We start from the raw sequence: 288,358 nt of genomic DNA, 5'->3' as shown, positions 1-288,358 counted from the left end.
TGTGGGTTTATCATATATGGCTTTTATTATGTTGACTCATAATAAAAGCCATAAGAAACATATGAGGTATGTTTCTTCTCTGCCTGCTTTCTAGAGAGTTTTTATTATAAATGGGTGTTGAATTTTGTCAAAAGCGCTCTCTGCATCTATTGAGATAATCATATCAGATAAAATAGACTTTGAAAAAAAGACTGTAAAAAGAGACAAATAAGGACACTACATAATACTGAAAGGATCAATCCAAGAAGAAGATATAACAATTATATATGCACCCAACATAGGAGCACCTCAATACATACAGGAAAAGCTAACGAGTATGAAAGGGGAAATTAACAGTAACACAATAATAGTGGGAGACTTTAATACCCCACTCACACCTGTGGTTAGGTCAACCAAATAGAAAATTAACAAGGAAGCACAAGCTTTAAATGATACAATGGACCAGTTAGACCTAACTGTTGTCTACATCTTTTCTAATCACAATGCAGTAAGATTAGATATCAACTACGGGGGGGGGGGGGGGGGACTATTAAAAATACAAACATTTGGAGGCTAAACAAAACGTTTCTGAATAGCCAACAAATCATGGAAGAAATCAAAATATGCATAGAAGCAAATGAAAAGGAAAACACAACAACACAAAACCTATGGGATTCAGTAAAAGCAGTGAGAAGGTTCATAGCAATACACGCTTACCTCAAGAAACAAGAGAAAAATCAAATAAATAACCTACCTCTACACCTAAAGCAATTAGAAAAAGAGGAAATGAAGAACCCCAGGGTTAGTAGAAGGAAAGAAATAATAAAAATTAGAGCAGAAATAAATGAAAAAGAAACAAAGACTAGCAAAAATCAACAAAACTAAAAGCTGGTTCTTTGAGAAGATAAATGAAATAGACAAACAATTAGCCAGACTTATGAAGAAAAAAAAGGGAGAAGAATCAAATCAACAAAATTAGAAATGAAAATAGAGAAATCACAATAGACAACACAGAAATACAAAGGATCATAAGAGACTACTATCAGCAACTATATGCCAATAAAATGGACAACTTGGAAGAAATGGACAAATTCTTAGAAAAGTATAACTTTCCAAAACTGAACCAGGAAGACAGAAATTCTTAACAGACCCATCACAAGCACGGAAATCGAAACCGTAATCAGAAATCTTCCAGCAAACAAAAGCCTCGGACCAGATGGCTTCACAGCTGAATTCTACCAAAAATTTAGAGAAGAGCAAACACCTATCGTACCCAGAGTCTTCCAGAAAATCGCAGAGGAAGGTAAACTCCCAAACCTATTCTATGAGGTCACCATCACTGTAATACCAAAACCAGACAACGATGCCACAAAAAAGAAAGCTACAGGCCAATATCACTTATGAACATAGATGCAAAAATCCTTAGCAAAATTCTAGCAAACAGAATCCAACAATATATTAAAAAGATCATACATCATGACCAAGTGGGCTTTATCCCAGGGATGCAAGGATTCTTCAGTATTCACAAATCAATCAGTGTGATACACTACATTAACAAATTGAAAGATAAAAAGGTCGGACTTTTAAACCCCAGTAAGTCTTTTCCAAACTTGCGCATGAGAAGTGAGCTCAACTAGGGCAGGGTGTGGCATCCTAAATGAAGTCAGGACTTTAGAGGAGAAGGCACTGTTCCTCTCACTTCCCTGGGGAGAATAACTGGGGTGGTGGCTTAAAAAACACTAACATAATTACTAATAGGACTTGTTCTGTGTGCCAGGCTCTTGGGATGATTTTTTTTCCCCTTTTCTCTTTCTATCTCTGTCTTTTCTTTCCCTTCCTTCCTCCCTCCCTTCCTTTCTTGCTTTTCTTCCTTTCTATCACTTTGTCTTTCTCCCTCTTTTCTCCTTCTCCTTCCCTCTCTCCTTGCTTCCTTTCTCCCTCCTTCCTTCCATATCTCTTTTGTACGTTCCAAATTTTAATATTTATGATACTCATATAATACAAAAAATTTAAGAAAAAACTTAAAACACTGAAAGTTTCAGTCTTTAAATTTTCTGCTTTTAATCTTTCTTTTGGACAAAAAGGAAAATAAAAAATGAATCTCAAGCCCCACAAAGGGATCCTTTATTTCCTTGCTGGGAGCAGTAAGGCCCATTACAACAACTTCATAATATGCAGTCTGTGATATTAATGTCTATCATTTGCCCTATGCTATAGGCAAAGAAGATAGAAAGATGGCTTATAAAACATGTCAGGGGCTTCCCAATGCCCTCAGGACAAATTCTAAGCTGCAGTGTGGCTGGAGTCTGGTGCACTAGGGCAGAATATGGAGAACATAAATGGGGGAAGGGGGGAAATTAGAGAAGGATTGTACGCAGGGGCCAGGGTTGGGTAGCTGAGACCTTGTTGAACTTTGTGGGTCTTTTGATGATTTTGCCTTTTATTCCCAGTGAGATAAAAAGCTGTTAGAGGGTTTCATGCAGAAGAGTGATGTAATTCCAGAGGTCATTCTGGCTGCTATTATTGAGAGTGGCCTGTATAGGCGCAAGGGCGGTAGCAAGGAGATCTATTGGGGGCTATGGCTCTATATAATTCAAGTAAGAGATGATACTGGATTAGACAAGGATGGAAACAAGTGATAGTGAAAACTAGTAGGATTCTGGATACATTTTGATGATGGAGCCCATGGGATTTACTGTAGATTGAATCTGGGACTAGAGAAAGTGAAAAGTATGCCAGTTCTGAGATATCTATGAGGGATTCATGATATCTTTAAGAAGGTATAAGGGGATGGGACCCAGCTCATGGGTAGAGGGATTGGATCATGATAGTTTATTTACGCACTTGGAAATAAGATAAAAATATGGGTACAGATATGCTAGATGGGAGCTTGTGGAGCTCTTTTCTGATTGTTTCTGTTTTCTCAATGAAGAGAGAAGCAAGATTATGTGCTGAGAATGAGCAAGGAGGAGAAGGTTATACAGACTTTTTTTGCTTTGAGAAAAAAAAAAAAAAGACGTGAAATAGTTCAGTCAGTGTCTGACTCTTTGCAACCCAATGGACTGCAGCAGACCAGGCTTCCCTGTCAGTCACCAACTCCCAGAGCTTGCTCAAGCTCATGTCCATCGAGTCAGTGATGCCATCCAACCATCTCATCCTCTGTCACCTCCTTCTCCTCCTGCCTTCAGTCTTTCCCATCATCAGGGTCTCTTCCAATGAGTCAGTTCTTTGCATTAGGTGGCCAAAGAATTGGAGCTTCAGCTTCAACATCAGTCCTTCCCATGAATATTCAGGACTGATTTCCTGTAGGATTGACTGATTTGGTCTCTTTGAAGACCAAGAGACTCTCAAGAGCCTTCTTCAACACCACAGTTTAAAAACATCAATTCTTCAGCAGTCAGGTTTCTTTATAGTCCAACTCTCACATCCGTACATGACTACTGGGAAAACTATAGCTTTGACTAAATGGACCTTTGTTGGCAAAGTAATGCCTCTGCTTTTTAATACACTGTATAGATTGGTCATAGCTTTTCTTCTAAGGACCAAGTGTCTTTTAATTTCATGGCTACAGTCACCATCTGAAGTGGTTTTGGAGCCAAAGAAAATAAACTCTGTCACTGTTTCCATTGTTTCCCCATCTATTTGCCATGAAGTGATGGGACCAGATGCCATGATCTTTGTTTCTTGAATGTTGAGTTTTAAGCCACCTTTGTCACTGTCCTCTTTCATTTTCATCAAGAGGCTCTTTAGTTCCTCTTCACTTCCTGCCATAAGGATGGTGTCATCTGAATATCTGAAGTTATTGATATTTCTCCCAGCAATCTTGATTCCAGGTTGTGCTTCATCCAGCCCAGCATTTTGCATGATGTACTCGGCATATGAGTTAAAGAAGAGGCTAACAATATACAGCCTTACCGTACTCCTTTCTCAATTTTGAACCAGTCTGTTTTCCATGTTCGGTTCTAACTGTTGCTTTTTGACCTGAATACAGATTTCTCAGGCAGGTAAGGTGGTCTGGTATTCCCATCTCTTTAAGAATTTTCCACATTTTGTCATGATCCACATAGTCAAAGGCTTTGACATAGTCAATAAAGCAGAAGTAGATGTTTTTCATTGCTGTTTCTATGATGCAGTGGATGTTGGCAATTTGATCTCTGGTTCCTCTGCCTTTTCTGAATCCAGCTTTTACATCTGAAAGTTCTTGGTTCATGTACTATTGAAGCCTCACTTGGAGAATTTTGAGCATTACTTTGCTAGTGTGTAAGGTGAGTGCAGTTGTGTGGTAGTTTGAACATTCTTTGACATTGCCTATCTTTGGGATTGGAATGCAAACTGACCTTTTTTCTAGTGCTGTGGCCACTGCTGAGTTTTCCAAATTTGCTTGCATATTGAGTGCAGCACTTTCACAGCATTATCTTTTAGGATTTGAAATAGCTCAACTGGAATTCCATCATCTTCACTAGCTTTGTTTGTAGTGATTCTTCTTAAGGCCTATTTTACTTTGCACTCCAGGATGTCTGGCTCTAGGTGAATGATCACACCATCGTAATTATCTGGGTCATGAAGATCTTTTTTGTATAGTTCTTCTGTGTGTTCTTGCCACCTCTTAATATGGGCTCCCCTGGTGGCTCAGACAGTAAAAATTCTGCCTGCAATGCAGGAGACCTGGGTTCAATACCTGGGTCAGGATGCTCCCCTGAAGAATGGAATAGCAAACCATTCCAGTATTCTTACCTGGAAAATTTCATGGACAGAGGAGCCTGGTGGGCTACAATCCATGGTGTTGTGAAGAGTCAGACATGACTTTCACTCACTTCTTTATTTCATCTGCTTCTGTTAGGTCCATACCATTTCTGTCCTTTATTGTGCCCATCTTTGCATGAAATGTTCCCTAGGTGTCTCTAATTTTCTTGAAGAGATTGCTAGTCTTTCCCATTCTATTATTTTTCTCTATATTTTTGCATTGATCACTGAGGAAGGCTTTCTTATGTCTCCTTGCTATTCTTTGGAACTTTGCATTCAGATGGGTATATCTTTCCTTTTTTCCTTTGCCTTTAGCTTCCCTTCTTTTCTCAGCTATTTGTAAGGGCTCCTCAGACAACCATTTTTCCTTTTTCATTTCTTTTTCTTGGCGATGGTCTTGGTCACTGCCTCCTGTACAATGTCATGAACCTCTGTCCATAGTTCTTTAGGCACTCTGTTTCTCAGGTCTAATACCTTGAATCTATTTGTCACTTCCACTGTATAATCGTAAGGGATTTGATTTAGGTCATACCTGAATGGTCTAGTGATTTTCCCTACATTCTTCAATTTACATCTGAATTTTGCAATAAGGAGTTCACAATCTAAGCCGTAGTCTGCTCCTGGTCTTGTTTTTGCTGACTGTAGAGAGCATCTCCATTTTTGGCTGCAAAGAATATAATCAATCTGATTTTGGTATTGACCATCTGGTGATGTCCATGTGTAGAGCTGTCTCTTGTGTTGGAAGAGGGTGTTTGCTATGACCAGTGTGTTGCTTCATTTTCTACTCCAAGACCAAATTTGCCTGTTACTCCAGGTATCTCTTGACTTTCTACTTTTGCATTCCAGTCCCTATGGTGAAAAGGACATTCTTTTTTTGGTCTTAGTTCTAGAAGTTATTGTAGGTCTTCATAGAACCATTCAACTTCAGCTTCTTCAGAATTAATGGTTATCAAGAAGAAGTGCAAAGTGAAACAGTTATCTGGAAGAATTGCAAAGACTAAAGAAGTATAGTGTATGGTGTTTGCATAGTTGGGCTTCCCCAGTGGCTTAGCGGTAAAGAATCTGCTGCAGTATAGGACACGTAGGCTTGTTCCCTGGGTCACGAAGATCCCCTGGATTAGGAAATGGCCACCAACTCCCGTATTCTTGCCTGGAGAATTCCATGGACAGAGAAGCCTGGCAGTCTATAGTCTATGGAGTCGCAGAGAGTCGGACATTACTGAATGACTTTCACTATGAATTTAAAGTGACTCCAGTCAGAATGGTTGTGTGTTTTTCTCCAACTTGTTCAGCTCCTTGGGGCATTTGGTTCAGGGTCTCTCAAAAGGCTGTGATCAAGATGTTGGCCAAGGGTTATCTTTATGCTTCAAGACCTCACTGGACTGCGATTAAGGTGTCAGATGGGCTGCATTCTGGATGCTCAATTGGAGTAGAGTCCACTTCCAAGCTGTCAATTTTTAGCAGAATTTATTTCCTTATGGCCGTAGGACTGCACATTTCTGGATTTTTGTTTGTTTGTATCTTTGCTGGCTGGAGGCCACTCCCACCTCCAAGAACATGTGTGAAGCTCCCTGCCGTGTGGCTCTCTCTGTAGGTAGCTGTCAACATAGTTTGCTTCTTCAAGGCCAGTAGGAAAGTGAAAGTATGTCTGCTAGCAAAACGCCTTAAGTAATACAGCCTCATAATTGGTGTGACATCCCTACACTGTGGCCTACAGCATAGTGCATGGGAATGACCATCTCATCACCTTTTCCATATTCTGTTAGAAGTGAGTCACAGGTTCCGCCCACCCTGAAGGGGAGGGGATTCCACATCCGGGAGGTGGGGGTCATAGAGTTACTTTAGAGTCTGCCCGCTGCAGCATTCTCGTCCCAATACTCCACACTGAGTAAATATTATTTTTTAAACAAAACTTACTGAGCTCTTATTCTGAGTCAGAAACTGCTCTAAGCACTTTAAAAATATTAATCCCCACAGCAACCCTGGTAGGTAGGTGTTAACATTATCCCCATTTTACAGATTGGGGGGTAAGGGACAGAGCCATCAACTAACTCAGTTTAAGGTCATTTAATTAAGTAACTAAGTAGAACTCAAACTCATGCTCATTGGCTTCAGAGTCCGTATTCTTACCTCTTATGCTAAGTGACCAAAAACAAAGTGAATGAATAAATGAATGCTATTGAGAGATACAAGAAATAGTCACCCAGCAGCTTTGAGAATGAAATAAGTTTTGACACTGCATTTTGTAGTTCAATTTTGATGCCATGCCAGTTGATACTATCAGAGTTTCATGATTTTAGGTCTTTTTTTCTATTAATATTAAGTAACACAGGTGGAGATGTGAAGCCTGGAACAAAAAAATGTGAGGAACTTCTACTGTGCCTGAGGTTTCCTGGAGGTGACATGCCATTTTTATCTTTTCCTTAAAGATATTACCTGGAAGATATAAGGTAAATTTCAGCTATAGTAGGTTCATAAGGAAAGAACAGGTGACTAGGAGATACCTCCAAAAAGAATAATACTGTCCTTTGTGTTTGTCATTTACACTGAGTTGAGAGGCATAAAAAAACAATGACCTCGCAGCTGCAGGGCCCGAGGCCACAACCCTGTCAGGCTGAGGAAGCACAGGAGCAGCCATCCTCCGGGACCAGAGGCCACAGCAGGAGCCCTCAGCATCCCCGCCAGACTCCACACCTGCCCCTACTGCCCGGAAAGATGCTTCTCGCGACGTTTAAGCTGTGTGCCGGAAGCTCCTACAGACACGTGCGCAGCATGAAGGGGCTGCAGCAGCAGGCTGTGCTGGCCATCGGCCAGGAGCTCAACCGGAGGGCCCTAGGGGGCCCGGCCCCAGCTGCGTGGATTAACCAGGTTCGGCGTCGCGGCTCTCTCCTAGGTTCTCAGCTGGAAGACCCTCTCTACAGCAACCAAGAGCTGGCCTATATCCAGCAGGGAGAGGAGGCCATGCAAAGGGCCCTGGGCATCCTCAAAGACCAGGAGGGCTGGAAGAAGGAGAGCCGGCAGGCCAATGGGGACGAGGTGCTGAGTAAAGTGATCCCTGACGTGGGCAAGGTGTTCCGGTTGGAGGTGGTGGTGCACCAGCCCATGGAGAGGCTTTATGAAGAGCTTGTGGAGCGCATGGAGGCCATGGGCGAGTGGAATCCCAATGTCAAGGAGATCAAGGTCCTGCAGAAGATTGGAAAAGACACGGTCATCACTCATGAGTTGGCTGCAGAGGCGGCAGGAAACCTCGTGGGGCCCCGAGACTTTGTGAGCGTAGGCTGTACCAAGCGCCGGGGCTCCATGTGTGTGCTGGCTGGCATGGCCACACTCTATGAGGAGATGCCCCAGCAGAAGGGTGTCATCAGAGCTGAGCACGGCCCCACCTGCATGGTGCTCCGCCCCTTGGCTGGAAGTCCCTCAAGGACCAAACTCACCTGGCTGCTCAGCATTGACCTCAAGGGATGGCTGCCGAAGACCATCATCAACCAGGTCCTCTCGCAGACCCAGGTGGATTTTGCCAATCACCTGCGCAAGCGCCTGGAGTCCTGCCCTGCTCTTGAAGCCAGGTGTTGAAGGCCAACTTGCGGCTCCACCAGCTCCCGGCTGAATGGGTTTGAGGGCTCACGAGGAGGCCCCTGCTAGAAGCCTCCAAGTCTGTTAAAGATCTCATCTGAGGACAGTGGGACAAGGTGGTGGCACGTTTTCAATAAGATACTACAGCTCAGCTACTACAGCAGCATTTTAGTACCAAGAGAATTCGGACAAGGCTCTTCTAACTTCATTCACTGATGAGCTGTAAAATGAAGCATAAGGGTCTCAAAACATTTGTGAAACTTTTTTTTCCTGGGTCCTGACAGCGTCTACCTAAAAATATCTTGATAATGCTACAAGTTAAGGAATGCAGGGTGCAGAGGGTGCAGAACCCAAGGATCAGGTTGTCAAGCTTGAGGAGGTCAAGAGGTCTGCGGGCAATGTGTGCAGACTGAGGTCTTGCACAGGGCCTCCCACAACCCTCTGCTCCTCTACCAAGTGGGTGGACAGCTGCACCAAAGAGTAAGCAACTCCCACAGCAGACGGCTTCTAGAACTCTAGTTCAAGTGACCTTACGGAAAAAATACAGAACTGTTATACTGATTCCCATACTTCTTCCATGACAGGAGTCAGAATAAAGAATTGTAACTAACATAAAAACTTTCAGTTAGTCTGTACCCGATTTAAAATTCTACTCTTTAAAAATCCATGCTAATAAATGGCAAGCTCATACTAAAGGAGCCGTGGATAAAGATTTTAATTAAACTAAATTTCTTACTTCATTCAAAGGAAAAACTCCAGGGGACTTAAGAATTTCAATTATGTAGGATCTGTTACTGGAATCTTTCATAAAATTTTAATTTGGAAAATACGCACAAGACTAAATCAGTTCTTACAAGAACTCTATAGCTGGTAGCTGATTAATGGGCGTTGGAAGATGAAGATTTTGACTGAAGATTTTTATTTACCTAAAAGGATAGAATCAAAAGCAAGGGACTGAATGGTATTACTGAGAAAATCAAAAAGCAAATTTTACTACTTTCCCATTAGTTGCTTTAGATCTGAAATAGGAACTGAATCTTTAGTCTGGAGTCTATTCTGTCCTCTTAGCTTGACTCGGGGCTGCAATTTCTCTGCTTTAACAGGTCAACGTCTTACTATCTTGGAGGAGATGGCTGGAAGAAGGTGTGATAGCATGAGAGCAAAATCCCTTTCCAAGGTCTGAGAATTGGTGCTCTAAACATCTAAGTTGAGATGGGGTTATCTGGCTAAAATACATATGCAGGATGAAAACCCAACCATTATCACTTGAAGTGTTTCCATTCCAGTGCTAACAGCATTGATGATTTACACCATGTGGAATGTCAGGCTAGCTAATTAAACAAATTAGCAGTAGCAGAAATGCTGGTATTTATTGAGGCATTGAGACTGTACAACTGACACAGGTATATATTAATATTTATTGTTTCTTATTAGTCTATTTTTGGCATAGTTGAAATTATGTTTTTCCAGCCTGGAAGCTTCAGAGTGAGAAGGAGTAACTGTGGAAGTATTTCAAGAACAGAATTCTCCACTCCCAGCTAAGAGAAAGGGTTGCTTGTTGAAAGGTGTGTACAGCAACACATGCTCTGGTTTTGAGAACAGGCTGACAGTGAGAAATGGGCTTTCAACACACACCATGTTTGCCTTTTCCAAACTATGCTACTGTGTCTTTGAGGGGCCTGGGGAGATCTTTTCTCACTTGTTTTTCATTGGAATAAAATGAGTTGTCAGTGAAAAAAAAAAAAACAATGACCAGATAGGTGGTGAGACAGGTTTAGAACAAAATATGTTACAGTTCTGGTTTTGGTGCTGGCCAGATGCCATTCTAGGCTAAGTTTCTGTGGAATTTCCCCTGGGACAGCCCCACTGTGCATTAGAAATATCCCAGTCAAGTGGCCTTCCAAGAGTGGGCATTAAATTGACCACTCAGAATGGCAGAGAGCCATTTGGCTTGAAGAGATACTCCAAACATTTTTTATGGTGATTGATGTTTTTAGTAATTGGATAATTTTTCCATTCATTAAATCCAGCAAACCCCTATTATACAGTGATAGGCTTCTAATACTGGTTCTGGTTCTTAACTCTAGGGGGGATTTATTAATTAATTAATTAATTCATTTTTTTAGCTGTGCCACATGGCACGCAGGGTCTTAGTTCCCTGACCAGGGATTGAACCTGTGCCCCTTGTGGTGGAAGCATGGAGTCTTCCAGTGGACTGCCAGGGAGGTCTCATTGTTTCCTTTTCTATGAATTAAGGGAGATGGACCAGACAATCTCTGGCTAACAGCACTGGAAGGGAATTTAAACTCCATTCTCCCACACCACAACAGCCTACTCAATTTGGAGTCCTGAGGCTGTGTATCTCTGTAAGTATTACATACCAACACTCTCATCTACTCTATCCAGGTTCATTTCTTTCTGTTATTTATTCCTAGATTATAGTCAGTTTAGAGGGGCTGTACTTTGAGTTAAAAAAAAAAAGTTTAACAGGGTGTATTCATTATTTCATAATATTTCAAAACACACCCTGAACTACAGAAAATTTAGAGAGTGGGAGGAGTGATGAGCTAAGTCAGGATGATTCCAAGTGAGAATGAAGTGTTCAAGTCCTAGGAAACTGTCAACAGGAAAGTTAGAGCCCTAACTCCTCCACTGCTCATTTGTTTACCTCTTGGAAATAGTGATCTAACGATATGCTCAGGCTTGTCTTCAAACTGAGCCTTGAGCTAAGCCAGAGGCTCCTAGTGCTGATCAACTGTTGGGAAGTAACCTTGGTCCTTTTAGTTGTTCAACAGCCTTGCTGAGGCCATCACGTTCAGGACAGTGAAGGGAGGACTCTGGTGTATGCTTGCTAATACCAGCCTACTGTCTGAAAAGTCTGCTTGGGTCCTCACTCACTGTACAACAAAAGGAAGTATGGACAGGCTGGCACATATCTGACACGATTGCAGGGAAAAACAAGCAGGCAAATAGCCTCTTTAGTTATTAAGTAACATATCTGCTTTTCTAAAATTAAAAATATATATTCTCTTAAATGTCAATTTTCACTTTAGTAAATTTAGAAAAAAAGCACTCCATAGTCACCAAAATCCCATTGTCCCTGAAAGACAAAACATAAGACCTTCTTTTGACTTCTGAATTTTTGAATGTGTGTGATAATAGCCCATTTAAAACACCCCTCTTCTGATTTCACAGTTTGCTTAGTACCATTTTCTATGTAGATCTCTTGCCTGCTAACTTCTCTGAGTACAAATCCCTTGGTTTCTTCTGCTGAGGAGGCATCAGGTGTTGCCAGTATGAACACAAATAACCATTTCATCTTCAGCCTAGGCTGAAAACCTAGGGGTAGCCTTCGTAGAGAGTGAGGCTTCTCACCTCCTGCTGCTGCTGCTGCTGCTAAGTCGCTTCAGTTGTGTCCAACTCTGTCTGACCCCATAGATGGCAGCCCACCAGCCTCCGCCATCCCTGGGATTCTCCAGGAAAGAACACTGGAATGGGTTGCCATTTCCTTCTCCAATGCAGGAAAGTGAAATATGGAAGGGAAGTCTCTCAGTCATGTCCGACTCTTCGCGACCCCATGGACTGCAGCCTACCAGGCTCCTCCGTCCATGGAATTTTCCAGGCAAGAGTACTGGAGTGGGTTGCCATTGCCTTCTCTGTCTCACCTCCTAGCTCTCTCTAAAACTCTATTGAATGCATGTCCTTTTAAGAAATGTCTTCATTTTTTTATTCTCTCCCTCCTCTGAGCTCTGAAATCCTTCATGTGTGCATTCCCCGTGGCACTTACGGCCCCTGTCCTGGAAAAGGAATCTCTCCCCCACGCTTACTTTTGCACTATATATTCCCTGGAGACCCAGCCACCCTAGCTTTTGATTCCCCATGGTTTCCATTACAAGGACCCGCACAGAACTACCTAATAAACATATTCTGAATAAGCACCTGTTTGTTCTTGATTGAATGCTGAAAAAAATGTGTCAGTCTGTTCTTAAGAGAATAGTTCAACCTCAGGGCCAGGCAAATAAAAGGGGTTCTAGGCCATTTCCCACTCTGCACAACATGTTCTCACACTCCTCATCTAAGCCTCACTGTTTTCAACTGGAAGGTTGAGAATAAGAGAAAAACACTTTCCTAGCATTATTCTTGTCCCAGGGGAGCACGACTGCCACGCAAAACAGCACTGGGTGGCATTTATAGCTTCCCAAGTGATGTGGCTTTCCAACCCGGTGGAGGAGGGCTTGTGATGGAGTCTCTCACCCTCGATCCTTTCTTCCAGGGTTGAGTGTGCCATGGGATAAAGATTTTCTTTTGGACTGACAATGACGACCCAGCATTAGTTGTATTCTAATTTTTTGAACTTTAAAATTTGTATGTAATTTCAGCCTTATGAAGAAATTGTTGAGCAGTATAAAGTTTCATATACCTGTTACCCAAATCCACTAACTGATAGTTCACCCCCCTCCCCAAATATACAGTTCTACCACATATGCACATGTATTTATGCCAATTTCTGTATTTGGATGAATAATCATGAGTTCATGCTAACTTCAATTCCAATCTTAAGAGGTTATTCTAGCCTCACTCCCTTTCCATATTTGTAATTAGCTCACATGAGTATGGTAAAAATTAAAAGATAAACACTTTATAGGGCTTCTTTGGTGATCCAGTGGTTAAGGATCCACCTTCCAATGCAGGGGATGTGGGTTCAATACCTGGTTGGGGAACTCAGATCCTACGTGCTGCAGGACAACTAGAGAGAAACCTGCATGCCTCAAGTAGTGAGCCCTCAAGCTCTAGAGCCTCTGTTCTGCAACAAGAGAAGCCCTCATGAACCAATGAAGAGCCCTTGCACCACAACGAAGACCCAGCAAAGCCAAAATTTTTCAAAAAGATGCTGCATGCTGCAATGAAAGATTCTGCATGCCCAACCAGAACCAAGGGCAGCCAAACAAATAAATAAAAATAAATATTTTTTAAAAGAAAAATATCTTTAAACAAGACTATAATAGTGTCTGGAGTATTATAGGCATTCTATTAATTTTAGATGAATGAATAAATAAAGAGAAAAGTCATTAGTAAAGAGTTCATTTATTTAAAAAAAGAAAAGGTAGAACTAGTCCCAACTCAAGTGTTTAAAATGAACTATTATAAACATTAATGGGAGCAATTTTGTTCTTAGTTATGAAAGGTTTAAGAGAAATGTTCTTTATAGTATCAGGGATCCAAACAATGGAAGGTTTTCCAAATGATGAGAAGTATATCAAGGTTTCCAGGGCCTGACAGCATGCTCACTCATATAGAAACAATTACAATTTATTTAGTGTTTACTCTGTTCTACATTCTGTTACTGTATTGACTGATTTAGTTCTCACAACAACCTTAAGGGGCATTTTTATTATTGTCCATATTTTATAGATAAGAAAACTGATGAGTAAGAGTTAATCAACTTGCCAAAGATTCCAAGCAACAAAGAAGTTGGAATTCTGTCTGTAGATGTCATGTTCATAACTACTATACTATAAATCTTTCAAACAAATGGATGACATTCTGGGATGATGAACTATAGAATATTCAACCTCCTGAATGTATTACTACCAGCAGTACTTATCTGGTATAGATTTTTCTGTTACTTAATGCAGTGGATAATTTTGAAATTGATAAAATTAAAAGGCATTTTCACTCAGGAAGGCAGAAGAAAGGCACCTAAGTAGCTGAATGTCTGTCAGGTGTTTCGTTAAATCTAGATGTTTTGATATTTCAACATATTGGACTTCTTGCAAAAGCTGTGCTACACTAAACACAGCTTTTATATGCCAAGCATATTATCTGCAGGGCATATCCACACAAAGATATATGGTACGCACCCAATTATAAACAGTTGCCTTGCCTTGGAGGGCCTTGGAGGTCAGCCAGCCCAAAGACCATTTTCCTGTCATATACGGAGGCCCAGGGAGGTTAAGACCACTCACACAAAGCTGATGTGTGGGCTCGGTTTCAATGGCGCGCTTTTCATTTCCTCGGGCTACCTAATACATTGGCTTGCATTTTCTATTTGTGTCTGTGTGCTTATTTATGCAAAAGTAAATGGGCCTGCTTCACGTGCTTGGGACGTAAACCACGATAAAACAGAAAAGACGGTCAGGGCCCTGCGTATCTGGCCAACTCTCAGGCCTATCTGGCCAACTCAAGACGAAACAGCAGCCCCAGATCAGAGGACACGCCAGGCCCGCCCCTGGTGTTCCGCGCTTTCGATTGCGTTGGCCAACGCGCTTTCGCAATCCTCCGTGTGGGCGGTCGGAAATCAGCCACCCGATGACACAGCTCCCGGACTAACTCTGCGGTCCATTTCGGGAAAGAGGGGAAACGCCCCGAGCCGCGGGGCCACTGGGCTGACTAGGAGCCACGGGAGGTGCCCTCGAGGGACAACGCGGTGAAGTCATGGCGCTTAGAACCTGAGCAGTATACCTTCGCGGGCCTCCGGCCTCGCCCCCTCCATCGGACGCAAAGGACGCCCCTCCTGGCCTCAGGGCCCTGGGGGGCGGGGCCGCTTGCTGACAGGACCCCCGCCCCGTCCCCATTGGGCCGGAGGATGAGTGACGCGGAGGCCCCGCCCCTCTTCTCCCGGCGCTCCTCCCCGCGTCCTCTGTGTCGCCAGCGCTCAGGGAGCTGACGTGTCGCGGAGAAGGGTTGCGGCTCCTCCCCGCGCGGCAGCCACTCGTCGCGTAGACTGAGGGGCGGGGTGGCCGGGGCCGGCGCTCCCCCTGGCCCCAGCTCCCGGCCCGCCCCGCCGCCCCGGCCCCCCGGATGAAGGTATATATTAGGAGCTGGCGCTGGACGCAGATGAGTGGCCGCGCCGAAGGAGCCGGAGCCGGGCGGAGCTGCGGTCGCGACGAGAACGGTGAGGGGCGCCCAGCCCAATCGCTGTCTCCTTCTCCCGCCATCCTGGAGTAGACGGCGGGATTCGGGAGCTGGGGCGGTGGGGGGCCGGTGCCGCCACGCACACGCTTCCGAGGCCTCGCGCGCGACGTGGACACGCGGTGCACGTACGTGCACAGAGCCGGCGTCTGGGCACACGCGGAAGATCCCGCCTCACACCCACACCGCCTTCTGTGCCCCGTGGCGCTTCTCAGCCCCGGCTACCTGGCCGGGAGCGCTGGCGTGAGGGAGCCCCAGAAGGGCAGGGTCTGGAATCGGGGGCTTGTCGTGCGGTTGGGAGTGGAGCCTCACCTGGACCTGGACGGGGGCCTTGAGGTTCTCAGGCAGGGGACTTAGGCCAAGCTTGGGGTGGGATCCTACAGTGGGGAGAAGTCGTTGTAACTGTCCCATGGGAGCGAGTTGGGGTGTCTTGAATATATGAGGAAAAGACTCTGAAAGCGTTGACAGTACAGTAAGGATTCGAGTTACCTGTGGAGGACCTGAGAGTGGAACAAAACCTACTTGAGTGGAACAAAACCTACTTGCCGCTTTTGTTTTAATACTGGTAATGGGAGAGGGTTGAAATTTCTGGCTTTCCCCTGGCTTGGCCAAGCAGAAAGATGGGATTGGAGGGTTTAGAGCACACATGTGCTGAACATATGGTTTCCTGAAGATTTTATTAAGTTTGGCCTGACCCTATGCTATATTTATTTGTACGTGGCTTACGATATCTGAAACCAGGTAATAGTGATTATGATACTATATATATGTTATTACGTAGTGCCTTTAGTTTAAGGTCTTTGTGGTGAAATTAGAAAAATGAAGGCAGTTTCTATTCCTTCACTGTTGCTGGGCTGGCTCCCTTAGCTAAGGCTAACAAAGATTTAATATGCCATGCTGTGGAGTATTTATAGGATTCGATGGTTATGGCCCCTATGTTTTTCTAAAGGTTTGAGAGGTTTACTTACCAATTTGGGAGGCATAATATAGCAGCAGAGAAAGGAGTAGGAAGGAAAGCAGAAAAGGAGCGTGAAGTGCTAGATATCTTTTATTCCTGCCTGCATGTGTTCAGTCGGTCAGACTCTTTGGGACCCCATGGACTGTAGCCCACCAGACTCTTCTGTCCATGGAATTTTCCAGGCAAGAATACTGGAGTGGGTTGCCATTTCCACCTCCAGGGATTCTTCCCAACCCAGGGATTGAACCTGTGCCTCCTACATTGGCAGCAGATTTTTCACCCCTGAGCCACCTGGGAAGACCAGATATCTTTTATGCTAGGGTTTAAATTCCAATAAAGGTATATTTACTTCCCTCATAGCTCAGTTGGTAAATCATCTGCCTGCACTGCAGGAGACCCAGGTTCAATTCCTAGGTTGAGAAGATCCCCTGGAGAAGGAAATGGCAAAACACTCCAGTATGCTTGCCTGGAGAATCCCATGGACAGAGGAGCCTGGTGGGCTACAGTCCATGGGGTGCAAGAGTCGGACACAACTTGGTGACTAAACCACCACCAAACCACCACCACCAAAGGTATATTTGATAATGGTGGACTACTACAAATAATGTCATTGTTATTGATACCGGTGCATTGGTATGGGCATATCGGAAATTTTGTCATAGTTTATAGATCTTCACCTTTTTCAGACTTTGGTTGTCAAAATAAAAATCCTAATCTAGTCTCTTATTCGCTGCTGCTTACCATTACACACATGCACACACCTCTTACCAGAATCAATGGAGGAATTGCTATGCTTTTTGTGGCATGGAGGTGCTTATATCTGGTTCCTCCTGTGAAGTTCCTCTCCTGCTGTCCTGCACATTTCCTTCCTCTTCCATGATGGCATATGAACTGTTTTGCACAGTGAGTCAGGTATAAGAACATCAAATGTGTCTATATTTCTGAATAAAGAAAGTCCAAATTACTTCTTTTTCTTGCCATCTCTGTTTTACACACACACACATACACGCGTAGACATCTACACAAAGATAACAGAGTCTTTTTTTCTCCTGTGAGGCAATACAGCATGATGGTTAAGAGCATGCAGTTAGGAATCAGGCTGTCAGGATTTGAGTCCTAACTATCACTCTCCTGGTTTTGGACTGTCGGCAAGTTATCTCTGTGGCTCGGTTTCTTCCTCTGTAAAGTAATCGCAATAACAGGACCTAAGGGTTGTTTTGAGGGTTAAGTGAACAGCTGTCTATAAAGCCGTTAGAACTGTGTTTCTGTATATCTTAGTGTTTGTTGTTATTGCCCCTTCAGGGGACACCCAGATGTAGGTTTTCTTGACCTGAGTTCGTAAATGGTGTTTGATGCTTCATAGTCTTCATCAGGTAGTGAGGATTATTAATCCCACTTCACCGGCAGAAGGGAACAGTGTAAATAAGCAATTTAACTGAGCGGCAGAATTTTGCTCTGAACTACCTTTTACTATTCTTAGAGGAGAAGATAGTTGGCTTTTTCTTTGGTAACTACTTTCCCTCCGTCCTTTATATCTAAGTTAAGTAATTATAATGCAGTGATGATTCTTTACAGTATGTCTCAAATTATCCTTCTTACTTTTATTTCCTCTGCAACAAATCTGGTTCCTCTTTGGTTTTTCGTACCTGCAGATGTGTTTTAATTTGTTTTCCTGCTTCTAGTTGTCTCTCCATACAGTCTCTTTTGTGTGATGCTCTTTTCTCTCATGTCTCTGAAGCATGGTGGCCCGGCCCTGTTAATAATCTCTGTTGGCTTCCTGTTACTTCGGTTAGATCTAAATTCCTTTGCTTAGTTTGCAGGGCCCTTCACACGTCAGCCCTACCTTAAATCATTTCCCATCATTCTACACAAAACTTGAACTTTCTTGCCGCTCTCTGTCCTGTTCATGTGTACTTCTCGTGGACACCAGGCTCTGCTTATTTCCTTGTTGTTGTTTTTAGTCACTAAGTCATGTCCAACTTTTTTGGACCCTGGGTACTGTAGCCCGCCAGGCTCTTCTACCTATGGGATTTCCTATGCAGAATACTGGAGTGGGTTGCCATTTCCTTCTCTAGGGAATCTTCTCAGCCTAGGATTTGAACCCATGTCTCCTGCTTGGCAGGTGGATTTTTACCACTGAGCCACTTGGGAAGCCCACTTATTTCCTAATCTTATCTATATAATCTATGCTCAACCCTTGAGGCACAGCTAGATCATGCTTCCTTTGTGAACGCTTTCTGGATAATGTCTGTCTTCTCTTGCATTTATCTGTATTAGGTAAGTAAACGAAATATTTCCTCATTCTCTTTTTATTGTATGAAATTTAACATTTTGCTGGATTATCATGGAATAGTCTTAAAAAGCATTGTCTTATCCCTTGATTGTTTTGTGTATATTGCTTGTCCTTTAGGGTTCAATTCTTAGAAAAGATGGTGGACTTATTTTATTCCTTCTTTGCAGAAGTTCTTTTGAGATAAAATTGTATTTTTTTTTATGACTGTAGGTGTTTCTGTCTCCTTGATATTGTTGTATTCTGAATTCTCTATTTCTGTTCTTAGAGATAAAAGGAGAAAGGTTGGAAATATTAAGCAGTTAGGTATTCTTTCAGTAGTAGTTTAGTGGTCAGAGGAGTGTAAAGAGGCAGCTAGAGCCCTGGAATCAGACTACCTATATTCACACCCCAGCTGCACGAGTCAGCTGGGTGCTTTGCTTCTCTGTGCCTTGGTCTTCTCACCTGTAAAGTAATGATAATAGTAGTATTTCTGTCATGTGTGTGTGTGCTCAGTTGCTCAGTCACGTCCGACTCTTTTGAGACCCCATGGACTTTAGCCTGCCACGCTTCTCTGTCCGTGCTGTTTTCCAGACAAGAATACTGGAATGGGCTGACAGTTCCAATTCCAGTACAGGGTAAAACACTTCATTAGGTTAGCATAAAATTTAAGTTATGCCTTTCTTTGTTTTATTTCTTGTTTTCTATCCCAGTAAATATTTATGTTCAGTTTTCAAGTTGGCCAGGGCGCCGGGATAGCCAAGAATAAATTGCTGTATAACAGGCAAAGATAAAGGGCCGTGTGTGTTGTGCTGAGGTGTGCTTAGTTGCTTCAGTGGTGTCTGACTTTTTGCGGCCCCATGGATTGTAGCCTGCCAGGCTCCTCTGTCCGTGGGATTTTCCAGGCAAGAATCCTGCAGTGGGTTGCCATTTTCTTCTGCAGGGGATCTTCCTGACACAGAGATTGAACCTGTGTCTCTTGCGTCTTCTGCATCACCACCAGGTGGATCCTTTACTGCTGCACCACCCTTGGAATAGAGTTGTTGAAAATAAAATGGGACCACGTAAGCAAAGTACTTGGTGCAGTGCCTGATATATAAGAATAATTAACATTGTTTTACAAGTTTGGTCTCTTATGAGTGTGATCATGACGGAAAAGCAAAATTTCCTTAACATCAAGTGTTTAATTATTATTTATTTTAATTTTACTAAAAAAATTTTTTTTGGCTGTGTTGTGCTGCTTGCGGGATCTTACTTCCCCAAGTAGGGATTGAACCTGAGCCCCAGCAGTGAAAGCACTGAGTCTTAACCACAAGGGAATTCTCAAGGTTTTTTTTAATGTACTCATTTTTAGCAGGAAAAATTTCCTTAGGTTTCAGTGTTGGACTTTGACCTGCTGTTGATTCCTTTTCTCTTTCAGGTTTACAGGTGCAGAAATTACACCTCTGTTATCACAAAACTTGGCTATTAGAGCATTATGAATGTTAATGACCTCAAACTCAGGTTGTCCAAAGCTGGGCAGGAACACCTGCTGGATTTCTGGAATGAGTTGGAGGAGGCCCAACAGGTAGAACTTTATGCGGAGCTCCAGGCCATGAACTTCCAGGAGCTGAACTTATTTTTCCAAAAGGCCATTGAAGGATTTAACCATTCCTCCCAGCCAGAGAAAGTGGATGCACGGATGGAACCTGTTCCTCGAGAGGTGCTGGGCAGTGCCACCAGGGATCAAGATCAGCTGCAGGCCTGGGAAAGTGAAGGTACTGAGCCGGGAAAGATGAGCTGTAAGGTTTTTTATGAGATATACCATTTAATGGATTTAAACCCACTAAAGTAACTTGAGTCACATCACTAATATTTTGACTTCCCTAAGACCTTAAACCAGGTGACGAATCCAGAAGTGACAGATTGTGTGGCCAGGACACTGTGGCTCCTGTTGCCAGTCCCTCCATTCTCTTTTCATTTCTGGCGCCTCAATTCAGTCGCTCAGTCGTGTCCAACTCTTTGTGACCCCATGAACCGCAGCATGCCTGGCCTGCCTGTCCCTTACCAACTCCTGGAGTTTACCCAGACTCATGTGCCTAGTTCATGGCTTTTCTCCTTCAAGTCCAAAATTAACTCCAGTCTCTTTCCTTTCTCATTATCTGTACTACTATTAGATTTCCCTTCCTGGAGCACAAGCTAAATGTTTCAGTTCATGCTGGTTTACTCCAAAAACCTTCCCTAACCCAGCCCTGGCTTGTGTATCTAGTCTTGTCTTTTATGTTTCTCTCTGATTCTACTGCCCCACACATTTCAGGTGGAGCCCGTAATTCATCTTTCTCTGAACATTCTGTTATGCCTTTCCTGCCTTTGCTGGTGCTTGTCCTTAGCTGCGTCTGGCCTTTGCACCTTCTCTATGTGGCTGGATCTCCTTGTGAGGCTGCCCGTCTCCTGGAGCTGTGTAGTGCGGTGGCTCATTCTCCATGGATCATCACAAATAGTGTTTGGTCCATCCCCTTTTTCAGTGTCCCAGGCTGGAGTTATTTGTGCACGCTTTTCTTTCATTCTTTCTTATAAGGGTTGTTTATGTCTGCCTCATTATCATAATGTAAACTTTTAAAGAGCAGCCCATATCCTCGTTTCTATGTATATCCATAGTATTTAGAACAGTATTTTGCAGTTATAACTTGATTGATAAATGTTTCCTGAATTACTCCAGTGCTTTTTCCTCTAAAGAGTATCATAAAATCTGTCCCCATAACGAGTACTAATGAATGCTTTTGAAAATGGTAAAATAACTAAAATTCAGTTTTCCTTTTGGTGGGGTTAAGAACTGTGGTTTTTATAATCTACTACTCTGTAAGTACAAGTGACTAAATGTTGCAGCCCAGCCCTTGAGTATTTGTCCATGCTTCGGCATATCTGGACCTTATTTCCTCAACTGTAGAAAGAACAGGCTGGAGTAATACTTTTCTTTCCTTTTTAAAAATACATTACTGTATGGCAAAAATATTAATAATATCAAAGTAACAGAAATAACTGTAGAGAAGTTGCTGATAATCTCATCATATCTGTGCTTTTATTTTCCCCCATTGCCACCTAGTAGTTAGTAATATACATATTTACTTTTATGGATATGATTTATAGCCTGTATTCACAGTATACTGTGGCTATTTTTATTTTGTCTTTTGCTCTTTGGCACTCTCTGCATCTTCCCAGAAAAGAAACATAACTACCATTATCAAGCTTCTTCTGTACCATTATCTTCATGTCTTTCTCTGGGCTTACAGATTTATTCTTTCTCAAACTGTATTCTAAAGCACTCTAGGGTTTTAACTGCTGGTGAGACTGTTTCATGTGGGAAGGGCAGGAACAGATGCTAAACAGTAGGTCTCTAACCCCTTCATGTCCCCACTCCAGGAGCAGTTCTACTTTGACTTATTTTGATACATAAATAAAGCTTGATACCTGAGATTTTATTTAAAAGGGCTTGGAAATTAAAAACATTGAAATAATTGGATGATCTTCAGGGAGGGTCCTTTCAGATTTTAAAATGTTTGTTAGTGTCTAATGTAACTTCTCACTTAGAACAGGGCTCTGCCACTAAGATGTGAGAGGGACTTGCAGGCAGATCCTTCTGAATGGAGGACTGTGGTGATACTCTGACGCTCACTAACTTTGGATTCATTAATCCTTCTCTCCCTCCCTGGGTTTCAGAAAGGCTTCTACTTCAGACCAAAAGCCACACAAGGCCTTTCTTACCCTCTGGTATGCCAGCTGCCTATATTTCTCCTTGTGGTTTTATGGGGTTAAAGTCTTAGAATTAACTCTTTGAAAAGATAAAACTTTGACCTTGTATAATGGGGACCATGAGCAGCAATGAAGACTTCTTATACTTGGAATCTATGTATAATTTAATTCTTCTTATGTTGGAATCTATGGAACAAGCCCAGTGACCTTTCATTTAAATTAAAATCCGGAACGGTTACAAGCAAGTCTAGTATAAGAAAGTACAAAGCAAACTTCCTTTTGGCTTACCGTCAAGGGAGCAATAGTTAATCGTGGCTTCAGCAGTAGGGGTGGAGAAGGAGACTTTGGAACAGACGTTACATCCTTTTCGCTTAGAAACTACCGTATGTGTGCAAAGTGTGTAACAAAATGAAGTTTCTTCAGTAAGTTATCTAAGGAAAGAGAGTTCCATTGCAAAGATTAGGATGCTTTATTTCAGACAATAGGAGATTATTGATAATTGTATCAAAGAAACTGGGCCCCAAACCCCGCACCCTTGCTGCCCCTGCCCCATCCCAGTGCCCCAGGAGAGGGAGAGTAAAAGCATTCTACAGTAATTTCAGAGTGTCTGGTGACTACTGACATCAGACATTTTAACACCTAGGGTGGAAAATTTTGCCGAAGGATGAGTACGTAAGTGACCACTACGGTCCTTACTGAAGAGAGTTCTTGTTTTAATTTAATTCTTGAAGCACAGAAAATGAAAGGTTGAGGAGTCTGAAAAATCTCTATCTTATAAACTCAGATCTTGAAAGAAGTAATTTAGAAGCTTCCATGAGAATATTATTTTAGAAAGGATACTTACTCTGGAAAAATATATTTGCTTAAAAAATTCCATTCTTTATAAAAGCAACCCATGCTTAAACTGAACACAAAGCAATCTTCTAATTTTATGTTATAATAAATTAGTTGTCAGTGTTAGCCTTTTTTTTTGCCTATGAGACATTTAAAAAATTAATTTATATAGCATTGTGGTAGAAAAGTAAATGGGTTGTTTAGAAAAATGTATTAGTAACATCATTTCCTCTACATTTTTGAAATCTAGTGCTCTGATATTTCTAATAGATTTGTTTTATTTTAAAAGTCACACATATTTTGGAGAGGTTGGAAAATACTAAGAATTACAAGAGAAAAAAGATAAATCTCTGCTGTCTCACAATCCAGAGATACTTACTAGTAATATTTTTTAGTATTTTCTTATATACACACACATACATTAGGTTCATAGTTTATGTATAGTCATGTAGCCTGCTTAAGAATTTGTTATTATGAAGAAATTTCAAGCTTATTTGGAAACAGATATTTGGGGACAAAAAATAGTATAATGAAATTCCACATATATATCACCTTAATTAAATAATTTTCAAAATTCTGCTTCATATATCCTTCTTATTTTTCTCTGCTATAGTATTTTAAGGCAAATTGCAAACATTATGTTATTTTTATCCTCATAAAATTTAGTATGCATCTCTTAAGTACAAGGACATTTTCTTCCCCTAATTACAATGCCATCATTATACCTAATGAAATGTATAATAATCCCCCAGTATCTAAAACCAGTTCAAATAGAGATTTCCCTTGGTCTACTTTTCATTCTTAATATTTTGGGGAAATAGTTAATCTATAAAATAATTGTTTAACCCGTGAAATGTGATTAAAGATGCAACTCTTAGAACACCTCCTCTCTCTTGTGTCGTCTTCCTTTGTTTGCACCAGTTGATTAGCCTATTTACCCCACCGCTTGTCCAGTAGTGCCGGCAGTTTAGACAGAAAATTCTGATGATGCTGTTTCAGAAGCACCTGTGCTAGCCTCTTTGTTTCAGGCACATGCCCAAATCAAAGAGGATGTTTGAGAGGAACTAGTCCAAGCAGGAAGTTATCCAGGAAGCAGTTGACCTGGGAGAGGCTGCTGTAAACTCCTCTCTGTTTGCTCTAAGTGTTACTAGGAAAACTGTTCAGACTCTGTTGGGCCCACTCGCCTGAGGAGAGAGCTCTACCCGTGTCCTGGAAATTGCTCACTCTGGCTTGATTTCTTTCCTCTTTTCTTTTTAAACCTGTGATTTGATATGTGTTAGGTCCTGACCTCTGTGGGAAGGTAATTAACTCTCGTGTTGTATAATGAAAAGACGGGAAGGATGATATAGTACTGTACTTTCAAGTTTTTTCCCATATTTTTGTGGAAGTTTTGAAATAAACATTCATAATTTCCTAATTGTCACATGGGTTAAGTACGTTTTAAGGCTGTTTATAAAAACAGTCAACATTTTTCAGATAGGTGCAGTGCTGCCTGTATAGAATTAACGTCGTGACACATACAGTTTGAAATCATTTGTATTGCCATGTAACTACGCGGCTTACAGAATTTTATTGGCCTACTTAATTTCAAGAAATATTTGGTCTGTCATAAAGCAGATACTAATTTATGCACTATACACTTTTGATAAACAATGCAGTTTTATTGCAGTAACATGGATCAAGTAGATGAATACTTCAGCTCCGCAGGATTTGATATTGTTAACAACAGCTATAGCTGCATTTAGTTCTGGAATTGCAGCTGGCTTTAATACTCTTGGGACTGCTTTCTTTCCTCTTGTTTTTCTCTGTCTGCTCATGAGTCAGATGTATAAACAGGAAGAAGTTAATGCAGACACCTTTTTATCACAAATATTTATGAATTGTGTTATGATTCATTAGAATAGTTGTGGCTAGCTGGAGATGAGTTGTAAATGTAGATCTGCCTGTAAATATACACCTGGCAAGCATGGTGTCAATGCTGTTTTTAAGACATAGTGATTATATGGGTTATCAGGTCCTCAGGTAGAAAGAAGAATTAGAGAAAGTATGGAGAAAGAATTGGAGATGTAAAGCAACTATCCTTCAATAAAAAATTACTTAATTAAAAAAATAAATAGATGAAAAAATCAGAGAAAAGAATTGGAGAAAGTGTGGCATTGGAGGGCTTAGGAAACAAACATGCCATTTATTTGAATGAAGGAAGAGGCCACTACCAGCTGTTGGTTTGCAAAGCTTTAAAACAGAACCATTTGGAAATCTGGAATGAAGCAGTGGTTTAGGGAACTGATTCAAGGAAGAGAAAAGGTTATGCAGGGATAATTTTGATAACTTGTTAGAACCTGGGGAAAGTGCTGATTGATGTTGGGTGGCCATCAGGCGAGCTAGAGCTGAGACGGGGAAGTGACTCTGGAAGTGTGGCTCTTACCTTTTATGGGTAAGGCAGCTGAGAGGAATAATGTAACTTTGGACTGAAGGTAAAAGTGAAAAGTCAGGAAGGATGACTAGAAGCACATTAACAGTTTGTTGTTTAGTTGCTAAGTCAGGTCCGTTTCTTTTGTGACACCATGGACTGTAGCTCTGCAGGCTGCTCTGTCTATATGGATTCTCCAGGCAAGAATACTGGAGTGGGTTACCATTTCCTTCTCCAGGGCATCTTCCTGACCCAGGGATCAAACCTGTATCTCCTACCTTGGCAGGCAGATTCTTTACCACTGAGCCACCAGGGAAGCCATGTTAATAGTACAACAACTTAAAACACATGTGCTCTATAAAGAAAATAGTACAAAAAGAACAAAGATCTTTGTGTCCAGAATATTTATCTGGGACTTTTGGGGAACACATTTAGAAATATTTTTGATTCCAACACCTTTGGTGGTATATGAGGGTTGAGACAGTAGTAGTAGTAATAGTGTTAGTCATTCAGTTGTGTCTGATTCTTTGCGACCCCATGGACTGTAGCCCACCAGGCTCCTCTGTCCACAGGATTCTCCAGGCAAGAATACTGGAGTAGGTAGCCATTTCCGTCTCCAGGGGATCTTCCTGACCCTGGGATGGAACCTGGGTCTCCTGCATTGCAGGCGGATTCTTTACTTAATGAGCCACCAGGGAAGCCTGAGATACTATTGAAAAACTTTTTTTTTTTTGGTTTCACTTAATGTGATTAGAAGGAAATGTCTCAGATCTGCTGGGTTAAAATATGAACATATTGTATATGTATTATATCTGTTTTCTAAATTTTGAAGAATTCTACATTCTGAAGTAAGCTTCTGAAATAAATCTAGTTTAGGTAAGGATTTGTGGACCTGTAATTTTAGATAATGCTTTATGGGTCAGCGACGGCACAGAGTTAAATTTATTTCCTAGAAACCATGGTTTCTTTGGTAACTGAAGAAATAACCAAATGGAAAATGGTTTTCAGAACTGCTTTATATGGTTCCCTTCTCCCTTCAGATTGCTTCATCTCAGCCAGTCTTTGTTACATGGTGGTAGTAGGGCCTGTTTAAAGGCAACACAGAGCTGGAATGCTGTTAGAAATTCAGTCTTTGACAAATTTTGCAGAATGTGGGCTCTTGGCCACCTCAGCAGCTTTTCCATGTAGGGTGATGGGTAAGATATTTAAGAAAAGGCAGCGCAACTTCTCATGAATTCAATGGAAGAGAGAAGGAGGGGCAGGAAGGCAATAGGAATGACCGTTATACAGCACCTAGAAGTTATGGTGCTGTATAGTATATCCGTTAACTTTTGGGTGTGATAAGAGACTGCTGGAGGCAGTGCAGTGCTGGTGCATAGGCCTTGGAGTCAGGTTCTCATCCTGATTCACACTGTTTAGCTGTGTGACCTTGGGCAAGGTCCTTAACTCATCTGAGCCTATTATGTCTAAAAAGGGGAAAATTATACTTACCTCTTAGATTATAGTTACTGTAATAATTACTGGAGTCTAGCATTACTCTTGATATGTTATTTTCAGACTCTAATAAGGTACAGTGAAATGCTGTGGAGAAAACAAGGACAGTCTCATAATAAGCAAGGAGGAAAGAGAGAAGATTAGTTCTCAGGTAGCTAAGCTCTCTGCTTCATATCAAAGGTGAAAACTATGGAAATATCTAATGTGCTTTTAAATTTTTTGATTGAAAAAATTGCCAGAAAGTTCCTGCATAATATCCGTGGCTATGCTTAGTTACTAGTGAAGGCAGGTTGTAGAATCAGGATAGTTTTGATTTTATATTAGGTTTATTAAGAATATTTCTCTGAGTTCACAGTGTACTAGTATATTAGCTGTAGGAAAGCCTAGGGCTTCCCTGGTGGCTCAGGATGGTAAAGAATCTGTCTGCAGTGCAGGAGACCTGGATTTGATCCCTCTGTTGGGAAGATCCCCTGGAAGAAGGGAACGGCTACCCACTCCAGCATTCTTGCCTGGAAGATTGCATGGACTGAGAAGCCTGGTGGGCTACAGTCTATGGGGTAGCAAAGTGTCAGACATGACTGAGCAACTGACACACACACACAATATATCAAAAACATGTAAGACCAAAAAAACCACACACACACATAAAGCATGAAGTTGGTAATTTAGACAAACAAAAAAAACTGATAAGGGCCACCACTGCCCCCTCTGGCTTGACCTACAGTTATGGATAGTGACCTGCCTCATTCACAGAATTTCTGACAAGTTTAATAAAAGTATGAAATTCAGAAAATAGAAGAAAACCTATCAAGCATTGCTTTATCACATTTGACCTTTTACAGGTTTTCGAGCTTCTCAGAGATCCACTCTATATGTTACCTCTTCCCGCAGGTTATTCTACGTTCTGGTGCTGAAACTGTCCACCTTAGAAAGATGAGGGTAGTTCCTAGAAACGGTATATGGCAAGATTTTATTTTTGTTTTGTTTTTTTCAAGTCCAAACTGAGAGCCTCTGTCTTTTAATACCATTTTTAGTTTTATTGTTTCACTTGCAGTTTCACAAGAACTCTGTGTTTCGCATCCTTCTGAGCTGCAGTAGATGGCCCATTCACAAAAAAGGCATTGTAAACAATTTTATTGAAGTATAATTACATGCAATAAAATGCACTAGTTTTGTGAGTTTTTTAAAAAGTTATACATCCGTAACACTACCACTGCAATCAAAATATAGAACATTTCCATCATCCCACAGAGTGTCCTAATGCCCTTTTGCAGGCATGTTCCCTAAGCTCATTCAGTTGAGTTTGGTTTCATACCCGGTGTCCTGACATCAGAGCCTGGCTTCTTAACCATTGTTCTACACTGCTTCCCCAACTCAGGATTTCTTGTCTTTCCATTTACTGGATGGTAGTCTCTCTAGTATATTTACATGCTAATTGATTAATCAGTTATTATTGATTGATTTGTAGGCTGGAGGTGATTTAATAGCATCATCATTCATCCTGAAGTCTGGGGATCTTCTATCCTTTTTCTTGACCTGCCACAACTAATAAGTTGTCAGGTGCCTGTAAAATGTTTCCAACGTCTCTTGGTCTTTGCCTTCAACCTTATCAGAATAACAATTATTGGATCATTACAGTATATTATTAATTATCTGGTGTTTGGTTGGATTATATAAACTTCATTTTTTAATAATAAAAGTGTTTTTATTAACAATGTAGTCATCCACGATTACTTGTGAATTCCTTGTTCTTATGCCTTATGCAGTTAGGGTGACTCTTTGCAGCTACCTTTGTATGTGTTAACCCTAAAGTGTTGAATTATAGAATGATACAAGTGTTTTCTTTTTTAGGACTTTTCCAGATTTCTCAGAACAAAGTGGCAGTTCTTCTTCTAGCTGGTGGGCAGGGGACAAGACTCGGTGTTGCATATCCCAAGGGGATGTATGATGTTGGTTTGCCATCCCATAAGACACTTTTTCAGATTCAAGCAGAGCGTATCCTGAAGCTTCAGCAGTTAGCTGAAAAATATCATGGCAGCAAATGCATCATTCCATGGTAAGATATATCTCATTATGGGAGAGTGTCTGAACATATATTGGCATATAATATTCAAAATGCATATATACTTTATTCATAAGCAGAGGTGTTTCCTGTTACTACAGATTTTCTTGGGAGCTGTACTTTATATGTTAAAATCAATATATATTATAGCTAGGTGGATAATCACTATAGCCTTAATGAGCAATATATACTTATTTCCAACTTTAACTCCCACCTGAGTACCTTTGGATCCTCAGAGGGTTCTCTCAGTCTGTAAACTTCATACTGATTGGTAGTTTGTCTGTGTACAGAGTTTGATTGAAAATCAGTTTCCCTCTGAAATTTGGAGGTATCGGTCTATTGTTCCAGCGTTGCTTTTGAGAGATCTGTTGCCATTCTGATTCTCAGTCTTTTTTTCTCCCTTTTTCCTCTGAACGCATTTGGAGTCTCTTCTTATCTTTAGTAACTGAAATTTCCTGATGATGTATAGATCTGTTTCCAGTCACTGCTGTGGGCACTCAGTGGATTCTCTCACTCTAGAAACTCATGTCCTTAAGTATTGGGTTATCTTGTCCTCCTGAAACCCCACCCTTTTGCCCCCCCCCCCCCCAAAACAAAACAAAACAAAACAAACCTGAAAGCCTCACTGATTTCTCTGCTGTGGGCCAAACTTGGATTCTGTCTCTGCTTTTATGCCAGCTCTCCAGGGCCTATCTCAGCCATTGTTCATCTTCTGAACACCAAGAGATTATGGGAATTCTGCTCTGTTTTTTAAAAGGTTTTGATTTAGCTCTTGAATCTGTTTCTCAGAGCAGCTTTGGAAGTTGTCCTGTTTTGAGGGGGAAACCAGCTGTGTGTTTGAAATCCCTGATGTAACTAATCTTGTTATTTTAGCCCCAGGGGACTAACAAAGCTCTGCTGGTTTCTCTGGCCTGCCTGGTCCAAGCTCAGATTCCTTACCACTGGCCTTTGCCCCAGATCAGCAAATACCCCCAGGAAAAGGCAGCTGCATATCTGAAGGTCTCCTCTGAAAGATTCTCACTATCTTAAATTTTAAGTTCTAATCCATGTTGCTTTTATAGCTCTCTGATGCCTTTAAAAATAGGCTTTTTATAATTACCTCAGCTTTTCTAGTTCTTAAGAAGGATATTGGCCAGTTGTAAACTGTTTTTTGTGGGTTTTTTTCATCTTGGTTCCCTTGGGGACTTTTGAGGGACATCTGTGTTTTGAGTGGCCAAAATTCTACTTACAAGCCTTAGTGTCCCAACTTTCATGTTGGATTTTCTTCTCTTTCTTTCTCCTCACAACTCAGAGTTTATTTTTCTTACTTGAAACAGTTTAGTCCCTTTTCATTTGAATCATGATGCCCAAAGATTTTGTGCCCAGAGTTCAAATATCCAGGATAATTTGTTAATCAGGCAGATACTGACTGTCCTGGGAAATTTTATAGTTTTCTTCATTTTTTTCATTTAACAGGTATTAAGTGAGTACCTGCCTTTAGGTACTGGGAATATATCAGTAACCAAAACAGATAAAAATCCCTACTCACACATAGTTTACATTTCAGTAAGTAAGGGCAAAAGCTATTGTAGTCGATAATTACAATTTTAGATAGAATTTTTTTCTCTTTTACTACATTGGCATGGGTTGGATTTTTGTGACAACAGAGTGTATACTTATACTTTTATGATTGTAAATAAAGGGTGAGCAGAGCCCAAATGTCATTTCAAAATTTTAGTAAAAAGAACCGTAAGAGGTAATTAGAATGTATTGCATTTATGCCTTTATCCCTTTTATTAGAATAGGAGAGATGTTGACTTAGACTATACTTTTCACAGTTCTGAAATGTTTTCTTGAGCCTCTGTTGCAGGTTCTCTGTTACAGGAAGTGTGTTTTAATATTGTGTTACAGAGTTATTTTACAGCTCAAGCAGCAGAACTTTATTAAAACAGGCAGCAGATAGTATACTCCGGAGACATGGGAGCGGGCCAGCCCCCAAGGAGAGGCCACAGATTTATTTTATACATAAGGATTAATGAGAGGAAATTCCTGTTGGGTAGCAACCAATGCTGCCTTATTCAGGAAAGGGATGAAGGAAGTGAAAGCAATAAACAGTGCTCTCAAAAATTTTCTTTATCTTAGGAAATAAACTTTATTTTGCCCTAATTCACATAGCATTATTGCTTAGAAGATCTGCTTTTCTCTTGCAAGGTATATAATGACCAGTGGCAGAACAATGGAATCTACAAAGGAATTCTTCACAAAGCACAAGTACTTTGGTTTAAAGAAAGAGAATGTAATCTTTTTCCAGCAGGGAATGCTGCCTGCTATGAGTTTTGATGGGAAAATTATTTTGGAAGAGAAGAATAAGGTTTCTATGGCTCCAGGTTTGTAACTGTGCTTACTTAATGGTGAATAGAAATAGACTTAACACAGTTCATTAACTTTTTTTGTTTTTGGAGTATGGTTGATTTACATAGTGTAGCTCATTAAGTTTTGATTTTTTTCACTATGGTGATTTTGATGTCAAAAATTAATATTTTGCTTAATGTAATTAAATTTGTCAGTGATTTTAAAAAATGGAAATGCCCATGGGTGAAATGAATATGCTTTTATACTTCCTGTGCTCTTGACAGCAATTTGAGCGTCATTCAGAGTATTTATTCTCTTTACTCAGTATTTTGTGTACAGTATTGTTCATAGCCTCATTACTTATCATAGTGAAAAATTGGAAGCCATCTGCTGTTTAAAAAATGAGGCTAGATTATTGTTTATCTGTAGCATTCATTCTTAAACAGTATTAAAACAATCATTTGTAGATATCAAATGATGAAGTGAAATAGTTGTAGTAGGTTAAGTAAGAGAATGGAAAATACAGAACTCACAGATTCTCATCTGTGTGACTCACTTCTTGGAGAAAAGGGTGAAAGGAAATAAAAAATAGTATTTACAGTGATAATGTGCAGATGTAGGCTTTTATTTCATCTCTCTCTTTTTTTTTTTAACCTCTACTTAATTCTTTTTAATTAATGGAAGAGTTTACTATTTTTAGCTTAGTTTTGTGAAGTTGTCCAATTTTTTTGTCAACATTTAGGCTGTAACTGAGGTTGTTATGGAAGAAGTATATTAAAATAGCACTAAAAATAGATGGAGAAAGAAGAGGCTTTGACCTGTATTTAATTTAATTCACCATAGACCTTCATATTAATTTGCTTTCTTAACAAATCATTTGGTATAGATGGTCATATATTTTTATTATTGAGGTGGATGAAATTGGCAGTGTTGGGGATGTAAATACAGAGCTAATTTGAATCAGGCAAATAAAACTTGAAATATTATAAAATAACCATTGCCTGATAAAGAATTTTATGTTTCACTGTGTATTATGGGCCAGATTGTTAAAAGGACTGAGTTAAAAGTATGTTCTTAAGGATTGCCTAGTCTTATATTAATAATGTTATTCTCTGTATACTTACGGCAAATTATCTTTGAAATCACATAGTATAACTGTTTGACCTCTGAATCCTTACTTATGGATACTCAGTTTTTGTTGGCCTTGTTATGTAAAACTGGTTTTTAGACATCTTCTGCCCTGTTTAGAAACACTGAACTATATTTGACTTACCTTCATAATGAGTTTTGATTTGCTACTAACAGGCAATTTTTTTTTTTTTCCCCCGAGATGGGAATGGTGGTCTTTATCGGGCTCTTGCAGCCCAGAATATTGTGGAGGATATGGAACAAAGAGGCATTTGGAGCATTCATGTCTATTGTGTTGACAACATATTAGTAAAAGTGGCAGACCCACGGTTTATTGGATTTTGCATTCAGAAAGGAGCAGACTGTGGAGCAAAGGTAATGCCTTTCTCAACTATAATGAGGCTTTATGTGGTCTTTCTCTTGTCAGTATATATGTTCCAGGAGTCAAGCTAGACTTTTTAGGGTGATGTGGATATTTTAGAACCATTCATCTTCTACAGTAGCTGAATTGTCCCATACCTACTTTTTCTTTAATTTGCAGCATTTGATTCTATAAATAATGGTGTATACTTAGTTTATCACAAGTAAGAGTTTACAATGTGTGAGGATGATTTGTAAGTACCTGGAAAAGTGAGTGGTCATCACTGGGTCTGGGATGGACTTAATAATATCAAGTTGTTGGATTCATTAATATCAAGTTTCTTCCTATGGCAAAGTTAATGGAGTAGTAAGTAAAAGAAATATGGTAGAAATAGCACATGAAGACTTCAGCAAGGCACTTGACAAGGTAACTCATGATAGTCTTGTGCATAAAGATGGAAATATGCAGGCTGGGGGAAGGGAAGTTGCAGACATTAAATAACTGCTTGAGTGACCACAAACATACTGATACTGAAATAGAGGGAGGTTTGTAATGCCATATAACAAGACTGTCCTTGCCATAGTAATTTTTAGCATTTTTTTCTTAGTTGCATAGATGATAATATAAGAGACTTGACTTTGTGACATGAAGGGCCTTAATAATACTTTTGGAAGATTTTAAAATGCTAATGTAAATATTACTTTCCTGGAAATCTGTAAAGGTATCAGGTCTCACTGAATTAAAGTATAACACAATCCTGATCAAAGTCCCAATGAGACTATACCATGGATATTTGAAAAAATTATTGTAAAGTTTAGAAGAAACATGTAAAGACGACCAGGAAAATGTTGAAAAAATGATAATTAGGAAGGAAGAGCATTAACAATCTATCAGCTATTAAAATGGGTTGTAAATAAAAAGTAACTAGGAGTGTAGTGCTGAAACAAGAATAGAATGACAGAATAATGGAACAGATAATCAGAAACGAACTCACATATATTTAAGAATGTACTGTATACAAAGGTGGCATTTCAAATCGTTGGAGGGAGATTAATGGGAAACTGGCTTAAAACTAAGATGTCAAAAAAAAAAAAAAAAAACTAAGATGTCTCCCTCAGAGCTCATAGCAAAATCGATTTCAAGTGGATTACAAAGTGAAAAAACATAGAAGAAAGTTAAAAATAATTTTATTTATTTATTTACTGCAGTTAGTTGATTTACAGTATTGTTGGAATAATTTTATAATCGACATGAAGGGGGAACCTTTCTGCCAAAAGCAAAAGTCATGTATAGGTTTCTGACAAAAGCAAATTAAGTTACATATAAACTTTAAATATATGAATTTAAAAAGAAGTGCTGCCCTGTTGGTGGGAATGTAAATTGATACAGCTACTATGGAAGACGGTATGGAGATTTCTTTAAAAACTATGAATAAAAACCACCATATGACCCAGCGATCCCATTCCTAGGCATATACCCTGAGGAAACCAAATTGAAAATGACACATGCATCCCATTGTTCATTGAAGCACCATTTACAATAGCTAGAGCATGGAAGCAACCTAGATGTCCATCAACAGATGAATGGATAAAGAAATTGTGGTACATATACACAGTGGAGTATTACTCAGCCATAAAAAGGAACACCTTTGAGTCAATTCTAGTGAGGTGGATGAACCTAGAACTTATTATGCAGAGTGAAGTAGGTCAGAAAAAGAAAGATAAATATTGTATTCTAACGCATATATACGGAATTTAGAAAAATGGTTCTGAAGAATTTACTTACAGGGCAGCGGTGGAGAAACAGACATAGAGAATAGACTTATGGACATGGGGAGAGGGGAGGAGAGGGTGAGACGTATGGAAAGTGTAACACAGAAACTTACATTACCATATGTAAAATAGATGGCCAACGGGAATTTGCTGTATGGCTCAGGAAAGTCAGACAGGGCTCTGTATCAATCTAGAGGGGTGGGATGGGGCAAGAGATGGGAGGGAGGTTCATAAGGGAGGGGTATATGTATACCTATGGCTGATTCATGTTGAGGTTTGACAGAAAATAGCAAAATTCTGTAAAGCAATTATCCTTCAATAAAAAAAATAAAACAGAAAAAAAGAAGTGCTGCCATAAGAGATGTATCTTTGTTTGGAGATTTTCTGTTATAAAGATGCCATTTCAAAATTAATCTACAAATCTAATGCAAAGTCATAGAAGCTAAAGTCTTAAATTTACCAGTATTAGTTTTGAGAGATTAAACTGAGAGACCTAATAAGACTTCTCCTAACTCTCAAAATAAAGGGTTTAGTTCACTGATTGAAGATGTCTGTCCCTTTCAGTACTCTATGAGTATCTGTGCCCTACTGTAAACAGCTATTGAACTGTAATAGTGTGTTGACTTGTACTCGCTGAGGTTTGCTCCACCTCGGAAGATTCTAGGTTTGGCTTTCAGTCCTCCTGCCTGGTCTGGGGTGGGGCTCAGCTCTGAGTGGTTTCAGGGTGCTCTCCACTTTGGAGAGCAGAAGGGGGAAGATCAGAAACTGACTCAGCTGTGCCCTGCCAGGGGCGCCCGCTGGTGACTGACAGCAGCCCACAGTTCCTTCAGAACCGCTCTCCCCTCCCCTAACAGGAATAGTAGGTTAACTTTTTAAAGCTACTCAGCTTTGAAAAGCAAAACAAAACTGTATTTCTGACTTTGTTCCACTTGGTGTCACTCTTCTTTCTAAGATAGAAGCTTAAAATTTTACTGCTCTGAGCTTCAGCATGTGCGTGCTCAGTCGCTCAGTCATGTCTGACTCTTTGTGACCCCATGGTCTGTAGCCTGCCAGTCTCCTCTGTTCATGGAATTTTCCAGGCAAGAGTACTGGAGTGGGTTGCCATTTCCTTCTCCGACTCAGCTTCAGAATCAATTTAAATTCTAAATGATTAGAGAATGCTGAACCTGGGAGGGACCTCAGAGATCATCTGGTCAACCCCTTTGATCTAGAAATGAGTTCCAGTACTTAATAAGTTCCAGGCTCTAGGTCCATCATCACATTAGCAGAGGCAGAATTAGAAATGTTTCCCAACTCTTAGTTTTAGTATTATATCACTTTAATAAAGCAGTTCTTTAATTATGTTTTTGCTGGCAGCTCAAAAACCTTTGAATTGGTCTGCTAACTTTTTTGAGTATTCTAATCATACAGGGATGTAAATATAACCATTCTCTCGTTACTGCCAGTGGGTCCTCTAGGACAAATCCGTTCTCAGTCTTCCTGCCTGTTCTGTGTCTAGCATATAATCTAGTGGTCTCTCAATGAATGAATAAATAAATATTCAGATGCAGCTGAGATATTAAGAGATTGGTAATGTTAAAAAATTTGAGATGTTAGAAACCATTTATTTAATCTGTCCTCCCACCCTTTTAATTTAAAAAATCATAGATGTTAAAATATACTTTAAAAAACACCTAAATTAGGGAGTGATTCATAAAGGGTAGTAGAATTCTTTGCAGAGAATTCTTTTTAGTTCTTATTTAATAGTCTCCTGCCTTGGGGAATGAAGTATTTTTAATGAAGTGAGAGCCTTGAGAAAAGACTTAGTGGAGTGGTTTACAAAGGTCCATAGCGGAGAGAGTAGGAATGATTGTTAAAGATAATTTTGTAAAACACTTATAGTAACTTTGAGGTTAAAGTTATTATTTTGAGCTCAGCTTTTCAGGATTTAACTTGTCGGAAGTCAAGAGACCTCTTAATTCTATGCTGCATATCTTTTCTGTAGAATATAACTGACTTCCAACTTCATGTACTTTACAAATGCCTTCTTTTGTAATCTAGACTTTTACAGTATTTGGAGGTTCATGTTGTTATAAAAGCAAACCTTTCACTGGCGGATTAACACTTGGAAAGTAAAGTATGAATATGCTTATCTTTATTTTCCATGGCTGGTCAGGAGTAGGGTTATATAGAAGTGATTGGAAAACTAACCTCATATGTGTGTGTGTGTGTGTGTTTTAATGTGGATAGGCGGAATCTGTCCTAGATGCCCTGTCTACTGAGATACCCACTGTATAGAATGTGAAGTGGGAGGTGGTGATGGCTTGATAGACTGGAATTGGAAATAGGCCCATGATTGGTTTAAATCCTTTTGCTGTATGTTTCTCTCAGTTTTATCCACCTCTGTGGTAGAAGGATCCTTTTCATTGAATGCCGTGCTCCTTTCAGGGTGGCAGACAGTGGAACTGCACCGCAGGCCTGCGTGTGCAGTAGCCCAGCCTCACTGGGCCGCACTCAGTGCCTGTGTCTCTAATTGCAGTGTAAACGAAGCGCTCAACAGTGACTCCAGTTGTCTGCAAGGGACTGACTGGCTGTATTTATTTTATGAAATCAGTTGCTGAAGAAAAGCTTTAATTTCGTTGGTATAATTTCATGTATACTTTGGATAGACTTCAAGTTGGGGACAGTTTTTTCAAAATACTCTGGAGTATGCTGAATTGTTAATAGAACAAGGCAAAACAAATATTTTCAAATCTTTTAATTGTTTGATTCTTTTGCTGGATATTCATCTCGTCTGAGGCTTGAGTTTTCTATTAGTGCATTACATAGGGTTCCTTTATAATTGTATTCTAAACACTTAATTTAAGTCAGTGATACGTAAATAGAGTGGTCGGGTATCAGAATCACCTGTGAGGTTTTTTTAAAAAATTAAATACTCTTATGTTTTCCCTCTGATTTTGACTAAACACTTTTCTCTCAGCTCCCTCACCATCCTAGAGCCTTTGCTAGATTATCAAATCACTGGTTTTCAGACTTTAAAAAGCATAGAATCTCTTACTTCAAATAAAACCAAGCCTGCAAGACATAAATGTGAGTGGACTTTCTGATTCAAGTTGGAGTGGGAACCCTGTGACCTGCCTGCTCTAACCCTGCTGCCATCTAGCCAAGTGCCCGAAAAATAAGGAATTTGCTATATTCATGAATGAAAATGAAAGCAACACCGTTTTCAAATGAAATAATGACTTGTGCAATATAAAATGAGAGGCAAAATGCCCTACTTCTTTTGTCTTGTGAATCTCAGAGAGATTTTGTTTCATTTATTCTCAAAGTAGTTGAGTATGACTGAGGATCAATTCAATAGTGAAAATATATTAGATGCGGGGATGTAGTTATTCACAGTCCAGTGTGATTTCTTCTGGGCCCTATGTGTGTGATGGAATTTCTGCTCTGCAGTTTAGTTAGTTGATAAGTAGGAGGGAGATAATTTACCTCTTTCTATTTGAAAAGTAGTCTATCAAATACATAGATGATTATCTAAAGATTCCTCTTGATTTTATACCTAAAAGATAAAGTAAGCAGAACCGTAAACACGATCTTGGAAAATGACAAATCTCCAGCGTAGCACCTGATCAGATTTCTTTCTCTACGGTTTTCTTCCTTTGGTGGATAGGTGGTGGAGAAAACAAACCCTACAGAACCAGTTGGAGTGGTTTGCAGAGTGGATGGTGTATACCAGGTGGTGGAATATAGTGAGATTTCTCTGGCAACAGCTCAGAAACGAAGCTCAGATGGACGACTGCTGTTCAACGCTGGGAACATTGCCAACCATTTCTTCACTGTACCATTTCTGAGAGATGTTGTCAAGTATGGGCAAGATGGGGGCTTTTAAAAACTTTATTTATTGTTAATCAGAAGCTAAGTCACCTGAGAAGTAGGAAGAAACTTCAAATCCATAATTCATCTTCCTTCCTGAGGATTTCCTTTATCAGATAGAAGTTTACTTGACACTGCGGTTGTTTTTAGTAAGCTATCTCATCAGGTGCAAACTTGTAGCAGCCCGTTCTCCCTGTGCATTAACTGGAGTCCAAAGCACTTCTGCCTGTTCTTCTCCTTCCCTCTAGCTGTACTCAGTTCTGGTCAAGTAATGAGTAAGAAAGGCAGCACCCCCTCTCTCTATCACAACTGGAAACCTCAAAAAACACACATATCTGCCCTATCTCTACGGAATCAGAATTTCTGAAGGTCTATGTAGACATCTGTATTTTTTAAAAAGCTGCCCACCCAATTTAATTTAACTGGTTCTCTGACTAGCATTTAGGAACTAGTAGATTGGAAAGTAAAGGAAAAAGAGCTTGAGACCAAGCATGGAAATCAGCATAGTGGTGTCAGCTAATGATAAAGAGTTGTTTTAGCCCACCAGATTTTTAAATGAAGGACATCCTCAATATCTCATTCTTTACTTGATTGCTTTTTGGACATTCAAGATGACTGCCTACTGTTTAAAAAGTTACTAAGCTTTACCTTACAATTTCAGCTCCAGTTCCACAATATTTCCTGCTGTGCTTTTTGTAGCTGTGTTACTAATTCACCCGTAGTAACTATAAATACTCATCTTTTCATCTAACACTTGACAGGATCCCAATTGGGAAAATTGGGGCTGAGAGCGGAACATTTTTATATAAGACATGGAAATTATGGGAGAGATGTTGTTATGAGCTCTGTGCATGTGTATTTTTTTATTGTAGAGATCATCATTTGATTTTGTAAAGAAATGAATAGGGAAATCTGTTTATTTAATATTTAAATATGAACTGAAATTTAATGAATGCCCTTCCCTTTGAAAGCCTTAGTACTTGTTGATGCATTAGCTCCTGAGTGTGATTATCAGATTCTCTGGCATTTTAAATTTGGAAAGTGATTGTCTTTTTTTTTTCCTCCACAGTATTTATGAACCTCAGTTGCAGCACCATGTGGCTCAAAAGAAGATTCCATTTGTGGATTCCCAGGGACAGTTAGTTAAGCCAGACAAACCAAATGGAATAAAGATGGAAAAATTTGTCTTTGATATCTTCCAGTTTGCAAAGTATGTTTCGAATAGCATCAGTAAGATTAAGTATGTCTTGAGATGTTGCTTTTTGCTCTTCTAGGCAGGACACTGTTTTCAGAAAACAGTTGACAGCAGGTGTGTCAGCATGGTGTTTTGACTGTGAGTATGTAGTTTAGCTTCATTATTATTCTCTAGTATGAAACCACCAATGCAAGAATATGGTTTGAGTTGCCCATGAGTGCTTTTTAAAATTTTTCAATTATTGTATTATCTGGCTGTCCTGAAAAATTGTTAAAGTCTCTTACTTTGGCTGAGAGACAAACAAGGTTGAGATAGAGAATTGGCCCATTTTGTGGTTAGGAGGCCTTTACTGGCCTATGAGTAAATGTTTCAGTGAGAATGTATTTAACTTATAATTGCTCTCTGTTCTCTTGATTAAAGATCACATTAACTTGAGTTGAGATTTGTGTTATATATATATTGTTGGGGAAGGAAATAATTTCTCATTTTGTGTGGAGAAGATAATTCCAAATTTATTTCATCCAAGGATGAACATTATTTCTTTCAGCATTCATTTGAAATTGCATTAAGAGAGACTGTAATTGAAGACCAAAGGCTTAGCTATGTGGAGAAAAGTCAGAAGCTGTGTATGCAGTTTTACTTCATAATAAAGCAGTGTTTGTATGGTTTCACTCTAGGAAGTTTGTGGTATATGAAGTATTACGGGAAGATGAGTTTTCCCCGCTGAAGAATGCAGACAGTCAGAATGGGAAGGACAACCCTACTACTGCAAGGCATGCTTTGATGTCCCTCCATCATTGCTGGGTCCTCAATGCAGGGGGCCACTTCATAGATGAAAATGGCTCTCGCCTCCCAGCAATTCCCCGGTAGGTTGATGTCTTTGCTTCTTTGTGTGGCTGCCTCCTGTACTTGTCCTCTTGGGCTTCTTTCTCCTCTATCTCAGATGTATTCCTAGAACTTTTAAAAGAGCTAAGTATTGTTGTGGCAGTTCATGATGTGAAGTAATGAAGGCTTGGCCCCTTACAGAGAGAGCAGTAGCTTTGCTTCCCCTGAAAGAGGAACCTTCTAAAGCTTTTGTTTTTTGGATGCCCCTCTACCGTGTCAGTGAAATGACTCCTACTAAAGAATGGTCAGAGGTAGTTCTTTTGCTCTGCCACAGGATTAAAGACCATCAGCAGCCACTATGCCACAGGGAAAGAGGATTGATTATTGCTGCCCATATATCTGTGGCCTCAAGTGTTATCTACGAACCCCCCACTCCAAAAGACCTGGCACCCACAGGCTGCCTCTGAGACATACGCACACTTCAGTTCTCCTTGTGGCACTTTCAGATTGCAGAGGGAGGTGCCAGGAAGGGATGTGCATGCTACTTACAGTCACTGATACTCAAACTGTTGAAATGTTTAGGATTTTAGAAGTTAAAAAAAAAAGATCCTTGGAGCTATTCAAATATGAGATAAAGTGCTTTTCAGCTGCCTTATATTTTATGATAAAACCTCCCTTGATACTTAGAATTCCCCCTTTCTAAATCATTTGATGTTTCTATATTTTTGTCAAAAACGTTTTGCCATAAAATTTATAATTCTTAAGGGATAAAAAGACTATGCACAAAGTGCTAGAATGCCTTGTTAAATGTTTGAACATTGGGTATTGGAACTTACTGGGTTTAACTGTTTTTATTAAGAAGGAGCAGTGGTAGACTGTCTCAGTCCAAGGCCACTTTCAGGCTCTGTCTTGTCAACAAGCTAGCTCTGTGGCATGTCAGATGGTCCTCATGCTTCATCTTTGACCATTGACGTTTTTTGTTGTTGTTGTGGGTTTTTTTGTTTGTTTGTTTTTCCCCCTCAGATCTCCTTTGCCAAGTTCATCATTTACCGTGAATACATGCCTTTCAGTCAAGTATATTTTGCAGTTCCACTTCATTTTTGTTGTTTGGTTTGTTTCCATTCCCATTAATGCTTATTTATTCCTACATAGCAGTGCTACACATGGAAAGTCAGAGGCCATCACAGCTGATGTCAATCACAAGTAAATATACCAGCCTGCCTGCAGTGCATGGTGGTGGGGCTGTGCTTCCCTCCATACTAACTGGCGTTGTAGTTTAGTGCTCTCTGCCTTTTGGTGGTCTGGGGGTGAAGGGTTGAAGCTGTGGTGGGGTTATTGCTTACTTGGTGGCAGGTCTCTGTCTGGATGGCACTAACTCAGAATCTCAGTGCATGCTGGAAAGGGGAGCATGCTTTTCTAAAGACTCTCACCATAGGTATTTGAGCCTGTACTGACAAGTTTACAAGTGAAAGATAAAATCTAGAGCAGGTCACCGGACAGGAATAACAAATGTGAGGCCAAGTACCCTGTTTAGCATAAGCATCAGCTGGATAAAAATGATGTTCTATGGATGTGTCTTACTGAATTAGATATCTGCTCTCAGTACAAAGGCTAACTGTTCCTGACATACTGGATGGCTCTTAATGTGGAAAAACTGTTCTTTTGATTTAGTTTCATAGTAACCGCTCCATTTTGGGTATCTGTGTTTATTTTAGTCAGTTATTATCCTGCTCCTAAAGAAAGTACCTTTCTGTCTTAACGGTTGGTAATTTTTAGCTAGCAGTAGCATGTACCCTTTCTTATTTGGGTACTGACAAAGTTTGAAAAAGCCATTATCTTTATAGCCAAAGAGACAGCTTGATATTCTTATTACACTTAGAAAGTTATTTGGTTTAGTTTGAATTAAAAATTTTTAGGATAGTTTAGGACATGTGTACAGAGCCAAGGATCTGGAGATGGCATTTATCTCAGAAATAGAGTAGCAGGGATGTCTGTTTTGTTGGTATGTTTTTTCCTGCCTGTGTCACTCATCCTGACCCTGCAGAGACAAGTCCCTGTGAGTGGCAGGTGTTTCCGGGATGCGGCCCTGGACATAAGGAAGTAGACTCAAAGCTGGCTAGTTCTTAGAACAGCTGTAGGTGACTGTTGCCCCTTGTGCCATGGCAGCTGGGACAGAGAGCCTTTTGTCATTTTCTGTCCCATCCATCATGTTTAATATGTAGAAGCAAGCTGCTTTTACAATTTGACAAAATAAAGTTTTGATCCTGAATTTCCTTTTCATTGAAACACAGCTTTCAGTCTGTTAAGTGAGATAGCTTCTTAAGGATACAACTGAAAACAACAGGGAGCGATCCCAGCTAAGATTCAAAGTGTTTTAAACGTTATTTAATTCTTGTTTGAGTTCTTTATTTCACACTCCCTCACCCTCATTTACTTCATTTGTAGTCATTTCTTGAATAGTTAAACTGAAATCAAAGTTTGGCCCCAGATGAGATCATGGACTTAAGAATAGGTCTTCCTAAATTCTTAGCACTAAAGGATACTCTCAGAGAATAGAAAAAGATTATTTAAAAATGAGAGATGAAAGGGAAGTATTTTTTTATAAAAGTGGGAAGAAGCAGCTTGGAAGTATTCTGAAAGAAGGGAAGGCAGGATGCTAAATTTTGACAAAATGACATTATTTTTATTTATCACCTTACACCTGCTCAGCAGTGTTAGCTACCAAAAGGATGCTTGACTAAAGAATAGGGGACAACTAATTTGCCTGAGATTTTACATTTGGTAATGGTAGCTCCTGTCTTTTCTGCTCTCTGGCACCCAGCTTGCTTAGTTTTGTGGGGGATATCTGTGATATGGAAGGGAAGTTATATTCAAGTTGTTTACGTGTTCCTTGGGCTCAGAAACACCTTCAGTTAATTACTGGCACACCAAATCCTTTAGGGGTTCAGGTGGGACTGGGCTATGTACATCTTATCAATGGAATGGGCCCTCATTTTCCCATCTGGTTTTATGTGACTCCAAGCTGTCCCCAGAGGGTCTGGACCAGACCTCTTGAGCTCTTTTGATAAAATCTGACACATATCTACATCTCAGCCTGCGGAGACAAATACTCCATTTCTTAATTCATCTTTTACTTGAATTAGTCTCCCATCTGTCTGCCCTCATAGTTCATTTGTTCATTCAGTCAACAAGCATTTGCAGGCCTGCACACAGACCTTCAGGTACTGAAATCCCAGGGGCTGAAGGAGCGTACATAAGAGAAATTAGTCATTTCTTACAGCCTCCTGGGAGAGTCAAGATGCACATACATTAAAGTAAGTAAATCATCAGACCGTGATGTTGTTTATGTGTTAAATGTGTGGTATAAATAGTAATTACCCTAGGAGCATGTGACTTATCACATATCTAATAAATTTATTTATTTGTTTTTATAAATAAATGAATGAGAACAATCACTGTACAATGCAGTGGTCAAAGGAAAGTTGGGGCTCGAGTTAAGTCTTGGAGGGTGGGTATGATTTGGATAGTTAAAGGGACCATAGTTGAGAATGACTTGCAATAATCTAAAGTGCCTGTGTCTAGCCTGGCTTGACTGGGAAGTAGCAGGCAAGTGAGTTGGAGTAGGGTATAGAGTGCCTGGAAGGCTCACTAAATGGTTGTTTGGAGAAAGATTGGGTGTGGCTGACCTCAGAAGGTCTCTGATTTTATTGACCCCACCAAACCCTCAGACTTACATATTTGGTGAAACAAAGGGGAGCTAATGGTTTGAGGCTGCAAAAGGCTAGATTTTTTGTGTGCTCTGTATCTTACTGGTAAAATTCTCAAAATGGTGAAAAATCTCGAGATTAGTGACTTTAAACATACTAAAAGCACTCTTAATTGACTTTTGTGTTATGTAATTTAGAAACTCAGTATTGCGAGTGGATGTAAATGTTAGAGTGTGATCTAGAGGAAGCAAGTGGTGACTTCAGCTTTGTCTTCACTGGGGTGCAGTGAAGGGACTTTGGTAAAAAGTAACAGTGAAGCTCCCTGAAACATTGAATAAGTCAGCTCAGCTAATCTAGGAGATGTGGGCTGTACTGGGAGATAATCTAACTGACCTTTTAGTCTAATTAGAATTTTCCGCAGTGAAGGAAATGTTCTATGTCTGTGCTCTCCAGTTTGGTAGTCACTAGCTGTTCATGGCTACTGAGCACTTGAAATGCGGTTATTATGAATGAGAGACTGAATTTTGAATTAATTTTTAAAATTTTAATTAATCCAAGTTTAAATAACAGTATGTGGCTAGTGGTCATTGTATTGGACAGGGTAGCTTTAGAATGCTGGTCAACATTTGCACCTAACGTGCGAGGTTGTGACAAGGATTAAAATGAAATTCAAAGGATTCAAATTGTCTAGCTTTGAGCTTGGAATGCAGTGTGTGCTCAAGAAATAGTCCTTTCTTTATGGAATTAAAATGTGGAAATTATAAAAAATAGTGTGTACATTAAGGGATAAGTGTATCAAGGTTGGTGAAGTACTGTGACGAGCCACTGGTGATTAAGGGATAAGTGTATCAAGGTTGGTGAAGCACTGTGACGAGCCACTGGTGATGACTGGCATGTATCCCAGGTAGTGCCCTTTGAACTACAATGAGTCTGTATTAACTTACTCCCCAAGAAATTTAGCGATCATGAGGGTAGGAGCTACTCTAATTGTTTAGGACAATTTTGTTACCTGCAGGCTTCTCAGAGGGAAGTTATAATCTGTATTTTCACTCTGGCAAGCAACATGGGAAGCAAAATCTTCAACATGTCTGATTTTTTTCTTAGCTTGAAGGATGCCAATGATGTGCCAATCCAGTGTGAAATCTCTCCTCTTATCTCCTATGCTGGAGAAGTAAGTCTGCTTTGTTCTTTTCCCTATTCTTTTAAAAGTAGGATTGTGATACTGTTTTATGTTGAAGTAGAGTTGTCCTTGGGCTTCCATGGTAGCTCAGCTGATAATCCACCTACAATGCAGGAGACCTGGGTTTGATCCCTGGGTTGGGAAGATCCCCTGGAGGAGGGCATGGCAACCCACTGCAGTATTCTTGCGTGGAGAAAGCCATGGACAGAGGAGCCTGGTGGGCTACAGTCCTTGGGGTCCCAAAGAGTTGGACATGACTGAGCAACTAAGCACAGCACAGCACAGAGTTGTCCTTGGAGAAGATACAGCATTTTCTAGTGGGCGTCCCCTGAGGAACTCCTCCTAAGAATGAGAAACCTCTTGGAAAATTCCTGGTATGGCTTTGTATCAGTGGCTTAGTTGCCATGAACAGAATGTTCAATGTTTAGTTCATTTTACCTGTACATCAAAATGCAGTGGTCTTTTAAAAATAAGCCTTGCTTTTTAGGTAAATCTTCTGGCTTTTTTCAGTGCAATATAATTTTTTAAAAAAATATTTTTCAGTGGGTCTACTTTGTTCATACGCTTAGTACTTTCACTTTTAAGACTAGGGGATGTAGCAGTCCTTTTTAATATGTACAGGGTTTTGTTTTTGTTTTTGTTTCTGGAGATCCTTGTCAGCTTGCTTAGTTCTAGCATCAGAAATAGCCACCTTGCTTAGAATGTTAACTGTTGGGTGATGATTATAGGAAGAATGACTGTCATCTTATTAACTTTAAATATTATGTTATAATCAGAACATTTTTCCCTCTTTTTGTTGTTTGTTTTATGCTTCCATAATAGGCCATTAAACCCAGGTTTAAAAGTAAACTAAATAGAATTTTTTATTGACTTTTAAATTTTTGTATCTCAGTCCAGCTTTTAGCATTCATGCTTTACGTCATTATTACAGCCTCTAAGTCCAGCACTGCGTGACCTGTGTTGATCAGTTTTCTAACTATGTTTTTATTTTGACCCTTCTTTTAGGGACTAGAAAGTTATGTGGCAGATAAAGAATTTCATGCACCTTTAATCATTGATGAGAATGGAGTCCATGAGCTGGTGAAGAATGGTATATGAGCCAGATGCTAAATAAGTTCCACCACAATAAGAATAGCTTTTATTTTTGATAGACTGACTGTGAACCCACAGGACCTCTCCTGGAATACTCATGTTTGAATATACACAGGCTTTCATGTTGCTTGTTGAACTCTTGTAACTACTACATACTTCATAAGATCCAGATGACTGAACTTCAGAAAGCGTTTTTATGATTCACAGCTGATTGAAGGTCTTATTTATATTTTTCAATTGTATTTTTTTTCCAAGCTAAGGAAAACATTGGCCATCTTGGAAATTTCTTACAACATAAGTATAGTCAGGATGTTCAACATCACTTTACTTGGAGCTGGAAGCATTTGTTTTGAACTTGTACATAGTAATAATATGTCATTGTACATGTCAAAAGGTTTCTATGGTACTAAAAGTTTGTTTTATTTTATCAAAAATTAAATTTTTTTAAGAAAACAATTGGACAGTAAAATAAACTTTTCTTCTTGTCTCAAGTGTCATTTGTACTGTGAAGAAATTATTCCATTGGGAAAATATGAAACTTTGGAGAAACTTTGAGATAATACAAGAAAAACCAAATTAATATTTCTGTGACTACAGTCTTCCAGCTTTTTATTGATTATCTAACTTTTGACTTTATCCTCCTATCACTTTATAATAGTAGGAGATGGCTTCGCCCTTCTCCAGGACATATTTGGCAGTGTCCTAGACATTTTTTGTTACCATAACTGAGAGGGTGGAGTGGTAGTACTGGCCTCTAATGAATAGAGATCAGGAATATTCCTACTCATCTTACAATGCACAGGACAACCCCCTATAAACAAGAATTAATCTTGCTCAAACTGTAAAGGTTGAAAAACCTTGTTTCATATCACTGCTTTATTCTCTTTTGCTCAAATATTTGGTGACACTTGGAATTTTAAAAGATTGTAATTTTTGCATTTCCTCAGCAAGTTAATCACGAACATCCAGGTTTTTGGTATGTTTGTTTACTTTCAGCTAGAGGATTAAAGGGCTTCCATGGTGGCTTAGCATCTGCCTGCAATGAGGGAGACCTGGGTTCAATCCCTGGGTTGGGAAGATCCCCTGGAGGAGGGCATGGCAATCCCCTGGAGGAGGGCATGGCAACCCACTCCAGTGTTCTTGCCAGGAGAATCCCCATGTGCAGAGGAGCCTGGTGGGCTACAGTCCATGGGGTTGCAAAGAGTTGGACATGACTGAGCTGTCGACTAAGCACAGAGGATTAAAAAGAGAAAGATGGTTCTTTAAATATAGGCCATAGGTCACTGGATATTAGTAAGGGTCCTCTATGTCTAAAATGTAGTTTGCATAAAAATATTGAGCTTTATAAATGCAGTTTATATAGCCTTTAAGTATTGACCAAAAGCATAAAAATTGATAACTGGATAAATGAAAAAATTTTTAAATTATGTCTAGAGAAGAGATTAATAAATTTCATTTTCTGTTGATAAGATCTCACAAGATAGAATGTCATGGATGACCCTCTGTTCTCTAGAGGCACAAAGTTTAAGGATCCCTTTTTTCCTTTGGTTCAGCTCAATTCAGTCACTCAGTCGTGTCCGACTGTTTGCGACCCCATGGACTGAGCACCCCAGGCCTCCCTGTCCGTCAACTCCCAGAGCTTGTTCAAACTCATGTCCGTTAAGTCAGTGATGCCATCTAACTATCTCATCTTCTGTTGTCCCCTTCTCTTCCCGCCTTCAATCTTTCCCAGCATCAGGGTCTTTTCAAATGAGTCAGTTCTTCCCATCAGGTGGCCAAAGTATTGGAGTTCTAGCTTCAGGCATCAGTCCTTCCAATGAATATTCAGGACTTATCTCCTTTAGGATGGACTGGTTGGATCTCCTTGCAGTCCAAGGGACTCTCAAGAGTCTTCTGCAACACCACAGTTGAAAAGCATCAGTTCTTCGGCCCTCAGCTTTCTTCACAGTCCAACTCTCACATCCATACATGACTACTGGAAAACCATAACTTTGACTAGACGGACCTTTGTTGGCAAAGTAATGTCTCTACTTTTTAATGAGCTGTCTAGGTTGGTCATAACTTTTCTTCCAAGGAGTAAGCGTCTTTTAATTTCATGGCTGCAGTCACCATCTGCAGTGATTTCGGAGCCCCCCAAAATAAAGTCTGACACTGTTTCTACTGTTTCCCCATCTATTTCCCATGAAGTGATGGGACCAGATGCCATGATCTTAGTTTTCTGAATGTTGAGTTTTAAGCCAAGTTTTTCATTCTCCTCTTTCACTTTCATCAAAAGGCTCTTTAGTTCTTGGCTTTCTGCAATAAGGGTGGTATCATCTGCATATCTGAGGTTATTGTTATTTTTCCCGGCAATCTTAATTCCAGCTTGTGCTTCATCCAGTCCAGCATTTCTTATGATGTATTCTGCATATAAGTTGAATAAGTAGGGTGACTATATACAACCTTGATGTACTCCTTTCCCGATTTGGAACCAGTCTGTTGTTCCATGTCCAGTTCTAGCTGTTGCTTCTTGACCTGCATACAGATTTCTCAGGAGGCAGGTCAAGTGGTCTGGTATTCCTATCTCTTTCAGAATTTTCCACAGTTTGTTGTGATCCACACAGTCAAAGGCTTTGGCATAGTCAATAAAGCAGAAGTTTTTCTGGAACTCTTGCTTTTTCAGTGATCCAACAGATGTTGGCAATTTGATCTCTGGTTCCTCTGCCTTTTCTAAATCCGGCTTGAACATCTGGAAGTTCACTGTTCACGTACGGTTGAAGCCTGGCTTGGAGAATTTTGAGCATTACTTTGCTAGCATGTGAGACGAGTGCAATTGTGTGGTAGTTTGAGCATTCTTTGGCATTGCCTTTCTTTGTGATTGGAATGAAAACTGACCTTTTCCAGTCCTGTGGCCACTGCTGAGTTTTCCAAATTTGCTGGCATATTGAGTGTGGCACTTTCACAGCATCATGTTTCAGGATTTGAAATAGCTCAACTGGAATTCCATCACCTCTACTAGCTTTATTCATAGGGCTGCTTCCTAAGGCCCACTTGACTTCACATTCCAGGATGTCTGGCTCTAGGTGAGTGATCGTACCATTGTGATTATCTGAGTCATGAAGATCTTTTTTGTACAGTTCTGTGTATTCTTGTCACCTTTTCTTAAATCTTATGCTTCTGTTAGGTCCATACCATTTCTGTCCTTTATTGAGCTCATCTTTGCATGAAAAGTTCCCTTGGTATCTCTGATTTTCTTGAAGAGATCTCTAGTCTTTCCCATTCTACTGTTCTATTTCTTTGCATTAATCACTGAGGAAGGCTTTCTTATCTCTCCTTGCCATTCTTTGGAACTCTGCAATCAAATGGGTGTATCTTTCCTTTTCTCCTTTGCCGTTCACTTCTCTTCTTTTCATAGCTGTTTGTAAGGCCTCCTCAGACAACCATTTTGACTTTTTGCATTTCTTTTTCTTGGAAATGATCTTGACCACTTCCTCCTATACAGTGTCACACACCTCCGTCCATAGTTTTTCAGGCAGTCTATCAGAGCTAATCCCTTGAATCTATTTGTCACTTCCACTGTATAGTCGTAAGGGATTTGATTTAGGTCATACCTGAATGGTCTAGTGGTTTTTCCTTTAAACTGTATGATATTTATATCTATTAATAGTGTTTGTGCTAAAGCTTAAATAGTGTGTCTCGCATATTTTCTGTTTCATTTCAAAATAATAGCTCAATTTTGCTGTTGTTATCCATTCCATTTCTCAAAAGGATATAGGATTTGAGTTCTTCATCAGAGCAAGCTCTAAACTGGATTGTTGAGGACAGATCTATAGAGTCTTTAGCCTCTGAATGGTATATGCTTGCTTTTCCTTTTTCTGAACTGTCATCTCCTATTTCCTGTCTCCCTATCTTAAGATCGTATACTAATAGTGCTGGGCAGGGGAGCTCTGACAGTGTGGGGTCGTGGCAGTGGTTTCACTATAGAGGAGCAATGGTTGGGCAACACTGGATGTAAGGCTAAAGAGTTTGAGAGCCTCTGAGCCATGAAATCATAAGGTAATAGCATGGTATATCTTCATGAGTCCTTGTCAAGTTATTGTTCTAATTCAGCAAATATAGAACCAGGTAAAATGTTTATTAAAATATGAATTGGAATCACTTGGCAACAGCATTGTAGAATTTATGTGAGAGTTAATAACCACTGAATTTGGTCAAAATCACCCTTACTATGTGTTAATAACTTTGCTGATAGTCACAAATGAACATCTAAGGCCAACTGAGTGTGTTATTTGAATACTTGATTTTTTTCTTCATTTCCTTCTTGCTTCTCAAAATCGATTCAGTTTTGATGTCTAAAAAGGAATTACTAGTGAAGAATATAGGAAGGGGAGCAAAAGGAATTCCATTTTCAATTTCTAGCCCTTCTACTCCTGGAAGTTTTGGCTGTTGCTGGTAACATGTGATTTCATTTCTAACCCTAACTTACTATCTCCAGCATTTTCTGTTGGTGATTCATCATGGTACGGTAAGATCTCGATTATTCAGGTAAAAAGAGGCAAGGAAGAATCATGCATAACCCAGGAGAGTGACTAAAACACAGGTCATTCAGTTGGCTTGGATATCTGTTTCTGCTCAGACTGAGACTGATGCTTTTACAATTCATGGCCCTCTTTAGAGCTCCAATTTAGGAAAAGCATGTTGGGAAGTGAATGAATGAGTCAGCCAATAAAGGTTGAGTGCCTGTCACGTGTCCGGCACCACTAGGGGATAGAAAGTGTAACATAGGGTCTTCTTACAAAGCTTGAATGCGGCTTAAAGAGATAAAAATTAACCCACTTAACACAATAGGAAGATACTCTAGTACTAAAATACTCAGAATGAAAAAGTCCAGTAACAGTTAAAGGTCATTATGACCTGGAGTTTGGTGTGGCAGAACTCCCCAACAAACCTCATCATTTTGAGAATAGAGCTATTTCCTTCTCAAATTGGGATCAGAGATTTGTGTTCTACAAAGAGGTACTTCAATCATTTCAACATGTGTAATGAAAAATCAGTGAGGTTTTTAGTGTTGGAATCCTGTTTTGCTCCTAGTAAGCACTCAAGTAAGTTAACTCTGATTTATTAATTTTAATTACCTTAAAATGCAAATGATTCAGAAATGGATTATTAAAGGGATATTGTTATTATGGGAAGAAGGAGTCACTGGCCTTGTTAGGTTGTCAGGTTATACCCAAGTTAAGGTTTAATAAGAAAATCTGACAGTGATTTTCTCAGTGTAGTCCCCTGATCAGGTCCATCCGTTTCCAGTACCCCTGGAAACTTGTTTGCAATGCAAATTCTGAGACCTGCCGTAGTACACGTTTGTGTATGGGGCCCAGAAATTTGTGTTCTAGCAAGCCCTCCAGGTGATTCTGCTGCACACCTAGAGAATAACTACTGTAAGAGAATTCAGAGCAGCTAATCAAAAGTTCACAGATGGTACCATAAAGAACATAAATTAGGGAGAGAAACAGAGAGGTTAGTGTTCCTAGAGCAAGAATAGTTGATCTAGAATAATTAAGCCAGAAGCCAAATAGATATGTCCTTTGTGAGCTTTATTCTTTAAAATGCCAAGGGAATGTACTGATACTAGTAGAAGAATGGAGGATGGAATTTGTAAGACCTGATCAGGACAATTACAATTGTTAGAATAGTGGTTTCCAAGTCCCATGGAGTCTCTGAATTACTTGGAGAGCCTTAAGAAAAACATACTCCAGTCCTAGAGATTATGATTCTGTCTGGTGGAAGGCTTGGGTGACTGGTTACAAAAAGCATTTGACGATTGTAAAGGGCAGCTAGAAGTGAGAATCACTGACTTGGAGATGTGTACTTAGTGCAGAAATCAACAACCAGGGGTGAGATGGGAAAAGTTTGAATGTGTTCTGGCTTTGGAAATAGACAAGGGGTGGGGCGAAGAGTGAGAAAGTTTTCACTGGAACAGCACAGACAGATGGGCAGGTGGGGCTCAGATGCAAGTGCTCTGGAGGGGATTTGATTTTGCAGATACCTCACACTGCTAGAATGGAACCACCCGAAATAGTGCTCTTCCTAAATTTTATCCCTCATTGACAGCATTTCCCAAAACAAGGAATGGTAGGGGACCAGGGAAAGTTATTTCATAATTTGGTTAAAAAATATGTTTCAGGCTGAATGAAAAGTAAAATAATGTGTTAAGGTGATGGCATAATGGGTGGGCATTTTTTTCTATATTGCATAAATTTTTGGATAATGAATTATTAGTAGTTATGAAGGCTCAAGGGTTAAATAAACCACGGGTATCCACATTAACTAGTTAGGTACAGCTGTGAGAAAACTAGGAGGTAAAATTGGCTGTGGAAAACTTGGGGGGATGTAACCGTACTTTCAGATAATAGAATGTTGACAGTGTAGAATTGTCATGTAAAACAACATGGTCTTCATATGCTACCAGCAAGATAATGCTCAAAATCCTTCAAGCTGGGCTTCAACAATACGTAAAAAAGAATTTCCAGATGTACAAGTTGGATTTAGAAAAGACAGAAACCACAAATCAAATTGCCAGCATCCATTGGATCATAGAAAAAGCAAGGAACTCCAGAAAACATCTGCTGCATTGACTGCGCTAAAGCCTTTGTATGGATCACAAATTGGGAAATTCTTAGAGATGGGAATACCAGACCGCCTTACCTGTCTCCTGAGAAACCTGTATGCAGGACAAGAAACAACAGTTAGAACCAGACATGGAACAATAGACTGGTTCAAAATTGGGAAAGGAGTACATCAAAGTTGTATATTGTCACCCTGTGTATTTAACTTATATGCAAAGTACATCATGTAAAATGCCAGGCTGGATGAAGCACAAGCTGGAATCAAGTTTGCTGGGAGAAATATCAGTAAGATATACAGATGACACCACCCTTACGGCAGAAGTGAAGAGAAGCTAAAGAGCCTCTTGCTGAAAGTGAAAGAGGAGAGTGAAAAAGTTGACTTAAAACTCAGCATTCAGAAAACTAAGATCATGGCATCCAGTCCTATCACTTCATGGCAAATAGATGGGGAAACAGTGACAGATTTTCTTGGGCTCAAAACTCACTGCAGATGGTGACTTCAGCCAGGAGATTAAAAGACACTTGCTCCTTGGAAGAAAAGCTATGACAAACCTAGACAGTGTTTTAAGAAGTAGAGACATCACTTTGAGGACAAAGGTCCATGTAGTCAAAGCTATGGTTTCTCCAGTAGTCATGTATGGATGTGAGAGTTGAACTATAAAGAAGATTGAGGGCTGAAGAATTGATACTTTCGAATTGCGGTGCTGGAGAATACTCTTGAGAGTCCCTTGTACAGCAAGGAGATCAAATCGGTCATTCCTAAAGGAAATCAACCCTGAATATTCATTGAAAAGACTGATGCTGAAGCTAAAGCTCCAATACTTTGGCCACTTGATGTGAAGAATTGACTCATTGTAAAAGACCCTGATGCTGGGAATGATTGAGGGCAGGAGGAGAAGGGGGCAACAGAGGATGAGATGGTTGGATGGCATCACTGACTCAAATGGACCTGAGTTTGAGCAAATTCTGGGAAATAGTGCAGGGCAAGGAAGCCTGAAGTGCTGCAGTCCATGGGGTTACAGAGTAAGATAGGACTTAGCAACTGAACAACTGAGCTTTGGCATTACTTGGAACTTCTTTGGAAAATGATAATGTTTTAATTCAGAAGGGTATATGAAGCAAATTTGCTGTAAGAATTCTGGGTAACACACTTGGAGTTAAAACCTTTCTGCGAGAGGCTTAATCTGAGTCCTCTGATGTAATACATGAATTGAGTGTTTTGTTATGGCCTCTTAAAGAGGATAGGCTTAGTAGGCTAGCCAAAAGCTCAGTGAGTCAGTGGTGACACCAAAGATGTTTATATAGACATAGTGTTTTCAAAGTTCTGCACAAAATGAGGACAGTGTAAGAACGGGAAGTCTATCATTATAACTTCATGACTCATTGTTTCCACATTGCTTTCTTATTTCTATCTCAGTGATTCTACTGCTCAGGAAATGTTCCTTTGCAGATTTTGTTCTGGTGGACAAAGTTTTTTTGTTTTTTTTTTTAATTGACAAAATGATGTGTAGAACTCTTCATGTATATATATTATATGGTAAAATATATAATATAGTTGGTATGAATAAGATTATAAGGAGACTTGATAGACTTCCTTTTATAGTTTAAAATTTCTCCTAATTTGAGGAAATTAAATCTCATGAACATAAAAAGTAATTAAGTAATGATGACTATGCCCAGCACCTTATAATGGTGCTTACCTGTGAGCCAGGCATTGTGTTAAGCATGTTATGTACACTGTCTCATGTAATCCTTATTACTTTCCTATGAGATGAGAACTCTTATGTTCAGTCCTTAAGGAAACTGAGGCTTAGAAGTTAAGTAAACTGTTTAAGATTATATGATTAGTAAGAAGCAAAGCTGGAAAGTGAACCCAGAGTCTGAATCCAGAGACCTCCTCTTTTTGTTAATATTTTTCTTTAAAATTTTCAAACATACCCAGTAGTAGAGAACAGAATAATGACAGTCTGTTCCTTAGTTTCTAACAACTAACATTGGCTATACTGTTTCATTTAATGCCCACCTCCCAAGCCTCCAGGGAATTACTTTAAAAGTAATTCTACATGTTGGATGTTATACTTCAGATTATATCTAATAGAGAGATTTCTATTATATATATGTATATATATGTGTGTGTGTGTCTGTGTGTATAATCAATCTATTATATATGGGCTTCCCTGGTGGCTCCAACAGCAGAGAGTCTGCCTGCAATGCAGGAGACTCAGGTTCAATTCCTGGATTGGGAAGATCCCCTGGAGAAGGGAATGGTTACCCATTCCAGTATTCTTGCCTGGAGAATTCCATGGACAGAGGATCCTGGCGGGCTGTATTCTGTGGAGTCGCAAAGAGTCTGACACCACTGAGTGACTAACACTTTGATATATATGTGTGTGTGTATATATATATATATATCTCTCTATAACCCCATACCTTAAAAATAATTATTTAATATCATCTGCTATCAGTGGGATGTTTATATCCTCTCAGGATTCATATTTTGAAAGCTAACCCTCAATATAATAATATCAGGAAATGAGGCCTTTAGGAGGTGATTAGGTCATGAAGATGTAGTCCTCATGAATAGGATTAGTGCCTTTATAAAAGAGACCCCAGAGATTTTCCTTGCCCCTTCCATACTGTGAGGATACAGTGAAAAAAGGATAGCCATTCATCTATGAACCAGTAAATGGGAACTCAACAGATACCAAATCTGCCAGCACTTTGATCTTGGACTTGCCAACCTTCAGAAATGTGAAAAAGAAATTTCTATTGTTTATAAGTCACACAGTCTATGGTATTTTTGTCATAGTAGCCTGAACAGACTAAGATGTTATCTAATATCCAGCCAATGTTCAGATTTTCCCAACTATCACATATACATCTTTCTAATATCAAAAAGCACAGATGTTACTTTGTCAACAAAAGTCTGTCTAGTCGAGGCTATGGTTTTTCCAGTGGTCATGTATGGATGTGAGAGATGGACTGTGAAGAAAACTGAACGCCGAAGAATTGATGCTTTTGAACTGTGGTGCTGGAGAAGACTTTTGAGAGTCCCTTGGACTGCGAGGAGATCCAACCAGTCCATCCTAAAGGAGATCAGTCCTGGGTGTTCATTGGTAGGACTGATGTTGAAGCTGAAACTCCAATACTTTGGCCACCTGATGCAAAGAGCTTACTCATTTGAAAAGACCCTGATGTTAGGAAAGATTGAGGGCAGGAGGAGAATGGGACAACAGAAGATGAGATGGTTGGATGGCATCACCAACTCAGTGGACATGAGTTTGGATAAACTCTGGGAGTTAGTGATGGACAGGGAGGCCTGGCGTGCTGCAGTTCATGGGGTCGACACAACTGAGCGACTGAACTGAACTGAATATTGATGTATCTGAATCAAGTTTTTTTTTTTTTTTTTTTAATTTTAATTGGAGACTATTTACTTTACAATATTGTGGTGGTTTTTGCCATACCTTGACATGAATCAGCCATGGGTGTACATGTGTCCCCTTTCCTGAACCCCCTCCCACCTTCTTCCCCATCCCATCCCTTTGGATCATCCCAGTGCACCAGCCCTGAGTACCCTGTCTCATGCATCCAACCTGGACTGGCGATCTGTTTTACATATGAATATATATGTTTCAATGCTATTCTCTCAAATCATCCTACCCTAGCCTTCTCCCATAGAGTCTAAAAGTCTGTTCTTTACATCTGTGTCTCTTTTGCTGTCTTGCATATAGGCTCATTGTTACTATCTTTCTAAATTCCATATATATGTGTTAATATTACTGTATTTGTGTTTTTCTTTCTGACTTACTTTGCTCTGTATAATAGGCTCCAGTTTCATCCACCTCATTAGAACTGCTGAATCAGGTTCTTTGTTAAGACATTTAAATGGTTTTTAACCTATCCATGTCCTCCTTTTTAAAAAATATTTGTTGGAAAAAAGCCAGTAATTTTTTCATTGTCACTTTGTAGATTTTGGAATTCATGTTCATGGTACTCTTTAACATTTTCCTCTGTCTTCCTTATTTCCCAAAAACTGTTGTTGAATCTGAGGTTTGATCAGATTCAGGCTCTCCTCTTTTCTTTTGATGAAAAATACTTTGTAAGTGGTTCTGCATTTATTTAATGTGTTAGCAGATATTGACGACAGTTTCCTAGAGCCATTATTTCATTAAGGGATGAAAAACGGCAATTTTATTAGTATTTCTTTTGTATTTATTAGCAAGATTATTTGTAAAGAAACATTGTCATCAATTATTTGATTAGTTACAACAAAAGCAGTTGTAACTGCTTTTTCCTTTACTAGTTTCCAGAATGAGTTATATCTTAGCAAAATTCCCAAGGTAATAAATGAAGTCCTCTCCAACTCTGAATATCATTATGAATTCATGGGTTAAAAAAAAATACTTGATGTGTTTCCATCCATTACATTCATTATTAGTTTTGGGCAGTGAGACCCTTTGAATTGTCTCCTATGTTCTTCTGACATAACTCATAACATTCTTTTGTATTGATAGCTTCTTTGCTTTCTGGTATCACAAGATGTCTCAGGACAAAATTAATTATTTCTAGCCCTACTCTAGACAAATTTTTTAAAAAATACCACTTTAGATGTTTTATAAAATATGTTTACTAACTCATTTATTGTGACACATTTGTTTTCCTGACTTTAATTCGGAAAAATCCTTGTAACGAAAATTTAGGTTTGTAAGTCTGAGTTTACCTGTGGAATCAAGCCTATACTCTTGATCCGAGGGATGAGATTACATCCTAGAAAGATTGGATCCTCTCTGGGATGAGAGTGTAACTGTTGAGTAGAGTCAAGAGATGGGCCAGGAGTCAGATTCCTGGGAGCTGTGGCAGCTGCACTCTCTCTGCATGTCCCTAGGAGCTGTGACGCACCTAATACAAGTTAAATCTGTATGATTCCTACAGACGCCACTGAGGTCACCTTCAAATGAGATTGCAGGCTCTTTAAATAAGGCACCCAGTGGTGCCTAGCAGTGGGAAAAGGGTCCAACCTATCAAAGGAAGCCTTTTCTTCAAGAAGTCTTTTTCCTTTTAATAAGAAATGATCTCTAGATACTATAGGCCCTAGTAGTATTTATTGCTAGAGGCACTGAGCTAGAAAATATATTTTGTTTGTTATGAAAAAAATATAATTATACTGATAATTCCAAATTTTAAAAAACCAGGTACTTTTTAGACTCTGTGTCTCTTAAGCTGAATATCTTTCTTCCTAACAATCAATGTAATTATTTATTTTCATTATATTACTATTATGGTTAATTTTATGTGTCAACTTGTCTGGGCCATGCATGGTGCCCAGTTATTTGGTCAAGCATTATTTTGGAAGCTATCAATACAAAAGAATGTTATGAGTTATGTCAGAAGAACATAGGAGACAATTCAAAGGGTCTCACTGCCCAAAACTAATAATGAATGTAATGGATGGAAACACATCAAGTATTTTTTTTAAACCCATGAATTCATAATGATATTCAGAGTTGGAGAGGACTTGGACTAAATACAATTCTTATGCAGCCTAACAACGTTTAAAAGCAAGACTGGAGTGGGTCAAACTGTCTCCATATAAAGATGTCTGTATTATTTTTTATTGCTGCCTAACAAAAACATACATATTTTCTTAAACTTTCTGAGGATTTGGAACTTAGAATTTAGCTGGATGGTTCTGGGTAAGGTTCTCGCAACAGGTTGCAATCAGTCCATCATCTAAGATCAAAATTATCTGAAGTCTTGACTAAGGCTGGGGAATCTGATGCTAAACTCATTCATGTGACCATTGGTAAGAGTCCTCAGTTCCTTTGCTCTGGGGCCTCTCCCGGAGGGCTGGTTATAACATGGAAACTGGCTTTCCTCAGCACGAGTGATCCAAGCAAGAGAGAGCAAGCAAGATGGAAGCCACAGCTTCTGAAAGGTAATCTCAGGAATGAAATAGCAACATTTAAAGAATACTATGCTGGTCATTTATTGTGCAGTATGGGAAGGGGCTGTTTAAAGGTAGGAGACATCATTGGGGGCCATCTTAGAGGCTGACTGCCATGAACATAGATATAAAATTCTTAACAATATTTTAGCAAATTGAATCCAATGATATATAAAATGGATAATGTATTATAACTGAGGTTTATCTTGGGAATTCGTGATTGGTTTAACATTTGAAAATTAATCGATGTGATTCACCATATTGGCCTAAAAAAGACAAATTATAGACGGTAGTTCAGCTGGTAAATGCTGTCCTTGTTAGTATAGTGGTGAGTCTCCCTGCCTGTCACGCAGGAGACTGGGTTCAATTCCCCAACAGGGAGGCAACATGCTCTTTGGTCTTCCCTCGTGGTTCAGCTGGTAAAGCATCCGCCTGTGAAGCAGGAGGCCTCGGTTTGATCCCTGGGTTGGGCAGACTCCCCTGGAGAAGGGAAAGGCTACCCACTCCAGTATTCTGGCCTGGAGAATTCCATGGAGTCTCAAAGAGTCAGACACGACTGAGGGACTTTCACTTTACAGCTGGTAAAGAATTTGCCTGAGATGCAGGAGACCTCAGTTTGATCCCTGGGTTAGAAAGATCCTCTGGAGAAGAGATAGGCTACCCACTCCAGTTTTCTTGGGCTTCTCTGGTGTCTCAGATGGTAAAAAATAAGCCTGCAATGCGGGAGACCTTGGTTCCATCCCTGGGTTGGGAACATCCCCTGGAGGAGGGAACAGCAACCTACTCCAGTATTCTTCGTGTAGCCCGGTGGGCTACAGTCCATGGGATCCCAAAGAGCCTGACAGGACTGAACCACTTTTCACTTTCATAGATTAAGAAAATGCATTTCACAAAATATAACATCTTTTCCTGATAAAAAGTGTGACGGCACTAGGTAGGAATAGAAAGGGTAAGTGCGTTAAACGTCATGTATGTAGAATCTAGAGTTTAATATGGCAATGGTGAAAGATTATATATTCCAAATCAGGAAAAAGGCAGTGTGTTAGTCATGGCCACCTCAATGTTGTATGGAAGTTTTAGCCAGTATGATAAGGCAAGAAAAAGATATAGAAGGCACCCAGATTGGAAAGGGCAAAACAAACCTGTGTTTGTAGATGACATGACCATCTACCAAGAAAATCCTATGGGATCTATGTAAAAGTCATTAGAACTAATACATTAGTTTATTCTTCAATGTTATACCTCAGGAAGAAAAAGTAAATATCTTTCTCCCTATGCGTTTTGAAGTTTTAAAATATATTTAAAAATAATTAATTGATCAAAGAGAAAGTTTAAACAACCTACCTAAAACTCCATAACTTAGTAGAATGGTAGGGAGTCTATCTGACTCTAAAATCCCTGTTTTTCATTACTAATCTATCTGCTGCCTGCCATGCCTTCTCCTAAACCCAACAACGTTCTAAAAAATGCTATATGCACTAACTATATTTTGAAAGAGAAAAGGAATGTAATCGTTGTGTGTTGCAATTCTTAAGCTGCCTGAGTTGAGGAGGAATGGAAAAAAAATAATACTGAAGGGAGAGCAGTTTCTCTCAGTGAAGTTCACAATTAGCAGTTCACGAGAAAGGCTACTTGGTTAAGAGACTGATTTGGCCTGCAATTTCAAAGGAGGAAGGATCTCAAGCACAAGATACAATATGATCAGGACCGGATGGCTACTGCCAGGGCCATGCTCAAGTCAACGTGAAACAAGGGGAATCACGACAAGATTCTGCAACACGAGGCCCGAGCCAGTTAATGTTCTTGAGTCTACACTGTGATTCCTCTTCATAGGAAAATGTGTATGTGTGTGTGTGTATGTGTGTAGTTTCAGGGAATAGCAAAGAGCGGTTATGGGAATAACTAATCAACATTCGAGAGTAGAATTGGGCTATATTTAGATAAGTGTAGTTGTTTCAGTGGAAAAGTTTTTCTCATACTTTCCCCCTCCCTCTCTGATATTCTCAGCACACATCTATCCACTGCTTATAAAAGGCATACTGAGGGGCAGTGCGTTCGGCAGGCTGAACCTGGCACTGTGTGGATTGTCTGAGTAGAGAAAAAGGCCACAGGACACTAATTTATATTCAACCCCATTTAGTGAGCCACTGGAACATGGAATAGGAATCTTGATAGCTTGCTTCTGGGGAGTAAGGAGAAAAAAGCACAAACTGCAATTGGGCCTTGGATCCTTGCAGAAAACAAAGTTGTAAGACAAACTGCTTTGCTTATTGGCCTGTTCTTGGTCAGAGATGAAAATATCCAAATGGTGATCAAATTAGAGGCTCAATACTCTTTCAACTAACAGCTATTAGGAAAAAGCTTTTTTTTTTTTTTGCCTCCTTCTATCCTTGTATCCATATTTAATTGGCCTCCAACAATAACCCTCTCAGGGACTTGTTTCTAGAGATCTTTGGAGTCCTCCGGATATAGCAGCAGCCCTTGGTCCCCTTTGCTTGTCCTACCTCAACCTGCCTTGGTGTCAAGGGGGCTGCGTAAGCAGAACTTGAGGGTAATGATGAGGTCATATCTGAAGTCCTAGAGCAGAATGTATTTGCTTAAGCGAATTTTTATGGCTTGATTTTTCACTTATTTTCTAACTGAATTATAGGCTAGTTCCTGTGACTAAGCTACTTCCCTGGGGGCATTGTCCTGGCTAGCTTTGGTTACTGGAAACCTCCCAGCCTTCCTGGGGGACTTACCTGGTAGCTCAAATGGTAAGAGTCTGCCTGCGTGCGGGAGACCTGGGTTTGATCCCTGGATCAGGATGATCCCCTGGAGAAGGAAATGGCAACCCACTCCAGTATTCTTGTCTGGAAAAAATTCTCTTTCTTTCTTTAGCCTTCCTGGTAGGGTTATTTCTGTGCAGTAGAGGGCAGCATTTTCAAATGCTTAGCCATTAGGAGAAAGGTGGGAACTTGACGTTTGAGAGTACTGGGATATGTATATGTATCTCAGAACGCCAGCATAAATATTTCATAAGCCCTCTTCCCACTCCGGATTAAGATTTCAGGAGGAGTCCTACCATGCCCAGACCCACACAGACATGTCATTTTCGGTACAACTTTCATCACAAAAGACCTGAGATTACTGACATGAGTACTTCACTTACAGAGAACGGAGGGCCAAAAAGGAATGCCTCCCTCAAAGTCACACAGCTTGTTAGTGACAACGTTCAGACTAGATTCTAGGTCTGTGCTGGAGTTAGGATTTGGGGGCATGAATTTACTGAGAGCAATTAAAGGTCTGAAGTGAAGTGAAGTGAAAGTTGCTCAGTTCTGTCCAACTCTTTGCGACCCCATGGACTATACAGTCCATGGCATTCTCCAGGCCAGAATACTGGAGTGGGTAGCCTTTTCCTTCTCCAGGGTATCTTCCCAACCCAGGGATCAAACCCAGGGATCAAACCCAGGTCTCCCGCGTTGCAGACAGATTCTTTACCAACTGAGCTATCAGGGAAACCTAGATGTGGATAAAATGCTAGAGAGTAAGACAGGGAAGGGCAGGGTAGAATGGGACCCTGGACCCAAATAGTACCAACAGTATGGATTAAAGAAATTAGTAAAAAATTTTTATTTTTGCATGCTTTCTCTAGATTTCACTCCAACAAAAGCCCTTTCGCAAAAAGTATCTGATAAATTTATTAATACTAAAATGATGCTTCACAGACTAAATTTGTTACTTGTCTTGGGTTTAGAAAATTAAATAATAGTTAAAGGATAAAACAATACTAATCCTCTACCCCACATCTATTCAACTTCCCCTCAGTCCTGTTCTGTAGAAGTAACCACTTTAAACTCTTGTAGCTTTTTCTTCTGAAATTTACTTCCATATTTCCATATATGGATCTTCCTCAGCTTGCAATGCAGCTATGTCCCATCTCAGTTGAAAATATAAGTCTAAGTCCATGTAATACAACTAATCTACTGAATATCATAGCTTAATGTTACCTACTTTAAACGTGCTCAAAGCACTTACATTAGCCTGCAGTTGGGTAAAGTCATCTAACTCAAAGCCTGTTTTATATAGTCAAATGTTGAGTATCTCATGTAATTTATTGAATACTATACTGAAAATGGAAACAGAATGGTTGTTGGGGTACAGATTGGTTGTAAGCGTATCAGTTGTTTACCTTCGTGATTGTGTGACTGACTGGGAGCTATGGCTGCTGTTGCCTCCCAATATCACAGTTCAGTTCAGTTCAGTTCAGTTGCTCAGTAGTGTCTGACTCGTTGCGACCCCATGAATAGCAGCACGCCAGGCCTCCCTGTCCATCACCAACTCCCGGGGTTCACCCAGACTCACGTCCATCGAGTCAGTTGATGCCATCCAGCCATCTCATCCTCTGTCGTCCCCTTCTCCTCCGGCCCCCAATCCCTCCCAGCATCAGAGTCTTTTCCAATGAGTCAACTCTTCACATGAGGTGGCCAAAGTACTGGAGTTTCAGCTTTAGCATCATTCCTTCCAAAGAAATCCCAGGGCTGATCTTCAGAATGGACTGGTTGGATCTCCTTGCAGTCCAAGGGACTCTCAAGAGTCTTCTCCAACACCACAGTTCAAAAGCATCAATTCTTCGGCCCTCAGCCTTCTTCACAGTCCAACTCTCACATCCATACATGACCACAGGAAAAATAGCCTTGAGTAGACGAACCTTTGTTGGCAAAGTAACGCCTCTGCTTTTTATCATAAGAGTATTATATCCCACGTTGCTAGCTGGGAAAAAAAATCAAAATTCCAGATTCAAAGTATGATTTCTACTGAATGCATATTGCTTTTGTACCTTCTAAATTTTGAAAAATTTTAAGTTGAATTAAAGTCAAGGACCGTCTGCATATGTGTATGTACGTGTGTATATATATACACTCTGATTTATTAGTTTATCAATTTTAGATGTTGTCTATTAACCTCCTATTTTAGTAGATGAGCTTTCTAACACCTTCTTTTAGCTATCTCTCCTTCATCCTCTTAGTGTCCTTCTAGTGTTACATCACAGCATTTGGTCAAATCAATATTAGCGTTTATAGTATCATGATGGTATAAACATGTCCTGCAGTTGTTCCAAGTAGTGTGCTGTGATTATGCTTTCTTTTATACATAACTTTTTGTAAACCTAGGGTCAATAATTTCCTTTTTTCCATTTGCTTTTCTTTTGTTTACCTACTGCTATTTTATCCAAATGCTCCGAAAGATCTGTCAAATGCAAAGCAATAGTATTGTTAAAATTCTCAAACACATCAGAACTCCCTTCCACTTCCTCACCTGAATTGGTTGTTTTCTAAGCCTGTTTCATGGCTTTTGTCCAGGTTCTTTCTTTTGTACCTTTTCTATGTTGGAGTGTCTATTTTCATGTTTTCTTCACTGGTTTACTCCCTTGCAATGGTACAGAACATACTCCAGTAACTTCCTAAAAAACGGTGTATGACAGGTAAATTTTATGAGTTCTTCCATACTTTAAAATATTTTTGTTTACTGCCGTACTTGATAGATTAATTTGGTTGGGTACTATTTTCTACATTAAAAAATATTTTCTTTCAGATTTGGGAGGCATTGACTTATTGTTTTCTGTTTTCCAGTACTGCTAATTTATTATTTGTTCATTTATTGGCCATGCTTCATGACATGTGGGATCTTAGTTCCCCTACCAAGAATCAAACCTGTGCTCCCTGCAATGAAAGTTTTCATTCTTAATCACTGGCCCACCAGGGAAGACCCTGGCTTTAAGTACTGCTGCTGAGAAATCTGATGGAACACTGATTCTCAGACTAGATCCCTGTATGTATTGTTTATAAGCTTTGAGAATCTTTTATCTCTATTGTTCTGATTTCATGCCAAATTCCTGTCATTGATTTTTTGACCTCTTGAGAGTGCTTTCAGACTTGAGATTCCTGTCTTTCACTTTTAGAAGATCTTTTGCCCTGTTTCTTTGATAATCTCCTCTCCTTCAATCTCCTTCTTTTTCATTTTCTGAAACTCCAATGAGATAGGAGACCTGAAGAATTTATCCTCTAATTTCTCATATTGTCCAATCTATTTTCTTTTCTTTTTATTCTGTTTTATGGGAATTTCCTTATATTTAGCCTCTAGCTCCCCTTTTCCTTAATTTTTTATGTTGTCTATCATATTTATTTAATTTCTAAAAGCTCTTCCTTAATCAGTTATGCTTCTTAAATATATATATATATATATATCCTCCTGCTCTTGTTTTCTGTGTAGTGTCATTCCTCTACTCTGTTCCCTAAAAACATCTTGAAGTTTTTAAATTTTGTCTCTATTACCTCTCTTTTCTGCATTATGTATATTTTTTTTCCAAATCACCTTCATTTTGGTTTATTTTAGTATATTTATGTCAGAAGTTTTCCTCTAACATTCATATATAGTAATAAATATATTTTTAAATTTATAAATATATTCATATTTAAGAGTAGTTCTAAAAAGAAATAGGAAACTCTGTGTACACAGTGAGGCTCAGGTTCGTGTAAACTTGACTCTAGGGTCCTGATGGGTTTTACCTGGCAATTTGGATGGTTCAGGATGTACAAACAACTTCTCCAAGCTCACTCTGTTTTCAAACCTGTGCCTTCTGCTGCACTATGCTCTGCCATGGAACTCATTCAAGATTGGGAAAGGACTATGTCAAGGCTTATGTAATTTGTCAAGGACTATGTCATCCTGCTTATGTAATTTATATGCAGAGTAAATCACGCAAAATGCATGACTGAATGAAATGAATGACTCAGAAGCTGGAATCAAGGTTGCTGGGAGAAATATCAACAACCTCAGATATGCAGATGATACCACTTTAATGGCAGAAAGTGAAGAGAAGCTAAAGAGCCTCTTGATGAAGGTGAAAGACGAGAGTGAAAAAACTGGCTTAAAACTCAACATTCAAAAAAAGAAAATTATGGCATCTAGTCCCATCACTTCATGGGAAATAGATGGGGAAAAAGTGGAAACAATGACAGATTTTCTTTTCTTGAGCTCCAAAATCACTGCAGACAGTGACTGCAGCCACAAAGTTAAAAGATGCTAGGTCCTTGGAAGAAAAGCTATGGCAAACCTAGACAGTGTATTAAAAAGCAGAGACATCACTTTGTTGACAAAGGTCCGTCTAGTCAAAGCTATGGTTTTTCCAGTAATCATGTATGGATGTGAGAGTTAGATCATAAAGAAGGCTGAGTGCCAAAGAATTGATACTTTCAAATTGTGGTGCTAGAGAAGACTCTCGAGAGTCCCTTGGACTGCAAGAGGATCAAACCAGTCAATCCCAATGGAAATCAACACTGAATATTCTTTGGAAGAACTGATGCTAAAGCTGAAGCTCCAATACTTTGGCCACCTGATGTGAAGAGCCTACTCATTTGAAAAGACCCTGATGATAGGAAAGATTGAGGGCAAGAGAAGAAGGGGGCAGCAGAGGATGAGATGGTTAGATAGCATAACTGACTCAATGGATATGAGTTTGAGCAAACTCCAGGAAGGACAGGGAAGGATGAGGAAGCCTGACATGCTGCAGTCCATGGGGTTGCAAAGAGTCAAACACAACTTAGCAACTGAACACCACCAACAACATTGCTGGCCTTATCAAATGAATATAAAGTGGCCCCATCTCTTCTATATTTTTCAGGAAGTTGAGAAAAATTGATGTAAATTCTTCTTCACATGTTTGGTAGAATTCAGCAGTGAAATCATCTGGGTCTGGGCTTTTCCCTTTGTGTAGTTTTTTGATTATCAATTTAGTTTCCTTTATTATTTTGGATCTCGTCAGACTTTCTACTTGTTCGGTCAGTTCTTGTATTTTGTGTTTTACTAAGAAATTGACAATTTCATCTACATTTCCAATTTGTTGGCATACAAGTGTTTATAGTATTCTTTTATAATCTTTTAAAATTATTTTTGTAAGATCAATAATAAAGTCCTTCTTTCATCTCTGATTTTGGTAATTTGAGTCCTCTCTCTTTTCTCTTGGTCAGGCTAGCAAAAAGTTTGTCAATTTTGTTGATCTTTTCAAAGAACCAATGCTTGTTTTTCTTTGATTTTCTCTCTTATTTTTCTAATCTCTATTTTATTTCTATCTGCTCTAATCTTTATTTTTTGTTTGCTTTGGGCTTAGCTTTCTTTCATTTTTCTAATTTGTTAATTAGAAAGAAGTTAGAAATCAGGTTATTTATTTTCAATATTTTTTAGTATATACATTTATAGTTAAAAATTCTTTTTAATGTTTTTCTGTCCTTTCACTATAGTCTATGTGTTTGAATCTAAAGTGGGTCTTTTGTAGGTATTATGTTCATATACACACAAATATACATATATACATTTTAATTTTGGTTTTTTGGTTGGATGCTTAATTAATTTATGTTTAATATTATTACTAATGATGTAAGTTTTGCATCTGCCATTTTGTTATTGTTTTCTATTTGCCTTGTATCTTTCTTTCTGCTCTGTTCCTTTATTAATACCTTCTTTTGTGGGTTAAATAGATATTTTTTTTCCTCTTAAAAATTTTAAATTTTATCTCAAGAATTAATATAAATACATTATTACAATGATAGATAATTCTACTTAGAAGTATTACCTTCTCTTAAGTACAGTACTAGCATTCCATAACATAATGACCAAGAGAGCTAATATCTCTGAGATTTTTCAAGCTTCATTTCTTTGGAAAAGAAAAAAAACATTGTCAGGTAATTATTACCCATTGTGATACATGCCTTAGCTGCATCATCTAAGTTTTTGACATACTGTGTTTTCACTTTATTAATCTCCCAGTATTTTTTATTTTCTTGGGATTTCTTGTTTGACCCATGGATTACTTAGCCATTTGTTTAATTTTCACAATTTTCACACTATATGAATGTTCCCAAATTTCCTTCTGTTACTGATTTCGAATTGAATTCCACTGTGGTCAGAGAACATACTTTGAATGATTTCAATATTTTTTAATTTGGTAAAGCTCATTTTATGCCAACATATAGTCCATGGGAGAATATTCTGTGGGCACTTGAGAAGAATGTGTATTTTGCTTTTGTTGGGTAAAGTGCTCTGTAGATGTCTGTTAGATCTGGGTGCTTTATATTGTTGTTCAGTCTTCCATTTCCTTGTCAGTCTTCTGCCTGGTTGTTCTGCCCATTATTGAAGGTGGAAAATTGAAGTCTCCAACTATTATTGGTCAATTACCTATTCTACCCTTCAACTCTGCCAGTTTGCATTTTATGTTTTTTTTGGCTCTGTTGTTAAGTGCATATTTGTTGTTTATAATTATGATGTATTCCTAGAGGATTGATCTTTTTATCATTATAAAATGGATTTCACCTCTAGTAACACTTTTTTTAATTTCAAAATCTACTTTTTCTGATATTAGTAAAATTACTCCAGCTCTCTTTTTGTAATTGTTTGCATGGTATATCTTTTTCTGTCCTTTAACTTTATGTGTGTGTTCAACTCTAAAGTGAATCTCTGGTAGGTAATGTATTATACACAAACACCAATATACATATGGTTAATCTTGGCCTTTTGATCGGATATTTTATCCATTTACATTTAATGTAATTACTAATAATGCAGGATTTAGTCTGCCATTTTGTTATTGCTTTCTATTTGGCTTATGTCTTTTTTACCCTCTATTTCCAGCATCAGGGTCTTTTCAAATAAGTCAGCTCTTTGCATCAGGTGGCCAAAGTATTGGAGTTTCAGCTTCAACATCAGTCCTTCCAATGAACACCCAGGACTGATCTCCTTTAGGAGGGACTGGTTTGATCTCCTTGCAGTCCAAGGGACTCTCAAGAGTCTTCTCTAACACCATGGTTCAAAAGCATCAATTCACACACAACCAACAAAATACTACTCAGCCTTAGAAAAGGTGAAATCTTGCCATTTGTGATAATATAGATAGGGTTGGAGGATATTTGCTAGGTGAAATAAGTCAGATGGAGAAAGACTATAAGCAAGGTGAAAAGATAGCCTTCAGAATGGGAGAAAATAATAGCAAATGAAGCAACTGACAAACAACTAATCTCAAAAATATACAAGCAACTCCTACAGCTCAATTCCAGAAAAATAAATGACCCAATCAAAAAATGGGCCAAAGAACTAAATAGACATTTCTCCAAAGAAGACATACAGATGGCTAACAAACACATGAAAAGATGCTCAATATCACTCATTATCAGAGAAATATAAATCAAAACCACTATGAGGTACCATTTCATGCCAGTCAGAATGGCTGCGATTCAAAAAATCTACAAGCAATAAATGCTGGAGAGGGTGTGGAGAAAAGGGAACCCTCTTACACTGTTGGTGGGAATGCAAACTAGTACAGCCACTATGGAGAACAGTGTGGAGATTCCTTAAAAAACTGGAAATAGAACTGCCTTATGACTCAGCAATCCCACTGCTGGGCATACACACTGAGGAAACCAGAAGGGAAAGAGACACGTGTACCCCAATGTTCATCGCAGCACTGTTTATAATAGCCAGGACATGGAAGCAACCTAGATGTCCATCAGCAGATGAATGGATAAGAAAGCAGTGGTACATATACACAATGGAGTATTACTCAGCCATTAAAAAGAATACATTTGAATCAGTTCTAATGAGGTGGATGAAACTGGAGCCTATTATACAGAGTGAAGTAAGCCAGAAAGAAAAACACCAATACAGTACACTAACGCATATATATGGAATTTAGAAAGATGTTAACAATAACCCTGTATACGAGACAGCAAAAGAGACACTGATGTATAGAACAGTCTTATGGACTCTGTGGGAGAGGGAGAGGGTGGGAAGATTTGGGAGAATGACATTGAAACATGTATAATATCATGTATGAAACGAGTCACCAGTCCAGGTTCGGTGCACGATACTGGATGCTTGGGGCTGGTGCACTGGGACGACCCAGAGGGATGGTATGGGGAAGGAGGATGGAGGAGGGTTCAGGATGGGGAACACATGTATACCTGTGGCGGATTCATTTCAATATTTGGCAAAACCAATAGAATATTGTAAAGTTTAAAAAAAAAAAAGAAAGCAAGCAAGCACACAGATTCAGAGAAGAGAGCAGTGGTTACCAGAGGGGAAGGAGGATGGAGAAGGGAAATGTATAAAGGGGATCAACTCTATGGTGACCAGCAGAAGCTAAACTTTTCCTGTGAGCATGCTGTCATGTATACAGAAGTCAAATTGCAATGTTGCACACATAAAACTTATATGATGTTATAAATTAATGTCACCTCAATAAAAAGCTACCAATTTAATTTTAGTAATATACAAAAATTAGTAGCCAGTATTGCTCTGCTCCTAGCCAACACCTTTCTGCTGTGATTATCTATGCAAAATTATATTGTTATACATTATAAGTCCATCAACACATTTTTATAATTCTTGCTTATGTATTTATCTTAGGTCAACTAGAAGAAAAAATGTTTAAAACAAAATACATTTATACTGTTTTTCCATATAATTTTGTGGTTACTTTTATCGGTCCTTTTAATTTCTTCATGTAGATTTGAGATTCTGTCTCTAATTCTTTCATTTGAGCCTAAAGTACTCCCTTTAGTATTTCTTTCAGAGAATATACGCTAGCAATGAGTTCTTTCAGTTTTAAAAATAACTGGTAATATCTTAATTTCTTTTTCATTTTTGAAGGATAGTTTTATAGTACATAAAATTCTCAATTGGCATTCTTTTTGTTTCAGTACTTTGAATATGTTATCCTACTGCCTTCTGATCCCTGTGGTGTCTCATAATATCTGATGAGGAATCAGCATTTAATCTTAATTTGGATCTCGTGTCATGATGAATCAATTTGCTCTCAATGCTTTCAAGACTCTGTTTTCAATAGTCTGACTATAATGTATCTAGGTATAGTTCTTTTACAGGGTTTTCCAGATGGTGCAGTAGTAAAAGAATCCACTTGCCAATGCAGGAGATGCAGGAGACAAAGGTTTGATCCCTGAGTTGGGAAGATCTCCTGGAGGAGGAGATGGCAACCCACTCCAGTACTCTTGCCTGGAGAATACCATGGACAGAGGAGTCTGGCAGGCTACAGTCCATAGGATTGCAGAGTTGGCCACAACTGAGTGATGGTGAACGCAAGCATAGAACTTTTACATTTATTCTCCTTGGAGTTTATTGATCTTGGATATATAGATTAATTTTTGTCATAAAATTTGGTATGTTCTTGGGTATTATTTGCTCATATAGTCTTTTTAAAATTTTTATTGGAATATAGTTGGTTGTTCATTTATTCTTCTTGTCCTTTTCTTCCAGGATTCCCATTATGCATATATTGGTACATTTAGTAGTGTCCCACAGGTCTCTGCGGTTTTGTTCCTTTTTCTTTATTATTTTTCTTTATAATTATCAGGCTAAGTAACCACAATTGATCTCTTTTCAAGTTTGCTGATCCTTACTTCAGCCAGGTTGATCTTCTGTTGAACCCCTCTAATGAATTTTTGACTCCAAAATTTCTATTTAGTTATTTTTGTAACTTCTATCTCTTTATTTATACTATTAGGTGAAATGTTGTTCTCATACTTTTAATTTGTTTGATACGGCTTTCTTAAATTTTTAGAAAAATATTTACAATAGGTGATTTAAGGTCTTTGAGTTCAACATTTGGTTTTCCTCAAGGACAGTTTTTATTGATTGCCTTTTTCTCCTGTGGGCCATAGTTTCCTCACTGTGAGCATATGTCTCTTTTTTTAACCGAACAATTCAAATGTAATAATGTGGCAACCTAGAAATCAGGTCCTTCTCTCTCAGCAGGGCTTGTTGCATTTTTGCTGTTACTCTTTGTTTGGTTAGTGGCTTTTCTTGACTAATTCTGTACTCTTTGCATGTGTGGCCACTGGAATCTTTGCTACATTTTTAGAGGTCAGTTATTGATTAGACAGAGATTTCCTTAAATATTTCGAACAAAAAGTCTCCCACTCTTTGATGAGGAACTGTGTCTTGGACACATCTTAAGTCCATTGACTAGCAGTTTACACTTCTTTAGTCTTCAGTTCCTACTTGTGCAGAGCCTGGATGTTGGTCAGAGGTGAGAATTTGGGTCTTTTTCAGATCTTTCCTTTGCATGCTTCCAGATTTACACATGTATGTGGCCTTCCAGGAACAGGTTGAGGCTTTTCAAAGTCCACTACAGGCACAGGATATCCAGATTTTTCTTTTAAGTTTTTTGGCCAGCTTCTTGTTTCTCTTAGCTAGTATTTCTGCGTCATATCACTGCAATGTTAAACCATTGCCACTGATTGTTTTTGACTAAGGTCTTAGGGATGGAGTTTTCTTACTGATCGAGATCTGAGTCAGATCAGGCCCTATGAATGGAATTTTTCCAGGGAGTTATCAGGCAGATAAAATAGTGAGTTTTCTCAGGATTTTGCCTTTTGAAGAGCTTTAAACCCTTCTGTCCCTTCTAGTGGCTACTAGTGTACTGTTTTTTCACACATATCATGATTTTGAAGCTGCTGTGTTTTTTAAAGTTCACCACAAAACTGAGCAGAAGGGGATGAGAACATAGCAAGTTAAAACTCTACAAAGCTCACTCTTCTTACCCAGTTTCAGCCATTTTTCTCCAATAAGTCCTCCTCATATTGTTGCAAACCTTTGATTAATTTCCAGTTTTGAAAAAGTTGGTTTTGACAATTTTTTTCAGTGTTTTGTTTCTCTATTGGAGTAGATTTTTAAAGACGCTTACTCCAGCACTCAGAAAGTGCTTCCCCTTTTCCTAATACTTGCATGCAAACCCAGATGTAAGGAGATGCAAATACATGTAAATAGATTATCTTGAAATGGCTAAATTGATTTTTAAATAATTGAACCTCTGTATTATTATTCATCCTGTAAGATACTGGCCTCAACACATCTCACACAGGCAAATTATCTTATAATCATGTCTCAAGGTTTGTGAGTATAACCTTAAAACCTGGAGCTTTAACTTAAAAGAGAAAACATCTCATAACTGATCTAGTGACTTTGATTTTTGGAGAGAATACAAACTGGTGGATGGCAATGCATCTATATGCTTTATTTTTAAAGGATACCCTTTAGAAGATAAAAATGTTTTCTTCCTTGACAGTTCCCTTAAATATGTACAAACATTGTCCTTAACACTCATTTTTATAAGTGAACAAACTGAAGTATTAAATTTTATGGTTCAGACCAGAATAATTTATAACCTATTGTTGGCTAAGGACCATAAATCTTTGAGCCTTTGTTCATCTTACTTGGTTTAAGTGAATGAACCAAAAAAGATTTAATGAGTAGTAAAGTTGGACCCAGAACTTTTCTACACTATTATAAGAATGCAAGAGATGAGACCCCTGTCTCTGCTGTCATGAAAAAAAATCTCCCAACACATTGCTTTTCTTACTTCCCATACTCTTGAGAAGAGTCTCTGTAGTAAAAAGCTGTTTAACACATGGAGGAAAACTCTACCTAGTATTTACAAATAAACCCTTGACTGAAAGCATAATGAAAATATCAGTTTTCAGTTGGCAGATGAAATGAAAGTTCTATTTTAGACATTTTTTTCAAGTGTGCAACTGAAATTACAATGGTAGTTTCACATTTCTATAATCTATTTTTTCTTTTTTTATATTGGGTCTGTTTAGGTCCCCAAACCCAGAACAGCAATTTTATTTTTGTTTGATTCTTCTTTTCTCTGAAAACTGCAAATTAAGTCCCTTTATATTATTCCAAAAACAGGCTTCCTTTCTTTTCTCCATCCCTGGTTTCTCAAATAATTGCTCCTTTGTGAAGAACCGAACAATAGCAAACCACTGGTAATCTGTTGCTGGTTTAAGTCCTATATTTAGCTAGCAAGTTGTTTAATCAGAAACACAATTTGACCTATTGGGTAACCAAATTTTGTTTAATATGTTTGAGAATAATATATCTCTATTTCTGACTAAGACATTCTCATCTAGTTTTCCATAGACAATAGAGACTTTTTAGTACAAAACAGGACATACCAAAATTATATCATTCGATAAAATTTGAAAGTAGAAAATTAAAAGTTTAACCAATATTTTATTTATCATTCCACAAGATTTTTGTGTGGTTGCTTTTTATCTCTTTTTTTTTTTTTCATTTTCTTTGAGACATCATTATCAAATGTACATTTTCGGATATAATTATGATTATATAATATTGTGTTTCAGATCTGGATATTTGTGGGTTGTTTTTAGAGCCACTGTCTTTTAAACTAATTTCAAAATAGAAATAAAATTCTGGGGGATTGAAACTGAGAGATAAGAGGCCAGTTCAATGCAGCTGGTCCTCAGTAACCTTCACACCTTAAGTTCTCTGAGTCTCCCTCTTATTCTACTGGTAAATCACTTCAGAACTTTACAGCATTTTCTGTGAAATGGCTGCTCTACACTGGACTGGGAGTCAAGATCCTTAGATCCTCAGTTTGCCTTGTTATTAACCAGGGTGACCTCGAGGCCCAGTTGTTTGTTTTTTTCTGAGCCTCAGATTTCTTCATCTATAGAATGGAACGGAGTGTGCGGCAGGGAAAAGCACTGGGTTCAATGTGCTTTTTTCTGTGACAAGTACATTTTTCTGTGACTCAAAAGACATATTTCTAGTTATGTAATAAAAGCCTTAATTATCCAGTATCTTTGACTTTTCCCAATTTCATTGATAGCCATCTTCTTTCTATATATTTATATATGTGCATGTTTGTGTGTATATGTATGTGTGTATTTCTGTCTTCTCTGTTCTAGCTAGTTAACGTTTATGGAATGGTTACTATGAGACAGATACTGTTGTGACTGCTTTACATGGATTAGCTCATCCAAGCTATGTATCCTGGAAATGGGGCTTTGAGAGGTTAAATAACTTGTTTAAAATCACCCTGATAGCAAGCAGCTGAATTCAAGCTACTTGGGAGGAGAGGGGCTGTGCCAGTAAGGGGTATCAATACTGAAGATCCACTGCAAATATGACTCTGTGGCAGGGGTTCCTGAGGAGACTCATGGACCCCAGTTAATCGTTATGCTTTGTAACCATGTAGAGGACCTTTCTTTTCTTTCCTTGGAAAATTTCTGGCAGAGACACTGAAAGCTTATTGTAATATTTAGGAAAATAACCATTATAGTTTCCAGGTGGGAGCACTAAACTCTTGAGAAGAAATTAAGGCACTGTGATGAACTTAGATCTGGGTAGGGTTGAAGGAAATGATAGATGGGAACCTTGAATGATCAGAGACAACTAAAGGAATTGGTCAAGCTTGCATTTAAGAGTAATAATTATAAAGGTAACATAAATGGTATAATAATTGTAAAAATGCCCAATATTAACTGAGGAATTGTGGCACCATTACAGACTCTCAAAGTCTTGAAGTACCAACTCAGTTATACCTATTAACATTTCCACAGAATAGATACTATTAACATGCCCATTTTATAGATGAGAATACTGAAGCACAGAAAATCTAGTTCATGAGTAGAATGGCTTCCTCTTAAGTTGCACAGAATCCTAGAATGGAAGCTTTCCTTTCTCGTTGTGAGAATTTTGGTAATTCTTGACCCGATTCTCATGGTTAATAAGTGACAGAGCAGAGAAAGGGAGATGAGTCAAGGGGAAGAGAGTTTTAGCTATGCAGAAGGTATAAGTTCTAGAGATCTAGTAATACGAATATAATTGGCAGTACTGTATAGTATACTTGAAATTTGCTCAAAGTTATATCTTAAGTATTCTTACCAGACACAAAAAGAGTAACTTTGTGAAGTGATGAATATATTAATTAGTTGATTGTGGTGATTCTTTCACAATGTATGTGTATATCAAAACATCATATCATATACCCTAAGTATGCATATTTTAAAATCAGTTATACCTGATAACAAACCTAGATAGTGTATTAAAAAGAAAAGACATCACTTTGCCAACAAAGTCAAAGCTATGTTTTTTCCAGTAGTCATGTATGGATGTGAGAGTTGGACCTTAAAGAAGGCTTGAGTCCTGAGGAATTGATGCCTTGATGAGTTGTGGTGTTGGAGAATACTCTTGAGAGTCCCTTGGACTGCAAGGAGATAAAACCAGTCAATCCTAAAGGAAATCAACCCTGAATATTCATTGGAAGGAGTGATGCTGAAGCTGAAGCTCCAATACTTGGGCAACCTGATGTGAAGAGCCAACTCAATGTAAAAGACCCTGATGCTGGGAAAGATTGAAGGCAAAAGGAGAAGAGGATGGCAGAGAATGAGATGGTTAGATAGCATCACTGACTCAGTGGGCATGAATCTGAACAAACTCCAGGAGATAGTGAAGGACAGCAAAGCCTGATGTGCTGCAGTCCCATGGGGTCGCAAAGACTTGGACATAGTGACTGAACAGCAACGTCACAAAGACTTGGACATAGTGACTGAACAGCAACAACCTTAATAAAGATGAGGGAGGTGGCAGAACTTGGGTTAAAACACTGTAATTCTCAGGGATCAGCCCAGTCACCCGATGGGAGCATACTCAGGACTTCTCAGAAGCCATACCCAGTTACATCCCTGATAAAAAGGCCTGCCACTATGGACCTGACTGCAAATCCAGCAACAGCTGTGAGACCTGGCTCCAACCCTGCTTGACCACAATTCTGGAGGTAGTCCCATTTGTCCAGGAACCCAGCAGGAAAAGATCTCCAAAAACCAATCTGTAAAGATAGGAAAAGTTGTCTGCTTTTTCAGATAAACAGACACCAATGCAAGACTACATGGTTCATAAAGAATTAGGCAAACACCACCACCAAAGGATACCAATAAACTCCAGTAACCAACCCTAGAGAATGGAGAGCCATAAACTGCTAACAAAGTATTGAAAATAATCATGAGCTATAAGAGCTCACGAGCTACAATGAGCTACAAGAGAACACAAACAACTAAACAAAGCCAGGAAAACAATACATGAACAAAATGAAAAGTTTAGAAAAATAGAGACTGTAAAAAAGACTGAAAAGAAATCCTGGAGCTGAATAATAACTAAACCAAAAATTCAATAGAGAGCTTCATCAATAGATTGATTATGCAGAAGAAAGAATCAGCAAGCTCAAAGATAAGTAAATTGAAACAACCAATTAGAGGAAGAAAAAGAATAAAAAGGAGGGAAGAAAGCCTACATGATCTATGAGACAAAAGTAAAAAAACTAATATATGCATTATAGGAATCCCAGAAGGAACAGAGAATAAAGAAGTGGCAGAAAGCTTCTTTAAAGAAATAATGTCAAAAAACTTTCTGTATTTGCACAGGGCAATGAACATCCAGATTCATGATGACCAAAGAATCCCAAAGACTGGACATCAAGGTCTTCACTGAGACATATTATAATCAAATTCTCAAAAGTCAAAGACAAAGAAAAATTTGAAAGCAGCAAAAGAAAAACAACTCATCACATAAAAGGGGACTCCATAAGACTTAACAGTAGATTTTTCAGCAGAATTTTGGTTGGTTTCTTGAAAAGATAAACAAAGTTGACAATCCTTCAGTTTAGATGAAGACTCTAATAAGATAGTAAAGGAAAGAGGCTATCTTACAACTGATGATGCAGAAATAAAGACAGAAATAAGGGACGATCTATGGGCTATTGAATTGGATAATCTAAAAGAAATAGAAAATTTTAACAGGCCATTAATCAGTTTAGTTCAGTCACTCAGTCATGTCTAACTCTTGTTGACCCCATGGACTGCAGCATGCCAGGCTTCCTGTCCATCACCAACTCCTGGAGCTTGCTGAAACTCATGTCCATTGAGGCAGTGATGCCATCCAACCATCTCATCCTCTGCCATCCCCTTCTCCTCCTGCCTTCAATCTTTTCCAGCATCAGGGTCTTTTCCAATGAGTCAGTTCTTCAATTAGGTGGCCAAAATATTGGAGTTTCAGCTTCAATATCAGTCCTTCCAATGAATATTCAGTACTGATTTCCTTTATGATTGACTGGTTTGATCTCCTTGCAGTCAAGGGAGTCTCAAGAGTCTTCTCCAACACAACATTCAACAGTATCAATTCTTCAGCATTCAACCTTCTTTATGGTCCAACTCTCACATCCATACATGACTACTGGAAAAACCAAAGCTATGACTAAATGGACCTTGGTCAACAAAGTAATGTCTCTGTTTTTTAATATGCTGTCTAGGTTTGTTATGGCTTTTCTTCCAAGGAGGAAGTGTCTTTTAATTTCATGGCTTCAGTCATCATCTGAAGTGATTTTGGAGCCCAAGAAAACAAAAGTCTGTCACTGCTTCCATTGTTTCCCCATCTATTTGCCATGAAGTGATGGGACCAGATGCCATGATCTTCACTTTTTGAATGTTGAGTTTCATGCAAGCTTTTTCACTCTCCTCTTTCACCTTCATCAAGAGGCTCTTTAGTTCCTGTTCATTCTCTGACATAAGGGTGGTATCATCTGCATATCTGAGGTTACTGATATTTCTCCAGGAAAACTTGATTCCAGCTTGTGCTTCATCCAGACTGGCACTTCACATGATGTACTCTGAATATAGGTTAAATAAGCAGCATGACAATATACAGCTCTGTGCAGTAGCTTGAACATTCTTTGGCATTGCCTTTCTTGGGATTGGAATGAAAACTGACCTTTTCCCATCCTGTGGCCACTGCTAAGTTTTCCAAATTTGCTGGCATATTGAGTGTAGCACTTTCACAGCATCATCTTTAAGGATTTGAAATAGCTCAGCTGAAATTCCATCACCTCCACTAGCTTTGTTCATAGTGATGCTTCCTAAGACCCACTTGACTTTGCATTCCAGGATGTCTGGCTCTATGTGAGTGATCACAACATTCTGACTACCTGGTTTATTAAGATCTTTTTTTGTACAATTGTTCTGTGTATTCTTGCCACCTCTTCTTAATATCTTCTGCTTCTGTTAGGTCCATTTCTGTCCTTTATTGAGCCCATCTTTGCATGAAATGTTCCCTTGGTATCTCTAAGTCTCTTGAAGAGATCTGTAGTCTTTACTATTCTATCGTTTTCCTCTATTTCTTTGCATTGTTCATTTAGAAAGTCTTTTTTTTTTTTTTTTTTAATCTCTCCTTGCTATTCTTTGGGACTCTCCATTCAGATGGATGTATCTCTCCTTTTCTCCTTTGCCTTTTGCTTCTCTTCTTTTCTCAGCTATAGGTAAGGCCTCCTCAGACAACCATTTTGTCTTTTTGTATTTCTTTTTCTTGAGGATTGTTTTGATCACCACCTCCTATACAATGTTACTAACCTCTGTCCATAGTTCTTTAAGCACTTTATCAGATCTAATCCCTTGAATCTATTTGTCCTTTCCACTGTATAATCATAAAGGATTTGATTTAAGTCATAGCTGAATGGTCTAGTGGTTTTCTCTACTTTCTTCAGTTTAAGCCTGAATTTCACAATAAGGAGTTCAAAATGAAGTACGTTTTGAAGAACAAAATGAAGTAGGGCAAAGGCTAACAGAGTTTTATCAAGAGAATGCACTGATCATAGCAAAAACCCTCTTCCAATAACTTAAGAGAATACTCTATGCTTGGACATCACCACATGGTCAATACTGAAATCAGACTGATTATATTCTTTGCAGCCAAAGATGAGAGGCTCTATATAGTCCCCAAAAACAAGACCAGGATCTAACTATGGCTCAGATCATGAACTCCTTATTGCAAAATTTAGACCATTAATGAGTAACGAGATTGAATCAGCAGTCAAAAACCTCCCAACATAGAAAAGTCTAAGACTGGTGAATTCTACCAAAGATTTAAAGAAGAGTCAACATCAACTTTTCGCAAACTCTTCCAAAAAAAAAAAAAAAAAATAGAAAAAGAGAGAACATTTCCAAACTCATTTTATAAAGCTGGGATTACCCTCATACCAAAGCCAAACAGGGACACTACAGGAAAAGAAAATTACAAGACAATATCCCTGAAGAACATAGATAGAAAAATACCCAATAAAATACTAGCAAACCAAATTCAGTAGCACATTAACATAATCATGTGGGATTTATTCCTGGGATGCAGGGCTGGTTCACCATCTTCAAATCAGTAAATGTGATACACCGAATTAATAGCTTAAAGTTTAAAAGTCATATGATCATCTCAGTAGGTGCAGAAAAAACTTTTTCAAAATTCAACATTCTTTCATAAAAAAAAAAAAAAAAAAAACTCTCCAAACCTTAGGTATAGAAGGAATGTATCTCAGCATAATAAAAGTCATGACTTCCCTGGTGTTGCAGTGGATAAAAATCCACCTGCCAATTCAGGGGACAAGGGTTTGCTCCCTGGTCCAGGAAGATCACACATGCGGAGAAGCAGCTAAGCCTATGTGCCACAATTACTGAGCCTGTGCACTGCATCTGCTGAGCTTGTTGCTGCAATTACTAAAGCCTGTGTGCCCAGAGCCTGTGCTCTATAGCAAGAGATGCCCCTGCAATAAGAAGCCCATACACCCCAATGAAGAGAGCCCCCACTTGCTGCAACTAGAGAAAGCCTGTGCACAGCAACAAAGACACAGTGTAGCCATGAATAAAGAAAGAAAGGAAAAATAAAGGTCATTGAGACAAGACTACAGCTAACTCAACACTGAAAAGCTGAAAGTTTTATCTGTAAAATCAGGAGCAAGATAAGAATGCCCACACTTGCCACTTCTACTAAATATAGTACTAGAAGTCTTAGCCAGAGCAGTTAGGTAAGAAAAAGAAATGAAGCATCCAAATTGGAAAGGAAGGAAAATTGTCTGTTTGCAGATGATATAATTCTATATATATAAACCTTAAAGACTCTACCAATAAACTGTTAGAACTAATAAATGAGTTCAGTAAAGCTGCTGAATACATAATCAATGTACAAAAATCAGTTATGTTTCTATATACTAAAAATAAATTATCCCCCAAATAAATTAAAAATCCCATTTAAAACAGCATCAGAAATAGTAGAACACTTAGACATATATTTCCTCCTCCATCCATAGGATTTTCCAGGCAAGAGTACTGGAGTGGGTTGCTATTTCCTTCTCCAGGGGGTCTTCCCAACCCAGGGATCGAACCCAGGTCTCCCACATTGTAGGCAGACTCTTTTACCATCTGAGCCACCAGGGAAGTCTAGAAATATATTAATAATATATTAATATTTAACTGAGGAAGTGAAAGATCTGTATACTGAAAACTACCAAAGATTGACGAAAGAGGTTGAAAAAGACACAAATATATGGAAAGATATTCTGTGCTCATGGAATGGAAAAATTAATATTGTTAAAATGTTCATACTACCTAAATCAATCTACAGTTTCAATGCAATCCATGTCAAAATTCCAATGGCGTTTTTCATAGAGATAGAAAAAACAATTCTAAAATTTATATGGAACCACAAAAGACTCTGAATAGCCAAAGAAATCTTGAGCAAGAAGAACAAAGCTGGAGTCATCACACTTCCTGATTTCAAGCTATATTACAAAGCTATAGTAAGCAAAACAGTATCATATCGACTTAAGAATAGATACATAGATGTTTGGAAGAAAATAGAGAGCCCAGAAATGTTGGTGTTGTTTAGTTGCTGAGTCATCTTAGTATCTCCTGTGCCCAGTGGATTCTTTACCACTGGGCACATGGGAAACCCAACCCAGAAATAAACCCATGGATATATAGTCCACTGATTTTTGACACAACCCTATGGCAGAAAGTGAAAAGGAACTAAAAAGCCTCTTGATGAAAGTGAAAGTAGAGAGTGAAAAAGTTGGCTTAAAGCTCAACATTCAGAAAACAAAGATCATGGCATCCGGTCCCATCACTTCATGGGAAATAGATGGGGAAACAGTGTCAGACTTTATTTTTTGGGGCTCCAAAATCACTGCAGATGGTGACTGCAGCCATGAAATTAAAAGATGCTTACTCATTGGAAGGAAAGTTATGACCAACCTAGGTAGCATATTCAAAAGCAGAGACATTACTTTGCCAACAAAGGTTTGTCTAATCAAGGCTATGGTTTTTCCTGTGCTCATGTATGGATGTGAGAGTTGGACTGCGAAGAAGGCTGAGCGCCAAAGAATTGATGCTTTTGAACTGTGGTGTTGGAGAAGACTCTTGAGAGTCCCTTGGACTGCAAGGAGATTCAACCAGTCCATTCTGAAGGAGATCAGCCCTGGGATTTCTTTGGAAGGAATGATGCTGAAGCTGAAACTCCAGTACTTTGGCCACCTCATGCGAAGGGTTGACTCATTGGAAAAGACTCTGCTGCTGGGAGGGATTGGGGGCAGGAGGAGAAGGGGATGACAGAGGATGAGATGGCTGGATGGCATCACTGACTCAATGGACGTGAGTCTAGGTGAACTCCAGGAGTTGGTGATGGACAGGGAGGCCTGGTGTGCTGCGATTCATGGGGTCGCAAAAAGTCAGACACGACTGAGCGACTGAACTGAACTGAACTGAACTGATTTTTTACAAAGGTGCCAAGAATATAGAGGGAAGATAATCCCTTCAGTAAATAGTTCAGGGAAAACTGGACAGCCATATGCAAAATATTGAAATTGAACCCTCATCTTAACACCATACACAAAAATCAACTCAAAATAGACTGAAGATTTAAATATAAGACTTGATGTAAAACTACTAGAAGAAAAAATAGAGGAAAAGCTATTTGACACTGGTATGGATGAGGAGTTCTTGGCTATGATCCCAAAGCACAGGTTACAGAAGCAAAAACAGGTAAGAGAGATTGTTTTGCCAACAAAGGTCCATCTAGTAAAGGCTATGATTTTTCCAGTAGTCGTGTATGGATGTGAGCGTTGGACTATAAAGAAAGCTAAGTGCCGAAGAATTGATGCTTCTGAACCATGGTGTTGGAGAAGACTCTTGAGAGTCCCTTGGACTGCAAAGAGATCCAACCAGTCTATCCTAAAGGAAATCAGTCCTGAATATTCATTGGAAGGAGTGATACTGAAGCTCCAATTCTTTAGCCACCTGATGGGAAGAGCTGACTCATTTGAAAAGACCTGATGCTGGGAAAGATTGAAGGCAGGAGGAGAAGGGGGTGACAGAGGATGAGATGGTTGGATGGCATCACTGACTCAATGGACATGAGTTTGAATAAACTGCAGATGTTGGTGATGGACAGGGAAGCCTGCCATGCTGCAACCCATGGGGTCGCAAAGAGTCAGACATGACTGAACGACTGAACTGAACTGAACTGATAAAGCTTCTGCACAGCAAGTGAAAGTTGTTCAGTTGTGTCTGACTCTTTGTGACCCCATGGACTGTAGCCTACCAGGCTCCTCCCTCCATGGGATTCTCCAGGCAAGAGTACTGGAGTGGGTTGCCATTTCCTTCTCCAGGGGATCTTCCCGATCCAGGGATTGAACCCGGGTCTCTTACACTCCAGGCAGATGCTTTAACCTTTAAGCCACCAGGGAAGCCAAAGGAGACAATAGAGTGAAACGAAATCTATGAAGTGGGGGTAAATATTTGCAAACCATACATCTGATGTGAACTTGATATCCAATATATATATATAGGAAACTCAAAATCCTCAATATCCAAAGACCAAATAACCTGATTTTAAAATGGACAAAGGATCTGAACAGATCTGAACAGATATTTCTTAAAAGAAGATACACTAATGGCCGATAAATATATCAAACAATGCTTAACATCACTAATCACCAGGGAAATTCAGATAAAAACCACAATGAAATGTCCACTCACACCTGTTAGGATGGCTTTTATTAGAAAAGCCTGAGAGAGTAGACACAAAAAATAAGTATGAAGGGGATATGAGGTGATATAAATGTTAATTTGCATTGTGGTAATCATTTGACAATATATATGTAAATCAAGGCTATGGTTTTTCCTGTGGTCATGTATGGATGTGAGAGTTAGACTGTGAAGAAGGCTGAGCGCCAAAGAATTGATGCTTTTGAACTGTGGTGTTGGAGAAGACTCTTGAGAGTCCCTTGGACTGCAAGGAGATCCAACCAGTCCATTCTGAAGGAGATCAGCCCTGGGATTTCTTTGGAAGAAATGATGCTAAAGCTGAAACTCCAGTACTTTGGCCACCTCATTCGAAGAGCTGACTCATTGGAAAAGACTCTGATGCTGGGAAGGATTGGGGGCAGGAGGAGAAGGGGACGACAGAGGATGAGATGGCTGGATGGCATCACCGACTCGATGGACGTGAGTCTGGATGGCATCACCAACTCGATGGACGTGAGTCTGGGTGAACTCCGGGAGTTGGTGATGGACAGGGAGGCCTGGCGTGCTGCGATTCATGGGGTCGCAAAGAGTCAGACACGACAGAGTGACTGATCTGATCTGATGTAAATCAAAACAGCACATGTAAACCTCAAATAAATATAATTTTCATGTCTCAGTTATACTTCAATAAAGCTGTTAACGATTAGCTCTATAATTTGTACTCTAGAGCCCCTGCTTCTTACTACTCTGTTCCCTATATTGTTTTGGATTTTTTCTGCTGCTGGTGAAGTGAGGGGACCAGCGCTACACAGCCATAAGCTTTATTTCCTCCCTGGTTAGAATGCATTGGTGGGTAAGGAAGAAAGGAGAAACTTGGGGGAGGGAGAGAATGGAGAGCCAAGATTCAGGGAGAGCCCCTTTAGGGAAGTACTGAGATCAGGCTGGCTCCTACATTGGGTTCCCCCATCACTGTGAGTCTCAGTTGCCAGCATGAGGAGGGCCTTTTGTAAGCCACTGCTGGGATTTCAGGTCCCGCTAGCGCCACGTTTTTCTTCAAGTCATTGTGAATCATTCTCTGGTAATGGGAACACAGCAGGGTGAATGCTGTCTGGAATTCTTCATTCCTGAGTTGAGAAAACCCTATTCTCTGCACTTATGCAAGCGTAACTTGTTTTGAGGGAAGGAACACAGCTCATAGCCAGCCTGGGCCTGTTCTGGGATTCTCTGAAGGGCCGGATGCCCTGTTGCCCCACTGTTCCCGTTCCATGCACTCCTGATATCCCACTGCTCCCATACTGCCAAGAACATGCCCTTGCTTCATCTTCACTTTTTAACAAATTGTCTTTCTCCGCTATGATGTTTAGATACCTTGTGTGGCACTAGCTCACTTGGCTTATCAGAGTAAGAGCTGCTGAAAGAGCTGGGTACTTAATTTTTTAAAACAATTTTATTAAAGTATAGTTGATTTACAATGTTAATTTCTGCTATACAGCAAAGTGACTCAGCTATACATGTACATACATTTTTCATATTTTTTCAGGTATGGTTTATCGCAGAATACTGATATAGTTCCTGTGCTGTATACTAGGACCTTGCTTATTCATCCCATATGTAATAGTTTGTATCTACTAATCCCAAACTCCCAGTCCAGGCCTTCCCCCCGGCAACCACAAGTCTGTGCTCTCGGCATATAGGTCTGTTTCTGTTTTGTAGGTAAGTTCATCTGTACCACATTTTAGATTCCACATATAAGTGATATCATATTGTATTTATCTTTCTTTTTCTGGCTTACTTCCCTTAGGATGATAATCTCTAATAGCATTCATGTTGCTGCAAATGGCATTGCTGCTTTTTTTTAATTTCAGCTGAATAATATTGCCAAATATTATAAATGTGTACTACAATAATATATATGTGTACTACCTCTTTTCCATCCATTCATCTCTCAATGGACATTTAGGTATTTTCATGTCTTGGCTATTGTGAATAGTACTGCTATGAACATAAGGATGTATGTATCTTTTTTAGGCAATGGCAACCCGCTCCGGTATTCTTGCCTGGGCAATTCCACTGAGGAGTCTGCCCAGCTACAGTCCGTGGGGTTGCAAAGAGTCAGACATGACTTAGTGACTAAACAGCAGCAGCTGCAGCATGGATATATGCCCAAGAGCTGCGTGCTCTTGACCCCCTGCCTTCTTCCCTACCTTGTTCATTTTGGTTCTCATTCCAGAATGATCCTGAGAGCTCTACGAGCTTTGGTGTTCATCTCTCCCCAGCTGACTCCCAGAGTGAGTTCCAGCACTAGCAAGAGATAATCTCTCTGCTTTCTTTCAGTATTCTTTGTTTAGAGCACACACTTTTCTAGCTGTGTTCGGTCTTATTGTGGGCATTATTGAATTCATTCACTCAACATTAAATAAATATATATATGTTCCTAATATAAGTCAAGAACAGTTATAGAGATTTGGGACTATGGTAGTGAACAAAAGTAGAAAAGGCAGAAAGTATTAGTGAGAGTAAAACATTAAAAATACTGGTCACATTTCACCAAAAAGTGGCATTTGAGTAAAGTCCTTTAGGAAGATAGGGAGCAATCCAGGTGAATAGGTGGGAAAGAGTATTCCATGTAAAAGAAAAAGGTCCAGGGTCTGGTTGTCTGACCTAAGCAGGCATACTGGCATATTAGAATAGTTGAAGCGGGTTGGAACTGCCATAGAAAGACTGTGGTTTGGGTTTAGAAACATTCTGTGGGGAGGAGTGGAGCCTGGTGCCCCTCACCAGGGATAGCCCTCGGAAGAAGCTTCAGGTGGCTCAGTAAAGACTGGCATCCAGGCAAGGAGGACGCATGTGGGCGGCAATCTCGATGAGACACTGGTGATGGTTGAAGACTGTGTCCAAGGCATGACAATTTGCCTACTGTCTCTCAGCTTTAAATCCATTCTTCTATGTTCTGCTTTGTGATGTTGGAATTGAGTATCTGCAAACTATAGTCAGAGATTCTTTTATCAACAGACTTCCTTTTTGATTCTGCCAATAAGAGGCCAGAGATTAGGATTGAAAGCCTAGAGGAGGAGAGAAGAGAGTCATTTCCTGTTTCTTGGTATCAGTATTTTTACTCCAGTGGACACGACTGAGCAGCTTCACTTTCACTTTGATGCATGGGAGAAGGAAATGGTAACCCACTCCAGTGTTCTTGCCTTGAGAATCCCAGGGACGGGGGAGCCTGGTGGGCTGCTGTCTATGGGGTCGCACAGAGTCGGACACGACTGAAGCGACTTAGCAGCAGCAGTAGCGGCCCTTAGCTCCAGCAGTGGCACTTCATGCCTCCAGGGCAGTTTGTTCCAGCTTCCAGCTTCTTTCTACACTCCCAGAGCCAGCCTCAACATGTCGTATCAACAGTACCATTAGAAACTGTATTATGAACAATCTTAGAGATATGAGCTATATAGTTAAATGGCTCTGCCTCCTAAGCTCTCATAGCCCAAGCCCTTCTTTTATTCTCCCAGAGTTAGGGTGATAGCTGACTTTTGCAGTTATTATTTCTGATTGGTCTGCCCTCCAACACCTTTGTGGCAAATTCCTCATATAAGACCCTTCTGTTAAAATGCCTAGTATGGTGTCTGCTTTCCCAACAGGATCCTGACTGATACAGCAGTAGAGCTTGGCGCACAGAACTCAAGAGGGAGGTGTTACTCAGGAATCCAGGCACATAAGCAGTTGATCAACAAGTACTGAAAAAGTTACTGGGAATCCCCAGGGGAGACTTTGAGTGGGTTTTCTTGTCTGTTATAATTGGAATAAGGATACCCACCTTCTATTCTTGTTGAAATGCTAATTTCCCAGAAGAGATGCCCATGCAGAGACCTAAGTGATTTCAAGCCACATAAGCCCACCTGATGCAGTTTGAATGACACATAGGGATGTATTATAAAGATACAGAGTATAATATGGGAACAGAAAACGCCTACTAACCTTGGCAAGAGCTTGGGTCTGGAAACTAGAAAACCATCAGGACTCTCCATTGCCTTTGCATTTTTTGAACATTGAATTCATTCTTTTCTCCCTGTAGATGAGCTTTCTCTGGTTCCATGGTACATGTGATGTAGAGATTATTACCACCTAAGGTTTCAGAGTCAAGATTTCCTCTTTCTAAGAAACTAGTTCAGTCTGAAGTTGCAATCCCTTGATCCATTTTCAAATTTTATGAAATGATCTCTTGTATTTTATGAAACATAATTAAAAAATAGCTTGAATTAGCTGTCCATTCCTGATCCCTTCAATTACGGCCAAGGGAGAGGAGGTTATTTAATACAAGCATGGATTTTGGTAGTCCACCCTTGTAGGAGAGAGGGCAGTCCTGAGGTCACTGTGGATTGAGCAGACCTATAAATATTTACTATTCTGGCCTCAGGAATGTTGATAAAACTTGAAATCAGGGCCATAAGCAGATGTAGGTGCTTAATCAGAGACAGACCAGCCATGACTCCACAGATCCTCCTATTTCAGGCTCCAAGTGATTCTAACAAGGTGCAGGGAAAGAGGGGCGAGACTGAGTCTGCAGGTGAGGGTCCTCTATAGGAAGCGGAAGGGAGGCAGACTCAGTATCCATCTCTCCATTCACCTCTGCCAGATCTCTCTCAAGTGTATTTAGATTTCTCATGAAAAACAAACAAACAAACGAACTCTACCTCTTACCTTCATCCTATTGAAGAAACTGGGGCTCCCCATGGGCAAAGCAGAGAACAAGAGATTGCAGGGCTTCATCTGTGTCCACAGAGACTGTTGACATCCCATGAGGTGATCTTCTCCAGACTCTATTCCCATCTGGCCACTCCCCCGGCCCTCACTTGGACTACAGAGGCTTTACCTATTTTTTCCTGTTTATTTTGTTGGCCTCGTATCTTCTAACCTGGAGAAGGTAATGGCAACCCACTCCAGTATGCTTGCCTAGAAAATACCATGTACAGAGCAGCCTAGTGGCCTACATCTCAGAGTTGGACATGACTGAGCAGCAGAGACACCTTTTAAGCATTAAAAGTATTTTGTGCAATTGCATGATGTTTTGGAAAGAGTCATGGATAGGGACTCACATTTGAGTTCTATGCTGTGCTTTCCTCTCCTGTTTTGGGTGACTTCGGTCATCACTTAACTGTTCTGGGACTCAGCTGTAAAACAAGGGGGCTAGGCTGGTTGACATTTGAGGCTCCTTCCAGTTTATGCTGAAGTAAGTTCGGGATAGAAGAACTTGCCCTTGCTTTGTGTCATGTGGGTCTTGCAACTGAAGCTTGTCTTGCTCATTGTGAGAGCTCTGGCAAAAGGCCACAGGAGAATTCTGATGCAGCCTGGCTTGGTATAAATGGTTCCTCTCTGGGACACCAAGGGCCCTGGAAAACATGGATTCCATCCGTAAGTCTAACATTTGAGCGTTCCCAGAAGCACGCAAGGATTACATAGAATCAGAATCTGGTCTTTATCTTGAAAGGCGATTTGAGTGCTGCTGGACATTCCAAACTGGAATTGTACTTGGAAAAATAACATTGGCACTATAAATTCCTTTCTGCTTTGAAATGTGCTGTGCGTTAGAAACAGAGAGGTGATGTTTACAGCGTAACTCAGGGCACTGGGTGCAGTTATGCATTGAGAGATGAATGACGGAGCGTTAAGCAAACAGAGTCTCTAAAGTGAGATGTTTTAGAAGATAAAATTATATTCAATAATTATGCAGGACCTCTCCCCCCAGGAACTCAGAGATATTAACCTCTCAGGCTTCTGAATGTTCTCCAGAGAGACACAAGGAAAAGAGGATGAATCCCTAAAAGTGAGACTCAAATAACTAAAAGTCCTTTGATTTTCCAAGGACTTCTTGGATCCCTAACAGGACAGTCAGTGGGGATTATGGTGTTTCTCTTCCAGACGCCGGAAAAAACCCAGTCCGGATGCGAGGCAGCTGAGGGTCTTCAAATTTCATAAGGAGGGTTATCATTATGTATAAAATGATTGCTCCAAACTGGGCCTGAACATGGAAAAATGATACGGCTGCTCAAACTCCACTCTGCTCTGAAAGATGTGTATGTGTGTCTAAGGAGCTGGGAGACAGTTTAACTAGCTGAGGGTTGTTTTTGCAGAGCGCAGACGAGGAGGTAAACTGGTAGGGGAGATTCAGGATAGATAAAAAGCAGAACTTTTGACACTGAGTGTTGATAAACACTCCGGCTGTTGAAAGATCCTGTTCTCTTGAAGACATTTAAAAGTAGGTTACTTTCTTATCTGACAAGGACAGTTTAGATTTCCAGACTTAAGCCCAGAGAAGGGTTACATTCCTAGGGTGAGACTATGAAATGCATTGTTTAAAAAACTCCTTTTGCAGCCCTCACTCTCCTTAGGGAATCTAAGCTGAGTTACACTTCTGAGTTCTCTGTACCTTTTTTTCACCCTCTCATCTCAGAATTTCTGCCAAAGTGAAGATTTGTTATAATGGGAGAAAAGAAAATCAGACAGGAAATCAGGTAACCTAGTTCACGAGAACTGGGTGTAAAGCAAGAGGCTAGAGGTTCTCAGGTGTGTTCTTGATACCAAATGGGCAGAAAAAGCACTTGAGGATGGGAAGAAATGGATTCCAACTCAGATTCTGCCACTTACGAGCAACAACTTCAAGAAAGTTACTACTTCCCTGAGCTTCATTTTCCTTGTGTGTCAGAGGAGGATATTAATATCTGCACTGAGTACATACTGGGGCTGTCTGAAGATCAGATGAAGTCATGTCTGTGAAAGCACTCCTTTACTCTGTGAAATATTATATGTAGCATTGTTAAAAACACAAGCGAATAAGAACCTTATTTTGGCCATTAACCTCAACTTCCTCTTTATGTGACTTTTCAGCTTGTCCATGGGAGAGTCACAGACAGAATGATTCTAATGTTTTAAATGTTCTCATTTCTTTTTCTGGTGGAAGTGCTGAGACGCCATGACACAAAGGTGAGCTTCACGGGGGAAAGGACGGAAAGGAGAATACGTAGTTGATTCTCCAAGTGGACAACCAGCCTTCAATCCCTGAGTGACTAAGAACTGACTCTTTCCCCACCCTCTCTACATCTTTCCTGTTCACCCATAAGCACACACACTTTACTATCAACAAAGCACATACGTACATAAATACATACGTGTAATCTAGCTCACCAGTTATGACCGTAGGCAAGTTAGATGTTTTGTGCATTAATTTTCACATATGAATGTTGGAGAAATACTAGTACCTAATCCCATAAAGTTCTGTTGAGAAATGAAATAATAAGTGTAAATTCTTAGAAGAATGCTTGGTGTACAGTCAGTACTCAGTCAATTATTCTTTCCTGATCTCATTTTATTCTCACAACTCTGAGAGCTGTATATTCATATCATCCCTCATTTTATAGATGGGAAAGTTAATGACTTGTTCAAGGTGACTCTGTTCATGGAGGTTTGGGCTTGGCTTATTTTCCACTAAAGTCTATTAGAGGAGAGCAGCTTTGGGTAACATGTAGTGTTAAGACCCAGCCCATAGAGGGAAAACGAATCTCTCAGGGTTAAGATTATCCTTGAGACATTGAAATCTCCCATAAAAATAATATTCATGCTTTTGTGATAATCTCAAAAATTATATCTGAAACCTTTAAATTGCTCATAAAGATAGTATTCACAATTCCATAGGATAACTCTTAAGCACACAAAGATTCTTGAATCATGAGCTTAACTCAGGAAGAAGCCAAATGAAAGTCTAGGCAGCCAACTGGACACTAAGACCACTCTGCTGAAGAAAACCAGAGTATTTCTACTGCCTACAAGATTTCCTCTGTGTTGATTTTTTTTAATTAAGACTTTATGACATATATGTCAATGGATTTATATATTATGGACAGATTAACTAATAAAAAGACATCTTATTTTAAGGATTAGGTTCTAAAACTGGTACTTCAGTTAAATGTGTATACAATAAGACTTCATTCTATACATTGTTCTCTTTTTTGGTGAGGTACAATTTCTTTAAAATCCAGGGGTTATCAGGCTTTGTTAATTATTGATGTAGCAGTAACTTTTGGCTTGTCCTTTTTGAATTTATTTTCTACTTGAAGTATAGTTGATTTATAATGTCTTACTCTCTGCTGTACAGGAAAACTGGCTCAGTTATACACACATATATATTCTTTTTTATATTCTTCTCCATTATAGTTTATCCCAGGATATTGTGTATAATTCCTTCTTATATAGTAGGATCTTGTTGTTTACCCATTCCATATATACCAGTTTGCATCTGTTAACCCCAAACTCCTAGTCCTCCCCTCACCCCTCCCCCTCCCTTTGGCAATCACAAGTCTGCTCTCTGTCTGTTTCTGTTTCATAGGTTCATTCGTGCTGTGTTTCAGATTCCACATATGAGTGACATCATATGGTGTTTGTCTTTCTCTTTCTGACTAATTTCACTTGCTATGATAATCTGCAGTTGCATCCATGTTGCTGCAAATGGTATTATTTCATTCTTTTTTTGTGTGTGTGGCTGAGTTGTACTCCATTGTTTATATGTACCACATCTTTATCCATTCATCCAAAATGGATATTTTGGTTGTTTCCATGTCTTGGCTATTGTGAATAGGTCTGCCATGAGCATAGGGGTGCATGTATCTTTTTGGATTAGCTTTGTCCAGATATCTTGTCTTGTCTTTCAATGTATGACACCTCTTTTCCGAGAACTGACCCACCAGTGAGTGTGATGGAGTGATATTCATATTACATGAATCATTGCCCTCCACAGTTTAGAGATAGAGGATGAATACTTGAAACACACCTGATCAGTCAAATTCTTCATCTCAGGATTCCAGAACTGGGCTTCAGAAAACTAGTCACTCTTTGTCATTTCCTTGAAGTGAGGAGATATATGTATTTGAGAATTAAGACCTCATTTTAGGGTAAGCATTTTTAATAATGTGTGAAAAGAAGTAGAAAAGTCTGGTCTGCTGAAAAAGAATAGGTTAAAGCAAGATGTGTAAGAGAGAGGTGGAAAATGAATGGATAAATGAGAGAGAGAGATGGGGAGAGAGGGAGAGGACAGAGGGAGAATAAAGAAGAAGGAGAAAGAGAAGAAAATAAAGAAAAAAGAAAAAGAGAGAAGAAAATTAATTAGGAATTAATTCAGTTCAGTTCAGTCACTCAGTCGTGTTTGACTCTTTGTGACCCCATGAATTGCAACACGCCAGGCCTCCCTGTCCATCACCAACTCCAGGAGTTCACTCAGAATCACGTCCATCGAGTCAGTGATGCCATCCAGCCATCTCATCCTCTGTCGTCCTCTTCTCTTCCTGCCCCCAATCCCTCCCAGCATCAGAGTCTTTTCCAATGAGTCAACTCTTCGCATGAGGTGGCCAAAGTACTGGGGTTTCAGCTTTAACGTCATTCCTTCCAAAGAAATCCCAGGGCTGATCTCCTTTAGAATGGACTGGTTGGATCTCCTTGCAGTCCAAGGGACTCTCAAGAGTCTTCCCCAACACCACAGTTCAAAAGCATCAATTCCTCGGTGCTCAGCCTTCTTCACAGTCCAACTCTCACATCCATACATGACCACAGGAAAAACCATAGCCTTGACTAGACGGATCTTTGTTGGCAAAGTAAAGTCTCTGCTTTTCAATACGCTATCTAGGTTGGTCATAACTTTCCTTCCAAGGAGTAAGCGTCTTTTAATTTCATGGCTGCAGTCACCATCTGCAGTGATTTTGGAGCCCAAGTGATGGGACCGGATGCCATGATCTTCGTTTTCTGAATGTTGAGCTTTAACCCAACTTTTTCACTCTCCTCTTTGACCTTCATTAAGAGGCATTTTAGTTCCTCTTCATTTTCTGCCATAAGGGTGGTGTCTTCTGCATATCTTAGGTTATTAATATTTCTCCCGGCAATCTTGATTCCAGCTTGTGCTTCTTCCAGCCCTGCATTTCTCATGATGTACTCTGCATATAAGTTAAATAAGCAGGGTGACAATATAGAGCCTTGATGTACTTCTTTCCCATTTTGGAAACCAGTCTGTTGTTCCATGTCCAGTTCTAACTGTTGCTTCCTGACCTGCATACAGATTTCTCAAGAGGCAGGTCAGGTGGTCTGGTATTCCCATCTCTTTCAGAATTTTCCACAGTTTATTGTGATCCACACAGTCAAAGGCTTTGGCATAGTCAATAAAGCAGAAATAGATGTTTTTCTGGAACTCTCTTGCCTTTTCGATGATCCAGTGGATGTTGGCAATTTGGTCTCTTGTTCCTCTGCCTTTTCTAAAACCAGCTTGAGCATCTGGAAGTTCACGGTTCACGTATTGCTGAAGCCTGGCTTGGAGAATTTTGAGCATTACTTTACTAGCGTGTGAGATGAGTGCAATTGTGTGGTAGTTTGAGCATTCTTTCATTGCCTTTCTTTGGGATTGGAATGAAAATGGACCTTTTTCAGTCCTGTGGCCACTGCTAAGTTTTCCAAATTTGCTGGCATATTGAGTGCAGCACTTTCACAGCATCATCTTTCAGGATTTGGAATAGCTCAACTGGAATTCCATCACCTCCACTAGCTTTGTTCGTAGTGGTGCTTTCTAAGGCCCACTTGACTTCACATTCCAGGATGTCTGGCTCTAGGTCAGTGATCACACCATCGTGATTATCTGGGTCATGAAGATCTTTTTTGTACAGTTCTTCTGTGTATTCTTGCCACCTCTTCTTAATATCTTCTGCTTCTGTTAGGTCCATACCATTTCCGTCCTTTATTGAGCCCATTTTTGCATGAAATGTTCCCTTGGTATCTCTGATTTTCTTGAAGAGATCTCTAGTCTTTCCCATTTTGTTGTTTTCCTCTATTTCTTTGCATTGATAGCTGAGGAAGGCTTTCTTATCTCTCCTTGCTATTCTTTGGAACTCTGCATTCAGATGCTTGTATCTTTGCTTTTCTCCTTTGCTTTCCGCTTCTCTTCTTTTCACAGCTATTTGTAAGGCCTCCCCAGACAGCCATTTTGCTTTTTTGCATTTCTTTTCCATGGGGATGGTCTTGATCCCTGTCTCCTGTACAATGTCAAGAACCTCAGTCCATAATTCATCAGGCACTCTATCCATCAAATATAGTCCCTTAAATCTATTTCTCACTTCCACTGTATAATCCTAAGGGATTTGATTTAGGTCATACCTGAATGGTCTAGTGGTTTTCCCTACTTTCTTCAATTTAAGTCTGAATTTGGCAATAAGGAGTTCATGATCTGAGTCACAGTCAGCTCCTGGTCTTATTTTTGTTGACTGTATAGAGCTTCTCCATCTTTGGCTGCAAAGAATATAATCAATCTGATTTCAGTGTTGACCATATGGTGATGTCCATGTGTAGAGTCTTCTCTTGTGTTGTTGGAAGAGGGTGTTTGCTATGACCAGTGCATTCTCTTGGCAAAACTCTATTAGTCTTTGTCCTGCTTCATTCCATATTCCAAGGCCAAATTTGCCTGTTACTCCAGGTGTAAGTGGCTAATTTCTGGTTTTAATTCCTTGTGAATCTTAGATGTACCAGGGTTTCCTTGGTGTCTCAGACGGTAAAGAAACTGCCTGCAATTTTGAAGACCAGGGTTCGATCCCTGGGCTGGGAAGATCCCCTGGAGGAGGGCATGGCAGCCCACTGCAGTATTTTGCCTGCAGAATCCCCATGGACAGAGGAGCCTGGAGGCTGCAGTTGGTGGCGTTGAAAGAGTTGGATGCACTGAGCAACTAAGCACAGCACAGAAGCTTAAATGTACCAATTGGGTCTGGTTTCTGTGAATACCTGTATAGCCTGTTAAGATATTAAGATGTATGTGCATGTATTTCTTAAACTGAGTTACATTCCTTTTATTTCCAGCTTTTATTTTACTTCCTAAGGCACCACAAATGTCTCCAGCCCTTGAGAATTTGGAGACAGAAATACTATAGTTATTTCAACTCTTTAACACTGGTATTTACTTGGAGCTGGGTTTATTGACTAGAAAAGATATTAAAAAAATCATCTTGCATATTTCCTTACTTTTAATTAATCCTGCATCTTGGCCATTCTGGATAGATCTGTCTTATTTTTCGTAAAGTTCCGGTAATGGAATTCTATATGTTTGTCAGTAATTCATTTTTAGTGTGAAACAGTCCTCATAACTAGGATGGATTACCTCCCATGGAACATAAATAATTCTGGTTGCAATGACTCATGTTTCCCAAACCATTCCAGGAGGCAAAATCTGTTCACAAAAGAGTAACAAAATGATATTTCTCCACATCTGTTCCCACAATTTTAGGAATTCCAGCCTTACTCAAAACTCTGTCAAATAGTTATGAGAATCTCCAGGAAATATTTTTCTGTGTATTCTGAGAATTACGCTTTCAGCTTTAAAATGGCCTTTGCCATTTTCTTTCTTCTCAGCTGCAGCTTTGTGTAGCAGCCTGTGTGTATTTTAGCTGCTCACTCCTGTCTGACCCTTTGCAACCCCATGCCTGCTAGGCTCCTCTGTCCATGGAATTCTCCAGGCAAGAATACTGCAGTGGGTTGCTATTTCCTTCTCTGGAGGATCTTTCTGATCCAGGGACTGAACCCGGGTTTCCTGCTTTGCAGGTGGATTCTTTATCACTGAGCCATCAGCGGCTGTTGTCAAGTCTGAAGGAGCATACCCCTCTCCTCCAACCAGAGCTGTCTTCCAAAGTGGAGAGTCAAATCTGATGATACCTCCTAATGCTTTCAGTATCCCTCAGATATTTTAGTAAAATACGGCTTTCAGCTTTTCTTTGCTCTATTTTTGGTAGCATCTCCTTAGAATTCAAGATGAGACTCTCAGATTTGTCTAAGAGTAACCTGAGTGAATTGGAGAAGGAAATGGCAACCCACTCCAGTGTTCTTGCCTGGAGAATCCCAGGGACGGGGAAGCCTGGTGGGCTGCCGTCTATGGGGTCGCACAGAGTTGGACACGACTGAAGCGACTTAGCAGCAGTAGCAGCAGCAACCTGAGTGAATGGCAAGCCACTCCAGTGTTCTTGCCTGGAGAATCCCAGGGACGGGGGTGCCTGGTGGGCTGCCATCTATGGGGTTGCACAGAGTTGGACACAACTAAAGTGACTTAGCAGCAGCAGCAGCAGCAGCAACCTGAGTGATGGGGCTCCCTTTGTAGCTCAGCAGTAAAGAATCTGCCTGTAATGCAGGAGATGCAGGATATGCGGGTTCAATCCCTGGGTCAGGAAGGTCCCCTAGAGGAGGGTGTGGCAACCCACTCCAGTATTCTTGCCTGAAAAGTCCCATGGACAGAGAAGCCTGGTGAGCTACAGCCTGTGGGGTCACAAAGAGTCAGACATGACTAAAGTGACTGAGCATACACACACAACCTGAGTGATATACTTGGTAATTTTCTAGAGCTTTTCCTTATCTTTGACACAGCTTGGTTGTACTTGGGGCTGTCTTTTGTCCCTTGTTTCTCTCTTCACTCAGAGAGTTTTTCCCTATAGTCTCCTTGGTCTGTGTACCAATAGATTCTTTTAAAAAAATGTTTATTTTTGGTTGCACTGGGTTTTCGTTGCTGTGTGTGCTTTCTCTAGTTGCAGCGAGTTGGGGCTGTTATTCTTTGTGGGGTGCAGACTTCTCATCTTGGCGGCTTCTCTTGGTGTGGAGCTCAGGTTCTAGATTCGCTGGCTCGGTAGTTGTGGCACAAGGACTTCGTTTTTCCACAGTATGTGGAGACAGGGAAGATCGAACCCATGTCTGCTGCATTGGCAGGCAGATTCTTAACTGCTGGACTACCAAGAAAGTCCCAGCAATAGACTCTTGACATCCCTACCCACCCTTCCTCAGACAGACCCCGGCGTGTCTGAGTTCTGTAGTTAGCATCACTGGCTCAAGCTGGACTCCTAGTTACACAGATACACAGACAGACAACCAGCCCTGACTATGGAGCTGAACCACCTTAAATACTGGTGTTTAAGGACGCATATGTTATCTGTCCTTTATTAGCTTCTGGCTTCATGAAGTTATTACACTGTTTTCCACATTTGAACTGTAGTCTCACTAAATCCATGAAATTATAGGTCAGGCTAATCAGTGCATTCTTCCTGGTCATGCCAAAGAGGTGAATGATTATAGGCCTAGATATCTGGGAGGATTCTAGGACTATTTCTGTAACAAGACATCTGTAGTTGTTTCAAGCAAGCACCCAGTAAAGTGCCTGATAAAAGCTCAATACATATTTATTGAGTTGAGCTGAGTCTGTCACCCTCAGCTAATTTTGGATTGTCTACATTATCTGAAGTCTTCTTAATAGATTTGTCTCTGCATTGTTTTTTCTCTTTGTAAAATGCCCTGAGTTCTAGTGTCTCCTCTTGGTGTTTGTTCTCTACCTTCAGTCATCTCTGTGTCTGCCCTCTGATCGCTCTCCGGGTCTTCCATCTGGAAAGCACAGATTTGGAAGGCTACTTTCTGGTTGAGCTTAAAGGCCTTTTTAGGACTTAACACTGGCAGCTTGACTCCTCATGGCCATGCCAATTGGATGTCCTCTTGCCTTCCCCTTCCTCTTCTGACATATCTTGGTCTTCAAACTTACTATGAGTATGTCCTTGCATGATCCCTTTCTGCTCTCCTTTTCCGGTTAGTCCCACCTCTCTCCTTGCTCATCTTGGGGGCTGTGCAATCCCAGATTACCTGCCGAAGTACAACAGGGAAGAGGTGGGGATCACTTAAGAGCCCCGAGGTAGAAGGTCTTTGTATGAGGAAGCATTGCTCAAAGGTGGGTTGGGTCTTCTCAACCTCTTTTGCCATCTGCCTTTCTCTCTGGATCTGCTGACCTTAAGTCTCTGCTTACCCTGCATTTCCTGTACTCACAGAGCATCGAGACCTCCAGGAAAAACCAAGCCTGTGCTTGGGAAGGAAGGATCCAGGCTCTGAAGGGTTAATGCCAGGAGCCTTGATGGATGGAGAGGATTATTAGTTACTCTTTTAAAGAGCAGAGGAAGGGTTCCTCCCTGTCACTTATACTCTCCTTTCACGTGATCTTCTTCACAGCAGTGGATAGAAAAAAAAAAAAAAGAGGAAAAAAGTTTCAAAATAATTTAGAAAGTCCTTGTAAATGCTTGTGTTTTCATTTAGCAGCATGGATTCAGGACAGCAACAGACCCTCAGAGGAAGCAATCAACTGGGAACTAAGTGAAAAAAAAAAAGGAATCCTAGACTCTCAAACTATCTAATTCTTTTTTTTTTTTTTTTTGGTGGGGGAGGTAGTAGGGGTGGAGGGGAGGATTAAATAAACGCTTTTGAGGGGAGGGCTCAGCTCTGGGCTTTCATGGATAAAACACTAAAGATCAGCTTCATGTGTGTGACCCAACTGTCCTGGAAGCTTCGGTTGGAGGAGGAAGAATCCAAACCTTAAGTTGTGCTCATAGCTTCAGCTTAAGTAAGAAAAATGAGGTGGGGGTCACAGGGTGGGGACCAAATCTTAGATGGAAGAAGGGGAGGGCTTGGGGATGGATGCGGTGGGGACAAGGCGGAAGGGAACTGTGTCTTTAAGTCTGTCCTATGGTTATACATATTTTTTCTTCTATGAATGGGTTTTGCTGTAAATTATAGCTTTGCCCGAGGTCCCTTGGGTCAAAAGAAATAGTCTCTAAACAGAAAACAGCTCTGATTGGTGACTTTCCTTCTTCCCTCCCCAACCCCCTTCCTAATTGAAACCAAATGTGCAATATATTGGATGCTGGGATCCCTGGCGCTTTCCCAGGAATCCTCAGAATGTGAGGTTTCTCTCAAAGGCATCTTGCATCAGCCTGTGGATGTATGCCTACCACGGGGCTCCTCCACCGGCAAAGTGGAAAAAGAAGCGTTTCACAACAGATTCTTCTTTTCGGGTTGGGGGAACGCAGTGGATTATAGCTCTGTTTTCTTCCATCCAAAACTGTGCACTTCTGGATGAACGTAAGTTATGTGTTTTGATTTTTTTTCTTCCTTCATTTTTTTTTTTCACTTTTCCGAAAATGAAAGCTCTAACTATCCTTCTCCCGATGTCTCAGGAAAAGTTTGAAAAAGGAGGCAGAAGGGAGTTTCATTTCAAGTCAGGCCAGGAAGGGAAGGAAATGGGTCACCATAGGCTTAAGAAATCCAAGGTTTCACATCTGGGGAGGCTGGATTTATGTTATGGAGAGAAGAATAAAGCGCTACTAACCAAAGAAGACTGAGGCAAAATAAACGAATCCATCGCAACTGCAGGATACAATAAACAGCGTCCGTAGAGTTGAAACTGTTGGCAGGCAAGACAGGCCGATCGCAGAGCTGATTTCAGAGATGGAGAAGCCTGAGCAGAGAGCTAAGTTTTTGGCACTTACTAGTGGTGTTGGAGGGTCCTGAGTTTGGGAGAGGACAGCTTTTAGTACTTCTGGTTTTTCAGGGGAGTTGCAGACTTAATGGTGAGAAGGACATCTTCGGGTAAGCAGTGGCTTCACCCTGAGGTTTGGGGTGGCTGGGTGGGGGGCTAGCTGGCGTATTTTTCAGTTGGTGCCGAGCCTCATCTTCCCCAACTCGCTGGCCGGGGTGTCTTTCCCTTTGTTATCAAATGACTTGTGACTGTTTGCAGTTGGGACCTCTGAGTCCTGGCTGAGGTTCAAGAGTCTCATCCAAGGGGAAAGAGGATTTTTCCAAGTGGCTGAAGCTCTTAGGCCAGCCATTTGAGGCGGGAGTTTGCACTGCTCAGGCCAGGAGGGCTTCAGCACCATTTTGCGTCCTTTCCCTGGAGGAATGAGAGTCAGGTCTGTAAAGAGCCTTAGAGATCCCTCATGACCCCTCATTTCTCAAGCGGTGGAAGTGCCAGAGTGGGACTGACACACTCAGGGTCACACAGCAACATTCGTAGTGAAGCTGCAGATGAAATCGAAGTTCTCTTTCCTGCTAACCCAGGGCTCTTTGCACTCCACACCTCCACATTCATGAGGCTGAGGCAGTTTAATTAACAAGTCACCACAAGGACATTAGTTATCCTCAAGAGAGGATGCCCGATAGTGGTTCATCAGCAAATGGTATCTGTGGTCACCTTTGGTTGTGTGTCAGTGTGTAAAAAAAAAAAAAAGCCAGGTGCTTGTTCTACCCCAGACTCCATGCTCAGAGCTCTCTCCCCATCTGTAATCTGTCTGAATCCTCACAGTTCCGGAGACATTATTCCTATTTTATGAATAAAGACCTTAAAACAGAGAAGTGGAGTGAGCTGCAAAAGGAAGTAGAGCTAATGAGGTTCAAACTCACGAATGTCTGACTCTAAACTCTGTGCTCTGACTCACTCTGTAATAGCACTCCCCTCCCCCACTCCATACACACATTTGATTACTTCCAAGTCAAACTCCACATTTCCCTCGGTGGGTGACTGGTGACTAGGGGGCGAAGATGTCAGACGAGGGGAGCCGTGCGGACCCTCTTTTAGAGGCCACTTCCGCACTTGGATGGTTATCTGTCTGGATACCAGAAAGAGGTTGCAGGTGGGCAGCTCTGTGCATTACTTCTGGGTGTTTGGTATATATTTACCTTTGTTCTGCAAAGAGCCTGGGATTTAGGTTCTGAAGACCCAAGTTCAAGCTCTGGCTCTCTCTTTTACTACTTGGCAAAGTTGATCTTCTGTTCTCTACCTTGGCCTCTGTATGTATCATATGGGAATAATAGCACTTCTTTTCTGTATTATTGTTTGAGGAGATATTGGACATGAATGCCATCTGAAGGCTGTGAAGGGCTTCCCCACATGGTTCTTGTGACAATGGACGCTGAACACTGGGATGAAATGTGAGGCAGCGCCTGCTGATGCTGGCGGGAGGGTGGCTGCAATGGGGGAATTCTGTCCTAGTGCCCATCTCTTTTGAATGGAAGCAGTCCTTCCTTGCAGGGGATATCTCCGGACTTTCTGTCTGAAACTTTCCTCTGGTGCCTGGCCTGGTCACACTACCTCACCCAGGGGCTCGGTGGGCGCTGAAGGACACCATGCTTCCTTTGCCTGGGTCTGCACCATCTCTGAACAAGGAAGGTCTGTTAGGATCAGTTCACATCTTTCTCCTCGAAGGAGATGGCTTTTCAGGAGCTTCATATCTGATTAAGGGTTGTTCCTTGACCCTGGATCTTCCTCGTGTTCCCTCATCTGTACCTGTGGTCAGAAGGGATACCTCTGGTCCTGGGAATGAGGGTGGCGGGGGGTCGGTGTGGAGACCCAGCAGGTGCTGGGGAGGCCCTGCCTCTGCTTCTAGTTAAGAGCTGTTTGCTTTATAAACACTGAAGTTAAGGGAAGTGTGGAAGGCATTCCCAGTTTCTCTTACTTAGAATCTATAAATTGTAACTCCAACAATATCCATGTCTGTGACATATGCAGAAAAAGTATATTTGTTTCTTTCCCTGGTTCCTGGGACAGAGCTTCTGAAACCCTTGCAGTTTCCTAAGTGATGAGAGTATTAGGAGCATCTTTTGTTTTAATATTTGGCTTCTGACCCCTGTTCCTAGGGTAGAGCTCTTAAGTCCCTCAGAATTTTCTGGGTGATAGGACTGTCTTTTTTTCTAAGGAGGTGACTTTGGGTGGGCTCCTGGATGGAGGCTGGTGCCCAGGAAGACTTGGGCTTCTCAGCCCTACCTCCTGCCTTCCAGGAAGGGGAGTTAATGATGGAGTTAATGATTAATCATGCCCACGTGTTGGAAATCCCCAAACGATCAAGTTTGGGGAGCTTCTGGGTTGGTGAACGCAACCATGCATTTGGAGGATGGTGCACCCCTGCCCCACAGGGACAGAAGCTCCTACGCTGTCTTGCACTATGTATCTCTTTGGCTGGCTGTTTATCTGTGCTGTTCAGTTGCTTCAGTCATGCCCGACTCCTTGGACTATAACCCACCAGGCTCATCTGTTCATAGGATTCTCCAGGCAAGAATACTGGAGTGGGTTGCTATGCCCTCCTCCAGGGGATTTTCCTAAGCCAGGGATTGAACCCTGGTCTCTTGCATTGCAGGTGGATTCTCTACTGCTGAGCCACTGTGGAAGGCCCATTTAATCCATATCCTTTAATATATAATAAATAAATACCCATAAGTGTATGGGCTTCCCTGGTGGCTCAGATGGTAAAGAATCTGCCTGCAATGCGGGAAACCTGGGTTCGATCCCTGGGTTGGGAAGACCCCCTGGAAGAGGGAATGGCTACCCACTTCAGTATTCTGGCCTGGAGAATTCCTTGGTCGGATGAGCCTGGCAGGTTACAGTCCATAGGGTCACAGAGAGTCGGACACGACTTAGTGACTTTCACTTCACTTCACTTCACATCACACATTAAGTGTTTTCCTGACTTTTGTGAGCTGGTTTAGCAAATGATGGAATCTAAAAGGGGGTGGTGGAGGTGGGGGATGGGTTGCGGCAACCTGTGATTTGTAGTCAAGTTGGAAAGATGTTGTAGGTAAGTTGGGGACCCTTGTAATCAGTGTCTCTCCTGGGGGGCCCTTTGTGGGTCTGAGCCCTTTACCTGTGGGGCCTGCACCAGCTCCAGGAAGTAAGTGTGTGAGTAGAGGAAAACAGTGAGCTTCTCCTAGACAATGTCTGAGCACAGAGTGGGAGTGTCATCCAGAGGAGTCTCCCCGCCTCTCTCTCCTCTAGCCTCTCTGTTAGCTCACTGCTTGCCTCCTTTCTTATACAATCACTTCCCAGACATTAAGTCATATGAATTATCTATCACATGTAACAAATCTAGTCCAGATCATTTCATATCATTACGTTTTTTAAAGATCCGTATTATTTATTTATTATTTTTGGCTGTGCCAGGCCTTCGTTGCTGCACTGGCTGTTCTCTAGTTGCGGTGATCAAAGGCTCCTCTCTAATTGCCATGTGCAGGCTTTTCTCATTGTGGTGGCTTCTCTTGTTTGGGAGCAAGGGCTCTAGGGCACGTGGGCTCAGTAGTTATGGTTCCCGGGCTCTAGAGCACGGGCTCAACAGTTGTGGGACATGGGCTTAGATGCCCCACGGCATGTGGGGTCCTCCTGGACCAGGGATCGAACCCATGTCTTCTGCACTGGCAGCTGGACTCTCCTCCACTGAACCACCAAGGAAGCTCATGATTACATTTTAAAAGGCACACTACAATATTAGAGTGCCTCCCACCCCTCTGTGTGTTGATGCCACACCATTCTCCCCCACCAACAGGACTGTTACAAAAACTTCCTGAAATAATGTACATGAAACACTCTAAGTTAGCATCTAGTGCTCAACAAACACTGATTTCATGTCATCACCTCTGCTCCTGTTACCATTATGCATATATCAAATACATATGGGAGAAAGCTTTGCGAATTCCTAAAGTATGCACTGTGAATTTTATAACAATTATCACTGTTAGATTTTGGAAGTGGTGATTAGGGTCTAAACCAAAGAGGTGAGAAGGTTGGGGATCTAGTCAGAATTTTACAGTGATTTGGCTAAAGGCATTATTTTAGACAATGAAGTGTGAGTGGATGTCATACCACTTTAAATTAGCATTAGCTCTCAGACTCTTCTTCCCAAGTTCCCTTATAAGATCCACTTTCAGGCATGTCTCCCGGGCATCCAGAAAGCTAAAGCCCCTCAAAAACCGACCTCCACAGACCTTCTGATGTTGTGTACCAGCTGACATAAATGGTGACCTGCCCACAACACAGACACACTGGATTCTTTATGCCCCTTGCCTTGTTTGAAGTCGTGCAGTGTTTGAATTGACTTTCTCCCAAAAATGACAACTCGGTCCAGATATGCGTCCAGCATCCCCAGGCCTCCCAGAACGTCTCTGAATTCAGCAACCGTCCACAATGTGGGTTGCTTACCACTATGTTAGGAATTTTGAGTGGACCTTAAGGATCAGTTAAGTAAGAGTAGCTGAAGGTGGAAATGAGGACTTTGAAGTGTTTCCCATGTGAGTCCAACCTGAATCTCTGCTGATAACTCTCCAAGTCTGTCTTCTCAGTCACTCCTCAGCGTGAAGTGAGGACCTCCTTTATAGGACGGCCCCACCCTGGTGTGCTGTCAAGAATTTAGCGGCCAGTGCCTCCCTTCTCTGGTGGGCATGCCTCTTTCCTCTAGCTGACTGCTTTGAGCTGGGTCAAGACCACCTCAAAATGTCCACAATCTGCCTTTTTCCCTTACGTGGACCACTTGTCTAGGCCGTGAACTCTTTCTGTTGTGAAGTCAGACAGACCCGATTTCCACTCCCAGCTCTGTACTCACTGACCTTGTGACCCTGCGCAAGTTGCTTAAACTCTCTCAGTTTCCTATATGGTAAAGTAAGGCTGGTAACTCCCATTGAATAGGTATTACAGATGCCACTTGTGAGTATATAGCATAGCATTTGGCACGTAGCTAATACGTGATGCTGATGATGGTTGTTTGTATTATTAGTATGGCACTGCTGCTTTGGCTTGTTCAGCTCAGTTATTTTCCCATATCCTCAGTCCAACGACATTCTTCCAGGCAACAACATTCACTGAGCAAAATCCCCTTCTACAGATAATACTTCTCAAAGTACTTTTGCAGTGGAAAGGACATGGGTTTAAATTCTGGTTTTGCCACCACTTACTAGCCATGTAAACTTGGGCAAAATATTTAACATCTTCAGGTCTCATTTTTCTTGTCTCATAGGTTTGTTATACAAAATACGTGCCATTAGATTTGCAAAGAGGCCGACATACAGCCTCATACACAGTAGATGCAGAGAAGGCAATGGCACCCCACTCCAGTACTCTTGCCTGGAAAATCCCATGGACGGAGGAGCCTGGAAGGCTGCAGTCCATGGGGTTGCTAAGAGTCGGACACGACTAAGTGACTTCACTTTCACACATTGGAGAAGGAAATGGCAACCCACTCCAGTGTTCTTGCTTGGAGAATCCCAGGGACGGGGGAGCCTGGTGGGCTGCCATCTCTGGGGTCACACAGAGTTGGACACGACTGAAGTGACTTAGCAGCAGCAGCAGCACACAGTAGATGGTCCGAGTAAGGGAATGCTCACTTCTCTTACTTTTTCTGGTGGAATCTTCAATACTCTGTGGTCTAAAAGCCCATCATGTATGAATCATGGAGATTGTTATCTTGGATAGATCTCTTTCATTTCACTATGTGGGTGTGTGCTAAGCTGTTTCACTCTGACTTTTTGCGACCCCATGCATGGTAGCCCGCCAGGCTCCTCTGTCCATGGATTCTCCAGGCAAGAATACTGCAGTGGCCATGCCATGCCATGCCCTCCTCCAGGAGATCTTCCCGCCCAGGGATCGAACCAAATCTCTTATGTCTCCTGCATTGGCAGGCAGGTTCTTTACCAGTGGTGCCACCTGGGAAGCAGCATGGATGTAATCTGTTGGAAACTTGTCCTCTTCGATTTGAAAAGACAACTGTTAGTTCATTTCCTTGTCCCCACTCCCTTATGCACCCTTACCTCACTTTTCCTCAACCTTTCCCTTAATGGTCAAAACAGACTTGTGCATAATGCTATCTTTACAGGAAATTAAGCACAAGAGTGGATTACTTGGTTAGGGGTCTGTGCAACACCTGAAGGAAAAAAGAGTTGGCACCTTGGGACAGGTAGGGAAGGAGGGATAAAATATATAATATATTGGACAAATAATCCTATTATGATGGAAAGATTTAAAGGGCAGTGTAAAATAGTATGGGTCACAATTGCTAGTGCTATCATAACTAAATGCATTTAGGAAAGGGAGAGATGAGTTAACAAAGGAGAAATCAAATTTTGTGCTTCTGGAGTAGTCATCCAGTAGCTCACTTGTCCCACCAAGGGCTCCAAGCTGGAGGGACCACCGGAGGGAGGACTGGCCTGGACTGATGTTCACCACATTTCCCCCTCCTGCTTCTAATGCCCAAGTCTTATCCATTTTCCCCATCTGGCTACATTTCTCAGTGGTTTCTAACCTGTTTATCTCCCTGATTGCTTTGGGTTCCCACAACAATTCAACTGTATTTTCTGTGTTTAATTCAATTTAGCAAGCTTTTATTGACTACTTCTGAGTATAACACACTTTGCTTAACATTTTCTAATAACAATAGCTTAACAGAGGAACCAAGATGTCCAGATGCCTGTCCAAGGATAGTCACTGAAAAAACAATCACCTAATGGCTAAAGTGATGGTCTCTCTAAACTTTCTCCATCTCTTTTAATTTTATTTGCTTGCATTTGGACATGTTATGGTTGATACTGTGTTATTCAGATATGATTTGGTTGAAAATAATTCTCTTCTTATTTTGGTTTTCTTATTTTTTGCTTTCTATTGTGCATAGAACTACTAGATATTTCCAAGTTCTGTAATTCTCCAAGCAACAAAGGTCCCAGAATTTGGCAGATTGTCTACTTATTACCTGGGGCTTCCCTGGTGGCCCAGATGGTAAAGAGTCTGCCTGCAATGCAGGAGACCCAGGTTCGATCCCTGGGTCAGGAAGATCCCATGGAGAAGGAAATGGCAACCCACTCCAGTATTCTTGCCTGGAAAATCCCATGGACAGAGGAACCTGGTGGGCTACAGTCCATGTGGTCGCAGAGAGTCGGACACGACTGAAATGACTGAGCATGCACACTACTTGTTAGCTGGACTCTCATCTTGGTCTCTAAGGACCGAGAAAGGTTAGGTTTGAGCTAGCCCAAGTATCCCTGAGGCCTGGAAGAGCAATGAAAAGTCAGAGAGATTCTAAGAGGGGTTTAGACTTACTTCGAAGCTCCTGGGTTCAGCTGGGCTTCTCGTGGAGATCAGCATTGTCTTTAATGTATTCACTCACTCAACTGTCTGTGGCTTGTGCTTTGTGCTTAATGAGACCTTCCAAAAATGTTTGAGGAGAGTGTCTGGGACCTACTGCTCAAACATATTGCTGTGTACTCCAGGGCGGGGGTATAACTGGGAGGGCTTCTGAAGAATAGAACCTTGTGTGCAAAAGGTAGTGAGGCAAATATGTAGTAAGTTTTGATCTCAGCACCATCATTTTCTAGGTTTTTTTTTACCTCAAGGCTTTTAACTTCAGTGTTCCTCAATTTCCTCATCTATTTTCCTCATGTGTCTTTATCCCTTCCTTTAGGTTCAGAGAAGATACTGTGTAGGAACTTTGTAAGCAGGAAAGCACTATGCCTATGGAGATGGTTGGTCCAAATGCCTTTTGAACACTGTTCATAGTAGCAAATCCAGCAAAATTTACTGTGTGCAAGATTGTCTTGGAAGGCCCTACGGGAGCTATACCAACAAAAGGCCTTGCAGGACTGTGATTTCGCAGAGGCATATGAAGTTTAGAGGAGTGGTGAAGTATACAAAGCCTGCTGGGGTTGGTTCTTTAGGATGTACTCTCTTGAGAGCCTGGGGAACAAGTTGACCTAAAGAAGAGAGCAGTGGGAGTTAAAGTTACTCAGGAGTACTGTGGCTGACTCATGTTGATATATGGCAACCAACACATATATAATGTTGGTATAAACCAACACAATATGGTAAAGCAATTATGCTTCAAATAAATAAATAAATAAAATATTACTTAAGAATAGCTAATTATTCCTCAGACAGATGTAGTTCTACTTTTAGAATGTGTACACTAGACAGATTTTTAAAATTGAGATAAAATGTTAAAATAATATCAAAGGAAATTATAAATAGATCCAAATCCTAGTAAAAATCCCAGTAAGTTATTTTGTGACTATCACAAAACTGATTCTAAAATTTATAAGGAGAGGCAAAAGATCCAGAGTAATCAGCACAATATTCAGTTCAGTTTAGTTCAGTTGCTCAGTCGTGTCCGACTCTTTGCGACCCCATGAATCGCAGCACGCCAGGCTTCCCTGTCCATCACCAACTCCCGGAGTTCACTCAAACTCACGTCCATCAAGTTGGTGATGCCATCCAGCCATCTCATCGTCTGTCATCCCCTTCTCCTTCTGGAGAAGAACAAAGTCAGAGGACTGATGTTACCCGATTTTAAGACTTTACTATAGAGTTACAGTAATTAAGACAGTGTGGTATTGCTGAAAAAAAAAAAAAAGATAAGTAGATCAATAGAACAGACTAGAGAGCTTAGAAATAAATCCACATAAATATAGCCAACTGTTTTTTTGCAAAGAATAAAAGGCAGTACAATGGAGAAAGATAGTCTTTTCACCAAATGGTGCTGGAATAATTGAACATGCAAAAGAAAACACCAAAACCAAAACAAATCTAGACTCACACCTTCTGTCCTTCACAAGAATGAACTAAAAATAGATCATGAACCTAAATATAAAATGAGAAACCAGAAAACTATAACATAACATAGGAGAAAACCTAGGTGACGTTGGGTATGGTGATGACGTTTCAACACCAAAGGTACAATCCTTGAAAGAAAAAATTGATAAAGTGGACTTCATTAGAATGAAAATTTTTTGCTCTGTGAAAGCTAGTATCAAGACAATGAGACTATAAGACATGGATTGGGAGAAAATATTTGCGAAAGACATATCCAATAGAGGACAGTTACCTAAAATGTGTAAGGGACTCTTCAAATTCAACAATAAGAAAATGAGCAAAAGAAAATGAACAGACAGCTCACCAAAGAAGATATACAAATGGCAAAAAGTGTTAGTCACTCAGTCATGTCCAACTCTTTGCAACCTCATGGACTGTAGCCTGCCAGGCTCTTCTGTCCATAGGATTTTCCAGGCAAGAATACTGGAGAGGGTTGCCACTCCTTTCTCCAGGGGATCTTCCCCATCCAGGGACTGAACCCAGGTCTCCAGCATTGTGGGCAGATTCTTTACCACCTGAGCCACGAGGGAAGCCCACAGATTGCAGTGAAAGTGATAGTTGCTCAGTCGTGTTGCTGAGTCCAACTCTTTGCGACCCCATGCTATATAATCCACTGGGTTCTCCAGGCAAGAATACTGGAGTGGGTAGCCGTTCCCTTCTCCAGGGGATTTTCCCAACCCAGGGATCGAACCCATGTCTTCTGCATTGCAGGAGGATTCTTTACCAGCGAAGCCACAGTAGACATGAAACAATGCTTAGCATTGTATGTCATCAGGAAATTTCAGATTAAGACAACAATGAATTATCATTTCAACAACGAATTATCATTACAGTACCTGTTAGAATGGCCGAAATCCAGAGCAGTGATAGCACCCCATACTGGTGCTGAAGAAAGCAGTGATAACTTTTATTCACTGCTGCTGGAAATACAAAATTGCACAGCCACTTTGGCAGTTTTTCACAGAAATCAACATATTCGTATGAGTGACCCAGAAATCATGCTCCTTGGTATTTACCCAAACAAATTGAGAACTTATGTTTACACAGAAATCTAAATACAGATGATTATGGCAACTTTACTCATAACTTCAAAACATGGAAGAGAGCAGGTCATGGAGAAATGGTGTAAGCACTGAGACTGCTATCAGAAGCGCTGGGTTCAGATCCTGCTTCTTTTAGATGTGAAAATTGAAGGCAGTAAAGTCTTCATGAGCACAAATGTGGAGTAATATGTAAGCTGACATCTGAATACTTTGTGTGAGTGTGAAGTGAAAGTCGTTCAGTCATGTCTGACTTTGCAACCCCATGGACTGTATGGTCCATGAAATTCTCTAGGCCAGAATACTGGAATGGGTATTGGGTATATAATGCACACAGGGCTGTTTTCCTGTAAGTGATAAATAGAAAATGGTTATTCCCAGAGGGTGATGATTGTCATTCTAGGTTTCAGGGTACAGCTCCAGATTTGGTTTCTCTTGGTTTGACCATATGCAGAGCTGATGTCTTCCTCATCATGCTTCTTTCCTCACTGGTGTGTTCATACCTCTGATAATAGAAGTGCTTTCCTTTTACTTTTCCCTAAAAATTCTCATTTGATTAGTTAGTGGTATGTGAAGAGTAAATTAACTGTTACTTAATATTATGTTTGGAGGTGAAGAGCATTTTGGTCAGCCATTCATTACCAAAGAGATGTCAAACTTGAATGTCAAGCTAAGATGTAAATTCTAGACTTACGGGGATACCTCAGTGGAGTGTGAAAAGTTACTTTCTTATCCTTTTGCTGTGTTTTTGGTGACAGACTTGGCTTTTGCAGGATAAAAGATGACTGATGCTCTTCCCATTGTTTCCCTTTCACAACTCCCTGATGTTTACTCACCTCTTTCATTTTTATGACTTAGGGTGCTAACTTCTTCCCCTCTCCTAGATCCACAGGAGCCCCATGCCCTCTGGAAAAAGGGGGCTGTCTTGTGCCTTTTGCTTAGCTGGAGGAAGGACCACCTCTGGGCTCCCAGGTGCTCCCCACTTTCATTTTCCAGATGACAAGTACTTGCCAGCATTTACAAAACATGTTTTGTCAAAGATCTCAGGATGGCTACTGTTATCCTATATACATATTTAAACTTCAATGACTCTGCATTTCCTGGTGGTCCTACATCCAGTTCCTTCTTGCCTTGGGCAGAAGTAATATAGGAGAGAAAAAAAAAGGAACATTGCTTTAAATAGGGCAGAAATTCTAATTTCTAGCCCTAATTTACTAAGTAGTATGGATATTGAAAGGAATTTCAGATTTTTTAGATCTAAGTCTTCATTTGAGTTGGGTAGGTTAGGGCAAAGAGAAGGCTGGTGAAGAAGTTCTTGGGCAGTACATAGGAAGAAAAGAGTTCAACACAAAAAAAGACTCCATCTTTGTTATCAGCAGACTATACAACAAATGAGCCCTGGTTTCAAGTGAAATGATGGAAGTGAGGACCCTGGATTCACTTACAATGTTGTTTTACATGAAGGTGTTTAAGGCACTAGCAGGGGCATCTCCAAATTCTTTCAGAAATAAATAGAAATTTGGTTTCCAAAAAAGTATTGAAACAATCATCATGAAAAAATCAGAACTTTACTGAATGTTCTTATACTTCATGTTACACTGAGTATTATTTTTTATAACGGAGTACTTGGTGAGGTGGGAGTAGGGAAGGTGTTATATTTTCAGTGCTTGGGTCTCCTAAACGTTTGAATCCAGCCCTTTGTAGGAACAGAAGCTATTGTCAGCCACAGTTCAGTTCAGTTCAGTCGCTCAGTCGTGTCCGACTCTTTGTGACCCCATGAATCGCAGCACGCCAGGCCTCCCTGTCCATCACCAACTCCCGGAGTTCACTCAGATTCACATCCATCGAGTCAGTGATGCCATCCAGCCATCTCATCCTCTGTCGGCCCCTTCCCCTCCTGCCCCCAATCCCTCCCAGCATCAGAGTCTTTTCCAATGAGTCAACTCTTCGCATGAGGTGGCCAAAGTACTGGAGTTTCAGCTTTAGCATCATTCCTTCCAAAGAAGTCCCAGGGCTGATCTCCTTCAGAATGGACTGGTTGGATCTCCTTGCAGTCCAAGGGACTCTCAAGAGTCTTCTCCAACACCACAGTTCAAAAGCATCAATTCTTCGGTGCTCAGGTTTCTTCACAGTCCAACTCTCACATCCATACATGACCACTGGGAAAACCATAGCCTTGACTAGATGGACCTTTGTTGGCAAAGTAATGTCTCTGCTTTTGAATATGCTATCTTGGTTGGTCATAACTTTCCTTCCAAGGAATAAGCGTCTTTTAATTTCATGGCTGTGGTCACCATCTGCAGTGATTTTGGAGCCCCAAAAAATAAAGTCTGACACTGTTTCCACTGTTTCCCCATCTATTTCCCATGAAGTGATGGGACCAGATGCCATGATCTTCGTTTTCAGAATGTTTATTGAGCTTTAAGCCAAGTTTTTCACTCTCCACTTTCATTTTCATCAAGAAGCTTTTTAGTTCTTCTTCACTTTCTGCCATAAGGGTGGTGTCATCTGCATATCTGAGGTTGATATTTCTCCCAGCAATCTTGATTCCAGCTTGTGTTTCTTCCAGCCCAGCGTTTCTCATGATGTACTCTGCATGTAAGTTAAATAAGCAGGGTGACAATATACAGCCTTGACATACTCTTTTTCCTATTTGGAACCAGTCTCTTGTTCCATGTCCAGTTCTAACTGTTGCTTCCTGACCTGCATACAAATTTCTCAAGAGGCAGATCAGGTGGTCTGGTATTCCCATCTCTTTCAGAATTTTCCACAGTTTATTGTGATCCACACAGTCAAAGGCTTTGGCATAGTCAATAAAGCAGAAAGAGATGTTTTTCTGGAACTCTCTTGTTTTTTCGATGATCCAGTGGATGTTGGCAATTTGATCTCTGGTTCCTCTGCCTTTCTAAAACCAGCTTGAACATCAGGAAGTTCACGGTTCACGTATTGCTGAAGCCTGGCTTGGAGAATTTTGAGCATTAATTTACTAGCGTGTGAGATGAGTGCAATTGTGCAGTAGTTTGAGCATTCTTTGGCATTGCCTTTCTTTGGGATTGGAATGAAAACTGACCTTTTCCAGTCCTGTGGCCACTGCTGAGTTTTCCAAATTTGCTGGCATATTGAGTGCAGCACTTTCACAGCATCATCTTTCAGGATTTGAAATAACTCAACTGGAATTCCACCACCTCCACTAGCTTTGTTCGTAGTGATGCTTCCTAAGGCCCACTTGACTTCACACTCCAGCATGTCTGGCTCTAGGTCAGTGATCACACCAAACTTGCTCCCAAATCTATTGGGCCACCATTCCTCGGAGCTCCTAGGAGAAGTACTCTGATGCGCTTCATAAATATCTCCAAATCCATCCTTACAATGAGAGAATTATTATATTGGGTTGGTCAAAAAGTTCATTCAGGGTTTTTCTGTAAGATGTTACAGAAAACCCAAAATATTGCCCAACCCAATAGTTACCACTGCATGATTCAGTAATACATATTGGGGGAAAATAATCCACTCATTGATCATGGGGTGTTAAATATACTTTCTAGCGGATAAATTAAGATTAGGTGAGAGTGGTGACAAAGCAATGGGATATCTAGATTCATGTGATTTCCTTTAATTAGAATTTAATAATCCCCACCCTCACCACTAACCACACTTCTTAAGGCCAGGTAAATGGTCTTAAGTGTAAGGTAAATGGTATTCACGTTCAAAGAAATACTATCCTCCCCCTTCCCTCCCCACACCATAGTAGCTTTGCTGATGCTGATATAGGAGCCACTGGGAAGGTAATGAGACCACTGCTGAAGATGTAGGAACCAGCCATCCTGCAGGGATGCTTTTAGTCATGGGTTTCTTTTTTTCCTCTTTTTAAAAGTTAATTTATTTTAATTGGAGGATAATTACAATATTGGGATGGGTTTTTGCATTACATCAACATGAATCAGTTGCAGGTATACATGTGTCCCCCCCATCCTGAACCACCCTCCCACGTCCCTCCCCACCCTATCCCTCTGGGTTGTCAGAGCACTGGCTTTGGGTGCCCTGCTTCATGCATTACACTGGTCATCTATTTCACGTATGGCGATGTACATATTTCAGAGCTATTCTCTCAAATCATTCCACCCTCACCTTCTCCGACTGAGTCCAAAAGTCTGTTCTTTACATCTGTGTCTCCTTTACTGCCCTGCATGTAGGATCGTTGGTACCATCTTTCTAAATTTCATATATATACATTAATATACAGTATTTGTCTTTCTCTTTCTGACTTATTTTGCTCTGTATAATAGGCTCCAGGTTCATCTACCTCATCAGAACGGACTCAAATGAATTCCTTTTCATAGCTGAGTAATATTCCATTGTGTATACTTACCACAACTTCCTTATCCATTCATCTGCTGATGGCCATCTAAGTTGCTTCCATGTCCTAGGTATTGAAAACAGTGCTTCAGTGAATGCTGGGGTACATGTGTCTCTTTCAATTTTGGTTTCCCCGGTGTGTATGCCCAGCAGTGGGGTTGCTGGGAAGGAGCACATCCTCTGCTGCTTCCTTTGGTGGAAAGGCAGGGGCAGAGAACAGACTCAGCAGTCTAAAAAATTTCCCTCAGGATTATCTAAGTACTCACACCTGAACAACATGTGCACCTATTTTATAGAGAATTTTTTTCAGCTTCTCAGGATGATCAATTATTTGGACACAGCTGCTGCTGCTACTAAGTCGCTTCAGTCGTGTCTGACTCTGTGTGACCCCATAGACTGCAGCCCACCAGGCTCCCTGGTCCCTGGGGTTCTCTAGGCAAGAGCACTGGAGTGGGTTGCCATTTCCTTCTCCGATGTAGGAAAGTGAAAAGTGAAAGTGAAGTTGCTCAGTCATGCCTGACTCTTTGAGACCCCATAGACTGCAGCCCACCAGATGCCTCCGTCTGTGGGAGGAGTTTTTCTGCAACTATAAAGCTGAAGCAAAGTTTTAAGTGAAGTCAAATATAGCTATAAACTCAATAAAATAATTAAACGTTATTTTAATGCGTGAGATGATGTGGTTTGTTGAAACTAACCGCTAGTGTGGGGTTTAAATGGAGAGGGCAATGGCACCCCACTCCAGTACTCTTGCCTGGCAAATCCCATGGATGGAGGAGCCCGGTAGGCTTCAGTCCATAGGGTCGCTAAGAGTCGGATACAACTGAGCGACTTCACTTTTCACTTTCGTGCATTGGAGAAGGCAATGGCAACCCACTCCAGTGTTCTTGCCTAGAGAATCCCAGGGACGGGGGAGCCTGGTGGGTTGCCATCTCTGGGGTTGCACAGAGTCAGACACAACTGAAGCGACTTAGCAGCAGCAGCAGCAGCAGTGGGGTTTAAAGATAGAGTGGACACATGTAGCCTCAGGGCCTGGTCTATGTTTAATTTGGGACTGTTGTTTAAATGTAATTAATACTCATGCAGAAAATGCTTATTAGAGTGTATTAAACATATTGTTATTAATAGCCTCAAGGGTTTATGCATTTGGGAAAATCAGACCTCATATTTACTTAACCAAGTCTCTGCCGGTAGGCAGTGTTCCAATGTTAATTTTAACTTGGTATCGTTAGATATTTGTTAAAGTGTCTATTCTCTTGAAGATAGGGTTAGCATGGGGTTGATAAATTGCTATCTAATCTGACTATTACTAGAATCAGTGACAGAACCATTGTGCTTTTTGTGTCTGTGCTTCAGATTTCTGCTTATAAACTTGTAGGCACTGGTATGTAGAGTCAGAGTTCATGTCACACATCTGCTCATTGCGGAACACGGCGCTGACCGCAATGGCTGAGCAGATTCAACTACCCTGTGCCACCCGGCGACTCAATTCTCCCACAATTTCCTCAGTTTCTAGATTGGCTCTTGGCTTGAGCTGGCTTTCATCTGGCATTTGGACAATCATAAACCCAGATGAAAAGGCAGGCCCTGAAATCGCTTTGTTACCACTAGCATGAAAAGTTCCAAATTATAGAATCGAAGATATAAAATTTAAAAAATTCTACAAATGTCATGGCCTGAAAGAATATATTTGTACTTGGAGAGACTCTACTCTAAAAGTAAATTCAAACTACATTTTTTTTTTCCAGGAAAGCCTTTCTGATGTCCTCTTTAAATTTTACTAATAATCAAAAACATTATGACAACTTAGCCATGAGTGCTTATTTTATACCAAGATTTATATTAAGCACTTTATATACATTATCTCATCGAAACCTTATAATTGTGTGAAGTGGGTATCTTTCCTATGTTATACGTGAGAACACAAGACACTAAGAGAGACTCACTCACATAGCAAATACTAATAAGTAGCAGAATAAGAATTGGAGCCTAGGTCTTTCCCACTGAAGCACCTCACTTTTTACCACTACCTGGTTACTCTTCTTGAACCTGTGAATCTCACTTTTTTTTTGCAAGTAGGCATCCCTGTTTTATAGTTGTCTCCTGATATCCTTGTCTTTTCTGTTGAGCCAGTGAGTCTCAAACTTCAGTATGGATCAGAATCATCTGCAGTGCTTCTTAAAAATACAGAGCCCAGGCTCCACTCAAAATTTGAAATACATGCATGCTAAGTCCCTTCAGTTGTGTCTGAGTCTCTGTGACTCTATGGACTATGTAGCCCGCCGGACTCCTCTGTCCATGGGATTCTCCAGGCAAGAATACTGGAGTGGGTTGCCATGCCCGCCTCCAGGGGATCTTCCTGACCTAGGGATTGAAGCTGCGTCTCCTGCATTGCAGGCAGATTCTTTACCACTGAGCCACTGGGGAAGCCCTTAAAACTTGATAGATGAAACATGTTCTGCATAGTGTCCAGGGAACCTGTGTTTTTAGCAGCCTCCCTCAGGTGATTGATTCTGTTGCAGGCGTTCCTTTGCCTCCATTTAGAGTAAAACTGCATTTGACTGTGGGTGCTTCGTGGCCCATGATTGTTTTTTATCCATCCTTCTATCTCAAGGACTCACTAAATTCAAAGAATGAAAGAAAGAAGGAACAATTGTCAATAGAGAATATGTTCTTGGAAAGAACATTCTTTTGGCCAGACCCTTGGAAAATTTAGAGATACATGTTTAAATATCACTTAATGTACTCAGTCTAGACTCTCTCTTGGAGGCCAACACGGCAAGGAGCCTATGAGAAGGGGCAGAAAGCATAGCTCTGTCTATAAAAAAAAAAGAATTAAAACTCGCCAGGTGCCCCATGGTGAGATAGAATCAATCTTCTTCCCCTTTCCTAAAACTAAGATCAATAGAAAAGTGTAAATGACTTTGAGGCCCAGAAAGGGGCTCATTTTCCTACAGTGTTTGTAGGCATTTTCCAAGAGTTCTGCTTAACTCGTGGTTCTGAGGTCTACATGGATTTATTCCTTTATTAAGCAAAAAAAAATTTTTTTTGTTGAGTACTTACTAAGTGACTTGAATGTCATAAGGCACAGTCTTTTCTCTTCCTGAGTTTATTATCAGTTAGAAAATTCAGGAAACAGTAAAGGAAATGTGGGGCTAGTTGCTCAGTGTCTGCAAACGCTAAAACGCAGGGAAGGGGTTGTATTGTCAGGGGACTGGAGCTGGATGCTATAAGTGGTGTAAGAATTGGATGGAATTAGACAGACAGGAAGCAAAGAACAGGAAAAGCAGAGGCTTGGCCGTCAGAGTGCTTAGGATCAGCCGGCTTGGAACAGTGAGGATGTAAGCCTGGGGTGGTGGGAAATTTGTACTGGGGAGCATGGAGAAAAGAGCCTTGCATAGCTGTGTTTTATTACATTAAGGGGAGTTGGGGAATTTTGGACATTTTCCTTTATCTTATAGCAAGTGCAGTGTTGTTTAAGATTAATGTGACTGCAGCATGTCAGGGAAATCGCAGGGGAGGAGTTAAGCCAGGGAGAGTTATCCAAAGGCTCTTCTCAGTCCTCCAGATGTGAAGCGACCAGGTTTGGACCAAGATGGCAGAAGGAGCCAGGACAAGGTAGGGCTGCCGTGGGTGTAACCTGAAGGACACCAGTGAGATGGTATTGCTACTAATGATGGGGTAGAAGCAGGGTGAAGATCCCACACTAACTAATGTGGAATGTGTGAGAACCTAGAGACCCATCTTCCCACAAGAACTTTAGGCTGGAGAAAAGTGCCTTAAGCTTCTAGCCAGGATCCTGAGTCCAAGTTTTTCAAATGCCCTTTGATGCCGGCAGAGCAGATGGCCCTGGAGGAGGCTGGGCTCGCGGTTGCTTCCTTTTCCTTCTCTGTCTCTCATCCCTCCCCAGCTGAGTTCCCACCGGGAGAACCTCTCAGGACGGGCACTTCTGTCGGGACCTAATGAAGGAAATCTGGCTCATTGGACAAACGTGGTACTTCCCAAAGTACAATCCTTGGAAACTTGTGGGTTTTTAAATAGAAAACAATAGGGGAGGGCAAGGGCCAGAGTTCTGCGGCTTAAGTTTGGGAAACTATTCTTAGAGAATTAAGCAGGTTTGTTTATTGCAAGGACTTCCCAAGGTCTATAATATGGAAATAAGCATTTTGATCTTCTGAGAGAAATGTAGCGTATAAACACTCAATGAGCGTTTGGATCATGGAGCTCTTTCTTTTTTTCAAGAAGCATCTTGAGGGGAAACAGCTACATAGGACATATTTCAAGAGATCGGAGACAAGAAAGTTTGTCTTAAAAATAGGTCTCTTGAGACTTCTCTGGTGGTTCAGTGGCTAAGACTATGCCCCCAAAGCTGGGGGCCTGGGTTTGATCCTTGGCCGGGGAGCTAGATCCCACATGATGCAACTAAGGGTCCTTGTGCCTCAATTAGGATCCGGTGCAGCCAAAGAAATAAAGGAATGTTTAAAAAATAGAGGGATGGTATGGGGAGGGAGGAGGGAGGAGGGTTCAGGATGGGGAGCACATGTATACCTGTGATGGATTCATTTTGATATTTGGCAAAACTAATACAATTATGTAAAGTTTAAAAATAAAATTAAAAAAATACATATGTCATAAAAAAATAAGTCTCTTGCACTTAAGGTTAGTAGTGTAGTGGAAAGAAAAAAAGAGTTTGGAATTTTAGTCAGGGGTCTACTACTGACTGATCATCTGGTATTGAACTACTTTGGGTCTGTTTGCACAGAGGTTATACTAATACTAGATGAATCCTTCAGTTCTTACAACTCCAAAGTCTGTGGTCGTGTGCATATGCAGAGGAGGAAAATAATCTGGTTTTCTACGCTGTAATAATGCTGGTGGCAGAGACAGTGGTGGGATGGTGGCAGCAGGATGAGTGAGAGGTGGTTTGAGCCCTGCGCTGATTATGTGGTTGGGCACCATCGCAGAGTGGGCAGGCGGAGCAGAGGTGAACGAAGCTTCTGGTTTGCTCCCAGGCTTCTCGGAATCCAAGCATGTCAGGTGGGGCACACACACTTATCCAATGGCTAAGGCGAGGTTAATTCCTGCTGCTGCTGCTAAGTCGCTTCAGTCGTGTCCGACTCTGTGTGACCCCATAGACTGCAGCCCACCAGGCTCCCCCGTCCCTGGGATTCTCCAGGCAAGAACACTGGAGTGGGTTGCCATTTCCTTCTCCAATGCATGAAAGTGAAAAGTGAAAGTGAAGTCGCTCTGTCGTGTCCGACCCTCAGCGATCACATGGACTTCAGCCTTCCAGGCTCCTCTGTCCATGGGATTTTCTAGGCAAGAGTACTGGAGTGGGGTGCCATTGCCTTCTCTGGGTTAATTCCTAACAGTCACTTAATCCATCTTGTCTCAGTTTTGCTGATAAGCAGCTGTGAGGCTTTGGGTAAATCAGTTAACCATCTGGGCCTGAGTTTTCTTCATCTGTGAACTTAGGAAGCTGGGTTAGATCAGGGAGTCCTGACGTCTTGTGAAGAGGAACTGTTGGTGAAGTCGTCTTGGCTCTTACCTGGAGCGTGGTAGGGAAAGCAGAGACCTTCTTCCATTACTTAGTGCAGATAAGCCCCAGGGCTCTGTCTTCAGTTTTCTTCTCTTCCTTCTTCCCAGATCATTTCATCTGCCTCAGACCTTCAGTTATTGCCTTTATGTACTTGATGTTCAAATATGAATCTATAACATCAAACTCTCTTATTTGTTTATTTAAACTGAGGTATAGATGATGCACAATATTGTATAAGTTACAGGTATACAATAGTCATTCACAGTCTTTAATAGTTATTTATAGTTATTATAAAAATATTGGCAATATTTCCCACATTATACAATATATCCCTGTAGCTTATTTTATGTTATTATTTAGTTGCTCAGCCATTTCCAATCCTTTTGAAACCCCATGGACTGTAGCTTACCAGGCTCCTCCATCCATGGGATTTCCCAGCAAGAATACTGGAGTGGGTTGCCATTTCCTTCTCCAGTGTATCTTCCTGACCCAGGGATCAAACTCTTGTTTCCTGCATCAGCAGGTGAGTTCTTTACCCCTAAGCCATCTGGGAGGCCCAGCTTATTTTGTACCTAATAATTTGTACCTCTTAATCCCCTACCCCTATGTGGTCCGTCCCTCTCCCCACTGGTAACCACTAGTTTGATCTCTGTGTCTGTGAGTCTGCTTTTTTCTTATGTTCACTGGTTTTACTTTTTAGATTTCCCATATAAGTGATACCTGGCAGTATTTGTCCTTCTCTGTCTGACATTTCACTTAATGCTCTCCAAGTACGTTCATGTTGCTGCAATTGGCAATGTTTTTTTTTTTTTTTAATGACTGAACCCATAGTGTTAGTATTCCATTCTTGTTGTTGCTCAACTCTTTGCCACCCCATGGACTGCAGCACACCAGGCTTCTCTATCCTTCACTATCTCCTGGAGTTTGCTCAGATTCATGTCCATTGAGTTGGTGATGCTATCTACTACATCATTCCATATATATATATATATTCTTTATCCATTCATCTGTTGATGGAATCAAGTTCTTGAATTCTGGACCCAGATTTCTACTCCTCTGCTTGATGTATTTGCCTGTTTCCATGGAAAGGCAATCAAATTCTTTATGTTCAAACCGAAACTCACAATTATCCCTTTTGAACCAATTCCTCTCCCAGTTTTCCCAGGTTCTGTTACTTGTAGTGATGTGCTCTTGGTCACCTGCAGACTGGATATGCAGGCTTCCTTGACACCTTCCTTCTTCCCTGCTGTAACTAGTTGCTGACTGATGCTCATTCCTCTTACTGTAATTATTAGCATACCTCCATATTATTTCTTTCCCCTTCCTGATGTCATTGTTCTAGGTCAGGCTCCCATCAGCCACTCTGCTCCCCTTCCCCTATAAAGCACCCCACATGCCAGGTTAAGCCCCATAGAGCCTCCCTCACCCTGCCATCCCACTCTTCCAAGCTTTTCCTGGATCACACATACTCACCTCTTGTTAGCATCTATAGCCTCAGCCATCTTCCAGCTCTAGCTTTGATTATTGTGCTGTTCCTGTCCTCCAGCCACATAACTTGCATTTTCAAATTGTTCCTTTTTCTTAGGCTTTTTACTTTTTTTTTGACAAAATTCTAGTTATATTTCAAGAGTCAGCTCAAATGATGCCTCCTTCCTCCTTCAAGTCTTCCCTGAACACTCCACTGGCTTGATTTCTCCTTCTTTTAGCATCTTACTCTTTTCTATCTTATTATCTCACTAACACAAATATATATATAGTTATATATGTATCAGATCTTATAATGTCCACTGTATCTTCTTCATCAAGGCCAAGGAACATATTTTCTTCATCTATAACACTTGAAGTCCCTGGTATATACTAGGAGCTAGAAATACTATTGGCTAAGTTGATATCAAATTATTAATCAATTTGAAAAATAATAATCTATAAATGGAAACAATCAATTAATTTTAGTAATTGATCTAATCAAATGCTAATAAAATAAGGTAAATAATCTTACCTTAAAATAAGGTAAATAATCCAAAACTAATAAAATATTGGTTTTGGTATCCTGCTATTCTCCTTTGCATGTAGCTGAGGGATGATTTTCTGAAGAATTTTAATTTTACGTTTTTACAATACTGGGTTAGTAAACTCCTTAGCTTACAATTAAGGATAGTTTGTCTCTTTTGTAAGACCATTTCCGTGAAGCTGTGGGTCTTGCTATGTCATGACGGGGCTGATTTCCTTTCTAACAGGAGCATCATGTGATGTGGTTAAAAACTTGAGCTTTGGAGTAGGGCAAACCTGGTTTTCAGTTACAATCCTGACCTTGTTAGCTGTGTTACCTTGGGGAATTTACCTAATGTCTTCAAACCTTAGTCTCACATCTATTAGCTAAGCTAAGTCACTTTAGTCATGTCCGACTCTGTGCGACCCCACAGACGGCAGCCCACCAGGCTACCCCGTCCCTAGGATTCTCCAGGCAAGAACACTGGAGTGGGTTGCCGTTTCCTTCTCCAAGGCATGAAAGTGAAAAGTGAAAGTGAAAGTGAACTCGATCAGTCATGTCCGACTCCTAGCGACCCCATGGACTGCAGCCCACCAGACTCCTCCGCCCATGGGATTCTCCAGGCAAGAGTACTGGAGTGGGGTGCCATTGCCTTCTTCGTCACATCTATAAATGAAAGTTATAATATGTCTGTCTGTAATTATCATAAGTGCTGGTTCTACTCCTAGGAATTGTTCAAAAGCAAATCTCTGCTCATCTTCACTGGAGGAGCACCCCTCAACCTGGGAGGTTTTCTCTAGGTTCTATGGGTCTAAAAACCACACTGGCCTATAGAATTTCAGAGGCAGACTGGAAACTTGAGGCAGAAATGCTGGGAATGTTGGTGCCTGTTTTCCTGGCCTAGTGAAAAGGAAAGCAGACCTGTGTCTCTCATTCTGAATCAGATGACAAACATCTCACAAGAGGAGAAAAAGAACAATCTCCATCATCTTCTCTTGCCCTAGTGTCTAATAGCTCCAGACTTCCTAAAGGACAGGATGACTGAGGTCCCTGGAAAAGCCAGGACATAAGACATAACATCTTCAGTTCAGGACGTAAGATGCATCTTACATATTATTTCTGTTAATAGAACAATAAAGGGAGAAGGTGAGCAGTTCCTGAGCCCTGAGCACCTCCTGTGTCAGGCACATCTAATGGAGAATTACAATTCTTCTTCTTTACGACTTCTTGAGACAGGTGTCATTATCTCCATTTTACAAGTAAGTAGAAGCTAAGTAACTCCCAAGATTCACAGCTAGTGAATATGAAAGTGAGGAAATGAACCCGGGTAGTCTTCATACCGGAGAAGGCAATGGCACCCCACTCCAGTACTCTTGCCCGGAAAATCCCATGGATGGAGGAGCCGGGAAGGCTGCAGTCCATGGGGTCGCTGAGGGTTGGACATGACTGAGCGACCTCACTTTCACTTTTCACTTTCATGGACTGGAGAAGGAAATGGCAACCCACTCCAGTGTTCTTGCCTGGAGAATCCCAGGGACGGGGGAGCCTGGTGGGCTGCCGTATATGGGGTCACACAGAGTCGGACACGACTGAAGCGACTTAGCAGCAGCAGCAGCCTTCATACATTTTAGCCTTTGAATCCATCAATGTAATTAGACCAAATTAGCCATGTGAGGTGAGGGCTTCCTTTAGGTGATGCATTTTCTGTGTCAGGAAAATTGTGGTCTAACAGGGTCAGCCTTTGCCACCTTAGTACCACAGGGAACTAGGTTTCAGGAATACTGTTCAGGGGACTTCCCTGGAGGTCCAGTGGTTGAGACTCTGTGCTTCCACTTCAGGGGGCTTAGGTTTGATTTCTGGTCAGGAAACTAAGATGTCACATGCTGCATGGGGTGGCCAAATAAAATAAAATACTTGGGGACACTTGGTGCTTCCCCCATGATGACCTAACACTGATAATAGTGAGTATGCTTTGAAAGGTTGATGTTTGTCAACATTTCTGTACAGGTAGGTGCAGAGATATTAGTACACGCTTCTTCTGAAATAGTGAGATAAACCCCAGCTAGAAAAGGACAGTAATAGAGCAAGAGTTTGAATATTTTCTCAAATTTTGAAGGCTTCAGCTGCATGCCTTTCTGGGGAACTAGTTGCCAGAGGAAAGCTGTACTAACATATGTGACATGCATTCTTGATCTGTGTGGCCACTTTATTCCCTTTAAGTTCTAGATCTTTCAGTGAATAAGCTGTCAACTTCTGGTAGCTGTTCATCAACTTGGACACTGCAGCACTGATGTAGTTATATATGGTTATATCCATTCAGTGGGAAACAACAGATCTTTAGAAAGGAATGACATAACCACATATGCTAAAATGCAACGACCCCCACCATGTAAACAGAAAGCCCAAAGTGAAATGTACAGGGTACTAAAACTTGATTTTTTAAATTAAAAACCCTGTACATCCATATAGTTTTACATACATGTAGGATGATTCTAGAAAATTACTCAGTCAACTGATACCTAGCTGTACCTGAAGAAGGGGACTGATAATCTGAGGTGGAATATGGAGCAGTTATTCCAGGGTGCTCTGGGGGTCCCTGCAAGTTTGTGAGACCATTTTAGGGGATCCACAAGATAAAAACTATTCTCAAAGTAACATTAGGATTTGCTTTTTTTTTTTCACTTTCATTCTCCCACAAGTATATAGTGGGGTTTTCCAGAGGTTAAATGACTTGCATTATTGTTGTAACAAATTGAATCTAGAAGCAGATAATAGGACCTATTTGATTAAGTCAGATATCAGAAAGATTTTTAAAAATATTAAGCAGTGTCAGTCTTCTAAGTATTTTTTGAAAAATTTTTATAGAAAATTATTATATGTGTTAACATACAATTATATTTTAATGAAATAAGTAATAAATTTAAAATTCACAGTTTTTAATTTCTAAATTGATAAATATCAATTGTGTAACCCCTATAAACAAAATCTCTGAGGATCTGTCAAATTCCTTCACAGCCTGGGGCTGCTGGGAGGCTTCTGTTTAATAGTGGTGGACAGAAATGTCAAACACGAAAGAAAATGTGAATGAAGAAAAAGTTTGTAACAAAGCATTGCTTTCCCTTTTCTCCCCCTTCCTAAAAGGAGATCCACAACTGGTCCGGGGTTCAATGCTCTAGAAAGTTCTAAGGCTGTGACTTGAAGCCAAGAAGCTGAAATAATTCAAAAGAAGCAGAGGCCAGCAATTCCTGAGGATCCTGTCCCTCGGAGAATGCTCTGCACCCATTGATGTAAGTAGGGCTGGTCACTGAAGCTGTGTTGCCACAGGAGATTGGGGCTGACGGTGTGGCTCCCCTGAGCCCCTCACTTACCCTGGTCGGTGTCATGGAGAAAGGTGAACCTTGGATTCTGTCTTTGGTGGTGTTGTTGTTCAGTTGCTAAGTTGTGTCTGACTCTTTTGCAACTCCATGGACTGCAGCCCACTGGGCGCCTCTGTTCATGGGGTTTTCCAGGCAAGAATGCTGGAATGGGTTGCCATTTCCTTCTCCAGGAGATCTTCCTGGACCAGGGATCGAACCCACACTTCCTACACTGGCAGGTGAATTCTTTACCACAGAGCCACCTGGGAAGCCCTGTCTCCTGGAGATGATAGCAAATGAAAAGGTCATGGGTTTGATCATATAGGGAACTTGGTGTTGAATGTCCATGTCCTCTTCGCACTTCAAGGATCCGGTTGTGGCCAACCCAGAGTAAATGTTCATCCTAGGGTGTCCTGGACCCCCAGCTCTGAGTGACCCAGGATCTCTAGGTCTCCCCTGTTTTTACAGGACCCACTGGAATCTCTGGGTTTCCTGGATCAATCTAGGCCTCTTTTAATAGTACAATTCCATTTAGAAAAAATTTAAATTAATTTCCTGCTTCCAGCAATAATTTGAGGTGGTTTAGAAAAAAAAAAGACTTAATAGAACTACTAAAACCAGGATAAGAGAACCAGAGCCCTATAATAAGGTTTGGGAGAGTTAAAAGCACAAGAACACCTAGCCAGGGATGCTAATTGCAGATAAGTGGGCTGCTTAGCTCCAGGTCTCAAGACAAAAAAAGAAGCATGATATACTGCAAAGCTTCATGAGGAAACCAAAAGCACTTGCTCAGGTCCAGGTGGTCAGCTGTAGGTGAGTTTTGGTCTGAAGGAGACTTCTCAGTTCATCTGTTAGCAGACCTGAATCCTACCAACTAAACTAGGTCTGCAGTAATTTCATGCATCTGAGACCCTCTCAGTCCATAGGTCACCAAAGGCAGAGAACATCCCCTTCATGCCCGTATCCCTGGCATCTAGTGTGGGTTCTGGCACGTGGAACATGCTGAGGACCCTGTGCCTTGACTTAGGCTTACATCTAACGTGCAGCTTCTGTGACACTTGTTGAATGAATGCACAAGTGAGTGAACAGTGTGGACAATCCTTGAGATGAAGGATGAAGGGCAGGAGGGTAAAGTACTATTTCCTCACATTCCCCAGGAAATTTCTTCTCACTAACAACGCTCCTGGGATTACACACTCCTTTCTGTTTATTGTCTAGGTAACTGCCCACCTTCCCCCATTCCTCCTTAAAATAACTTGGGTCCCTTTCTTCCCATAGATTGCCCTGAAACCAATTCCCTTCCATCCTTCATTCCTTCCTTTCCTCCTTCCAATAGATTCTTGATACTGGAGAGCTAAGTGGTCTTTAACTTGAGCCTTCATGGTATACACTTCAGAATGAATAATCCATAGCTGCATTTAACCACTAACCAGAAATTATTGCAGAGTCTCTCTATTCTATTTGACTGTGATTTGACTCTCTCCATTTGACTGACTCCATTTGACTCTTCTATTATTTATCTGTGATTCATTCTGTTTTACCTCTCAGAAGGGTAAAAGTACTCATCATTGTGGTCTTTTCTTCCCCTGCCACCCAATCTTAATGACTATTTCTAGAAAGTATTATTTCAATATCCAAGATGTGCTATAAGTAGCTTTGGCTTGAGCACCTTGTCCGTGTGGCTGCTACCCTCCCCATCGTAGTGTTATACCCAGAATTATCTCAGGTACTTTGGATTCATTCCATTCTGCTGGTCTCTGCCGGTCACCAGTGCAGACTTCCTCCTTTTCTCAAATGATGAGACTAAGTATTTCAATCTGTTTAAAGACTCAATAAGTTGCAGCTTCCTGTGTCTCTTGCTAATAGGAAGAGCAAGTATTTAGCATCTAAACTGGAACACTTGTGAGGGAAAAAGAGCGTTATTAATAGAAACTCTGGATATTTGCTCACCGACTTTTCAAAGATCTTGCATCTCTAATGAAGGCTGAGCGCAGGAGGTCAACAAGTGCCTTTGGAGATCGATTCCCTGAATTCTGTTCAGTTGTCTGTATTGGGCCAAGGGGATCTGGCATAGACCTCTTAGCGCTGAGTGTTTCTAATGAGCCAGTGGAGAGCCTGTCCTCTTCTGGATGGCAGAGCTCCCACGGGAGACAGGCAGGATTCCCACAAAACTGGCGGCCCTGTCTGTGAGACCCCGTGGTGCCGGCTGTCCTCCTCCCTTCCTCCCCTCCTTCCTGCTCCTGCCGCCCCCTCTGCTCCCTTCCCCTTTTCCTTATCCCCACTCTCTTGCTCTGCCTCCCCCTCCTCCGTCCTCTGTGCCTTTTTACTGCCGTTCTGTCTCCTCTCTCCTTTTCTTTTGTCTCCCTCTGTTTCGCTATTTTCTGCTCCCCATTTGTCACTCGCACGTTCTTCCTTCCCCTCTCTCCCCGAATGGTCCTTTCAACACTGTTGGAGGGCGGCTTAGAAGAGCGCTTCTGCCAAACTCACTTTCTCCTTTAAAGGAAAAGCTCGTGTTTCCAACTGTAGCTTGATTTTCCTTCACGAGCTGCAGGCCGTCCTTTCCTCATTGCGAGTGGTCTGTTTCTCATGAGCATCTCTGATGGGAAGTTCTGGTGTCGTGTGTCCTGGGGGACGCGTGTGCTGAGGCATGAAGACAGCATGGGGGGGAGTGTGGGAGGTGGGGGGTGGGTGGAAGTTGGGGTCGTGACAGGAGCAAACCCTGGAGATGCCTGCTTAGTCACAGAATGGATTACGGTTGAGATAAATGACACTGTAATTGTGTTGCTGCAATAAACCTGAGGGTCTGAGATTTTGGAATTGGACTGTGCCTGGATCATTTTAGAGAAGGCAAGATCCTGGTCAGCATCTAATCAGGGAGCCACAACTCTGGAGGGTATGTGACTGTACAAGAGCAGGGAGCCCGATAGACATGGAGGAAGCTAGCTCTGTGCAGAGATGGGGGTGGGGTGGGGTGAGATGCGCCGGAGGTGGGCAGGTTGACTCAGACATTTCCGGATGAACCAGGCTCCAAAAACATTCTGAAAAGCAGAACCTGAGAGCAGGCTGCACTGATCTGAAAAAGAACTGGTGGGCTAGGCAACATGCTCTTTCTTTTTTTCTCATGGGATCCAAGGACTTTGCATAGTATTTTTACTTAATAAAATAATAACACTGTTTACTGAGCCCCTGTGATATGTAAGTGACTCTAGAAGAGACTTGGAATGATTCAAATGTAAATGAGAAATAACCCAGCCTAAGCTGAACAACAGAGAGAAGTAACGCGGAAGAGAATTCCCTCGAGCAGGTGAGGATGTGTTGAGACCGTGGTGAAAGGTTGAAGGGAGGAGAGCAGCAATTGTGGCTGGGCGGGTCGGAGGATAAATGCCTTGACTGTGGAGGGATGCGGCTGGGAGGCCAGGCCGAGATTCGATACCCAGAGAAAGGTGTAGGTCACTCATTATTGATGGAGCAGACCTAGACAACAAGGACGCAGAATGACCAGTAAACAAGGATGGAACTGGGCATACAGGTGGAGGGGAAGGAGGAAGTAGCCATGTCCCAGGAGCAGAGGGTTGGGGAGGAGGATTGGTGAAAGATAGAGTTGCAAAGGAGGGAGGTGCCAGTCTGCTCACTGGCTGGCTTGAGACATCTGGATACCATCCTTGAAATCCAGCATCTGTGTGGAACATGCTCCAGGCAGGATGGATGACTTTGCTTTGGGAGATGCTCATTTCCGATGCCCCTCTTGCTGCGTGTGGTTGCATTTCTGAATCAGATTTTTTTTTGATAGTTGCTCAGTCATGTCCAGCTCTTTGCAGCCTCTCCTTAATTCTCCAGGCTAGAATACTGGAGTAGTTAGCCTTTCCCTTCTCCAGGGGATCTTCCCAACCCAGGGATCAAACCCAGGTCTCCTACATTGCAGGTGGATTCTTTACCAGCTGAGCCACGAGGGAAGCCAGAGAATACTGGAGTGAGTAGCCTATCTCTTCTCCAGTGGATCTTCCTGACCCAGGAATTGAACTGGGGTCTCTTGTATTGCAGGTGGATTCTTTACCAACTGAGCTACCAGGGGAGCAAACCAGATTTAAGGTGTAATAACAATAAGCCTTCAGGGGGAAATATCTAGGGACCTCAAAATATATATGCATAAAACACTTTGAGCGAGTGTTTTCTAAGATCTCAACCTCTTGCTTTGGCTTTAGTCTTTGTAGCTTTTAAGAGTAGATTTAACGATCAGTCACAAACTGTTTTGCCCTCAGAGTTGATCTAGGGCTGCTATAAAGAATCTTATTTCCATTGTTTCCATTTTCAATACTCTATAATTTCTCATATTACATCAACTCTTTTATTCTGCTATTGTGGGCTGAAGGAATCATATTGTGTTTCTGGCTAGAAATGTTCAGTGAATTTCCTCTTGATCCTGAGCTTACTTAAAATTCCTGCTTCCTGGATTACAGAGCCCCTCATTCCTCACTTTATGATAGATGAGATGGATTGGGGTCTTCCTGATAGGCATTCACAGCATTTGTCAGGGTTTTTCACTGATGTCTCATTGTCTTACAAAAGACATTCACACTGTCTCTTGTATCGATTACTTTTTTATGTGTATGAGGTTCCACTTGCACCCCCCCACTCCCACTCCAAAAGACTTTGAGACCCTCTTAGTCATGGTCTGAGTATCTGTCAGTTATTTTGGCTTTGGCATAATATTTAGCATAGTATTATCCATGTATTATTTTGTTTGGAGGTAGAGAAACTGAGTGGATATCAGTGGGCTTGATGAAAGTGAAAGAGAGTAAAAAAGTTGGCTTAAAACTCAGCATTCAGAAAACTAAGATCATGGCATCTGGTCCCATCACTTCGTGGCAAATAGATGGGGAAACAATGGAAATAATGATAGACCTTATTTTGGGGGGCTCTAAAATCACTGCAGATGTTGACCACGGCCATGAAATTAAAAGACACTTGCTCCTCAGAAGAAAAGCTATGACCAACCTAGACAGCATGTTAAAAAGCAGAGACATTACTTTGCCAACAAAGGTCCATCTAGTCAAAGCCATGGTTTTTCCAGTAGTCATGTATGGATGTGAGAGTTGGACTACAAAGAAAGCTGAGCACTGAAAAATTGATGCTTTTGAACTGTGGTGTTGGAGAAGACTCTTGAGAGTCCCTTGGACTGCAAGGAGATCCAACCAGTCCATCCTAAAGGAGATCAGTCCTGGGTGTTCATTGGAAGGACTGATGCTGAAGCTGAAACTCCAATACTTTGGCCACCTGGTGCGAAGAACTGACTTATTGGAAAAGACCTTTATGTTGGGAAAGGTTGAAGGCAGGAGGAGAAGGGGACAACAGAGGACGAGATGGTTGGATGGCATCACCAACTCGATGGACATGAGTTTGAGTGAACTCTGGGAGTTGGTGATGGACAGAGAGGCCTGGCGTGCTGCTGTCCATGGGGTCGCAAAGAGTTGGACACGACTGAGTGACTGAACTGAACTGATTGGTGGGCTGCTGGTACCCACCAGTTCCTATGTTCTACCCCAGTATTGGGTTTTGTGGAGAATCTCTAAATAGATCTTTGCCAATTAAAGCAACATCCACTGACAACATCAGTATCACCTGGGAGCTTGTTTGAAAATACAGAATTTCAGGCCTCAGAATTTGCAATTTGGTTAGATTTGAGACACACTGGTTTCCAGATATATTGCGTACAGATCACCTGGGAATCATGTTTAATGCCGGTTCTGATATTTTTAGAGGTTACTTAGATGATGGTAGAACAAACAGGCCTGCTTTTGTAAATAAAGTTTTATTGAAACCTAGCTATGCTCATATATTTACATATTGTCTGTGACTTCTTTTGTGCTACATCAGCTGAGTTGAATAGTTGCAGCAGAATTCTTATGGCCCACAAAACCTAAAATATTTACTATCTGGGCCTTTTCAGACACATGTCTGCTGACCCCCAGTATATGAGATGAACCCTACTTCCTTAGAGGAAAGGAAAATAACAGTGATTTTTGCCCCAGTGGCAAAATTTGCAAGCCCATCTTAACCCACCATGGAGAAGTTGATTCATTAAATCTTAATTCCCAAGCAGGCGATGAAGATTCCTGAGCCCCAGACTGATGCAAATAATGGTACCAAAGAGTCTGTGACTTTCTAAGGTCCATTTCATATTGCCTTCCTTCAAGAAACCATTGTGATTTTATTCAGATGACACGTCTCCACAAACTGATTCCGTTAATTGTTCAAAATTATTCTGACTTTTCTCAAGAATTGGGAAGAATCTAGAGGAAATTCTGAGTAGAAATATTTGGGACCAAGGAATAAAAGCAACTTTTTATTGTTTGGGTAGATTCTGCATTTTTACTATTGAAATCATAGCCTTAGCCCCAGCCACCCACTCCTGGGGTGCTCACTGGGTAGCCAGATTCAGACGGCGGCGTGGGCTTGACGTCTTTCTTTTAATTCTCTGGGAGAATCCCACCACCTGTCTCTTATTTGGGGTTTTTTAATTGTGAAATGGTGGCACACACAAGCTCCAAGCTTACTTCATGTGTACAAGCATAGGAAGACAGAAGGCAGAGATTTGGGCTGCGAAGCGGGAAGTACAGAACTGGGGTTGCTGGCACGGAGGCATCTGCTCCTCAAACACAGTGGAGCGGGAGGCTGTGGGAGGAGAGAGGCAGCCCCATGTAATCGCTTGAGGATGTGGGCACATTGCTCTGATCTTCAAGTCTTGGAGGTCCTGGCTCTCGTCCTTCCAAAGCTGAATTTCAGAGGAGGTAGGCGTAGGAGAATTAGGATCTGTTTTCCTTACATAGAGTTATCTGGAGCCAAAGGGGTTTCATGTGGGATTCTGAGGGAATCTTTGCTGTAGCAATTGGAACTCTGGTCTTACTTATTGTAGTTTATTTTCCATTGTATGCAAAGCCCAGGACACTACAAAAGGTTTTTTGAGGCAGTGGAGTAGAAGGAAGTCGGGAGTCCTCTTCTCAATTCTAGAACCTACCAACCAATTCTGAGAGATTGTAGCAGTGAATTAGGGCATCCAATATTGAGAACCACCTGCCCTGTTACCAGAGAGCCTTCCTGGAATTCCCTAAGCTGCATTAGCTGGTTAGCTAAGCTGGTCAGAATGTGGGCATTTGGAAGCCAAACTTACTGTTTGGACTGATATTTCAGCCATTCTGTCCATAGGAGGAAGCATAATGTATTCATTTATTCCTTCATTTCTTCTGTCACTCAATGAATATCCATTGAAAACCTACCATGTCACAGAATAGGGAAAACATGAATTGGAGAGTCCGACAAACCCAAATTCAGATTATAGTTACCCTATCTGTGAGCCAACAACTCATTTGAGTTCTAGTTTAATTGACATGTTTCTTCCCTTCACGCCCACCTTCCCTGGACTCTCCCTGAGACTGTGGGTTGGGCTGAATGATGTTATTTTTCTACGTTTGGTGCAACTTCTGCATATTCTGTCCTCACACCATACTATGTGGAAATTATTCACTTAGGTTTCTGTGTCTCTCCTCAGATTGTTCAGTCACTAATGGCAAAGATCTTCATGAATACATGTTTACCCTTAATTTCTGGCACGTGTTAGAATTTAAACATATGTCTGTTGCCCCAAAAGAATATAAATTCCTTCAAGTGTGATTTTCTCATCTGTAACGTGAAGGTGATGAGAACACACCCTGTGATTTTGTTGTGAGGGTTAAATCACAACAAGATATTGCGTGAAGAGTTTGGGATGTTTGGAAGAGTGCTCTGTAAGTATAAAGTGCCCACAGATTGTGGTTGTTCTAGTGTCTGGATTGATTGAGATTTGGTAGAAGACAAGTCCAAGATGATTGTGAGAATGCGTGGAGATGTCTTGGCCCACTTTTCCTGCACTGGATGACTGGGGAGGACCTGGAGACTCAGGTCTGTGAGCCACAGTTTGTGTGTATGAGTTGACGCTGGACAGTTTGTTCCTGCAAACTCTAGATCTTCTCCACTAGGTTATCTACTCACAACAGTGGGAACATGCCTTGTTTATTTTTTTATATTTATACTTTTTATGTTTCTAAGCACTACTAAGAAAGTGAATAAGTAGATAACTGATGTTGATGGGCACTATGAAGCCAAAATCTCCTGACCCCTACATCTTCCCATATTCCTGGCTTGTATCGGTCTTGTCTTGAGAACATGGATAGTGGGGCTATTCTAGAGAGAACAGAGATTGGGGGAGATGAGAGTAAGTTCTGTTTGAAACAAGTGTGAGTGTGAGTGTGAGAGCTGGCGGCCAAATATGCAGGACTGGGGAACTGGAAAGTGCTGGGAGCTGAAGCCTTCTTATTTAACTTTTCATATGTCTGTTTCAGCTCCCAGAACCAGACATAGAGCTCATTGTATAGCTCCCCTGGTGCTTAGAGTTCACTCATTAAAAAGCAGATGCTAAACATTTATTGACCCATTGCAAAATGCTGGGCCCTGTTTCCCATGTAGGTAACAAAGAACTGCTGCAGATGTTGGAGCAGAGTTGTAAGATAATATGACTTCTGCTCCAAGAAGACCTGACCTTGCCGTGGTGGATGAGGAATACCGGAAGGGAGAGGAGGTGGGGGTGGGGAGGCCCAGCAAGAGAGCAGGTGGGTAGTGAGGGAGTGAATCAGACCTCTGCCAGAAGGGACGGAGAGGAGGAGGCCTGACTGCGTGAGAGGTTGGGGATTCATCTCTCTCCATACCATTAGCATGAAAGAAGTCTCCCTGCTCTGGGAGAACAGTGACCTGCCTTGGGTGCCTTTGGAACAAAAGCTGGTGACTGTATCCAAGGGAAGATAATGAGAAACACACAGGCTGCCACAAATCTTTTTGTTGCAAAAGTTCACTTTCCAAAGCCCTGGGCAAGGGTGCAGAAGCCTCTTTGTGTGAACTTGGCCTCTTTACCAGGAAATGCAAGATGGAATCTCCCTTGGTAAATCATAGGACGGATCATATCCAAGAATCTGAGAGGCTGGCAGAGGACCTGGGTGGAGTAGTTGATGAGGAAATGGAGGGTCATGTAGCCCTGATCAGAAGACAGGAGAAAGCAGCATTGTAAAAAGTGCTCAAGGGTGGTAGACATTAAATTTCATGGAAGCATCTGCTGCCCTATCCCCAGTCCCAGCAGTCTAACATTATGGAGAGTGTTCTTTTCTTCAAATATGAAATGTTTTTGTAATTGGAGAAAAGCCATTAAAAAGGAGAAACTGCTTTCATTCAACTAAAAACTCTAGCAATTCTATATATGTAAAAATAATATATATATGCTGTATATACTCCAGAATTATGTCAATTCAACAAGATATATGAATGACTTTAAAAATGTCTGTGCTATTTGATGTAGGAGTTTAATTTTTATGAATCTGTTCTAAGTAAACATACTGAAAGGGAAAAAATGGAAACACAAAAATGAAGCATTAGGTACAAAAAACAAATAATCTAAGTGGCCGTGAGGGTATGGTTAAGTGTTTAGGTTTTAAACCTTTGAAATGATGGGCTTGAGAATTTTAATTGTAGGTATTTACTGAATACCACTGAAATACCACTGAATACCATTTATGTCATATGAAGAAAAATTAGAAGTTATAGAGTCAAATAAAAGTATGAGATCAGTTATGTAAAAATGCACACAAAAAATAAAACCTTTAAAGGAAATATATTGAAAGATTAACCATATTTGATTTCGGATGAGGAGATTACAAGGATTGTTTTCGTTTCTTCATACAACTGAAAGTTTATAAATAATTAATATGTATGCATTACATCAGAAAATGACAGAAAAGAAGGTATGTAATTTTTTTTAAAGGAAGATATTGTGAAAGTATTTATTCTTTTCAGAGAGAATGTGTGAAAAATCTAGGTACCCTCTTTCCTTCCCTGGGATTCTGAGATTATTTTTATTCTCAGGAAGATCTTTTCTGAGATTATTTTTACTCTCAGGAAGACCTTTTCCTTCCTCATCACAGGTTAGTCTGTTTCTGGGACAAAAAAATAGTGGATTTGCTGTTTGAGCTCTGTTCCAATATGTGGTAATTCTCTGTTACCTTCTTGGAAAAAAAAAAAGTATGAGACACTTTGATACGGTATTCAAGGGCTATCAGCCCAAAACCCCACCTGATCTCTCTAACTTCTCATCAATTTCCTACATGTATTTTAATTAATTGATTAATTATTATTATTGAGTTGTAATTGACCTACAACATTATGTTATTTCTAGATTTGATGTTCAACAAATGTTTGATGTTCACAAAACAAATTTGTTCACAACAAATTTGATGTTCAAAAAACAGTGATTTGATGTTCCCATTCATTGCAAAATGATCATCATGATAAGTCTAGTTACCACTTGTTATCCTATAAAGATGTTACAGTGTTATTAACTATATTCCCCATGCTGTGCATTTCATCCCATGACTCATTTATTCCTACATGTGTTTTCTTCTCAAATCAAACCCCTCTCAGACTCATCATTTCTTGTTTGGGTCCCCGCCTTCCCACTTCTGAACCTCTGCTTCCTCCTGTGGGTGTGTTCACAGAGCACGTACTGAATAGCCAAGCAGAGCGGGGACCTTGCTCAGATGGCCAGGCTGCGGCTGCTGTGTGGTCTTACAGACCGCTGCACCTCTCTGAGCCTCAGGTGGCACCCTGTGACAGGAGGGAGGGTGACAGGTGGTTGCCAGGGTTCCTCGCATCTCAAGAGCCTGGCCAGCCTTGTTCTCTTGTGGTCCTAGGCGCGCTCCTTCATCTCTCTGCACCTCGTTTCCCATGGCGACTGCTGCCTCAAGTGCCCATGGCCGCCCTCTGCAGCTGGCAGATTCTACTCTTCCCAGTTCACTGTTCCCTGTCCCTCATGATATGTCCCAAGAAATTCCAGTTAACAGTGGCTGTGCATGCCAGTCCCTTGGCCACTTATATTTACTGCCTCTTAGTGAAACCATGGTGCATGCCAAGGATATAAAATGTACTGTCATTTGAAAACACTTTAACCCCAGGGAAAAGAAAACAAATTAAGTGAACTTTGAGGTGAAGTTGCATACTTCTCTAAATCCTTTTTTTGACTTTTAATTTTATATTGGAATACAGTTGATTAACAATGTTGTGTCAGTTTCAGCTGTGCAGCAGTGATTCAGTTATACATGCACCTTTATCTATTCTTTTTCAAATTCTTTCCTCAATTAGGTTGTTACAGAATATTGAGCAGAGTTCCCTGTGCTATACAATAGGTCCTTGTTATCCATTTTAAATATAGCAGTGTCTACATGTCAATCAAGGTGCAATAGAGCCCAACATGTGACCCCCACTTATATAAGGGGAGAGAGTTACTTACAATATTTGGACCTCCCTGGTGGCTCAGACGGTAAAGGGTCTGTCTACAATGTGAGAGACCTGGGTTTGATCCCTGGGTTGGGAAGATTCCCTGGAGAAGGAAATGGCAACCCACTCTAGTACTCTTGCCTTGAAAATCCCATGGACGGAGGAGCTTGGTGCAGGCTACTGTCCAGGGGAATATTTAGACTGTAACATTTCTGAAAATCCTTAGAAAAATTACCCATGAGCCCAAAGTAAGTCTGTGTTTCTTTGAGTCAGAGCAATTTTTTTTTCCTTTTTCACCAGCATATAAAAATCTAATTCATAGGAGCCTGAACAACAACAACAACAACAGAGGGTGTATCCCTCTTCTATCAGCCGTTAGTTTAACCTGCAGTTCCATGTATAATTTATACCACAACCAGAGTCCTTCACTCTCTTCAAGTTTCTACAAATATTTTGCTCCCCCACTTTCTCCCCACTTCCTCTGCGCTCACGTGGGAGAAAAATAAGAGGTTGGTTGAGATAACCAAAGATATGCTCCAATGTCGAGAGCATCTTTGCCCTGTTCTAGCACAGAAGGGACCTTTTAGAAGGAGGGGCTCAGAGTGCTCTTCTGACTCAACCTCACAAGAGTAGCCGGGGCAGATGGACAGTTCCCTGCTGTTTACTCTCTCTCTGCCCAGGGAGCCTTCTTTTTCCTTCTGTTTCTTATAAACAGCAGAAGAGACTGTGAACTATTAAAGGGCAGGCATTCTGCTTTGTTCATCTTTGCAGCTTTTTTTGGAACGAAGTGTGGTGCTAAACACAGGTAGGCACTGGCGTGTGTTAGTGGAACGAGTGAGTGAACAAATGCAGGACAGACAGAATCTGATGGTAATAGGAGCAGTGTGAACTACGGAAAGAGTACAGGATTATAGTCAGAGTGGTGAATGTGTCCTTGCCCTGATTTACTGGTTATGTAACCTTGGGGAAGCTCCTTCCTCTCTGTGAGGGTAGTTTCCCCAGCTGTTGAAGAAGTGTATGTGTGTGTGTGTGTTGATTACTGATGGAAAACGTGTCCCTTAAGGAGAGTATATGCTAATTCATGTGGCACATTGCTGCAGCTGAATAGTAGGCACTTTTGTGGCACTGTTTTTCCTCAAATATTTTAAAATGAAAAAACCTCAAAATCACTCAGGAAACACAACCCATAATTCCATAATTTGAGAATGATATGAAGTGAGAAGTAAAATTTCCCTTCTCAGCCATTTCTTTTAATGCCCCAGAGATATCTACTTTCCTTAACATTTAATGTCTGATGCTCATCCTTTTCCAAAGTTGCATAGGCATATCGTTATGTACAGCAAAGTGAATTAGCTATACATATACATGTATCCCTTCTTTGTGGGATTTCTTTCCCATCACCTCTTTTGAGATGTTCTCAGGATGGCATTGAAATGGTGTGGAAGGCTTAGGTTGCAGAAATGTAGCGGAGAAATTACAAAGGATATCTCAACAATCTCAACAATGATACTACCCCACCACCATCCCACCCCACCCCAGGGAAGTATCTAGAAAGGGCCTGTAGGCATCTGGTTAGGATTGGCCTTAATTGACATCTTCCTCAACTATCTGCAGGAAATATCAAGTATGTTATTAAAATTCACAGATGCAATCAGTTGTCAGAGTCACTGGAGACCAATAATTATTTCACAGGCATCAAGACTGTTTGGGGGTGCTGACAGGAGGGAGAACAATTCAGCCTGGAAAAATGCAAACCGATGGATACAGTGGGAAAAGGCTTAGGGAAACGGGGCCGGAGACGGGGTGAAGCAGGGAGGCCTTTAAATCTTTAAAGGGGCACTAAAATCTCAGTGATAACGAGAAATAATACTTTAATGTGATATCGAAATACAGCAGCAGTGGAGCTCCAAGCTAATCTTTGACATGTAAAAGCCTTGGTTAAGCACATGAATGTTAGACATATCAGACTTTAGGCCATGATTTATGGGAAAAAAAAAAAAAAAAAAAAAAAACCTCTGAGAAAAAGAATAAGTAGATTTAACTTTCTATTTGCTTCCTGGGGCTGAATTAACAAATTGCCACAAAATGGCTGGCTTACAGCAACCAAAATTTATTATTACATCCTCGATGCCCTGTTACGGCAGTAATAATGCATCGTTCTGGAGGCTAGAAGTTCTGGCCAGGAAGGTGTCAGCAGAGCCACGCTCTGTCCGGGGCGCTAGGGAACCGTCCTCCTAGTCTCCTCCAGCTTCTGGTGCCTCCTGCCACTACTTCAGTCCTGCCTCTGTAGTCACACAGTCTTCTCCCTAGTGAGTGTCTATGCCTCTGTGTCTGAATCTCCCTCTCCTTTCTCTATAAAGACACTAGTCCTTGGATGACGCCCTCATCTAGTATAACCTCAATTTGACTTGATAACATCTGCAAAGATTCTATTTCCAAATAAGGCCGCATTTATAGGTACTAGGGATTAGGACTTCCTCCTGGGGTAACACGGTTCGACCTACTGTGCTATTATTAATTAGCAGTGGTGGGTTTGGTTTAACATAGATGCAGCAGAAGCATATTATCTGTTTGTAGGAATCTGACAGCCAAGGCATGGGCCAACACTGGCCATGATTTAAATACCTAAGAAAATATTTAAGGATACACAGTTCAGTTTCTTTGGGGGTACATATGCTCTAACTTGGAGAAGGCAATGGCACCCCACTCTAGTACTCCTGCCTGGAAAATCCCATGGACGGAGGAGCCCGGAAGGCTGCAGTCCATGGGGTCGCTGAGGGTCGGACATGACTGAGCGACTTCACTTTCACTTTTCACTTTCATGCATGGGAGAGGAAATGGCAACCCACTCCAGGAGAATGGCAACCCACTTGCCTGGAGAATCCCAGGGACGGGGAGCCTGGTGGGCTGCCGTCTATGAGGTCGCACAGAGTCGGACACGACTGAAGCGACTTAGCAGCAGCATGCTCTAACTTCTGCTAATGGATGTGGTGACCAACGGGTGCAGGATTTTTAAAGGTAGTCATGATTTCAGATATTCAAATGATGATGATTGGAAAATCTTTTTGCTCAATTTTATCTTTCTGTTGTTGATTTTTAAATTTTCTCCGTAAAAGCAATTTTCTAATTTATTATGAATATAACTGAATGTGATAACTTTTAGAGATTTTTTTCACATAAATGTACAAACTAGAAGAAAAAAATCTTCTGTCAGACCTAGCATCCTGACTTTTTGTTCATGAAATATGATTATGCCTCTGAGACCTGCCAGAAGAGGATGAAACAATGAGGATCATTGGATATCATTTGAATTTTAAGTTGAGATAGATGCGCAAGGGAATCAAATCTGTTTTCTCCCATGTTTCAGACACATCACAGCCAAGTTCTGAAACATAAATAGTCCTTTAGTGAACATTGTTATTAACATCCTATTTAAAATGTAGGAACAATCCGTTGTATAGCAATAATATTTAATATTATTAGCTATTTTGATTATTGGATCACTAATCCATAGTTATTATATAATCAATAAATGTATCAATAAATTAACAATTCAGTAATAATAGCTAATGTTTGAGTGCTTATACCAGGCATAGGGATAGATCCCTTTAAGTGCATTATTTCACTTCTAATGCAGTAATTCTTTCTTAAGAATGAGATTCTGTTTATTTGGGTTTGAAATGACCTCCATATTTTTTCTGCTTTTGGTTGAGCCCATTTGGAGATAATTCTGTGCATAGAGTGTTTTCTGTATGAGAGCATTTGACCTGAACACGCAGGAAGCATGGTGTGGTCAGCAAATTGTGCTGGCACCAGTGAAGGATCAAGTCAGACAGGAGCCAGTTGTCGTGGACATCTGCATTGTTGGTGCATTCATTATACTACTAAAGAACTGTTTAAGCGCTTGAAAAGTGTTTGCTGTTTTCAAAAAGGCTAAAGTTCTCCCTGCAATCTTGTTTGTAGAAATGATTGATTTGCTTTGTAAACAATTTTTATACTACAAAGATAAAATTAAATTTATTTTATTTTATTTATTTATTTATTTTTTTGTGATGAACATTGGGGTACACGTGTCTCTTTCCCTTCTGGTTTCCTCAGTGTGTATGCCCAGCAGTGGGATTGCTGGATCATAAGGCAGTTCTATTTCCAGTTTTTTAAGGAATCTCCACACTGTTCTCCATAGTGGCTGTACTAGTTTGCATTCCCACCAACAGTGTAAGAGAGTTCCCTTTTCTCCACACCCTCTCCAGCATTTATTGCTTGTAGACTTTTGGATCGCAGCCATTCTGACTGGCATGAAATGGTACCTCATAGTGGTTTTGATTTGCATTTCTCTGATAATGAGTGATGTTGAGCATCTTTTCATGTGTTTGTTATAAACACATGAATAAATAAATAAAATAAATAAATAAAATAAATAAATTTATTTTAATTCAGTTTATCCCTCACTATAAACTAAGAATGAGTAGAAACTAAATAAATATATAATTTTAGAAAGTGTCTGACAAATGAAGTCCCAGAATTTGGACGAAGTGACTAAAGGCGTTTGTGAACTTTGCATTCCTGTTGAAAATCTAAATTTGTTTAAATGCTCGACATTTCATTGCTTTAAGTATGTGATTATCTTGAGGCAGGGCTGAAATAAAGATTCTGAAATCTGAGGTTCAGACATGAATTCTCTCGGTAGAACTTGGAAGGGAGTGTACTATAACCTTGAAAGGAAAAAAATCCTTTATTTTTCTAAACTCTGACCAAAATGTAACATTTCTTCCAATTAGTAGAAATTAATAGTATGTTTCTGTCCATAATTTTAGCAGCTATCTCAAAATATTATAAATACTAATCACCCCATTGAAACTATAGTGGTATTAGATCATTGACTAGATCATTTAATGGATTGAATGATCCATTGACTATTGACTATTGTCAATATTGACTCTGCGAAATATTGATCCATTGACTATTATTTAATGGATTAATAAGACCTATTATTCTACTATACATTTAAAATACTTTGTAACTGGTATCGTTAGTTTTGTTTCTAATCCTCTGCTCTTTATTTTATGCATTAAACATTATTCCTGGAAAACACTCAGAAGCTTCACCAGGCTGCATAAGGGTCCAGGGCACAAAAAAAGGTCAGGATCTCCTAGGTTGGAGGCACCCTATTGTCCTTCTCATTTTTGATTCTGTCTGTGAGTGTGTGAGGGCTTGGGTGTGATGCTGTATTAGGAATGTGTGTGTGTGTGTGTGTGTGTGTGTGACGGCAGGGTGTGGCCTTATAGATGGCTCATGGGTCAAGAGGAATGAAGTGAAATAGCTGTAAAGTTTTCCACCGTGTGGTCCTTACTGAAGATGACACTTTCTGTCCACCTTCGCCCAGGGTATCATTCAGGCAGCAAAATGTATGTGGACTTGGAGCAGGGAGGCAGGCATCTGAGCTCCACTTGACTGCTTTCTGAATGTGTGGCCTTAAGCTCATTGGTGAACCCTTCTGTATCTTGTCTGTAAAAGGAGTTGAATAGCATCTCTCCTCTTGCCTCATGCAATTGATCACAGAAGAGAGAAAGAGAGAATGGAAAACTTCTCCGTAAACTCTAAAACGCCCAAGAAGCATAAGGGAGTCCTGCTGGCAGAGAGCTCGTCTGGGTGCTGCTCTCGTGTGGCCCTGAAGCCCAGCACTGTGGACCAGGCTCAAGGAGTAGGAGGTAGCTCTGCCTGGATGCTCTTTGGCCTGGGATGGCTGAGAGCAGAGGGAATCTAGTGGGAAATTTCAAGAGGCTTGTGGTAGTCTGACTGATCCCCCCCAAAGATGTCCATGTCCTAATTCCTGGAATCTGTGGATTTGTTACTGTATGTGATAAAAGGGATTTTGCAGATATGGTTAATTAAGGTTAAGGACCTTGAAATGGAGAGGAGTTGCTGGATTATCTGGGTGGACCTGATATAGTCACAAGGGTCCTTGAAAGAGGGAGTCAGGAAGATCAGAGTAAAAAGAGAGAAGACGTAAAGATGGAAGCTGAGGCCAGAAAGGAAAGAGGTATGCTGGAAAAGAGGAAAGAGGCCGTGGTATGCTGCTGACCACGGGCCCAGGCATGCAGACAGCCTGGGGATGCTGGAAAAGGCAAGAAAACAGATTCTCCCCTAGAGCCTCCAGAAGGAAGACAACTCTGCCAATACATCGACTTTAGGACCTCTGACCTCAGGATAATAAATTCATGTTGTTCTGAGCCCCTAAGTTTGTGATAATCTGTTACAGCAGCAGTACAGGGCCACTGGGCCTTTAGATTTGGCAGAGTACTTCAGGCTCATACCGAGTCCTTGCCATAGTTTTGATGTTTACTGTGAGAGTTTAATATTTTTCTCTTGCTATACCTGTGTTTCTTTAGGCTGGTGAGGATAAATATTGAGCAAATGTAATAATAATAATAATAAAGTTTCTGACTGCATCCTCAATTAGAAAACCACCAACTCTTTCTCTTTCATAGCATTAAAATCTCCTCTAACAGCTCCAGGGATTCTTAGCCAGTTTTTCTCCTGTGGCTCAGGAACAGGGCCATCTCATCTACCCTGAAACAGTGCCATTTCTCTCCTCTTTCTTCCCCACTCCCATTCTGGCTCCTGGAGGGCTCCAGTGCCAGACAGCAGGGGAACGTGGCTGCTGCCACCGCTGCCACTGCTGTGTCCTCCACAACCACACCTCCCCCCGGCCCCGCCCAGGGAATCACTCGTGAATGTCCACCCCTGGGAGTGGCACCAAAGCCACACTGGGATGGCTCTGCTGTTCCCCACCTGCCAGGTCTCGCCAAACCCTGAACCTCTTGATGCCTTGATCTAGGTTTTCACTGAAAAGGAGGAATCATTTTCATCCCACTTTAAAGCCAGGATCCAGTCTTTTGGTATTTTCAATGCCTCAACAGTATAGTTATTATCCACTGGAATACTTTTGGTGATATTGACCGAGTTCAGCATTAACGCTCGCTCTGACTTTAGTTGCTTTAACCCAAAGTGCAAATTTCCCCAAGTTGCTTCTGTCATCTGTTGATGCTCAAAGGCTTGCGTGGTCTGGAAGGGTAAGTGGTTCCTCTCTGATTTGCCAGAAGCGAGTGGGTTATGTTAGCTGAGGAGCCAGCACGCTAATTTCAGTGATTTGATTCTGGTACAAGGTCCGTGGGGCTAGAGGGTGGGATGGTGCTTTTTGCTTTGGCCTGGGTAAACATTTGATGCTTGTTACGGTGGTTGAAATGCTGGATTTGATATTGTATCCGTGTGCCAGGAGGTTCACAGTAAATGAGGGGTGTGGTCTGTTAGGGGAGAGTGGCCGTGGCTTGGCCTCTCCACACCATGTGGCACACACACACACATGTTCTTTAACACATGAAGACGTTGTGTGGGGGCTGACCTTGAGGAACTGTGGGCAGTGGTCTCCGCGAGGGGAGGGGAGGCGGTGGAGTGTGGCAGAAACGGCACCAGACTGGAGTGAGTTTCCACTGCTTACTGACTCCTGCTACTTCTCGTCTGTGAGGCTTCTTCAATCCTCTGCTCATTCCTTCAGGACTCGGGCCATTTTGATTTAGTGCCAGGCTAAGCACTTTTAGAATTGAATAGTGAACAAGACAGATGCTACCCCTGTGTTTTGTTTTTTTTTTTTAAATTGGAGGATAATTGTTTTACACTGTTGTGGTGGTCTCTGCCATACATCAATGCAAATCAGTCATAATTATATATATATATATATATATATATATATCTATCTTCCCTCCCTCTTGAGCCTCCCTCTTCTTGCTCCAATTCCACCCCTGTGCTCTGTGACAATCCCTGTGCTTTTAGATCTAACTGTTGAGCAATTGCAATGAGTAACAACAATCCTACCCTTAGTCCTTGCTGAGGGTTATCTTGTCCCAGGCATGTGGGTTATGATGGAAGAAGCAGGGAGTTAGTGGAGGTTAAGGTCAGGGGAGACTCTGGTAGGAGATGATTAATTATTGATACTTGTCCTATTGGGCTCATGTCCTTTCTCTGACCCTCTTTTCCCCTCCTCTGTGTCTTCTCTCTTGTCTTCCTTGAGCCACCGTCCCGGCTTGTCTCCTCTCTTCAGACCTCTTTCCCATCAGCCTCTCTAGACTGACCTTTTGCTCAGGTTCTTGTCTGGAATCTCCAGCTGCATGATGGACACCTCCTCATGGGAACCCTCAGCCATTTCAAAGGCACAACATCTGTGGAAGAACTCAACAAGGCCATTGCTTTTTCTTCCCGTTCTGGTCTCTGAAAATTTTATCATAATTCTTTTTTCATTTAGGTCAAAACCTGAGTCACCTTTGACCCTGTCACACCTGCCAGTCTGTTAGCCCTACCCTTAGTACCTTGGCAAGTGATTAACCGCTGTGCTGTGGTTGTTCTGCCTGTACAAGAGTCATGTCCATCTCAGAAGGCTGTAATAAAGATTAGATGAGTCGGCACGTGCTTATTAAAGTGCCTGATGTAATATCAGCATTCCATCCAGGGGCATCCTCTCACCCCTTGATTTTCCATGTTTTTTTCTCCCATACCTTAACTCTCTGGTTTTATCTCTCTCATTGTCTATTATATTTCTAAATTGTTTGCAAACTAGTCCACAGACAGTGGCTGGACCTGAACTCCATGACACTACCTTCTTTTTCTTCACATTTCCCAGAGAACTCTCCCTCTCTCACATACACAGACACACAAACATATATACCTCTAAATATGTACATATATGCATATATACGTAAACACATATACACACATATGTATATATGTACCGAACTGTACAAACAGGCACACATGCATATATAAATTCACATATACTCTTTTCTTTGTTTCTTGATTGACTCAATGTTTTGATGATGCTTCAAAAAGAAAAAAGTGAAAGTGTTACTTGCTCACTCATGTCCGACTCTTTGGGATCCCATGGACTGTAGCACACCAGGCTCCTCTGTCCATGGAATTCTCCAGACAAGAATTCTCCAAGTAAGAGTACTGGAGTCTTTCCCTTTTCTGGGGGATCTTCCCGACCCAGGGATGATCCCAGGGTCTCCCGCGCTGCAAGCAAATTCTTTACTGTCTAAGCCACCAGGGAAGAAAAAGAGCTGGGCAAATCCTGACTTATGGTGTAATGGTGAAAGAGTAATTTTGAGAACTGTCCAGAAAATAGCTTTCTATCCCACTAACCATAAGATATGTATATCTTATATATATATATTTTAATATATATATAAATATATATATAATATGTATATATATAATTACATATATATATATATTTTTTCCAATGAACCAGTCTTTCTGTTAAGGGTGGATTTGCTGACTGGTCTTAGTGAAAATTACCAGCAGGGATGTTCTCAGAGACTTTCTGTCCCTATGAAATGGATCTGCTCAGAAACATGGAAAACCTTCCTTAGATAAGCCCTTGTAAATGGTTTCTGTGATGGAAATAGCAATGGGAGGTGGTGTCAGGGATTTCAGGTTGACAGGATGTAGTTAGGATTTTTCTTGACAGTGTAATTTCATTATTATGTATATCTTTTAATTATGGGCTTTAATTGCCTATTTTCATTCTGTAACTAAATATAAAGATGTTAATTTTGTAGATATTACAATCAGCTCAAATGCACTTCCCAATTCTTTCCCCAACACTACCTTTCAAAGAAAATTAATACATCTTTAAAAAGTTTGTGCACAGAAGGAGCCTCTCAGAGGGCAGCTTTTGGGAGCCAGTGGGTGTTTTCATGGGAGGGACTCTGGTTCAAGAAGGATATGGGAGCATTACCCTGATTATATTCCCTGTAGATTGTGCAGTCATCTCAGAGGGATCTTGCTGGGTCTAGGGCAGTTAGAACTCCTCGTATTTGTATAAATAAATCCAATTTCTTTTGACTGAAATATTTAAAGGTGGCATTAACTGTTAGTGAATCACTAACAGGAGAGGAAAGAACTCATGTTAGAACAATTCTGGCTTTTTGTTTCTCTTGTAACTTATTTCATCTTAATGATGAAAAGGCATTTTAGATTCATAGAGTTTATATTTTGTGTGTGTGAGAGTAGCTAATTATCTATGTTTGTATCATTCTACCACTTCTCTATCATCAGAGAAAGAGAGGAATTGCTTTACATTTTTAACAAACACAGGCCTTAATTAAACTATAATTTATTTTATAAGAACTCTCAATAATTCAAATCTCTCTTCATTTCTTTCTCTAGTTATAACACTGCTTTTAAAAGGCGGCACTAAAAGACAGTCTTTCCCTATGGACCTTACTATGTTCATTTTATCCTATATAGTCTACATATTTATCTAGCTCCCCCATTTATAAATATAAGCAAAAAGAGGAAGCTTGGTAGAGTAGAAAGAGCCTTAGTAAGGATCCTGGTCCTTTTGCACATGTATCTTCTCTTCTTGCACATGTAGATTCTCTGTATTTTATCTCCCTGGTCTCATACTTTAAATGCTGTTTGTATGCTTTTGTTCTTCAATTTAGATCTCTAGTCCCAACCTCTCCTCTGAGCTCCAGATTCAGATAACAATCAGAGCTCTTGATATCTCCACTTGGACTGCTCATAGATATTTTAAGCTTGAGTGTCTAAAACTGAATTTACTTCTTCCCCAAACTCTTTGCTCTTCTTTCCTTCCTAGACTTGGTAAATGACAACACCATCCACTCAGCTAGTTAAGCCAAAACTCACAAAGTCATCCTCTGTGGTTTCGCTTTCCACATGTGAGCTGTCAACAAGGCCTGTTTTTTCTCTATAATGTCTCTTGTATGTGTCCTGAATCACTTTAATTGTGTCCAACTCTTTGCAACCCTATGGACTGTAACCCTTCACACTTCTCTGTCTTTAGGGTTCTCCAGGTAAGAATACTGGAGTGGATTGCCATGCCCTCCTCCAGGAGCTCTTCCTGACCTAGAGATGGAACCTGTGTCTCTCATGTCTCCTTCATTGTCAGGCAGGTTCTTTACCACTAGCGCCACTTGGGAATCCCAGAACGTACCTTAAATCTGTCCCATTCTTTCTTTTTCTGGTGTCAGCATCCTGGTTCAGGCTGCCACCACTGCTCACCCAGCTGACTGCAATAGCTTCTTGTTTTTTCTTTTTTGGTGCTTCTTCCTCTTCATCTTTCCCCCACTGCCAGCAAAAGCTGTTATAAAAAACAAATTAGTTCATGTCATTCCCTTGCTTGAAAAATGTTACAGATTTCTTTTGTATACAACTCAAATTTCTAATCATGGTGTATTAATCATTTTGAGCCACCATAACAAAATGGCAACACAAACTGTGTGGCTTAAACAACTGAAATTTATTTCCTCACAGTTCGGCAGGCTGGAAAATCCACGATCAAGGCCCAGCAGGGTTAGGTTTCTGGTAAGAGCTTCCTTTCTTGCTTGCAGAATCAGGCTTCTCACACGTGGCAGAGATAGAGAGAGAAAGTGAGATTTCTGGTTCTCTTCTTATAAGGGCACTAATCCTATCAGATCATGACCTCACCCTTATGATCTCACTCGACCTTAACAACCTCCCTATATGTCCTATCTCTAAATACTGTCATATTAGGGGTTATGGCTTCAACATATGGTTTCAAGGGAGACATGAGTCAGTTCTTTGCCCGTGGGTTTGAAGCTTTTTATGGTGGGGTACTTTCCACTCTCTGTGGTCATCTCCAGTCCAGTCACTCTGGATTCATTTTGGCTTCTTGAACAGGCTAATTTCTCTTCTGCTTAGAACTTTTATGCAAGCTATTTTATTTGCCTAGAATAACTGGCACCATCCTCTGCTCCTGCCCTTTCTCCTGGTGATTCCCTTTTGTCCTTCAGGTCTGAGCTTTCACCGTCTCAGGGAAGACCTCCCTATTTGCAGTTACCTTTATTATTCTCAGCCCCCAGGTGCTAGATGTTTCTGTCACAGGACTCAGCACACCTTGCAATTATCTCCCCCAACAGATTGTAAGTTCCACTAGGACAGCAATTCCTACTCCCACTGATGGGTTTACCCAGCATTTAACACAGAACTTGGAGCATACTCATACTCAATAATATTATTAAGGGATGAATGAATGAGTAACAGACACTCTGTCCCCTAGGAATGAATAATTCATAGCAGGATTAATGTTCTTTCATAGGTAATTAATGGACTAAGTAAAGTTTGACATTTACTTTAGGTGAGAGCAGACCATCCCTTTTGCTTTACTATTTTACCAACAAATCTCCTCTTTCCCTAATTCTTCTTTATTGTGATAAAACATACATAATATAAAAATACCATTTTACCTATTTATAAGTATACACTTCAGTGATATTAAAGATATTCATAGTGTGCAACCACTATTACCATCCATCTACACAGCTCATTTCATCTTGTAAAACTGAAACTCTATAACCATTAAACAATAATTCCTCATTTTCTCCTCCTCTCAGCCCCTGACTACCATCATTCTACTTTCTGCTTCTATGATCCCACTTTTGTTTTCGCCAGTTCTTCTGAACACACAATTCCATCAGAAGTCTGAATCTGAATCTTATGTCTGTGCCTCGCTCATATTCTGGTGGAGAATATTGTACAAAGCTTACCATTTGCTAATTACCTTGCAATTATTCTTACTAAAGATAATCTCAATATTGGAAACCCATATGGAGTTTCTTTCCTAGAACCACTTTGACAGTGAGGGATAAGTACTGCAAACCAAGTTCTCATGGCTGGAAACTGAGGAAACACTGCTTTGCTCAGTAAGCATTTCTTAAGAACTTCTCATGATCCAGGGACCAGGCTGGAGAGAGGCTGGGGCTTTCAAGGAACCACACATTGTTGACCTGCTGAAGCATGCGTTTCAAAGAAAATATGCCTGGGCCAAAGCCTTGCACGTAGTAGGCACTTAATTAATAGTCAGCGAATGAGTGGATAAAAGTGGGAGGGGGAGGCCAGAGACATTGGAAGAGGCAAGGCCATGGAGGGCCTCAAAGGCCATGCTGGGGCTAGGGTGGGGGTGGGCAAGCAGCTAGTGGAATCTCCTTTAAGCAGGGAAGAGACCTCACTGGTTTGAATTTTTTAAAAATCCCCTTTGGCTATAGAACAGAGGATATATCGGAAAGAATGAGACTAAAGCTGTAAGCACGGACAGGAAAGGTTATAACGTTAGGTGGGAGCTGAAAGCGTGAACAAGAAGGGCTTTCAGAGATGGTTATATAATATAGGAAAAGTCCTACGGATGCCCTAGCGGTGCGGCGAGGCAGAGACAGGCGGGTGGAACACCATACTCTGGGGACTGACTGGTAGGTGTGGGCACAATTAAGTTGAATGTGTGCTTTAGAGAGAGAAAGTTGGAACGTGTGTGTGTTTGTATGTGTATACATGTAGGAGTGCAAGTGAACATTCAAAAATGATTTCTACTAATACTTATCTATTTGGCCTAAAGGCTCATGAAGCCCTCCTTATGCCTCACTCCCAATCACATGCTCCAAGTCACACAGAGAAATGGGCAGAACAGCTCAGCCCAGTAATTCCATCCTGACTCACACTAAGCTGTTTCCAGCCAACTGAATTAATTGCTCCCCCCTTACGCTCATGCAGCATTTTCCTCCATTACTCTTGTCACACCACTATTTTTATGAGTTTATATAACACTTTGTCCTTGCTAACCTGTGAAATCCTTACGGATGGGAAAGTGCATCACTTACCTTTTTTTCTATCTATTTATCTTTCTATCCCTGGAGCCTAACTTACTCAGCACATAGCAGTTTCTCTAATGTTTGCTGAATAAAGGAAAAGTGGTAATTTTGTAGTTTACTTAGCCAACACCTAAAGTCTCCAATGGAAACTCTTGTATGACCTCCTATATTTTGGAAATAACATTAATAACAGTTCCCAATGTTAAAGAACCTATTCTGTGCTGGTTTCAATGCCAGATACAATATGTGCGATATTCAGGAGGTCCTTGGAGTTTAAAAAGCTCTAAGGAGATGGATATTATTGACTACTTTCTACTGTTGACCGACAGAAGCTCACAAAGGTCAAGTCACTTATCAAGTCCCCCGGCTAGAAAGCACAGCCCCGCAACTGGAACCGAAGCCTGGCTCCTTAACTCCGTGCCCTGCAGCCCGCCGTTCCCTGCGGCGCCCCCATCCCTGCGCTGTGCTTCGGTGCTGTGTTTCCTGCGTGGTGGTGGGCTGTGTTTCCTGCGTGGTGGTGCAAGTCCCTGCCCTCCCTGTGAGCATAAAAGGGTTTAATCTGGTCAAAAGGAAACAGTGTTTCCTCTGTTCTCAAGGAGGTTTGGCCAGTTTCAGAGAGAACCAAGAACAATATTATCCCAGAGACGTGGCCAGTTTGTGCTAACTCTAGCTCCGGATGTTGGAGCTGGTTCCCAGGAGTGCAGGAGGAATGATGATCGTTCAATTGAGATTCAAGCTCATGGTGGGTTGAGGATTGAGATTTCCCTTCCCTTGACTGTTGGCCATTTTCTCTTCTTCTCCTAGGATCCAGGCAGGATGCTTTCTACTCCAGGGGGAGCCAGTTCCCAAATCGGCTCTGCCTCTGGGTTGCAAACTTCAACTTCACTGAGGGTTTGCTATTTCCAACTCTAGGTACTATAGTGAATTCAAACAAAAAGACGACAACTCCCAATCTCCAGATTGCCTTGCACATGGTTGATATTCTATTAATATTTTATTTGTTGATGGGTCCTAACTGGCTGGTTAGTCTTTGCAAGGCTCCATTCATGGATAAATCACTGCTGGTCTTTGCAGGCTCCTTAGCTCTTTTCCCAGTGGGTTTCTCATTGTCAGGGTAACCCAGGGAGAAAGAGGAAACCCAAGGGAGGCTCTCCCACATGGACAGGTAGGGATATCCAAGGTAGGTGTTTTAGCTTGTTTTCTTTCTGCCTGACTTTTCTATACTCTTCAATCTGGATGACTCATCCACATAGTCTTTTTATTTAGCATCTTGGGACTGAATAGCACCTCCCAGTGAGCCCTCTGCCCTAGGAACTGGGCAGAAATGAACGCAGGATGTTATGGATTTCAAGGTAGTCAGTGATTTCAAGCCTGCAGGAAGGTACCCTACTTCCAAAACCACTTCCCTCATCTGCTGGGTATTAGCTTCATTCTTTCCTCTTTAGACTTGCGTGTGTGCTGAGTCACTTCAGTTGCATACGACTCTGTGCAACCTTTTGTAGCCTGCCAGGCTCCACTGTCCATGGGATTCTCCAGGCATGAATACTGGAGTGGGTTGCCATGCTCTCCTCCAGGGGATCTTCCCTACCCAGGGATCAAACACCCGTCTCCATCTCCAGTATTGGTAGGCAGATTCTTCACCGCTAGCGCCACCTGGGAAGCCCTTTTCAGGCTTAGATCTCACCATTAAACACAGTGTTCATCACCTCTCCCATTTCATAGTATTTGATTGTGAAGAAGGATGAGTGCCGAAGAATTGATGCTGTTGAACTGTGGTGTTGGAGAAGACTCTTGAGAGTCCCTTGGACTGCAAGGAGATCCAACCAGTCCATTCTGAAGGAGATCAGCCCTGGGATTTCTTTGGAAGGGATGATGCTAAAGCTGAAACTCTAGTACTTTGGCCACCTCATGCAAAGAGTTGACTCATTGGAAAAGACTCTGATGCTGGGAGGGATTGGGGACAGGAGGAGAAGGGGACGACAGAGGATGAGATGGCTGGATGGCATCACCGACCATCATCATCAATGGGCATGAGTTTGGGTGAACTCCGGGAGTTGGTGATGGACAGGGAGGCCTGGAGTGCTGTGGTTCATGGGGTCGCAAAGAGTCGGACACGACTGAGTGACTGAACTGAACACCTATGTTCTGGGGTTTGAGCAAGAGTTTTGTTTTGTTTTTTTTAAATTGTAGAAGGGGATCCGTGAAGACTTTGGGCAACATGTAGGGAAGGGAGAGGGTGAATTTAGCGAGACTTGAAGTCAGTAAAGTTCATTCATTTGGGACAGACTGAGTTTTGCAGACAGATCTTCCATAATTATATAAGATGCATATAGTTATAGCAGTTAAGAACATGGCCTTGCAACAAAATTGGCTGAGTTCAAGTATTGTCTCTATTACTTACCAGTTGTCTGGCCCTGAGCAGGTGAGGAAACTTCTCTGAGCCTTATTTACTCATATGTAAGTTAGTGATAACAGTCATTTTTACCTCATAGTGTTGTAAGGATTAAATAAAGAAATATATACAGTAACTCAGAATAGTACATGACACACATTGAACACTCATTAAAACAAGCTATTGTTAATATCTAGTCAGTCTAAATAAAGTCTGTCCAACTGGTATGTCAGTCTCTCTCCAATAAACCTTCTGGGATTCAGCATGAGACACTTGCAAAAATTTAGGGCTGGGAAGAATCTGAGAGGCTCTGTTTTGTAGATGAGGAAACGCAGGCCTGAGCCCTAGAGGCATGAGAAAACAGCGTCCTGTCTGCTGCTCAGAACACGTCTCTTCTCACAAAGCTGCCCATCATTGGCCTGCAGGGCAGATGGCCCAGCCCTCCAGGTGTGACCGCCTATCTCCATATAAAGCCATCTCCCTTCAAACGGTGGCACAGTTTCTATGAGGGTCTCTCAAGTAACATAATAGTTATGTTGAAAGACCAGGGAGGTAGAGAAACTGCCCTGGTCACTGGTCCCTGTATTGAACCTGGTGAGAGGAGCTTGGTGGAGTTTATAGGTCCTGGAGGCCTGTGTATAAAGAAGTCTCTGATATGGAATGGAGAACACAAAAAGTCTCAAAGACACAGTTGAACATCTTATTTTTAAGTCAAGGACTTCGGAAGTTTTTGTCATGATGGTTCCTGCAATGCTGACGCGTGTTCCTTACCAGAATGATGCTCTTTTTCTTTCTTGAAAAAGTCCTCAATTTTCTGGCCTTGACATTAGGGAAAATGGATTCCTATTTGTTTTTTAAGTATAAAAATAATACAACCCAAACTTAGACAGGATTTTTTTTCTGGTGAAGAGGACTTTACTCATAATCCTATCAGCTGAACACATACATTTCACTATTTTTCTATAAACACAACATTTTTTTAAATTGAAATTATAGAGTAAGACATTTCTAAGAAAATTCAACTCATGCTCTTGGTTTAGTCAAGGACTTGCTGACTGTTCTCAGAAAGGTTAATCTGGTTTTTCTGGGGGGAGGCAAATGTTGCATGCTTACAGATGGGAGCACTGGAGTCTTTCTGTGTGATGGGTGTGGTGGGAACCAGATTCTAAGCCTGAGCTCCACTTCCGTGTTTGCTGGATGACTTTCAGAAAGCCTCTTCACCTTTCTGGATCTGCTTTCTGGCTTTTTTGCATAGGTTACTGCTGCACGGTGATAGCACCAGCTTGTGTACTGTGCTCTATGCTCAGTCTTAACACAAGCAAAAAAAGGTTTCCAGGGACTCAAGGTACACTTTCATCTATATTGTCTTTGACAATGATTTGATTGATTTATAATTGTGGATTGATTGAGAGCCTTTATTATCTATTGTCTTCTACGCTACTTTCCCAGGTCTTCTCCTCTCTCTGGTGACAAGGGTCATTTACTAGATCATTTCGTCCTTCTGTTTTCAATATTATGCCTCAGGAGACTGTGCATCATTGGTGGGATGACAGGAGAGTAAATGTTTCTAGTGCAGAGATGTTCACAGCTAAAGGGAGCCATGAGTTGTGTGTAGAACTCCACACACAGCTCCTCTGCCCTGAGTCATCATTAGCTGCTTTAGTTCAAGGGAGGAAGGTTAATTTTGGGGTTCCCTCTGGAACCTTAAAGGATTCTTGCCAAATCCAGGATAGCCTTGAGCGGTAACCTCCTGAGGCCCCTGGATGTGTCTGTGTGTCTGCTTTGGGCCAGACCCAAGGTGCTGGCCTGTGTCTTCTCCACAGTAAGGGTGCAGGGTGGGGTCAGGCTTTGTCTTGGTGGACCTCACTTGAACTGACACTGCTGTTTGTCAGGTTGAAGTACACCTCTCCTTTTTAAGTTGTCCAGGGACTCTCCCCAGGGGCTTGGTCTGCCGATGGTTTTGACTCGTGCTGTTCAGGTTCTCTAGGGGCATAAGGAGAGCACTGTTTCTCCCTGCCAGCCCAAACCTAACAGCGGCTAATTAGGACTGGCGTGCATGGCTGCAAACACTATCAGGTCCAAGGTCTAGCCAGTGAGCCAGAACTTCACTTCCGTCCCTAGTGGGGTTGATGCTCCTGGGCAGGTGGACCTGTTGGAATACTCATAGCTTGTGCCAAACGCCTCCTGGAGCAAGTACGGGGCAGTCTGCCTGCTGCCTAGTTCAGGCTGTGAAGCAGGGTGGGTACAATCAAGCTGGGGCTGGGCTGGGTTCAAATGCCAACTCCACTGCTACCTGGATGTGTTAACTTAGGCAATACGCCTCAGTTTGCTACTTTATAAAATGGATGTATTTTAAGGGTTTTGAGAATATTGTATTGAGGATTAAATGAACTAACACTTGAGATTGAAGCATATGTGATTGCTGATATCTTCATCATTGAAAACCTATAAACATAACAAAGATTAGCAGAATGCTTTCAAAATATATATTCTATGTGCTGTCTAGGATACTCACTTCAAATATTATGATATAGACAAGATTAAAGGAAAAAAAAGATTGAAAAAAGCTATATTATGAAAATACTAGCCGGAAGAAAGCAGGAATAACTATATTAATATATGTGAAAGTCCTCAACAAAATATTAGCAAATAAAATGCAACAGTGTGTTTATACATTCTTTTAAAAGAATTATACCCTACAACCAGGGCTTCACAAATGGCTCAGTGGTAAAGAATCAGCCTGCCAATGCAGGAGACACAGGTGTGATCCCTGAGTCAAGATGATCCCCTGGAGAAGGAAATGGCACCCCACTCCAGTATTCTTACCTGGGAAATCCCATGGACAGAGCAGCCTGGAGGGCTACAGTTCATGAGGTCACAAAACAGCTGGACATGACTGAGTGACTAAACAACAATACTACAGCCAAGTGGAATTTATCCCAGCTATACAAGGAAGGATGGTTCAGTATGAAAAATCACATGATTACATTAATTGATACAGAAAAAATAATATCATAAGATTCAGCACCCACTCATGATAAACACTCTCAGCAAGACAGGAATAGAAGGGAATTGCCTCACTTGATAAACTGCTGCTAAGTCACTTCATTCGTGTCTGACTCCGTGTGACCCCATAGATGGCAGTCCACCAGGCACCCATCCCTGGGATTCTCCAGGCAAGAACACTGGAGTGGGTTGCCATTTCCTTCTCCAAGGCATGAAAGTGAAAAGTGAAAGTGAAGTCAGACTCTTAGCGACCCCATGGACTGCAGCCTACCAGGCTCCTTTGTCCATGGGATTTTCCAGCCAAGAGTACTGGAGTGGGGTGCCATTGCCTTCTCCGTCACTTGATAAAGGATGTCTGTAAAAAGTCTATAACAAATGGTATACTTAGTACCGAAAGACTGGATGCTTTTCTTTCTAAGCCTAGGATCATGTCTGCTCTTGACACTCTTATTCAATGCAGTCCTGGAAGTTCTAGCCATTGCAAAAAGAGAAATAAAGTATGCAGATTAGAAAGGAAGAAATAAAACTATGAAGATGACATTATTGCTTATTTAAAAAAATCCCAAGAAATCAACCAAAAAATCCCCCCTCCTGGAACCAAAAAGGGATTCAGCAAAGTCACAGGATGCAAACACTACAAGCTCAAAAACTGGATGTAAGGATCAGTTGTGTTTCCTTTATACTAGCAATGAACATGTGGACACCACAGTTAAAAATACAATGACATTTATAACCACTAAAAATACTTACATACACATTTAATAAAACAGGCAAAGAATTTGTTTGCTCAAAATTGTAAAACCTGAGAAAGAAATTAATAGGACTATATAAATGGAGAAACATACTATTGGATTGAAAGATTCAATATAGTAAAGATGCCAGTTTCCCCCAAAATGATATATAGGTTTAGCACAACTGTTATCAAAATATTAATAATGTTTTTTATAATGAATACAGACCAGATTACTCTAAAATTTACATGGAGAGGGCAAGGAACTAGAACAATTTTGAAAAAGATTAATACAGTGGGAGGGATCAGGCTACCCTACTTGAAGACTTAAGTAGCTATGGGAGTCAAGGCTGTGTGGTACGAGCAGAAAGAATAGTCACACAGATCAAAGGAACACGACAGAAAGTCCAAAAATACACCCACACAAACATGCTTCTCTGTGGCTTTATTTTGCATAAAAGTCTCTAGACTTGGAGTCAGGAGTCCTAAGTTTAGGTCCCAGGACTATCTACTTGCTGTGTGGCCTGGACGAGTGACCTCTTCCAGTTCTCAATGTCTTTGATTCTTTAGGTGTAAATCACTTAACTTTTTCTGTCTGTTTCCTTTTCTATTTAAAGGAGATATTTTGTCGTCTCTCTTCCAACCCTCTGTTTACAAGGAGGTACAAAATCCCTTTCTCTTTTATGTATCAAAGATTCTACAAGCCAAAAGAATGACTATATTAACTGAGTTCATAATAAACCTCAACACTGTCAGAATTTGACTCTGTGCCCCCAAGGTCAAATGCCAAGAACTTTAGTGTAATTCGTCAATTTGGTTTCTTTCTTTCTAATACCATCAGTTCCTCATTTGGACTTCTTCAGGAGCATGAGGAATGGTGTCTGATTTTTGTGGAGCTGTTTTTGGAGTTTTCCAAGGCCCAAAGTTCTGGGTTTGGCTATATAAGCTTCTGAGAATGTCTATAAAGAGGAGATTTATAGCAATTAAAGAGAGGTTCAAAGATGCTCTGTTTCCCAGTAGAATATTTCTGCTTCTGTGGGCAGGAAGATCTTGAAATGATTCAACCAACAGCCAACCACCCAAAGAGGATTATATGTAAATTCATACTGTATGGGTACTGGGAGCTTTGAAAGCCACATATGTGAAATGCAGATATACAGATAGACATACACACAGCAATAGTACCCTTCACACCTCTGCCCCCTCTGTGTTTATTACCATGAATACTCCTGGTTAAAACGAAGATAAAACCTAACAATACAGAGTTGTTAATACCCAAACTTTAACTGAGCCATGAGAACTTTACCCCCTTATGCTACTGAAGCAGTACAGTACAGTGGTTAGAAGTATGAAATCTAGAGGCAGACTTCATGGGTTGAAATCACAATCTCACCATTTAGTAGCTATGATTTTTAGCCATATTATTTAACTACTTTGTGCCTAGTTTGCTCTTCACTATAATTGGAATAATACTTATCTTATAGGATTGCCGTGAGGATTTGAAGGGACAATTTATGCTGAGCTTTTAGGCATGAAACACATTTAGAACAGATTAAAGCAGAAATAATTGTGTGCTTTCGTGTAATGTATGAATGGAGTGGGACCGCTGCCTTAAGATAGTTTCTCCATGTATCTTGTCATGTACTGTCGCCACAATACTCCTAACAACATTATTCATTTCTTTATTTAAATTACTAAATACAATTTTTTTTTGAGGATGATCAACAGAGTGATTTATAAACCAGTTTATTACACTGGGGGCTTCCCTAGTGGCTCAGTGGTAAAGAATCTGCCTACAAATGCAGAAGACATGGGTGCAATCCCTGAGTCAGGAAGACCCTGGAGAAGAAATTGGCAACCCACTCCAGTATTTTTGCCTGGACAATTCCATGGACAGAGGGATCTGATGGGCTACAGACCATGGGGGCACAAAAGAGTCAGACGTGAGTTAGCAATTAAACAACATTAGACTGGGAGGCAGTTTGAAGACGTGTTTTAGGGGCCTGTGTCTAATCTCAGGGCTCCTGTTGATAGGGTTTATAATTACGGAGAAGTCCTCTGGAGTCCCTGAACCTCATTCTAATCTGTACCCTGAAGAAGCTGAACTGTGTGACCACTGAGGTCCTTCCCAGCTCTAATATTTAAAGATACAGGATGCTCCATAGATGAAGAGACCATTTTCCTATGGAAGCTTAATAATAGGTAGTTATTCACTGAGCACTATTTCTGTAGCTACCAATTTTCAGAGTCCTTTGAACTGTTTAACATTTGCAGCAATCCTATGAAGAAAGCTTTATCATTATCCATACTTTTTAGATATGGAAACTGAGGCAGAGAGAGGCTAAATAATTTGCCCAAGGTCATGTGGCTAATAAGTGACAGAACTAGGATTTATATCCAGGTAATGGAGAGTACCCTCTTCATGGATTACAGCCTCGTTGTGGCCAAGGGCCTTGCATAACTCAGTGAAGTTATGAGCCATGATGCTGTGCAGGGCCACTCAGATGTGTCACAGTGAAGAGTTCTGACAAAACGTGGCCCACTGGAGGAGGGGATGCCAAAGCACTCCAGTATTCTTGTCATGAGAACCCCATGAACAGTATGAAAAGGTAAAAAGATATGAGACTGTAAGATGAGCCCCCAGGTCGAAATGTGTCCAGTATGCTACTGGGGAAGAATGGAGGGCAATTATTCCAGAAAGAATGAGGTGGTTGGGCCAGAGTGGAAGCAATGCTCAGTTGGGGATGTGTCTGGTGGTGACAGTGAAGTCCGATGCTGTAAAGGACAATATTGCATAGGATCAGTGTTAGCTCCATGAATCAAGGTAAATTGGACGTGGTCAAATGGGATGACAAGAGTGAACATTTACATTTTAGGAATCAGTGAACTAAAACAGACAGGTATAGGTGAATTTAATTCAGATGACCATTATAAGTACTACTGTGGGCAAGAATCCCTTAGAAGAAATGGAATATCCCTCATAGTCAACAAAAGAGTCTGAAATACGGTATTTGGGTGCAATCTCAAAAACGACAGAATGATTTCAGCTTGTTTCCAAGGCAAGCCAATAAACATCACAGTAATCTGAGTCTATGCCCCAACCACCAAGGCTTAAGAAGCTGAAGTTGACTGGTTCTATGAAGATTTACAAAAGACCTTCTAGAACTAATACCAAAGAGGGGGAAAAAAGATATCCTTTTCATCATAGAGGATTGGAATGCAAAGTAGGAAGTCAGGCAATACCTGGAGTAACAGACAACTTTGACTTCAGAGTACAAAATAAAGCAGGGCAAAGGTGAACAGAGTTTTGTCAAGAGAACACACTTGTCAGAGCAAACACTCTTTCCAACAACACAAGAGATGACTCTACACGTGGACTTCACCAAATGGTCCACACTGAAATCAGATTGATTATATTTTTTGCAGCCAAGGATGGAGAAGCTCTATACAGTCAGCAAAAACAAGACCTGGAGCTGACTGTGGCTTAGATCATGAACTCCTTATTGCAAAATTCAGGCTTAAATTGAATAAAGTAGGGACAACCAGTAGGCCATTCAATGTGTGTTAGTTGCTCAGTTATGTCCAACTCTTTGTGACCTTATGGACTGTAGCCCGCCAGGCTCCTTTGTCCATAGGATTTTTCAGGCAATAATACTGGAGTGGGTTGCCATTTCCTTCTAAAGGGGATCTTCCCATCATTCAAGTATGACCTAAATCAAATACCTTCTGATTATATGGTGGAGGTGATGAATAGATTCAGTGGATTAGATCTAACAGACAGAGTACCTGAAGAACTATGGACAGAGGTTCATAACATCGTACAGGAGTTGGTGATCAAAACCACCCCAAAGAAAAAGAAATGCAAGAAGCAAAATGGTTGTCTGAGGAGGCTTTACAAATATCTGAGAAAAGAAAGAGAAGTAAAAAGCAAGGGAGAATGGGAAAGATATACCCAACTGAATTCAGAGTTTCAGAGAATAGCAAGGAGAGATAAGAAGGCCTTCTTAAATAAATAGTGTAAATAAGTAGAGGAAAACAGTAGAATGGGAAAGACTAGAGATCTCTTCAAGAAAATTGGAGATATCAAGGAAACACTTCATGCAAGGATAGGCATGATAAAGGACAGAATGGTAAGGATCTAAGAGAAGCAGAAGAGATTAAGACGAGGTGGCAAGAATACACAGAAGAACTATAAAAAAAGCTCTTAAGATGCAGATAACCACTAGAGTCACTCATCTTGAGCCAGGCATCCTGGAGACTGGCTCAAGGGGAAGTCGAGTGGCCCTTAGGAAGCATTACTACAAAGCTAGTGGAAGTGATGGAATTCCAGCTGAACTTTCTAAAATCCTAAAAGATGATGTTGTTAAGTTGCTTCACTCAGTAAGTGAGCAAATATGGAAGACTCAGCAGTGGCCACAGGACTGGAAAAGGTCAGTTTCCATTCCAATCCCAAAGAAGGGCAGTGCCAAAGAATGTTCAGACTACCATAGAGTTATGCTCATTTCATGCTAGTTAGGTTATGCTGAAAATCCTTCAAGCTAGGCTTCAGCAGTACGTGTACCAAGAACTTCAAGATGTACAAGCTGGGTATAGAAAAGGCAGAAGAACCAGAGATCAAATTGCCAACATTTGTTGGATCATAGAAAAAGCAAGGGAATTCCAGAAAAACATCTACTTCTGCTTCATTGACTATACTAAAGCCTTTGACTGTGTAGATCACAATAAACTATGGAAAATTCTTAAAGGGATGGGAATACCAGACCACCTTAACTGTCTCCTGAGAAACCTGTATGTGAGTCAAGAAGCTTAGAGCCAGACATGAAACAATGGACTGTTTCAAAATTGGGAAAGGAGTACATCAAAGCTGTATATTGTCACCCTGCTTATTTAACTTCTCTGCAGTGTACACCATGCAAAATGCTGGGCTGGATGAATCACAAGCTGGAATCAAGATTACCTAGAGAAATAACCTCAGATGCAGACGATACCACCCTAATGCAGAAAGCAGAGAAGAACTAAAGAGCCTCTTGATGAAGGTGAAAGAGGAGAGTGAAAAAGCTGGCTTAAAGCTTAACATTTTAATAAATAAATAAATATAATCATGTAATCCACTACTTCACTTCATGGCAAATAGATGGGGAAAAAGTGGATGAATCAATATTACCTAGAGAAATAACCTCAGATGCAGACGATACCACCCTAATGCAGAAAGCAGAGAGGAAATAAGAGCCTCTTGATGAAGGTGAAAGAGAAGAGTGAAAAAGCTGGCTTAAAGCTTAACATTTTAATAAATAAATAAATATAATCATGTAATGCACTACTTCACTTCATGGCAGATAGATGGGGAAAAAGTGGATGTAGAAAAATATTTTATTGGGCTCCAAAATCACTGCTGACAGCGACTGTAGCCATGAAGTTAAAAGATGCTTGCTTCTTGGAAGGAAATCTATGACAAACCTAGACAGGGTATTAAAAAGCAGAGAGTCATTTTACGGACAAAGGTCTGTATAGTCAAAGCTATGGATTTTCCAGTAATCCTTTACGGATGTGAGAGTTGGACCATAAAGAAGACTGAGCGCTGAAGGATTGATGCTTTCAAATTGTGATGCAGGAGGAGTCTTGAGAGTCCCCTGCACTGAAAGGAGATCAAAATAGTCAATCCTAAAGGAAATCAACCCTGAATATTCATTGGAAGGACTGATGCTGAAGCTAAACTCCAGTACTTTGGCCACCTGATGAGATGCACTGACTCATTGGAAAAGATCCTAATGTTGGGAACGATTGAAGGCAAAAGGAGAAGGGAGCAGAAGGTGACATAGTTAGATAGCTTCACTGACTCAATGACCAACCTGGACAGCATATTAAAAAGCAGAGACATTACTTTGCTGACAAAGGTCTATCTAGTCAAAGCCATGGTTTTTTCCAGTAGTCATGTATGGATGTGAGAGTTGGACTATAAAGAAAGCATTGATTGCTTTTGAACTATGACATTGAAGAAGACTCTTGAGAGTCCCTTGGACTGCAAGGAGATCAAGCCAGTCAATCCTAAAGGAAATCAGTTGTGAATATTCATTGGAAGGACTGATGCTGAAGTTGAAACTCCAATATTTGGCCACCTGATGGGAAGAATTGACTCATTGGGAAAGACCCTGATGCTGGGAAAGATTGAAAGCAGAAGGGGACAACAGAGGATGAGATGGTTGAATGGAATCACTGACTCGATGGGTATGAGTTTGAGCAAGCTCTGGGAGTTCGTGATGGACAGGGAAGCCTGGTCTGCTGCAGTCCATGGGGTCGCAAAGAGTCAGACACTACTTGGCGACTGGACAACAGCAACGGTGGTGAGTACACATGCTAGGCATTTCATTCAGCACCAGGCAGTGCCAGGCAAATAACAAGTAAAGAAGATGGACTGCGACCATATTTTAAAAAGTCATGCACCCTGAAGTTCACTGAAGTACTCTTTCAATAGCCAGGACGTAGAAGTAACCAAAGTGTCTATTGATAGAGGATTGGATAAAGAAGATGTGGTACATATATAAAATGGAATATTACCCAGTCATAAAAAGGAACCCATTAGTGCCACTTGTAGAGGCATGGACAGATCTAGAGACTGTCGTATAGAGTGAAGTAAGTCGGAAAGAGAAAAACAAATATTGTATAATATCACTTAAATGTGTAATCTAGAAAAATGGTAAAGATGAACTTATTTGCAAAGCAGCAGTAGAGACATAAATGTAGAGAACAAACATATGGATACCAAGGCAGGAAGGAGGGGTGGAATGAATTGGTAGGCTAGGATTGACTTATGGGAACTCTACTCAGTGCTCTGTGGTGAACTAAATGGGAAGAAAATGTGAAAAAGAGAGGATATGTGTATATGGATAACTGATTCACTTTGCTATACAGCAAAAACTAATGCAACATTGTAAAGAAACGATACTCCAATAAAATTTTTAAAAAATACAATTAAAAAAGAAAAGGGACTGTGTCCTACTCATTACAGACCTGTGGGTTACCTGGAGCTTCATACAGACCTGTAGTGAACATGTATATCAGTCTTGTTGTTGACTATGGGGATACAAATCTACTGGGGATGTAGGGAATGCTTTAGGATCTGAACCGGAGATGCTATTTCCTGAGTCAGTTTGGAGATAGAGAAGTTGTGAAGTCTAAGAACTTGAACTCACCAATTCTGACCCCAATATAGTTGCTAACCTGATCCCATAATGAATAATGATTATTTTTCCCAGGCGGTACAGTAGTAAAGAATCTGGCTGCCAATGCAGGAGACACAAGAGATGTGAGTTCGATCCCTGGGTCAGGAAGATCCCCTGGAGAAGGAAATGGAAACCCACTCCAGTATTCTTGCCTGGAAAATTCCATGGACAGAGGAGCCTGGAGGGCTACAGTCCATGGGGTCACAAAAGGGTCAGACGTGACTGAGCCACTGAGTGCAGAGTACACATACCAAGCATTAATGGGGCAACTGAGTGGATCATTTATGTGGCTCCCCATTTATATATTGGTACAACCAGAGAAGCAAGCAAGATATGATGTAGGTGAGCATCTGGTATTTGCACTGTAAGCGTTTAGAAACTGCAACCCCGTCTACTAAAAGTTTCCAGGCTGACTCAGTGCAAAGGTGATTGTTTTGGAAACTTTGAATGAGACTGGTTCTGTGACTCCAGTATTATGCAAGCAGAAGGATGGAGGCAATTGAAAGAACTTTTACTCTGATACGTTCTAAGTGACTTAAGCAACGGGAATCCTTGGGCATGGGTTAAGGCTGAAACAAACGAGACTAACATTTCTCCCACCAAGTGCCAGCACACACAGATGGACATAGTCTCCTGTTCTGTACACTGTGAGGCATCTTCTGTTTCCTTTCTCTTCCTTTGCACAGATGCCTTCACCAGCCAGTGTAAGCTGTGTGCTTGTCAAAGCTGGTCTGTCTATAGCGATTACCAGTTGTCTGAGACTTCCTAAGTGTTTTACATGTTACTTCCTTTAGTCTCACAGAAGTTATATGCTGTAGATATAATTGTTATAATTTACTGATAAAGCAGCTGAGGCCCGGAGAGGTTAAGTATCTCATCTACAGTAAGGAAATGATTCAGCCAGCATTTGAACTCAGACAGCACTTGGCACTAGAGACTAGGCTTTTAACCACAATGCTGTACTCTCTATAAAATCTTCAAGGTTATCGAGTTCAAACTCTGTTAGTTGCAAAGCATTTATAGACTGTTTCTATTAAACATCTGAACTGTGTGTGAGTTATGGATGTCTGTAAGGCAGACTCTGCTGTGATTCACACAGCAGTGATATCCTGAGAAGTGTTAGTGGACAGGATAATCCAAAAGCTGTCCTGGGTCGAAATTATTTGTTATGGCTGCCACAACACTGGCTGGAGATGGTCCAGGAAAGTACAGATGGTGGAAAGGAATGCCCAGCTCCCCGGGGCCCTGGCCATCTGCCAATCGTGTCTTGACTGATTCTGGCTGTGGTGATGGCTGTCCTTAGACTCTTGTCAATGCGTTGGTACCTTGATGGGTTTGTTTTCCTTGGGAAACATTGTTACATCATTCTGCCAGGGAATCTTGGTTCCTTAATTCAGTTTGTTTGACTGGACTTTGTTCCAGTAATCAGTGTTGGTGTTTGTATTATTCAGTGCATCTCTTTTGGAGAAGGAGATGGCAACCCACTCCAGTATTCTTGCCTAGAGAATCCAGTGGACAAAGGAGCCTGGTGGGCTGCTGTCCATAGGGTCGCACAGAGTCGGACACGACTGAAGCAACTTAGCTTGCATGCATGCATTGGAAAAGGAAATGGCCACCCACTCCAGTGTTCTTGCCTGGAGAATCCCAGGGACAGAGGAGCCTGGTGGGCTCTGTCTATGGGGTGGGTTGCACAGAGTCGGACACGACTGAAGCGACTTAGCAGCAGCAGCAGCAGTGCATCTCTTTGGTGTGGTGTCAGGGCTACACTAATGATTTGGACCATGACTCTGGTGCTGGTTGTAACATGATCAACCATTGCAAAGAGAGCCAATGGCAAGACAGTGACACTGTCCATTATGTGGCTGAAGTCATGGCAATGCATATGATTTCATACAAATGTCTGTTGTGTGTGGTGATGGCTGTTAGCGCCATCTAAGAATCAGCCACTTCCTCGTCCTCACCACAATCCCATATGGTAGATGCAGTTATTAAACTCATTTTACAATTAAGAAGCAAAGGCACAGAGAGGATACATAATTTGGCCTGGGTCACACAGTAAACAAATAAAGGAATTAGGATTTAAACCTAGGCAGTTGAGGCCCAGCCTCTGTGCTCTTGACCACCAGGCTATCCCACCTCCCTTCCGCTATACTTTATAGGGGATAAAGGGACAAATGACACAGGACCTTCCCTCAAAGACTGTCTCACTGGCCTCATTTATTTGGGTTTCGGTAGTCTTTGTGCTTGTGTGAACTTGATGGACTTCTGGAAGAAATATAAAGTGTCATTTATAAGTAACGCTTCAAGGTTTTGTCTCAGGTAAATTTTCCAAAGCGTTTCTGTCCTCCCACAGAAGACAATGCTGAACCATTAGGGATTCAGATCATTTAGTCCCACTTTATTATTTGCAGCTAATAATAATGGCCATTGAATATTGAGCACATCCTGTGAGCTGGGCACTTTCTAAACTCTTTCCCTGGGTTTTCTCACCTTATGTTCACAACTGGTCTCTGGGAGTGGATTATGAGTATTCCCATTTTATGAAAGAGGAAATTGAGATTCAGGGATGTTATATAAACTGCTCGTAGTCACACAGCTTGTCATGGGGCTGGTCTAGGCACCCAGGCAGTCTGGCTCCATAGTCCATGTTTTTAATTAACCACCACCTTAGGGTGGAAAGATCACTGGGGTTAGCACAGTCTTGCCAGCTCTGACACAATGTCCGCATGTGTGATGCTGGCCAAGCCTGGCCTTTCCTCCCGTCTTCATTCATTCATTCAGCCACTGTTTATAGCACACCTACTGTGTGCCAGGCACGCTTAGTGCTGGGCAAATCCTGCTGAAGGAGACAGGCTTGGTCCGTGCTCTTGCACAGTTTACAGTTGAATTCGGTTTCCTCATCTTTAAAAGTCAAGAATTAAAATATATTAAAAAACATTTCTCGTCCTTTTGAAAACCCATGCCTCTTTTTATAAACATAAACATTACGCTTTTCCTAATGGTTTCTGAAATTTCCAAGTAATTGAGTTACCATGACTAAAAATAAAGCAATTATAATGTTGAGTAATTTTTGTTTTGAATCACACAGGCCCTCACCCCTACCCCTAGGGAGATTCTTACATGCCGAGCCCCCAGTCCTCGGCATTCTTTCCTTGAAGAATCATCAGAATGGTGTCTCACTCTAACAACAAAGGGATTGGCAGTTAAATTTCCCGTTGCTTTGAAATGCTGGCATTGTGTCTCATTTGTGTTCATTCTTTCACCAAGTTTTGGCCCTCGGGTTTGTGTGGCACGTAAAACTTTACGCATGCCTTTTACTGAAAACCCTTTCCCCACCAGGACATCGTCGTGAGTCATGAGTTCTCTTGCCATCTGACATTTCCCCATCCTGTTAATGGAGGGATCATCAAAGAGCATGCCTGCGTACAGGAAAGAGAGGTCCACAGGCTCCTCCTCATTCAGTGGCCTTGTGAGTGGCCTAGATGAAGCTTTTGTCTCTAAGAAATGTCTGGGCTGTTTGTACTTTGAGATCTGTACGGGAAATTGTGCTTTATAGACCCCTTAGGAGCACTAACTGGCTTACAAGTGCCTCCTGAGAACTGGGCTTCAGGAAGATGGGCTTCTCAAGCTCACTTTACCTGGCACTTGCTTATGCGTTGCCCATGCTGTCCTTAATTATTTTGGGGACTCATATAAACTCTCAGAGATGGTATCAACCATGCGTAGTGAACAAGCATAATTTATCCACTGAAGGAGCAGAGAGCAGAATTCTCTGAATTAAAAAAAAATTTTTTGACAAGACCATGAAATCTACCCTCTGATAAAATTTTAAGTATACACCACATTGTTCATGACTGTAGGTGCCATGTGGGACAGCAGATCTCTGGAGTGTAATCCTATTTCTGAACTGAAACTTTATGCCTGTTGATTAATAACTCTCTATTTCCCTTCCCTACCTCCTCCAGCCTCTGGTAAACACCATTCCATGTTTTGATTTTATGATTATGACTATTGTATATACTTTGCATAAAGGGAGTCGCATAGTGCTTATCTTTCTGTGTTTGACATTTCACCTAGCATAATGTCCAATTATAAAGAGAATTTATTTACTTGGGATTCTAAAGGGAGTGATAGGTATTGTGAAAAAATGCAATTTAATTCAATAAATGTTGGAGCAAGCACTGTGTTCAGTGACAAAAGTGTAGAGATGAATAAGACCTGTGTCTAGTGGTGTGCTGGTAAATAATTAACAACAGGTTCTGTGGGGAGGGAGGAGCCCTGATTTGTAGCATTTGCTGATTTCCACAGTGTAAAAATACTCCTGTTGTTTTAAAAAAACACTAGTTAAAAAATAAAATAAAATAAAATACCATGGTTGATTTCAAGCTACTGACATAATGTCAACAGGCTTGCAGAATTCTTAAGAATTTAAGTCAGCTCTCATGAATCTATGCAAGCTGATCCTATACTCTGTTGCTGGTGCCTGAAGCTTTCCAGAAGCTGTCAGTTTAGACTGGAACATAGACAAATTGCAATGCAGTATGAAAAAGGTGAGATAGAAGCATGTAGAAGGTAGAAAGGTGTCATGGGAGAGAGTGGTTAAATTCTGTGATGTGCACAATTCTGAGCTGCAGGGGCAGAAAAGATGTGTAAGGAAGGCAGTTAGGTAGAGATAGGACCTTAAAGCATCCCCATTGTCTTCAGGTCAAAAGGAAACACCTTGGCCAATTTTAAGGTCCCTCTCAGTCTGTTGTTATCTTCCTTGGCTAACCTTTTCTTCCGGTCTTAGGAACACATCTCTGCCTTGGCTGACACTATCCCTTCTTTGCCAAAACACTTTCCCTTTGTCTTCGTTTTTCTGCTTTCCCCATATCCTCCTTTATGAATTCTTCCAAGTCACAGAAAGCAGGAACTGTAAGGGAAAAGATTGATAAAGAGAATTACATCAAAGTTAAGAATTTAGGTTCATCAAGAGGCAGTGTTAAGAAAGTGAAAGACGAATAATAGAATAAGGAAAACTATTTGCAGCACTTAAAATCAATGAAGAGCTTGTATTCAGAATGAATTAGTAATCCTCCCAAGTCAATAAAACAAAGACAGCAAAATGGAAAGAGACTTGAACAGCAACTTCATAAGCATGGATCTCCAAATAGCAAATATGAATATATGCTTACCTTCACTAGTCTTTGGGAATGTGAAATACCCACAAACACCCACCAAGAAAATTAAATAGACTTACTCTATTAAGTATTGTTGAGGATTTAGAGCAGTGGAAAATAACATATGGAATACATTGCAGATGAGATTTGGAATTAATCCAATTATTTTGATCACTTTTTGGTAGGACTTATTAAAATTGAACATATACATAACGCTATGCTGTTGCTGCTTAACTGCTTCAGTCGTGTCCAACTCTGTGCAACCCTGTGGACTGCAGCCCACTAGGCTCCTCTGTCCATGGGGTTCTCCAGGCAAGAATACTGGAGTAGGTTGCCATGCCTTCCTCCAGGGGATCTTCCCAACCCAGGGATCGAACCTAGGTCTCCTGCCTTGCAGGCGGATTCTTTACTGTCTGAGCCACCAGGGAAGCCCAAGAATACTGGAGTGGGTAGCCTATCCTTTCTCAAGGGGATCTTCCCCACACAGGAATTCTTTATTAGCTGAGCTACTAGGGAAGCCCATACATACTCTATGACCCAACCCAGCACTTATTTTCCTAGACATATAGCCCACCCTTCCCACTCCCCCAAATGCATATGTTCACCTAAAGGTATATACTGGAATGTTCATAGCAGCATCTGTAGTAATGGCTCCCAATTCAAAACACCCAGGTGTTTGTTGATAGAAAATAAGTTGTGACAATCCCAAACAGCCACAAAAAAAGAAGAAAGTGTTTTTCATAGAACAACGTGGATGAATCTCACAAATCTAATATTAAGTGAAAGGGGCAAGACACAAAGAATACAAATGACATTATTCCATTTATATTTGTTAATAGTTCAAGAACAGGCAGAACTATTGATGGGGTTAGAAGTCAGTTTCCTGGTTACCTTTGGGGAGGAGCAAAAGCGTTAGTGATTGGGAGGACCGTGCTGGGGGCTCTGATGATGTTTTATGTCTGGTGCTGCATGCTAATAACATTTTGTTATAATTCATCAAGTGATATATGTACGGTTTGTGTACCTTTCTGTATGTCTTATATTTTCATTGACTGAAAAACGAAGGAGCTTCTGAACCCAAGTGTTAGACATAGAAGTGAATGTGTGTTTTCTTAGACCACTTCTGTGTTTTCCCTTTCAGTGTTTTCTACCTCTGCGAATTTAACCATTAAACATTAAAAGATATATTGAGAGTAACCAGGAGCTATTTTAGATCCTGTGGATAAATAAGGAACAAAATAGGAAAAAAAAACGCTGCTCTCATGGAGTGCGTATTTTCATGTGGACAGAAGAGCAGTTGAGCAAATACATAAAATGTCAGGTGGTGATAAATGCTCTGGAGTACTATTAGGGGTTTAGAGAATAGAGAGTAATTGGCCTGGGATGAAGATTCGGGTACTAAACTAAATTAGGTTTATATAGGGTGAAGTAGACTCTTTGATAAGGTGGTAGTTGAGCAGGAACCTGAAAGAGGTGAGAGATTAGTCCAGAAGGTTTATGGTAAAGAGTATTCCAGGCAGAGAGAACAGTAAGTGCAAAGGCCCTGGGGTGGGAGCCCTGGCTTCCTAAGCCAGAAACTCAGGCCTTACTCTTGGCTTCTCTCTCTCTCCTTCACCTCTTATTCACACCAAGCCATCAATCCATTTAATTCCATAGTGAAATATCTCTTAACCTTTTCACCTTTTCTCCATCCTCACCATCCTTGCCTATTCGGACAATGGTTTCTTAATTCTGCCTTCTCATGTCCCATTTTTTCAATTTGGTCCTCTGATGGGGTGCGCCCTTTGCTCAGAGTCTCCTGCTTTCCTCTCTGGTCTCATTTCTTGCTGCTTGTGCCTTGTACTCCTACACGAGTCAACAACAAAAATGAGTCCACTTCCCGTTTCCCTCTGGGCCTTTCTACCCTAGGGTGCTACTGCATGCAGCCTTCTTTCCCTGCCCCACCTACTTATTTCAGGCTTTGCACATCTTGCAGGTTTTGCTTTGATGTTGTTGATTTTGGGAAATTTTTTCTGCCCCTTAACTGTTGGCCAGGTATCCTCCCAAGGGCTCTCATTGCAGCCTGCGTCTGCCCATCATTGCTCTTTTACACCATTCTGTACTTGCTTTTTATTTTTCTCAACCTCTTGGTAAACTCTAAGACACATGTGGGAAGTAGCTGTTTCTGTTTTGTGTCTCAGTTGTAAGCGCAGTTCCTGCATTTAGAAGTTGCACAATAAATGCTAAATGAATGAATGTGTGTTGAACTAGGTCCCTATGGTATGAGAACAGTCTAGTATTTTGTTAGTCACTGACAGAAATATTTTCCAGTCAAAACAGTATTTATTAACTTAGAAAAGTCAGACCAGTTTTGTATCTAAGTTCTTGTTCCAGGTAACTTAATTTCTTAAACACATAAATATTATGTTTCAATGTTAAGATTATCTTATTTCATTCAATACCATGTAAAACTTCAATTCGGGGAGTTTTGTATCTATTTGTGAAAAAATTCAAATGTTGAGACCAAATGTCTTGTTCTGGCTACAGAGCAATATCATTATTGTGACTTATTTCTAAAATGGAAAATTTTTAGAAAAAAAATTTCCAAGGTAAACTTTATTAGTTTTGTGAATTAGGGGGCCTATGGTAGGTGGATGTTCTTTTTAATTTATCACATATGGAAATGGAAGCTTTTAACATGAGAGAGTAGGAGAGACAAGAGAAAGGAAAAGAAACAGCGAAAGTAGCTCTTCTTATGCCGATCATTTGTGCTTGGGCAAGTGATGTTGCTGACCCCTGAGGCGTGAGAATTAGAAGACAGCAGAGCAAGGGACGCGAAGTGGGGCTGGCACGCTGTGCCGGTCTCTCAAATTGACCTTTAAAAGTTGCTTAACAGGACTATTTGGAGGATTATAAATATTTGCACATAAGGTACACTCATAGCTACTCTTTACTGTGTGTGCATGTGTGTGCTAAATCGCTTCAGTCGTATCCACCTCTCTGCACCCCTATGGACTGTAGCCCGCTGGGCTCCTCTGTCCAGGGGACTCTCCAGGCAAGAGTGGGTTGCCATTTCCTTCTCCAGGGGATCTTCCCTATGCAGGGATCAAACCGAGTCTCTTATGTCCCCTGCCTTGGCGAGTTCTTTACCACTAGTGCTGCCTGGAGCATTTGCTGTATGCCAAGCAGTATAACTTCTTTAAGGAGACAATCTTATTTAACTCTAATAACACTTGTGTGGAATCAAGCTATATCCTCATCTTCTAGATGAGAGCGTCAGGCTCAGAGAGGCTGAGTGGTTTGCCCTAGGTTACACAGCAGGTCAGTGGTCACGCTGAGTTATAAACCCATTCTCTCTGACTTGGAAGGCACAGGCGTCCTAATCACTAGGCTCTGTTGTCTCCCATATCAGAAAACAAACCAGCTAACTTATCCTACAGCTAAATGCATCTTACGGTAGGTTATCTATCCCTGTGGATTATCCACGGCACAGTCCACCCATTATGCTCCAGTTCTGGTTAAAGGGCAGGAGAGAAGTGACAGCAAACTCTATGCAAATATGGGCATCTAACCTGCAGGAGACCCTGAAGCACCATCTTTTTCACCAAATAGCACTAGAAAAGCTTCACCAAGCAAGGATTCATAAAAGAAGATTTCTAAATTGTGAGCGGGGCAGGTAAGTATACTTTGTGAGCAAAAAGAGTCCCGCCTCTTTAGGAAATATTGATCCTGGAGAGAAAGAACGAGAACTGCTGGCCATCTTTCCCTGAAAGGCCAGAGGCCCCTTCTCTGGCCTCTGGGCTCAGCGCTCTGGCTGAGGGTGTGTTTGTTTGGCTGTGACTCTTTTCCTGCAGTTTCTCTCTCTAGGTGTCATATTTCCTGAGCTCCAGGGCAAGAGCCTGCCATAGAGCTCCAGGCTCCCTCCAGTTTCAGCCTGAGCCCCTGGCTTTCATTCCTGCCTCCTTGGCCAAAGCAGGATGAGAGCTTGAAAAATGACACTGATTGGATGCACATTTGATGGGGGTGTTTGCTGGACAAGCACCTCACCCATCCCCCGCCCAAAACGAAACTGACAGCTACACCCTCCTGGTTGGGGCCCAAACCACTGCCTTATTAAGAGAGGCCCTTTCCCTCTCCTCCCCACCCACACCCTTGCAGCTTGCCCAGCGCTTCCTGCTGAAATCAGAGGCAGGCCATGTGCTTCACAGCCTTCTTCTCTACTCTACCCTCCGCCCAGCAATAGTTTCCTCTGACACGGAAAGCCCCCACTTATTTAACTGGGCTAATCCTCTGCTTCAGGCTCCAGAATTCACTTCTGCGTTTCTGGACCTTGCATCCCTGTACTTAGCTCCCTAGACTCTCCACATCCCTGCTGAGGTTTCCATAAGAGGTCCACCCAGAGCCCCCTCCTCTCACCTCTGTCCCTCCTTTTGCTGAATCCCCCATCACCCCTGGGGTGAGTTGGGGCGAGATTGGTGGGGACTCATGCATCTGCAGTCTGAGCGTAATCTTTGGGGGAAAGCACAGAACAGAAGAAATAACACATTGATAAGCAACTCTTTCTCTGCTAATTCGTTCGGTGAACTTCATAGAATTCATGGATTAGGATCATTGGTTAGAGCATTTGTTTCCTAGAGGCGATGAAATTAGAGACTGTTTTTAAGAAGAACCAAGGACTGTCTTCCAGGTCTGCACAGAGCAGCTTAGCTATCAGAGCCTAAGTGGTCTCCTAGGGAAGTTGGTGGAGAAGGCAATGGCACCCCACTCCAGTACTCTTGCCTGGAAAATCCCATGGATGGAGGAGCCTGAAAGGCTGCAGTCCATGGGGTCACGAAGAGTCGGACACGACTGAGCGACTTCACTTTCACTTTTCACCTTCATGCATTGGAGACGGAAATGGCAACCCACTCCAGTGTTCTTGCCTGGAGAATCCTAGGGACAGGGGAGCCTGGTGGGCTGCCGTCTGTGGGGTCGCACAGAGTTGGACACGACTGAGCGACTTCACTTTCACTTTTCACCTTCATGCATTGGAGAATGCATGAAGAGTTGGACACGACTGAGGCAACTTAGCAGCAGCAGTGAGGTTGGAGAACCAAGGTGATGAGATCTGTCCTGCTAAGAAGATATTGAAACTGCAGAGACTCTTATAGTTGTCTGCTGCAAGCTGAAGTATCCCAGTAACTTTATAACTAATGTAGCATTAGACACATTTGCAGAAATATGTTTCAGGGAGAGACTGAATCTGATAACCTGGACTGCTGCTTGTTAATGGCAAACGAAGTAGAGCTTTTTGTTTGCTTTGTTATGTTTGCTTTTTGCTGCCAAGGGGTTGTAATGTCATGATTATTTATTATTATATGTATGAGCCCTAGCCATGCACTAGGGATAGTCAAAATATATTTACTATGAAATGAGACAAGCTCCAGTCATTTAAACAGCTCCAGTTGTAATAATAATAGCTAAGATTTGAAGCTGAGCATTGTTCTATTAGAATCCAGCAGTCCTTTTAGGCCATTCTGCTATTGGTATCCCATGTTTTGGAGGAAGAAACTGAGGCAGAATCATTCCATCACTTGCTTAAAATCACACAGCTGGTAGAAATCAGAGTTGAGATGTAAAGATAGGAGATCTGGTTGCAGGTCTTGCAACTCACGCATGGAGCTATCCTGCATGTTACGATTGGTGAAGAAGCAGTTATAGCATTAGACGGTCTGAGGGAGTGCTTGGTCGCTCAGTCGTGTCTGACTTGTCGTGACCCTGTGGCCTGCAGCCCACCAGGCTCCTCTGTCTAAGGGATTGTCTCAGCAAGAATACTGGAGTGGGTTGCCATTTCCTCCTCCTGGAGATGTTCCCGACCCAGGGACTGAGCCCATGTCTCCTGAGTCTCCTGCACTGTAGGCGAATTCTTTACTGCTAAGCCACTGGGGAAGCCCATTAGACAGTCTAAGGTTATCCATGCCTAACTCTGAGAATCTAGACTTATTGATCAGAAAGTTAGCAAGTGCCAATTAAATAAATCCTCCCTGAGACTGAGAACAGAATATAGGAATTTATTGGCGACTGATGTTTGTCATTTGTCTTCTCATCTATGTGCCTTAGAACTGTCTTCTTAGAAGATCTTGTTAAAGGAAAGCAAACCCTGGGGTGGCTGACTGAGAGGAAAACTGAGAAGAGGGTGAGATCAGATGAATGGCAGAGCTCTGTGGGGTGCTGTGTCCAGGCAGAGCCATCCGGGGGTTCAGGTCTAAGAAGCTGCCAGGTGCATAGGGAACTATATTTAACATCTTCTAAGGTCCGTCTAGTCAAGGCTGCGGTTTTTCCTGTGGTCATGTATGGATGTGAGAGTTGGACTGTGAAGAAGGCTGAGCGCCAAAGAATTGATGCTTTTGAACTGTGGTGTTGGAGAAGACTCTTGAGAGTCCCTTGGACTGCAAGGAGATCCAACCAGTCCATTCTGAAGGAGATCAGCCCTGGGATTTCTTTGGAAGGAACGATGCTAAAGCTGAAACTCCAGTACTTTGGCCACCTCATGTGAAGAGTTGACTCATTGGAAAAGACTCTGATGCTGGGAGGGATTGGGGGCAGGAGGAGAAGGGGACGGCAGAGGATGAGATGGCTGGATGGCATCACTGACTTGTTGGACGTAAGTCTGAGTGAATTCCGGGAGTTGGTGATGGGCAGGGAGGCCTGGCGTGCTGCGATTCATGGGGTCACAAGGAGTCAGACACAACTGAGCGACTGAACTGAACTGAACTGACTGTATAACCTATAAGGGAAATTAAACTGCAAAAATATATATGCTACTGAACCACTTTGTTGTACATTTGAAACTAACACAATATTGTAAATTAACTATATTAGAATTTAAAAATTTAAGAAATCAGGGGAGGTATTGTCTGTGACTCATTCAAGGTATCTAATCCTGCTGCCCCTTTAGGCTTACCTGGTATGAGGATATTTTATTTTTTATTTTTTTATTGTTTTGAAGAATGTTCACTTATTTGACTGCTCTGGGTCTTAGTTGTGCCGTGTGGGATCTTCAGCCTTGTTGGGGCATGCAAGGTCTTTAGTTGTGGCTTGTGAACTCTTCATTGCACCGTGTGGGATCTAGTTTCCTAACCAACCATCGAACCCGGGCCCGCTGCATTGGGAGCACGGAATCTCAGCCACTAGACTACCAGAGAAGTCCCTGAGGATGTTTTAACTCACCCTTCCATCTCCTTTATTTTCATTCTGGATGTGCCATGGTGACTATTCTTCAGCGGAGAAAGAAGACTAGTACCTATCTCAAGCTGGGCTGAGGTCCAGCCCTATGGTAGGGGTCAGGTTTTCCTCCTCTGGACTCTCCCCTGCCTCTTGCTGTGTGGGCACAGATTATGCATCTTCAGGGCTGGAGAGGGTCACGGGAAGGAACGTGCCCACCAGCAGAAGCTGACCACCGGGAGGCTCACAGGCACCTTGCAATGCTCATCTCTCCTCCTGAACTTCAAGGGAGTCTCAGGAGGTTGTTCAGTGAGTTCCTCCCTTATTGTTCGCATTGCTAGCTTTGGAGGCTTCTCCCACAAGTCATGGCCTCTTAAGAATGTGCTTTCTTCCTAAAGGCCTGTCTTGGGCTTTCAGAGGAAAAAGAAGAGAGATTAGTTGGTTTTCTCAAGCCTTACATTGCTCTGATTCACAGGGTAAGGAGCTTTTAACCTATAATCCTTTGGGGTTTTGGGGGTGGGTGTTGTGAGGGTACTTTCTGGCTCTCTCCATATACTTTTTTAACCAGAATTATCTGCAACAGGATGGTCCCCTGGCAGGGAATGCAGGAGAGGACCAGCAAAGACTGCTAACTTATATCAGTGCCTTGTGAAGCCTGGGACATGAGCAGAGGGCAAGGAGGTTTCTCAGTGGCATCTCAAAAGCTGTTTGCTGAACTGAATTGAAACATCTAATAATTCTAAATGCTGGCCTTCCTAGGCCATAGCGATTTAATGATTGCTTTAATAAGATCTATGTTGGTTCTGCTTGCATTCATTACATCCTATCATTTTGATTCTGCATTAATTTTGGTACTTCCCTAATGCTAGTTGTTTAAAAAATAGTGTTTGCTCTGTCCTGCATTGCAAATTCAATTTCTGTGAAAACCTGACTGTTACAGTTGCTCTAACATGGGATTGTTTACTTTTATGGATGTTGGCCTTCAAGAGTATGGAGTGTTGTTGGAGAACAGTTGTAAGCTGAATGTGGTTGTGTGATCTGGTTGCTACAAACTGTCAGGCTGGTGGCTGGACACAGGATGCCTTTCTCTATTTCCTATCTGATTCATTCAGAGCATGAGAAAACAAAAGCCAAATGTGGAGTATATTCAATGTGTTCAACTTCTCTTAAGTTTATTTTTATTTCCTTTCTCTAAGCATTACTCATTATTTCTGCAAATGCTATCAGTTTTATGGAGGTGAAAACCCAATTTTAGTTTCCTAACACTATGGATATGAGCAGTATTGGCTTCTATTTCAATGATAGAATAATTCAGATAAATAATTCAAGATTTGGGGAGATCAGGACATGAGAGCAGGAACTGAGAAACTGGTAATTTACCAATGTATATTTAGATTAAAATGCTAAATGGCTAGGATTTTATGACCAACTACAATAAATCTAATTATTCTTTACAACTGTCAAGTGGCATTAAATAGGTTGACTGTATGTTCTTGGAAGAGTGGTGAATTTTGCCCACTTCTGACTGAAGCTCAAAGTTGCTGTAAACAATTTGACTGTAGTAGAGTCGAGTCCTGATGATGCCACTTTTGCTGCAGAATCTGGGCCGTATGGCATGTGCATAGAAGGAAAGGGGACAATGATCAGCTCTGAAGTGTTCATGTGTGCGATGTGAACATGTGAGGGAGTCTGTACGACTACGACTACAGGCCATATGATTCTTGGGCCAGAAGTTATCGTAACATGAGTCTTCTCATCTGTATCAGCAAAAATAAGTCATTCTTTCAATTCTCTCTGTCCTCTATATCAGGCTTGTGTCAGCTTATCTTTTTGCTTTAATATTTACTTATTTATCTGGCTGCTCTGAGTCTTAGTTGTAGCATGCAGGACCTCCGATCTTTGTGGGGACACAGGGAATCTCTAGTTACCGCACAAGGGAGTTTTCAGCTGCAGCGTGTGGACTGTTAGTTGAGGCCGTGGGATCTAGCTCCCTGACAGGGAGTTGAACCTGGGCCCCCTGCACTGGGAGTCTTAGCTACTGGACCGCCAGGGAAGTCCTTGTGTTAGGTTATCTTGTTTCTGTACTCTGGTGCACAGACATATAGACTCTTAAAGTTGGAAGGGAACTTTAGAAGTTTGCTAGCCTAATCATAGAAAAGGACTCTTTCCTACAGTCTCCTAAATAAAATGATTATTCAGCTTCTACTTGAATAAGCTGGAGAAGGAAATGGCAACCCACTCCAGTATTCTTGCCTGGAGAATCCTGTGAATGGAGGAGCCTGGTGGGCTGCCGTCTGTGGGGTCGCACAGAGTTGGACATGATTGAAGGGACTTAGCAGCAGCAGCAGCACTTGAATAAGCACTTCCAGTAATGAGGAGCTCATAGCCTCACAAAGAAACACATACCAATTTTGGGTGATTCTAATTTTTAGGATGCTCCCCTTTAGTTTTGGTCAATATCTTCCTCTTCGAAACTTCCTTAGCTATGAGTTTACAGGTCTGTTGCATGATCTGGATCCTTCTACTTCAGGACAGTGTATCATGTCTATAAAGACCATCAACTCCCAGTAGATTCTTCTTTTTTCCAGTTGAAATATTCCAAAGTCTCCTTCAATGAATGCTCTTGGTTGCTTTGTAGAGAAGTATCCTCTCCTCCCTTCCCACTTGTTGAATATTAAACTTTTTGAACCTGTGGATCCTGGAGGTTCTTCTTCCTTGGAATTCCACAAAGTCTTATATGCCTTCTCTGAGGAAAGTCTCCTTCTTCTTATAAGTTCCAGTTGTACAATTTTGAGTTCTTTTCTTACTCCTTTATCTTACTTTTCTTCCCAGCATCCTTGTGCATCAAGTACTGAGCCATTTTTCTTATCTTTACTCCTTTATAATTACTGTCACTCTGTCTTCCATCTTGGATTATTTCTTCCATTCTCCTTTGAAAAAATTTAAATTCTTCCATGATCTGGAAAAAAAAAAAAAGGAGACACTCTTTAGATCTTTTTCTTTTTCCTCCTGCTATGAAATCAAATTATAGTTGCAGCCCTTAGAACCAATGAGTGCAAAATGACCAAGAGCAACATAACATAAAGTCTTATCAGTTCAGTTCAGTCGCTCAGTCATGTCTGACTCTTTGCGACCCCACGGACTATAGCGTGCCAGGCTTCCCTGTCCATCACTCTCATTTTGCCTGGATGCTGTCAACCCAACTAGATCATATATGTGACTCTGAGTATAGATAATTCATTGCGTGTGTATCACTGGTAAAGTCTTGAGTATGCAGTTTGTCAATGTGGGCTTAAGGATAGTTACTGCCAATGGCAGTTTAAATTTTACCTGCCAATGATTTCAACCTTATAGCTCTCATTCTTCTCTCAATTCTACAGAACTTTTACTCTTTACCATAGAATGTAATTACATAAACTTTGGTACTGCTTATTGTCAAGAAGGAACAAAAAATGAGAGCGGGCATGTCCTTGGTGTTCCTCTCCTTTATTTTTCAGATTAATAGGATATCAGGGGGAATATTTAGTTCATCCAAGGTTACACCGTTAATTGAGCAGCTGGTCAGATACTGTTTCCACTAGATCACTTAGCTAGGTAACTCTTTTGGCCTTAGTAGAGAAGGAGGCTTAAACTGTGGCATTTCTGATCTCTAATGTGTGTGTTCATTTTTTCTCTTTTGCCACTTAGCACACTGTACCTGGTATAGTTCTCAATAAAAGCTGGTTAATGAATATTTCAAGTTTTTTGTTTCTTTTTGAAAGTTGGAAAGATGTTTAAAGAGAAAAGACCATATTGAGTAATGAGGAATTCAGTATAACCATGGAGGTCAGATCTTGGGAGAAAGAGGCTGTGAGGTTTGTTCAGAGATAGATAAAGCATCTTGCTGGGTGCCATGGTGTCTACAAAGGATGTAGAACTCAGTCCAATCTCAGTGAGTTTGTAATGGGATGAATATACTTGGCACTGTAGAAATGGGATAAAAAGAGAGACAAGACTGCATCATATTAAAAAAATTAACTTCCAATCCAAAGGAAAATATAATCAATGAGGAGCTCAGAGACGGGAAGGCAATGGAAGGCTTGCTGTTATGTTGGAAGGGTGGTAAGTATAAGTGAGACACAGGTGTGCTCCAAAACAGTATTGTTCATTGAGTTCCAGCCACAAGTGGCGAACAGTTCACAAACCCACAGTCAGCTTAAGTTCCTGAGGTGGTGGAGATTAAGAATGTAAAAAATGGAACAAGAGTTTATTAGGCACATTGGTTGTTGTTCAGTTGCTAAGTCATGTCCCACTATTTGTGACCCCATGAACTACAGCATGCCAGGCTTCTCTGTCCTTCACTATCCCCTGGAGTTTGCTCAAACTCATGTCCACTGAGCTGGTGATGACATCCAACCACCTTATCCTCTGTCACCTCTTTCTCTTCCTGCCCTCAATCATTCCCAGCATCAAGGTCTTTTCCAATGAGTCGGCTCTTCACATCAGGTGGCCAAAGTATTGGAGCTTCAGCTTCAGCATTAGTCCTTCCAGTGAATATTCAGGGTTGATTTCCTTTAGGATTGACTAGTTTGATCTCCTGCTGTCCAAGGGACTCTTAAGAGTCTTCTTCGGCACTCAGCCTTCTTTATTGGGCACCTTGTGTGTGCTTGTGCTGAGTCGCTCCATCCTGTCTGACTCTTTGTGACCCCATGGACCGTAGCCCACCAGGCTCCTCTGTCCATGGGATTCTCCAGGGATAATACTGGAGTTGCCATTTCCTTCTCCAGGGGATCTTCCCAACCCAGGGATTGAGCCCAGGTCTTCTGCATTGCAGGCAGACTGCTATACATTAATTCAATAGATTTCCCGAGCACTTGCTCCATGTCAGGCAGCCTGTTAGATGTTGGGGATTCAGCAGAGATCAAGGATCAGTGCTATCTTTGCACTGGAGAGTAAATTCAAGAGTAGGCCAGGCTGTGTGCTAGGAACCGGGTGTTCCAGGTCCTGGTTTCCCTGTGTAATGAATTTTACAGTAGTTTCTTCTGCTGCACCCAACACCAGCCTTCTTCAGAGTCTCTGCCTCCCTCAAGCCTAGTTCTGTTCCCTGTGAACAGGCTGGGATCCCCATGGATTGGTGACATCACCCGCCATTGGATCTCAATGCACATTCCTGTCGTCACTGGTGAGCAGGGTCCCGGTGAAAGGAGCTCAGTCCTTCATTTGACTTCAGACTTTCCACTTCCCTTTTAAAATGTCTGACTGGCATAGTTATTTCTCAATAACTCAACATCCTCAGCCTGAAAAGAACCCAAGGCTTAGGAAAGAGGTGCCCACGTGTGTTTGCTGTCAAACACAGATCACTGGCCACTCCCCTCATCACTCCTGTCTCTGGTGGGAACATTATGCATTAGAGGTTCGGAGTCTGGGGTTGGCACGGTGTAGAAAGGGCACTTCCCTGGCCGCAACCCCCATGTGTTCTAAATGCCATGTTCCCCGGTCACCAGGGCCAGCCTTAGAGCAGTGGTGTCACATGGCCTGAGAGCCGTGAGGGGCAGGGGAGCCAGATGTGCAGAGCGTGCGTGTGTGTCTCGTCTCTGTCTGTGGAGGGTTGCTGTGGGCATGTCCTACTCTGCAGTTTGACACACGTCAACATCAAATGACTGACGGCACCTCTGATCTGTCATAGACCGTTTTATAAAACATGAGTTAACCAGGGTCTCTTCATGCTGAGCTTAACAGTTTAGTTATTTCTTGCTTTAAGAATGAAACTTGTAGGGTCTGCTAGGTTCCCCTGAGGATTTGTCCTTTGGTTTTGGGGAGCCCTGAGGGAGAAAGTCCCTTCCACGTCCCCACGGTTCCTTCCTTTCTGATGAATGCTTGCTCTTCTGCTCAGCGGATGCCTCCCAGGACCCGGAGGGAGATGAGCCTCCTTCTGCAGAGACCTTTGGCTGGACTTCTCTGGCTCTCCCAGAGGTGAGAGACCGCGGTTCCTGAAGCCTCAGGCTTGGCACCAGCTCGGCCGTGGTGGATCCAGGACCCTGACCTCCAGCCTCACTCCATCTAAGGGCCTCTGTGTCCCAGAGCGACCTTGTGGGATCTGCCTCTGACTGGCTCTTCACAACCTCTGCCACGAGTGATTTTCGCTCTAGACACGGGCCAATGGATTCCTGAAAGGGGCTGTGTGGGCTCTGCTCTCCATCTCTGCCCTGGTGTGGGTCTGGCGGCGTTCTCCTCTGTGGTCTGGGCAGGGAATGATGATGAACCAGGGCTGCTGTTGTTTTTGTTTTGTGATATTTAAAGCAAGCTAAGCTCTCATTACTGTAATACAGTATATGCTTTGGGCTGGAGGGAGGAGTAGCATCCCTCCCGGATCAGGGGCAGTTCTGTGATGTTGCAGGGAGCCTGGGAAAGTGTTTGGACCATGGCTGATAGAGTTCAGAGTTCCAGGGCTGAGACAGGCTGCAGAGCTCCCCCACTCTTTCTCCTCCCAGCCCGCTCACTTGAACCAGGAGGGAGCTGAGCTTGCTCAAGGAAAGGGATTGCTCAGGCTGTAGCATGGTAGTGGAAGGGTTGGGACTAGAATGCAGGCCCTTAGATGGATTTGCGATAGTAGGTACAGCTTCTGCTTCTGCCCTCCTCATTAATTCAAGATCCTTTTGAGGCTGCGAACTTCATTTTGTATCTGTAATTTTGTATTCTGTTTCTTAAGCGAAGGGGCCCTTCCAACTGTCTAAGTTTCAAGAGCCACAGAATCGCCCGTCCCTGCCCAGACCTTTCTACTACATTGAACTGCCTGTGTTTGTGAGGAGAAGGGGCAGATGGGAACACAGAGCTGTCTCAGTGCTGTGATGCCAAGTGCAGCTCTGAGGTCAGGTACCTGAGGGGCTCCAGGTCAGCCAGTGGGAATCAAGGAGCACGAGGTGCAGGCAGCGGCATATGATCTTGTAGTCTCACTCCTAGGTATGTGTCTGGAGAAGATTCTCATGAAAAGAGATAAAGGCACCCCAATGTTCATAGCAGCATTGTTTACAATATCCGAGCTACCAGGGAAGCCCCAAAGACATAGGAGCCACCTTAAATGTTTATCCTCAGATGAGTGGATAATGAAAATGTGGGATATTTACACAATGGAGTGTCATGCAGCCATAAAAAAGAATGAAATACTGCCATTTGCAGCAGCATGAATGAACCCAAAGAGGATCATACTAAGTGAAGTAAGTCAGAAAGTGAAAGACAAATACCATGATGTCTCTTGTATGTGTAATCTAACATATGATACAAATAAACTTGTTTGCAAAACAGAAGCAGACTCACAGATACAGAAAGCGAACTTATGGTTACCAAATGGGAAAGGGGCTGGGGAGGGATAAATTAGGAGTTTGGGATTAACAGGTATACACTACTGTATATAAAATAAATAGCAAGGTCCTATTGTATAGCACAGGGAACTGCTTTCAATATCTTATGATAAACCAGAATGGGAAAGAACATGAAAAACCATATATCCATATGTGTGTGTGTGTGTGTGTGTGTGTGTAAATCACTGTGAATATAACTGAATCACTTTGATGTATACCAGAAACTGACACAACATTGTAAATTGACTATACTTCAATTTAAAGAAAAGGTGGAGGCCAGGGGGACCGCCCCCTGAAGGCAGATTCACTTGCTGGCAGTGTGATAGCAATCTTGCAAGTGTAGGCGAGCTGAACTTAACTTTGTGCCCAGTGACAATGTGCAGTTTGAGTGGACTGGGTGGGGAGAGCATGGCAGAGTGCAGCCCCCAGACCTCATCGGCCTTCCGGTGGGTAGCCATTTACTGAATGCTGTTGCACTTGCCACTTGTGTGATCTTGGACAAATTATCTGTTCTCTGTGTTTCTGTCTTCTCGTCTGCAAAATGAGGACAACAATAATAAACACTTCCGAGAGTTGTTATGGGGGCTGAGAAAATTCATGTAACACCGAGCGTATTGCCTACTGTGTAATACGTGCTCCAGAAATCTCTACTGTGGCTCTCATAAGTGCTGAGATAAGAAATATCCCTGCCCTTTGGAACTCACAGTTTTACTGAGGAGATAAGATTGTCCCACATACATACAAGCACAGTTAGGGAATATATCAGTCAGTGGATGGTATCTGCTATGTTACGGGGCATAGATGCAAAGGAGTTGAGCGAGGAGACTCCATTTTGACCTGGAAGCACTGCCAAAATGGAGGGGAGAGACTAATTGAAGAAGCCGGCGCACTCCATCTTCTCAGCTGTCAGCAGGGAGATGGACAGGCCAACAGCCTCTCCTGGATCCTAAGGATCCCTCTGGACATCTGTTCATCTGCCTAACATGTTCGCTGATTGTCTCCAGACTATGCTTTGAAAATTCAAAGAGGGCGTGACAAGGTCCCTGCCTGCAGGCGCTCACACAGCCTAGCGGGGAGGGGCGTCCAGAGAAATATTGCTACTAACAAATGTTCTATTCATATCTATATATATCTCCAAGGCCATCATCTGAGGCCAAAGGTGGGATGGGGCAAGTCAGATAGGTGTTCAGAGCATGAGTTTGAACAAAAGCATGGATCTACTTGGTGAAAAGGGACAGCTCTAAAGCCATGAGGTCTCATTCAAAGGAACTGGAAGGTGTGAGTCTTTCTGCAGGAGAGGTGGAGTTGATTAGAACTTTCTGAGACAGAGAATCCCCATTCTCAGTCTTTGAGACCAAGATCTCAGGCTTTGAGACCAGGATCAGGCACGCTTTTGGTCTCTCACTTGTCCTTGGCAATGTAGGGGTTAGGAGCTGAGCTAGGAAGTGGGGAGGATTAAGCCTGGCAGGTGGGAGAGAGGAGGCTCTTCACACATCAGGAGTAAGTGCCAGGCATTGGTGACGCACAGGGAAACTTCCTGAAGTCAGATGAAGTCTGCAGATGTTTCATAGTCTTAAATAAACTTATATTTTCTGGTTCAGAGGCTTCCAGTGAAAGTAACATAGAAGGGAATGCCAGCTAGCAATATGAAGGAAGCGTGAAATGCAAAGGGTTAGAGGCCAGACTTCTCGTGATCAGTGACATTATTATTTTGGCAAGGATTGCAGGAGCTGCAGGTGAGGAGGGAGTGACTTGCTTGAAGAGAAGGGTAGGAAACCAGGAAAGGAGTCCCAGACATTTGGTCCTGACCCAACTGCTGAATGAAACTTCTGGGCTCTGGGGTTTGGGCAGGGACTCTTGGGCTATATTTGTCTAAGGTGGTGGGGCCCCCTTTACATTTAGTGTCTATATGTCCCCATGACAAGAACTGCATAATACCGCATCTTCTGCTTTGCTCTGCCACCCCTAAACTCAGAGCAAAGTGAGAAGATTGTTTATCACTACTGCTCCATGTCCTTGCCTTGCTTGTTTTTCTTAAGACTCTTAAGCGTAGGAAGAGCTTCAGGTCCCCAAAAGGGGCTATGAGGTATCTGAGCTTGGTAGTGATGGCAAATAAGCTGGTCAGTGCTGAATTCCCTTCTTTCTTTTTCTCAGCCTTGAAGGTCTTAGTAAGTCTTTACCTCTTTCATTGGCCAGCCCCGTCAAACTTTGCAGTTTTTCAGAATTCTTTGCTTTTTCTTTTTCCTTCTAGGTCTTTCCTAAAGTCCATTATTCATCCAGGCCCACTTGTGTGTCTCCTCCTCTATCGCACCATCCCTGTAGCTATGACCTGCCATGAACTTGCTATCTTCACTTTTCCAAATGTTTGCACGTGCCAGCCACGTAACTCTCCTGATGCTTTTTTGTTGTATTGCCTCCAGATGACTCAACCTGTACGGGGCTCACAACAGATTTTCCGTATATATGTGTCACCTCAACTGCTGAGCTGTTTTTGTTCCTGTGCACCATTCTATTCATAGCAACACTTGTTGTTATTCAGTCGCTAGGTCGTGTGTGACTCTGTGACCCCATGGACTGTAGCACGCCAGGCCTCCCTGTCCCTTACCGTCTCCCGGAGTTCGCCCAATTTCATGTCCATTGAATTGGTGATGCTTTCTAACCGTCTCATCTACTGCTGTGCTCTTCTCCTTTGGCCATCAATCTTTCCCAGCATCAGGGTCCTTTCCAATGAGTCAGCCGTTTGTATCAGGTAGTCAAGGTATTGGAGCCTCATAGTACTACAACTAACAACTAAACACTAACAGGTACTTACTATCTCCCAGGCACCGGTGCTATAAGTCCTTTACATGCATCATCTCAGTTAACTATAATTGTGACACCATTTTCTACTTTTATCCATATTTCATACTTTCCAGATCTATAGAAAAGTGTCCTTCAACCCAGAGATCAATTAGTATCTGGCTGAAGTGCCTGACCTGTATCATGGCTGAAGTTTTCACTACAGAATACAGTTGCAAAGCCCTAAGAGGTGAAATCCTTGCTTCCTCGTTCAGCTGATGGTCTCAGAGAAGGTGAGGGATCTCCATTCTTCTGTGGCAAAAGCACTGGTGTTAACCCTTGTATTCGGGAGTCCCTGAATATGTTAAGGGAAAGACACCTAGGTCCCTTTGTTGAAAGGGGAGATGCTGGCTGGTGGGCCTCCTGCAGGGACCTGAAGCAGGGTTCCCTGGCATCACACCTAATCTCTTCTGAGGCTCAGGAGGGTTTCTTATGGATGGATGAGATCAAATTTACTTCACATTGATTGGGCCTATGCAAATTAATAAGCAGCCTGATGGAGACATGTGTTCTTAAGAGGCCAGCACTTCCATGGACCCCAAGAATAAGGCAGCCCTCGTGGACATGGCATGGCTGGAACCAGGTCTTGGCCCTCGTGGCTTTGGGTGGCTGGATTGAAATGTTGTTGGGACGTGTGCACTCTCACATGGGGACAGAACAGCACTTGCTCTAGCAGTATGATCACATCACTGTCCCTCCAGACACGGCCTAGCCCTGCTCTCCTCAGCCCCAGGCTGGTTTGTGCTGCGCTGGTTCATAGTTAAGTGCTGAGTCTTTCATGACTTGTGAATGACTGTACGCACAGGGTCAAGTCACTTTCTCCAGAGACAGCATCACTCCTAGGATGTTCCCGACGAGGTTTAGTGTGCTTGTCAAAGGCAAGGAGTTTGTATTGCTGGTGTTGCCTGTTTTGTTACTATTGAAATGACCTGCCCATCAACTGCAAGTGTTCCTGAGCACCCACCGTGCAGGTGTGAACCGGTGCACGTAGAAGGTGGTGACTGAGGAGGCATGTTTTTGCCTGTAACTTGCAAATTTATTGAGACAAGGAGATGTACATAGTAAAAATGAAGTAGAAATTTAAATATCTGTGAAAATGTATGAGCCGGACATTGTTCTAAGTACTTGCTATGTAATAACTCATTCCATCCTCGCGACACTCCTACAGAGTCCAGGTGCAGGTGTGTGGTCACATAACTGGTGCAGGATTCAAACCTGGAAAGTCTGGCTTTGGGCCTGGTGTCTGGGAAGGAGTTGTTGGAGAGAGAGGTGGTCAAGCATGGGGTGCAGGGACCCAGGGGCAATAGGAAGGGGTGATATAGTGAGTAAGATGCTGCTTCCAGATTCACTACCAAGCCCTCAGGGGAAAGGCACTTTACATGTGGATGGTTAGTCTTTCAGCCCACCTCTGGGTTTAATGAGAGAGCCGTGTCTCTTGCTCAGTATTGTTTCCATCTTACCCCTAGACTTTGAGGCAATGGACAGATTGCTGACGAATAAAAACCAGGCAGCATTCAAAACCCAATCCTTGGGTCTGCAGGAAGCTGTGCCTTCTTTACCCAAGGAGGTTGTTCCAGTAATTTTTTGCCATGTGATGAATCACCTCACAACTTAGTGACTTAACAGACAGCAATCATGTCATTCTTGTTATCGCTTCTGTTTCTGGGGACTGGGCTCAGCTCAGCTGTCTTGCCCACGGTCTCTCCTGGGATTGTAACAGTTGATGGCTGAGGCTGGAGTCACCTGGGTGCCTTCCTCACTCACAAGTGTGTGAGTTTCTGCTGCTGCCTGCAGGGACCTTGGCAATGGCATCTGCCAAAAGACCTGTGTCTGGCTTTTCCACATGGCCAGGGCTCCCATATTGCCTGGCAGTGCGTTCGCAGGGCAAGTCTGTGAGAGAGCCCGGTGGGTGCGGGTTACCTTCTGGGACCCAGCTCTGGAGGTTCACAGCCATCACTCTTCCTGTTTTAATTTTGTTAGAGGCGAGGCACCCTGTTGAGCTTGTATTCAGGAGGAGGGAAACGAGATGCCAGCTTTCCATGAACACATGGCTCCAGGTCATGCATTTGTATACACATTTGAAAACCATCACAGAGATTTTCCAAATAACTTCACTCTGGTTTAAAGAGATCAGTTACCAAGACAGATGGGGCTAAAGCAGGTGCGTGTGCTGAGTTTGAGGAAAGAAAAGCAGAAGGCTAGGCCAAGGGAGGCAGTGTCATCAGAGAACCCATGCTAGCCTGGGTGACCAGAGGCCTGGCCCTGCCTCTGACCAGCTGTTGCCCCCACGGAGGCCTCTCTGCTTTGGGGGCTGACTGACCTTCCTTACCTTTAACCACAGAGGATTAATACAGTTGAGTTTTCAGGTACCTTCAAGCTCTTGTGGCTGTGAGTCCATAATTTTGAGGACTACTATCTTTATTTCATCGGAGAAGGTGATGGCACCCCACTCCATTACTCTTGCCTGGAAAATCCCATGGATGGAGGAGCCTGGTAGGCTGCAGTCCACGGGGTCGTGAAGAGTCAGACACAACTGAGCGATTTCACTTTCATTTTTCACTTTCATGTGTTGGAGAAGGAAATGGCAACCCACTCCAGTGTTCTTGCCTGGAGAATCCCAGGGACGGAGGAGCCTGGTGGACTGCCGTCTGTGGGGTCACACAGAGTCGGACACGACTGAAGTGACTTAGCAATCTTTATTTCGTAACCTCCAAAACCTTCTGACAGACCGTCAGTCAACCCTTCTGTTGAATGCCTCCAGGCAGCCCTCTGCTCCCCAGGACTTGGCTCAGGGGTCTGAGGAGCCTGGGTAGAGGGTGGGATGGGGCAAGAGAATGAGAGAGGCGGGGTGGGGAAGGTGCTCAAGTGTGGGAGCCTGGAAGTCAGGGTGGGAGTGAGACAGCCTGGTGGAGAGCCGAGGCTGCTAGAACTCAGAGAGGCCGAAGGCTCTGCTGGGGGTTTCAGCAGGCCAAGGGATGAGCTTCTAACAGAGCCTTTTGGGTTTAGAAAACACCCCGCCTTCACTTTGTATCAATATTTTCCCTCCCTCCTCCTCATCTCATGAAGGCATTATAGCGATTATATCCTTAGAAAGGATGGCAGACAAATGATGTCACACCACGGATGTTCTGTGGTCCCCTCTGCTCTGGCAGGAGGGGTGTCTTCCACACAGGGATCTCACTCAGTGACCTCTAGTTGTCTCCATTTTACAGATGACAAGGGTGAGGAAAGCAAAGTACTCTTCTAACGAAGGCAGGAGCACAGCCGGCTGTGTCCTCCTCCTCTCAGCAGCGAGGGTCAGCTTGGGTCATCTGGGGAACATCCTGTGTGCTTAAACACTTACAGACCGGGCCAACCCAGGTCTTTGGCTCAGCACTAAGCAGCTACATTTTGAGAGGCAAGAGATTGGGATTCCCAGAGGAAAGTTGGGAATGAGGAAGACATCAACAAATCCTTGGGAATCAATATAAAACAGGAGGATGTTCGGTACAGTGAGGGGGTGTATGTGTGTGTGTGTGTATGGCTCTTCTTCTGCCAAAACTAAGCTCATTTCTGCATATTTGTTTGCTGAGTATTAAATACTCCAAAGATTGTGCTTTTTATTTGTTGAATCTGAAATGAAAAATGACTCAGCAGAGAGGAAAACAAGCCTTTAATGCCCTGAATGGCCCCTGAATGAAAATCTATGGTCATAGAGCATGTGGCTTCTCTTCTCCCCACCAGGCTCTTCAATACACACACGAGGACAAGCATACCATGCCCAGCTGTGCACACGCCGCACCTCAGATTGGCTCCTGTTTGACCCAAGTCCCTTTATCTCATTTCCCTTCCCACTCCAGCCTTTCCAGGGCCCCCACCCCTTCCTGCAGGATGGTCTACCCGGGTTTAGGTGGAGGGACCCTGGCTGCAGGCCACAGCTGATTTTCTAGAAGGGCAGGCACTTCCTATTTGGCTCCTTTCACAGGCTCAGTGTAAAGATCCCTCAGGGAACTCTGAGACTTTGTTTTTCCATAAAGTGGTAGTCACCTCAGATTATCTCTAGCTTTTAGACCTGGAAGGATGGATTATCTGGGAAGAATGACCATCTGCCAAACCAGATGTTGCCTGCTTGGTACACAAGCTGTATTCCTGGAAAGTTGAGCATAAACTGGATTTAGGTATACTGAATCATATTCTGAATTATTGGAAGGATTTTCTATCAAAGGAACTTAGCAGCAGATCCTTTTGCAAAGTGAAGAATTATTTTGTAATGTGGAGACTCTCTCCACGATTTATGAGTTTGGTAAGTAGATGGAACATTTTTGTATACTGAATGTTATTTTAAATGTACTGTGTGGAAACTTGTTATTCAAAGGTACTCAGCACTGAAGGCTTGTTCAAAGATTTATTGTGTAATGCGGATAAACTTTTCATGATTTATGACCTTGGCAAGTTCAGGCATTTCTTAAAGTGCGATATACCTCCAACTCTGCTTCAGAGAAAAAGGTGATTTTTGCTAATAATCAGATTTGGGGGGAAAATGCTAACTCTACTATCTGTCAGTTATAGTCACTTCAGAGGGACTTGGGAGAAATAGAGGTACTCAAATTTTCCATCTTTTTTTTTAGGGCAGGAAATCCTAAGGGTGGCTTTTTTTGCCTACTTTCTGTGTTGTCACCAAGGGGAAATTATGGTGCTATTTTTTCCAAATAAATGCAGTTAACTATTATAGCAACATTTATGAAACTGTTTCTTTTTATATTAAATCTGTATCATCTAAATAAATATCGCCTCCTATCTACCTCTTCATCATGTGTTTACCTCTTGTCTGTCTGTCTGTCTATCTGTCTACCATCTATCAGTCCTGTCGTAGAAAGCAGACACTGCAGTACGGCTCGTGTTTTGGAGCCCTCGAATCTGTTGCTCCACCAGTGCAGGGAGCCTCACACCCTGAGACCCCAGGTGTGTGAACTACGTGACAGGCCTTAGCTCCTTGTACACCCTTTCCCACTCAGCAGCTCAGAGGACGTTTCAGAACTCATCTTCGGGGCTCGATCTCCACTCACGCTCCTGTTTGAGCCCCAGAGTAGAGCTTGTGCCTGGGAATGTGGTGTGACTCCCGGCTCAAATAACATACAACATTGTGTAAGTTTAAGGTGTACAGCCTGCTGATCTGATACATTTATATGCTGCAAAATGATCATCATCATAGCATTAACTAACATCTTCATCCTGGCATATAATTTCTTCTTTGTGGTAAGAATATTTAATATCTATACTTTGGTATAAAATATAGTATTATCAGCTATAACCACCATGCTGTATATTAGATCCCCAGAACTTATTCATCTTATAACTGTAAGTTTGTACCTTTTGATTAATACTCCTCCATTCCAACCCACCCCCTTCCCATGATAACTACCACTTTGTTTCTCTGAGTTTGGCTTTTTTTAGATTCTACATATAAGTGATAGCATAAAGTAGGAAATGGTCCAACATTAAAAAAAAATTTGGCTGCATTCTGTGGCATGTGAGACCTTAGTTCTCCAACAAAGGCTCAAACCCACACGCCCTCCATTGGAAGGCAGAGTCTTAGACCCTGGACCACACAGAAAGCCCCTGGTCTAACTGTCTATGGCAGTCATAAAAGAAGGGGATTATACTTTCTCAGTTGTGTATAACCTGAAGCTGCAGGAGACACAGGACTGATCAGGAGGGAGGCCTCCCTGCATAAAGTCTCCACAGAACAGGACGGTATCAGGCAGGATGTGCTGGTGACTTGCTCTAAACCATGATGTGGCCCTGGCCTCTGTTTCAGAAAGAGGCCTTTGGAAACTCATCCAAGGACAGAAATGACTTGTAAAAAGTTTGATTCTAGGTTCTTTTTAAAAAAATTCCTGGTAATTTCTGGCTATGACTGTCACGCTCACATGTGCCTAGCCTTCCATTCACTTCCCAGTTTTCCTGATGGCTTTGACCCACAGCCTGTCTCAGTCCTGGTGTGGTCAGTCCTGCGATGCAGAGTCGACCATCTGCCATTGGATCTGGGCGGTCCTGAATCATGGCTCCTTTGGAGTCAGTTTGGAGTGTTCCAGCCAAGTATCCAGCTTGGGTGGGGAATTTTGACTGTCAAGAGGGAGGTGAGTTTTTCATTACACAAACATATGCTCTCTGAACTACACAGTCATTGATGTTCCTTGGAAACTATTGGGTTATGGGTGAAGTAGCCCTGGCCAAGGAGTCAGAGAAACTGGAAGAGTCTTAATTCCGTCTCTTTCTAGTTTTGTGACCCAGGCAAGTTAGAATTAATCTAATTTTGATATATAGGGAACCAAGATCCCTAACTTTAAATGACTCATGATTTGGCTTGAGAGACAGACATATAAATTCAGTATGATGAACGGGATCCAGCAGCCAGGTCAGGTAAGTCTACCTAGGTGGTGAGTGAAGTGACTTAGGGTTTTACTTTCCCATTTTGTAAAGTGGGGATGGTAATCTTTCCTTTCAGGTTTGTTGTAAGGCTTGATGATTATTCATTTGTAAGTTCTAAAAAAAAAAGAGAGAGAAAGGTTTAAGTAGCAATTCTGAACTGGTTTTTCTTCTCTATCTACAAGATAAATAATAAATAAATAAATAAATAATATCTGTCAATACCTCAAGTGATTCTCAAAACATAAGATAGGTCACCCCACACCTTGTTGGATATACATGGTTGGTTGGTTAGCACCCCCAAGGTTCTGATAGACTGCCCCAAGGAATATTTTTCTTTTGTCAGAGAAACAAATGTGAATGACATTAACAGGGGACATATTTTGTTAAAATCAAAACATCACAAATAAGACTAAAGTTTCCTTTTGATCTTCATTTCCAATCTCCAATGCCAGACACTACAATCTCTGAGGGAATTGCTATTATCAGCACTTGCCTTCCAAGATTCCTTGCTCTGTGCTCATGTACTAACCTATTTTAGCACTAAAGTGACCCCTAGATTGATGGCGTTTAACTTTCTAGATCTTTTATGTATATATGCATGTAAGTCTGTTTTTATATCCATAGAAATATACAGTGTGTTTATATATGTCTTAAATACTGTTAATTCACCTAAAACCATGTCATGGACATCTAACCATGTAACGACATATGGTTCTAACTCATACTTTTAAACTATTGACTAGTATTTCATAGCAGGAATATGTCATAGTTTCTAGCACTCCCTTATTGGTAGAAAATTTCCAAGTTTTGGTACTTAAAAAAAATGTTGTACCCACATGTTGAAGGATTTCAGTTTCTCCACACTCTTGTCTACAATTGTCTTTCATTTATTCATTTTTGATCATAGCCGTCCTGACGGATATGGGGTTGGTTTCTTACTGTGGTTTTGATTTGTATTTCCTGATGGCTAGCAAGGTTGAGCATTTTTTGTATATCTCTTGACCATTTGTATGTCTTCACTGGAGACATGTCCATTCAATTCCTTAGCCCATTTTCAAGGATTTTATTAGTGGAATTTTATTTTATTTTTTTGCCATTAAGTTGTATGTGTTACTTAGCTCTTTTGTGTGTTAGTTGCTTGTTGGATATATGGTTTACAGTTTCTCCTATTCTGTAGGTTGCCTTTTCAGCTGTTGATTGTTTCCTTTGCTGTGCTTTTTGGGTCAGTGTAGTTTCACTTCTTTATGTTTGCTTTTTTCTGCTTGTGCTTTTGGTATCATATCTATGTCGTCATTGCCAAGACCACTATTAGGGAGCTTTTCCTCTATGTTTTCTTCTAGAAGTTTTAAAGTTTCAGATCTTACATTTAAGTCTTTAACCTACTTTGAGTTGATTTTTGGGTATAGTGTAAGATAAGGGTCCAATTTCCTTCTTTTGCTTGTGAGTACCTAGTTTTCTTAACAGTATTTGTTTAAGAGACTCATTTTCCACATTAGATATTCTTTGCATCCTTCTTGAAGATCAGTTGGCCACAGCATTTATGGAGAATTGTATGGAGATTCCTCAAAATTAAATATAGAGCTACCACATGACCCAGTAACCCCACTTTGGGTATTTATCCAAAATAATTAAAATCAAGATCTTGAAGACACTAGCATTCCCCATGTTCATTGCATTCACAATAGCCTAGATGTGGAAACACCCTAAACGTCCATTGACAAATAAATTGATGAAGAAAATGTGGCTAATACATGCAATGAAATATATTTAGCTTTAAAAAAAGAAGCAAATTTTGCAATATGCAACAGCATGAATGAGCTTTGAGGACATTTTGTTAAGGGAAAAAAATCAGTCACAGAAAAAGTAGTGCATGATTCCACTTAAATTAGGTATCCCAAATAGTGAAATTCATAGAATGAAAGAGTGGGATGGTGGTTGCCAGAGACTAAGGGGAGGGGTGGGCTTCTCTGATGGCTCAGACGGTAAGGAATCTGCCTGCAATGTAGCTGGGTTTGATCCCTGGGTTGGGACGATTCCCTGGAGAAGGGAATGGCTGCCCATTCCAGTATTCTTGCCTGGAGAATTCCATGGATAGAGGAGCTTGGCAGGCTACAGACCATGGGGTCACAGAGTTGGACATGACTGAGTGACTAAGATTTTCACTTTCAAGGGGGGACGGTAAATGGAGAGTTATTAATCAATGGGCATACAGTTTCAATTAAGCAAGGTGAGGTAAGTTCTGGAGATCTGATATAATATTACATATATAGTCAACAATAATATGTAGTCAATAGTAATATGTTATACACTTAAAAATTTGTCTTATATTAATTGTTCTTACCATGATAAAATAAAAAGAGGGGTGAGATGGGGGATTGGGAAGGAGGCTCACAGGGGAGGATATATGTATACTTACAGCTGATTCACACTGTTGTACGGCAGAAACCAGCACAACATTGTAAAGTAATTATCCTTCAATGAAAAATAAAAATTTTAAAAAATGCAAAGCACTTCTTCGTGGCTACATCATTATGCACCTATGTAAATCTTCTCTAGGATAAATAATAAATGGAATGTATAGATCAGAGTCTATTTACATGTTTTGATTTAAATCATCTTCCGATTTATAAATCCAGTGGCAGAGTATGTCTCTATTTCTCCACACTATTGCCAAACTTCATCGTTTCACACTTTATATTTTTGCCAGTCTGACAGATAAAATGCTGTATTCAAATGCTGCTGTTTGTCTTTCTGATTCTAGTGAGGTTGAGTGCCTTTAGATGTTTACTGGTATTATATTGTTTCCTCTTTTAAATGCTTTTTATTTACTTGGCCCATTTTTCTAGTCGCTTTAAAAAATGATTTATAGAGACTCTTTATACCAGAAAAATACATACACATTGTTTTGTTCTAAAATTTCAAATATTTCTCTTGGTCTGTTGCTTGTCTGTTAAGTTCATGTGCCTTTTGTCTCAAAGATGTTTTGAACTTTGATGAAAACATTATCATTCTTTTTATTTGTAGATTTTGCTTTCTATGTCTTATTTATGTAGGTTTTCCTCTTGCTCACAGCAGATTCTCAATATTTTCTAGAAATACTTTGTTCTGTTTTTACATTTTTGACTCTTTATTTTTGTGTGAGATATGAATATACCTTTATTTGTATTTGAAAAAGCTACTGAATCATCTGAAACTTTTCACTGATTCTAAATGCCCTTTTTCTTATATGGAAAGTTCCCACTTATATACATTTTTTTGTTGTGTATATGAGTATTGCCTATTCTCTTCATTGTCCTACTTATCTATTTCTTTGACAATCTCATATTCAGGGAGGCCTTTCCTGATCATCTTACCTGAAATGACCCTCATTCATTCTCCATCACATTACTGGATTTTACTGTCTTCATGGCATGAATATCTCCTTAGGTTTCTTACTTATTTATTTGCTAGTTTGGATATTATAAGCACCATGATAACAGGAGTCTTCTCTGCCTTTTTAGCACCCAGAACAGCACCTTTCAGAAAATAGTTGCTGAATGAATGAAGGCCAATAACTTTTTATTTTTAAAGTTTGAATAAATTTCTCGTCAAAGAAATTTGCACTGTTAACCAAAGAAGTGGGTAGAGAGGGACCTTCCATCTTCTTGAAATTCTTTAATGTATGTTTATGGGTTTTATTCACATGTCACATTGCTTAAATTTTGAACCTTTAGAAAGATTCGTTCAAAGAGGCAGAAAAGGGTGATGTCTGTTTATCGTAAGTTTTGGGGATACTTCCTTTTAAGGTATGGAATCTGGACTAGCCAGATACAACAACTGAATATGTGGCTTAAGACAATCGTTAATTCATTCTGCAACTATTTATCCAGCACTCTGATAAGTGCTGGGAATGCAATGGTGAGTGAAATAAACAAGGAGCTTATAGGGGTGCAGGCACTAATTAGACAACCCTAGCAAAGGATATATGATTATACGATGATCATTTCTATGTAGAAAAATTATACGATGCTTTCAGTGCATGTGCAATCAAGGGGGTAAGAGAATATTTCACTGAAGAAATAACCATTTGGTGGTGATTTGAATCAAAGAGAGGACCGAAACTTTTAAATAGAGGTCCTAAGGAGGCAAGGTAAAAAAGAAAGAAATGAAAGAAGTCTGAATGTAACTAAGCGGAAAGGCTGAGCAGGAGTGTCGCTCTGGTGAAGTAGCAGAGGTCAGATCAAAGGAGAGTGTGGTATGATGACAAACAAAGACAAAAACAAAACCAACAGCAACAAAGCAGCCTAAGTAGATTTCGGAGGAATGCGAACCCGGCTTCGTGCATGAGCTTTGATGCCTATCAGTTGTGTAAACAGATCAGTTTTAACTTCTTTCTGCTCAGTTACTTTATTGATGAAAACAAACCTGGTAGAGTGACTGTAAATATTACATGAGATAGTCCTTGGCACAGGTTAGGTATCCGTGGTATAGTACTTCCAGGTTTATTAATGGTTCTTTTGTGTTTGTTACCTGCTAGGCACCCTAATTTAAGCAAACAAAGCAGAAATAGTCACTGGTATTAGGGATTCACAACCTGAACCAAGTAAAACTTTCCAAAAGAAAGTTCAGTCAATACTTTTTGAACACCTTGTGTGCCGAGTGCATCATGAGAAATGCTGGGCTGGATGAAGCAAAGCTGGAATCAAGATTGCCAGGAGAAATATCAATAACCTTAGATATGCAGATGACACCACCCTTATGGCAGAAAGTGAAGAAGAACTAAAGAGTCTCTTGATGAAAGTGAAAGAGGAGAGTAAAAAAGTTGGCTTAAAGCTCAAATTCAGAAAACAAAGATCATGGCATCTGGTCCCATCACTTCATGGCAAATAAATGGGGAAACAGCGGAAACAGTGGCTGACTTTATGTTTGGGGGTTCCAAAATCACTGCAGATGGTGACTGCAGCCATCAAAATAAAAGTCGCTTATCCTTGGAAGGAAAGTTATGAACAACCTAGACAGCATATTAAAAAGCAGAGATATTACTTTGCCAACAAAGGTCCATCTCGTCAAGGTTATGGTTTTTCCAGTGGTCATGTATGGATGTGAGATTTGGACTATAAAGAAAGCTGAGCACCAAAGAATTGATGCTTTTGAGCTGTGGTGTTGGAGAAGACTCTTGAGAGTCCCTTGGACTGCAGGGAGATCCAACCAGTCCATCCTAGAAGAGATCAGTCCTGAGTGTTCATTGGAAGGACTGATGTTGAAGCTCAAACTCCAATACTTTGGCCACCTGGTATGAAGAGCTGACTCATTTGAAAAGACCCTGATGCTGGGAAAGATTGAAGGTAGGAGGAGAAGGGGATGACAGAGGATGAGATGGTTGGATAGCATCACTGACTCAATGGAGATGAGTTTTGAGTAAACTCCGGGAGTTGGTGATGGACAGGGAGGCCTGGTGTGCTGCGGTCCATGGGGTCGCAAAGAGTCGGACATGACTGAGCAACTGAACTGAACTGAAGTTCTGCTTAGTTCAGTTAAAAACCATTTTTGAGCATCCACTTTGTACAAGATATAATGTTTCCTTTTGAGGATACAAGAACAAACCATTTGCAGCTAATGATTAAATGGGTAATTTTATAGCAATGTTATAGAGGATTTAGTAGAAACAAATTCAATGTGAGAGGGGAATGAAGTGTAGGAGACAATCCTTGAAGAAGGAATCCTGGAGAAGGTTATGGAGGGGAGAAAGTGATAGCCAATAATCCACAAGGAAGGTGTCATGAAAGAGAACTGGAGAACTGTTCTTCAAAAGCTGCTCAGAGAGGGTAGCTACACAAGGCAGTGCTCCCAAAAAGCTAAGATATTTGTAGAAGGACATCCTGAATCATGGTCATGGATTAGTTCTAGTTTACAGCCAAGACCAATGTCTCCAAGGTCTGCCTGTGTGTCTCTTTTCTGGGCATGTTTGTTTGTGGACTCATTCTTGGAAACACAGTGTTCCTGCTGCTGGCAGTGAGTAGGCACTGAGACATATTTGCTCTCATCCAAATCTGTGCCATAAAATCATGGTCATCGTGGCTATGGATCACTTTCCCCTGCCCCCTACCAGGAAGCCACTTTAGTTTTTTTGTGTTTGATTAGTTTTGGCTCTATCCTCTTCAGTTAGAACTATCTGTATGTGTGTGTGTGTGTGTGTGTGTGTGTGTGTGTGTGTATAAGAGACTGGTTCCAAATAGGAAAAGGAGTACGTCAAGGCTGTATATTGTCACCCTGCTTATTTAACTTATATGCAGAGTACATCATGAGAAATGCTGGACTGGAAGAAACACAAGCTGGAATCAAGATGGCTGGGAGAAATATCAATAACCTCAGATATGCAGATGATACCACCCTTATGGCAGAAAGTGAAGAGGAACTAAAAAGCCTCTTGATGAAAGTGAAAGAGGAGAGTGGAAAAAGTTGGCTTAAAGCTCAACATTCAGAAAACAAAGATGATGGCATCTGGTCCCATCACTTCATGGGAAATAGATGGGGAAACAGTGGAAACAGTGTCACACTTTATTTTTGGGGCTCCAAAATCACTGCAGATGGTGACTGCAGCCATGAAATTAAAAGACACTTACTCCTTGGAAGGAAAGTTATGACCAACCTAGATAGCATATTCAAAAGCAGAGACATTACTTTGCCAACAAAGGTCTGTTTAGTCAAGGCTATGGTTTTTCCTGTGGTCATGTATGGATGTGAGAGTTGGACTGTGAAGAAGGCTGAGCGCCAAAGAATTGATGCTTTTGAACTGTGGTGTTGGAGAAGACTCTTGAGAGTCCCTTGGACTGCAAGCAGATCCAACCAGTCCATTTTGAAGGAGATCAGCCCTGGGATTTCTTTGGAAGGAATGATGCTAAAGCTGAAACTCCAGTATGTTGGCCACCTCATGCGAAGAGCTGACTCATTGGAAAAGACTCTGATGCTGGGAGGGATTGGGGCCAGGAGGAGAAGGGGCCGACAGCGGATGAGATGTCTGGATGGCATCACTGACTCAATGGACGTGAGTCTGAGTGAACTCTGGGAGTTGGTGATGGACAGGGAGGCCTGGCGTGCTGCGATTCATGGGGTCGCAAGGAGTCGGACATGCCTGAGCGACTGAACTGAACTGAACTGATATATATAACCACTTGGGGTGATTCAGAGTTCTGTTGCCTAGAAAACATCATAGAAAGCTTCTGTTTCCTCAAAAAAAAGCTCCTGTTTCCTCTTAGCTATGTCAGTCTATTATTTACTGTATTCCCATTATTATCCATTAAAATCATATTCATCCTTTAAAAATTTGATCAGATGCTTATTTCCCCATGAAACCTCCTCTGATCACTCCAGCTTAAAGGGATTTTGTCTCCCTTTATAATTTCACATTATACAGTTTTCTAGTAGTAGATCCAGTGTTTGTTGACTCATAGGGTTACCTGGAAGAAACTTTCTTTTTTAAAATAAAGTTTTTATTCTTGAACAGTTTTATGTTTATGGGATCATTGCAAAGAGTATATAGATTTTCTATTCACCCATTACCCAGTTTCCCCAATTATGCCATATTAAATTAGTATAGTAAATATGTCATAGTGAATGAACCAATATTGACACATTATTATTAACTAAAGTCTGCACTTCATTCAGATTGCCTCAGTTTTCCCCAAATGTCCTTTTTCTGTTCCAAGATCCCATCCAGGATGTTACGTGTTACATTTAGACATCATGACTCCTTCATCCCTCTTAACTGTGTCAGTTTCTCAGACTTTCTAGTCTTGGGTGACCTTGACAGTTTTGAGGATTACGTAGCAGGAATTTTGTAGAATGTCCCTCAGTTGGGATTTGTCTGATGTGTTTCTCATGGTTAGGCTGGAGTGATGGGTTCTTGGGAGAAAGACAACAGACCAGAGAGTATCTACATAAATTATTTAGAATTCTTTTGCATGAGAAAATTTGTTTATTCTCCTCCATTTGTTTATTCAATCATTTATTTCTGGGCTTGTAAATATTTATCTTATGTCTTGAGTTATAATGCAATACCACTTGATCCATTTTGTTGCGTAAATTGCTTCAGCTTTGGCCATGGGGACCCTTTCTGTTGGCTCTGTGTTCTCTTGCCATATCCCCATCATTCTTGTGTGTGTATATATTCTCAGCTTGGGGCACTAAAACATTCTCCAAGATAATCGTATTTCCTGCCTCAGCCCTGAAATTAGCAGTCTCTCCAAGAACCCCTGGTTCCTTTTACTGGAGAATGGTAAAAGAAGTCAAGATCTGGGTATCAGGTTTGCTCTTTGCTATTGGGTGTTCCTGCTTCTAGGCACTCTCATAACAAGAAGATAGATATATGAATATGTACTAACCTGTGTGTAAACATCTATAAATATTTCCATATGTAACCATTTATATCCCTATTAAGATAAATATGAGTTCATACTGATGTCTCAACTCTAATCCATAACCACATGGATTATTATAGGGGAACTTGAGCTTCAGGTACAATTCCAGAGCTAATAAATCAGGATAAATATTCACCTTACATCTTTTGAAAGGCAAACACGTTAACATCATTGAATGTTTTTCTTGGTTTAATAGTGGAATAAATATTAAAATTATGAAAATATTGTAAAAGTCAGTTTTAATTTATCACTGTTCACAATTTGGGTATTTATCTTATTGAAACTTTGTTACCCACCTATAGTTTTGCTAATTTTAATTCCATGAGAATATAATCTAATAGAGTTTGAAAGTTCTTATGTTACCTAACTACTCAATATCCCAGGGTTTGAAAGTTCTTATATTTTGTGACAATTCAGTGTCACATTCAACTGTCAAAGTTCATGATTTAAAATTCTAAATATAGACATAAACACTGTAAAAACACAAGGATAATTATGTAAATTGTGTTCATTTGTGTTGATGGTTTCTGCTTCACTCATTCCCTCTCCTCTTTCTTCTTGTCTTGCATTGTTGGCGGCCTGAAGGCTCCAGTTCCAACACCATCTCCTGAGATGATCCCGATTCCCAGAATGCCCTTGGTGCTGCTCCTGCTGCTGCCTATCTTGAGTTCTGCAAAAGCTCAGGTTAACCCAGGTAACACTGCCATTGCTCAGCTGCATGCTGGAAGACCAGCTGAACACTCAAGCCCTTCAGTGTTCATCTTGGGAAAAGCACTGCTGAGGGGTCCCAAGGTCCCTCCTTCCTCTCTTTCTCTCTGGTGAAACAGGGCCATAGCAGAAATAGAAACAAATACACTCTGTAACATGCTGAATAGTGTGAAGTGTTTCTTACATGGAGTTGGGTGGAACAAAAAGAAAATAAAATGGGAGGTGGAAGAAGCAACCATTTGCTTCTGCATCTTCTGGGAAACAGATGAGAAAATTTTCAGATGCCTTAGAGAACGTCTGCAAGTTGGTTTCCCAGTTATGTTTGGTTGGCTAAGGCCTGTATTTAACTTGGGTGTCATGTTATGCTTTGGGGACCCTGGTCTTGTAGGATCTCAGGCAGTTTCTCTTTCCTACAGGGTGTGGCCATGCTCAAAAATAGATATGTTAGTCCCCTTCTCCCAATTTTTAAAATTATGTGTATACTTTAAATTGAAGTATACAATTGTATCAATTGTCTATTACCATAGTGATGCCACTTAATATATGCAATAGTACAAGAATGAATCACTTAACTGTGAAGTTGCAGTAATTAAAAAAAAAAAACAATATTTAATAAAATTAAAAAAAAAAAAAAAAGAAATGTGTAGCATTTTTCAAACCAGTGCTTCAGTCATGTTTGCTGAGATCTCATTGTCCAAAGCGAGCCACATGGCCAAGCCCAGAGTCAGAGTGGGAGAGCACAAAAATATTACCCGGGGGAGGTCTGAGTACAGGGAAGAGTAAGGCTTGGAGCTGTTTCCTTTTTGCCACAGATATAAATGTAAGAAATTAGACATAGCACAAGTGTCAATTTGATGAATTTTATAAACTGAGCACATCCACGTAAGCAGTATCCAGATTAAGCAACAGAACTGTACCAGGACTTCAGAAGCTCTTCTTACACGCTCTTCAAGTCACTTTGCCGTACCTTCATCCCAAGGGTAGTCATTATTGTTTTCTAACAACACAAATCGGTGCTACTTGTTTTTGTACTTTATATGAGTGGAATCGCCTTTTGTTTCTGGCTTCTTTCATTCAATGTTTTGTTCATGATATTCATATCGTGGCATGCAGTTGGCAACTCTGTTTTCACTGTTGTATAATTTTGTTTGAATATTTTATTTATTCAGTCTACTTTGGATGGTAATTTGCATTATTTCTAGTTTGAGCTCATTATAAATAAAGCTCCTAGAACCCTTCTTGTAAAGGTCTTTCGGTAGAGATAAATACCCAAGTCTTTTAGATATATACCTAGAAGTAGCTTTATGTTGGGCTTCCCTGGTGGCTCAGATGCTAAAGATTCCGCCTGCAATGCAGGAGACCTGAGTTCGATCCCTGGATTGGGAAGATCCCCTGGAGGAGGGAATGGGAACCCACTCCAGTATTCTTGCCTGGAGAACCCCATGGACAGAGGAGCCTGGCAGGCTATATAGTCCATGGGGTCACAAAGAGTCAGACGTGACTGAGTGACTAAGCACAGCACAGCACAGCTTATATGTTACATATGATCTGTTTTCCTACATATTGCTATTGTATTGTATTGCTACATTTCCAAAGTGATTTTACTGATATCCCACCCCATTGCAGTGTTTGAGAGTCCCAGGGGCTGCAGGCTATATTTGAATTCCTGAGGGTATTTTCATTTCCTCTTCTTCATACAGTATGAGTGTACATTTATGAAACACTCACCTTATCTTTGCAAAAATTCCATTTCCATGGGATATTCTTTTTTCTTGATTATAGGACATATAATCAAGATACTTTAATATCAGTGATTAATTGGTTCAGTAAATCCAGTACCTTGTTACTTCTTTGTAATAAGCTTAGTGAGTGCATCTCAGACCTGAACTTTGACACCATTCTTTCGTTTTTTGCTTTGTGTTCCTCTCACCTAGTTGAAGTCTAGTTGCCTTCTACTTGGTCTTAAGTTAGTAACATGACAATAGTCATATACTTTTGTACTTCTTTCATCCTTTCACCAGCAGTAAAATAAAGTTGGATTAGATAAGCTATGAAACCGTTTGTCACAAACTTACTGTAATTTAGTGGTGTAAGAGCTTTACTGCCCATTTTGGAAGGCACTGATAGACTTTGGGCTTGGAAACAGGGTTCTTAAACTCGCACGGCTGTTTTTCACAAGAAAGACCATTTGTCCCCAACTCCCTGCCACTTCCCAGGCTCAGGAATCTAAAGCCAGAACTTCAGAGGAATCGTGTCCCTTAGTCTAAGCACATAGAAGATAGCTGATGAATATCTTAAAGATGTAAACCCTAAAATGCTCCTTAGTAAGAAGTTGCATCTAGAAATCATGCTCCAACTTAGCCTGCCTCCATGGGAAAGGGACATCTCTAGACTCCATATGAAGTATATGAATACTCTTGGCTACTGAATTTGTCTGATCCTCCTCCAGAATGTATAAAACCAGTGTTTTGATTGCCATTGGGGGGTCCAGAACCCGGTGGACTTTTGGGCGGCGGGGGAGGGGGGGGAGTAGTAGAACCAACCTTGTTGTCCTGAAAACTTCGCTGAGGGTCTGTGAGTCCTGAGGACTCACCCAGCCAACTAAATAACTGCTGAGTGTGGACAGCACAGGGCAGTCAGCCCCACTCTCCTGACTTGGCCTGTGACAACTACTTGTGCTTGGAAAAGGGAGAACACCCCTTCTCGCCAACAGGCAATCTAGGTATTTAGGATCCATGGTACAGAGCCAGGGCACATGCTGGGACTTCCCATTTCAATCCTGGATTTTCCCCTCATAAGAAGCAGGCAACTTGCTAGTGGTTTAGAGTCTTGGGGTGGTGGATTCCTCCTTTGGTATCTAAAATGTTTGGAGAAACAAAGACATTAAGGATCTGAGATTCAGAGTGTTCTCTTCCTACTGGCTCCAAATTGACTTTCAGTTCATCTTTGTAGTTTTATTCTTTCTAGCATCAATCCTACATCCAGTGAGTTCTTAAGGTCTGCTGCTGCTGCTGCTAAGTCACTTCAGTCGTGTCTGACTCTGTGTGACCCCATAGACAGCAGCCCACCAGGCTCCCCCGTCCCTGGGATTCTCCAGAAAAGAACACTGGTGTGGGTTGCCATTTCCTTCTCCAATGCATGAAGGGACTTGAAATCCTAGGCTAGTCATGCTGCAATGAATCTTAGAGATATTTAAGTCCTTCTTCTTTGTTTTATAGATAAAGGAACTGGGTGTCAAATAGGGTGAGTGATTTGGTGGTTTGCCCATGACAACACACACAGTTAATGGTTAAGCAGGGACCACCGTTCCTGACTCCCAGGCCCAGGTTCCTTCCATCAGACTACCCACTCCTTTGGAGGCCACTTGAGGAAACAGTCTTTCTCTAATGATCATGTATAGCTGGACAGCATTATGGTTTCGTTTTTGTGACTTCTGATGTACATTTATAGGGATGAGAGGTAATTTGGGTTTGAGGGACAGCCTGAATCCAAGGAACCGGGCAAGACAACAGGTTCCCACAGAGCTCTTGGAACCTTGGTCTTGTTAGCATGCTCAGCAAGAAAAGCTAGTTAGAAGGCCCTGGGGACCAGCTCACCCTGGCAAAGAAGCCTAAGTGCTGGAGATGCAAGACAACAGGTTTCCACAGAGCTCTTGGAACCTTGGTCTTGTTAGCACGCTCAGCAAGAAAAGCTAGTTAGAAGGCCCTGGGGACCAGCTCACCCTGGCAAAGAAGCCTAAGCACTGGAGATGCTTCTGTACAACTGTCCCCTTTTCCCAACTTCCTGTCTCCCACCAAAGTTCATACAGCTACTTTCAGTTCAGCCACCCAGTCGTGTCTGACTCTTTGCGACCCCATGAATCACAGCACGCCAGGCCTCCCTGTCCATCACCAACTATACCTATACACATTTCCACACCAGAAAATAATTTTTATTTCCCTGGGTTCTCATCATTCATGCCCCTGGAGATGTGCTGAGAGGATTTATGGGATCTCAACTGCTAATGAGAATGTGATGCTAGTTCTAGGTTTCTGAACCCAGGCCTGAGGTACTAAGGCTGTGTGTATGTTTGTATGTGCGTGTGTATGGCTTGAGAAGGGCCTTGGAAAGGGACCTCCCGGGTTGAATTTCTCTTCAGTGAGCAATGCTAGAAGCTGCCCAGATTGGCTTTTTCTTCCTTGTATCAATATGTTTTTGTCAAAACTAGCCCGAGGGTGGCCTCTGGTATCCTTCCTGCCAGTAAAAGATCTTTCTCGGGGGATATCAGAAACTCATTTGCCCCTTAAGCACTCTAGTTATGCCAAGTGGAGAAAAAAAGATGCAAATTTCAAAGAAGAGTATCAGCTGATATTTAATAAGCACTTAATATATTCCTGGTACCATTCTATCAGCAAATTTAGTCTTCAGAAGCACCTTAGGAATTAGGTGGCATTGTTATTCCAGTTTCACAGAGGGGAAATTGAGGCCCAGAGACATTAGGTAACTCACTCAAGGTTATAGACCTAGCCAAGTGGCAGAGCTGGGATGTGATCCACCTCCAGGGAGCATGTTCTTGACCTCTGTGCTCTGCTGCCTCCTGCAGAGTTAGCCTCACTGAATGTATGCTAACCAATCACATCAAGTCTCTAATGTTATGCTGGCAGAGACAGTGAAGTCTGAGTGATCCAAAGAAAAACAAATTCTCCGGGTTGGGTAAAAAGAGAAAGGGAGAACATGGAGTAAAGACATATAACCACAAATAGCAAAACAAGAGGGTGGAGGTGGTTGTCACCGAGGGAGTAATAGGGCAAACGTGAAGTTAAGTTAGTACCCAAACAGGAACCACATGACTTTGGGATCCTTGGTATATGGCAAGTGCTTCCCAATCAAAGGCTTTGCCTTCACCCAGTGATAACAAAATGCCATGTGCTTCCTCCCAGGATGCATGTTCCTTTTGCTTTAAGATTTCAACAAATCAGGAATCAGGGCATTCTAAAACTCAAACAAGCAATAAGCTTCTCTGGGCCCTCTTTCCAGATTGTTCCCTAAATTGGTGGTTCTTCTTGACCCTGATGTCACACTACAGACAGTATGGAGAGTATGTGCTGACAGAAGAGTGTGATGGCAACATAGATGGTGAAGAGACGATGGTAATTGAGAGGAGATCCAACCAGTCCATTCTGAAGGAGATCAGCCCTGGGATTTCTTTGGAAGGAATGATGCTAAAGCTGAAACTCCAGTACTTTGGCCACCTCATGTGAAGAGTTGACTCATTGGAAAAGACCATGATGCTGGGAGGGATTGGGGGCAGGAGGAGAAGGGGACAGCAGAGGATGAGATGGCTGGATGGCATCACTGACTTGATGGACATGAGTCGGAGTGAACTCCGGGAGTTGGTGATGGACAGGGAGGCCTGGCGTGCTGCGATTCATGAGGTCTCAAAGAGTTGGACACGACTGAGAGACTGAACTTAACTGAGATTCGAGTTTCAGCTCTGGCACTATCTCCTTTGTGACTTTAGCTAGATTTCTTCACCTTACTTTGCTCACTTATAAAATGGGAAGAATAAAGTCTGCTTTCTGCCCTTCATGGGGTTACAATAGGGGGACCAAATGAGATAATGGAAGTCAATGGGCTCTGGAAAGTCATATGCAAATATCAAGGGTTGTGACTTGTCACTTTTGGAAGAGAAGGAAATGAAAATAATGCAAACTGTAAAACAACAGTTTCTTTCAAGCTGATGATGGAGGAGGAAAGAGAAAAAGAGTTCATTAGTAATGCTGGGAGGGATTGGGGGCAGGAGGAGAAGGGGACGACAGAGGATGAGATGGCTGGATGGCATCACTGACTCGATGGATGTGAGTCTGAGTGAACTCCGGGAGTTGGTGATGGACAGGGAGGCCTGGCGTGCTGCGTTTCATGCGGTCGCAAAGAGTCAGATATGACTGAGCGACTGATCTGATCTGAGTAACTATTATGGTCCCTCGTGGTCTCCAAGAGAGACTCACGTTACCTTTGGGGAATAGGGGTTCTAACAACCCTGAACTCTGGCTATCCCAACTCCAAGGGATGCAGGGCCCTGTGCCCAGGCTGAGCATATCCATGACAGTGTATTTCCGCCCCCCCCCCCCCCCCCCGGGGAGAATAGTGTGATTGTTGACTTAGCTCTTGGTCTTAGCCAATAGGCCTCTGAAGAGCATGGATGTGGTAAGATAGGCCTCCCAGAATTTTTCAGTGGTTTGGACACATACACAGTAAAGTAAGGCAAAAGTTAAGACATTCAAAACAATGAGGGTTTTGGAGGGGCTTAAGTAGAAGGCGATGAGTTGCTAAAAAGTATGCAACTTCTTTTTTCCCTGCTTCACAGATGTTAATGACTTGGGCCATTGTCTTATTTGGTGTTGTGTTGATCTCCTGGGTCCTCATGATGGACACCTATCATAGTGCTTGGCTTCTGGAGGCAATCAGTAAGTGTTTGAGGAGTAAAAAGAAGGCAGGAAAGAAAGGACATGGAGAAGCTCCCTTTCTTCTCTGTATTTTTCTACAAAAATGGATCTAAATTATGCCATGAGAGGCTTGAGCTCACAAAGATGTTCAGAAGCTGAGAAGAAGACATAAGAACATCATTCTTTTAAACGATGGGGGTGTTAGGTAGAAGGATGACAGACTGAAGTTCCCTGAACTGCAGCTACTAACGTGCAGTAATGAGGTCCAGCCCCTGGTGTCCGAGGGCTTTGAGAGCCTTTGTCCTTGCAGAGGTAGAGTAGCCTCTGAGCTTATTCCTAAAAGCCTGGATTCCCTCTCCTCTGGTCTATGGGCAGAGCATTTTAGTGTCTGTAAATAAAGAAAAATGTGCTTACATTTTCCCAAATTTGTATTACTCTTGACATTTCAAGGGAAGGATTCAGACTTAATCTTTTGGGTGCTGTAAGCTATGGTCAAACTATAAGATCTAACAATGAAGAGTATCTTGTATGCATAAGTATTGCTAATTTAAGAAATGCTTCATCTTGGCATAGGAGAATCCCTGGATATGGGGATAGGCTAAAACCACGTTGAGAAAGCTACAATATTTGTTTGTTCTAAGTAGGTTAAACCAATATTTAGGACTTTTTATAGCTTCTTATTGAGTAACTTGCTTAATAGTAATGGATGCCTCTCCTCCTACTATACAAATACTACTACTAGTGATAATAGCAGTAATGACATGATAAATCTCTGGTTACTCTTTTTGTTTTTTCCTTAAGTAAAATTAATCCTTAATTTCTCTTATGACGATGAATCTGAATTCCTCTCTTGAAGTGCCAAGAGTAAGAAATTTACAAATATTGGGGTAAATTTAAAGACTTTTTTTCTACATTTATGACCACTAAGATGCCCTGCATATAGGTAGAAAACTGGCTTGTCCCAGTTCTCTGAGGCTTGAGTGGTCTTCTCTTTAGAAATGTGTTTGGGTCTTTGATTTTCTTAAAAGGATGTGAACCCAAAGTGCAGACTGGCTAACAGTGAAAGCAGTTGGATCTGCCTTTACATAGTAGGGTAGACTATCTTCACTTTGGGCAATTGGTAGGGTTTAAACTTGGATTCTTGGTCATTGAGTGCTTTTTAAAAACTCCCATGTTTTCTCTGTGCCCTCTCTTCCTGGTGGGTCCTGAACTCTAATCTTTATCAGATTCAAACACTCAGCTCAGCTTTTCAGAGTATTTCTCCTTAGGTTTTTACACTGCCTCTCATACAACTCCAGCATTTGGCAAATGTGCTGGACAAGAAAAACGCTGCCTGCTAGAAGGATCCCAGGCCTCCTTCAAAAACTCTGGTATTTTATCCTCCAGTGGCCCTCTACCAGTGCGAAGCCCAGGGTCAGCCTCTTGCTTCTGCCCCTTGCAATTGGCAAGCGGCTACATATGACTGCAGAGGCGATGCCGCTCCTCAGTCTCCCTTCTCTGAAGCTTCAGTTCCTCTGCTCTCACCATGTCAGCACCAATCGAATGGCTGTAAACAGATGATTTATAGATTTTATCTAGTTCTTCCAGTTATTTTAAGGGGGAGTGTTGGTTACTATAAGCTACTCCATCCCACCTGGGAACAAAAATAAAAAGTTGACTTTTACCTTGCTGCTGCTGTGATTCACGTTAACTGATTATGCCTTGCTTTTTGAATTGGTTAGTAGGCAGCTTGGAGACAAATTTGAGGCCCATCACCAGCAAAGTGTATAGAACCAAATGTAATATTGATTATATTTTGGGTATTAACCTTAGCTCCAGCTTACCTTAATGTCCTTATTCTCTTTCCCCACACCTGCTTTTCTACACTTATTTGTTTGTTTATTTACTTAGCATATTGTACAGTTTTGGAAGCCAGTTCCAATTTTTTTTAGAATGAGTCAGAGTAAAAATAGTTTAAAAAGTCAATAACACCTACCCTTTATTAAATGTTACTGTTCTAAGCATTACTCTGCTGTAAACATTACTAAGTACTTGACATATATAACTCATATTTTCTCATAAACAAGTACTGTTATTACTGTAAAACGAGAGGCTGAAAGCTTAATTAATCTTCCTAAGGCCATAAAACCTCTAAATTGCTTAAGAAAGAGTGAATGTAATATTTAAAATGAATGATCCCCTCTCCTTCTGGATATCATTTATTGAACCCTATTGCCTTCAAGGAATTGTTAAGTTCCTTGTACATTACATCTCTGCAACAACCTTGCTTGGCAGGATTATTTAAGATGAGGAAGTGGAGGTTCAGAGAGGCTTAGTAACTTGTCTTGAGGTCCCCCAATTTGGAAATGGCAGAATCAAGTTTTAAGCATAGGCCTCTTTTGATTCCAAACTATGCCACGACTTTGTTCTCAACTCCTAGCTCATGGCTACCCAGCTGTCTCAACTTACCTCCTTGTTGAGGGAAAGGACACACTATTTTAGCAGGAGGCTTTCACTGACTTTGTTAACCAGGAAGTCTAACATACCTTATCCAATTCTTATCTCAGTACCCGGAAATCCAGTACAGCTTGGGGACCCCTCTTCTGGAGTTCTACAATAATTGTTTCTGGAGAGCATTTTAGGCTTTTAGGAAAACTGACATTCTAAAGGGCTGTTCTTAAGGGAAATTTCGACTTGGCCAAAAGAGGTCTTGGCAAAATAGCCTCATTGTACTTAGAGGAACCCAGAAAAGTTTCCTTGGCACCTAGCAAGATCCCAGTATGTAGGTATTTACTTGCACAGTGAACATGTCTGAAGCAGTCTGCTCAGTAGGGTTTCTGGAGAGAAGGGGCCCAAATGACAGCTTCTTTAATTAGACCACCTTGTCCTCTCTGGAGCTGGAAAACCTAGGTCATGGTAGCCTGAGCTTGAAGAAAGAGGAACCAGGGATCAGATTTGAATTTCAGTCCTCATTACCTTAATCAGCTGTTCATCCTTGAGTAAGTCAATTCACCTTTCTGAGCCTCAGAGGTTCTGATATTTAACATGGAGCCATTGGAAGGATTGATTTCTTGAAGGCCTGACTCTAAAGTTTCATGATTGCAGATGTTCTTTTAGGTCATCAGCTGCCTTGGGTCCCCTGGTTGACCCTAATATCTGAGCCGCGCCCCCACCAGTCTTACCTGCCCTGTGCCAGAGAGGCCCAGCTGTCAGCCCTCCGTGGCCTCAGGCCTGTGTGCCGTGTGTGTGCTTTCCTGGAAGCTGCATATAGGACACTCATTGATGGGGAGAGCCTGTGGTCTGGAGTTGACAGTGAGATGGTAAACATCAAGAAACAAGTGGCCCTTTCAGGCTCTCAACTTTGGCAGCACAGTGTGAAAATAATTCTTGGAAGCTGGGGCCTGGTGGCAGCTGCTTCTCCTCAGCCTGCCTGCCAGGCCCTACCAGAGCTCAGGAGGCGCCGCCTTGCTGCCCGGGCATGCAGCAGCCAGCGCCAGTACTTTTCCACTCTGGGAAACTGGAAAAGTCAATTAGTTCTCTGTCCAGGAGATTGGTGGGTAACGGAAGCGTAGGCAACCACCAAGACAACTCAGCAGGCAAATCAGGGATGCCTTTTTGCTTCAGGGTCTCTTGCTTCCCTTTGTGATTTTCTGCCTTTTCATGGTGCTTTATATTTCATAATGTGAAGCTCAGAGACAGACAGGTGGGCTTGGATAAACAATGAAGTGGGCTTGGGGGAAAAGGAAGGGGACCTGACATTTAGGACTTGGGCCGACTTGGCAATTCTGAGTCTTCACTATTGGCTGGGATCCCTTCCACAGAAGGAGTTTGTCAAAAATAGGCACATTCAATGGGAAAACCACATTGGTACCGCTGAGAAGTGCCACGTTGGTTGCTGAGGGCCAAGGCTTATCCTGGTTCCAAAGACCCACTAGGATGAGGAAGGCCATCCAAGATCAGCTTGTCTACTTCCCTGTGTCCTTTCTCTGAGGCCCCTGGGAAGAGCAGTTCATCACGGAACTTTGCCTAGTGACTGCTTTGATGGCTTTTATCTCTGAACTCCCTTTCTTCATGCTATGTTCATTGGTCTCAACGTCTAAGACCTACAGCTCTGCTCCGTTGTCTGAAGAAGGTTTGTAATACTTGTAGCCCAGAGTCTTACTCTGGCTTGAGTTGGGGATCTTCTACTGACTAATAATCTGGTCAGAACTTCTCTTTTTCTCATGCAGTTCAGTTCAATCGTGCAGTCATGTCTGACTCTTTGAGACCCCATGGACTGCAGCATGCCAGGCCCCCCTGTCCATCACCAACTCCCAGAGCCTGCCCAAAATCATGTCCATTGAGTTGGTGATGCTAACCAACTATCTCATCCTCTGTCATCCCCTTTGCCTCCTGCCTTCAATCTTTCCCAGCATCAGGGTCTTTTCCAATGAGTCAGTTCTTCACATCAGGTGGTCAAAGTATCGGAGTTTCAGCTTCAGCCTGAGTCCTTCCAATGAGCACCCAGGACTGATTTCCTTTAGGATGGACTGGTTGGATCTCCTTACTGTCCAAGTGACTCTCAAGAGTCTTCTCCAACACTGCAGTTCAAAAGCATCAATTCTTTTGTGCTCAGCTTTCTTTATGGCCCATCTCTCACATCCGTACATGACTACTGGAAAAACCATAGCTTTGATTAGACGAACATTTGTCGGCAAAGTAATGTCTCTGCTTTTTAATATGTTGTCTAGGTTGGTCATGGCTTTTCTTCCAAGGAACAAGCATCTTTTAATTTCATGGCTGCAGTCACCATCTTCAGTGATTTTGGAGCCCCCCAAAATAAAGTCTCTTTATTGTTAAGACAGTACGTTTCTTACTGTTTCCATTGTTTCCCCATCCTCTCCTGCAAATACCCACAAAGCACTCTTGCAGAACTGTCCTCTAGAGATTGTTGTGAATTGGCAACAAGATAGCACTCCCTGTGACAAACCCTGACCCTCATCAGGGAAATGCTGCTATCAGCGTATTTTCTCAGCAAACATGGGCTGAGTGCCTTTTATGGCCAGGCACTTTGAGAGGTTCTGGGGCAGATCAGTTGTAGCACCTGCTCTAAAGAATTCAACATGTTGTTAAGATCACACTCTTCATTTATCCATCCTTGAATTCATCCTTCCATCTATCTACCCACCACTCTATCTCTTTCTTTCTTTCTTTAATTGCTAAATGCATGGTGAGCACCTAATGGTACTCTGTGTTTGTAGGTGGTGGGGGGGGGGGGAGAAAAAACCTGATATAATTAGTATTTTCAAAATTGCTTACAATTTCAGTAAGGAGGTAAATAAGCACAAGTAAAATGGAAAATCTCAGGTGAAGGTTGCTACCTAAATGAATGTCCCAATTTTTCCTGCCATCACTTTTATCCTCATACCATGTTTTAATGTTTTCCATAGTTTTGTCAGGCTTCTCTGTTAGACGGTAAAGAGTCTGCCTGCAGTGCAGGAGACCCACATTCGATCCCTGGATCAGGGAGATCCTCTGGAGAATGGAATGGCTATGCTCTCCAGTATTCTTGCCTGGGAAATCCCATGGACAGAGGAGCCTTGTGGGCTACAGTCCACAGGGTCGCAAAGAGTCAGGCATTACTGAGCGACTGAACAACAACAAACTTGATAAATTCATGAACAAAAACATGTGTGTGTGTGTTAGTTGCTCAATCATGTCCAACTCTTTGTGACCCTGTGAACTGTAGCCCACCAGGCTCCTCAATCCATGGGGATTCTCCAGGCAAGAATACTGGAGTGGATTGCCATGCCTTTCTCCAGGGAATCTTCCCAACCCAGGGATCAAACCCAAGTCTCCCACTTGGTAGGCAGATTCTTTACTGTCTGAGCCACCAGGGAAGCCCTATAATGGCCCAGACTTTTAAGGAAGTCTCAGATATCTGCTGCCAGGTTAAATGTCACCAACAGGGGTTATCCTTCTTTAACTTCCTAGGCCTTTCTTTTCTTTCTTTAAAAAATTTTTATTTTATTTTATTATTTTTGCATATTTATTTATTCTTAATTGATTGCTTTATAATATTGGCTTGATTTACATCAACATGTTTTTAAGTTCTGCAAAAATAAACAACACCATACAAAATTCTTCTTTTACTAGTTTTTCTACCTATATATATTTATTAAGGACTCAGTTAATGCCAGACACCCTACCATAAACCAGAGAGACAACAAAGAGAAAGCTAGATAGGATGCTTGCCCTCAAGACATGTACTGTTTAATGGAGAGGCAAAAATTAAACAGTTATTTGTTCTAAAAGTGTGAGAAGTGCTATAAAGGAAAAGTAGTACATTATAAGATCATGTAGCAAACAATTCTTATTGAGCTGAAGACACAGAGGAATTCCCTGATGGAGGGATGGTCTGGGAGCTGGAGCTTGAGCAGGATTTAGGTGGTGAAGGAGGGGAACGGGAGAATGTGTCAGGCAAAGGGAACATCATGTTTAGAAAGACCTGGAGGCTGGAAGATACTTTGTGTCTTTGTGAAGTTGAAATAAGACCATTGTGCTGGGATATGGAGAGCAAAGATCTGGGATAGCACATTAGGCCAGAGAGGTAACCTGAGGCCTGATCATGTAGGCTTCATGGGACACATTATCTTGAGAAGAATGAGACGCTGTTAGAATGTTCATGTTCAAATAAGGCTTCAGGAAGCTCACTTGTGCTACTATATGGAGAAGGGACAATAGGAGAGCCAGGAAGAAGAGCTAGAAGGCATTATAGTATTCCAGGCACAAGATGGTGGAGGTTGGGCCCTGTGTAGAAGTAGTGGGGAAGGGGAGAAATAGCTGAACTTAAAAAATTTGCAGGAGGTATTGTACTGGCAAATTTTTTAAGTTCAGCTATTTCTCCCCTTCCCCACTACTTCTATGCAGGGTCGGGAGACCTGGGTTGGAAAGATCCCCTGGAGAAGGGAAAGGCTACACACTCCAGTATTCTGGCCTAGAGAATTCCATAAATATAGCCCATGGGGTTGCAAAGAGTTGGACACGACTGAGCGACTGTCACTTTCACTTTCATTGGACTGGCAAAAGAGTTCATTTGAGTTTTCTGTACCATCTGTCTCACTGTTCACACCGTTTGCACTGTTCGCTGAACCCAGGGTAGGCAAGGCGTGAGCTAAGAAGCTGGAAAAAGGCTCAAGGAGCCGTCAGAACTGCAGACACAATTATTCTCTCCTGGCTGGCATGGCAGCTATAGCACAGCGTCTCTCCTGGCTGACTCAGCAGCCATAACATAACCATAGCATAACCTCATTTAACATAACCATGCTGTCGCTCCAACACAGCCCCAGTGCAGCAGCAGCCAGGGCTGTCACGGTGAAGCTCATACAGGTGAACTGCAGACAGTAGCCTGTGGCCAAGCGAGTACCTCATGATACACATGTGCAGTGCTATAAATGATCTCAGCCATTACATAACCATGCAAAGTCATTGTTTACAGAACATGGGGTGGGAGAGCCTGACTGGCGCTATCTTGTTAATTTCCTCACACCATCTTATGGGAAAACCTGAATAAACTTTTTGGCCAAACCAAGAAATTTGAGGGATTTGCTGATGAACCAGATGATTCTCAGAGGCCAAGTTTACATTGCACTTCTTGATTGCCTCTTAGCAGAAATAACATGTCACCTATCATCCTGAATCCTTTCTCTCCAAAAAGTTTATATCAGTTTCCAGGCAGAGGTTCAGAGACTGCTGCCCCTCTCCTCCGAATCAGGGAGAGCCCTTCTTGTTTTTGTCAATGTTGTTGACACTCTGCTGTCTACACACAGTGGGCTTAAACTCTTTTGTGATGGAAGGATTGGAGGGGATGAGGAGGAGGGGGCTCTGAGACATTTAGCATTTTTTATGTGAAGACCTGGAGCCTCATCTTCTCCCCCACTTCCTCTAATTATCAAACTTGATTGTGCATAAATGCCAATGGCTGTGGGACCATCCTTTGCTGGGCCCCATCTGCAGATCCAGTAGGATGGGGGTAGGGACTGAGAATTTGCATTTCTAACACGTTCCTGGGTGATGCTGGTGCTGCTGGACCTGGGAGCATGCTCAGAGGACCACGGCTCTAACACAGTGGTAGACAAGGAGACCAGAACCTTGGGGAAGGGAGTTGGTACTCCTTTGTACCAAGGAGAGTATCCCAGGTGGAATCTCAGGTCTTCTCTCTTTCTCTGTTAAATAGGGTAAATTCCCAAAAAAGTTTCAGTTCAGTTCAGTTCAGTTGCTCAGTTGTGTCCGACTCTTTGCGACCCCATGAATTGCAGCACGCCAGGCCTCCCTGTCCATCACCAACTCCTGGAGTTCACTCAAACTCACATCCATCGAGTCGGTGATGCCATCCAGCCATCTCATCCTCTGTCATCCCCTTCTCCTCCTGCCCCCAATCCCTCCCAGCATGAGCCTTCTCCAATGAGTCAATTCTTCGCATGAGGTGGTGGCCAAAGTACTGGAGTTTCAGCTTTAGCATCATTCCTTCCAAAGAACACCCAGGGCTGATCTCCTTTAGAATGGACTGGTTGGATCTCCTTGCAGTCCAAGGGACTCTCAAGAGTCTTCTCCAACACCACAATTCAAAAGCATCAATTCTTCCGTGTTCAGCCTTCTTTACAGTCCAACTCTAGTTACACCATAAAATAGAAAGAATTCCTGAACCTAAGAAATATAATGGAACCAAAATGTTTCATGAAGGCAGCTACAGCAGCAGCAGCTCTGTTGAAACTTCTCAGTTGCTGTTCCCAGGATAAGCTATGCCTTGGTGGGGAAGTTATTTGCAACAATATCATGATTCACCCCAGGCGACCCCCCTTCCCCATTTCTGGTTTACTTTAGATGTTCCAGGAAGCAGTTCTCATTATACTCACAGCTCAGTGTCTAGAGATACATGATAGCCAGGAATGAAAGCCCAGTGGGACTGTGAACATGGATTTCTCTTTCTGTCCGGCATGGCCCCAGAAGATCATCCGGTGTTCAGGCTGGGAGGGATCTGGAAGCAGAGTGATTCCCAAGACTGGCTGCACAGCAGAACCACCGGGAAAACTTTAGAAGTGTGCAGGTTCCTGGGCTCAGCTTCAGAAGCAGAGGCTCACAAGTGTGTATTCTAGAACCTTCCCAAGCAATTCTAAACAATTGGTTGGGAACCACTGCCTTAGCGATCATCTGATCTGACTCCCTTGCTGTCCACAGGAGGAAACTGAGACCCAAAGAGGCTGTGGTGTTTGCTCAGATCCCACGTGGGTTAAGTGGTGGAGCCAGGAATGAACTTGAAATCATTTGCTTTTCAGAGGTTGTAAAGTTTAGTGTTGTCACAGACTCTAGAGCCAGATTCTAATCTGAGTTAGTATTTACTCAATGAAAGGTCTTGGGCAATTATTTAAATTCTTTCCAGTAAAGTGGGTAATAAGTGGGAAACCTGAAATAATAAGTAAGAAAACGCTTATCTTGTTGCCTGACACTTGATAAGTGCTTCTAAATGAATGTTATTATTACATATTTCATCAAATTTAAGAAACTGCTGACTCTAAGAAGTGTCATTACTTTCTGTGCCTCTAAGGAAAGAAAAACACTGATGAACCATGACTCACTATTTGCGTGCAAGATGCATTCAGATTTTAGGGACGTTCACATGTGGGAAAAAATGGGAAATACGGTGTTCCACTTCTCTTTCCTCCACCCTGTAAAGGTAATTATGTTATTAAATTAAATACTTCAACAGTAAATGCAGATCTGTGAAGAAGCAGCATACAACATATGAGAAGATCAGCAAGGAGACCAGTGTGGCTGATGGGAAGGGTGGGGTGGAGATGAGGTTCAGGACAGTCAGGGGGCAGGCTATGTGTGAAGATTTTTAATTTCATTACAAGTGAGATGGGAAGTTAATGGAGAGCTTTGAACAGAAGATTTACATGCTGTCATTTATATTGTAGTAGATATATGGGGACTTGCCTGGAGAATCCCAGGGACAGGGGAGCCTGGTGGACTGCCATCTATGGGGTCGCACAGAGTCGGACACAACTGAAGTGACAGCAGCAGCAGCAGCAGATACATGGGGAAGGGTAGGCTGGATGAAGGGAGGCCAGGTAGAAGATTCTTATTCTATTCGTGGTGACAGAGGACAGTAAATTGGCCTAGACTGGTAGCACAGTATTTGCAAAAGGTAGATGGGATATGGGAATATTTTTAGAGTAGCTAACAGAAGTTCCTATCAGCTGATGGACTGGATATGAAGTGTGGAAGGAGTCAAAGATGGGCCTCAAGATTTTTGGCTCAAGTCATTGGAATAATGGAGTTGGCTGAAATGGAAAAGACCCAGGAATGAGTTTTGGAGGGAGAATATTTTACCCAGCTTTCTTTTTATTCCTGAGCTATATCTATCTCAAAGGTTTACCTTCTGTTTTCAATAAATGTTTTAAAGCAACTATTCTCTCCCCTGATGTGCACTGAGAAATAAAAGAAAAATGAACAAGATACAGTCCTTTTATTTTTTCCCTCCAAAACTTTGCCATCTATAGGGAGATAGGACTAGACACAAGTATTACATAGCAGTATGTGCCCACTGCTATCAGAGAGATGTTGGAAATGTCAGAAATCAGAGGAAGGAGAAATTTATCGAAATTGGTACTATCCTCCCTCCAAAATGCTTGCTTTAGTTGAGTACAAGTTTATTAGACCAAAGGAGGATGCTACATAATAACTTAGGCTAGTCTTTCCACTGCAGGTACACTGACCTCCTTGCTCTAACTCAACCAACCAAAAATGCCTTGCATTCCCTGTTCACTTTACATGAAGCGTGCTCCCCTCTGGAGTCACCTGGTTTGATGTCTTCCTTCTTTGAGACAGTTCAGTTGCCTGTTCAGTTGCCTTATCTCAGAGATCCTCCTGGTCTTTTTATGCAATAGAGCACCCGTTCCCTTCCTGTACTTGATTTTCTTCACAAGCTTTACCGTCTTCTCTCAGATTAGATACTTATTTGCTTACTGTCCTCTCTTCCACCCTAGAATGTAAACTCTGTGACAAAAGGACTCTGTCTCTTTTGTTTGCTACTGTAACACCACAGAAATCCCCCCAAATCATTGAGCAAGTTAATAAAAATAAGAATTAAAAACCTCACAGATTTGGAAAGCAATACACAAACAAATAGATTTTCATGCTGGGGGTGATGTTGGGGATAGGACTAGCTTTGGGAAAAAAGCTTTGGTTTCAGAAGGCAGAGGGGAATGCCGGAGAGCAGCTCTCTTATGGATCTGCTGAGCAGCTTGCATCTTGGGAGAGACAGCTCGCCTCCAGTCACTCTTTTGGCTAAAGCAGAGGGCGCAGTCTGGTGCGCTGGGACAAACTTTGGGTTGGGATTCAGAAATGTGATCCAAGTCAAACCCTTACTGCTTAATAGTCATGGGACTTCAGTTTGTTTCCTCATATATATAATTTGAAAATAATAGTACATGCCCTGCCTATCATACTGAGTTATTGGAAGGGTAAAATGAGGTAGGCAATTGGACAGCACTTTGCAGACTGTGAAGAATTGTATTTTAGGGGTCAAGATGGCAATTGAGGGCACTGCGACATGGATGATAGCCAAAGGAGCCAGGAATATCTGCCTTGGGCAGCTCAGCCCCTTCCCCAGGAGGTCCCTGAGAGGAATATACCCACGAGGGACAGTTGCAAAGGGAAAGCAAAGTACAAATAACTGCACTTGTGTCCTGAATGCCCAGGCAAGTACTCTGGAAGACTGGACTAGGGCATGTAGATTGTGGGCTAGACCTCCAGAAGCCTTTCCTTGCCATTAAGTCACTGGTGATAAAGATTAATACATTTAGCACACCCAACAACATGTAGAAGAAGTTTCAAGCAGGGGCCTGGAGCAGACCTGGAGTCAGGGTACCACTTTTGCTGAATGACGGATTCGAGCAGAAGAGAGGACCATGCCCTGTGTGTGATTTTGAAATGTATGTTGACCTCACTCATTAGTAATCTTGGCTCTCTGGCATCTTGTATTAGAATTTCCTAATCCTTACTCCTCCCTTCAATTTCTCATTCTAGAGAGTTCAGAGTTTGAGAATTTGATGCTTTATTTGTGAAACTCCCAGATTTATACTTAAGATTTGCATTTAAGGGTCTAGAATAATGATTATCTGTGGAACCAATCACCTCTGAAGGAGAAATTATACATTTGATAAGAAAAGGCAAAACTAAATCCCCATGCTCCTCTCTTGATTCAAATCTGACTTGGAAGATGAAGTGGACAGTAACACAGAAGAGTTTCAGTTGGGTATATGGCTATGTTTCTTGCCAAAGCTGCCTATATATGATTTTGCTTAATCATACTATTTCTGGGAGAGTTAGCTGGCCCAGAATCGTCCTTTCCCTAGGGCCAGACAAGAATCCAGGAGCTTTCCTCTGTGTGATACACACAGAAGGGCCTCTTGCCTTCCATTTGTCATTATTACAGTGGACGTCATTATTTTCCAAGCCCACCATGTTCCCAAGGACAGCAGTCTGGCTGTTTCTGTGCCAACCTTGGACACAATGCTCATGTGGAATCATTTTCTCTTTGACAATTTGCAGCCACTCCAGGGAACTTCTAGGAAAGGAGTTTGGCTCCTTCTAGCCTTGTGACTTCCCTGCCTCTGTCGCCTTCCTGCCTAGGGAAATCTCACCTCTCTTCCTACCATCTCTACTTCATGCTACAGTCCCTTAAAAAGCACAGGCTTTCTAGGAAGTCATTGGTTTTCAAGCAGTTTCTTTCTTATTTCTTCCCTGTCAACATAAATCTTCCAAGGGGTGGAGGAACAGGAAGGCCTGGCTACCTGCTTTGAAAAGGGGTTTGGAAATATACAAATAAAATCTCAATGTGTTATCCCATTCCAGAGGTTACTTTTTGAAAAATAACTTCACTGATGTACAACTCACATACAGTAGACTATGCACATTAAAAACGCATGATTTGGTCTGCTTTGACATGTGTATAGACCTGTGAAATCATCACCATAATCAGGATAATGACCATATCCACTCCTGCCAAAAGTTTCTTTGTGCCCCTTTGTAATTCCTCCTGCCTGCTCCTTCCTTCCCTAGGAAGCCACTGACTGGCTTTCTGTCGCTGTGGATTGACTTGTTTTCATTTTCTAGAACTATGTATAAATGGAAGCATGTAACATGTACTCTTTTTTGCCCCACTTCTTCAATACTCTCCCTCAGCAGATACTTTGAAAGTCATCTGTGCTGTAGTATGTATTGACGGAGCATCCTTTTTCATTCCTGCTGGGTAGTAGAGCTGGGACTAGGGTGAGGCAAAGGAGGGGCCCAGGGTGCAAAGTGGAAGCAGGCACTTGCCCTCTGCAAGGGCAGCGCTGGCACTCCCATGACCCTGGGAGTGAGTGCCTCCTGACATTTCGCACCCTCGGCTTCTCACTTGCTTCATTCTAATCCCAGTCCTGCTGAGTAGTATTTCATTGCATGGGTATATTGTGATTTGTTTATCCCTTTACCGGTTGATGACATATGATCATTTCCCAATGTTAATAACATATTGGAAATCAAGCTGTTAGGCACACTCCTAAGTCTTTGTATGAACATACACTTTTATGTCTTTTGGGCAAATACCTAGGAGTGAATTGGGCTTCCTAGGTGGCTCAGTGGTAAAGAATCAGCCTGTCGATGCAGGAGACTCCAGTTTGATTCCTGGGTTGGGAAGATCCCCTGGAGGAGGAAATGGCAACACATTTTAGCTCACTTGCCCGGAAAACCCCATGGACAGAGGAGCCTGGCGGTTTACAGTCCATGGGTCACCAAGAGTCAGACACGACTGAGCACACACCCAAGCATAGATATGTGGGTCTACTTCTAGACTTTCTCCTGTTTCATTGGTACGCTTGTCTGTCTTTATACCAATATTACACAGTCTTGATTTCTATAGTTTTATGTCTTAAAGTCTGTGCTAATCCTTCCTCTTTGATCTTCTTTTTCAGTTTTTCAGCTTTTCTGTGATCTTTGCCTTTCCATATGTTTTTTAGAATCAATCTGTTCATTTATACTAAAGCGTCTGCTAAGACTTTGATTGGGTAGAATGGACGAATTGACTCTTTTGTCCCATGAATGCAGTAGCATAAATCTCTACTTCTTTAGATCTTTGATTTCTTTTTGCGTGTTGGGTGGTTTTTAGTATATAGGTCTTTCACATCCTTTGTCATGTTTGTTGTTGTTCAGTCACGCAGTCACGTCTGACTCTTTGCAATCCCTCGACTGTAGCACGCCAGGCCTCCCTGTCCCTCACCAACTCCCGAAGTTTGCCCAAGTTCATGTCCATTGCATCCAGCCATCTCCTCCTCTGCCTCCCTCTTCTCCTGCCCCCAATCTTTCCCGGTTATCAGGGACTTTTCCAGTGAGTTGGCTGTTTGCATCAGATGATCAAAATACTGGAGCTTCCGCTTCAGCATCAGTTTATTCCTAAGTATTTTGTAGTTTTTGATGGTATTTAAATTGCAACTGTTCACCACTAGTATAAACTTTATCTAATTTTTTATATAACTGATCATATTATCTCCAATTAAAGACAGTTTTACTTCTTCCTTTCCAATCTGGGTGCCTTTTATTATTGTTTTCCCCTTGACTTATTGCTCTATCAGGAAATTTCAGTATTCTAAAATATTCAATCATTATTGGAATAATTTCAATATTCCAACATTGAGCTATAATGGACATATAGCAGTACACTAGTTTCAGGGATGCAATATATTGAAATGATAATTGTACATATTGAGAAATGATCACCACAGTAAGTCTAAGTTGACTATCACCATGCATAGGTACAAAAATATTTTTTCTTGTGATAAGAGCTTTTAAGTTCTAAAGTTTTACTCTCAATAACTTTAAGTATGCAGTACAGTATTATTAATTATAGTCCCATGCTGTATTTTACATCCCTATGACATGTTTATTTTATAATTAGAAATTTGCACCTTTTGATCCCTTTCACCCACTTGACTCATCCCTCACCATCAACTGATGTTCTCTGTATCTGTGAGCTTTTTCTTCTTCTTTTTGATTGTTTGCTTTTTAGATTCCACATGTAAGTGAATCATATGGTATTTATCTTTGACTTATTTCACTTAATAATGCTTTCAGGATCCGTACATGTGGTCACAAATGGCAAGACTTCATTCTTTTTCTTATGACTGATTATCATTCTATTGTGTATACTCCATTGTGCATGTATGTACATATACATATATATGTACACACACACACACACACACACACACACACACACATCTTCTTTACCCATTCACCTATCAAAGGACACTCATGTTGTTCCGTAACTTAGCTATTGTAAAGAATGCTACAATTGAAATGAAGGGTGAACATGTAGTTTTGAGTATGGTTTTCATTTTCTTCAGATAAATGCCCAGAAGTAGAATTGCTAGATTATATGGTAATCATTTTTAATTTTTTGAGGAAACTTTGTATTTTTTTCCATAGTTGCGGCACCAATTTACATTCTGCCAGCAGTGCACAAGCAGTCTGCTTTCTCCACATCCTCGCCGACACTTGTCACTTCCTATCTTTTTCACAATAGCCCTTCTGACAGATGTGACGTGCTGTCTCATTGTGGTTTTGATTTGCATTTCACTGGTGATTAGTGATGTTAAGTTTCTTTTCATATACTATCCATATGTTGACCATCTGTATGTCTTCTTTGGAAAGAAGTTAGTTGAAGAGTAGTTGAAATCTCCAACTATAATTATGAATTTGATAACTTTTTGGCAGTTTTTTGGGTTTTTTTTTGGCTTCATTTGTTGGAAGGTTTGTTATGAGGTGAATAAACGTTTATGACTGTCATGTATTCTTAATGAATGAACCCCTTTATCACTGTGAAATACTATCTTTATCCCTTGTCTTGATATATTGTGTCTGACATTCAGCTTTCTTTTGATTAACTTTTCATGGTATATTTTTTCCATATTTTCTTATAATTTATCTGTGTTTTTATATTTAAAATATGTTTCTTATAGGTTATATGTACTTTAAATTTGATTTTTCTTTTTAAATCCACTCTGATAATTCCTACTTTCTAATTGGTATATGTAGACCATTTCTATTTAATGGGAGTATTTATATGGTTAGCATAAAATCTATATTCTTGCTATTTGTTTTCTATTTGTCCTATTTGTTTCCTTTAATTCTGTTTTCTTTACAACTTTAATTGAATTTTTATGATTCCATTTTATCTTTTCTTGACTTAGTAGCCATAAGTCTTTAAAAAATATTATTTTAGTGCTTGCTTTACGGTTCATAGTGTACATCTTTAACTAAATAAAGTCTACCTTCACATGATGTTATATCACTTCACGTAGGGTATAAAAAAAAACCTTTCAACAGGCTAGCTTCTATTTTTCCTCTTTAAGTCTTTATGCTGTTATTGTCATGCATTTTAATTTTGTATATGTCCTAAACACAATGCTATTATTTTTGTTTAAATAGCCTATTACCTCTTAAAGAGATATAAATAACATTAAAAATCATCTTATTTACCATGTAATTGCCATTTTGAATGGGATATTTGCTGTCATCTTCATCTTTGGTCCTCTGATTGTAAAGTATCCTTTTCCTCTAGATGTTTTTAAAATTTTCTCTATCACCTGTTCTAAGCAACTGGATTATGATATGCTGTAACATAGTTTTCTTCATTTTTTTATGCTTCAGATTATTTTCTTGAGTTTATAATTTTCATCAAATTGAAACAATTTTACACCATTTTTATTCAAATAATTTTCTGTCTTCCTCCTTCCTCTTCTTCACCGAATCCATTTACATGTATATCTAGATATTTGAAATTGCTCCACATCTTACTGATGTTCTGCTTTTTGATTATTGCTTGATTCTCTTTTCTTTCATTGTTTCATTTGGAACAGTTTCTACTGTTGTCTTTATGTGTATTATTTTCCTTCCAATATGTGATTTGCTTTTAATTCCATTCAATGTATTTTAACTCACATATCATGTTTTACCTCTGGAAATTTGATTTACCACTTTTCTATATCCTCTATAGCTTTCCTTATATTTTTGAACCTGTGAAACACAGTTATGACTATTTTGGTGTTTTTCTTTTCCCATTCTAACTTCTATATTAATTATGAATCTGTTTCAATGGATTGATTTTTATTTTATTATAGATACTATCTCTCTGCCTCTCTTACAGCCCGATTTTTTTTAATTGCATGGGACATATGTATACTAAAAAATTATTCATTGTTTATCTGAAATTTAAATTTAGCTAAGGATCCTTTATTTTATTGCAAATTATGTCTTGAGACCTCTAGTCCGCTTGACCTCTCCAGACTCTTTTCTTTGTCTTCTGAGCTCAGGAAATCCTCCAGCCGCTGCCTGAGTTTTCACTCCCTCTGCTACAGCCTGGATGTGCTCATGGAAGTAAGCTGTTACCATTGTGGAGCTCATACTCTTTATTTCCTTTCTCTCAGGAATTGCTGCCCTTTGTTGTCTGATTTTCATTATGTTGAAACTCAATTTTTCATATACTATTCCTATTTTTTGGTTGTTTTACCCAGGAGAACAAATCTGGTCTTTGTTAGTCTATCTTGGCTGAAGGAAGAAGTCCATCTCTAGAGATTATTATTCTTAGCCAGAGGCAAAAACATGCTGCTGATGGGGCCAAAGCTGTGTGTTCAGTACCTTTATAGGAGAGTTTAAAAATTTTTTTAAACTCTGCTCCATAGTTTTATGAAATCAGCTATCTAAGGAAAAAAAAAATGCTATGGGTCATAAAAGGTACATAGTAATTATGAGGATGTGAACTTACCACTGTTGTGAAACTGATTAGAAATGCATGTCTGCTAATAAGGAAATGGGGATGGGCCATGGAGTTATCACCAAGTGAAAGGATAAATTAGCACATTACAGGATTGTCAGAATTTGGACCAAAAGATAGGGTTGACTGAGGGTCAATGATTGGAAAACTGAATGCTAATAAGTTTGGAGGCCAGTCCAGGAAGAAAAGGCTGAGAGAGTCAGAGTGGTCAAACCAGGGCTGTAGGGGACTTAGTCCCTCTTTCCTGTCCAATAATCAACTGCATTCTGGCTGGGGGGGTCTCTGAAAATAAAAGTAACAGCATCTCCTCTCTTTTCTCTTTGGTTCCTCTTGGTTCAGCTGTATGCCGCTACCCTCTGGGCATGTCAGGAGGCCACATTCCCGACGAGGACATCACAGCCTCCAGTCAGTGGTCAGAGTCCACTGCTGCCAGATATGGAAGGTGAGAATGCGCACCTCAAAAAACCTGAGCTCTGGGTTGGACAGATGGCTCCCTTGGGGCTTTCCAGATGGCCCAGGGGTAAAATATCTGCCTGCCGATGCAGGCGATGCAGGTTCGATCCCTGCATTAGGAAGACCCCCTGGAGTAGGAAATGGCACTCCACTCCACTGTTCTTGCCTGGAGAATTCCATGGACCACCTGGCAGACTGCAGTCCATGGGGTTGCAAAGAGTCAGACACTTCTGAGGGACTGAGCATGCCATGCATGGGTTGGACAGAATAACTGGCTCAAGGGGCTAACAGAGAAGGATGACACTTGGTGGGAGCTGGTGGGAATGGGGAAGACATCATGTGCTAGTCTAGCAGTCTCACCCCTAGAGCCTCACCACCCATTGCGGGTTGGCTTATTGACATGTAGTACACCTGCTGTAGCCACTTTCTCACCATGAAGTACTGCAAGAAGTGGACTTCGGTGGTACCTATGGGAAAGTGCAGATTAGGTAGGACACTGGGAGTTGGGAGCCCTGATCCTCTTTTTGGTGAGTATCTGTGAAACGTCACTCACAGGAGAAGACATCAAGGACTCAATGAGGCATTGAGGTATCCAACAAATTCTTCCTTCCTCTCAAGGATACCTTACACTGAAGGGCCATCCTCATCCATAAACAAAATATGGTAGGTTTCTTCTGGTCTAATATCAAGGGTCCTTTAAAGCAATAAACACCCTTGTCAAAAACTATTTAACTTGTTAAGAAATAACCTTCTTCTTGGAATCTAGTTCTTTTGGTGTGAAGTATTGATCTCTGTTAAAATGGAAGCATCCATTTTAAGCCTTACTATAAACATCCCTATAAACCTTCTCCATGATTTCTGTCTTGATGTGTGAAAGATTAGAGTGATGTCTGGTGGGGCTGGAAGGGAGTGGCCATGAGTAGGTATCATCTGTGAGAAGAGACACATTCCTGAGAAGAGGGAAGAGGGGAAGAGGGTCCCAAAATAAACTTTACAATGATTTCACAATTTTGCTTGCTGGTTGGTCATCCTGGAGGTCATAAAATGAAACCAGATTATTTACTTTTCCCTGACATGCCCTTACTCCTCACTCTCACCATAGGTTTTCATGGCTTTTTGCTGAGCTGCCACGCTCACCCTGCTGGTTGAAATTCCACTGCATTGCACAACCCACACTGCAGATCTGATGATTCCTCCCTCCCCACTCCTATAACTTGATATCCAGGCAAGGAGTGGTTAGCTTTGTTATAAGGAATAGAGGGTAGGGAGGGTTTCATTGCATGGGACCTCCCCTGAGACCTCTAAACAAGAGTGGGAAGTAAAGGCTACATGTTATCTGAAGGTCTCCATCTCCTTGGTGGTGACTGTCTTTCTGGGTTTCATGGTGCCTGAGGGAGAGGGAACTGGCCACAAGTGGGTATGGTGGTGACAGTCAGACTGGTGGGGAGAGCCCAAAAAGTCCATCTGGACTGGACTCCCAGCCTGCTCTCTCCCTTCAGGACTGGCAGCTGCTTGCTGGGGACTGGTAAATAACTGTGGTTTCACGGTTCCTTCCTCTTCCCCTAACCCTCATCCATCAAGGCTGGACTCGGAAGAAGGGGATGGAGCCTGGTGTCCTGAGATTCCAGTGGAACCTGATGACCTGAAGGAGTTTCTGCAGATTGACTTGCACACCCTGCACTTTATCACTCTGGTGGGGACCCAGGGACGCCATGCAGGGGGCCATGGCATTGAGTTTGCCCCCATGTACAAGATCAACTACAGTCGAGATGGCACTCGCTGGATCTCTTGGAGGAACCGGCATGGGAAACAGGTAAGAAGAAGAGACATCCAAACCCTGGGATGTCTGGGACTGTATTTTGACTTAGGCTAGAAGAGGAAGCACACAGATTGTCTATGCAGGTGTATGTGTCCACAGACCTGCCATTCCCTTGGGAATGTGTGACCCAAGATGAAGAGGATAGGATGGGGGCACAGACAGGGATATCAAGGCTGCTGAGAGAGCTGTGAATGAATACATTCTGCTCCTTGAATTAAAAAGAAAGGTTCCATCAAAGAGATAATGACTTGGGGAATGAAGAAGAGTCAGCGTAACTTCATTGCAACTCCTCACTCTTTCTCTTCCTTCTTCTTAGGTGCTGGATGGAAATAGTAACCCCTATGACATTTTCCTAAAGGATTTGGAGCCACCCATTGTGGCCAGATTTGTCCGCTTTATCCCAGTAACTGATCACTCCATGAATGTGTGCATGAGGGTGGAGCTTTACGGATGTGTCTGGCTGGGTAGGTGTCTAAAGAGAGGGAGCTTATAAACTTTATTAAAAACATCAACCCCTGGTCAATAAAGGCAATCAAATCAGAAGGAGGATTTCCTTCCACTAAGAATTTCACTGGAATTACTAATCATCCTGGTTAGAGTAAAGAAAGGAATATTATTCATCCACCCAGGGTGTGGTGCCCCACACCAAGTTACTCTGCTGACTGTTGCTGCAGAGGAGTGCTCCCCAGGATTGCTCCTTGTGTGCCCAGATTGAATCCCAGGTGGGCACACTGCTCAAAATAGCACTCTTGAAGCCTCAGATAGTTCCCTGGGATAGCTGGTCTAAGCAGCAGGTACATCTCCTTCTCAAAGGCACTGACACATCCATGTTTCCTTTGGCAGATGGCTTGGTGTCTTACAGCGCTCCAGCTGGACAGCAGTTTGTACTGCCGGGAGGCTCCATCATTTATCTCAACGATTCTGTCTATGATGGAGCTGTTGGGTACAGGTAAATCCTGGGAGACGTTAATCATCAGACTAGGCAAATGACCACCAGAAGAGAATAATACTTTATCATGGCCTGGGAACAACACTCAGTGAATCAATCAACTAGCTAGTGTTTATTTGGCACTTATACTAGGCATCGTGAGATAAATTTAGACAAAGTAAAATCAATTCAGTTCAGTTCAGTCACTCAGTCATGTCCGACTCTTTGTGACCCCATGGACTGCCGCATGTCAGGCTACCCTGTCCATCACCGACTCTCGGAGCTTGCTCAAATTCATGTCCATCAAGTTGGTGATGCCATCCAACCATCTCACCCTGTGTCATTCCCTTCTCCTCCTGCCTTCAATCTTTCCCAGCATCATGGTCTTTTCCAATAAGTCAGTTCTTCACATCAGGTGGCCAAAGTATTGGAGTTTCAGCTTCAGCCTGAGTCCTTACAGTGAACATTCAGGACTGATTTCCTTTAGGATGGACTGGTTGGATCTCCTTGCAGTCCAAGGGACTCTCAAGAGTCTTCTCCAACACTACAGTTCAAAAGCATCAATTCTTTGATGCTCAGCTTTCTTTATGGTTCAACTCTCACATCCATACATGACTACTGGAAAAACCATAGCTTTGACTATATGGACCTTTGTCAGTAAAGTAATATATCTGCTTTTTAATATGCTGTCTAGGTTGATCATAGCTTTTCTTCCAAGGAGCAAGTGTCTTGATTTTGGAGCCCAAGAAAATAAAATCTGTCACTGTTTCCATTGTTTTCCCACTTAGTTGCCATTAAGTGATGGGACTGAATGCCATGATCTTCATTTTTAGAATGTTGAGTTTTAAGCCAGCTTTTTCACTCTCCTCTTTCACTTTCATCAAAAGGCTCTTTAGTTCTTTGCTTTCTGCCATAAGGATGGTGTCATCTGCATATCTGAAGTTATTGATATTTCTCCCAGCAATCTTGATTACAGCTTGTGCTTCATCCAGTCCAGCAGTTCTCATGATGTACTCTGCATCTAAGTTAAATAAGCAGGGTGACAATATACTATACAGCCTTGATGTTCTCTTTTCCTGATTTGGAACCAGTTTGTTGTTCCATGTTCTAACCATTGTTTCTTGACCTGCTTACAGATTTCTCAGGAGGCAGGTCAGGTGGTCTGGTATTCCCATCTCTTTAAGAATTTTCCACAGTTTGTTGAGATCCACACAGTCAAAGGCTTTGGCGTAGTCAATAAAGCAGAGGTAGATGTTTTTCTGGAACTCTCTTGCTTTTTTGATGATCCAACAGGTGTAATGGATGTAGTCTTTATTTGGAAGGAACTGAGAGCCTAGTTTGGCAAGACAAAGTGAAAGTGAAAGTGTTATTCGCTCAGTCGGGCCCAACTCTTTGCGACCACATGGACTGTAGCCTGCCAGGCTCCCTGTCCATGGGATTTTCTAGCAAGAATAATGAAGTGGATTGCCATTTCCTTCTCCAGGGGATCTTCAACAAGACAAAATAATCACAAGGAAAACAGTAAATTATACAAAGAAGAACTAAATGTTGTAGTATGATAAGGTAGCCATATTTTTGACCCTCAAAACAGGACATGAGGTCTAACATAAATAATAGCCTACTTATGGAGACAAAGGGCCAGAAGAACTAAAGCTACAATGAATTAGACTTAAAAAGAAGTTCAGAAAGAATGAATTCCATATATGTAAATGCTTTAGAAATTGTGACAAGGAGACTGTTAAGACTTATAATAGACAAGGAAAGTTTCTAGGATGAGATGATAGTTGGCAAAAAGGAGGTCGGTAGAGGGAGCAGAGGAAAGGAATCAGAGATGAGGACCAGAATGACCTGACTACAGCAGAAGCTAGAACTGGGAACAGCAGAAGGACTGATGGATACTGGAAGTGAACCAAGGGAGGGCCACGGTAGAGGAATATGTTCAGATACAGGAGGAATTTAGGGTTGGTTAAGAGATGTTCCCACCTATCCCGATTCATTCCAAGTCTTGCCATCCTTCTACCCCAGATCAATAGTTTGCTCTCTGAAGTTGATCTTTGCACAGGTTGACCTTGGCAGAGAGGTCTCAATTATAGTGGAGCCCACACTGCATAATGGAGGTTGTGGGTGGTTGAGAGAGAGAGAAATTAGTGAGTCTCAGGAAGAGGACTGTGGAGTTACAGCACTTCCATTGTCTTGCTGCTGCTGCTGCTGCTGCCAAGTCGCTTCAGTGGTGTCCGACTCTGTGTGCTGTGAAGAATAAAGTACTGCCTTCAGCTTCCCTATCCCTATCTGAAGACCTGACTCATCAGGATTTCTATTGCAAATCACTTCCTTTCCATCTACTTTTAGTCATTGTTCTTCCCCCTTTACATAACTTGGTCTTGGCATCATTTCACTTAGCCACACCCAACTGCCATAAATCAAGGCTCAGAGGAAAGCAGAGATCAATTGAATTCAGTTTAGTTTAGTAAATCTTTGCTTATCAACTGTTACTACACGCAAGGAATTTGGTAGGGATTCAAATATAGTAAAGTCATTGATCCTACCTTTAAGAAGTTCACAGTTTATTAGCCATCTGTATGTCTTCTTTGGAGAAACATCTGTTTAGGTGTTCTGCCTATTTTTTTAAATTTGGTTGCTTTTCCATAAGCCTATTCTCTATGTCTGTTTCTCCATTGCTGCCCTATAAATAAGTTCTTCAGTAACATTTTTCTAGATTCCATATATACGCATTAGAATACGATATTTATCTTTGTCTTTCAGACTTACTTCACTCTGTATAATAGGTTCTAGGTTCATCCACCTCATTAAGACTGACTCAAATGGGTTCCTTTTTATGTCTGAGTAATATTCCATTGTGTACCACACCTTCTTTATCCATTCATCTGTTGATAGACATCTAGGTTGCTTCCTTGTTCTGCTGCTACTGCTAAGTCGCTTCAGTCATGTCCGACTCTGTGCGACCCCACAGACGGCAGCCCACTAGGCTCCTCTGTCCCTGGGATTCTCCAGGCAAGAATACTGGAGTGGGTTGCCATTTCCTTCTCCAGTGCATGAAAGTGAAAAGTGAAAGTGAAGTCACTCAGTTGTGCCCGACTCTTAGTAACCCCATGGACTGCAGCCTACCAGGCTCCTCCGTCCGTGGGAATTTCCAGGCAAGAGTACTGGAGTGGGTTGCCATTGCCTTCTCTGGAGTGGCTTGCCATTGCCTTCTCCGGCTTCCTTGTTCTAGCTATTGTAAATAGTGCTGCAGTGAACAATGGGATACATGTGTCTTTTCCAATTTTGGTTTCCTCAGGGTATATGCCTAGGAGTGAGATTGCTGGGTCACATGCTGGTTTTATTCCTAGCTTTTTAAGGAATCTCCGTACTGTCTTCCAGAGTTGCTGTATCAATTTACATTCCCACCAACAGTGCAGGAGCGTTCCCTCTTCTCCACACCCCCTCCAGCATTTATTGTTTGTAGACTTTTTGATGATGGCCATTCTGACCACTGTGAGGTGATATCTCATTGTAGTTTTGATTTGCATTTCTCTAATAATGAACTGAACTGAACTGAATAATAAGTGATGTTGAGCATCTTCTCATGTTTGTCAGCCATATGTATGTCTTCTTTAGAGATATGTCTGTTTAGGTCTTTTCCCCACTTTTTGATTGGGTTGTTTGTTTTTCTGGCATTGAGTTGTATGAGCTGCTTGTATATTTTGGAAATTAATCCTTTGCCAGTTGTTTCATTTGCTATTATTTTTCTCCCATTCTGAGGTTTGTCTTTTCACCTTGCTTATAGTTTCCTTTGCTGTGCAAAAGCTTTTAAGTTTAATTAGGTCCCACTTGTTTCCTTTTGTTTTTATTTCTGTTACTCTAGGGGTGGGTCATAGAGGATCTTGCTTTGATTTATGTCATCGAGTGTTCTGCCTATGTTTTCCCCTAAGAGTTTTAAAGTTTCTGGTCTTACATTTAGGTCTTTAATCCATTTTGAGTTTATCTTTGTGTATGGTGTTAGGAGGCGTTCTAGTTTCATTCTTTTACACGTATCTGTCCAGTTTTCCCAGCACCATTTATTGAAGAGGCTGTCTTTGCCCCATTGTATATTCTTGCCTCCTTTGTCAAAAAATAAGGTACCCATAGGTGCATGGGTTTACTTCTGGGCTTCATATCTTGTTCCATTGGTCTATATTTCTGTTTTTGTGCCAGTACCATACTGTCTTGATGACTGTAGCTTTGTAGTATAATATGAAGTCAGGAAGGTTGATTTCTCCAGCTCCATTCTTCTTTCTCAAGACTGCTTTGGCTATTTGGGGTCTTTTATGTTTCCATATGAATTGTGAAATTTTTTGTTCTAGTTCTGTGAAAAATGCCATTGGTAATTTGATAGGGATCGCACTGAATCTGTAGGTCACATTTGGTAGTATAGTCATTTTTCACAATGTTAATTCTTCTTACTCAGGAACATGGAATATCTCTCCATCTGTTTATGTCATATTTGATTTCTTTCATTAGTGTCTTATAATTTTCTGTGTACAGTTCTTTTGTCTCCTTAGGTAAGTTTATTCCTAGATATTTTATTCTTTTTGTTGCAATGGTGAATGGGATTGATTCCTTAATTTATCTTTCTGATTTCATTGTTAGTATATAGAAATGCAAGTTATTTCTGTGTGTTGATTTTGTATCCTGCAACTTTGCTAATTTCACTGATTAGCTCTAGTAATTTTCTAATACTATATTTAGGGTTTTTTATGTACAGTATCATGTCATCTGCAAACAATGAGAGCTTTACTTCTTTTCCAATCTGGATTCTTTGTATTTCTTTTTCTTCTCTGATTGCTGTAGCTAGGATTTTCAGAACTATGTTGAATAATGGTGATGAATGTGGACACACTTGTCTTGTTCCTGATCTTAGGGGAACACTTTCAGTTTTTCACCATTGAGAATAATGTTTGCTGTAGACTTACCATATACGGCCTTTACTATGTTGAGGTAGGTTCCTTCTATGCCCATTTTTTTTGAAGAGTTTTAATCATAAATGAGTGCTGAATTTTGACAAAGGCTTTTTCTGCATCTATTGAGACTGTCATATGATTTTTATCTTTCAATTTGTTAACATGGTGTATCACATTGATTGATATTCATATATTGAAGAATCCTTGCATTCCTGGAATAAATCCAACTTGATCATGGTGTATGTGCTTTTTGATGTGTTGCTGAATTCTGTTTGCTAAAATTTTGTTGAGGATTTTTGCATCTATGTTCAGCAGTGATATCGGCCTGTAGTTTTCTTTTTTTGTATTGTCTTTGTCTGGTTTTGGTATCAGGGTGATGGTGGCCTCATAGACTGAGTTTGGGAGTATTCCTTCCTCTGCAGTTTTTTGAAAGAGTTTTAGAAGGATAGGCATTAGCTCTTGATAGAATTATCCTGTGAAGCCATCTGGTCCTGGGCTTTTGTTTTTAGGGAGATTTTTGATCATAGCTTCAATTTCAGTGCTTGTAATTGGGTTGTTCATAATTTCTATTTCTTCCTGGTTCAGTCTTGGAAGATTGAAGCTTTCTAAGAATCCGTCTGTTTCTTCCAGGTTATCCATTTCATTGCCATATAGTTGTTTATAGTAGTCTCTTATAATCCTTTGTATCTTTGCATTGTCTGTTGTAAGCTCTCCTTTTTCATTTATAATTTTGTTGAATTTATTCTTCTTTCATTTTTTCTTAATGAGCCTGGCTAAAGGTTTGTCAATTGTTTTTTTATCTTCTCCAAGAACCAACTTTTAGTTTTACTAATCTTTACTGTTGTTTCTTTCATTTTTTTTTTTTTGATTATTTCTGCTCTGATCTTTATGATTTCTTTCCTTCTAATTTTGTTTTTTTTTTTGTTCTTCTTTTCCCAGTTGTTTTAGGTGTAAAGTTAGGTTGTCTATTTGATGTTTTTCTTCTTTCTTGAGGTAGGATTGTATTGCTATAAAGTTCCCTTTTAGAACTGCTTTTGCTGCATCCCATAGATTTTGAGTTATCGTGTTTTCATTGTCATTTGTTTCTAGAAATTTTTTTATTTTTCTTTTGATTTCTTCAGTAACCTGTTGGTTATTTAGAAATGTATTGTTTAATCTCCATTTGATTTTATTTTTTACAGTTTTTTCCTTGTAATTGATATCTAGTGCCGACGTCCAGCCCCGGCTCATCCAGGGAGTTCGAAGCAGGGACGGCATCGGCGAGGATCAGGATACAATAGCTTCAATTAGATATTAATTAGAGATGTAAAGAGTAATAGAATGAAGATAGCTCAGTAGGAAAATTCAGTGGAGAAAAGAGGCTGAGTAGCTTGGTTTACACGGGAGACCAATAAAACTTCAAGACAAGAAGTTTGCACCACTTACGTAGGCTGCAGGCATCCTTCCATTCTCCCGAAGGAGAGGAGACCCTGAGGCCTCCCCAGTCGGATCTTAGAAGCCCAGGCATAATTAGTAAGCATGGCAGGTTCTGTGCTCCAGATGGAGACTCAGCCAGAGTTTGAGAGAGAGAGTGACATGGGGAGACCAGTATTTCGAGAAACTGATCCCAATTCTTTATTTTCCATGGTCTACTTTTATACACTGAGATGTTATGCAAAAGTCACATGGGGTCAGCAGTCCTGACTTTTATCAAAGTCAAGTGCTTCATACAAATGTATACAGAGGTCTCAGGGGTGTTACATCATCTTCTGCCCAGGGGGCCTGCTGACAATTTATGACCCTCTCCTTGTGACAGCAGTCAGTCAACCAGGACACTTATTTCTTCAGGGGTGATTATTCTTAAAAAAGACTCCACCTTCCGAAGGTACCAGATAAAGTTACATTCCTATAGGGTGAGGGTGTAGTGGGTTTTAATTAAGGAAAGAATTTACTTAGCCTAAGGTCTGACGTGATTAATATCAAAGGTTAATACTTATTTCTTCTATATATTCATTAATATGTGTAAGGGCAGGGGATGTGGAGACTTAGCAACAAACATTGGCTCAACAAATGAAAAACCCTTCACCAATACAATTTCTAATCAGCCCATTATACTTATACTAATAGTTTTCTAACTTCTCTAAAGAATCTGTTTTTAGAAGGTTTAAACCATCACAGTTGGGAGGCTGTGAGCAATCACATGTGGCTGGACAAGCCTGTCAGGCAGGCTAGAGAACCTTCAGAGGAGTTTGTAGGTTAAAACACTCTTGTCACACCCAGGAGTTTTTATTAACTGGAGCTCTAAGTTAACTCCTTCTCCGAAAGAGGTGGTGGGGGACAGCACCCCGTAAAGTCAGAAGTGTAGGTGAGAGCACAAAGTAGTAAAGTAGGCAGGCTCTGGTTATGGGGGTAGATGCTCGAGAATTTCCAGGGGGACTCCTGAGGCTTGATCCCGCCTTTGTGTATGTCGAGCCTTCTTCCTCATGACCTTTGCCACAGGCGGAGGTCCTCCCACCGGCTCCCTGCAATCTAGTCTCAGTGTTGTGGTTGGAGAAGATGCTTGATATGATTTCAATTCTCTTGAATTTACTGAGGTTTGATGTATGACCCAAGATGTGGTCTATCCTGGAGAATGTTCCATGTGCACTTGAAAAGAAGGTGTATTCTTCTGCATTTGGATGGAATGTCCTGAAGATATCAATGAGATCCATCTCATCTAATGTATCATTTAAGACTTGTGTTTCCTTATTAATTTTCTGTTTTGATGATCTGACCAGTGGTGTGAGTGGGGAGTTAAAGTCTCCTACTATTATTGTGTTCCTGTCAATTTCTCCTTTTATATCTGTTAGTGTTTGTCTTATGTATTGACATGCTTCTATGTTGGGTGCATAGATATTTACAACTGTTACGTCTTCCTCTTGGATTGATCCCTTGCTCATTATGCAGTGTCCTTCCTTATCTCTTGTAATCTTCTTTATTTTAAGGTCTCTTTTGTCTGATGAGGATTGCTACTCCAGCTTCCTGTTGCTTCCCATTTGCATGCAATATATTTCTCCATCCTTTCACTTTCAGTCTATATGTATCTTTAGGTCTGAAGTGGGTTTCTTGTAGACATATATATGGGTCTTGTTTTTGTATCCATTCAGCCAGTCTGTGTCTTTTGGTTGGAGCATTTAATCTATTTACATTTAAAGTAATTATTGATAGATATGTTCCTATTGCTATTTTCTTAATTGTTTGGGGTTGATTTTGTAGATCTTTTCCTTCTCTTCTATTTGTTGACTATACAAGTCCCTTTAACATTTGTTGTAAAGCTGGTTTGGTGGTACTAAATTCTCTTAACTTTTGATTGTCTGTAAAGCTTTTTATTTCTCCAACAATTTTGAATGAGATCCTTGTTGGGTGCAGTAATCTTGGATGTAGATTTTTCCATCTTTTCATCTTGTTTATGGCTTCCTTTGCTGTGCAAAAGCTTTTTAAGTTTAATTAGATCCCATCTGTTCATTTTTATTTCCACTACCCTAAGAGGTGGGTCATAGAGGATCTTGCTGTGATTTATGTCAAAGAATGTTCTGCCTATGTTTTCCTCTAAGAGTTTTATAGTTTCTGGTCTTACATGAAAAAGTGCTCAACATCGCTTATTATTAGAGAAATGCAAATCAAAACTACAATGAAGTATCACCTCACAACCATCAGTATGGCCATGATTTTAAAAATCTACAAATGATAAATTATAGAGAGAATGTGGAGAAAAGGGAGCCAAGGCCAGGAAGAAGAGACAAGGAGGGGGAGTTGTTCTTCTTTATCAACATCACCAACACAATGAGCTGCTGAAGATTTTTTTAAAGCTGGAGAAGAACATGATGGGAGCTGTACTTTAGGTAGATTCATTAAGCTATTCAAAGGCTAGATTTGAATAGAAAGAGAGGATAAGAGGGGAATATATTCTAATTCCAAGTTCAGTCACATGAAAAGAGTTAAGGACCCAGGCCAAAGTGGTGACTGTGAGAATGGGAATGAGAAAGAGGTACTCACTTCGGGACCACTGGATGTGAGAAAGAGTCAGATGAACCATGGTAGTCCAGGTAACGCAAACAATGAAGGTGACATGTATTCACTCAACAAATACATGCTTATTTTATGCCAGGAACTCTCAGTGGAAATGGAAGAGAAGTAGAGTTGACAGAAATGGGAAATCTAGGTGAAAGATTTAGTGTAGACACAGATGATGATGGATTCAGTTTGGGTTATTAATGTAAGGAACTGATAGGACATTCAGATGGAGAAATAAGGCAGATAACTAGAAATATGATTCTGGATGGACCCCAGAGAAAAGGTAAAAAAAAAAAAAAAAAGATTGCAGAGATTTAGACATAATCAGCTTCCACCTCATAATTGAGGTCATGAGATATCTAGTTGGGGTGTGGCTGAGTGAGAAGATAACAAAGTTACCTAATTCAAGTTCTCAGGAAATAAACAGTCATAGTAGCAAAAGTTACTTATTTAAATTTTTAAAAATCTAAAAGTAATGTATACTCTTGTAGAAATTCTAACAGTCCTAAAGTGTATAAAGTAAACAGGCAAAGTTTCTTTCCTTACTCTTTCCCCATTTGATTAAATTCTGATTAAAGAGAATTGAATTAGCATTCCTTTTAATTGTGTTGCTTTTCTGAAGATTTTCATGGGGATTTATTTTTCTGGGGACAATAGGAAATACATTCATGACAAGTAAACTTATGCTGTCCTAGCCTTTTTGATCTGTAGAGAGAAGAAAAAGAAGGCAAAACCTTGGAAGGGAGAGCCAGGGTTTAGTCCCTGTAGATAAATATTATAATTTGCCAAACATTTTTCAATGAGCAAATATATTTAAAAATATATCTGTAAGCTTGGCACAATCACTGTAATCAGTTTTTTTTTTTTGGTAATTCACAAATTTTACATGGCATTGCTTTGCCTGTAACCTCAAGGATCACACAGAATATTGCTTGAGGGTGACGATCCCAGTCTTTTCATTTGGGAGACTCCTGACATAGCTTCCAGAGCCTGAGGAGACAGCAACTCCACATGATGTGTTCTCATTCTGTCCCTCCATAAAAGAAGGAAGGAGGTCTCTTTATGTTCTTCAAACTTTAAACAGAAGCAGTCAGGCTTCTGGCAATTTCAGCCATTCACAATAGCCTCACACTCAGAAGTGGAAAGGCTGCCAAACTAGAAAAGAAAATGCAATCCAATACCTGAGATACTCATGTGGACCCATGCGTTTTACTACATGACTCTAGTATTCTACAAATGGAATTAGAATTAAATTAGTATTTAAATTTGGCAGTGGTTACTTTTTCCCCCTTTAGTTTGATATCAAATTAAGTTGTTGGGGATGTGAAGTAGAAGGCAAGACTGGCTGCTCTGGAATTGACTCATCAAACAATAACAATATACAGTCAAAGGGGAGTCAGGAAAATTTCCAACCAGCTCTGAAACCATTTATTTAGTGATAAGCAAGTGCCACCATCTACTACATTATTCATTCTATGCATTCACTTATTTACTCATTAATGGATGAATTTGCCAAACGCACTTGATAATGTGGAATCGTTATATAAAGACTTATTATGTTAAGTATAAGAACAGGTAAGGATACAATAGATCATAGAAAGCTTTTCATATAAAATGATTTTTAAAAGTGTTTAAAAGCTTTGCTATAATAGAGTTAAGTATCCAATATTTTGTAAAATTCATTATATGGAATTCTTTGTTCCCCATTGATGTAGGATAAATGAGTCAGTACTGTAAACTATATTGGATTTTTCATAATTCTTCAACCTCCAAGATAATCAACTCTTACAAAACCTGGGGTGGAGAAACTGGATAAAAACTCTTCTGTAAATGTGCGATTAACTCCAAGTTCCTCTCTCCTGTTTTCTTCTCCTTTTTTGGTTTGAGCAGCATGACTGAAGGGCTGGGCCAGTTGACTGATGGGGTGTCTGGCCTGGATGATTTCACGCAGACCCACGAGTACCATGTGTGGCCGGGCTATGACTATGTGGGCTGGAGAAACGAGAGTGCCACCAATGGTTACATCGAGATCATGTTTGAGTTTGACCGCATCAGGAATTTTACTACTATGAAGGTCAGTGGAGTTAGGCATGGAAGCCAAAATCATGATTGAGGGAAAAGGCATGCTGGGAAGAACCTGAGGGTAATGCCAGCAGAACAGGATTCAAATACATATTCTACTGCTAACTAGCTGCAGGCATTTCATGAGTCACTTCATTTCTCTGGGGTGGTTTCTTCATTTGTAAATAAGCGTGTTGGACTAGGTCACTGTTTTTCAATGTATTTTGTTGCTGTTGTCTCATCAACAGAGTTGACATATTCATTATGCAAATTGGGTGCACTGTCTGGGACCCATACTTTAAGCCCGCAGAAATGATTTAACTTCTTTTACTGTCAGAATAAAAGAAATGAGTTTTAGGGTCAAAGTTATTCTCATCTTTTTTAACAAACATGGTTGTAAAATATAATTTTAATGTGTTTTTATGAAGGGTAGGGCCCACAAGGGCAGAAGTGACTAGGGCCATGGACATCATTACTTGGCTCTGCCCAGCACTCTTCAGGGAGGGGACACGCTCTTGTCAGTAAGGGTGGCTCACTGTAGCTCTGATGATCAATGGAAGAAAAAAGGGCTCTATATTTTGAACCAGTCTCCACCCTCTGAGTATTTTCTCTATGCCCACAGCACTGAGAAACCGTGATAAAAGATCCCATACACTTCTATTCCCAGAGTTCTTTGTTTCCTTATCTATGATCAGCTATATGTGTATGTGTCTGGTTCTCTTATTAGACCTCAAGCTCCTCCAAGGTGGTGACTCTGCTTTCTGATCTCAGTACCCAAGCACCTGGCAGTTATATATATGCAGGCTCAAAAAATGTTTGCAAATGAACAAATGATATCCTTTATTGCCTACTTTCGCCATGTATATCTCTGTATCTCTGCCACGTAGGGTAGAAGGAGGAGGAGATACGATGAACAGCAATAAGACACTGAAAATGCAATTGTATTTTCTCAACTATAAACAGAAACTTGTAGAAGGACTGGGGCCAGGCAAGAGAAATTGCTGTGACTTCTGGCTGGGCCAACATCTGGATTTTAGACCTCAGGTCCAGATTCTGAGATCTCTGTGACTCTTTGCCTAGCCAGAGGAGTTTTATCCAATGAATGAGATTCAAGGCAAGTGAGGTGGTGTGGTTTTAACCCAAGTCTTTTCTAAGCTCTCAAATGTAAGTTATTAGGTTTTTTAATTTGTTTTTGCTAAAATGCCATCACCCCAAAGTCCGCATTAAAATGCAAAAGTTAATGTCTTCAATGCAATAGCAGAAGTGATTTTATCAGTTTATTATTACAGAGTAGTTAAGAGTGAGTAGGTAAATTTTATTGAGGACTTGGATGAAAGCTGAAAGATCTGGGGAAAGGACAGCTCTGTGAAGAGTTAAGTGAGACCCTGAGAAGAGCTTAGGGAGGGGACTTAAGGCCTGATTTCCATTTTCTCTGGGGTAGGGCCTTTCAGGACAGCCCACCCTAGATGTAAGCATTGAGGACATCTCTGTTGGTATGGTGGTACTTAGCTCAAATGGTCATTTTGCCTTTTCAAACCCATGTATGTTTCAGAGAGAAAGGAATAGAAGGGAAGAAAACGTCCATGTGAAGTGTGACCAGATTAGATGTTAAACCTGAATGCTAGATTCTGGGGTAAACAGATGAATAAGAAATAGTTTCTTTCTTGGGACAGTTTGAGGTTCAGTGGGGAAAGACACTATTTGCAGAAATACGTATGTAGGAACCCTGAAGAAGGGAAACTGTTTTACCATTAAGACTTTACACATGTTGTAAAACATGTGTGCAATTGTGTATAACAAATTGTCCTAGTAAATAAAAATTTGTTAATTCTTGGCATGAAACTGGAGTCAGAAAGAAAATGCATGTCTATTACATCACTCTCACATGTTAAGATGATAATATCTCCTAATTGGATAATTAGTTATTATAATATAGTTAATATTATAATAGTTATAAAAGATAATAATATAGTTATTATAATAATAATAATATAATATTATTAATACTATTAATAATAATAGTATAAAAGATTATAATATAGTTATTAGTTATATGATAAGAACAGAAAAATATACCTGGTCTGCCAGTGTGTTGCTCATGAATGGTTCTTTGGCAGTTGTAAAACATGTGTGCAATTGTGTATAACAAATTGTCCTTCACAAGTTTTTTTGCGGGGAGGAGGGAAATTTGCATGGTAGCAAAACTGTGTATTCTTCAAAGAAAAATTTATTTGTGTTGTGAATAAGATGTATACCCAATGTGTACCTATGAACAAGCATATCAATTCATTGTATATCATTGGGAGAATTTCTAGTCCCACAAATAATAAAATGTATTTTAAAACCCCCATAAAGCTATAATATTAACTCAATTGACTTTTATCTTCCTGAGTCCCCAGCCACTCCTGTGTAGTTTATCACAGGTCAAAATTATTCAAAAGCATATTCTGCAATGAGAAGGTACCAGAAACTTCTCAGGAGCTGACTCAGGGTTGGTCCTCTTAAGGCTAAGAGGCTGAACAGGTATCTACCTTGTTTTAACTTTTCTGAAACAAAAAGTAATGATGACTTTCAGGTCATCAATGTCTTCTAGAGAGGAGTTTTGCTTCCTAGGCAAAGTACTGCCCATTTCCTTCTCTGCCCTGATTGTAGTTAAAATACAGCATTTAGAAGAAATGTGAATCCACAGAGCGTTTAGAAAATGAAAACATTACATATGTCAAAACAAATGGGATACATATAAAACTACACTGAATAAAATTCATGGTATTGAATATTTTCTTCATTATTAAAAAAGGAAGATATAAAACAAATGAACTAGACACTTAATTCCAACATCAAAGATTAATGTATAAACCAATTAATTAAAACTGGAAAACTATATAAATTATTGTAAACCCAAGAGCTTTTTCTTTGGAAAAATGTAAAATGAAAATAAAAGACAAACAAGGAAAAAAATTAAAAGAGATTCTGAAATATATATATATATATAAATGCATTTTAAAATGTTTTCTATTTATTAAATAAATATTTTTATTTATTTATTTTTTAATATAAATTTATTTATTTTAATTGGAGGCTAATTACTTTACAATATTGTATTGGTTTTGCCATACATCAACATGAATCTGCCATGGGTGTTTAAGTCCATTGGGGAATGAAATCCTGTTCTATGTATTTGCATTCCAGGAGGATTCCCAAAACATTTGCAGGTCAGATTATTGTCTTCCCCACAGACCACTTATCCAACACTCCACAGATTTCAAAACATCTGAAAAATCTATTGAAGCCGTAGATGGCATTTCTTTGATTCTGTTCTTAGCCTTATTCTACTTACTTGTGTTCAATAGACTGGAGCTATTAATTCATCCCAAAGAAGATATTAACACGTTTTCATCATTAACATTTAGAGGAAAATCCAAATGGGAAATCTGAGGTGATTTGCCCCCTTTCCATGTGGTGTGGATATGGAAAGCATGCTGGACTGCAGTCTACGATTCTAGATCCTGTTCTGATGTTGACTGACCCCAGAAAGGTCAAACCTCTTGAAATGTCAGTTTCCTAATTAGTATACAGAGAACTGGACTAGAAGATTTTTGAAGTCTCCAGTCACTCTAATATTTCATGATTTTATTCTTTTCACATATCTCTGGTCTGTTTCACCAGTCATTAAATTCCTATATCATTACTTCTTCTTCAGCTAAAAATAAATTCTGAATTAAAAAAAATGAAAGTGCTAGTTGCTCAGTGGTGTCCGACTCTTTGTGATTCCTTGGACTGTGGCCCGCCAGGCTCCTCTGTCCATGGAATTCTCCAGGCAAGAATACTGGAATGGGTTGCCATTTCCTATTCCAGGGGATCTCCCCAACCCAGGGATCAAACCGAGATCTGCATTGCAGGCAAATTCTTTACCATTTGAGCCACTTAGGTTGTACTGATTACCCAGAAACCAGAGGACGGTATTGAAGGGTTACAATTCAGGGACTAAGCAAGACATAAAATTGAAATAACAAATATATTCCAAAAATTACAATGATGCTTTTCCAACCTAAAGTCTTTAAATTCAGGGGAGAGTGACCAGCAAAGCTCCATTTTCTACAATGGACTGAGCCTGAGGTAATGTTACTGAACTACCACCAGAGACTTGACTTAGTTACAATCATGGACATTCTGCTTTTGAGGGATGTTACTCACAGCAAGGTGCTACAGAAGAACTGTTGTGGAATCCTTCTTCCTGATGACCCTTAAAAGCCATACAAATACCCTGGTGAGAGAGTCATGGCAGCGGGCAAGAGGGTACAAGCTACCTTCCCAAAGACTTTCTTTTCTCATCTCAGAAAGTATCTATGATGAAGATTTAATGCATTCATCAGAATGGCTTTACCAAAATGAATTTAATTGAGAGATAATTAAGTCTTGTGTCTCTGGCTGACAAATGCTAGTGTGTCTGACAGTCAAAATGAGATTTCTAAAGAGAAAGATGAAATTGTATTGGATAGCATGTTATTTCAGGGTTCTCATCTAAACTCGTTGAAAGGAGTGGATTAACTTTGGAAATGTACCTAGGAGAAAGTTGTTCAGAATAGGTTGATTCTGCGTAGATAGCAACCATGGTTGAGAGGATTGGAGTGGTGAGAGACCAGCAAGTGTTAAGGGCAAGGAAGGAGCTGAGAGGAGGCTGGTCCAGCCCTCGTTTAACAGATGAGGATGCCTCTCCCAGCAGTGTGCAGCAAGATGGCGAGGGGAGCACAATTGTATAAAGGTGGCTAGAGTAGCAGCCTAGGTTTTGTAAAGTCAGAGCAATGTTCCAGTGCCACTGTGAGGTTCCTAGAAGGGAAAAATGCATTACTGCAGAGCATCAAGTATTCACCAAGGGTGGTGCTCAGAGAAATTTGACAAGTCTAAGGTCTTACTGGGTGAGCTTGCACTGTGTCCCCAGTGCCAGCCAGCAGGGTCAAGCTGTCACTCCATGCCTCTTTCTCGGCCAGGTCCACTGCAACAACATGTTTGCTAAGGGTGTGAAGATTTTTAAGGAGGTCCAGTGCTACTTCCGCTCTGAAGCCAATGAATGGGAACCTAACGCCGTCTCCTTCCCGCTGGTGCTGGATGACGTCAACCCCAGTGCTCGCTTCGTCACTGTGCCCCTCCACCACCGCATGGCCAGTGCCATCAAGTGCCAATACCATTTTGCTGACACCTGGATGATGTTCAGTGAGATCACCTTCCAATCAGGTTGGGAGCTTGGATGGCCCTTAGGGAAGTGGGAGCAGGGTGGTGAAGGAGGAAGGCAGTGTCCAGAGCTTCTCATTGGTGGGTCTCTGAGAAGAAAAAAGTTATCCAAGTGGCGTCTCATGGGTAGATAGAATCTTTTTCGCCACTAATTTGGTTGTGGAAGGGCAGAGACGAGACTGTGGAAGTGGACAGAATGTTTACTTGGCTCTCACTCATATTTGTCTAAAAAAAAAAAAGAAAGAAAATGAGTACAATGTGTTAAAACTTTAATGTAAATCAAACCAGTTAAGGGAAAGCAAACCTAAGCACTATTAAAGTCTTTAAATGAAGATGTCTAAATATACACTAAAGAGAACAATCAGCCTCCATCCATCACTTAGCTTTACTAATCGTTGATTTTTTGGTCATCCTTGTTTCATTTATTCCTCCCTTCTTGCTATAGAGCTTTGAAGCAAATCTGAGATGTTATTTGAATTTCAATAATAAAATTTTAGAATACACCTGAGAAGATAACATTATCTTCATAACAATGTATTGTAACAACATTTATTAATAACTAATTCCTTAATGTAATAGCCAACCCACACTCATGTATCCTTGATTGTCTAATAATGTCTTAACAACAGTGGGCTTGAATGAATTAGGATCCTACTAATAAGCCCCTCCTGGTGTATTTCCTTTATTACATTGCTAGGTTGTATCTCTTTTAATCTAAAGAATAAATTAAAAAACAATTCCATTCTGGATTAACTGATTGCTTTCCATGGTGTCATTTTACTGTAACTTACATCCTCTGTCGTCTTGTTGACTGGAGGTTATATTTACAGGTGAATTTGATTCAAATTCAATATTTGTTTTTGCTAAGGATTTTTCATAGATAGTATTGTGTACTTTATGTTGAATCTCATCATGGAGATGTTATGTTAGACTTCCTCACTTTTAGTGATGCTAAGATTGATCTTGGGCTCAGGTGGTTTTTCTTTCACATAAAAGTTCCCCACAATCTTTCTCCTTAGACGTCACCCTCCATTGATGACCACTGCTTAAATTATTTCATTAGGAGTTGTTGACTGGTGATTTTCTAATTCTTTTGTTCCTTTTGCATTTATTAGCTGAATTTATTCTGAATATGAGAACTATTCCCCATATACTTGTTAACCCTGAAATATAGTTTGCATTGCAAGGGCAGGATACGTGATTAATTTTTTTCATCAATTTTCAGAGTAATGAGTTAATGCAACCTTTAGCAACTTTCAGTGGTGTTGAATAGATTTTGTTTTGATTTTCATCCTTGTTATGTTTCTTAGTATTATTATGCATTCATTGGTTTTTATAAATTTGGTGTGTGTTGCAAATAATATTCTTTTTAATACTTGGATTGCCTGCATTTGACCAGAACACATGCCTTTAAGCTGGCTCTGTCTACTTTGAATTGGATCCTATAAGTTTTTGATAGCTGTTTTACTATTTAAAAGAACAAGATGTCCCAAGCTTATTTTGAGCATTCGTTGCCCCAGATGTAGAATCACATTTCCTCAATTGATCTTGGTTCCTTTTATTGGGGAATGGTATTTAGAGACCACAAAGTTGCCAATATGGACTGCATCAAATCATGAAACGTTAAAAGCCGTTTAGGACACTGTCTATATCATCACAATTCAGATGAGGATTTAAAACCTAGATAATGATTTTTTTTTCATAAGATGTTCAAAGTGGTGACCAACAATAAGGTCAGAAGGAGAGAGGTCACTAGAGAGTGGATTTGTAATGGACAAAGGAGCGAGACTTTATACTAGGCCTGGAAGAAGAATATAGGCAAAAAAATGACATCAGAGAAGAGGGAAGACTAAAAATAAACCAGAAGATCCCATACTTCCTAATTTGATTTTTAAAAGAAAAAAATTTTAAGATGTTTTGCTAATTAAGATGTATTGATAAGGAAATACAGTACATATTTAGAAAAAGAGGTTTGGTGCCTCAATACCTTCTGTTTTAAAAATTTAATCTAAGAGTAAGTGGATTCATTATTTTATAAAGTATTTATTGAGGGAAGAAATTTAAATGTTCAAAATCAGTGTTACTTAATGTTCTAAGTGTTAATTAGGAGACAGTAGGTTTCCACCATCCTCAGAGTTTCTGCAGGAGACTTGAAATGTTTGCTTCAGGAATTAATATAAAGCATATTTTGCTAACTTAATGACCAAAGAATTTTAGAACATCATGAATGATCAGTTTTAAGTCATCTCAAACTTGTATTTCTGAAAGGAAAATGGAACAAGTGTGTCAGTGCAATTGTTTCATATTAAATGATCTAAACAGTGGTGTTTGTGGCATAAAATCACAGAAAGTGTATTCATATCTTTTTTATATTTTCTTGATAAGAATACAATTTTGAAAAAATGTTCTCAGTAAGTGATTAAATACGTCCCGTGTAAACTCAAATCAGACCAACATGTTACTTATGTCTGCTGTGTATATTCTCATTAACATTAAAGAAGACACTTTTAGAAGTCTGCCAAAAAGACTTAAAATAGTTGTAGCTATGTAACTATAGTTACATAGTTTTTGACTGCTGAAATATCTGGAACTTTAATGTCATGATAATATTAGTTTTCACTGAAGCCTGAGAATCCCATTCAGAAAAGTACAGGTGGGTGCCAGATACTTTATTTATATCATAATGCTAATAAGAAGAAAAATTAGGTTTTGGGGAGAGAATCTCTTTTGAATGGGAAGTGAGTATTTTCATTCTTCCCCTCTTTATTAGACAAATCAGAGGGAAAAATAAGTTACCAACATCAATCTGTCAAATACACTTTGGGGATCTAGTCTTAGAAGCTTCAGGATCACAGTAAAGGATAATTTAACTCAGTAGTTCCCAACATTTTTGGCACCAGGGACCAGTTTCGTGGAAGACAATTTTTCCACTGACGGGGTGGAGAGGGGTGGTAGTTTCAGGATAGTTCGAGCACATACATTTATTGTGTGCTTTGTTTCTACTGTTATTACATCAACTCCACCTCAGATCATCCAGTGTTAGACCCTGGAGGTTGGGGACCCCTGCTCTAATTTATCTATAAGGACGAAGGCTTAATTTGTAAATTAAAAGTCTAGGACAATGAAACATAATGAAAACTCTTTAGTAAACAAAGGAGTTCAATTAATTTAATTTCCTTGAAGGAAAGATCATCTTCAGCGCCATGTCTGTTCCATGTCTCTAACTCATTATATTCTCTCTGTATTTTACTGAACTTGGGTCTCACTTCCTGTGCATGCTTTATGATAATGTGTGGTCACAGCCCTCTGATCATTCTTTCTTAAAGGTTTTAATATCATGATACTTACAAAAGAAAAGTTGCCCTTGCTGTTGAGATGAATGGTAATATTATTTATTTATTAATAATATATGATTTCATTTCTAATCCAGTAAATTGATTTCACAAAGTACTAGCTTAGAGCCTACCTTCAGAAAAACCACTACCTAGCTGTCTTCTTCCCTTGAGCTCTGACTCACCCTTGTTTTATAACAGATGCTGCAATGTACAACAACTCCGGAGCCCTGCCCACCTCGCCTGTGGCCCCCACAACCTATGGTATGTGTTATGGAATTCTTTGCTATAAAAATTAAGTTGAGGAGACCTTCCAGAGGATGAAGAAGAGTGGAGATGTGCAAAGGCCTGACTGTGGAGATGTGCAAAGGCCTGGCTTGATACAAGGTGTCCTTGGAAGAGTAGCTCTGGAAAGATAGGACAGTCCACATCCAAAGTTAATGGCCCAAACTCACTCCCTTCCCTGCTGGTCCATGTGCTTCTTCAGCTGAGGCTGAGTCTTGAGTTGTCCCAACAGCTTCTTGGAAGTTTGGGACACGTGGAGCAAAAACAGGGATGGGGATGTGTCTAGGTGAGACCCACTGTAGGGATCTCAAGGAAAAAATGGAAGTCTATGGAACCAAAAGCTAGTCTCTCCAATTGCAGGGAAATATGGACAAATGTATCCATTGCTTCAGACAGCCACTGGCTGTATAAGTCAGTAATCTGGGAAATACATAATCATAGTGTAAAGTCCAAAGAGGACTCTCAGCTACCCTGGCATGTCTCAAAGAAATCATGGTGAAACTGGTTCTTCACCTGGTTTACATGAGGTGAGATTAGAGGCCAGCAGACCCAAGCCATGGTATGAAGCAGCAAACTTTTAGGAAGAATGGAAAGCCTCTCCATTATCCAGTCTAATACATGATGAGGAGGAGGCTACTGTCCCATGGATGTGGACTGTAGGATATAGGAGCGAAGTAATACAAGAGTAGCAATACCAAGTGTTAAGGTGACATATTGTGGAATGATCCTGAAGGAGCAAGTTCTGCCTTCTTGTCTCTGGTCCAAGCCTTTTCTTGCCTTGTGAGATAATAATACTCTTCATCTTTCCTTTCCTGGTTACAGATCCAATGCTTAAAGTTGATGACAGCAATACTCGAATCCTGATTGGCTGCTTGGTAGCCATCATCTTCATTCTCTTGGCCATCATTGTCATCATCCTTTGGAGGCAGTTCTGGCAGAAAATGCTGGAGAAGGTGAGGAAGTGCAGAACAATCATGACATAGGAAACTACTCCGTACTTTCCTGTGCTGCTCTTACCCTGGGAGTAAGAGGCAAATCACAAAACGATGTAAATGGTTAGAAAGATAATCAAGAGGCATAGGAATAGAAAAGCTAGGGCTGAAAGGGTCAGAAAAGAATAAGCTAAGTCCAGTTTTTCATTTTTAGGATGGAGATTTTGAAACCTCCCTAGAGAACTCAAAAACTTTTTTTTCCTTCCCAACGCATTTAGGCATCTTCCTGGAAGATTCTGATTCACTGGGTTTTGGGTGGAGTGTCAGCATCTGTATTTTTAAAAATTATAAAGTAATTATTCTACAATTAAAATAAATTAATTTAAAAACAAGCAATTCTAATGCATAACTAATACCTAGCTAAAATTTCTGATAATGCTGTTTCTTTTCTTTTTATTGCTTGCTTGTTTTTTGGTGTGTGTGTGTAGAAAAATATCCAACATCATTAATATCCAAGCCAAGTTTCTTGCAATTCTATTCCAACTTCTTTTTGTACTTGAATGTTATGGCTATACATCCTCTGAATGCCTCCTCAGATTCATTTTGTCTAGGCCAAGTGATCTGTATAATTTCTACTACATTTGTCTAACACTTGACAGTCTACAGAGACTTTTTCCATGATTTTACTTGAACCTCATTGAATAATGGTGAGTTGGGCATAGTAGTTATATTTAACTGTTTTTCTGGTTAAAAAATGTGAAGTTCTCAGTGCCATTAATATCCTGTTTTTTATGCTGGTTCCAGTTGAAATTTGTTGTTCCAGTCTTGACATTTGTTGACTTCTTTTCTTCTAAACTATATACATTCCTCCACGGGTAGATTGGGGCTTCCCAATGGCGCTAGTGGTAAAGACTCTGCCTGCCGATGCAGGAGACATAAGCAGATGTGGGCTCCATCCCTGGGTCAGGGAGATACCCTGAAAAAGGAGATGGCAACCCACTCCAGTATTCTTGCCTGGAGAATCCCATGGACAGAGGAGCCTGGCTGGTTACAGTCCATAGGGTTACAGAGTTGGACATGACTGAAGCGACTTAGCACACATGCACGGGTAGATTATCTATGACTTCTTTTGTTTTTTTTTTTTTTAGACCAGATAGCAACTCTGGGCACTGTTGTGAAGTGTGTGATATTCTTTGAGTTTGCTGATGATAAAGTGTTTCCACCTTTCGCCATGGACATTGTCCCTGGTCAATGAGCTCAAATGGATGTGGACTGTGACAGGTCACAGGTGCTCTGGGTTGTGAGACTTTGAAGTGCCCATTGAGGGCTGGGACCGGGAGGGAGGGTAATAATGCCTGATTGTGTTCATAGCTTCTGTGTTTGGAGATGGGCTCTCAGAGGAGACTAGTGCCTCTGTGGAGTACATACCAGAAGGGGTGAATGGACTGGAACCTTCTGTGTGGAACAAGAGGAAGGGACTAATATCAGAGAAGTGAAGGGAATGACCCAGACAAGCAGCCTGCAATTCCTTCTGAGCTGTTACACACTTAGGCCCTGAAAGACTGAAGTTTACTTTAGGGTTTTTAGGCAGGAATATTTCACAGAAGAGAGGATCTCTTTGCTTCCCACAGGGACTTCTATCATGAGTCTGAACATACTTTGAGTAAATTAAAGCTTTCAATCCATAAATAGTGACTGAAGGCTGAAAGGTAGAATCCACAGAGAGCTCACGCACTGGCACGAGGCAACACCAAAACCTTTCTTCTTTTGGAATGCTGAAACACACTGAGTATCTAGATTCCAGGGAGAAGGCTAGCAAAGAGTGGTGGTGGAAGAAGCTGGTGGTCTGAAGATTCATTGGAAAGCTTGATGCTGTGCTCTTATTGAACAGTCTGTTATGACTGCATTTTTTTAGTTTAGGGGGAGAGTCTGTGTTCTCTATTCTGTGAGCTATTTTTCTCTGCACCAGAATTTACCACTCTTCTCTGAGTCTTTCTTCTGAAACCTACTGGAATATATTCAGGGTCTGGGAGAGGAATTTGGGGCTGGAGACTCTCTAGGTAAAAGGGAGACTAAACATTTTGCCCTTGAATATTTAACTTGGTCCTTCAAGAAATTCTTTCTATCCCTGTACATCCTGAGTGAGAAAACTTAAAAACACTCTGGAATAACACAGGATTTCTCCTTGAGGAAAGGATTTTTTGGAGAAGACCCTTAAGCATATATTTATATTCCCAATACATTACTCAAGGTAGCTTTATGCTACAGCGTTATTTGCAGGATACTTATAAAGGTGTCTTCAATTCTCTCTTAGAGAGAGTCAACCCATATTTATTGAGTACCTACATGTGATGGGCTCCACACTCATTTTTGAGGACCTATCAGCCTAGCTTATGGAGCAGACATCTCAATTTCTCCATTGTGCACCCAAGGTGTGTTTGCTGGAGTAGAACATTTCACGTGTTTAAATCTAAAGAGTCACATATATTTAGATTATGAGAGTTCATTTTGAAGGAGCAGGCAGGCCATATTAGATGGAATGCAAGAACAATTAGCTGTTTAATTCTTCTTATTCCTGTGTTAGGTATAATTTGGGCTTCCCTGGTAGCTCAAATGGTAAAGAATCTGCCTTCAATGCAGGAGACCTGGGTTTAATCCCTAGGTTGAGAAGATGCCCTGGAGAAGGGAATGGGAACCCACTCCAGTATTCTTGCCTGGAGAATTCCATGGACAGAGGAGCCTGGTGGGCTACAGTTCAGGGAGTCACAGAGAGTGGGACATGACTGAGCTACTAACACACACACACACACACACACACACACACACACACAGGTATAATTCATTTCAGTATCCCTGGACATGTAGGGCTTTCCTTTCCTATTTTGTAGTCATTTTATTTTTGGTTAGTAGAAAGGCAGGATAAAGAGAGTATTACTCCAACATACAATGCCAGAGTGATCAGGTGAAGTGCAGATTCATCATATTACAACACATTTGTTGTGTTCATGAGCATTTTAATTTATATCTACATGAAATCAAGTGGTTGAATGGTGTCAGGAAAACTCATTATTTAATAGAACTTGTCATCACCGACTCGATGGGCGTGAGTTTGAGTGAACTCCGGGAGGTGGTGATGGACAGGGAGGCCCAGCGTGCTGCAATTCATGGGGTCACAGAGTCCTACATGACTGAGCGACTGAACTGACTGGCTGAAAATGCTAAGATTAACATTCTTTGATTGGTTATTGATAGGTTCCTACAGTGTCATGTGAATGATGCTTATAAGTACTTCAATGGGAGTTAATGAATGTTGGCAGTGTAGATATTTGTAAGTCAAATTCTTCCTTGATGAAATGAAAGATTTTTCTAGATTTCTACAGTGTAGGTATTTGTGGAACCAGGCTGTATCCCTGTCACTTGCATTGCTTCTGGAGTTTGAGTATTAAAGAATTATTTTCATCTGAGTGGAAGAGCTGGATTTAAGAAGAGGAGGGAGTGATGATTTCTTTTGTGCCAACATGCCTTTCTCCCCTTCTCTTTAGGCTTCCCGGAGGATGCTGGATGATGAAATGACAGTCAGCCTTTCCCTGCCCAGCGAATCCAGCATGTTCAACAATAACCGCTCCTCATCACCAAGTGAGCAAGAGTCCAACTCCACTTATGATCGCATCTTTCCACTCCGCCCTGACTACCAGGAGCCATCCAGGCTGATACGAAAACTTCCAGAATTTGCTCCAGGGGAGGAAGAGTCAGGTGAGGATGAGGTGATGGGCAGAGAATTGAGGGACAAAGTTTATGAAGGTGTGACACAATTACTCCTGCTCAACCAAGTCTAGTTTAGCCTAGAGAAGTCCACCTTCTCCTGGGAAGTCCACACTGTTTTTCTAGACTTGATCTGCTGCTACTCCTATGCAAATTTGAGCATCTCTCCTCTGCTACTAATCATAGCAGATGTTTGGAAGGCCCCACATGTTAGAAGAAGAAAATAGATAAAATGTGTTACTCAAGTGTTAACACCGGAAGAACTTAAACAGCCCAACTAGTCCAACCTCCTCTTTTTTCATAAGAGGAAAGTAAGAAGACTCAGATAAGGTACTTACTCAATATCAAACAGCAATAGGAGTAAATTCAGGACTAGAATCAAACTTGAAGAAAAAACAATGAAGCTAAAGACATCCTAGAATCCCCAGTTTTTAGTCACCTAGATAATTGTGCTGGGCGTCCCTGGTGGTACAGACAGTAAAGAATCCGCCTGCAATGTGAGAGACCTGGGTTTGATCCCTAGGTAGGGAAGATCCCCTGGAAAAGGACATGGCAACCCACTCTAGTATTCTTGCCTGGAGAATCCCCATGGACAGAGAAGCCTGGCGGGCTACAGTCCATGGGGTTGCAAAGAGTTGGACACGACGGAGAGACTAAGCACAGATAATCATGTTATTTAATTTTTGTTCATTTTTCTTTAGTGAATGATTTATTAGACTCATATATGATTTTATTACGAAAGTAAATATCTCTTGCCTTCTCTCAGTAAAAGCATTGCTTTGGTAAATGGTGCCAATTGATTCCCATCCCAGTGTTTTTTAAAAAGGGCTGCAGAGTGACATCAGAAGGAATGCTAGGGTCATTGCTGAGACTAAGAGCAAGTTTTCTTTCCATAATATCAGCAACCAAAGGTGACCCACATCAATAGGAGAGGACTGATGGTGTTCAGGAGAGAGGCCACTGGAAAAGTAGCAGGACTGACCACGAGGGCAGAGGCTTTTCAAGGGAGTCTTTCCAAAGGAAGAAAGGACACTAATGTGTATTTACCACTCAGTTTAGTTCAGTTCAGTTCAGTAGCTCACTCGTGTCTGACTCTTTGCGACCCCATGGACTGCAGCATGCCAGACTTCCCTGTCCATCACCAACTCCCAAAGCTTGCACAAACTCATGTCTATCAAGTTGGTGATGCCATCCAACCATCTCATCCTCTGTCATCCTCTTCTCCTCCTGCCTTCCGTCTTTCCCAGCATCATGGTCTTTTCCAATGAGTCAGTTCTTCACATCAGGTGGCCAAAGTATTGGAGTTTCAGCTACAGCATCAGTCCTTCCAATGAATATTCAGGACTGATTTCCTTTAGGATGGACTGGTTGGATCTCCTTGCAGTCCAAGGGACTCTCAAGAGTCTTCTCCAACCTCACAGTTCAAAAGCATCAATTCTTTGGTGTTCAGCTTTCTTTATAGAAAGATTTCTTTATATTTACCACTCAGTGGATAGCAAACTTTGATGGAGCATATTGAACTACAGGACTTTCACAGAGATAACAAGAAAAGAGATATAATTCTTTTTTTAGGCCGAGCCTAAGTAGCTTACCTACTTCCTGAAGGCTAAAATATTTCTCCTCGTATTTTAATGTGTTTTAAAGTTAGGCTGTCTTAAGCTAGATCATATAAATTTAATCAAAGTTTTAAATCCCCAAAATAGGTTGTTTACATCAGTGATCATATCTTAAAATTAAGAAAATATGCTGTTAAATCCTAAAACTTTAATACTCCTGCCCTAACTAGTATAGCCAGCCTTCCTAGAGCTTCACTGCAATTCCATAAGTTTAGTCAAGGAGATTGTTAATGATCATGTAGCATGAGGAGAAGGGTACGAGATAAAATGGTGACCTGTATTCTGGAGGCCATAAGGAAGTCTCTAGAGGAACCTTTGTCCAAGTAATAATGTCATAGCCTAGGTTAGACTGGGGGCTTTATTTTTGTTTTTTACTGTATTGTAATTGGAAGATAATTACTTTACAATATTGTGATGGTTTTTGCCATACATTAACATAAATTGGCTACATGTTTTAGCCTTCCTGTCAGATTTTCTTTCTTAAAGAGATCTCCAAAAATGCTCCATGGGATGAAGCTCATTGTCCTTGTCTTCCCAGGCTGCAGTGGCGTTGTGAAGCCAGTCCAGCCCAGTGGGCCCGAGGGTGTGCCCCACTACGCAGAGGCTGACATTGTGAACCTCCAGGGGGTGACTGGAGGAAACACCTACTCTGTGCCTGCCGTTACCATGGACCTGCTCTCCGGAAAAGATGTGGCTGTGGAAGAGTTCCCCAGAAAGCTCTTAACATTCAAGGAGAAGCTGGGTGAAGGCCAGTTTGGGGAGGTGAGCTGATTCTTGGAGTGGAGTCTCCAGTCCTTGGCAGTTCAGAGGAAGTAGTTGAATAAAAATGATGTGTAGGGCAAAGTGGCCCATCCGGAGTGGACTCATGTGGGACGTGTCCTCCGGCCATCTCTCCTCGTGTTGTCCTCTATAGCGGTCCCCAACAGTTTGGGCACCAGGTGTCATGGAAGACAGTTTTCCATGGACTGGGGGAGGGGGTGGCGTTGGCATCTCCAAATCCCAAGTGTATTACATTTATTGTGTACTTTGTTTCTATTACTATTATATCAGCTCCACCTTTAGATCATATACACATTCCTGGAGGTGGGGACCCCTACTCTAGAAAACTAGTATTGGGTCAGTCTCATCTTTGTCAAATAGCTGTGGAATTCCTGGGAATTCTGATTTCTATACAAGAGTTTTTAAGGCAGGAAAGTCACTAGACTTAGAGATCCTAAAATCATCCAATATTTTCTAAATATTTTACAGTAGGTTACAGAGGGTGGGGACCATAAGATGTGATCATCTTTTATAAACTGTCCAAGAACATCCTGCTATTGGATAGCCACTTTGTTTTTTTCCATTTTAATGGGAGTTACATGTAAAATGGTCAAAAACAACCTCGCCCCTGCTTTTAGTCCCAGAATCAGCCACTAGGGAATAAATCACTAACCAAGATAAGGAGAACACTCTTCTCAATTGCCCTCAGAGTGATGCATGTAATATTTGACTTTTCATTCTTACAACAGTCACATGAGCCTTCCGAGAATTCAAAGCAATGATTTAAGTGGCAACAGAAGTTCTTCAACACCACCATCTAAACTCCAAATGTAACTTGGTTTCCTAAGCGTATAGTACTGGTTTCCAGCATGGGTGGCATGCTTTAACCTTGTGAAGGTTTGGTGGTGGTGGAGGAAGAAGGGCCCATGGCATTCGTTTATGGTGTTATGTCCACTCATTCTGTCTCCTGAGTTGAAAATGCAGGCTTGTTATACTGTTATTGACACGTAGTTGTTCCCGATAATGCTAATTCCATCCTAAGGGATTACCTTAGAGAATAAAATACCTTATGTTTTGTGCAATCTTATAGCCATACTCCCTTGAATCAAAGTTGAAGCATTTATACAAGATGACATTTTATAGTATAATAAAATAATACTGTATTTTATAGCTGTACTAAAATAGTTATAGATTCATTCACATATTTAATATTCCAACCAATGTATATTTTTTATAAAGCAGTAACATATCACATTAGCTTACCATTAAAAAAAATCAATTATTTGAGTCAAAGATATGCTACACATAGCTTCTTATTGGCCTTTTGATTATTTTGCCTGAGTTGTAAGAGTTAGTTTATCTCCAGGAAATGCCCAGCAAGAGTACTGAGACATCTTCAGGAGAAATGATGATGCTGAGACTAGATGACTTTTGTCTAGGTTCATCTCTGTGAAGTGGAGGGAATGGAAAAGTTCAAAGACAAAGATTTTGCCCTAGATGTCAGTGCCAACCAGCCTGTCCTGGTGGCTGTGAAAATGCTCCGAGCAGATGCCAACAAGAATGCCAGGTCTGTGGTCTACATTTTGAATTTTCCTTTATTTGTTTCATCTTCAGGATCAGGGATACTCTTGGAAACTTCTGAGCAATTTTCTTTTGAGATGGGAAGGTCTGTGAGCTGCCTCATATATCCATTGTTGTGTTTTATATTTCTGATGGGTCAGTAATTCTCATCTTCATTCTCATCTCCTTCTAAAACAAATGTACATTTTCTGTTAGATCTATGTATTTACTTCCTAACCTCCTTTGCACAGCACTGTGCTTCCCAACCTACACAGCAGTCTGACATTCCTGAATGTCATTACCTACCTTTGCAAACTTTTCACAGTCACACACATCTTTCTTGCTAAGCTCCTGCCATTCTCCTTTTTTCACACTGAATCTCTATTTACTTTCTCATCCCTTTTTTTCTCTTTTATGCTCCTCTTCGTCTATATCCAGCAACCCCCCAAATGAGAAGCTACCTCTACTTGGAAAAGTACCCATGGACCTCAAAGCAAAAGGATCCACAGTCCTTTAGCAGTTTTCCAAACTGGCTAATAATCTCTTGGATCCTTTACTACATAAATTGCAGTTTCCAGCCACACTCCGTTGTTTGACAGCCTTTCCATTACAGTAATGGTGAGTTAATCCTCACCCAGACAGGCATGCTGGTTGAAAGCTGATTGAATGTGTCTCAGGAAAATCTGCACATCTGGGTAACATATGCATTTCTTCATTTGTGTTGGCTTGATTTGTCTCACTGATGTTCAAATTCAGAAAAAGTTTAGATTGCTATACCTCAAATTATCATAAATTTCAAGAATGGTGATAGGGTTTTATTAAAAGTCTTGCAATTGGCAGGATGTGGCATGAAGAAGAAAGAAAGTCAAGGGAACAGAACTGTGGTGGTTTTGGAATTTTAACTGTGAGAATTTCAATCTGAAGGATACTAATATGAATGAAAAGTGATATCCTCAGGTCCCATTGAAAGAAAGAATATTCCTGATATAAATATTAGCCCATGATTAGAGAAGGTGGCAAAAAGAAAGGAAAAAAAAAAAACAAAAACAAACTATGGGATGTGACAAAGCTTTTACCTGTTAAAAACATTTTTTTTAAACAATGTTGTGTTGATTTGTGCCATAGTTATACATGTATCCCTCCTTCTTGAGCCTCCCTTCTCACTCACTGTTTTTTGATGAGGTGTGATGTTCCATCTTTGCCCACTCCAATTAAGCAACAACGGATGGCTTAGGTTGTGTGCCCTCCCAAACCATGGACTCCCTTGCTTTGAGATTGAAGGAGGAATGAAAGAGGAGAGGTGTTGAAACCATATTGATTTTAAGGATTTTATATTGACTGGTATGACTCCCAGTCCAGGATTGCTAGAAAACTCCTAGGAGACGTACAACATGTCTATTACAATAGTTTTGATAATGTGGGCTAGTGGTTTCACTCCCCCAAATATTGCTACTGGGAAGGTAGCCCGCTTTGTGATTCAAGGGTGGTCATCACCATCTACTCTAACAGCTATTAGTTTTGGCCAAGTGAGTACTTCTTTTGAAATGACTGCATTACCACCATGAACTTTAAACTGCTCAATTTTGAACAGGTTACTAAATGTGTGTTGTGATTGTCTGCTGGTACACTCTGCATTAAAAGAAGCCAGCATGGGACAATAAAAAATTATCAGATAAACCAGAGGATGGTTATTTATTTTCATAAAAAAGTGCCTTAGCTTTATTTATAGTGACTCCATGGCTTTTAAAAAAGGGAAAGAACCCAGTGCACTTAAGGTATAATTTTCAGTTGAAGGTTTTATTTTTAAGACTAGTTTTTAATAACCTCCATTTGATTTAGCAAATATTAATCATATGAGTTTGAGTGAACTCCAGGAGTTGATAATGGACAGGGAGGCCTGGCATGCTGCGATTCATGGGGTCGCAAAGAGTCGGACACGACTGAGCGACTGAACTGAACTGAACTGAACTGAATCACTTTCTATGTGGCAGGGCTTTTGTTGGATACTAAGGGTGCAAATGTGAATGACATGGTCCATATGCCTCCAAAATTACAGTTGAATAAGGGTTTATCATATTCCAGGATGAGTAGAATGAGACAGTTTCCAGGAAGCAATTTCTCTGTTCTCACAAAGGTTATCCAAAGGAAAAGAAGACTAGTATAATGGGCAGGACTAGACTTTGCTGTGTCTTCTCCCACTTCTTGATTCTAACTCTGGCAACCTCTGGGTTTATCTACGTCTGTGTCCTTCAAAGGAATGATTTTCTCAAGGAGATAAAGATCATGTCCCGGCTCAAGGACCCAAACATCATCCGTCTCTTAGCTGTGTGCATCACTGAGGATCCTCTTTGCATGATCACTGAGTACATGGAAAATGGAGATCTCAATCAGTTTCTTTCCCGCCACGAGCCACCCAATTCTTCCTCTGCCAGTGTACCCACTGTCAGGTAAATAAGCTGAGTCTTCCATCTCTTTCCTGGGTTCATGAGACAAAGATGGGGAGCAGGGAGCTTTAAAGTTCATCATTGTTCTTGTATGGTAGGGGATGATGTTGTTCAGTTGCTAAGTTGTGTCTGACTCTTTGCGACCCCATAGACTGCAGCACACCAGGCTTCCCTATTCTTCACTATCTCCCAGAGCTTACTCAAACTTTTGTCCATTGAGTCAGTGATGCCATCCAGCCATCTCATCCTCTGTCATTCCCTTTTCCTTCTTCCCTCAATCTTTCCCAGCATCAGGGTCTTTCCCAATGAATCAGGGGATGTTAGTGTGCAGGGAATAACAGAGCAGCTGTGCTTTGGGGGAAAGTAAAGAGATAAATGAGGAATAGAGAAGGGATGCTGAGTTGGAACCCCAGTTTTTTGGTACCAACTGTAGAGTATGTACCTTCCACAGCTTCTTGTTTCCAGAGGCTACTTTCTCTCTTCCTTTGTATTTCCTCAGTTATGCCAACCTGAAGTTTATGGCTACCCAGATTGCATCTGGTATGAAGTACCTTTCCTCACTTAATTTTGTTCATCGAGATCTGGCCACACGAAACTGCTTAGTGGGTAAGAACTATACCATCAAGATAGCTGATTTTGGAATGAGCAGAAACCTATACAGTGGTGACTACTACCGAATCCAGGGCCGGGCAGTGCTCCCGATCCGCTGGATGTCCTGGGAGAGCATCTTGCTGGTGAGTTTCCTGTTTTTGAGCTCTGCCCTAGCAACCAGCACATAGGCAGGTGCACAGGGCATGTAGAGGTGCGCCAGAGACAGCAGGAGACAGACCATGAATAGACTTTAATGTTTTCTCTGACCTGAGATGACTTACTTTGGTCCTAATCATTATTTTTTAACACTTGCCTATTTCTGCTGATAAAATGTAAAATGCTTACTATAGAAAATTTGGAAAGAAAGGTTAAAAATATACCTGGAATGATAAGAAATTTAGTATGATTTTTTTTTAATCTCTACCTTTCCCATATTATTGATCTTAATTTGGGGTATTAAAATTTTGTCATTTAAAGAACTGTTATCCACACAAAATATTTTTTGTATTAATTTCATAACCATATTTCTAATTAATTATTTTGTTTCTATTTCAATGATTATCATCATTTACTTTTTAAGTTCCTCATTCTTTGCTTTTGTAATTTTTATTCAGCTTTTGGTATTCTGAATCACAAGTGAATAATTCTTTTTCTGAATGCTTCTCTTCTCTGACCATGCATATTTGAGGCAATTTATGCCACTTGGTTTTATGCCACTTAGCTGATTTATAGAATTATTAAACTTTAAACTTTTACTTCCTACGATGCTGAATACATGTAATTTTGTCTTTTGTCATTTAATATTCCAGAGAAAAGCCTGAAAGCAATCTAGTTTTTTTCATTTATTGTTAATCTGTTTGTTTCTTGTTCATATTCTTGTAGGATTTGTTAATTTTAAAATAAAAATTGTATAGTCATCCCTTTTCTCTCACCAAGATAACCACTATTAGTATTAATATTCTACTATATTTCCTTTGAGGATTTTTTCTATGCATGTATCTCTCTTAATATATGTATTATGTATACAAAATTATTTTACATATTGGAATGATACTATGCACATAAAATTCTCTCTCATTGGCAGTAAATATTCTTCAAAAACATGATTTTAATGGTTATATAATATTCCATTATAGATATATCCTGTAATTTAATGTCATAATAATTTGGTATTTTCCAATTTCCTTCAATTATAAATAATGCTGTAAGATATACCATTTTATATAAATCATTATAAAGATTTTTATCATCTACATAGGTGAATCACATATTTTACCCCTTTCTAATGTGATTACTAAGCTTTGCTCCCTTTAAATGTATTTCATGGTGTTATAAAACATAATTAGACCGAGATTCAGAGGGTTTTGGTCCAACTCTCAGTTTTTCTATTATTAATGGTCTTATAAACCAGGGGATTTTAGTACACCTATGTTGTCTCACTTTTCTGATGTAAAAAGTAGGAATAAATATTATCTACTTCAGCACTGTGATTATTGAATAGAACATGTGCAAGTATTTAATGGATGTTGACTGCATCTGAATCTCACTGAGATCACTTGTCAGCCTGTCCTTCAAGACTGTGATGATCATTGAACAGGAACTACTCGAGGCATTCACACTGGATTCCTGTATCTCTAACACAGAGATATCTGGATCTCTTCCTGTTCTTGTTTTGCCTTTCCCGCGGGCATCTACCTGCGGCTGCCCTAGATCCTGGACTTTGACCTTCTAACTCTCAGCGGGAGAGTCAGGTAGCTTATGGCCACATCCTCTTCAGTCCTTGGATCTCATCTGCAAGAGAAGCAGACCTCAGTAGAGATCCTGAGGGTGAGAGACGGGTGGAGGCTGGCATTGAAACAACTTCCTATTGTCGTTTTCAGATTCCCAGTGCATATCTTGGCAGTTCCAGTATTCCTTGCCCTGTGTAGTGAAAAACTCCATTTTATGACAATCTCTCTGCTCTTGTCATACACAGATTATTCTGACTTTCTCCTCTTTTTCTTACTTAAACAGGGCAAATTCACCACAGCAAGTGATGTGTGGGCCTTCGGGGTGACTCTGTGGGAGACTTTCACCTTTTGCCAGGAACAGCCCTATTCCCAACTGTCAGATGAACAGGTCATTGAGAATACTGGAGAGTTCTTCCGAGACCAAGGGAGGCAGGTGAGAGCTTCTGGGGGTGGAGAGATGTGGCCTTGGGTGCTCCCGAAGGTGAGAGAAAGAAAAGTCCTGATCTAACAGGATAGGCCTGAGCTGGAAGACGGGCTACCTGGATGATAGTCATATTTCACTAGTTATCCAGGTGATGTGAAAGACCAAGGTCCTCCCTAGGCATCCATACACTCTACTTTATCCATGGATCAACCCACTGGTCACTGGGGAGCATGAGGGGGTCCCATCAGGCTTCTGCATAACTCAAAGATGGTGGTGGTGGTGGTGGTGGTTTAGTCACTAAGTTGTGTTCTACTCTGTGCGACCCCATGGACTGTAGCCTGTCAGGCTCCTCTGTCCATGGGATTCTCCAGGCAAGAATACTGGCTGGGGACCATTTACTTCTCCAGGGGACCTTCTTGACCCAGGGATTGAACCTGGGTCTCCTGCATTGCAGGTTGATTCTTTACCAACTGCTTCCCCTCCCCACACTTTATGTCCACCTGCCGGGGTCCAGCCCCGGCTGATCCAGGGAGTTCGAAGCGGGGACGGCGTCAGCGAGGATCAGGATACAATAGCTTTGATTAGATATTAATTAAAGATATAAAGAGTAATAGAATAAGGACAGCTCAGTAGGAAAATTCAGTGGAGAAAAGAGGCTGAGTAGCTTGGTTTACGCAGGAGACCAATAAAACTTCAAGACAAGAAGTTTGCACCACTTACGTAGGCCGCAGGCATCCTTCTGTTCTCCGGAAGGAGAGACACTGAGGCCTCCCCAGTCGGATCTTAGAAGCCCAGGCATAATTAGTAAGCATGGCGGGTTCCACACTCCAGATGGAGACTCAGCCAGAGTGAGAGAGAGAGAGAGAGAGACATGGGGAGACCTGTATTTCGAGAAACTGATCCCAATTCTTTATTTTCCATGGTCTACTTTTATATACTGAGATGTTATGCAAAAGTCACGCGGGGTCAGCAGTCCTGACTTTTATCAAAGTCAGGTGCTTCATACAAATGTATACAGAGGTCTTAGGGGTGTTACATCATCTTCTGGCCAGGGGGGCCTGCTGGCAATTTAGGACCTCTCCTTGTGACAGTGGTCAGTCAACAAGAACACTTTTTTCTCCAAGGGTGATTATTCTTAAAACAGATGCCACCCAAATAAAGTTACATTCCTATAGGGTGAGGGTGTAGTGGGTTTTAGTTAAGGAAAGAATTTACTTAGCCTAAGGTCTAACGTGATTAATATCAAAGGTTAATACTTATTTCTTCTATATATTCATTAATGTGTGTAAGGGCAGGGGATGTGGAGACTTAGCAACAAACATTGGCTCAACAAATGAAAAACCCTTCACCAATACAATTTCTAATCAGCCCATTATACTTATACTAATAGTTTTCTAACTTTTCTAAGGAACTTGTTTTTAGAAGGTTTAAAGTATCTCGTGCCTCTCACGGTTGGGAGGCTGTGAACAATCACATGTGGCCAGACAAGCCTGTCAGGCAGGCTAGAGAACCTTCAGAGGAGTTTGTAGGTTGAAACACTCCTGTCATGCCCAGGAATTATTATTAACTGGAGCTCTAAGTTAACTCCTTCTCTGAAAGAGGTGGTGGGGGACAGCCCCCCGTAAAGTCAGAGGTGTAGGTGAGAGCACAAAATAGTAAAGTAGGCAGGCTCTAGTTATGGGAGTAGATGCTCGAGGATTTCCAGGGGGACTCCTGAGGCTCGATCCCGCCTTTGCGTATGTCGAGCCTCCTTCCTCATGACCTTTGCCACGGGCAGAGTACCTCACTCTGGCCCCCAACATCTCCCCCTTTTTTATTTCTTAAAACAACCAGATGCAACTCAGTCACGAGCTTGCGAATGCTCTGCCGAAGAATCCTGACAATACAAGGAAGAATGATTATGAGAAGCAAAATTAGATCTAAAGATATTAGACAGAATGTTTTTTCCAGAAATAAAGTTAGAGAAGGTGTGAAATAAGTCATTAGCTGCTCCAGCGGCGGTAAAATCCAGTCGAGAGTGTTCCAGGGTCTGTATTTGATTATGAAATTTCCCTAAGTCCAGGCCAATGTCAGAGCTGTTCCAAACACCTGAGATATGATTTTTGATTTTTTCCCATTCATAATCTGTCTTGTTTACCATCAAAGATGTCACACATATCCACCGGTAATCAGCGTGGCATGACAGAGCCATTTTCGCTTTTAAAGCCTGTAACTCAGTTCCAATATGCGTTATTGCTTCTTCTAAGGCGTCTACTCTCATCTCCAATTTTCTATCTATAACTTCCTGTGTTGCTAGAGTTAAAGAGACATTTTTAGACATAGTATCAACATATTGAGCAGTATGCACTTGTTGAGTCAATGATATTGCTGCCACAGTAACAGAAACAATTGCTGCTAGCTGATATTCCTAAAATAAGTAAGCCCACAAATCGCCGTTGTCGCATTAAATCTTGTAGTTGTTGTAATACAGCAAGACCATAATTAACATATCAGTAAGTGGTTATATCATAAGATAAGGTGGACGTTGTAACACTACAAAGGAGCAAACATTATATTGAGGGTTTAAACAAGATGAGAGCATGCATTGTTCACAAGTCGTTACATTGGGTCCACCAGTGAAAGTCACACGTACATTAAATTTTCCAGAATCGTTGGTAAAGAGAAAAACATAAGGAGAGGGTAGACAAGCCAAAACAGAATAAGTAGAATTATTTTCTGGTTGGAGTTCGTGCTGCAACAGCCCTGTCCAGTCTCGCCGGGATCTCGATGTTTATCTTGCCTCCCCTTCTGGCGGGCTCCTCTTTTGTGATCGAAGCAATGGGGGAACTGGATGTCTGGGGGTCTACAACATGGCGAATCAGCCTGTCCCGGATCTAAATTGGAGAATCTGCATCCTGTGGAAAAATACAAGTGCATCCTCGACCGCTAGTTAATAATGGGTCAGGACCCTTCCATTGTCCTGAGAGGAGGTCCTTCCATTTGACCAATGGTTTTGCATTCAATTGCTCTGGGCACCAATGGCGAAGCGTTGCAGTAGCTCCGGCCGAATTGGCATTTAAAATATTTATTACAATAAGAACATATTGCAAAATTTGATGGGGAGAGCTATACTTAAACTCCCCTTCTTTTAATTTTTGAATTTGAAGCTTTAATGTTTGATGTGCTCTTTTCACAATGGCTTGTCCCTGGGGATTATAAGGGATGCCTGTATTGTGTTTAATTTGAAACTGTAAACAAAATTCCTGAAAAGACTTAGAAGTATAAGCAGGAGCATTGTCAGTTTTCAGAGTTTTGGCAGGCCCAAATATGAAAAACAAGTAAAGAGATGTTGTATCACATCTTTAACTGCCTCTCCGGTACGAGCAGTTGCAATAATAATGTGATAAAAGGTATCTACAGTTACATGAACAAAAGACAGTTTTCCAAATGAAGAGACATGAGTTACATCCATCTGCCAGAGTATGTTAGGTTTGAGACCATGAGGATTAACTCCCATAGGTAGACTATTATAAACAGTGGGGCAGTGTAAGCAAGAACTCACAATCTCTCGAGCAGTCTCTCTGGGAATTTGGAATTGATATCTTAAGGCAGTAGCGTATTGATGATGAAGTGAGTGAGAGGCTCTGGCCTCCTCAATCACAGTAGCCACTGTATTTCTGGTTAACAAGTCAGCCAAATCATTAAAGGCATTTAAAGGGCCAGGCAATCCGGAATGAGCCCGAATGTGTCCAATGAAAAATATTTTATTTCTTTTCCAAATTTGTTGCTGTAAATTACTTAACAAATGAAATATGGTAGTTTTATTTTCAGGCAAAACCGCAGTTTCAATGTGTGGAAACAACCTGACAATATACTGAGAATCAGAATAAAGGTTAAATTCTTCATCTGCAAACATAGCAAAAGCCTCTATGACTGCTGTTATTTCAGCTCTTTGAGCTGAAGTTTCCTGTGTTTCTAAAAACTTTTGGTGATTTTTAGTGACTATGGAGGCTTTACCGTTTGCTGACCCATCAGTAAAAACTATCTGAGCATTTGGAATAGGAGGTTGTTTACATCTGACAGGAAAAATAACTGGATGTCTGGATATAAAATTCAGCAAAACATGCAAAGGTAAATGATGCAGAATTTGACCACAATAATTTCTGATGGTAATCTGCCAGTCCTCATCAAACATTAGAAGAGCATCAGGTTGTTCTTTATTATATGGAATTACAATTTCTGATGGCTCTTTAACAAGTAATTTAATGTTCCGCTTTTTTTCCTTTAGTATCAAAGTAGCTATCAATCCTGGATAAGAAGCCGCTACCTTTTTAGCTTGGGCGGGGAGATGGACCCATTCTAGGGGGCCGTTTTGCCATAAAACCAATTTCTGGCTACCCCAATTACACCTATGGGGGTTTTATGGTAAAGGAATTGTCAAGCAGTTGTCAATTTAATTGTTTAAATTTTTAAAATTTACATTTCAACAACATAAATTTAGAGATATGTTAATTTAGGTCTAATGTTTAGTTTAGGTCTCTGTATAAATTTAAATAATAAATGTATAACCTCCTTATCTCATTTTGGTATACAGATATATCTAAATGCAAAATGTATTTATATATGTATTTATACATGGCAACAAGTATAAACTTATTGACATAATCAATATACTTGAATTAATCTTTATAATTAATATGTTAATTAATATATATTACAGCAATACAACACGTACACAGCTAATACCAACCAACACAAACCAATGTACTACAATAATGTCACACATATATAATATAATTATACAGTATATAGAACATATATCATCACAGCACATCAATCCATACCAATTAATATCAGCCACACACACATTATATTACTGCAATATACATTTAATTATACAGTATATGTATAATATGCATATATAGTATACATATTAATTATATACAAATTAATTAAGTATAGATCTATAAATAGAATTAGGTATACCTTTATTATATTTTATTTATACCCATATCTAATTAGGCAAACTGCAATTAGGCAAATATATTTATATTATGTATTTATAATAATATATATAGTATTGTTAATTGCACCGCCTGTTGATAACTAAGAAATTGAGAAAACCCTTCTCTGAGTATCTCCTATTTGAGACAGCATGTCCCTCCCCCATAGGGTAAAGGGGAGCGTAGGAACTACATAGGGTTGGAAAGTTCCACAGGTATCCTCAAACTGCCAATCTAACATTTTTGAACTTTTAACTACTGTGGGGGCTTGAGGGCAAATGAAACAAAATTTGACCCCTGAAATCTATCAGGGCAACTTGCCAATCATCACTATTTTGTAAAAGACTTGCAGTTGATCCTTATTGAATGGAATTACTATATTTGCTACTTCTTTTCTAAAAAGTTCCACACTTCTTTTTTCCTCCTTTTATAATTAATTGTGCCACCAAGCTGGGATAAGATAAAACTATTTTTCTTGGGGTCACTGGTAGATGGAACCAATGGGCCTTTTTGTCACAAGCACCCTGTAGGTGTATGTTTTGTGGCAAGAATAATTTAATCTCATCTTTTGGTAATATTAATCTTAATTAACTGATCATGTAAAGTCTCATCTACTTTAACAAGAACCGACTCTGTCTCATTAGTCAACTTTCTCTTAGAACTGGAATTAGGATCGCTTTTTAAGCAATCAAACAAAGGCTTTAAATCTGCAGTAGTCAGTTTTAAATGTGGGCGCATCCAATTAATGTCCCCTAATAATTTTTGGAAATCATTTAAAGTTAGTAAACAATCTTTCTGCAGCTTCAAAGGGGCATTGTCGGTTTTCAAAACTTTTGGCACCTAAATATGAGAAGCAAGTAAAGAGGTGTTGCACAACATCTTTATAAGCTTCTCCAGTTATTGTTTTGTAACCTAAATCTGGTCTATAGCTTTTTAGATGACAAGCTACCATCTAATCTTTGCTTGAATACCTCCAGCAATGGAGAACTCACTACTCTTCAAGGTTTTAAACTTTCCCTCACCTTTTTCTCTACAGCATTCCCACCCTGCACACCACTTTCTCTAATCTCACCAACTCATTTTCAGTAGTATGTGTGGGCGAGGAACTGGGCCAGTCTTCCCCAGCAATGTTAAAAGATGTCTGTTCCTGTGTCTAAAAGCCCTGACATTTTATTTTCTTGAATTAAAAGATCATTTAAAGGCCTTGGAGCTGTAATTTCCTGCACCCAAAAGGCTAGATCACTAAATCCAAATACTCTGTGGCTCCTAGCCTGAGAAGTCAAGTTTTTTCCTGTCTGATACTAAGGTAAAAGCAAAAGCTGTGTTACTCTTTGACCTTTATTAATTTGCACAGTTTTGGTAGGCAGCGAGGTCAAGACTTTAATTTCCCAATATAATCAGAATCTACTGCAGGATGCACCACCGAAATTTCTTTTCTTTTTTTTTTTTTTAAGAAAGCGAGCTACGCCCTAGCACAAATCCTACAATGCCCTCAGGTAGGGGGCCAGCCACTCCTGTTGGAATTGGAGTAACCGGTTAGACAGGGGTTAATATTGTTGCTAAATCCCCTTTTCTCTTAGCCTGGGTGAGACCCCCCCTGAGGGGGTTTTCTCCAAGGAGCACGCTCTGCATATTGTGCATGCAGTCTGTTTTAAAAGCTCCACTGTTTAAAAAACTTTTTATCTTTTTCAGGCTTAGGCAACACTTTGAGAGGCTTTGGGGGCAAAGTGGGGAACTTTTGGGCCCTGGAAGGCACAAACGGAGTCGGCGGCTATCGCCCCAAATCAGAAAGTGGTGGATAAGTTTTTTTTAAAAGCTTGCGCAGAGGGGGAGGTAGCTCGCCAGGGCATCTGGCCACAATGTCCTGTAAGTCCTCTCCTCTCTCCTCTGCTGACTTTTTCTTCCTTCTTCTCTTTAAATCTTTCTCAAGTTTTCTTTCCCTCATTCTATCTTTTTTCCTTCCTCTTCTCTTCTCTTTTACTTTCTATCATTTCCTTCTTGTTTCCCTCTTTCATTCTCCCTTCTTCCTTCTTACTGTCTCTCTCTCTCTCTCTTCCTCTCTTTCTCTCTGTATCTCTTTTTCTAAATTCCTTTCTTCCTTTCTCTATCTTGCTGCGTTCCCTGATTCCTTTCTTCTCCGTTCCTCTCTCCTTTTCACTCTTTAGCTCTTTCTCTATTTTCTTTCCTTTTTTCTTTTTCTTTTTCACTTTTTTTTCTTTTTTCTTTTTCTTTTGCTTGGGTGAGGCCCCCCGAGGGGATTTTTCTGCAAGGAGCAGGCTCCGTATATTGTGTATTTTTTAAAAGCTCCTTTCTTTAAAAAGAAAACTTTTTTTTTATCTTTTTCAGCCTTAGGCAATGTTCTGGGAGGCTTTGGATGTAAACTGGGGAATTCCTAGGCCCTGGGAAGTGCAAGCAGAGGTGGGGTAGTTGCCTTAAATCAGAAATTGTTGGATAAATTTTTAAAGGTTTGTGTAGAGGGAGAGGGGGCTCGCCAGGGCACCCGGCCGCAGCATCCTGTAAGCCCTCTCCTTCCTCGGGAGGTAGAGCACAGTCTCCCTCCTTTTCTTCATCAATGGCAGAAAATATGATCTGCGCAGAAGGTGGAGACCCACTACCATCCACCGCTATAGCCTCTCCCATAGCTTATCCCACAGCCTCATGACAAGGATCCAGAACATTTTTAATCATATTTATAGGATAAGTGTTTAGTTGTTTTTTCACCTTCACCCAAGTATCTAAATTAACAGTACCCTCTTTAACAGTTTTCAGTGTTAGCCATGTCAGAAAGTTAAGTATAATAGAAGATAAACATTTTAGCTTTCAAAAGATCAGGCTGTTCTTTGGCCTTTTAACTTCAGAAACCGTTTTTTCTCTCTAACTCTAACTCTTTAACACTTTCAACTCTTCCCACTCCTACTCGCCCTGTCTATCCTACAGGGGGGTCCGTGGTACCCTGAGTGGGGTCCTAGCCATCCCTAACACTGGGGGAACAACAGGGCTGATGACCCTAATCGTTCCGAGGGAGGAGCAGTAGGGCTGATGACCCAAACTGTTCCGAGGGGGAACAACAGGGCTGATGACCCAGATTGTTCCGAGGAGGGGGGCAATAGGGCTGATGACCCTAATTGCTCTGAGGGGGAAAAATAGGGCTGATGACCCAAATTGTTCTGGGGAACCTACCTTCGAATTGTCTGTCTTGGACGCCACCTGCCGGGGTCCAGCCCCGGCTGATCCAGGGAGTTCGAAGCGGGGACGGCGTCGGGGAGGATCAGGATACAATAGCTTCAATTAGATATTAATTAAAGATATAAAAAGTAATAGAATAAGGATAGCTCAGTAGGAAAATTCAGTGGAGAAAAGAGGCTGAGTAGCTTGGTTTACGTGGGAGACCAATAAAACTTCAAGACAAGAAGTTTGCACCACTTACATAGGCCGCAGGCGTCCTTCCGTTCTCCCGAAGGAGAGGAGACACTGAGGCCTCCCCAGTCGGATCTTAGAAGCCCAGGCATAATTAGTAAGCATGGCGGGTTCCACACTCCAGATGGAGACTCAGCCAGAGTGAGAGAGAGAGAGAGACATGGGGAGACCTGTATTTCGAGAAACTGATCCCAATTCTTTATTTTCCATGGTCTACTTTTATACACTGAGATGTTATGCAAAAGTCACGTGGGGTCAGCAGCCCTGACTTTTATCAAAGTCAGGTGCTTCATACAAATGTATACAGAGGTCTTAGGGGTGTTACATCATCTTCTGGCCAGGGGGGCCTGCTGGCAATTTAGGACCTCTCCTTGTGACAGTGGTCAGTCAACCAGAACACTTTTTTCTCCAAGGGTGATTATTCTTAAAACAGACGCCACCCAAATAAAGTTACATTCCTATAGGGTGAGGGTGTAGTGGGTTTTAGTTAAGGAAAGAATTTACTTAGCCTAAGGTCTAACGTGATTAATATCAAAGGTTAATACTTATTTCTTCTATATATTCATTAATGTGTGTAAGGGCAGGGGATGTGGAGACTTAGCAACAAACATTGGCTCAACAAATGAAAAACCCTTCACCAATACAGTTTCTAATCAGCCCATTATACTTATACTAATAGTTTTCTAACTTTTCTAAGGAACCTGTTTTTAGAAGGTTTAAAGCATCTCGTGCCTCTCACGGTTGGGAGGCTGTGAGCAATCACATGTGGCCAGACAAGCCTGTCAGGCAGACTAGAGAACCTTCAGAGGAGTTTGTAGGTTGAAATACTCCTGTCACGCCCAGGAATTATTATTAACTGGAGCTCTAAGTTAACTCCTTCTCCAAAAGAGGTGGTGGGAGACAGCCCCCCGTAAAGTCAGAGGTGTAGAGGAGAGCACAAAGTAGTAAAGTAGGCAGGCTCTGGTTATGGGAGTAGATGCTCGAGGATTTCCAGGGGGACTCCTGAGGCTCGATCCCGCCTTTGCGTATGTCGAACCTCCTTCCTCATGACCTTTGCCATGGGTGGAGTACCTCACTCTGGCCCCCAACATCCACTGTCTGCTTTGCATTATATGTATTTTTGATATTAGGTAGCTTTTTACTTGGAGAAGGCAATGGCACCCTACTCCAGTACTCTTGCCTGGAAAATCCCATGGACGGAGGAACCTGGTAGGCTGCAGTCCATGGGGTTGCTAAGAGTCGGACACGACTGAGCGACTTCACTTTCACGCATTGGAGAAGGAAATGGAAACCCACTCCAGTGTTCTTGCCTGGAGAATCCCAGGGACAGAGGAGCCTGATGGGCTGCTGTCTGTGGGGTCGCACAGAGTCGGACACGACTGAAGCGATTTAGCAGCAGCAGCAGCTTTTTACTTAGCACTAAAAAGTTGCATATTAATTAATCAAATGTTATGCTATTCATTTCCAAAGAAAATGTTGTTTTATCATTTAATGGAAATTTTAAATACTAATAATCTCTGGGATTTAATTTTTCTTATTTATTTTGTAACTGCTTGTTAAAAGGGTCCATCATCTTCACTTTTACTAAATCATGCTAGAGAGTCAAATATATTTTGACCAACTACTAAATGGTTGAATAATAAAATTAAATATTTGAATGAAGCCAAGACCAAAGCCTAATATCACCATCATATGCTTAGTAAGCTTCTTACCTATAAGTTTAAAATATTGATAAAAGTTTATTTAATTCAACATATGAACAAACTAAGCATAATTCACTAAATTTGTATTTTATAACAGTTTACAATTTTTTTTGTATTTTATTTTATTTTTAACTTTACAATATTTTATTGGTTTTGCCATATATCAACATGAATTTTAATTACTTTAAATTTTATTGTTAAAATTTCAGTATTCAAATTTTGAAAGTTTGACATTAGAATGTAAGCACAATAGTTATGCATCACTATCAGCTGCTAGATGGATTTATGGACTCTACTCATGTGATCTAATTTGTATTCAAACAGCATTGTTAATGTCACCAACTTGTTGAACATAGCAGATAAAGTGCAGGAGAAAACTTTTCAGTAACACAAATTCTAGAAAGAATCTTATCCTTAGGGCTCATAGCTTAGACAAATCTTAAATCTTTCATAGTCAATTAAAAGTGCTTGGGAGTCTATAATAATAACTCCAGTAATTTTAAAATGTATTTGACATTTTTTGTTTTCAATTTGTTTTTACAAATTGTAAAGAATTCTCAGAAAGCACTTTTCTTGAAATCCCATGGTCAAAATGAAATTAAATAATTAAAAATTAAATACAGTTTTAAAAGCTTATGTTATTTGATGTTATGAAAAGTAAAATACTATCAACATAATGAGAATTATTATAAAATATAACTTTATTTGCCAAGTTTATACAGCTTTGAAAAGGGCAAATGATTTATTTATCATTTCATTTTATTGATATCTGTTGGCTCAAAACAGATATATTTTTTCTAAAATTATTTAGTGAACACCCTAGATAAGGCTTAACAGTTTTAAGTTTCACAAGTAGTATATGAGAGTGTCTGTTATCCTATATCCTTTATAATAATAGTAATATTTCTTTTAAATACTTACTATTTTGTAGCCATAGTCACTTCTAACACTGAGTTAAGGTTTGTCAGATCTTATTATATATTCAAATAGAAGCCAGAGGTATTTGTCTTTTTACTTTTTGATTAAGAATTGATGACAGAAAACTCCTTGGCATTGGTCTTAGCAGTGATTTTCTGGATTTGACAACTAAAGCAAAGGCAATAAAGCAAAAATAAACATGTGGGACTACATCAAACTAAAAATCTTCTTTATAACAAAGGAAACCATCAAAATGAAAAGGCAAACTACCAAATTGGAGAAAAATTTGTAAATCATATATCTGATATGGGTTAATATCCAAAAAGCATAAAGAACTCATGCAACTCAAGAGCAAAAATCCCCCAAACCAGACAATTTTAAATGAGCAGATCTGACTAAACATTTTCCCAAAGAAGACAAACAAACAGATGGCCCATGAAAAGGTGCTCAACATCGCTAGTTATTGGGTTTCCCAGGTGGCACTAGTGGTAAAGAACCTGCCTGCCAATGCAGGAGACATAAGAGATGTGGGTCCAATCCCTGGCTCAGGGAGATCTCCTGGAGGAGGGCATGGCAGCCCACTCCAGTATTCTTGCCTGGAGAATCCCATGGACAGAGGAAGGAGCCTGGCAGGCAAGGGAAGTGAAAATCAAAACCATCATAAACCTCACACCTTTAGAATGGCTATAATCAAAAAGACAAAGAGCAACAAATGTTAGTGAGGACATAGAGAATAGGGAAGCTGCATGCACTGTTGATGGGAATGTAAATTGGTGCAGCCACTATAGAAAACAGTATGAAGGTTCTTCAAATAATTAAAGATGGAACCACCATCTGATCCTACCATGCATAATACAGGCTGGTCTAAATGTGGGAGAAGGCAATTTTCAAATGGTTCATTACTAACCAGCAGCAGATGTTGGACCTGTGATTCAAAGAGCTTAAGACATTTAGGTTTGGTTCAGGAATATGTCAGTATACAAGGTTTTAAAAAACATAGGTCAGGAAATGACAGCAACACATTACAGGTAAGCAGAAGATGACCTGGAGTCAATCTTGCTGGGTGGACACAGTAACTTGCTTTGAGAGTAGAGTCAAATACAGTTCTAGGTTGGAATTCAGGGCAGGGCTGTAGAGGGGTTAAATGTACAAATGTTGGTGAATCATGTAAAGAAGAAATCCAGTCTTCCCCCCTGGGGCCAGTACAGGAGAAGGAGAGCACAGAGAAAGCTATGGTTAAGAGCTACATGGATACATCCTGTGTCTCAGTGGCTCAGATTCCATTCTTAGCCAAGGAGCTAAGGCAACCAACATGCTTTCCGCCCTTGCCATAATTGGCTCAACCAAGATAAAGCTCATTGTGGAGAGGCCATAACTGGAGGATTAGGTGTTCTAATCACTTTCCAGTCAAAGACGTCTTCTTGCTTCAGTTTCATCTTTTGCATAATGGTAAGCAAGTTAGCAGGCACGCATGCACAGGATGGCCCATCAGGAAGTTTTGCTCTGCAGACTTGGAAAAGACAAAGAGAACGGAAAGGGGATTGATATGATGTAAACTTCTTGTGAAGAAGAAGGAGAGACACCACACCCATTTCAGTTATCAAGTCCAAGAAAGTGGGGAGTGGGAAAATCATACTGTGATGCAGTGACCTTTTCTCCACCCTCTCCTAATATTCTCCTCTTTTGTTCATTTTTTGTTTCCAAAGACTTACCTCCCTCAGCCTGCCATTTGCCCTGACTCTGTGTATAAGCTGATGCTCAGCTGCTGGAGAAGAGACACCAAGCACCGGCCCTCTTTCCAGGAAATCCACCTTCTGCTTCTTCAGCAGGTGGACGACTGATGCTGTCAGAGCCTGGCAACAGGTCCTCCTCACAAGCCCCACCACTCACCCTCACTTAAGCCACTCCATCTGGACACTGAATGGACCTGGGAGACAGAGGCTTGTTTGTCTTTCTCTCTTTCTGTCCCTCGTCTTCCTCCACTCCACTGCCCGACTCTCTACCCCTGACACATATATACTTTTTTTTTTACATTAAAGAACTAAAAAAGAAAAAAAAAAAAAAGCCTAGGACAGATAAAATCTAGTAAAGAATCTTACTTGATATACGTAAAGTATTGGATAACAAAGGCTAGATAATTTAGATAATTTATAAAGGATAAATATGCTCGTGTTTATGAATGTGCAGATTCTACAATGTTATTTTCCATGTCTCCTTTTAAAAAGTGATTTCTGAAAGAAAAACTTGAAGAATACTAATGTCTTAGGAAATATGAGACTAGGCATAGGGAAAACATTTGGTAAGTGTGGAGAATCTGATGAAATGGTATTCAGTAACTAGTCACCTATGGTTTGATTTCCTAATTTGGCCTGTAGACATGCCTTACACTCTGCATTTTCCTCTCCTGGCAAAATAGATGTTACATGCTTGGAAAAAACTCAACTTACTGGAATGGTTATTTTGTTCATTCCTGGGCAGGGATGAGGGTTGAGATCTATATGCATAGGAAATACAGAGTATGTACATAGGAAAGAATATTTAGTGCAAGGGTTTGTGAACAGGGATTGTTATTTAAAAAAAAAAATGTGCCTCATTCATGGAAGTATTCTTAAATAGAGAATGGACACAGGAAAAGAGGTCAGTGGCAGACAGGTAACAGGTGAGCTGTTCATTTCTGCAGAGGGTCCTCCCCTTACCTTGTTCAGACATTTTCAGGTATGTGTTTTAGTGAGAGCCTGATTTTGAGTCAGTACAAACTGTTTTTTCTAAATCTTGATCATAGGCCCTTTGGCTCATCTCCTCCAAATCTTTCAGCTCTTTTAATGGATGAATGCTCTATAGAACCTATGGGCTGGGGATTAAATTTCTTAGGCATAAATCTGAAGGTCATGTACAATATGGAATAGATATGTTCTGAGTGTTTCCAAAGGGTTGACTGAGGATTGGTGAAAGGAAATTACAGGGAGATTGATTTTAACTCCCTATGAGGGAAAATATAGCCAGAGGCAGAATATACAAGGGCGAATGGACTGCCTCGAGAGCTGGGGAGTCCTTTGTCACTGAAGAGGTTGAGATACAGGCTGAAGACTAGGCAAGAAAGAGGTAGGGTTTCAGACATAATAAGTGGTTGTGGGAGATGATGTTTTATGTCCTTTTAACCCTAGGAGTTCTTGAGAGGAGCAGGTTGAGTGTGGAAGAGTCATCTGCTGCTACTGCTTGGGATTCACACTCTTGCCTTGGAGATGGTATGACCAGCAGAAAAAGAAAGCTTGAGGCTCTGGCTTCAGAATCCATGGATACTGATAACACTGTTAAATAAAAGTCCCCTCAGAACAGATTCTGAGCTTTCACACTCCACAGATCCTCAGATTCAGTAGGAAACAGGAATGAGATGGTCTTGAAGTCTCTTCCAGTTCTGATGTATTCAGACCTCAGTGGATAATTGAATCTACAATTGCTGCAGACTCAGTTGTCCAGTCATCTCCTGCTCTGAAAATTGTGGTCAGCAAAAGAGATCACGTGAAGAAGTCACGATAATAGTAGTAATAGGAACGCCTGCCACTGGCTCAGTGCTTTAAAGTTTATCATGTGTTTCTACATACTTTATCTCATTTGGTATCTGCAGGGCCAGACATGTTCTCATGTTCTTTTATACTTGGGACCTGCCACACACTCTGTCTTCTCAAGATCAGTAATAACTTCGTGTATTATTCATAGTTCCCCAGAGAAACAGAACTTTATATATATATATATATATATATATATATATGATTTATTATAACGAACTGGGGAATTGGGTTACATAATTATGGAGACTGAGGAGTTCCACAAAGCTGGTGGTGATGTACTTCTGAGAACCAGAAGGTCAAAGTTTTAAGTCCCAGTTGAGAGCAGAAGACTGATGTGTGAGCTCCAGTAGTCAGGCAGAGAGGGTAAATACCCCCTTACTTTTTTTCTTCTATTTAGGCCTTCATTGGAGTGGATGATGCCCACCCATGCTGGAGAGGGCAATCTGCCTTAGCTCACCAATGAAAATATTAATCTCACCTGGAAATACCCTTATAGAAAAACACCCAGAAATAATGTTTAATCTGGGTGCCACATGTCTCAGTCAAGTTGATGTATTAAAGTTAATCTTTCCATTTCAATAGAATCAAAGGGACTTGAAATCAGGGCCTGCAACTTGTTCTCCTTGATCCATGAACATCTGGCAGGGCTACATTCAGACCAGGCCATGACTTCCCATGTGGCAAGAGGAAATATGTATGTTCTCTTTCCTTTGTCTAATATCTTTCTACTTATTTCTTTTTACAATTCTGCCTCAAGCCACTGCATTGCATGATACCATAAAAAAAAAAATCATGTTTAAAATTAACTTAGTATGTCTAGATTTTCCTGGCCTTGAGTCATAGAGGTGATCTGTTTCAAGCAACTGGCAAATATATATTGTCATGTACAGTTATCTTTTTCTGAGATGAGGAAGATTCCATCTTCTGGCACTAAGACTTTTGTACTACAGACACAGTTTTAACTTCTCCCTTAGTCATACACGTTGAGTTCAGCAGCAGAAATCTAAGACAGCCATCCGGGTAAATGATCAAGGCTTAGAATCTAGAATTTAAAAGTAGGTGGACTTTTAAAAAAGAATGAAGAACTTTTAAAGAATAGACGAATGAAGCTAGGAATTATGTAGAAAAGGAGGTAGGAAAAGGGATGAGAAACTGTGGGGCCTTGTTACCTTTCTAGGAAGTCATCCTCTTCATGATATATGTGAAATGTTTTATGTCCAGCTTGTGGTTTGGGGTAGTAGATTTAAGTTTATACTTTTGCTAGTGAATGTGGTGATAGCTAGGTCCAAATCTTGATGAGCTGTCCAGACACATATGTGCTAAGAAAAGATCTGGAGCCTAAAGAGGCACCCAAGGGGAAATGCGATTTTAATGCTATGGAAACACCACTCGCAAGTGTACAAGACTGTATAGCAAAGGGCACCATATGAACGTGGAGCAATGAATGTGCATGTGACTGGATGGGGAGGCAGCTGCGGTTTAGAAAGGAGGCTGCATAATAAGGGGTGATAGAGAGAAGGATGGGGGAGGTAAGGGCAGCAAGACAGACACAGATGGTGCTGCTGAGAATCCATTCTGAAGCATGAAAGCCAATCTCTGAGGAGAACAGAAAAAGTAAGTGTCTTGAAGATAAAAGATAAATGTGTAAGGAGAGAGGGGAAATTCTGGATGATAGAGATGATTAAAAGTAGTCATTAAAAAATGAAAAGTGAGGTGCAGAGTATGACGTGGAAGGGAGCTTTTCAGAGTTTTAAGAAAAGATAAACCCATCAAGAATATAAAAACACATAAGCAACCACCAGGGAATGACCTTTTCATCTCATGGGATATAGGAGAGGGAGGCAGTTTGAACAGGGGTGTTCTAGACCACCTCCAGTGGCAGGGATCACATGGTGGTGAAAAGAGCTCAACTCTGTCTGAGCTGGACTTGGCTTTCCAAGTGCTGCTTTGGAAATGAAGACCAAGAGAGGAGTCGGGGAATTCATGTTAGCTCACCAGGCTCTGTCTTCCCCTCTTTGTTCATGTCACTGAAATCCACTTTAGATAATCCTCATCATTGTTGTGCCCAGAGCGGCCACAGGGAAACACTGGGACAACAGGCTTAGGTTAAACTAGATGAAATCTTGTTTGATATTGCACCAAGAGGTACATGCTATGTTGGAACCATGTATTTTTCTAGTATGATCCAGGCATCCCACAAGAAAGCCATGATGTGGGGCTAAGCCATTTGTTTAAAATAAAGGAGAACAGAAGAAAGGAAAGCGGTGAAGATGTTCCAAGGAAATAGTGTAAAACAGAATAACATCTGTTTTGTCCAAAGCTACAAAAATAAACGGAGAAAATCACAGTTAAGTCTTAGAGTACTCCCAATACAGAGCTATTAAGTCTTTGATCCTAAACTGAGTTTGTAGACCTGGAATTTGCCATCTTGCTCTTTTCAGTGAGATCTCTGATATCTGGCCGTGCTTATGATAGGTTTCTGAAAGATGTAGACCCAAATCTAGGCTGAATTTCCTTCTGAATTAAAATTTAACATTTTTATAGAAACAGATGAATGTCTTTTCCACTTGGTAAATGTCTTAGAATGCTAAATTGAGATAAAAAGAGACTGGAATGGTTAAAGGTTTTTAGATTTCTGGCATTTTGAATTCTCTGCTGCCATTAACTGCATTCCTTGGTAGCAAACATATGGAGGGTAATTGTTTGGTTTACGTATCTTTTTTTCCCCCCAGCTGTTATATTGAAATACTTTAAGACTCACAGGAAGTTGTGAAAATAGTTCAGAGTGGCCATTACCTAATAGCAGGATTTCCCATTGACAACATCTTATGTAATCATAGTCCAGTTTCAAAACCAGAAAATTGACATTGGCATAATACTAGTAACTAAACTACAGACCTTACTCAGATTTCACCAGTTGTTCACATGTATACATTTAGTTTCTGGATGCTTTTAACCCTTGCTGATTTGTAACCTGGTCTTGTTTGGCTGCATCACGAAAGACATTATTGGGATACAATTCTGTCAAATCCTAAAGAGGATATAACAAATTAACCTGTTCCTTTATCCAAAGTAATATCCTGCCTAGACTGTATCCATATTTTCTGACGAGTTCGGCTGTTCAGCATCTGAAACAATCCAAAAACAGCTTAGAAAAATCAGATAACACAAAGGACAGTAAGACCCACAGCTCACTAGCTAGGTATAGAAGGAAATTATAGATGGTTTCTGCAGTTCTTTCAAGTAGGACTTATATGGTGGCAAGGAGAGGACTTTAGAATAAATCAGTATTTTGATTAAGAACTAGGTGGCATTTCATTCTTGGCACCAGGAAGAGCTTTTGGAAGGAATAGAGTACAATGGTGGAGACTGTTATTGTGTGGTAAAACACTACTCTCGGAATATTAGAGAAGTTTCATTTACCTAAATGTCTATTCTTAAATGGAATAACAACCACATTGGACTAAATTAAGTACAGGTACAGCAGCAACCAGGCCCAGAGGTTCAGGAAGATAGGGGAGTCGAAGCTTTAGTTTTGTGGATTACAGTTTTGAGTTCTGTAATGGCATTTTTAAGCTGCCCTGTTTAAGGGTCACGAGATTATACCTGAGTTCACCTCTGCATACCCCACATCCTATAAAGTTCCTAACACATAGTGAGCACATCATAAATATTTGCTGAATTTTTTTTTGAATGAATAAAAGGTAGAAGCAGAAACTTGTCAACTGGCATAACTAGGGTGAATTTAGGTAGAATTGCTTTGCTGTAATGTAGAGGGTTTATTTTCAAATGAGGAAAGAGGAAAATGTGCCCAAACTTGTACATCCTCCATTTATATGTTTACTGATGTTGAAACTGATCTATGTAAATGTCTTATTCTTTGAGGTATTCAGACAGAAATGCAAGGTTCTTCTCTGCATGGTACCCCATCAAGAGCAGGTAGAGACTCCAGCCCCAAACCCAGCTCTTTTGGAACAAGATTTTTAGTTTCTCCTGCAAACACCTTGTCAACAACTTCTCAGGCCTCCAAAGGTGAAAGATGGGAGTCCCAGGCTAGCTCGTGCTTACCCACGTTCGCAACTGCATGTAAAGGAAGAATTTGTAAAGAGACTCGAGGGAAAGCACAAAGAGAGAAGGGAATCACTTTTGGTGAAAAACTTTCTTGAAAAGAGGCTTGGAGAGAAGTGCACGTTGATCAGATTACTACAAATGCACCAAGGGTTTGTAACCTAGCCTATTCATCTTATGTCCTTCACTGTTCATGATATCCTAGTCTTCTACCCCATTGTCTGGCAACTTTTTCTGAGGACCGAGTTTCTAAAGCAGTGTGGTGCACTCTTCCTATGAGGAGGAAACATCTGGGCTTTATTCTTCAAGCGTTGGAGGTTGATGTGTCCTGTCAAGGGGTAAAAATAGCAAATTGATTTTATTTCTGCTTAAAACTATCATAGTCATTCCAAAATAGAACGCATAAAAATTCTCTGTATTAGAAAAAGAAATGAGATACCAACTGTATATTGTCTTTATTTATTCTCTGTAAGTCTGTCAGGTGATAAAGTGTAAATAACAATGATTAAAGAAATATGCTACTGATGGATCCTTTTTTTCTGTGAAAATAGCACTGGTTCTGTGCTTTGTTACCATTACTCCTTATACCCTTATACCCTTTTTGGAGAAGTGATGGGGCATAGGACAGAGCTGAGAGATGTATGTGGTGCGGATGCCTTATTTGTTGAAGGAAATTCAACAGAGGGTTATTTACATAGGCTTCTGATATATTAATTGACTGTTTATTGAAAGAAAAGCATCTTGGCCCCTGGCATAGCCAAACCTACTAGAGATTGGTGTATGTTGTTAGATTAGTCCAGTTCTAGAGAACCTAGTCCAAAATTGGGTATCCTTTACTGTTCTGGCTACAGAGTTGTTTTGTTTAATACACAGAAATTGCTTCAAAATCCAAATATGGTCTGTCTCAAGACTTCCCACACATACAAAGAGCTACAAAAAACTATGATTAACCAGCACGCAGACTCAGTCTTCATAACAGACAGTAGGATGGAGCCACTCAAAACAACGTATGTCTTATCTGGTCCCTGAAGAATACATTTATATTTTAAAAATTTTGAGTAATATTAACTTATCTTTTTCAGTGATGGCCACAATATATAAGTGAAAGGATATAACCCCCCAGAGAATAACCAGAGGGCTCATGAAAACATACTCTGACCCCCCAGAGTTTCTGGTTTGGTTTCACAATTAAAGGCCAGGAGTTCAAGTATATATGTAATGACAGTAGGGTTGGAGGTGGAGGAGATAAAAAATAAACGGGAATAGCAGAGATGCTCAAAGAGGTACAGTTCTATTCTCAATACCTATTCCCAAAGTTTAAAGGTAGGTATAAGTGGTACATTTGGATCCACAGGTGATAAGCCATATATATATATTATTGGCTCAGACAGTAAAGAATCTGCCTGCAATGCAGGAGACCCAGGTTCAGTTCCTGGGTCAGGAAGATCACTTGGAGAAGAGTAGGGAATGGCTACCCACTCCAGTACTCTTGCCTGGAGAATCCAATGGACAGAGGAGCCTGGCAGGCTACAGTCTGTGGGGTCGCAAAGACTGGACATGACTGAGCAATTAACACTTTCATTTTCATATATTATGCCTATATCTGAATATATAATGTATTACTAAAGGCAGAGATTAGGTAGATATATTCCTAAGTATTTTATTCTTTTTGTTGCAATGGTGAATAGAATTGTTTCCTTAATTTCTCTTTCTATTTTCTCATTATTAGTGTATAGGAATGCAAGGAATTTGTGTGTTGATTTTATATCCTGCAACTTTACTATATTCATTGATTGGCTCTAGTAATTTTCTGGTGGAAAATCAATATAATGAAAATGAGTATGCTACCCAAAGTAATCTATAGATTCAATGCAATCCCTATCAAGCTACCAACGGTATTCTTCACAGAGGTAGAACAAATAAGTTCACAATTTGTATGGAAATACAAAAAACCTTGAATAGCCAAAGCAATCTTGAGAAAGAAGAATGGAACTGGAGGAATCAACCTGCCTGACTTCAGTCATCAAGACAGTATGGTACTGGCACAAAGACAGAAATATAGATCAATGGAACAAAATAGAAAGCTCAGAGATAAATCCATGCACCTATGGATACCTTATCTTTGACAAAGGAGGCAAGAATATACAATGGAGAAAAGACAATCTCTTTAACAAATGGTGCTGGGAAAACTGGTCAACCACTTGTAAAAGAATGAAACTAGAACACTTTCTAACATTATACACAAAAGTAAACTCAAAATGGATTAAAGATCTAAATGTAAGACCATAAACTATAAAACTCCTAGAGGAGAACACAGGCAAAACACTCTCTGACATAAATCACAGCAGGATCCTCTATGACCCACCTTTCAGAATATTGGAAATAAAGTAAAAAATAAACAAATGGGACCTAATTAAAATTAAAAGCTTCTGCACAACAAAGGAAACTCTAAGCAAGGTAAAAAGACAGCCTTCAGAATGGGAGAAAATAATAGCAGATGAAGCAACTGACAAAGAATTAATCTCAAAAATATACAAGCAACTCCTGCAGCTCAATTCCAGAAAAATAAACAACCCAGTCAAAAAATGGGCCAAAGAACTAAACAGACATTTCTCCAAAGAAGACATACAGATGGCTAACAAACACATGAAAAGATGCTCAACATCACTCATTCTTATCAGAGAAATGCAAATCAAAACCACAATGAGGTACCATTTCACACCAGTCAGAATGACTGCTATCCCAAAGTCTACAAACAATAAATGCTGGAGAGGATGTGGAGAAAAGGGAACCCTCTTACACTGTTGGTGGGAATGCAAACTAGTACAGCCACTATGGAGAACAGTGTGGAGATTCCTTAAAAAACTGGAAATAAAACTGCCATATGACCCAGCAATCCCACTGCTGGGCATACACACCGAGAAACCAGAATTGAAAGAGACACGTGTACCCCAATGTTCATCGCAGCACTGTTTATAATAGCCAGGACATGGAAGCAACCTAGATGTCCATCAGCAGATGAATGGATAAGAAAGCAGTGGTACATATACACAATGGAGTATTACTCAGCCATTAAAAAGAATGCATTTGAATCAGTTCTAATAATGTGGATGAAACTGGAGCCTATTATACAGAGTGAAGTAAGCCAGAAAGAAAAACACCAATACAGTATAATAACACATATATATGGAATTTAGAAAGATGGTAACAATAACCCTGTATGCGAGACAGCAAAAGAGACACAGATGTACAGAACAGTCTTTTGGATTCTGTGGGAGAGAGTGAGGGTGGGATGATTTGGGAGAATGGCACTGAAACATGCATATTATCATATGTGAAACAAATCACCAATCCAGGTCCGATGCATGATACAGGGTGCTTGGGGCTGGTGCATTGGGATGACCCAGAGGGATGGTATGGGGAGGAAGGTGGGAGGGGGGTTCAGGATGGGGAACACATATACCCGTGGTGGATTCATGTCAATGTATTGCAAAACCAATACAATATTGTAAAGTAATTAGCCTCCAAATAAAATAAATAAATTTATATTAAAAATTTTTAAAATAAAGACAAAAATTTAAAAATTAAAGACTGCTCTTTAATATTTTATCTAACAACTTAAAAGGCCATGCATTTTTTAACTGCTGATTAAAAACTAGTAAAATCAGTACTAGAAAACTGATTTATCTCCATTTATAATTTTATATTCATTTTGTATTTGAAAAAGAAATGCACACACATATTATCTTCTGGTCCTTGAGTCCTACAGAGCAATAACTTATTACGTATAGGCAGCATGTGACCTTTTGCTATCTAATGACATTGGTAAAATGCCACTCTCAACGTGGTTCTTGGCCACACTGGATGTAGATTTGAAGAAAAGACAGATGAAAGAGATCTACAAGAAAGGGTCCCATTGGCAGCTGTTTTTTTTTTTTTTTTTTTTTTGCCCCTGTTGCAAACCATAGGCAAGTTAGTTCTAGAGAGGACTGTAAGAAACCAGAACAAAGCTCTATTATGGAGGCATAAGATATCTTTATTTATTTTTGTCTCCCTAAGGACAATTTCCTGGAGAAGGAAATGGCAATCCACTCCAGTACTATTGGCTGGAAAATCCCATGGACAGAGGAGCCTGGTAGGCTACAGTCCATGAGGTCGCAAAGAGTCGGACATGACTGAGCGATTTCACTCTCACTTTCAAGGACAATGTCAGGCATGATACAAGAAACCAGAGATCAGTTTCAGAGTTTAGTGTAGAAGCAAATTTATTATATGAAGAAATGAATAAACAGCCAAAGGTAGTGGCTATATTTACTATGCTGATCATGGGGCCAAGGTGTGTTAGGGATAAATGGGATCACTGGGTAACACGTTTTCTTCTGGCATCTCTAGGAAAACAGCCCATGAACAATATAAACTCAAGATGACTAGCTTGAGGTGATAAAAGTCACACTTATTCACCTATAAGCAAAACCATAAGGACTTTTCTCGTGGTCCAATGGCTAAGACTCTGCGCTCCCAATGAAGGTGGCCTGGGTTTAATCCTTGGTCAGGGAACTAGATCCCACATGCCACAACTAAGACCCACTGCAGGCAAATAATTTTTTTTTTTAAGAGTTATTAAAAAATTATGACTGTTACTGAGCAGCATCCAACATGTGATGAAATATCTTTAAAATACAAAATTAAGCATCTGTCATCAACAGAGTCCTATTCTCCTGGTCTCTCTGGCACATCTAGCAGCTCAGCCTATCCTTCAGAGGCTGCAGAACCTTGAAAGCAGAAACTTTATTTGGAGAAGACCAAGGTTTCCTCACTTGGCTTGGATGGACATTGTGATGGAAGGAGAGACTGCTGGTCTTGCTCTGAAGTCTTCAGGCCTTCACTTAATTCACAGTCAGTCCTACACTGGTGGTCATCCTGAGATTGTGATGATACTAAATCCTGAGTCTGGGCCCTCCCCTTATTGGTAGGAATGAGTTTTTCATAGGATAGCCATACAACTGTCTGTCCCCTCTCTTATTTATTTCACAAGTCATTTCTGAGCTCTATAGGCTTTCATGCTAAGTTGCTTCTGTCGTGTCCGACTCTTTGCAACCCCATAGTACTCTTGCCTGGAAAATCCCATGGACGGAGGAGCCTGCTGTGCTGCAGTCCATTGGGTCGAGACTGAGCGACTTCACTTTCACTTTCCACTTTCATGTATTGGAGAAGGAAATGGCAACCCACTCCAGTGTTCTTGCCTGGAGAATCCCAGGGACTGCGGAGCCTGGTGGGCTGCCGTCTATGGGGTCGCACAGAGTCGGACACGACTGAAGCGGCTTAGCAGCAGCAGCAGCAGCAGTCTGTAGCCCACCAGGCTCCTCTGTCCATGGGATTATCTAGGCAAGAATACTGGAATGGCTTGCCATGCCCTCCTCCAGGGAACTCTGAACTCTGGACACTCTAGAAGGAGGCTTTGGGTCTAGATTCTAAAGATTGGGGTGTACTGTCAGGCCCTATAAAATCACTGCTGTCTTGGTCTCTGTACATTGCTGCCCGACCTGGCCCTGTCTCATCCTTACTATATGCCCATGGTGGCCTCCTTCTCCTGAGCTGAAAGTTTAATTGGTATGATTAACCCAACCCTAGCTAACAATTATTCTAAGACTGAGGGCCAGAATGACACCAACACGTTGGATCACCAACAGTTGCTAACCCAAAGAACTGTGGGAAGATGTTTCAGCAGTCTCCCTGGCCATCAAGGAGTCCTTTTGATGTCAAATCCCCTGTTACCGACAGCCTTCTCCTCCACTGTGTAGTGAATACTCCTGCCTTGTCCTGCCTCCTGTTGACCACACACAGTGAGGCCTCACTCCAGGACAGTTGCCTCTGACATGTGAGATGTAATAAATCATTGATGTCTCTTTTGCTGCCTCTGGATTCTTTCTTTGGTCTAGCAACTGGGCAGCTACAAGGGTTGCAAGACTGTAGGGGTACAGCCCAACACAGGAGTTAATTTTACTCCAGAACTTTCAGAAACTATTGTTAAATCATGGTTTCTTTATAATAGTTGTAAGTGGGTTATGGGTAGAAGCTGAGTGCCACTCAAAAAAAAATATTGATGATATAGGAATTAAATCTTTAATAATCACATTTATTCTTTCAATCTAATTTTATCGGTATAAGATGTAGCTAATACTAAACTGATATAAAATTAATCAAAATGTCCAGGTTACTCAAAAGCCAATGAAAATGACCTCAGTCTCGTATCTTTCAGAGATCATTGCTGTTTATAAATAATTAAAATTTTTGAAGCGGTTATGAAGTACCTTCCACAGAGTTTGATACAAGACATGCAGAATTCCTTACTGTGGACCCAGACTAGTGATGGTCACATTGTGAATAGCCCACAATAAATTCAGAAACCTAAAGTAAGCATTAGAAACTTTTATGGCAGTTTGGCAGAGTACTGATATCTGTTGAATTTAATTAAAAAAAAAAGGGGGGGCTTGTATGCTTCTTGCTTTTTATTTAATTTTTCTAGCAATTTATTTTTATTGATTATTCCAGAAGTACCCATCTGGGGTGGCTTGGAAAAACAAAGCAGGTCCTTTACCACAAAGAATCTGAGACACACTGAAATAGAAAATTACAGTACAGGACCCATTACGTCCTATGGAATTCTAAGCTTCTCTGACTCTACATCATATTCCAAGTTTTGAAAATTGGCAATTCATGCATGATTCTCCGTAAAGTTCTTAGTAAAATCAATGTTCATTTTCACGAAGATGATTTTTTAGAGGAAGAGGAGGAGTTTTGGAACCAGAAGGTTGGGTGTTAAATGGCACAGTGCCTGGATGGAAAACTAAGTAATGATCATCTCTAAACCTCACTTCCTAGCCTCAAACCTCTCCTCTAAAATACGGAGCGCTGTGAAAATATTCTGAGGTCTTCCCCCCATGAAATGCTAATCAGAGGCGCCA

At 41.0% G+C, this 288,358-nt stretch overlaps 2 protein-coding genes, 1 long non-coding RNA gene and 1 pseudogene across 11 annotated transcripts; 3 read left to right on the top strand and 1 right to left on the bottom strand.

The window, feature by feature from the left end:
• Positions 1-7,278: 7,278 nt before the first annotated feature.
• LOC782522 (steroidogenic acute regulatory protein pseudogene) lies at positions 7,279-9,642 on the top strand (annotated as a pseudogene).
• Positions 9,643-14,568: 4,926 nt separating this feature from the next.
• On the top strand, positions 14,569-46,903 carry UAP1 (UDP-N-acetylglucosamine pyrophosphorylase 1). 5 transcript variants are annotated; one of them, NM_001046404.1, is given in 11 exon segments: positions 15,135-15,190; positions 19,855-20,191; positions 28,753-28,957; positions 31,154-31,329; positions 32,625-32,797; positions 38,205-38,398; positions 39,477-39,617; positions 40,280-40,468; positions 41,580-41,630; positions 45,239-45,305; positions 46,320-46,903. In NM_001046404.1, coding segments are annotated over 10 exon segments (1,569 nt in total). In that variant the 5' UTR covers positions 15,135-15,190; positions 19,855-19,911; the 3' UTR covers positions 46,413-46,903.
• Positions 46,904-99,422: 52,519 nt separating this feature from the next.
• DDR2 (discoidin domain receptor tyrosine kinase 2) lies at positions 99,423-281,918 on the top strand. 5 transcript variants are annotated; one of them, XM_005203520.5, is made up of 18 exons: positions 99,423-99,589; positions 124,960-125,105; positions 201,459-201,567; positions 226,179-226,281; positions 227,874-228,105; positions 228,428-228,575; positions 228,955-229,060; positions 239,902-240,085; positions 245,061-245,304; positions 248,835-248,897; positions 249,741-249,871; positions 253,393-253,603; positions 255,767-255,990; positions 257,427-257,554; positions 259,803-259,994; positions 260,491-260,725; positions 262,596-262,745; positions 275,463-281,918. In XM_005203520.5, exons 3-18 carry the CDS (start codon positions 201,486-201,488, stop codon positions 275,595-275,597), a joined length of 2,568 nt encoding a protein of 855 aa, XP_005203577.1. In that variant the 5' UTR covers positions 99,423-99,589; positions 124,960-125,105; positions 201,459-201,485; the 3' UTR covers positions 275,598-281,918.
• On the bottom strand, positions 192,484-217,092 carry LOC112445925 (uncharacterized). The gene is made up of 2 exons (XR_003033911.2): positions 216,880-217,092; positions 192,484-192,591 (listed from the first exon to the last, which is right to left on the bottom strand). It is a non-coding gene; the product is annotated as an uncharacterized lncRNA (long non-coding RNA).
• Positions 281,919-288,358: the final 6,440 nt, after the last annotated feature.

The sequence above is a fragment of the Bos taurus genome, chromosome 3, assembly GCF_002263795.3.
Source record: "Bos taurus isolate L1 Dominette 01449 registration number 42190680 breed Hereford chromosome 3, ARS-UCD2.0, whole genome shotgun sequence".
Taxonomy (NCBI): domain Eukaryota; kingdom Metazoa; phylum Chordata; class Mammalia; order Artiodactyla; family Bovidae; genus Bos; species Bos taurus.
The sequence above is the reverse complement of the archived record's forward strand: the minus strand, read 5'-3'. Positions and strand labels throughout refer to the sequence as shown.

Excerpts from the sequence above, each read along its gene's own strand:
- UAP1 (XM_059884713.1), top strand. The coding sequence starts at position 19,912 with ATGAATGTTAATGACCTCAAACTCAGGTTGTCCAAAGCTGGGCAGGAA. Across the intron at positions 32,798-38,204 it reads GAGCAGACTGTGGAGCAAAG|GTGGTGGAGAAAACAAACCC; the intron begins GTAATGCCTTTC and ends TTTGGTGGATAG. Across the intron at positions 38,399-39,476 it reads TTTCTGAGAGATGTTGTCAA|TATTTATGAACCTCAGTTGC; the intron begins GTATGGGCAAGA and ends TTTCCTCCACAG.
- DDR2 (XM_005203519.5), top strand. The coding sequence starts at position 190,316 with ATGTGGAGACTCTCTCCACGATTTATGAGTTTG. Across the intron at positions 190,349-201,458 it reads CTCCACGATTTATGAGTTTG|GCTCCAGTTCCAACACCATC; the intron begins GTAAGTAGATGG and ends GGCGGCCTGAAG. Across the intron at positions 249,872-253,392 it reads GGCAGAAAATGCTGGAGAAG|GCTTCCCGGAGGATGCTGGA; the intron begins GTGAGGAAGTGC and ends CCTTCTCTTTAG.